This window comes from Lepidochelys olivacea (genome assembly GCF_965140295.1).
Source record: "Lepidochelys olivacea isolate rLepOli2 genome assembly, chromosome: 7".
NCBI lineage: Eukaryota > Metazoa > Chordata > Testudines > Cheloniidae > Lepidochelys > Lepidochelys olivacea.
The window spans coordinates 12,777,733-13,066,090 of record NC_140417.1 but is presented as its reverse complement, the minus strand read 5'-3'; the positions used below and the strand labels follow the sequence as shown (position 1 = coordinate 13,066,090).

The following is a 288,358-nucleotide window of genomic DNA, read 5'->3' as shown; positions in this document are numbered from 1 at the left end:
GTCTGGGATTACAGTTCACCTCTTCAGGGACATATGATAGGGGCATCACATCACATACCACATGCACTACAGGCATTGCAAGGTTTCTAAATACATTTACTCTTTACTTTCAACAGCACAAAGGGCACAGTTCCAGACAAAAATAATAAGACACCTCTGTGCATTTCCCTGCCGGTTTCTTCACCACTCTGGGGGATTCTTTTGGCCTAGGTCAGAATCTTCTGCAATATCCTGGATACCCTCCTCATGGGTTCTCCTCTAAATCGGGGAGTCTCTCTAACCCCTGCAGCCAGTACCCTTCTGCTCTCTCCCCCAAAATGGCAGATAAGAGCACCTCTGTTTTATAACCTCCCATCCCCTTTGTCAGGTGACCCTTTGGTCAGCCTTGGCAGATGATCCAAGTCCCTCCCAGGTTATCTGTTGCTTAACTATCTCCCTTCTGCCAGGCAGCTCTCTTTGTCTAAGGCTGTTTATTTGAATGGACAATTGTCGAAGTTTAATAACCCTCCATTGTTAGTCCTACATCAGATGCAAGAATGTCTCCTGTGGACTTTACCTCACTGTGGAGGTAGAAGACAGCAGAGGAGACAAAAAAGCTCCATATTTCAGAGGAGCATCCGTGTTAGTCTGTATCAGCAAAAACAACGAGGCATCCTTGTGGCACCTTAGAGACTAATACATTTATTTGGGCATAAGCTTTCATGGGCTAGAACCCACTTCAGCGGACGCATGGAGTGAAATAGTCAAAAATCTTCAAAATGGAGTTTGCAGTCTGACACAAACACACAGTGGTCCCCCTATCAACCAGAATTCAGGAGCACTGCATAGTCAGATTCCCCCACACCATGGCAGGCTCAGTTAGTGATTGCTACTTCAGCTGAGATCCAAACATCATTTTATTTTGTAGGCTTCTTACCAGCTGGTTTCAACACATGTAAGTATAGTGCTAACACTTCCTGATTTTCTTTAACTAAAACCCTTGGGAGAAAATACTTTTGGCAGGAAAACAGAGTGGAGAATCTATATTAAAAGCAAAACTCCAGATGAAAAAGGAGAGTAGATATTACTGACAAATGACCTCTCCAGCTCCCTGTGTTTTCAGTATACAAACTATTGTAAATTGTATGTAGTCTAGGTTAAATTGCAGCCTGCACCCACAGAGTATGTATATGTTTTCCTATTCAACATTATGAACTCTTGAGTTTCTTGTGGGTTTTTTTAATTAATTTGCTAGTAACCGTGTCTACATCAGTGCTGCTGAGTGCCAGTATAATGTACTGGAAAAATTGTCACTGCTTTGGCAATTAATGTAGATAGAGAGAAAAATGTGAGGATATTAACAGATTAATCTAGGATCCCTTTTGACAACATTGTAGGTAAAATGACATGCTGAGTTTATTCCATCCAATGTTAGATCAGTGCCCTCTACTGATCATTTGTTAGATTAAACTATACACAAGGTCTCTGTGCCCATTTAATACAGCAACTGCTTCACAATCCCAAATGCAGTCTGAGTGGGCACAACTTGAATGTTAGAGAAAGAAATCTTATTCATTTTTAACCCTGAATCCCCCTTTCTTTGGCAGAAATTACAGAGAAGTTTGGGGCCAATGCTATATACGAAGATTGCTAATTAAGAAGAAAGAAAACAGCTCGTTACACATTACACATATTATGGCTGAAATTTATGGCAGCAGCAAAAGCTCTTCTGCTTGCTGCCTCATTGTTGGAATTTTTTTGTTTTTCTCTCTGTGACTAATCAAAGTAAAAGATGCAATCTTAGCATTTTAGGAGTACATATGGGGAAATGAAATCAAAGCTAAAAGGTCAGCTTCTGATACTCTTGCTCACCATGAGGTGTTCCTTACTTTGCAAACAGTCCTATTTGATTACAGTCAGATTACTCATGGAATAAGGTACCACTCAAGGTGAGTATGACTGGCAGATTGAAGCCCTAAGTGAATAAATTAAAGGACAGTAATATCAGAGTCCCATATATAGGAATAAATGATCAAGAACTCAGTTAGAAGGTACTTTTATTCTTGACTGAGGCAAAATGTAAATTAATTGCAGGGCACTTTACAGCAGTGTTTCCCAAACTGTGGGTCATGAACGAACCAATGGGTCGTGGACATGTTGTAGATAGGTTATGGGAAGAGGTTGGGGACTGGTGAGCTGGTCTGCCCTGCAATCACCCCACAGCAGTGGCTTCTGTCCCATGGGACTGGGCCCAGCTCCCTGCTGCAGGTGTTTTGACCTGACTCACAGGATTGCAGCTCCACTCACTCCATTTTTGCCAAGCCACACCTCTCTTATGACAGAGGGGTGACCAGGCCAAACCTGCAGCCCTGTGCAACACCCAAAGCAGGGAGATGGGTCCTGCCCTATAGGAGAGTTGCTGTTACAGGGTGAGTTTGCTCTCTAAACTCACACACCCCCAGTTACACCCCTCTGCACCAGGTCAAGATTCTGGTTGCGCTGCTGGGGTGAGGGTTCTGCTGTGGATGGTCTGTGTCCCCTTTGGCAGGGTGATAAGGAGGAGGCAACAGTCATTAGAGGAGGATGCTGGCCTATGATTTTGTGGCCCCGGCTACAAATTTGGACCCTGAGGGGGTTGCAAAACAAGACAAAACGAAGCTGTGGGGGATTGTTTTATGAAAAGGTTTGGGAACCACTGCTTTAAAGGATTGGTTCGTCCACGTTTATAACTTTGTACCCATCAAGTATTATACAGTTGATATTGTTTGGCTTAAACATAGTGGTAACATTGGTGGAAGATTTTCTGTAGATGATATTCAGGTATCTTTACATGCTACATCATCTAATACTTTAGATGCAGACTGACAATATCTCAGCTAAAAGGTAATGTAATGCTAGGGGATGCCTGCACAAGTTGGCCCCAATCCTGCAAGTGACAACACATGCTGAGACCACCCAGAGCCCAAGTGAAGCCAGCTGTAGGAGCAAGGCTTTATTATCCAAAAATAGAAAGAGATGCAAGAAACCAGGAGAGTTAAGAGAGGAGAAATTGGAACTATAGAACGAGAAGGGCAATAGCATATGCTCAGATATTGCCTGCAAGGAAGAGGCAATTGCACCACAAAGATTTTTAAAACTAGGGGTAGCAGGTTGTTGTCGTTGTTTGAGGATCTTTTTATGTGATTTAATTTCTGTTTATCATTAGTTTAAACTTCCAGCCTGGCAGACCACATGGAACATATAAATGTGACCAGCACGTTCAAATATGACATGGATGACAGCAAAGAGAGATCATTATTATTTGTCAGGGAGAAAGTTTTTAAAATAAATACTGGAGGCTGTATTACTGAATTCAGCTCAGACTTTCAACTCTCCATATTTTCTATGGATATTAGCGATAAAACATCTTCAAAATTGTTGTGTGTGTATTTTATATATATAATTCTTCTAGTCCTAGTTAGTAATTTGGGCTCTTGATGAGTGTTTCGAAGTATGACACATCATTTCATTTTAGAGTGTTCCAAAGCCTGGTAGCATGAAGCTACATAATCCATTTTGCCATGATACCAGTAACATATTACAATGTTCAAAGCAGAGTCCTTTATACACAGTCTGTTGAATATCCCTGGCTATCCTCAAAGGTATTCAATCTTAAAATTTAGCTAGAAGATGGAGAGTGGGCTCATGTTCATATTATTCATGAATATTTCCATTCTCCAGCTAGCCACACTTGTACAGTATTTCTAGCAGGTCAGTTGGCACAATTCTACATTCTGCATTATTAACTCTAGATGCATATATCATAAATAAACATTTGCAGTGTTCATCCAATAATCAGACAAGGAATGATGGCTTGGTTGAGGGGCAGAGGCAGACAGCTGATAATTATATAGTCTGACTATAATAATTTAAAATAGCATGCAAATATACATAAAAATGTGCAAAGCATGATTATAAGGTGTTTAGGGCAGTACCTTGTCTTTCTCAGCATTCATGTGACACCTAGCACAGCCTCTGAAACTTCATGGGGCCTCTCAACATTAATGTAATATAATACAAATAGTGCCCAGAGATAATGTTTAGTGCAGAATCCTAATTGTTGATGCATGTGAGGCAGAATGGGAATCGATGCTTTCAGCAATAAGCAGAAGACATTTTTAATGCCACTCCATTAATTTTCTCCAGATCTTGTCCCTGAACTAGTTATAATTTTGAAGCTGGCACAAGAAAGTTTCTTTTTAAATTAAAATTATTGATAGCTGAAAATTGTATTGACTTTTGCCTTATTGGCTCAAAGAGACAAACTGAGCTATGCAGCAGTGTGCTGGAATGAAATGGCCAGTGTCTTTACCAGGTTAGAAGAGAGATTGTGAATCCTCAGGGAGATTCACTTACCTGTGAACATCTCATCTTCTCTTAGCCACATCCTTTTCTTATTCCGCTGTCATTGGGCTGACTGGCACTTCTAAATGACACCTCCTCACAAGTCTTCCTACTTCCCTACATGAAATGAGTAATTCAGTGGTATTGAAAGTCTCTCCTCTGGAAGTGTTGCCTTTGGGAGTTAATAGTTAAGCACAATAGTATTGCTGGCAAGGTACCTCCTGCCAGAAAGAGAGAAAGAAGTTTTCCAGCCATGGGTAGATGTAGGTAGTAGATATTCTTAGTACCGGCATCTCCCTAATGGATGGCAGCCCTCTTTTGTGCTGTGCTGCTGTTTTATAATCTGCTATGTTGGGCCCAGTCCAGGAGCACATAAATCCTCCCAATTATTAACAAAATTTGCAGACAAGCTCCTATGCTCTATTTAACAATGTGTGGGGTGTAATCTAATTTCTATTCCTATTATTAATTAGGGCTGATCAGCTGGAAAAACTTCCATTTTGTTACAAATTTTAAGATTTCAACATTTTTTTCCATTCCTTATCAGGATAAAAAAAAAATGATCTTTCGAAGTTTTTTTGTGAAAAAATAAAACCAAGAGAGTGGGAGACCTACCTCAGAACAGCTAACAGTTTGGTGTACTACTAGGGGACTCACATGGGAGACCCAGATTCAAGTCCTTTCTCTACCTGATCCCTATCTCTGCATTGTGGTTCTGGAGTGGGGCAGATATGGAGAGCCTATGTACATGTCACAGAGCCCAGGTCCTAGGAGTGTGCTCGTATAATATTGGAGGGTGAGCTCATGTACCCAAAGCTCCTGTGCCACTGGGGGTATGGGTAGTATGGTTATGGGGGTATGGGTAGTATAGTATGGGGGTATGGGTAGTATGGGTATGGGGTATGGGCATGGGGGTATGGGTAGTATGGTATGGGGGTCTGGGTAGTATGGTTATGGGGGTATGGTTATGGGGGTATGGGTAGTATGGTATGGGGGTATGGGTAGTATGGTATGGGGGTATGGGTATGGGGGTATGGGTAGTATGGTATGGGGGTATGGGGGTATGGTATGGGGGTATGGGTATGGGGGTATGGGTAGTATGGTATGGGGGTATGGGGGTATGGTATGGGGGTATGGGTATGGGGGTATGGGTAGTATGGTATGGGGGTATGGGGGTATGGGTGTGGGAGTATGGGTATGGGGGTATGGGTATGGGGGTAAGGGTAGTGGCGTGATGTGACTTCCATCACATCCTCAAAGAAAATCTCTAGTGTTTAAACAAGTTGCTTGGGTCACATGGGCTCTCTGGGAATTATATGGGCCTAAGAGCATCATTTTGGGGGAGTCTTCCGCCTCTTAGGCTATGTCTATGCTGCAGGGTAGGAGCGTATTCACACTAAGTATAAACAGCAGTATAGCTGTGGCAGCATGGGTAATAGTAGCAGAAGCACAGCAGAGGCTTGCCAAGTACAATGAAAGCTAGTGTAAATGAGTGTACAGAAGCAAGGGAAAAATCGCATCCCCACCTCATAGTGCAGACATAGCCTTAGTCAAAGCAGCTGTCCTTTATCTCTTTACCTTCCCTTTGTTGCGCACCTCTTTCCTCCATCCCCTGACCTTTCTCTATTACTCTTTCCTTCCAGCCTCCCAGTCCCACTCCCTTACTAGTGCAGGAATTTGTAAAGCGACCAGCTAGTTTACCATATGGTCCTGAGTATGGGATCCTGGAATATATGGTCTTCTAACCAAGAGCTTCTTCTTATACAGAAATTCCTCCCCAAAAATCACAATCCATACCCCAGTGCAAAATAAATATGGTGGTTACATAACCAGCAATAAGCAGATCTCATAATTCAGAATTAATCTTGCCAAAACAATCCTTTTTGGCGGAGAGAACTACACTATTAATGAGTGAAGGTATTTAGATGATGTTACATATTGGTCTATTACTAAGGTTTGTGATACAATGTCTCGGGCAATCCCACTCGCAAAATGAAGCCTCTACCTGGGCTGGAGAGGGAGTGGGCACTGGGGGAGCAGATGTGAGACCTACACAAGAAGGTGTCAGGATGGGGTCTGGAGTAGAGCTTGGTGAAATTTTTGGGTGAAGCATTTTTTTACCCCTCCCTCCCCTCCCAAAGTGCAGATCCTGGTCAACTAAAACATTCTGCAACTTCAAGATGATTTCAGCAAATTATTTTGGTCCAAAAAAATAAATCAGAAATGTGAGGCTACGTTCACAAAACTGAGGAGGAGCCCTCCTTTACACCCAATAGTTCAATGGTTAGGATAGCCAATTAAGATGTGGGAGATGCAGGTTTGAATCCCTCCACTAAAGCAGATAATTGAATGTAAGTTTCCTGTATCCCCATGTATGCTGTATTCACCAAGCTATTGAGTATTCTGGGGTTGGTGTCCTTCAATCTCTCCTCTTGAAGCTGTTCCACTTTGTATGACATATTTAAATATTCATTGCGTGAGAGAAAGAGTGAGAATGTCTCTATAGGCTGGCACTCAGGGGACTCATCTTGGAAGAGGGTTCCATACCCTGCTCCAATGACTATACACAGGAACAGTGTCACCTGAAAAGATTGAGTTTAGCCCCACTGCAGAACACCCCATAACTTGGTGGTTAGGACACTTGCCTCAGCTATGAGAAACCTGGGTTAAAGTTCCTTCCCCAGAGCAGGGATTTGAACCTGTGTCTCTGCATCCCAGGTAAGTGAACTGAACTAATGAGTATAAGGGAGGAAACAGATCCTCCTCCTCCTGGGTTTTGTGAAGCTAGCCCTTTGTTGGTTTGTTTGTTTTTAAATAAGAACAAATGAAATTTGAAAGCAGTTAAAAATGGCGGAAATCAAAACCAAATGTTTTTTTTCAGTTCAAGCAAAATATTTTGATTGCCCCCAAATGAATATTTCCAACTTTTCAATTCACCAACAATTTAAAACAATTTTTGGTCTTCGGTCATTTTGTTTTTCAATTCAGTGAACCAGTAAATCTGTTATTCAGACAGCTCTAGTGTTGAGTGAGAATTTGGGGCTAGAGTGATTCCATCCTACTACTGATGCCGAGAAAATGCCAAAGCAAGGTATTATACTATCAAGCTTCCTTTGCCATCTTGTAGGCATCACAGGGGTTATCAATGTGTGGGTGCTTCATAGGGACTTGCAGGGAACTGAACTGTAGGAGTGTTTCTGTGGTCTCTGTAAGATGGGATATTTTGAAGAAGATTCTGAGAGTCAGTACTTTAACTGCATGACAGTCTAAACACTAGGGCTTGGTCTACATTACAGAGTTAGGTCAAGGTAAGGCAGCTTACATCAACCTAAGTATGTCAGTGTACACACTACAGCCTTGCTTCTGCCAATGTAAGTGCCCTACTACACCAACATAATAACTCAGCCTCCACAAGAGGTGTGGGGCTTATGTTAGTGTATATAGGTTGATGCAGTGTCCATGTAGACACTGTGTTGCTTACATTGGCTGTTGGCTGTTATTCTTGTCAATTTCATGGCTCTGTGCTTGAGCCATGAAATTGACAGGAAAGCCGGGCTTGGGCTTTCGTCATGGGGCAGGTGGGGGCTCCAGCTAAAACCTGGCTGTCCCCTGGGCTCCCTGCTCAGACCCAGGCTGTCCCCCACATCCCAGCTCCCAGCTTTCAGCCAGGCTGCTGCTGGAAGGCTCCCCACTTTCTATGGAGTGAAATCCTCGGTGCACCAAAATCAAATAGTTTTATCATTGACTTAAATGGGGCCAGGAAGTCATCCTAAAATAGTTAGTATGTATTTCTGCTGGTTTGCAGCTAGTTTTCTGCATGCTGTCATTCACCCTAGAGACGTGGGACCCATATTTTACTCAGGTGAGAGATCTTACTGAAAAGTTAAATACGGATTTTCAAAATCATGCCACAGCTCCCCATCACAAGCTGAAAAGTAGCCACTTCACTCCAATTGAGAACTAAAAATAGTTTGGGGGAAGAAATAAATTTCACACTTTAGAACTGGCCTGATTTCCAAATGTTTATAACCTGGAAAGCAACTAGCAATTTAGAAATGCTGGAATAAATACAATATTCAGAATAAGCAGGTTGTTTCAGGGGGAGCTAGCTTATTTGGAATGTGAATTTTGCTTGCTGTAGGAACCTGTGAGGTGAGCCTGGGGCAAGTCTGGCAGTAATCAGACTCTGTATTACAGCTGCAGAAGGCATAAGCACTGAGAGAATGAGAAAAGTGGTGGGGAAGGGAAAAGGAGTTAGATTGAGAATCCAAATCTGCATAAAACAAACCAGAAAACGTAAGGACAGATTGGAATAAGTGCAGGGAGGTCAACAACAGGATCTGGCCCAAATTAGTTCACATTTCAGGTTTTCTGTTGTCCCTCCAAAATACCCTTTTTAAACACAGGAGTTTAAAATGAAGTTCATGACCTGGCAAAGTTGGAGATCAGATTATTTTATTTTATTTATTTATTTATTTTGAATATTGGATAGCAAGTTTGCTCACATGAAGGGAAGGAGGCTGGGGAGGAAAATACATGTTAGCCAAGAGAGGGGTAGGGCACTCTGTCTGTGTCCCTATGTTCACCCTTTTTACAAAACTATAATGGATTTTGTACAAAGTATGCCTCATGAGGTATCATTTGAAAACTTCTAATTTGCTGATCATTATTGTCCTAGTTAAATATGTGTGGCAACATTGTATGTTAAGTTATAAGATTCTATTGTTGACATTACTGAGGCGTGTTCCAAGTTTAGAAAAGCAGGTACAAACCAGCTCCTCAAAAACAAAAGGCAAACTGATCCCTCAGCCAGGTGCCAACAAAATCAAGTGGACTTGGTTAAGTGGTCCTTCTTCAGAAGGAAAAAGAGCATGAACGAGAAATCTACATTTTGGAAAATAAATAGCTGGAAATTCCCCTCCCCCTTCCCAGACCTTCTGTCTCCTGAACCTCAGCTGGGGGTGATTTTCAAAGAAAAAGAGAACTGTAAGAAAGGGGAACAGATGCTCCAAAATACTACTTCTTTTCTCTTTTCTCAAATCATCAACAACACCTGAAGAACAAGGAAGTAACAGTGAACTGGGGGAGGGGTTCTGGCGGAAAGGAATCCAGCCAGTGAGCATGTGGTGATATAAACCTTTGCTTTGAATTCATTTAGCTTGTTAAGTTATTATGTTTTTCCTTTTACCAATTCTGACATATAAACCTCATTACTTGTAATCACTTCAAATCTATCCTTTTGTAATTATTAAACTTATTTTATCTAAATGTGTGTTTGGGAAACTCCATTTTGGGTAACAGGCTTTGTGCATATCATTTTCTGTTAATGAAATGACTGTCTATATATGAGCTGTTATTGCCTAGGAGGGTGCTGGGCAGTACAAGACACACATTTCTAGGGAAAAGTCTGGGAATGGGAATTTGCTGGTATTACCGTGCAATGTAATTCATGAGTGGCTGGCTATAGCACTTATACAATATAGCTGGGAGTGATTTACACACTGGGGGCTGTATATAAGCAGACCAGGAGTGGTTCCTTTCTCAGTGAAAAAGTGTAGGAAGCATCCCAGACTGGAGAATTGAGGGGACACACCTGTCCAGATTGTACCCTAGGTAATGTCACAAAGGACTCCTGCAGCAAACCCCAATTCTAATATATTTTTCTCCCTCTAAAATTTAAAATAGATTGTTATAAGTGTCAGATTCTTGAGGACCTGTCAGAACATTTCTCTCAATATTTTATTTGAATTTTCAAATTCACCCATCAGTAATGAGAGTTCTAATGAAAAATGGAAGAGAACATTTTTGTCTAGATTAATAGACAGACAAACAGATGTCTCCCACTCTAATCTAAGTTCTCTACATTTTAGGGACACATCCTCAGCTGAAATCCATGTTGCTTTATTGATTTTATTGCAGCAAGGCTGATTTACACTGGCTGACGATCTAGCATTTTTGATGGGGTTTTATTCTTAACTATTAGGCTAAGGACCTGAAATGTTGTGGTCAAAGTTCTTCTGAGAAGTTTTAGTTCTGTTTTGTTTCTAGGGGATCATGTGTGGTCCATTAGAGATGGTATATGAAAATTGGAAGGCTGTTTGCAAAGGAAAGGGTGAAATCTCCCAAAGAAGTCAAAATCCATAATACTGCCTATTATAGCAATCTCCTCGACAGAATCCCCTGAAGGAAGAGACTGAATGAAATCAGGAGTTGTTTCTCTGTCTGACAGAGAAAGGATTGACATATACCATCTTTATTAAAAAGACCTAACTAAGCAGCATTAGTCACCCATCATCCATATTTCTTGCCATAAATGAGACTGCATGGAGCTACAGCGTCTCTGGAGAAAGCAATTACAATATTAATTTAATCTAAATGACAAGTGGAAAAACACTAACTAGTTTAAGGAGTTGAGCTCTCAGAGTCAGACTGTGAAGACTACTTCACATACATAGCAAACCACGGCACCCCCGCTATAATCTCAAATGAGCTCCCTAGAAGACACTGTGGAGAGCAATAGTGGTGAAGGAAGACCTTTCAGCGGTAATGAATGTCAGAGTCTTCAACTCTGCCAAGCCACAATTTTGTAAATAGGCCAGATCCCCAAGCATGGCAAGAAAAACACACATGACCATCCTCTGCTGGCTTTAATAAGCAGAGCTTCATTGAAGTCCATGGAGCCTAGGTAGTGGACACCACCTAAGGATCTGACCTGTATAATGCAAGTCAAAGGATGCTGTGCAAAGTTTTTTTAAAAAAAACCTCATTTTTGCACTGCCATAATAGTGGTACTGATCTGGGTATGGCAGCTTCCCTATGTTGAGTTAGAGCAGCCCCCAGACTTCTCTAACTCACACCAGCCTTGAATGACCTCCGGTAGCAAAAGACAACAGCATAGAGTTCACATGGTGTAGTGGTGCTCTGGCCAGGCCTCCTTATCCACATGATTGTCTTACCTTGCTGCTGCTATTAACCCACAAACTCCTATGTCAGCTTCACACTACTGCATGATCACACGTGTGCTGGGTTGATCCTCCCTGGGCTAGTTAATTTAAATTAGGGCCAAATTTTGCCAATGGAGTGGCACAAAGTGCCCAAACTACACCAAGGTTTTGTCCCAGTTTGTCCGATAACAATGACAAGAATCAAGTATTTACCAAAATATATTCTTGTGCAACACTCTTCATATCAAATAAACCTACTGCAGACAGTCTCTTCTCCCTAAGACTTGTGCAGAGCATTTGTAGATCCAATTATGCAGCTGCCAGTTTCACACTGAGAAGTGCTCTTGGGAACCTCATCTAGGTCAATGAAACACTCCACCTTACTATATCGACTGCTTTTGGTTTTTATCGGGAAATTGCTATCTGCCAAGAAGTGTGGTGGTCCTGAAACAAAAGCTTAAAAGAAACACCAACCAACCAATCAAAAAAACAAAACAACAAACACAACACCTGCATTGTCCTGAGAGACTTCCTGTTCCCAGCCATCATCTTGGATTCCCTCAGAGATGGGGGAATCACAATAGCCTCTGCAGAAGCATTAAAAACTTCCTTTTAACAAGGACAACCCTCCGTGTAGGTTTTATAAGCTCATACATCTTTGAAAGCTGTCAAGAGATCTCTGTCTCTCTCTAGAGTGAGTCTGGGAGCGGAGCTACATGAAGCGTGCATGGGATTGCGAGTCTCACAGTGCAAAAAAATGACTGGGACCCCCTACGTTTGGGAAACATTAAGAGCGACACCATTTTACTGGAGTTTTGTAGCATTTTCAATACTTCAACAGGATTGAAAAAAAAGTGGAAATGGTGCTTCTTTTTCTGCTGTCTTTTTTCCATTGCCATACAAAAGATACTACTAACAAAAGAAGACAAATAAGCATTGTACCTAGTTTCTTGAACTTCTACCTACATCTTTAAATATGACAGATCCAAGATTCTGACCCCAATTAAGAAGCCTCATCACTACTTCAGCCAAAGAAACAAATAGCTAGAATGGTCTACCATAAGTTTTGATTTTCAATTAATTAAATCCTTCATTGTGCAAAACTTTTCAAGAGAGAGACAGTACCAAAGACAGGCAAAGCTATTTTTTTTTGATTGTTTGGAAGAATCTTATTAAACACATCCTCCAAAGAGAAGCAGCATGACATTTAAATGAATTATTCATGCAAGGCTCTGCAAGATAGGCAAGTTTCCTGCAAGACTAGCGCAGCAAGGGGTGTTATAAAACTGAAATTGGTATGTGTGGAGAACGGATGGAGAAGATTTCAAAAGATGATATCTGTGGAAAAACTTCAGACCTTTAAATTTGCTTCCCCACAGCAGAGGGCTTCCTAAAATGCCTTGCTTCCCTGCCTGACCTCAATTCCTTCAGTTCTTACACATGTTTATAAAACAATATGCTCTTTTAAAATTAGGTCATTTAGTGATAAATGCAAATTGAAAGAATTGCTGCTAAAAACGTTTTGTTTATGATCCTCACGCTCAGGTTTTCCTTCATGAAACTAGTGGAAAGAAGTTTTAAATTGCTATAATTCCACTGAAGTCAATGGAGTTACTCCTGATTTACACTGATGTAAGAGATCAGAATCTGGCCCAGTGGTTTTAAAACCGTGAGCAGTATGTGCCCTCCTCAGCACATCTCGAGAAAACAAGAAACCAACTCTGTGAGCAGCACTTGCAACATTTTTATGTTGAGTCTCATTCCACCACTGCCATCTGGCAGTAACACAGTGAAAACTGACAGTTCAAGGATTAAAGCCTTTAAATTTTACCCGTATTTGCAGGACTTGATACTCTGAGGCAGCATTCTGCATCAGTAAATGAATAAGGCTTATGTCATTGATGGTTCATCCCACTAGGCAGGAATACAAAGCCTGTGGCTAAGATAAAAAGGAGCAAGACACTAAATATATACACATAAGAATAAATAAATAGAAGAAAGTACAGATATTATGTATCTGTTCATATACTGTAGCCTCCCCCCCACACAAGTTATTTGATGCCAAATAGCTCATGAAAAAGACATCGTAAATATTGTAAAAGGCACAAGGAGGGATGCAGTCATTAATGCAAAGTTACTCAACACCACAGAAAATTGCTTTGGTGACATTTGTGCTAAAATAATTATAAACATAACAGATTAACAATTTATTGTTGAGTGCATTTTAAAATTAATTCAGCAATTAATTTAAATCTATTTTAATTTCGCCTTAGAGAATCAATTTTTCAGCACTCCTTTTTCCCTCCTCAGTGAAGTGCTAGGTTCCTTTCGTTATTGAGCACTGACACTTTGGAAACATTACTGAAGCCGCAGGAAAATAATGAAAAACACAAAGAGTGCTGAGATTTCCAAGCTATCCAAAGGGCTCTTAAAAATCCTGCAGATAATCTTTAGAGAATATGCCAAACAGCTCTGTCATATAAAGTTGCATTAAAGTCTGTACTTCATGCTGTGTCTGAAAAGTCATGCCCCAAAACCCATGATCATAGAATCATAGAATATCAGGGTTGGAAGGGACCCCAGAAGGTCATCTAGTCCAACCCCCTGCTCGAAGCAGGACCAATTCCCAGTTAAATCATCCCAGGCAGGGCTTTGTCAAGCCTGACCTTACAAACCTCTAAGGAAGGAGATTCTACCACCTCCCTAGGTAACACATTCCAGTGTTTCACCACCCTCTTAGTGAAAAAGTTTTTCCTAATATCCAATCTAAACCTCCCCACTGCAACTTGAGACCATTACTACTCGTTCTGTCATCTGCTACCATTGAGAACAGTCTAGAGCCATCCTCTTTGGAACCCCCTTTCAGGTAGTTGAAAGCAGCTATCAAATCCCTCCTCATTCTTCTCTTTTGCAGGCTAAACAATCCCAGCTCCCTCAGCCTCTCCTCATAAGTCATGTGTTCTAGACCCCTAATCATTTTTGTTGCCCTTCGCTGGACTCTCTCCAATTTATCCACATCCTTCTTGTAGTGTGGGGCCCAAAACTGGACACAGTACTCCAGATGAGGCCTCACCAATGTCGAATAGAGGGGAGCGATCACATCCCTCGATCTGCTCGCTATGCCCCTACTTATACATCCCAAAATGCCATTGGCCTTCTTGGTAACAAGGGCACACTGCTGACTCATATCCAGCTTCTCGTCCACTGTCACCCCTAGGTCCTTTTCCGCAGAACTGCTGCCTAGCCATTCAGTCCCTAGTCTGTAGCGGTGCATTGGATTCTTCCATCCTAAGTGCAGGACCCTGCACTTATCCTTATTGAACCTCAGCTTGATTATATTTGCATTCACTGTCAGCTACTAGGAAAGTTCAGTAAAGACGAGCTAAATGGAAAAAAAAATCAGCAGGCGGATCATCTTTTTGTATTTCAAGCTGAAAGAGACGTAGTTATCTGTGAAAGAATTGCTCAAAGGATCAGAAATATATTTTGGAACCTATGTCCCTTTTGAGCTAAGCTAGTCTGTCCTAGCTTTTCACTTCTCAGGAGTATCACTCTTGAGACCAGCATGCATCTCCATGACCAAAATTGTTCTGCCAAGCCCAGAGACATGCTCATACCTTGGGGAAGGACGCGCCCGTTGTGACATTATCGGATAAAATATGACTATGTAGATCATTGTTGCTACCACTGTTATATAATTGCAACAAATCTTGTACACAGGTTGTCAAGTAAGGTGTCTATGGAAAGGTTATGATTTGCTGAATATAATTTTGCTATTTGTATGCAGGTATCGTTTTTGTATTTGAAATACAGCCAAGGCTCATAACTTCAAATAGGTTTTCTCCTGTGGTAACGCCCACAAGGTATTTAGCCTCCACATCTTGAAGGGACTATTCAAGTTAAGTGGCCCATCAAAAGAACACTTAACACACAGTGGAAGACGCCCATCTACACTGAATGGACTGTCCTGTGAATGTTCTGTCTGGGGTATTAAGTAATGATTTCCTGCTATTACTAAGCAAAGTCATGCATGGACATATGACTTGCTCGTGTGACTCCAAACTCCATCTTTTACCTGTAATTTTCCACTAGCTATGCTGAAGGCTTTGTTTGAAATAATGGATTTCCCTCCACGTGGCAGAAGCTATAAAAGGCGCTGGAAACATCTCCATTTTGCCTCTTTCCTGCTCAAGCCTCTGGACAATGGATTTATTCTAATGGGAGCATCCTAACCAAGGGATTAAGGACCTTTCGAGGATTTGGAAGCAACCAGAGTCTTGATTTAAGACAGTTTATTCCATCACTGCTACAAGACTGAACCAAGAACTTTGTAATGATTGTATGTATTTAATTAATTTAGCCAATTTTAACTCTCACCTTTCTTTCTTTATTTTTATAAATAAACTTTTAAATTTTAGATACTAAAGGATTGGCACCAGTATGATTACTGGGTAAGATGTCAGTGATATATTGACCTGGGTGTGTGGCTGGTCCTTTGGGATCAGAAGAACCCTTTGTTTGATTAAACTGTTTTTAAAGAAACTACTCATCTGTAAGTCAAGTGTTTTGGTGGTGATTCATGAACTAGAATACCTAAGGAAACTGCTTTTCTGACTTCTTGGTAGACAGTGTGGTGAAATTGAAGTTTACTTTTGTTGCTGGTTTGGTATATCTTATGGGGGAATAACCACCAGTGTTGGGGTGTATCTGCCCTATTTCTCAGCAGTTTGTCCTGAATTTAGTATTCTCAGTTGTGCTCCACTGAGGCATGGTTACTAAAAGAAACGAGTAGAGAGCTATTCAGATGAGATATCAAACAGATCTCTCAAGCTCATGTAGTCAATCCAGATGTCAAGGCACTTTTTTCACAAAAAGCATGGATATGAATCTTGGTGAGTTCCTCAGTTATAAATTTGGGGGTGAAATCCTGGGCCTATCGATGTCAATAGAAGTTTTGGCCTTGACTTCACTGGGGTCAAGATTTCACCTGGGAGTGATTCCATTCTTCTTAGCCTCCTCATGTTGTTTTAATGTTGTCTAAAATGTTGTATAGCAGTGATCGGCAACCTTTGGCCCATGGCCCGCCAGGGAAGCCCCCTGGTGGGCCAGGCTGGTTTGTTTACCTGCCACACTCACAGGTTCAGCCAAACGTAACTCCCACTGGCCACGGTTTACCGCTCCAGGCCAATGGGGGCTGCGGGAAGTGGCGGCCAGCACATCCCTCGGCACGCACCGCTTCCTGTAGCTCCCACTGGCCTGGAGCGGCAAACCGTGACCAGTGAGTGTTGCGATTGGCCGAACCTGCAGACACAGCAGGTAAACAAACCAGCCCAGCCTGCCAGGGGGCTTACCCGGGCAGGCCGCGTGCCAAAGGTTGCCAATCCCTGTTGTATAGGAACCAAGTCTTACTTTAAAAAAAATAGTTCCACTTTACTAGACAATTTTTTGTCTTGAGAGTAGAGAAGGTGAAAGACTAGAGAAACATTGAAAATATTCATAAGTACTAGTTCTGCACTTTCACGCATTGATGTTTAGGCCCTTTAGTACCTGTCAATATGTGAGACTTCAAAACTGGTTAGCATGATTATGACAGATAGAGATATTCAACTATATCTATACATACTCTTGATCCTGAATATGTGTATTCAATAATAGATATTAATTCAACATCAAGTATGGATGCTATACCCACAAGGAGACTTGTGGGATCAATTTTGGAGCTCAAGTACTGAATATTAAGAGTGTAGTCATTGTAAATAATCTGTAGACCACCACTGATTTGCTTGTGATACTGTGAATATAAGGAATGCTGAACGAATAGCCAAATAATGGGATGGATTTGCAAATACTTTGTGAATCCAAAAATATAACATTTGCTGAAAATTTTATTTAGCAAACTACTTAACAGATCACCCCAGCTGTCCCCAAATTATTTGAATACAATTGCATTCCAGCTTTATAGACAGATTTTCTTCATTAGGCAAATAATTTTTGTCAGCCCCTGAGGTTTCTTTTGGTAGGACAAAAGATAGATGTGCACATGCAGTATAAATGTTTCTCTTTGATTTCAAATCACTTTGTCATATATCATGAAAAGATAAATTTGAGATTTATGTATGGCAACAGGATCTATTATTGGTCTGTTTTTTGTAGTTAATTCATTATTTGAATTTGAAAAGTTATGCACATACTGACTTTCTCCAGAATGAATTGTGGTCTAATAAGCCATATGGAACACTTTTCTGGTTTTGGAAAACAAATATTAAAAGGGAGAACTTGGATGTTTGGCCCACTTCTCAGCTAGCATATGCTCTTTTAGTTGCCCATTATTTTCAGTAACTTGCTGACCTAATTAATAATGTTTGTCCACACACAAAAAAAACAAAAGGTAAATTTAGTTATATAGGCTTGGGCTCAAAATGAAATAGTTTAAAAAAAATTTGCCAAGAAGAAATTGGCACAATTGGTAAGGAAATATTATGAGCCTGATTCTCCAATGCATTACACTAAGTGACAAAGTTCCTGCTCTACCTTGGTGGGTCTTGTGCTTATTGGTGGATTTGCTCGCCTTGGAGCTTCACGGCAGCCCTCAGCTTGGCCGTTTTTCTGAACCCACAGTCCAGGTCGACTCCTCCTGTGTCTGACCAGGAGGGTTGGGAGGTTTGGGGGGAACCCGGGCCCGCCCTCTACTCCGGGTTCCAGCCCAGGGCCCTGTGGATTGCAGCTGTCTAGAATGCCTCCTGGAACAGCTGTGTGACAGCTACAACTCCCTGGGCTACTTCCCCATGGCCTCCTCCCAACACCTTCTTTATCCTCACCATAGGACCTTCCTCCTGGTGTCTGATAATGCTTGTACACCTCAGTCCTCCAACAGTCCACGTTCTCACTCTCAGCTCCTAGTGCCTCTTGCTCCCAGCTCCTCACACGCACACCACAAACTGAAGTGAGCTCCTTTTTAAAACCCAGGTGCCCTGATTAGCCTGCCTTAATTGATTCTAGCAGCTTCTTGATTGGCTGCAGGTGTTCTAATCAACCTGTTTTAATTGTCTCCAGAAGGTTCCTGATTGTTCTGGAACCTTCCCTGTTAGGTTACCCAGGAAAAGGGACCTACTTAGCCTGGGGCTAATATATCTGCCTTCTATTACTCTCCTATAGCCATCTGGCCCGACCCTGCCACAACTAGTTTTATCAGTATTATATTTATTATTTGCATTATCATAGTGTCTAGGAGTTCTAGTCATGGATCTGGACACCAGTGTGCTAAGTGATATACAAACACAGACCAAAAGATTGTCTCTGTCCCATAGAACGTATAGAATTCCACCATTAGAACACTGGTATAATGGGTAGGAAATTAGGCTCATTCAGTTTAAAGGTTCTAGTAGTATATTTGAAGTATTAAGGGTTTTTTGGTGGGTTTCTTTAAATGTCTACTTGATTGTGTCCATGTGGCAAAACCTTTAATGTGATATTTAGTGATATTGACAAAGTTGCTAATATATATCACAGAGGATGTACACAACAATAAATAAAGTACAACCTTTTGTATTTTCTTCTGGAAAGCTCAACTCTTGCCTTTTCTCATCAAAATTCATATTGCATCCCTGATATATGTTTTCCCCTCATAAGAAATGCCATAAAGTTCCCTTAAATCTGAGGCAAGCATGGCAAAAAGAAACGTGGGAACAATATAGCTGAGATGATTGACTTAATATACTGTTTGTAGTGTTGCTGTGGCTGTGTTGGTCCCAGGATATTAGAGACAAGTTCAGTGAGGTAATATATTTTATTGGACCAACTTCTGTTGACAAAGAGACAAGCTGTTGAATTTACACAGAACTCTGTCCTAAAGAACTCTGTCCTTAAGATCTCTGTGTAAGTTCAAAGCCTATATAGGTGATAAACAGGCCTTTAATCCTACAGACACCAATTTATATGTATATAATAATGCTTCAGATTTCGCAATTACAAAATTTGCAATTTTCACGTATTTTGTATAGAAGAATACTTCTAAGCTTTTGGTAGCCAAATGTGTTGTTCACAGACTAAGACCTTGCCATCATACTCTGAATAGACACAGTATTTAGCCTATTATCTTATGATAGAATAATTTGTAGATTTTGTAGATTTGTAGAATAATTTGTAGATTTTAAAGGGTATGTGCTTCCATAACCACCTCAGTGCCATGTAGGACAAACTAAATACAGAATGAGCAAGTTTTTAGTTCCTTCCAGTGACAATGCATTTTCCTATGATTAAATATCCATATAAAATCCACAGTAAATATGCATAGTGTTCTAAAAGCCATCGAATAAGACAAAATCATGTCCTGAGAAAACAATGGCCTAGGAACTCAAAGCCTGAACTTGCTCTCACTGAAGTTCATGGAAGTTTTCCATTGATTGCAATGGAATCCAGACCAGAACCCTGATTTTGCAATCTTATTCACATGAGCAATTTTTTCTCCATGCAAGTAATCAGCAGGACAACTTGTGAAGCATGAGTTTGCAGATCAAGCCCTTACAGACAAACTGAAATAGAGGACCAAAGTTCTGGAAGAGGAAGCAGTGAGGAAATCATAGGTGAGGAGATCAACATAGAAAGAATTTGTGAAAAATGGATTTGATAGCGATTAAGTGCACAAAATCCTTTCATGATGGCACACAAGAAAGCCCAGACCTACTGGTTTCTGGTGGGTAAGATGGTTTGTTCTATATTGTTATAATAGTTACTAACTAGCAGTCTGATCCTCTGAGCACATTCTGCAAGAGCTCAAACACATGCAGCTCTCCTGCACTTTGACAGAAGTTGAGGCCACTCAGCACCAGTCTAGGTTAAAGTGTGGGTTACAAGTTGCACAATAATAAATTGCAGCCGATTGAAGATTGGTGCAAAATGCCACAAATGTCACACTTTAAAAGCTCGTTTTAAGGCTAAGCTAATAATGAAGGATCACTAAAGGGAAACATGTTTCAGAGTGCAGTTTTGATGGCAAGTGATTTCACACATTTTTTTTCGCACTTTGTATTTCTCCCTATGAGCAATACTCAATTGAATAAACTGTCCCTCAGACCAGTGTAAAACATGTTATATGACAATAATACCTATGGGAAATTTGCATTGGATATCAGTCAGCTATAAGACTCAAATGTTAATCTCTTGGGTGCGCCACAGAGCTTTATTACCTGAATCTTTATATTACTGCATAAATATAAAAGCTAAAGAAGGTCATTATCTCAGATTAGCGGATATGCCTAACTTATTTGTATGTTATCTATCATTAAAACATTTAGTCAATATACAATGCTGCTGAACATGTCTACTACAAACACACCTACTTTTTTACAGTGAAAGCTAATCAATAACATTTCTAGAAGCATAATTCAATTTGCCTTTTAGAGATGAGGTAGTTTATGAACCATGTGCTACCTGACCCATCCACTGCTAAACTAAACCCCATGCTAGGATTCTTGCTGGATATCATATTGTACTTTAATATCATGCAGGAGGCAGTTATTCTGAAAATGGCATCTGTCAATAGTCTGATCCCCCCCCCCCCCCCAGTGCTGGATGATTTCAACTACTGAGAATCACAGAAGGCAATTTAGATCAGCACTACAGACAAGATAAATGACCAAAAAAACTATCTTGCTGTCACCATGCTTACTGTCACCATGGTAACAGGGCCCTAGCCTCAGTTTCCCTCTCACCAAATGAAATAGATCATGCTCTACAAGAAGAACTCCACCCTGCCCGTGGTAAGGAATGTTCGCAGTCCAGTTTAAAAAGACAAAACACGTTCCTAGTCTTCTGGGTCACAGGCTCTCCACTGAGGTCTGTGTAAATATGCATTCAACCCTCTCCTAGAAGCTCCAGCCACAAGTCCCTCAAAAAAAAAGCAGATGTCCAATCCAGGCCTCAAGCCCACTCTGCTTCTTTTCCCTAGGTGTCTTCCTTCATTTATTCCCATCACGTCTCACCTTCTCTGGGATTCCTAAACAAAAACCTTAAATAACTCTTCTCCTGGGTTTTTTCTTGAGCCTACCCAGCTCTCTTAATAGTTAATGCCTAGGATCTTGCACTGGCCTTCCCTCACTGAAGAGACCAAAGGATCCTGTCTTTTCCCAGCCTCCTACTCTGAAGTAGGGTGACCAGATGTCCCAATTTTATAGGGACAGTCCTGATATTTGGGCCTTTTTCTCATATAGGCTCCTATTACCCCCCCTCCCCTCATCCTGTTTTTTCACACTTGCTGTCTGGTCATCCTACTCTGAAGAGACCCATAACTTGTGCTTACCAAGGAACAGGAGAGACCCACAATCTTCCTTCCCAAGCACTCTCTATACAAGCAAAGGAATTTTATATACAAATGCCCTCTTTCCTATCATTTCTTGCAATTCTCTGCTGCTTCTGGTTTCTCTCAACTACAAGTTTTCAAATGCTACTGTTCTGGTCTGAACCAAAACCAGAGCTATGCTGGGGCCTGTAGTCTGTCTTAAAGGGCTAGCAGGGTTTGGCTACATTCCCGTTATTTACATACCTCTTAAAATTACTTGCTGATAGTAACATACTTTTCTACCAACACATTTCTGTTGTAATTGTTTGCTTGGGATGCAGTTCCTCATGTCTATTCCAATAAACAAAATATGAGGAAACTTTTGAGTTATGAGATCAAAATTCCACATTAGGATTCTGGTGTTTTGCTCACAACTGATTCATGTAGGCACCAGTACTCTGAAATGAAATTATAGCTCCATATAACTCATAGTCACATGCTAACTAATGTCTATTAGTGATAACACCAATAGAAGACAACATGCTGTACACTCAAAACATGTACTTTATAACAATGAAGCCTGCATTAGAGACCCTATAAAAAGTAACCTCCATATGTTCAGCCAAAATTGAATGTTATCTTCTCATTGATTTTTTTTCTCAGTTGTGAAAAGCACATTTACAAACGTTAAGACGGCAAAACAACATTTTATCTTTCTCAGAAATTGCAGAGGCAACGGACAAGATAAATGTCAGATGGTGAACGGGACTTAAAATGTCTACCTTCATAAACTCAAATTTGGCTATTACTTGGCTTACACTCTGTCTATAAATTCTTGTCTAATTGTTAAGAATGCGGTTGATCTCATTAAACAAATTCTGCACTTGCTCATGGAACAGACCTAGTAAAAGAATAGATTTTTAAGGCATAAAGGCAAACATATACACAAATACCATGAAACAGGCTACCAAACACTCCTAGAAATTATAGTGCAAATGTTAGAATCATAGAATCATAGAATAACAGAGTTGGAAGGGACCTCTGGAGGTCATCTAGTCCAACCCCCTGCCCAGAGCAGGACCAATCCCAACTAAATCATCCCAGCCAGGGCTTTCTCAAGCCTGACCTTAAAAACTTCTAAGGAAGGGGATTTCAACACCTCCCTGGCTAACGCATTCCAGTGTTTCACCACCCTCCTAGTGAAAAAGATTTTCCTAATATCCAACCTAAACCTTCCCCACTGCAACTTGAGACCATTACTCCTTGTCCTGTAATCTGCTATCACTGAGAATAGTCTAGATCCATCCTCTTTGGATCCACCCTTCAGGTAGTTAAAAGCAGTTCTCAAATCCCCCCTCATTCTTCTCTTCCGTAGACTAAAAAATCCCAGTTCCCTCAGCCTCTCCTCATAAATCATGTGTTCCAGTCCCCTAATCATTTTTGTTGCCCTTTGCTGGACTCTCTCCAATTTATCCACATCCTTCTTGTAGTGTGGGGCCCAAAACTGGACACAGTATTCCAGATGAGGCCTCACCAATGTCGAATAGAGGGGAACGATCACGTCCCTCGATCTGCTGGCAATGCCCCTACTTATACACCCCAAAATGCCATTGGTCTTCTTGGCAACAAGGGCACACTGTTGACTCATATCCAGCTCCTCATCCACTGTCACCCCTAGGTCCTTCTCTGCAGAACTGCTGCCTAGCCATTCGGTCCCTAGTCTGTAGCGGTGCATTGGATTCTTCCGTCCTAAGTGAAGGACTCTGCACTTGTCCTTGTTGAACCTCATCAGATTTCTTTTGGCCCAATACTCCAATCTGTCTCGGTCCCTCTGTATCCTATCCCTCCCCTCCAGCGTATCTACCACTCCTCCCAGTTTAGTGTCATCCGCAAACTTGCTGAGGGTGCAATCCACACCATCCTCCAGATCATTAATGAAGATATTGAACAAAACCAGCCTGAGGACCGAACCTTGGGGCACTCCTCTAGATACCGGCTGCCAACTAGACATGGAGCCACTTATCACCACCCGCTGAGCCCGACAATCTAGCCAACTTTCTACCCATCTTGTAGTGCATCCATCCAGCCCATACTTCTTTAACTTGCTGACAAGAATACTGTGGGAGACCGTGTCAAAAGCTTTGCTAAAGTCGAGGAATAACACGTCCACTGCTTTCCCTTCATCCACAGAACCAGTTATCTCATCATAGAAGGCAATTAGATTAGTCAGGCATGACTTTCCCTTTGTGAATCCATGCTGACTGTTCCTGATCACTTTCCTCTCCTCTAAGTGCTTCAGAATTGATTCCTTGAGGACATGCTCCATGATTTTTCCAGGGACTGAGGTGAGGCTGACCAGCCTGTGGTTCCCAGGATCATCCTTCTTCCCTTTTTTAAAGATGGGCACTACATTAGCCTTTTTCCAGTCATCCGGGACTTCCCCCGATCCCCATGAGTTTTCAAAGATAATGGCCAATGGCTTTGCAATCACATCTGCCAATTCCTTTCGCACTCTTGGATGCAACGCATCCGGCCCCATGGACTTGTGCACGTCCAGTTTTTCTAAATAGTCCCCAACCACTTCTTCCTTCAGAGAGGGCTGGCCACCTCCTCCCCATGCTGTGCTGCCCAGTGCCGTAGTCTGGGAGCTGACCTTGTTCGTGAAGACAGAGGCAAAAAAAGCATTGAGTACGTTAGCTTTTTCCACATCCTCTGTCACTAGGTTGCCTCCCTCATTCAGTAAGGGGCCCACACTTTCCTTGGCTTTCTTCTTATGCCAACATACCTGAAGAAACCCTTCTTGTTACTCTTAACATCTCTCGCTAGCTGCAACTCCAGGTGTGATTTAGCCTTCCTGATTCCATTCCTACATGCCCGAGCAATATTTATATACTCATCCCTGGACATTTGTCCAATCTTCCACTTCTTGTAAGCCTCTTTTTTGTGTTTAAGATCAGCAAGGATTTCACTGTTAAGCCAAGCTGGTCGCCTGCCATGTTTACTATTCTTTCTACACATCGGGATGGTTTGTCCCTGTAATCTCAATAAGGATTCTTTAAAATACAGCCAGCTCTCCTGGACTCCTTTCTCCTTCATATTATTCTCCCAGGGGATCTTGCCCATCAGTTCCCTGAGAGAGTCAAAGTCTGCTTTTCTGAAGTCCAGGGTCCGTATTCTGCTGCTTTCCTTTCTTCCTTGTGTCAGGATCCTGAACTCGACCATCTCATGGTCACTGCCTCCCAGGTTCCCATCCACCTTTGCTTCCCCTACTAATTCTTCCCAGTTTGTGAGCAGCAGGTCAAGAAGAGCTCCACCCCAGTTGGTTCCTCCAGCACTTGCACCAGGAAATTGTCCCCTACAGTTTCCAAAAACCCTGGATTGTCTGTGCACCGCTGTATTGCTCTCCCAGCAGATATCAGGATGATTGAAGTCGCCCATGAGAACCAGGGTGTGTGATCTAGTAGCTTCTGCGACTTGCCGGAAGAAAGCCTCGTCCACCTCATCCCCCTGGTCCATAGCAGACTCTCACCACGACATCACCCTTGTTGCTCAGGCTTCTAAACTTAATCCAGAGACCTTAAAAAGGTAACGTTGATGGTTAACCGATGAAAAAAATGGGCCAGATATTTTTTTTCTGAAAAACATTCACAAGTCCTCTTGATCGTAGTACTTCTTGAAATATTGTTCACACAGACAAAGGATCACTTTGTTACTGTTATAGTGCTGGCAGTGATTTTTTTCTCGCCTTACCAATTTTACCCTCTAGGGCTTGATTATGCTGTCACACCAATGTAAGCCAGGAGTGACTCCACTGAAGTCAATGACGTTTCACTGGTGTAATACCAGTATAAGTGACCTTAGAAGCAGGGCCATTGACTTTGTTTCAATGGCAACTGATTTACTAGGTGTAAAGGAGAACAAAATCAGGCCCCATATATATTTGCTGGTGTCCTTTCTCATAAAAATCTTGTTATGGATATGTACTACTTGCAGATTCTTAAAGAAGCAATTCCAATAACCTCTGTTATATCTTTAGAAACATCCCAGCTAAATAAAAAAGGTTCACGGGCTAATCAGAGAAGATCAATACAAATATATGTTGGGGGGAGGAAAAGAAAATCATAGGAAAAGCTGAAGAAATGAGAGTTTCTGGAAGCAAATATATTCTAGGGGCAGGAGTAAAAAGTAAACTCGGGCATAGCAGGGGTTAGAAAATGAGTTTTCAAAACTGTCAGAGGCTGCACATTACAAGCATAAACCTGTGTACAAGCATGACTGTCTGATATGCTTAGGGATCTTAGTGTACTAACATGCTTTTAATGGTAATACAGTTTTATAAGTCACAGGGCATCGTGTTGTAGCTTAGGGTGAAGACATCATTGGTCTACTGAAACTCAGCAGGAGACCTTGATATTGCACAACAGCATATAAAAATCCCTCATCATGAAATTCAGAGAACTTAGATTGCTCCTCTGACCCTACGTCAACTAACTTTGCTTGGTTTTTCCCATGGAATCTAGATGTCATCCCATGGGGACCGGTTTAGTTTTTGCTTCTCTCTTCTCCATGATACAGAAGTACTTTATTCATGTGGGCACTCATTATATTCTCCCCCATGCTATAAGTTTGCTTTTCAATAAGTGTCCCTTACTGTGAACTGTTCTTCAGCTTTCATTTTACACCTCACCCATCTGCTTCACCTTTGTCTAGGAAGTCTAGTGACATTGGTACTATAATCTGTGTGCCACTGTAGACTGATGTTACTGCTTGATGCTGGTATCATAGAATCATAGAATCATAGAATATCAGGGTTGGAAGGGACCCCAGAAGGTCATCTAGTCCAACCCCCTGCTCGAAGCAGGACCAATTCCCAGTTAAATCATCCCAGCCAGGGCTTTGTCAAGCCTGACCTTAAAAACCTCTAAGGAAGGAGATTCTACCACCTCCCTAGGTAACGCATTCCAGTGTTTCACCACCCTCTTAGTGAAAAAGTTTTTCCTAATATCCAATCTAAACCTCCCCCACTGCAACTTGAGACCATTACTCCTTGTTCTGTCATCTGCTACCATTGATAACAGTCTAGAGCCATCCTCTTTGGAACCCCCTTTCAGGTAGTTGAAAGCAGCTATCAAATCCCCCCTCATTCTTCTCTTCTGCAGGCTAAACAATCCCAGCTCCCTCAGCCTCTCCTCATAAGTCATGTGTTCTAGACCCCTAATCATTTTTGTTGCCCTTCGCTGGACTCTCTCCAATTTATCCACATCCTTCTTGTAGTGTGGGGCCCAAAACTGGACACAGTACTCCAGATGAGGCCTCACCAATGTCGAATAGAGGGGAACGATCACATCCCTCGATCTGCTCGCTATGCCCCTACTTATACATCCCAAAATGCCATTGGCCTTCTTGGCAACAAGGGCACACTGCTGACTCATATCCAGCTTCTCGTCCACTGTAACCCCTAGGTCCTTTTCCGCAGAACTGCTGCCTAGCCATTCGGTCCCTAGTCTGTAGCTGTGCATTGGGTTCTTCCGTCCTAAGTGCAGGACCCTGCACTTATCCTTATTGAACCTCATCAGATTTCTTTTGGCCCAATCCTCCAATTTGTCTAGGTCCTTCTGTATCCTATCCCTCCCCTCCAGCGTATCTACCACTCCTCCCAGTTTAGTATCATCCGCAAATTTGCTGAGAGTGCAATCCACACTATCCTCCAGATCATTTATGAAGATATTGAACAAAACCGGCCCCAGGACCGACCTTTGGGGCACTCCACTTGATACCGGCTGCCAACTAGACATGGAGCCATTGATCACTACCCGTTGAGCCCGACAATTTAGCCAGCTTTCTACCCACCTTATAGTGCATTCATCCAGCCCATACTTCCTTAACTTGCTGACAAGAATACTGTGGGAGACCATGTCAAAAGCTTTGCTAAAGTCAAGAAACAATACATCCACTGCTTTCCCTTCATCCAAAGAACCAGTAATCTCATCATAAAAGGCGATTAGATTAGTCAGGCATGACCTTCCCTTGGTGAATCCATGCTGGCTGTTCCTGATCACTTTCCTCTCATGCAAGTGCTTCAGGATTGATTCTTTGAGGACCTGCTCCATGATTTTTCCAGGGACTGAGGTGAGGCTGACTGGCCTTTAGTTCCCAGGATCCTCCTTCTTCCCTTTTTTAAAGATTGGCACTACATTAGCCTTTTTCCAATCATCCGGGACTTCCCCGGTTCACCACGAGTTTTCAAAGATAATGGCCAATGGCTCTGCAATCACAGCCGCCAATTCCTTCAGCACTCTCGGATGCAACTCGTCCGGACCCATGGACTTGTGCACGTCCAGCTTTTCTAAATAGTCCCTAACCACCTCTATCTCCACAGAGGGCTGGCCATCTCTTCCCCATTTTGTGATGCCCAGCGCAGCAGTCTGGGAGCTGACCTTGTTAGTGAAAACAGAGGCAAAAAAAGCATTGAGTACATTAGCTTTTTCCACATCCTCTGTCACTAGGTTGCCTCCCTCATTCAGTAAGGGGCCCACACTTTCCTTGGCTTTCTTCTTGTTGCCAACATACCTGAAGAAACCCTTCTTGTTACTCTTAACATCTCTGGCTAGCTGCAGCTCCAGGTGCGATTTGGCCCTCCTGATATCATTCCTACATGCCCGAGCAATATTTTTATACTCTTCCCTGGTCATATGTCCAACCTTCCACTTCTTGTAAGCTTCTTTTTTATGTTTAAGATCCGCTAGGATTTCACCATTAAGCCAAGCTGGTCACCTGCCATATTTACTATTCTTTCGACTCATTGGGATGGTTTGTCCCTGTAACCTCAACAGGGTTTCCTTGAAATACAGCCAGCTCTCCTGGACTCCTTTCCCCTTCAAGTTAGTCCCCCAGGGGATCCTGGCCATCCGTTCCCCGAGGGAGTCGAAGTCTGCTTTTCTGAAGTCCAGGGTCCGTATCCTGCTGCTTACCTTTCTTCCCTGCGTCAGGATCCTGAACTCAACCAACTCATGGTCACTGCCTCCCAGATTCCCATCCACTTTTGCTTCCCCCACTAATTCTACCCGGTTTGTGAGCAGCAGGTCAAGAAAAGCGCCCCCCCCCCAGTTGGCTCCTCTAGCACTTGCGCCAGGAAATTGTCCCCTACGCTTTCCAAAAACTTCCTGGATTGTCTATGCACTGCTGTATTACTCTCCCAGCAGATATCAGGAAAATTAAAGTCACCCATGAGAATCAGGGCATGCGATCTAGTAGCTTCCGTGAGCTGCCAGAAGAAAGCCTCAACTACCTCATCCCCCTGGTCCAGTACATTTGCAATGGGTGAAAAGTGAATGAGTGACATGACTAAACTCTACTTTTCTTGCAGAGAGATTTCAAAATGGCATTGACTATCAAACCTATCCTACTGTCAGCAACCACTTTCTAGCATGTTATTTTACTTCTAATACCTATCAGTCTCTTTATAGTGTGTGCACTTACATATTACAAACAGAAATGGATTTCTCAGATAAAAGAATTGATATGACTAAATAGAGAAATTATCATTTGTATCCTGCAGCATAATTAGTGGTAGCATAGCTGTAATTAGAGTTGGCTAAATAATTAGTAAAAATAATAAATAAAATCTTCATTTGTGGCTATTTCGGTATATAAAATTTCCAAGTTCAGCTTGCTCTGATTTAAGCCATCAATTTATTCACTGAGTATTTGGATGGTCAACATTTATTCAAGAAAAGGACAGAAGCCTCTGGTATTCCCACAGATGGTGGGGAGGAGAGGAGAGAACACCGAAGGAAACAGAATCACCAGAGAGGCAGGAAAAAAACCAAGAGGACGATGTCATGAAAGCTAAGGGAGATCAAGATTGCATTAATGGAGCATGATCTAAGTGTCGAAAGCACTAGAGATGTGATCAAGGATGGTCATGGTTAGAGACAGGACATTGGGCAGGAAAGGCCAGGGCTCTGAGGTGCACAGACATTCTCTCTAGCAGGTGCTTGGCTGATTGGTTCTTGCTCTTGTGCTTGGGGTCTAACTGATCACCATATGAGGGGTCAGGAAGGAATTTTCCTTCAGTCAGATTGGGAGTGACCTTGGTGGTGGGTTTTGTTTTTTCCCTTCCTTGGCAGCATGTGGGTGTAGTCACTTGCCAGGATTATCTGGGTGTATCTGACAATTTCCCTGCCATTGCAAGGTCTTGGGCACCGATGCACCTTGGTCTGTCCTATTCTCTCCCTCTGTCATGTACTGAGTATCCTGTGGGCCATTATATTTTGGTCTAATTGCAGTTTTTGGTTTTAGTGTGCAGAGGCCAGATGGTGTTGGTGGCCTGTGATATACAGAAGGTCAGACTAGACAAACAGGTGGCCTTTTCTGGCCTTAAGCTCTATGAATAATAAGCATGGAGTTGAGAGTAGGCATTCAAGGTATGTCTACCCAGCAGCTAGGAGTTGTAATTCCCAGCACAGGAAGACATACATATACTAGCTCCGCTCACGTTAGTGCCTAAAAAGAGCAGTGTGGTTGAAGCAGGATGGGTGGCAGCTAAGGCTAGCCACCTGAGTACCTACCAAAAGGGTTGGGCAGGATTGTGCTTGGACAGCTAGCCTGCACTGCTGCCCGTGCCACACTGATAGCTTGAGTGGACTAGGTTGAGTGGAGTGAGCATGTGTCTCGCCGTGCTGAGAGCCACACCTCCTGGGTTCTGTGAAGCCATACCTTGAGAGCACAGACAGAGGATTGGAATCCAGGCTGGAAAGGATCTAGGCTAGGGCTGGCAGAGAGGAAGCCAATGCGGACATTGTGGACAACTTATTCAATGCATTTAGAGGTCAAATAAGGAGGTAACTTGGGCAATAATTGGAGAGACAGGTAGGATCAAGGGGTGTTGAGTTTTGTTTTTTTTTTGAGACCAGAGTATGATTTTATACTGAGGAATAATAGATGAGAGTGTAAGAGGAAGAGAGTAAGGAGTTGAGTGGGTGCACAGGAGGTCAGTAGCCAGAGGGAACAGGATTAAGGGAGCAGTTGCAGATAAAGACCATGCAAGAATCCTCAGTGGCTGACGAGAGAGTCTTGTAGGTGAGGATGGAAGAGAGGGATGGTTTGACTGATCTCGTCAGGCTGTGCTCTGAAAGGGAGGAAGGTACGGACAGAAGACTTCAGAATTGGCAGAGTGGGAGTAAATGAAGGAGGAGAAATGTGCCGTTTTGCAAGGAACATGGCAGAGGTGAAGAAAGGTAGGATAACTTAATGAGAGAGCTTGTGTCAATATGGAAGCTTCCCCAGAGGCATATAGTAGAGCTCTGGGAACTAATTTCTTTTTTCGTAATGATCCATTATCTCTGAATGGACACTGTACCACATGAACACATTCAATACTGACTTCTTTATTCAGGGCTCTGTGGCTACCTTTCTGATGGATACTGGTAGGAAATGTAGAATATTTTTTTCTCCACCATTTTTTCCAGTAGGGAAAGTTGAAGAGTGACAAGTGGTCAGCTCTCTACCATGAGGAATAGGCATAGCAGAGGAAATAGGTGTCCCAAACCTTGTTTGTGCCTCAATTTTTACTTTCTGCATTCTTTATACTTGTGGTGTTCATGTTGCCACTAGAAGTAATGTATCTGAATGGGATTTATTTAGTTTTCTGTCTTGTAGGTTTGAAAGGTTTTTTGTGGTAACCATGAAGCCCTTTTTCTTTTCAAAAACACAAATAAACAAAACCATCAGTCTTTAAAACTTTTATATTCCAAATCCTGGAATCATTTTGATATCTCCAAGCTGCCTAGACAGAATTATTGAGGCCTCTGGTACTGCAAAAATGTATGTATATGCTTAAGTTTACTGCCCCAAGTAACTCCTGGTAGTAAAATTAAGCACATACAAAGCTGTTAGCAGGATTGGGGGCTATATTTTGTAAATGAGGTAGGGAGGACTCATTGTGCTACACAAATAATGTGTATGAAAATCACAACTTGCAAACTTAGAAACTAAACTCAAAAACTTTCAAATTTGGAGTCCCACTTGACTCTAGTCAAAAAAGCTATTCTCAGCTGCTGCAGTTCTTTATTTTATTTGTGGGACACTCCTAGAAGAAAAGCAACACATTAATTTGTAGCAAGAATCATTCTTGTTTGCACAATACAGGTTTCCATTTAGTTAGAAAAATATTATGGGTTTTGTTTTGTTAAAATTTTCCCTCAGAAAAGTTTAAGAGAAATTATATTTTGTGCAATTTGGAAGGGTTCTGCAAATTTTTAACTGTTTGGTAAATACCACAAATACCTCAGCATTCTCCAAATCCTAGTGAGGAATAATACATACAGATTTTAATGAGATTTACACAATGGCTTCACAAAATATTTTTATATTAGGGGTGGATATTTAGACAGTTATAATGAATAAAATGGCATCTGTAGGTGTCATCTGAGAGGTCAAACTCAACATCTATTGAACCTGAAAGACCAATTTATAATTTTACATATTTTTTTCTGTTATGTGCATTTTTCAACTTGCTATGTTAGCAACTGTCTTATTCTGTAGCTCTGTAGCATGCTTTAGCCACTACATACTTACAAGTAACACTGAAAAATGCCTCCTAACAGTGTGGGCTCAATCTTGCTCCCATTGAAGTCAATTGCAGAAATGCCATTTACTACAATGGGTCTCAAGTGAAACCCTAGAAGTTTGGTCAAAGAATTTCAACAACTTATTGGAATACGAGATCTGTCCCAAAAGATGAAAAAAAAGGTTTGAATTCAAGACACCCTTGCAAACTTGGAGAATTGGTCTGAAATCAACAGAATGAAATAATTAAAAAAAATACTTTGGAAAAAAATCGAATGCATAAATTCACAATGAGGAATAATCAGCTGGGCAGTAATAGTGATAAAACATCTGAGGGTTAGAGTGGATCACATATTGAATATCGGTGACAGTTGCAAAAAAGACTAATATTTTGGGGTTTGTTCATAGGAGTGTTGTGTGTAAGACATAGGAAGTAACTGTCCTGCTCTACTCAGCAGTGGTGAGGCCTCATCTAGGAGTACTGTCTCCAGTGTAGGGTACTACCCTAAGAAAGTCAAACAAACTGGAGAGAGTCCAGACAATAGTGACAAAAATGATGAAAGGTTTAGACAAGAACATGATATATGGGGAAAGACTGGGAATGTTTAGTTTTGAGAAAAGAAGACTGGGGGTGGGGATTGGAACCTGGTAGTAGTTTTCAAATATGTTGAAGGTTGTTATAAAGAGGACAGTGATCAATTGTTCTCCATGTCCAAAGAAGGTAGGACAAGTAGTAATCAGCTTAACCTGCAGTAAGAGAAATTGAAGTTAGATGCCAGGGTAAAAAACAAACAAACAGACCTTCTAACTATATAAGGAAAGATACATATTACCAAGGGGATTGTGGAATCTCCATCATTGGAGGTTTCTAAGACCAGGTTCGATAAACACTTGTCAGGGATGGTCAAAATATACTTGGTCCTGTCTCATTATGTGGGACTGCACTAGATGGTCTTGAGGTCCCTTCCATACCAACATTTCTATGATTCTATGTGGGCATTCAGTTTAAAACATGCTCATCTTGGTTGTCATTTGGTTTGTTTCCTTGTTGGATGTATCTTATAGACATGGTCAATATCCTCCCCCCCACTCATATATGTTTCATGAGAAAATTTTACTATTTTTTTATAATAAAGAACAATAGCTGGGTCTTAAAGTACTTTTTACCTGTGGATTTTAAAGTGTTTGATGAGGGAAGAAAGTATCCTTACCATGCAGAAACTGGGGCACAGAGATTGTGTGACAGGGCTAGGAGCAGAACCCAGGGCTCCTTAGTGCCTATCAAAGTACTCTCCACTGGGCCCCACTGTCTCCTAAAGCCAAGGAAGAGGAAGCTAACTAAAGATGATGCTAAAGAATATTATACATTAACTTGCTCGATGCAGGGACCATAGAGAAAGTGAATTTTCAAGAGGTATTTAAGTGAGAGGGACCTGATCTTCCAGCTCAGGAAGGGTATTTCATTTATAGAAAGCAGCACGAAAAGAGGCATAGAGGTGCCTGTAGAGAAGCAGATGAGTGGGACATCAAGGCCAACATCATGAGAGGAACATAAGGAGCATGAAGCAATGCAACACAATAAAAGGCTGAAGGAATAGTCCTGCTGCCTGAGTAGTGCTCCATCGTCCATTTTATTCTGTACCTCTAAAAGCTAAAGATAAAACATTCGCTTCATTATTGGAAACCTCTTCACTTCTGTAATAGAAATTAAAGAAATAAAGTCAAAAATTAGTATCTCTTTATTTTTGAGTTTATTGTCGATTGGTATAGTTCACATGGATTTACAGTCTTCTAGTAAAAAAGACCGTGAAGCCTACAGTGACCAGGAAATGATAGCAAAACTACTGGGGAAAAAAACCAGACACTCCTGGGCTGAGCTGCACTGTATGACAATGACATTGCAGTGCAAATGTAGTGTACTGTATGCATTTCTTTGGTGTTTGTGTCATGTCTAATTCAGCTTGAAATTGAAGTCATCACATTTTACTTTTCATGAGAAGTGTAAAGAGAGTTTGGCTCCCTATGAAAATAGGAAAAATGGGTAGCACAAAGGTAAATTATTTCTAACTCATTTGAAGAAAGTCCTAAAATAAAAGTGACATGAAACTGTCAAGTAAAATTCATCTAAACAACTCTAGAAATCTCAGAGGGAAAACTTCCTTTTCTGTAAAATACTTTTACAAGGAAGTGGGTCAGCTGTATAAATCTAAATATAAATTTTAATTTCAGCTTGTGTAAGTTCTTCAGTCATACATCACTACTTTGAACAATAGAGAAGCCTCAGTTTAAGCACCTAACTTCATTTGACTTTAAAATATAGTTTTGGGTTTTTATACTTAGTCTGTGATTTCTAAGTTACTCGTGGAAACAAACTTGTTTCCCTTTAGGGTGTTCATAACAATGAAGTGACTTACAGACAGTGGGCCAGATTCCAAGCTCATATTGTGTAAATCAGAAGCATCTCCATCTAAATTATACTGATGTTAGACCAGTGGGAAAGATCAGAACCCAGTTCCCTGTCTCTTGGGGTAGAGCTTTTCATATGAACTCTCATGCATCAACAATGCTCAGAATCTTCCGCATTCCATACACAACTCTTTCCATCTTAGATTACTGGGCTAGATTCTGGAGCATGGCTCACAAGAGCCCAGTTAAAGGAGTTTTCATGCAAAGACGGCATGCAATTTTTTTTTTCCCACTGCACTGAGCCTGCTGCAGCTCTCTGTAGAGCTGGCCCTGTGTTGGAGCTACCCTCAGGTTGCTCTAATTAATATCAGCTGCAATGGACCACAAGGAGCCAGAAATTGCCAAACAGCACAGAAGAAACTTAACCATGGCCACTTTCTTCCTACCAAACCCCTTTTCCCTGCTATGCATATAGTAAGGAGAAGGTTTGGTATAAGAGGCCCAATGCTGGCTCTGAAAATCCAGTTTACATGGGATTGATTCTACCTGGGCTGGTTACACTGGCTTTAGAGTAGAATAAGCCAATGGTAGAGCTCACAACAACCAAACAGGAGATTCTAGCCCTGTTCCTCTTACTTCCCACAGAGGGATTCAATCGGAGATTCATCAAACGCTAATATGTTTCCCACTTCTCCTCCCTACTGACTGTTAAGTTGTTGAGAAGTTATCATCTAGGAGCACTGTTTAAACAGGTGTTTTCTGTATAAAAGCTTATTTGGAAGCTCTGCTCCATGCCTTTACAATAGAGCATGTGAAGTGTGGGCTAAGCTATCTGGGGAGGAAAAACTGCAATAAGTAAGTAAGTAAGTAAATAAATAAATGGAACCAATTGCATAAATAAATCAACCAAATCCTTATATGGTCTGGAAGCAAAAATGTCAAGACAGTGAAAATAGATGTTGAGGTACAGTTAAAAACCCAACAACCAGAGACTAGAGAGTTAGAACACATTTTATTACGGATGGGAAACATTGTAATTTAATCCAGGGGGAGAAAACACAGGAAAATAATAATGCTCAGGTGATTTCTTACAATCAATATGCCCTTAAATCTTTGTAGAGGACATAGCGAAGGAGATCATACAAGTTGTTATTATATATAATGGCACAGGAACAAGCAATATACCTGACACAATCAGTAGTTATAATTATCTTGAAACATTTTCCCGAAGAGTCACACATATGACTATTTGCCCCATGTAACTAAAGTAACTCTCTTTTCCGCTGTACATGGCAAAAGAGTAGAAGGGGTTTGGAATGGCTGGAAATAAATTTGTGGGAACTGAAGATGACTATTAAGGAGTTGGAAGGTATCAAATCATAGTTTGTTTGCATTTCTCTCTCCTTTGAAGTAGAAAACCTTAAAGTTGTTAGTGCATCAGAAATTAAAGAAGCTAAAAGAGATTGCTGTTTGCATCACGAGGAAATGTTTTGTTTTGCAGAAATCTAAGTGGAAGATAGACATATGCCACATTATGCTCATTATTTACCTTCAGAAAGATTTGAGTTTAAAAATGTAACCTGACGATGCTTCAGGATTAAATTCCTGAAAAAGGCAAGACAAATGCTAGGACTTGATGACAAAGTCTGAATTAAAGAATTATTTTAAAAATATGACAGTGTCAAGGTATCTGTTCCATGCTAGGGTTTTCTTTTAATTATTTTCTCCCATGTAGAATTAATCCTATGGTAAAAGCTGAAAACAAATGTGTTCACTCTACCCATTTTGTTTCCTCCATTGTGTATGCACACACATGCAGACACATAAAATGGAGGATGAAAAAGTTGAGTCTGACAAATGCTGGGCCTGATCTTGTGAAGCAGATTGCACAATCAAGTAGTACTAAGGACCATCTCTCTCTCACACACACACACAGAGTTTGAATCAGTGACAGCTGATAGCACTTAGCAGCACTTGACTGGGCCTGATTTCTCAGGCAGAGAGCCAATGTTGACCAGACTCAAGGGTGGCAGGGGGAGGGACAGCTCAGTGGTTTGAGCATTGGCCTGCTAAACCCAGGGTTGTGAGTTCAATCCTTGAGGGGGCCATTTAGGGATCTGGGGCAAACATTGGGGACTTGTCCTGCTTTGAGCACAGGGTTGGACTAGATGACCTCCTGAGGTCTCTTCCTATTCTGTGCAATTTTATTTTTCTTCTTTCATCAGTTTACTAGTAAGTCTTTGTGACAAAAATATACTCCTTAACTAAGGTCTAAGAACACTCTGATCCTGAAAACATTTATGCACATGATGATAGGTTTCAGAGTGGTAGCCGTGTTAGTCTGTATCAGCAAAAAAAAAACAAGAAGTACTCGTGGCTAAGTACTTAGAGACTAACAAATTTATTTGTGCATAAGCTTTTGTGGGCTAAAACCCACTTCATCAGATGCATGCAGTGGAAAATACAGTAGGAAGATATATATATATATATACACACAGAGACTATGAAAAAATGGGTGTTGCCATATCAACTGTAACTGGGTCATTACACTAAGTAAAAACTATTTCCCCATGCTAATTTTCCCCCTACTGTTACTCGCACCTTCTTGTCAACTGTTTGAAATGGGCCATCCTGATTATCACTACAGAAGGTTTTTTTTCTCCTGCTGATAGTAGCCCACCTTAAGTGATTAGTTTCATTACAGTTGGTATGACAACACCCATCTTTTCATGTTCTCTGTGTACATATATCTTCCTGCTGTATTTTCCACTGAATGCATCTGATGAAGTGGGTTTTAGCCCACAAAAGCTTTTGCACAAATAAATTTGTTAGTCTCTAAGGTGCCACAAGTACTCCTCGTTTTTTATGCTTATGAGCAACTTTACCCACATCAGCGAATTCAGTGGGACTCTTCATTGTATGTACAAGGTTACTTTCATGTGTAAGTGCCTACAATACCAGAGCCAAGAGCCAGTATCTGAACAGTGACTTGGAGCTAGATATTTAAGCCACAGTTCAGCAGAGCATGTATGCACGTACTAAGTGCTTTGACAAACTGGATTCTTTGCTGTGCAAAAAGATTATATAAATACAGATATATAAATGGAAAATGTCACATCTAGGAAGTGATATCATTTAGTAAGACTGCAATTAAAGTGGGATATAATTTTTCAAAGTTCACATGATTGTGTCAGCAGTAATCCTTGCTCTAATAAGCTAACAGGCTCTTTTTCTTAAGGAAAGTTACATTAAAGGAAGAAAGATGGGTAAATAGCCTATGAAGCAGCATAAAGCTTGTCAATACTCACATCAAAAACCTCATCAAGACAAATATTAAATCAGTTAAAAATCAAACTATCAAGCAGTCTGAGAAAACGAGCATCATTTATCAGTATTCATGGTAACTTCCCTGACCACCTGGAAGACTAAAATGTCTTTAAAGGAAAAGGAATGATGCTTTAAGGCTAATTGAACCAATAATCAAAGTTTGTCTTTCTAACTCCTGGACTATGCAGTCAATTACTAAAATAAATTTGACAGCAGACAGATAATTGTATGCAATTACTCTGTAAAGACTTGATAATTTTGGCAAGAATTAATCTGCATTTTCCATTGAAGTGAAATATACCCATTTTTAGTGGTTATCATCTTGATTATAAGAAGAAAGATTCAACTATGTCTTGTCAAGCTGTCTAGAACCTGAAAATACAGTGTGGGTTGAAAATGGGCCGATGAAATGAGACAAAGTTTAAAGTTTCTTTTCCTTGGCTGGGAAGTTAAATTAGAGATGTGAGAGCCTTTTAGCATTCAGCAAGCACTGCTGTCTGAGAGCAGAGCTGTTCAAAAGCTACTTAAACATGTAGAGGGACTAGCAAAAGTGTATATATTTAATGTATTTTGCAAAATTTGAGTCATATTGTGTACCCCTCGCTAACATTGGCAATCTATTCTAGCCCAAGCATTCAGCAATCATGAGTCAGGCCCCCCTAAATCATGAGATTTTTTTAGAAAAATTAGTTTTGGGTTCTTTCATATGCCTTACAATTTGAGCCTTTAGAGTTCATACTTTCAGTGTTTTCTCTGAAGTCATGAGGGAGATATTTTTTTCTTTTTAGTATGAAATCTGAAAGTCTCATGGAATCATGAGACTCAAGAAGCTGGGGATTTAAGAAAACCAATGAATATTGCAATATTTGTGATAAAACTCTGAGTGTTGGCAACAATGCACTGGTGAACCATTACTCACATGAGTAGGGCCACTGACGTAAGCTTAAGGGAGAATAAAGGTATACATTGGTCTAAGATGCACTTTGAGGGGGCCAGAAAAAGATGTAAGCTACAGAAAATTAGAGTCCCTTTAGCAGCAATAGTGACAGTCTCAGAGCTAGGAGTTGTACCGTGATTGCAAGTAACGAGGGACAGAGGAGGGGGAAAGTTTCAATTTTTGCCAGTGTTTCTATGTTGTTACACATTATATGAATTAGTGTGTAAAATTATCTGATTTCACTGCACTTTAGGTTGATTTACTTACTTAATGGCATCTCAGTTCCATGCTGAGTTTCGCTGAATTTAACGTGTTTATTAGAAAATTAGCTAGCACTCATGCTTTTTGTAAATTACTACCAGATTGTCAGTTTAAATAGCTTAGTGATTTTTATACATTACACACAGCTTTATAAACTGCTGGTCAGAGAAAAATAAATGCACAGAATGACTACCTGAAATAACTTCCCCAAAAAGGATAAAGCAATTGTTATACAATTGTTTATTTGACACTGTATTTGCACTTATTTAACAAATCATCAAAAAAAACCTCACTCTAAAACAGAAGTAACATCTTTAGATACTATGTGCCCAACCAGAGATGCAGTGTGATGCATGTTCCAGTGAATTTAATTGTGCAACAGAGAGTGCTACGAACAATTAGAAGGGTATCCATGAGCCCTGAAATAGCACCGGGTCCCATAGAGAGACAATTCTTTGTGACGAGTGGGAATAAAGAAGGACTGCATTTAATGGAGGTTGCCACCAGAGCCACATCTTTCATCCTAGATTCTGTAGAACTTTATAGAACTTTATCCGCAAAAAGAAAAGGAGGACTTGTGACACCTTAGAGACTAACAAATTTATCTGAGCATAAGCTTTCGTGAGCTACAGCTCACTTCATCGGATGCATTCAGTGGAAAATACAGTGGGGAGATTTATATACACAGAGAACATGAAACTATGGGTGTTACCATACACACTGTAACAAGAGTGATCAGGTAAGGTGAGCTATTACCAGCAGGAGAGCAGGGGACGGGGGGGAACTTTTTGTAGTGATAATCAAGGTGGGCCATTTCCAGCAGTTGACAAGAACGTCTGAGGAACAGCAGTGGGGAGGGGCGGGAATAAACATGGGGAAATAGTTTTACTTTGTGTAATGACACATCCACTCCAAGTCTCTATTCAAGCCCAAGTTAATTGTATCCAGTTTTCAAATTAATTCCAAATTAGCAGTCTCTCGTTGGAGTCTGTTTCTGAAGATTTTTTGTTGAAGAATTGCTACTTTTGGGTCTGTAATTGAGTGACCAAAGAGATTGAAGTGTTCTCCGACTGGTTTTTGAATGTTATAATTCTTAATGTCTGATTTGTGTCCATTTATTATTTTACGTAGAGACTGTCCAGTTTGCCCAATGTACATGGCAGAGGGGCATTGCTGGCACAGGATGGCATATATCACATTGGTAGATGTGCAGGTGAATGAGCCTCTGATAGTGTGGCTGATGTGATTAGGCCCTATGATGGTGTCCCCTGAATAGATATGTGGACACAGTTGGCAACGGGCTTTGTTGCAAGGATAGGTTCCTGGGTTAGTGGTTCTGTTGTGTGGTGTGTGGTTGCTGGTGAGTATTTGCTTCAGGTTTGGGGGCTGTCTGTAAGCAAGGACTGGCCTGTCTCCCAAGATCTGTGAGAGTGATGGGTCATCCTTCAGGATCGGTTGTAGATCCTTGATGATGCATTGGAGAGGTTTTAGTTGGGGGCTGAAGGTGATGGCTAGTGGTGTTCTGTTATTTTTTTTGTTGGGCCTGTCCTGTAGTAGGTAACTTCTGGGTACTCTTCTGGCTCTGTCAGTCTATTTCTTCACTTCAGCAGGTGGGTATTGTAGTTGTAAGAACGCTTGATAGAGATCTTGTAGGTGTTAGTCTCTGTCTGTGGGGTTGGAGCAAATGCGGTTGTATTGTAGAGCTTGAGATGGTTCACAACTTAGTTGTCATGGCCCAGCCACTATTTGTTGACTAAAGAGACAGGGTGAATAGATACAACTATTCAAATAGATAAAAACTCCCTTGGGATTGCCTCTATTATTTTGGATGAAGGTTTAAATGTATGAGGTTCAGCTTCTTCAAAAATAAAAAATCACACACGCCAGCAGAAGAAAAGGTGGAGGGGTAATTAACCATGGTTATTCTTGCTCACATGCACAGGATTAAATTGATCACCAAATCAGGACTCAGGAAGGAATCTCCCCCATTGGCAGGCCATTGATGGTGGGGATTCTTCTCACCTTCCCTGGAAGAATGAGCTAGGATTAGAGTTGTGCAAAATATTAAGCCTTGAGCTGAAGAGTCTGAAGTGGCTCTTTATTTGTGGATGTTCTCTCAAAGAGAGGTCACATGAAGCATCTCCTGTGTTCCTGATAGGCTTGTCTCCCACCATGTGATCACAGAGTTTGGGTTTGATAGAGGGCATTTTGCTTAGGTAAGTTCTCCAGTTCAGATAGACATTTTATCCCAGTCTGTCTCCCTCTTCTGAAACTATTTTTAAATGTAAATGTTCATTATCCCAAAGTTGATTTAGCAAAAGATTCTATCACCTTAACTGCACAGTAGATGCACAAACTCTGGACGGACAGTCCGTTCCCTCCTGGGAGCCATGTCCTGAACACCTGCATTGAATGCAGCACAGGAATCTCTTATACCTATTGGCGAGTGGGTTAGAGTGGCCACTCCAGAACTGGTCAGGACCCAGCATATCTAGCAATAATGGGTTTAGCTAGGCAGCCTATATTGTAAATAGCAATGTAAGAGGGGCAGCAAATCCTTTTGGTGCATTTGGCACTGGCAATTTCTCCACCCCTGGTTATACCCTAAGCAGCAAAGAAAATGAAGACAAAGAAGAAAGGTACTTTCGGTGGCACTTCTGGCTCAGGCATCTCAAAAATTCAGGTAAACCACTTAATGTGTCAGTCAAGAACCACCCACATGAATTCTGCAGTCGGACAATCTAGTGGTACACAGCATACCAGGAGGCAGCAATGATACGCAGCATGCTAGGAAAAAAACTTAATATGTTTATTCAGTTAATTTTAACCCAGCAATGAATAGCTAAAGTAGGTAACAGCTCAGATAATTGTCAGCAAAGAAGGGTAAGATGGTGATTGTAAAATGTCCCTTTAAAAAACTAGCAAAGTACATATATTCCCTACAGCCGTGTCTGTTCAGTGCACCACCAAATAGTTGCGTTTGAAATGTTAATGTATAAACTGATTTTGCTTTATCATAGTCTCAGCTTGTGAGACTGGAGCAGGCGATGGGGTCTAAACCATAAAACATAAATAATTAGGATTTATTGTTCACACTGCAGTAGTGCCCACTGTGCTGAGCGCTACGCAGACGTGTGGGAAGACACACAGGAGGAGGAGGAGGAGAAAGGATATGAAGTGCAGAAAACAAAGTGGCCTGGACAGTGATAGGCACAAGTCTTGATACTTCTTATTCAATATATATGGCTTCTGTGGGGTGGTGGGTAAGGAGCACTCATATCGTTCTGACAGGGGAGAGAGGAATGATAGGAGGGAGATTCTACAGTAAGTCACATAAAAGAAGAGGGAAGACGTTGGGGAGGGAGGTAAGCACAGTATAGATGGGGAAGAACCAAAATAGACAGAGAGAATGAGGCAGGACAACTGAAGGGGGGAGATGGTGGTAAAGCGATGGGATGGAACGGGACAAGCCACCAATGACAATTCAGCAAATGAGGAAAAACTTATTGAGAACCTAAGTTTCAGAATAAAGGGGAAGGGGAGCATTATTCAGGTATTCCATAAGGGAGAGGGGGAAGGAAGGGCTGGACAGCCCTGACTCACCGGGGCTGCTGCATCTCGAAAGTAACAGACACTTCATTTAAGTTGTGAATCTGGAGATAACATGAAGAATATGGGATCTCAGTTAGCAACTATAGAAATATCTTTACTTCAGAATAGCTAATGATTTTGACTCCACAGCACCTTCTAAAACCATGAAGAATTTGTGAGCCAGTGAGCTCAGTATGTAATGAAGAGGAGGAAGTGGAGGTTACAAGCAACAGAGGGAGGGGACCCTGTTAACTCAGACAGTACCCTACTGAGTACAGTGGAACTGGAAGCTAAAGAATCAGCCAAGAGGAGGACTCCTGATGTACAGTCAATAGGAGAGAGGAGAAAACAGAAATTCATCAGCCGTGTGGAGGAGGTATTAAGGGCTATTTTGGTGATACAGAGGTGTGGGATGGAATAAGAAGTGATTGGAGGTATTGTTTCAAAGGGGAGGTGATTCAAGAGACACAGAACTTGCAATTATACTCATTGGGTTCTAGAGACAGAAAATAAGCAAATCATTATGGACTTCCTTAACTGAATAGCAGATTAGTATCCAGCAGTAGCAAAACTGATTTGGAATCTTTCATAGTAAAGGCCCATTTGCCACCATAGAAGTCCTGGGAAAATTGGCTGTTATTGTTCGATAAATGGTTCTCTGCGAAAATCTCTAAGAAAAGATGTTTTTGTTTATGCACAATTAAAAACAATGCACAATACAAACTCTACAAATCTCTGACCATCAGAAAACATTGATGGTCCTATTTCAGAGTAACAGCCGTGTTAGTCTGTATTCGCCTAAAGAAAAGGAGTACTTGTGGCACCTTAGAGACTAACCAAGTTATTTGAGCATAAGCTTTCGTGAGCAGCTGTAGCTCACGAAAGCTTATGCTCAAATAACTTGGTTAGTCTCTAAGGTGCCACAAGTACTTCTTTTCTTATTGATGGTCCTGGAATAGTCTTCTAATTGCCTTCCCTTATTAAGAACTAAATTAGATACTGAGGGATGCATAGTTTTTTCTCTTTGTATGAAGTGAATAATCTCTAACCACAGTGAATTAAGTTTAATCTCTCCATAATTTGGAATACCAGCTGCTAATGAAAAGCTGTTTCAGCCATCTCTAAATTAAACTCTGATTACCAGGGCAATCCTATGTCTTCATCTCTTCAAAATCAGCATAGTAAGAGTGAAACATGAGAGAATGTTTTTGTCTCCACTCCTACTCCGCAACTATGTGTAACTCCATTGATTTCAACAGGGCCTGTTTTCCTGGAGACACCAACAGAATCAGGGCCTTCCTTTCAATGACATGGATTTATATTTCTTGGGGAGATTGAGGGGGTAAATGGGATTAGGTACAGATTTATTTATTTGGAACCAGAGTCTGGGTTGGTTCTACTGCGAATTTTTCCCCACCCAAGGTTTGGAGAGACCTGAATATGGGTTATTACATATATGCTTGGGTGAATATTTCTGTGTTACATCATTTTAGAAAGGTGAGAGTTAGCCTTATTATTCCATATTCACATGTGGGGAAAGTGGGGCACATAGAGGCAAAGTAATTTGCAAGGCAACAGCAGAGCAGGGAATAGGACCCAGGTCTCCTACCACCTCATCTCGTGCTCTAGTCGACTGAATCCCAGGTTCCAAATGGGAGGAAGGAAGTGTGTTTGGAAGTCAGTTCTGGAATACTATTACCATTTTTTCCCCCTGTGAAGCAAATAATAAGGTAGATTTATTCCAGAACATTTAGCAATCCACTACTGATAATTAGGACCAAATCCTGCACTCCTTATTCAGACCTTACTCCACCAACCTGGGTTTTGGCCCATGCAGGATTTGGCCCCTAGAAATCAGCTGATAATTACATGACCACGGTTCCATATGCAGGGGATGATTTCACAGTGGGCTGATGCAACATGTCCTGTGGAATGACAGAAAATAGTTGCAGCTATGGTAATTTATACCATAGTGGGATGTGTGACATCACAGTGTCCTTATCCACTCTTGGCTCTTACTCCATCACTTCACTTCCTTCCAGGCTGGTAATGATGCCAGCCTCAGCCACACATTTGTCCCTTTCTCCCAGTCTTACACGTTCTCCTCTGCTCTGCCTGTCACCCATGGAATGACCACGCTCGAATAGTCATCCTTTCCTCTTTCAGATCCCTTCTCAAGACCCACTTCTGCTGTGATTCTACAAGAAACCAACTACCTAGTGAGTATTTGGTTTGTGGGGCAAGGGTGGGAGAGTCAGTGTCCGCTGATATGAATTTTAAATGATTAAGAACTATCAGGTTCTTCTTCTATTATTATTGTTACCCTTGTCCTCCGTCCCTGCCCCTCCTATTGTTAGTTAAACCAACTTGCAGGATCTTGTCTTTGGTTGTAAGTTCTTTGGGACAGAGACAGTTTATTTCTATACCAACTAGCACAACCGGGCTATGATCCTGATTGAGGACTTGGGGAGTTACCACAACAGCCATAAATTATAAAACAGCAATAATGTTTTTCGTGAAATGTTATATGGTGCAGTAGTTCAACCTAACCACAGTGGAAGCACTAGTAATTCTCCTTACCAACCCTGTATTAGCTCCTGTTATGTAAGTTACAGGAGTCATCACTGCACATATGAAGAGTCAAGGTAAAATTTTCAGAAGCCTCCAACTGACTTAGCAGTCTAAGTCCCTGTGATGGGGGGCAACCATCTCCTGAGTGCCTCATAGCAGCGGGGTGTGGTGCTGCAATCTTTCTCCTGCTCCTGGCACCCCTGTAGTTGCCAACGTCACTAGGCCGGTTTTCAGTGGCTCAACCCTCAGCCAAGTCACAGAGTCAATATGAACCACTTCCAGGATAGCAAAGAAGTCACCAAACCAGCATCCTCAGCCCCACGTCTGGGCCCTTCAAATCTAGCCCTTCACTTAAGCCTGTAAAGGAACCTTGTTTTCTACTTCGAGCTTAGGCCACATCACCAGTGGGAGACCCATTTCCCCAGGTCCGCTCAATACTCCAGGTTCCAGGAGAGAGACCCTATATACAGCAGCCACATATTACTTCCTGTAATTAGTTGCTGCTGTTTTCCCTGGGCTTCTTTCTATTTGGTCCTTTTATCTCCTCACATCAGCTTAGGATTACAGTTCTCAGGTCCTCTCTCCCAGGTCCAGTAAATGCAGTCTTTCTAGGCAGCCTGGGGGACCCACCTTCGCCACTCTGGGTAACAAAGGCCTGGTACATCCCATCACAGGCCCACTCACTTTTAATAGGACTAAGATCTCCTGGGTCACATAAGGGGTTTTGAAATTCTTACTTGTACCACTTATACCATAGGCACTATTATGAATCAAACCAGTCCCAAAACAGAAACAACACATAATAAAGCACACTTTAAACCAGCCTCAACATTTACTCCAGGGAGCATTCTGTGCCAAAAAATTAAAAATTCTGCACATATTTTAAAATTCTGCAAAATTCTGTAAATTTTGTTGAAATAACACTGCATAATCACACCAGTTTCAATTATTTTGGTAAATTATTTCAAAATACTTGTCAGCAAGTGTGTCTGTAACAATACAGACACACACAAAAATTCCCCTAGGAGTAGTGAGTTAAAGAAACCCCTATGACAACCCAGTTCCTATTTCTCTGCCCCCTTCACACACCCGTCTGAGCCCAGCCGGGAAGCCAGACACCCACAACCCCTCTCCTCCAGAGCCCAGCCATGCCCCCCACCAAGTCTAGCTATGGGGCTCCCCCTTGCTCAGACCCTCCCCTCATCCCCCAGAGTCCTGGGATCCAGAGGAAGAAACAGCCTGCTGCTCAGTCCCATGGAGTTTTCTATGCACCACCCTCTTCTTCCCTCAGGGCATGCTGGGAACTGCAGCTGCCAGAAACCCTCTAGATCCCTCTCCCTCCCCCCAGCAGTGTCTTCTATGTGCAAGCTGGGCTTTGCTGGGTCCAGTGGCCCCTAGTGGTGGCTAGCAGCCCTGCAGCTCATTTCTGTGGGGGAAAGGAAATTCTGTGTGCATGTTAATTTCTGCAAAATTCTGCATTGCACAGTGGCGCAGAACTCCCCAGGAGTTAACATTACAGATCTCCATTTAAATCAATTGGTGGAGGCAGGGTGAGTTTTAAAGCTTAGGCAAACTATCTGAACCTAGCACCCCACTAATCCACACTTTCCTCTGCCCCACACAATTTTCCTTCCCCCTTATCTGGCATTGTCTTCTTGCTGGGAAGGATAGAGTGACCTACTACACCCCTCTTGTTGTTGGCAGCTCCTCCATGGAGCCATAAGGATGGATGTGTATTTGGCACAGTTCATGGAATCCTCTGGCACTTGTACCCTCTGCAACGAGAGGGAGACCCTGGCACAGGTCTATGTAGATTACACAAGGCTGCAGCCCATTTTCTGGCTCCTCTACATCCTCTTATTGAAGTTCCATCTGCACTTCTCCCTGAACCTTTTCATTTAAACATATCTGTGGCCCCCACAAAGTCACAAAACCTCCACATCAGCCTCCTCTGGAGCTGGTTATGACAGTCATCCACCACACCAGGAGGAGGAAGCTAGACGGGGGGTGCTCTGTGACTGTGGGGCACATTAAATCATGCCCGAGCGGAGTCCCACATTAAATCATGCCCGAGCAGAGTTCCCCAGGGCGCTGTCCACTGACACCTTGGACGCCTTTGAGGAATATGGATGCTATGAGGGATTCTTTGCTCAGGGTCCCCATCTAGTTCCCTGATGTTTAAACTTTGACCTCACACCTATTTCTATTTTTTCATTTGTTACCCCAAGAATTCATTTTGGGCCTGGATTCAGTGGTTCATCCCCATCAGTTGAGAAGGCCTAGACCTACCTCTCCCAATATATGCATATCCTGCTACTATCTTTGGTGTATCTTGCTGTCATAAATATACAGGGAAGGGTAACCACCTTCCTGTATACAGTACTATAAAATCCCTCCTGGCCTGAGGCAAAATCCTCTTACCTCTAAAGAGTTAAGAAGTTCAAGTAACCTGACTGGCACCTGACCCAAAGGACCAATAAGGGGACAAGATACTTTCAAATCTGGGTGGGTGGGGGAGAAAGGCTTTGTTTGTCTGTTCCATGTGGCTTTTGCCAGAGACAGATCAAGGAAGCAAGCAATCCAACTCCTATAGAGTTACTAGGTATTTAGCAAGAAAATGCATTAGATTATCTTTTGTTTTGGCTTGAGTTTTTTTCTGTGCTGAGGGGAATGTGTATTCCTGTTTTTTTTTTCTTTTTGTAACTTTAAGGTTTTGCCTAAAGGGAAATTCTCTATGTTTTGAATCTAATTGCCCTGTGAGATTATCTCCATTCTAATTTCACAAAGGCTTATTTTGTCCTTTTTTCCTTCTAATAAAGTTCTGGGTTTTTTTAAGAATCTGATTGGGTTTTTTTAGTGTCCTGAAAAACCCAAGGCTGGTCTGTACTCATCTTGTTTATTCTCAGGCCTCACCAGGAAAGGGGGGTGTAGGGCTTGGGGGGATATTTTGGGGGAATAGGACTCCAGGTGGTCCTTTCCCTGATTCTTTGTTAAATCACTTGGTGGTGGCAACATTTACCTAATCCAAGGTACAAGGGAGAATTTGCGCCTGGGGGAAGTTTTAACCTAAGCTGGTAGAAATAAGCTTAGGGGGTCTTCCAGGTGGGTTCAGAGTGGGGAGGGAACCCTGACACTTGCCCATCTCCAGTATTTCTTGGGAGCTGCCAAGGAAAACCCCTCAAATCTGAATGGTCTTTGAGAGGCTGAAGGGAATGAACCCCATCCTGACAGAGAAGCAAGGAACAGCACTGAGTCCTGCTCCTAGATAGCAGCTCTAGATAGCACAGCTCCTATATAGCACACAACGTGCATCTGCAAAAAATGAGTCAAAATGCCTTCTGCTGACTTTCCTGATCACATGGGCTCAACCAATAAGGGAATCAGGACCAACACAACCCCATGTAATTCATGTGACCAAGAGCAACTGACCCGTCTTGAAATTCAAGAGTAGCCCCAAAGTTTGTTAAAATAAGTATTGCACGTGCACTCTTCCTAACAGCTGAAGCAGGAAGAATGTCCCAGTGGCTAGGGACCTATTCTAGCACTCAGGAGAGCCAGGTTCAACTTTCTGCTCTGCCACAGCCTTCCTGTTTGACCTTGGATGAATCACACAGGGTGAGATACACAACAGCACCTCTCAGCCTAGAAAACTACTGGAATTCACAAAGCCTGAGTTAGATGCCTAGGCTCCCTATAACAAATGGAGGGTGCATAAAATGGATTCACAAAAGCTAGCACACTCGGCAGCTCCCCACCTAGGCTAGCCAATAGGACAGGTTTTTCCTACATCTTGCCCCTCTCAGAGAGTTTGGCACCTATCTCTGCTTGGATTTTCATCTGTGAATGCTCCAGTGGATACAAGTGACTAAGGTGTTTATTGCAAGAAGCTTGAAAAGAGGATAGAGGAGGATCTCCCTAATAACATTTAGACGAGCAGTTGGTCAAGTCCCATCCTCCACCTGATGGGTAGAAGAGATCTGAATAGGGCTTGGCCACTTCTCAGGGTAGTAACTTAATCACTGAGCAATAGGATAGTCTGATGTGGGATTCCCTCGGTCTTTCCTGTTGAATCTGTTCTACTTTGGATTAAAAAATTAAAAAGAGTTATTGGGTCAGACAGAAAGCAAGAATGAGAATGACTCTTGTCTGGTGGTTACATCACTTATCCAGGTTGTGGGAGCCCCAAGATCCAGTCCTCCTGCTCTAATGAAACTTTCTTTATTAATCCAAAATGAAACAGCTTCAACTGGAGAAACTGAAGTCGCCCCACATGAGAATAGCCCAGTGCTTATGGCACTCACCTGTGAGGTGACAGATTCCTGTTCAACTCCCTTATCCCCCATAAATTACAAAATAGGTCCCTTTTGATTACAACAAATTGTTTCACATATTCTGCCCCACTCTGCTGTCACTGCCTGCCTTGTCACCATCATCTTCTGAGGTACCGGGTCAGTAGACAACATAAACAATTGTATAATGTTTGCTTTGTAACATAATGCAGTGCAAGAAATGTAAACTTTACAGACTAGTTTTTAACAAAAGTGAAAACTTCCCCACTCCTGTGGCTAGACAGTGACAGTACCTCCTGTGAGCCTGTGCCTTCATCTCAGCAATAAAAAAAAGGGGGGAAATAACAGGAGTTAAAAGCTAGAAGACAGGAAGATACTACAACCAGTTGCAGAATGGCCACTAGAGGGCTGCTTGGCTCTAAAACTTTAAAATGCCATCTCCAGAAAGGCACACTGAGGAAAAAAAAGTTTCTATATGAAGGATACTGGGGAGAGCTAATAAAGGTGAGCAAGTCCCTGTGGGAGGTACAGATTGCTTCTGTGTTCTGCATATCAGCACTATATTGCACCACCTGCATCATAGAACATCCACCCTGAATACATGATAATGGCATCAAAGGGAGAATAATAAAGCTCTTTTTGTCTGATTGCGTCACTGCAGAGCTAACAGGTTAACATTTTCAATGGTGTTGTGAGAGTGACATGTAATCCATCTCATGAGCACTGGTCCACGTCTCTGCAGTGATATGAATATGACCTCCTTCAACTTGCTTTAGATCTCACATTGCTCTCCTCAGAGAACACACTTAAGGAAAGTTTAGTGCACTATGGTGTGGACAGGCTGAACCAGCCTACATTGGAGTGGAGTTTGCTCCCTTCTCAGTGTGGGGGCAAGAAAGTGAAGCCATTACCCAACCTAATTCCATTCCACCCTGTCCTCTTTAGCATGATGTATGACCCGTAGTGGTACTTGGACTGCAGATGTGACCTGTCTTTGCACAGGTGTGCCAAGAGGACATATCTGTGTGCCCTCACCTTCCTCCACTCTGCCACACACAAGGGTCAGTCACAATCTGGCCCTTCTTCATTGCCTGAGGCCCACACTAAAAGAGAACATCAATCCACAAAAGCATCTGATATGGATGAGTGTTTATTTACTTGAGAGACAAGGTGGGTGAGGTAATATCTTTTATTGGACCAACTTCTGTTGGTGAAAGAGAGAAGCCTTTGAGCTACACAGAGCTCTTCCTCAGAGCTTACTTGGTTTTCATTGTTACTGTTTACTGAAAAGTCATTTGATTTGGTCTATCACCTCCCACCAGTCACCTATCCCCTCTTCCCACCATGACCTACAGAAAACCAATGTGATTCTACAAAATAATATAAAATAAATACAAACAGCTGCTAACTGTTCGGATTCATACCATCCATATGTAAAGAGTGATTAAGCTTTGGGAGAACACGCAGAAAAACTCCAGGCTTTTTATTTCGAGTCAGATTGTGAGCTCTTACACCTAATAGGGAGAAATTAGACACCCAAGGAATCTCACTGACTTCAATGTGCTGCTTGTATGAATAACTACTTACCAGAATAAGAGGTTCACTGGGCCCTTAACTTGAATCTTCCTACTTCCATCTCCAGCTTCTTTTCCACTCAAGTTTGTTGTTTCCATAACTTTGCTATAATTGACTTGTATGTCCCTTCACAATGATATTTCAGCACTGATGTGTGTTGCGGTTCAAATACAATACAGAACAAGGCTTTAAGCAAGCAAGCAGGCTGGTCTGCCAACGGGCTGGTCCCCTGTCAGCTGTCCACCCTCTCTTTTATTCTTTCTCTCCCCCCGCACATTACATACTCCAACAGATAAAAGGAATACACTGGCTTTGTTTAACATTCTTATTTACCAATATCTATCTACCGCATTCCTTGCTCTCAGGCCTTGAGCCCAGTCCTGGGAGGCTTCCCACGGTTCATGTCATCTGGGCGAGATTCCAAGGTCCATGCCCTTGAGAGGAGCCGTGTGTGCACTGCTCCTACACAACACTCCGGGTGTGCCCTGAATGTTGCCAAGTGCATGAACCTTGCATGAATGCTACAGATGTGCATGGTCCTTTCCTGGCTTTAAATCTACATAGTAAGTTAGGAAAATAATGAACCCTAGACAGTTTATGCTGGATCAGTGTTTATAAAAATACAACAAAGAAGAGAATGCTGGCATAGACCTCAATCCTGCAAACATGCATGTGAGAAGTTCCAGTGAAGTCAATGAGACAACTCACTTGAATACAGTTAAGAACATGTGTAAGTGCTTGCATGGTTAGCATCTTATTTAGCCTTGTGCTTTGTTTTTGTTCTTTCTAGAGTTTTTTGCATTGCTTTGCTTCTTGATAAATGCTCTATCTACAGCACAAATTCAGGAGAGTTACTTCCAGAATTTATTTCCTCAGTGGCTGATTCCTTCTCTTCCTATCTTTCTTATAACTGAGATCTGGCTCTGGCAAGCCTTTCCTGACTTTGAATAGCTGTCCACAACTGAATGCATGATGTTTTTGGCCTGGAGTTGAAATGGAATGGGTGCAACAGCAAACAACAACATTGCATGCAACTTTTATAATTCTTGTAATGGATTTCTACAGTAGACCTTGGTCTTCCCTGATGGGTATTTAACCCAGGGAGATGAAGGAGACAGTGGGTGTGTTCACAATTCTGTCTTTTATCAGATTCACAGCAAACACTGATACCATACTGTGTATACTAAATGGGCGCATTTAATAATATTTAATTATATAGCATATGATGTCTATTAATCAAATAGAACACACTTAATCATTTCAATAAGTATACATCCTTTCATGTGGATGCTCATTGAACTAGATCCTTAGTGCACAGACAGCTGCAGTGGCATAGGAGCTAGCAAACAGAGCTGTAAACAGGGGAGTTTGAGTGGGAGTTTGTAAGGGGAGTTTGTCTTGTGGTGCTTGTTTGGGGTTTGTTTTGGCTGTGGGTGGTGGTGTTTTGGTGTGGTTTGTGTTTCCCAGATTAACAGGATTTAGGTGGGAAGGCTATGACAGATACAGAGGCAGCAGTGGGAGTGACCCATGTAGCGGAAGACACAATGAGGATGACTGGATGTGGAAGCTGTGGTACGTACATGATCCTGGAGGGGATACCTAGTAAGAGTTTTGTCTCTATGAAATGTCGTCTGATAGAGCTGATGGAGGAAAAGATCTGAGGTTTGGAGATGCAGGTGGAAAGTCTGGTTGAGTTTAGGAAGGGGTTTGAGCAGATTATGGAGCAAAGACATGAGGTATCTGAAGGGAAAAGCTCAGACTTGCAGATGGAAGCAGGACTGAGGAATTCTGAGGGGAGACTGGGTGAGGAAAGTGGTCAGTGGAAGCATGTGACTAAAAGAACCAGGCAGAGGAAAAGACAAGCTAGTGAAGGAGAAATAGAGCTCAAGAATAGGTTTGCAGAGTTGGAAAATGAAGAAGGGGCTCAGCAGGTAATCACTGAAGATGGAAGGGCAAGGAAAAAGAGAAGAGCGGCTAGTCCTATAGGAAAAGGGAAAGATTTAATGGAGACTACACCAAATATGAGCTCCAGGAGGATACAGGATGGGTTGAAGATGATTACAAGGGAGAATAGGAATGGAAAGAACTTGCAGCCAGAGGGAACAGGGGATAGACTGGAGAATAGCACCGTCACCAGGAAAAGGCAGGTCTATGTGATCAGGGACTCTTTACTGAGAAGAATAGACAGGCCTATAACCAGAGCTGATCCAGAGAATAGGAGGGTGTGCTGTCTTCCAGGTGCTAAGATACGGGATGTAGACCTGAGGTTGAAAAGGATCCTAAAGAGAGCAGGAAAGAATCCCCTAATTATCCTGCATGTGGGAACAAATGATACGGCTAGATTCTTGCTGGAAAGTATTAAGGGAGACTATGCTAGGCTGGGGAAGATGCTTAAGGAAATCGAGGCTCAGGTGATCTTTAGTGGGATTCTGCCTCTTCCTAGAGAAGGGCAACAAAGGTGTGACAAGATTATGACTATTAACAGATGGCTTAGGCAGTGGTGCTATAAGGAGGGCTTTGGGATATATGGCCACTGGAAGGCATTCATGGAGAGAGGACAGTTCTCTCGGGATGGACTTCATCTGAGTAGGGAAGGAAATAGACTTCTAGGATGGAGGCTGGCACAACTGATTAAGAGAGCTTTAAACTAGGAATTTGGGGGAGATGGTTGGGAGATGTCCAGGTAATCTCCATGCCAGATTTTAGCATTGAGAGGGAAGAAAACGAAGTAAGAGAGGATACAGCCGTGGGTAGGAGAATGTATGTAAGGAGAAAGAGCAGTGTAGATACCAGTCTAATAGGTGACACTGGCTGTAGAATGACCGTGCCTAATAGGGTACAGAATGTGAGTGAGGCCAAACAGCAAAAATTAAGATGTTTGTACACCAATGCGAGGAGCCTAGGTAACAAAATGGAGGAGCTAGAGCTACTGGTGCAGGAAGTGAAACCAGATATTATAGGGATAACAGAAACATGGTGGAATAGCAGTCATGACTGGACTACAGGTATTGAGGGGTATGTGCTGTCTAGGAAAGACCAAAATAAAGGTAAAGGTGGTGGAGTAGCATTGTATATGATGAGGTAGAATGTAAAGAAATAAAAAGCAATAGAATGGATACGACAGAGTCCGTCTGGGCAAAAATTACATTGGGGAAGAAAACTATTCGAGCCTCCCCTGGGATAGTGCTTGGGGTGTGCTATAGACCGCCGGGATCTAATTTGGATACGGATAGAGCCCTTTTTAATGTTTTTAATAAAGTAAATACTAATGGAAACTGCGTGATCATGGGAGACTTTAACTTCCCAGATATAGACTGGAGGACGAGTGCTAGTAATAATAATAGGGCTCAGATTTTCCTAGATACGATAGCTGATGGATTCCTTCATCAAGTAGTTGCTGAACCGACTAGAGGGGATTCCATTTTAGATTTGGTTTTGGTGAGTAGTGAGGACCTTATAGAAGAAATGGTTGTAGGGGATAATCTTGTTTCAACTGATCATGAGCTAATTCAGTTCAAACTGAACTGAAGGATTAATAAAAATAAATCTGCGACTAGGACTTTTGATTTCAAAAGGGCTGACATTTAAAAATTAAGGAAATTAGTTAGGGAATGGATTAGGCTGAAGAATTTATGGATCTAAAGGTAGAGGAGGCCTAGGATTATTTTAAATCAAAGCTGCAGAAGCTATCGGAAGCCTGCATCCCAAGAAAGGGGGAAAAATTCATAGGCAGGAGTTGTAGACCAAGCTGAATGAGCAAGCATCTCAGAGAGGTGATTAAGAAAAAGCAGAAAGCATACAGGGAGTGGAAGAAGGGAGGGATCAGCAAGGAAAGCTACCTTATTGAGGTCACAACATGTAGGGATAAAGTGAGACAGGCTAAAAGTCAAGTAGAGTTGGACCTTGCAAAGGGAATTAAAACCAATAGTAAAAGGTTCTACAGCCATATAAATAAGAAGAAAACAAAGAAAGAAGAAGTGGGACCGCTAAACACTGACGATGGAGCGGAGGTCAAGGATAATCTGGGCATGGCCCAATATCTAAACAAATATTTTGCCTCAGTCTTTAATAAGACTAAAGAGGATCTTAGGGATAATGGTAGCATGACAAATGGGAATGAGGATATGGAGGTAGATATTACCATATCTGAGGTAGAAGCGAAACTCAAACAGCTTAATGGGACTAAATCGGGGGGCCCAGATAATCTTCATCCAAGAATATTAAAGGAATTGGCACATGAAATTGCAAGTCCATTAGCAGGAATTTTTAATGAATCTGTAAACTCAGGGGTTGTACCGTACAATTGGAGAATTGCTAACATAGTTCCTATTTTTAAGAAAGGGGGAAAAAATGATCCGAGTAACTACAGGCCTGTTAGTTTGACACCTGTAGTATGCAAGCTCTTGGAAAAAAATTTGAAGGAGAAGGTAGTTAAGGACATTGAAGTCAATGGTAAATGGGAAAAAATACAACATGGTTTTACAAAAGGTAGATCGTGCCAAACCAACCTGATCTCCTTCTTTGAGAAAGTAACAGATTTTTTAGACAAAGGAAATGCAGTAAATGTAATAAATGCAGTAAATGCAATAATTTACCTAGATTTCAGTAGGGCGTTTGATACCGTGCCACATGGGGAATTATTAGTTAAATTGGATAAGATGGGGATCAATAGGAAAATTGAAAGGTGGATAAAGAATTGGTTAAAGGGGAGACTACAACGGGTCCTACTGAAAGGTGAACTGTCAGGCTGGAGGGAGGTTACCAGTGGAGTTCCTCAAGGATCAGTTTTGGGACTAATCTTATTTAATCTTTTTATTACTGACCTCGGCACAAAAAGTGGGAGTGTGCTAATAAAGTTTGTGGATGATACAAAGCTGGGAGGTATTGCCAATTTAGAGAAGGACAGGGATATCCTACAGGAGGATTTGGATGACCTTGTAAACTGGAGTAATAGTAATAAGATGAAATTTAATAGTGAGAAGTGTAAGGTCATGCATTTAGGGATTAATAACAAGAATTTGTTATAAGCTAGGGACGCATCAATTAGAAGTAACGGAGGAGGAGAAGGACCTTGGAGTATTGGTTTGATCATAGGATGACTATGAGCCGCCAATGTGATATGGCCGTGAAAAAAGCTAATGCGGTCTTGGGATGCATCAGGGGAGGTATTTCCAGTAGGGATAAGGAGGTTTTAGTACCGTTATACAAGGCACTGGTGAGACCTCACCTGGAATACTGTGTGCAGTTCTGGTCTCCCATGTTTAAGAAAGATGAATTCAAACTGGAACAGGTACAGAGAAGGGCTACTAGGATGATCCAAGGAATGGAAAACATGTCTTATGAAAGGAGACTCAAGGAGCTTGGCTTGTTTAACCTAACTAAAAGAAGGTTGAGGGGAGATATGATTGCTCTCTATAAATATATCAGAGGGATAAATACCAGAGAGGGAGAGGAATTATTTAAGCTCAGTACCAATGTGGACACAAGAACAAATGGATATAAACTGGCCACCAGGAAGTTTAGACTTGAAATTAGACAAAGGTTTCTAGCCATCAGAGGAGTGAAGTTTTGGAATAGCCTTCCAAGGGAAGCAGTGGGGACAAAAGATCTATCTGGCTTTAAGATTAAACTCGATAAGTTTATGGAGGAGATGGTATGATGGGATAAAATGGTTTTGGTAATTAAATATTCATGGTAAATAGGCCCAATGGCCTGTGATGGGATATTAGATGGGGTGGGATCTTTTCTTACCCAGGAAAGAATTTTTCTCCAGGGCAGATTGGAAGAGGCCCTGGAGGTTTTTCGCCTTCCGCTGTAGCATGGGGCATGGGTCACTTGCTGGAGGATTCTCTGCTCCTTGAAGTCTTTAAACCACAATTTGAGGACTTCATTAGCTCAGACATAGGTGAGAGGTTTTTTTGCAGGAGTGGTGGGTGAAATTCTGTGGCCTGCGTTGTGCAGGAGGTCAGACTAGATGATCATAATGGTCCCTTCTGACCTAAATATCTATGAATCTATGAAATTCGTGTAGGTCCATTTACACCAGCTCTGGTTCTGGCTGTTGGTACAGAGCAGGACCAGCCCAGGACTAACTGAAGTTTAATTTAAAAACCTGAGGCGCTTGCATATTCAGTGAAACTGGGATCCATCACAATGGCTTGGTGATATTTTTATCTTACGCTTGACTTTTTTCAGACTGAGCTTCATTTCAAGGCTATTAGCAAATGGCAGTGGTCAGGAGAGGTGAGATTTTGTTGAAATATTGACTGTACAGAGCAACAGAAAGAATACGCTGATCAGAAATAAGATTGTTGGGATCCTTTTAGCCTGGCTATACAGGACATTGAAGGAATTGAGGTATCATGCTCTAATTTAATAGGTTGCCACTTTATCTACTCTGAACCTAAAAAAAATCTAATAAAAATAGTTTCTCCTCCTTTAATTTGTGCTAAGGACCTCCAGGTTTGGCATCAGTGCATTGAAGTGAATCAAAATCTGTAGCTTATACATTGAGGGTGGCAGTTGCATCTTTATTCTCACTCCAGTGGAGCACATGATTGTAAGGCTTTTCCTCTCCATTATGTTACTGAAAAAAAGTATAACTCTCATTATATTGGAATATGAATAATAATAACAAAACTTTGAATGTCCTTGATACCTTCCTGAAAGGTTAATACTAGTTATTATATTCCTAGCTGTATTCATATTTGCAATGAAAGCTCTCTGAGTTTATGCAGCTGGAAAATGTGTTTAAAAACTCCTGAATTTCTCCTCTTAAAGTGAAATAGCTGAAAACCCAGTGGGGAGAAAACAACAAGTGAGAATTTTGCTTTCACCAAACCAATAAATCAATAACACAGATTAATGTGTAGAATATTATCTTAAAATAGTATGATGAATATCAGACTAGAGCCAGTGACTATTTGTGGCAAGCAATTTATTAATAAAATTTGGCCATTAAATCTGTCATTGTTCATGAACAGATTTATTTTTAATTAATTGGTTTATTTATAATTGTTTAACAAATAAGTTTTACATTAATATTAGTCAATGAGTTTTTTGCCAGCTGTTAGTAATTAGTACTCTTTTGCGTATCTGCTATTTGGAAATTTCTATTTAAGGTGTGTAATTGTCTAACTCAGGTCATGTAGTACAATTTTTTGTCCTCAGATTGGATGTCCTATCCTCTTTGAGGAGGAATATCTGAAGAAACCACTTGGCACTGAATCTTTAAAAAAGGGGTAGGGATAACTTTATGGAGTGATTCAGAATAGGAGAGAATAAGGCCTGAGAAATTTTACAATACTTTTAGCCTTTTATGCCCAGATCCCCAAAGGTTTTCAGGCTCTTGTTAGGAGCCTGAATACCTTTGAGGATCTGGATCTTCCTGTCCTCTTTTGCAAAGAAAGAGCATTCATTTTAGTTGGCTTTGTATAAGGACCTCAGACTTTAGAATATCTAGGTTTCTTCCTGAGTAAAGGATACAAAGATGAAGGTAAGAATTATTGGGTGTCTGGTGGACTTTACATTCAAATTTATTTTGAAACATTTACAGAAATATTTGTGTATGTGCATGGTCCTAATGAACTTTGTTTAAGCACTGTCTAATGCTTTTCTGCCCATTTTGTCTACCTCTGTTCCAATTCTGGAAGGATAACGTATTCTTTTCTTCCTTGTGTAGGTCTGATATGTTCTGTTAAACAGATATATCATGCCATCCTAGAGATGAATGCATTTCTGTGCTGGGTAAAATGACATTTCTGAATAATTTGCTCACCACTTTGTTAAGTTTATAAGTGCTTTGGGGGACATGTAACTTTGGTTATGTGATACATGAAAACTATTAAGATATATTATTTATATGTGCTAGGTTTATGTGTGACAATTGATTTCTTGATACTTTGCCTGTGGACACCATTCCTGAAGTTGCATTATGAATTAAATGAGCCCATTGAAGTTCAGGAATGAATAGATATGCTTTTTTCTGGTTCAGGTTCATCTCCAGTTTTGAGTAGCTCACCTCTGGAATCAATGGAAGATGCAGCTATTAAACACCAAGAAATTAGGCCCAAGATGAGAAGACAGAAAAGTTGCCCTGTGTGCTGGAAGCTAGGAATTAATGGCTTTATCTCCCCACACCACATGTTCCTTCACTCTCTTGATGTTCAGTTCTTTTGAAAACATTGACCACATTTTCTTGTGCCTAATCCTAACAACTTACAGTGCATTTATAAAACTGTATAATGTATTACTATGTACAATAGAAGTAAGGCACAGTTATGACTTTGAATTTGCCTCTTGTTGCGACATGCATTATTTTCCCTGGCTTGCATGCCTATGTTCAAATGTGTAAATTCAATAGATTTTTTAGGGCCTGATCTTCAGCTAGTATATTTGCTCCTCTGAAGCCAATAAAACTGCACCACTTTACACCAGCTGAGGATCTGGCCTTAATTTAAAATCAAAACAAAATTCCTGACAAAAAAACATGAGCAAAAAAAAATAAATGAGCTGATCACAAGTTAGGCATTTGAAGAATACATCAAGTCAAACTTTTATTAGCAAAGTTGAATTCCATGTATAATGAAAATATCTTTTAAAACCATACATGTACATAGGCATGATACAAACGGCAACTACAGTACAAACACATTTTTCTAAACCTTAATAAATTTACATTAACATTCATCTAGTAAAAAAAGAATGGTGTGAACTTAGTACCACATTTGTCTTGATCTTTTTACATGAAGTAACAAAATATCTTGTGTAAAATAAAAAATACAGTATGCTTTGGCTCATACCCATATATTGGTTCCTGCATGAAAACTGAATTACTGCAGATAACAAAGCTTGATCTGATAGTCAAAACTTTTACATGAAAGATATGGTGCTGAAGTGTAAACATGTACCAATATTCAGGAGATCAAATGGCAAACATTATGTATATACTTTATACGGAAACACTAAACATTAAAAAAAGATGCTTTTGAGGGCATGATCTTTTGTCAAGTTAATGGAATTTCTGCCAGCAAGCCCTAACAATGATTTCCCTTCAATTTCTCTCTCCTTACATGGTTGTTACTTAAAATAATTGAGATACACTATAGACAGCATGTCTAAGTATCCTTTTTATTTGTGTAACTATGACTGCATGATTGAAATTACAGTGAAATGCCTCTTCAGATGTATACAAGACTTAGAATAAAAGTACCCAATTACCAAACATTGTTTTCCAAAGCTACGTGTAAAATTATTGTCAAAAGCCTGGAAAGATGCAACCTGCTCATTTTTATTTAATTCACTTGGGGGAAAAAGTCTGATCCTGCAAACTTTTATTTACACGAGAATCATTGGCTCATATGGTTTGTCCCATTAGCTCCATGGGAGTACTCATCTGAATAAGGGGTACTCATAAGAGTTTGTATGATCAGGCCAAAGCAAAGTGACAAATCATTGAACTACTGCATCATGTTGAAAGCTGACCTACAGAAGATATGATTTCTTATTAATTATATATACTAAACGACCTAACCATTGTAATTTTAATAAATTTATTAATGGAGTTATATGATGGGGTTGCTGAACTGAACTCCATGACCCAGGAGGTCCCTTCCAATCCTGCAGTCTATGTTCCAATATATATATATATATATATTGATTTATTCATAGGGGAAAATAACTTGTCTATTGTCTTAATTGGAAGCAGATACATGGCCAAGACACTTATCCTGTATTGGAATCCAGTATCAAAGCCTCCTTGGGAATCCCACTGATGTAAATGGGAGAATGCACAGAGATGGAAATACAGTTTTTAAAATGCATAAACTCCTTTGAACTTTGTGCCCGTGAGCTCACAAACACCACCAGAGACTAAACTGGAGATGGAGGCCATTCTGAAGAATACAATATTATGCAAGCTTTCTTTCTTGGGTGGATTGTGCATATTTTAAAATGTAATGCTCTGATATATGAGGGCCAGATTCTAATGCCCTTACCCTTGTTGAATAGGCCATACTCCATGAGTATGTAGTATTAGAGTAAATGGGAATACTAGTGGAGGCTAGGATTATCCAACATGAGTAAAGCGTTTGGTCCTTATTACCAGGGAGGAGTAACCCCCTGTATTTTGCTTACCTAAGACTTTTCATTATAAAAGATTTTTGCAACCTTTTCTTTGAGTAGCTCTATCACCTCCATTGTTTAAAGTGGGCCTTTGAAATTCATTAGGGAGAAATCCCTGGAACCAGAGAAGTGCCTTTTCTTTGTCAGATGAAATTCCATTCAGGTGTGGCTGAGATATAAGCTTCTGAAAATCACCTTTACCCTTCTGTGATTTGTGCTGCCAGTAAAATGTTGGCAGCATGCCAAAATAATAATAGAATTAACTCTAATCTGAGCTTGATCCCATGCCACTATCAGAGCAGCAACAGACAGAACAGGAGTGAGGGGAGAGAAAGTCAAGCTTTTCTCCTTTCTAAAACCCCTTCCCTCTACTTCCCCCAGGAGTACCACATGGGGAAGGAGCTTCCCTCACCTCCAGAAGGTTGAAAAGAGGAGAGCTGTTCCACACTCATAGTAATCTCTTCATTTTCCTTAGACCCAGCATGTGACTCCAGTAACCTAGTCACACCTTTCTATGGAATATCAGTTTTCTCTTACTGCTAACTAAAATGGTTACTGTAATTAAGTCCTCAAGCTGTGCTGGAGGTTTAGGATTCAAACTGACTGATGATGTATGATAGGGGGAGCTGTTGCATTTGCATATAATTAAAATTTGTTTTTACTTTTTCCTTTAAAAGAAACCTAAGAAATTACAGACAAAAATCTATGTTTAATAATATTAGTTACAGCTGTAAAGTCCAAATCAGAAAATTTAGGAAAGGCCAGAATTAAGGTTTCATATGCAACCTTAATTCAGCTTTCATGTGTGTATGTATTATGAGATATACTACATGATCACATGGCATTTTTTTTCATAAGACCCCTGTCTCATTCAGTGTATGCAGTTTTAATATAGGAGGAGTTTTTTGTATGTAACAAATTAAATGAAAAATCATTACAGATTTCCAAAATGTTATTTGATTAAGAGGATTTCAAGCACTTCTGAAAAATATCAGAAACATCTGTTCTCTTAATTGTGGTACCACATTTATGGTGCTAATACTTTAAATGCAACATAAGTGTCAAAATGTCCCCTTCTTTACACCAAACCCCATTGAAATGAATGGAACTGGCCTGCTTTGCATGAAAGGAAAAATTGGCTCCAAAAGTATAAACTGTTTTGCTGTTTTGTTTTTAAAATGACATCTCTTTTGGAAGCATATTTTAATCCTCTGCACATTCCAGGATATAAAATAGATATAGTGGTGCCTAAAAAAATCCCTGCTGAAAAAGAATTACTCAAGAAAGAGAATGGAGCTAGACAGACACAAGAATCTCTGGGAATTTCAGACGTTTGTTTAATATTCATTGGGCAGAATCCTAAAAAGTCAGTGCACGTTTAAAAAAATTTCATTGCACATCTTTTTGTCATAGTGTGATTTTTAGGCCCTGAGGAGTAATGAATCACGAACATTAAGATTTAAGAGACTGAATAAAAAAAAAATAGAAAAAGTACTCATACCGACACAGATGAATAGCACATCACAGGGATGTCATCAGCAACTTTAAGCTACAAATGAGCAAGTCATAGCAGAGGATGCTTATTCATTATTTGATAAGAGGCTGTCCCACTAATGCGGTGTGAAATTTGTGTCTGTTTAACATAGATGTTTCTGGGACAATGACTCCAGTTGAACCGAACATCCTGTAAGTGCAAGAAAAATGCATATCTTTGCTGACTTTTCATGGCTCATATCGTACCTAATGTGTGAGTGTGAGCAGCCATCCAAACTTGCAGATGGCAGTGGCCCACAGTCCTAAAGGTTTGCCCCTATCAGAGGTCCAAACCCTTTGAACAGAGGAGTTGTTTAGTAGCTATGGGGAGTAGAAGGAGAAGGCTTCTGTAATTGAGCTCTTACCTAATACACTCTAACACCCTAGTCTGGACCTTTCCCTCCTCTACAATCAGATTTCTCTCTGAGGATTCTGTGCCACCTACAGAAGTTGGCACAGCAGTAGGGGAGAAGAAGAGAGGCTCTGGCTACTCAATGGACCATTAAAAACAAACTAGAAAGGCCAGTAATTTGTGGATGGGAGCAGTGGTGGTTGGGGACTTATTACTCCATCTTGCTGGATAAGGCTAACTAGGGCCTCTCCGTGTCCTATTAAGAGTTTCTTTAGAGGGTAGAAAGAGAAAAGATGAAGAGACTAAACTTAATGTTTACAAAATCCAAGGCAATCAAAACATTTCAATTAAAAAAAAAAGAATATTTGGTGGAAATAACTGAGAAGGCAAGGAAACTTTCCTCTGCTAGCCAAACATTGCTCCCCTGTGCTAGTGCAGAGCCCCCTCAAAGTGAAATGGATTAAGAACAGACTAGCAACAAATTGAAAATTGTAACACAAGTCTGGTCAATTCTCAGTTTATTTCACTTTCAGGTTCTCATGCACTAGTGTCAGTGGACACTCGTCCTGTCGGTTAATTTGTCTGGAGTCCTGAAAAAAGTCACCTTGTGTGACTTGGGACAGGATGTAAGGTTTCAGTTTCCTGCCAGAACCTCTGTGTGTGAGACCCTTCTCCCCTCCCCCAAACTGACCAGTCCCTTTTCAGTGATCAAGTTGAATTAACTGTAAAAAAATATACAGTACAAATAAGTGAGACATTTGTCAAATTCTCCCAATTTTAGGGATCTGAGGTGCTAATAATACAGTATAGTGTGCTAACTATTTTAACCTATGACCATATCATTCTCTTATAAGCCACCTATAAGTAGTCCCATTGGCCTTTATTCCAAATAGATGGTAGATTTAGGGCCAGCACCCAACAGCTACCATTGTTTTCAATTGTTGTTGAGAACTTTTGAAACTCAAGCCACTTCATTTAAGTACATGAATGGGAGCTGGTCCCTTAGGTATTGTATAAAATTAAAACCAGTGTTATGATTATTTAACAACGTGCATCGTGCAGCTCATAAAGTTGTAATTCTGGGTCTGATTCTGCAAACCCTTACTCATGGGAGTAGTCTTTACTTACACTATTATTTCCACTGAAGTACTTGCAATGAAATCAACAGAGCTATTTGCCTAAGGACTACTCGTGTATAAAAGATTTTGCAGGAATTAGCTTGTATATAGTAAAATTTCTCCTTCTAACAATGACTAAATTGTAATTATGCAGATACAACCATTTTAAAAGAACACCACAGAACTACAAGGAACATTTGCACTGTACCGAAGTTAACAAAATATAAAAGAAAATAAAACCCAACAAACTTTTAAAAATAATTGGGAGACCAAATATAAAAAGGAATGAGTAGCAAATTGGGAATTTTAAACCTTATTCAGTAAACCATATAGAAAAGAAACTCTAGTGCAATCCATTTTTTAAAAAAGTAACAATGCAGGATGTGAAAATATTTTTTTAAAAAAATACCTAATTATTTAGGGTTTATTTTTTGGAGAGAGAAACAATTATTTTTAAGTATTATCCAAAAGAAAGAGGAAAAGCGAATATATGGACTGTTTCATACACAACTAGTCCCTCTATTTCTACATAGCAATACAGACTTGTGCTAGGATCATTTTCTCACTTCAAATTAAAACCAGTCTGTGTTTTCAGTTATGTAAATATTAACATAATATGTACAAGAGAGACAAGGTGGATGTCTTTTATTGGACCAACGTCTTCTTCCGAAGAACCCTGTGTAGCTCAAAAGTTGGTCTCTTTCCCCAACAGAAACTGGTACAAAACAAAGATATTACCTCACCCACCATGTCTCTCTGGCATCCTGGGACCAACATCACTACAGCAACACTGTAAATAATATGTACAATGCATTCCTGAAATGTATGCTCGCATACAGATATACAGACAGAAAGCAGACAAAACGCAGTTGCTTAGAAATGCAGCTTTCAAAGATCTTGGGTGGCAGATTCAGGTGGCCTTTTTAGTAGTCTAAAGACCTGATCCTGCTTCCTTGACACATCGAACAGATGTGGGATGAGCCTCGTTATCCTCTGCCAAAGGAAAACTAGTGTAACTGAACTTGTTTAAGGAAAGAGTGACAGCTACTGGAGAGAAGATATAGATACCAGATCGGAACCGGTTTCTTTTGAGAGCAAGTTTGAGATCAAATTACTTGTGGATAAAGCTGTGTCGCTAAGTAATTGCAATCAGCTCTAGCCACTAATTCTAGAATTACTTAAACAGACTTTCTTTTTCTTCGTGAACATTAAATAATATATGGAATGTATTTCTATAGTGTTTTCAATTATTTTTTTCTTGGTGTTATCTTTTAAAGTAATCTCCCTTCTCCCACCCCCACTATCTTCTGACCTCCACCATGCTAAGGTAATTATATATTAGGGAATACTGGATGTAAATGTCTATACAAAGTGACAAAGCATACAAGAAATAGTAAGTTATATAGAGAAACATGTAGGGTAACAAGTATCTATATACATATGTAACACTGAGAAGCTATGGTTTTGGTCAGACTGAGTGGTATATATTGTATGTGAGAGTATTATTCACCTGTTTTTATGAATGAAAACACCTGAACAATCAGGACTGAAAAGTCTCAAAAGTCATGTTTTGATAGCAGCGACTAATTCCCATATTACCTGGAGGTTGGGGTTCTGACTGATTCGTTCTGCAATCTACTTCTGATTACCTATGGTAATAGTTGATTACTAGTCAAGATAAATATGGAAATTTGAAATGAATCATTTATGATAATATTTTATGCGTGGAGAGGAAAAGTTGCTGTAGAACTTCCAGTGCTTTCAACGGATCCTTTTTCCTTAGATCCAGCGTAAGCGCCAATAAATGAACCATCTTCATTAAACATCCCTTGGTCCCCTTCTCCATAATCTACCAAACTATCAGCACTTTCCGTAGCTTTAATGTCCCCATTAAGTGACTGGAGGCTGCCTTTGAGTGGCTTCTCATCGCTGTCACTATGAAATAAAGAAAAAAAATCTTCCCAAAATCTAGCTTTGTATTACAGTTACAAAAGCAATCGTTCATTTCCTTTGTCAAAATAAACAGACATATTGAGGGAAGAGGGAATCAGATACATTTTGATTGGGATACATTTTCAAAATATTGCACACAACACATTACTCACTTGATTCCAAGTCAAGTCAATGGATGTGGTGCCGCTAATACACCCTGCTCTGTGCATTGTTTGCATTTTGCATTTTTTGTAATTTTGAATTTAATGGAATAGGTCAAAAAACAAAACAAAAACCAAAAAATGCAAACATTACTGAAAAGAATGGATTGTGGACAGTTTTTATTTTTCCTTTTTTGTCCCTTTTCCTTCTTTTGCCATTGAAAATGGAGGGAGGAGGAAGGGGAAAAGACAAAAAAGCTGAAAACCGGCTCTAATGATGCATCATTGTATCTTATTTTGTATCTTAAAGAGAGGCATAAAGAGTCTGATTTTACAAAGCAAAGAGCCATTTGTATTGCCCATTGCAGGGTCCATTTCCTTCACCTAGCCTTTGAAGTGGAGTAGGTGGATTGAGGTAAAGGCTGATGTTTGGGGGTATTGGTATTTTATTGTGTCCTGCTGCTTGGTGGAAGGGGTGAGCACTTTGGTTTTTGTAACTTTAAATGATCGGCATGGTGCTGGTGGGCACTTTTATTTATTCTGAGTAATAAATAAAAATATATTTTGCATGTCTATCTATTTCGCAACTGCACAGGCATAATCCACATTCACTCAGTGGAGCACCCTGTTCCCGTCTAGGGACAACTGGGCCACACTATCGGGGCTGATGAGCCTGCTACAGCCTTGGGTAAGAGAGCTGGATCTCTTTTGCTTTCAGATGCAGAGGTGCCAGGTTTGACTTCAGTGCTGAAGACCCATCTAGGGGCACAGAATTACATAAAGTGGGTAATTTATATGCACAAACAGGTAGGCCCCTAAACAGCTGTGTGCACCAAATACCAATCTGTACATACAATTGCAGTTACTGCACATGCCATAATATATGTGGATCTTGACTCATCTCTGAAATATCAGGCCCAAACCTCACTTCTTCATACCGTTTGTATTCAGTACAAAGAGCCCATCATTTCATATGTTCTAGAATTACTTGAGAAGAGTCTCCAAATCTGTTTTGGGCTGCTCTGGCTTTACACTTAATTCACCATTCACCATTGAGCCTTCCCCAGTCCCATGCAGGGTTTGTGGCTGGATTACACCCGTGTATGGCTAATCCTTAATTGCTGGAATGACCCTTGTGTTGGCAGGCTGTGCTCTCTTCAGCTACACCTAAGGATTAGAGTAGCAGCCGTGTTAGTCTGTATTCGCAAAAAGAAAAGGAGTACTTGTGGTCTCTAAGGTGCCACAAGTACTCCTTTTCTTTTTACCTAAGGATTAGGGAGTCACAAAGGTCCCAGACTCTGGATTTGTGCCAAATACACCCTGAGCAGCCCAGAGCTCTGGGCCATTACCTTTGAATGATATCCCAGTTTTTCCGTGACAAAGGGGAAAGTTATTTTGCAACATTTTTCACAAAGGATGTGTTCCATTTTTCAGTTAACTCTGTGGAACCTATCAGCATCACAGCTTAGTTGCACATTGGTTACAGCATTACATCTCCAGCCTCAAACTCTGAATTTACATATGTATATGAAGGAATGATTCAATGAAGTGTTAAAAGACACCTAGTGTTATTTGGCAAAGCTATTCTGAACAAATTTATGCTAATCTATATTAATTCAAATCCTTTTTTATTAGGCATAGCAAAAATAGCAAAGAAGACACAACACCTAATTACTAAGAAGGAGTCAAAAGAGGCAATTTGCAATGAGGACCTGTGTAAGGCTGCTACGAAAAAATGCGTTGGAAACAGTGAAGCCTAAAGGAAACTGTATCTTCTGACTGAGGTACTCCAGTGGAAATGGCATGAGAAATCCCAGGAGATCTTGCAATGAGAGCCTGTTATTGTATATTCTGGAAAGCCCAGCATTTCCGATCTAAAAAAAGGCTGGGAGTTTGTCACAGACGTTTCCCAACTGCCACGAGATATAAGTAATATTACTAGAAATTCTTATACTAATAAAAATGGGCAAAGAAGCAATAGCATTTTTTAGTCAAAGACACGATGTTACAAGTTTAACTGGAATCCCTAAAATATTAGGCAACTGGGCCATATTCCTGCTCTCATTTATGCCAATGTCTGCCTAGTAACGCCACTGAAATCAGTGGAGTTCCACTGGCTTTACAATGAAGACAGTGACAGCAGAGTACAGCCATGTGTATCTCTAGGATATCTATGTCTCCCAGAAAGATGCTCATGGCCAATGATGATCTGAAGTAAATCATCTTACGTACATATCCAAACAGAAAGTGGTCGAGACTGAGAGAATCCAATTAGATGGTTCTATTAAAGTGATTTCAGGAGAACCAACAAATTAATGCAACTTACCGTAGTTGCACACAAAAATTGAGTAACTTCTGCACAACTTCACCGCATGACCTCTCAAGATGTGAATGCAATGGCACTGCCTGCTGGCTACCCCCTCACACTGCAGCTCTAGGAGCCCAGGCAGCCTTAACAACCCAGCTGTCGTCTCACTCTTGCTCCGTATAAATGGTACAGAGAGACTGTCATACATTGGACTGTTACAAGACCAGATATTCAGGATAGGCGTTAGACCACACATTTGCCCCTCTCAGACCAGCACTTTGAAGTCTTAAGCATCTCCTCCAAGTTGTGATCAGCACTTTTGACTGCAATTGACTTCAGGGGGAGTTGAAATTGGTCAGCACCTCATAGGAGGTGCTCACACTGCCACAGGATCACCTGCTATTTTGTTGGCTGGTCAAAAGATACTGGCCTGTTAGTTTACATTAATCTGTCCCACTCTATTGACTTCAGTGGGACTGAAGGTCATTAGAATCAGGAGATATAAAAATATCTCAAGTATGTTTTCATCTATCATGAAAAGAAAACCAAAGAAAAATGGAAAGTAGATGTAGATGCTACAAATATCTTCCAAATTGTTGGGCCCAAGATTGGGTTTCTAAGCTAGTAACATAAAAGTTCAATTCCGCCATCCTCACTTAAACTATTACTGAAGTTACTAGTAATGTTGACTGAATAAGGATGTCAGTAACTGGCCCCCAAATTTGTTTCTTCATAATCAATATACAAAATATTTCTTGCTTATTTTACCATATACAGTATTTGTATTTCTAGAAAATACAAGCTGTATTTGGGGTGAAAATTACTAACCTCATGACATTCTTACCTTTCTAAATATTTGTCCCATTAGAAGGCATTAAAAATTAAATAAAAATGAAATTATGCATGAAAAAACCTTATCCTTGGTAAATAATCTAGTATACATACCGGATTTAGCCAGCAACGTTTGTGTTTTTAAAGCTAGTTAACCAGTATTCAAATATGGCTCATACCACGATGTATTTTCATATGTAATGTAAATATATAATGTAATTAATTAGCCTCATTAGTCTTGAATGCAGCCAAGTGTAACTATTTTACTTCTTATATAGAAACTACTGTACTGATATTTATTTTCCATTTTCTGTCTTTTTAATTTTTCTCTCTTCTTTTGCAGAATGAACAATCCCCATGTTACTAAGGGCCCAATCAAAACCCACTGGAATCAATGAGAGTCTTTCCATTGACATCAATGGATTTTGGATTAGGCCCAATATAAACATTATATAACAATATATATAAAAGGTGCTAAATAAGAAACAGATGGAAAAATAGGGCTACTCCATCAAAAATTACCTATATCATAACTTGGGTGGATTAAAGTGTTCTGGATATATCTTTACATTCATATTATCATCCACTCCCATGGGGTTTGCTTTGAAAATGAAAAAATAGTGTTACTTGCATGCTATAATAAAAACACATTCAATAAATACTTGTGAAGATACTGGGGGAAAAAAAACATTTGATGTAGTAGATCATATTTACCTATATTCCCCAAAGATCTCATCTTTAATTGATTGAGCTTCAGGATCTGGATGCAAATCCTCTTTTTCTTTCACTGTACAAATGAAAGAAAGAATAGATCTGTTCACCATGCTGTTTCATGTATCATTTTTATTTTTGGCAGATTCTATGGGAAAACTGTCAATCATTATCTACAGCTGGAGGGCAACATATTTAGTTAAGTGTTTTGCATTGCACAGAGGAGTATGTTTTCAAGAGGTGTAGAATGGGGTAGCTGCCTAATTCCCAAGGACTCTAGTCAGAGTTTTGCAGCTAAATCCTTGTACACTGCTTTGAAAATGCAGCCCCTACAATTTCGTTTACTAAGACACATTTCTTTCCTGTGTAATTCAGGCTATATCTGGAACCATAATGTGTATGTCATTATAATACTATTTAGTTGGAATATGAATTTAAAAATTGCCATGCTGGAAAAAAAGATTTACAGGTGCATCTAGTCAAGTATCCTGCCTCTATCAGTTGGTAATTCAGGATGTTTCCAAGGAAGGTATAAAATTAGGGTGACCAGATGTCCTGATTTTATAGGGACAGTCCCGATATTTGGGGCTTTTTCTTATATAGAGCCCTATTACCCCCCATCCCGATTTTTCATACTTGCTGTCTGGTCACCCTATGTAAATCCATGTAATTTGTTTACAAACCTAATTATGCAGTACCATGTGGGAAATTGCTTTCTGATTTCTGCTGACAATCAACGTGTACTACAGCCACTATTACTTTTATCCTAGCTAGTTTAATTGTGATTAGATTTAGGAGAAAAAAAAACATTGTGGGAACACAATTATTGTAACTGGGTATATAAAATAGGTAACTGCACATGCCAAAAAAAGGCAAATTAGAAGACTTTAGTCCAATAAACACATACAGCTCTAGTGAATATGGACAAGATCTTTTAAGAAATGTTGGTCCCAAACCCCCACTGAAATCAATGGGAATTAGGCACCTTAAGTACCTTTATAAAAATCTGGCCCTGTGTGTACAAGTTAGGGTCCCGGTTCTGCAACTGGATCCCCTAGCACGGCCCCCTGTGTTTGTATAGTGCTCAATGAAATAAAAAACATATTAGCACAACTACTGTGAAACAATAACATATAGGGCTGGATTGTAACCCTACCTGAGTAAGGGGCAATATGTAGCATTTTAACATTATAGCTTGTAGGTATAATGAAAATTATTGTAGTGTCTTATACAGTGGTGGGCAAACTGTGGCTCATGGGCCGCATGCAGCCCATCAGGGTAATCCGCCGCTTCCGCAGCTCCCAATGGCTGGGAACGGTGAACCGTGGCCACTGGGAACTGCGCGTGGTGGGGCCTGCGGATGGTCAACGCCAGCACAATGTCTCGCAGCCGGCAATCAGATTACCCTGATGGGCCACATGTGGCCCGCGGGCCGCAGGTTGCCCACCACCGGTCTAATACTACCAAACTCCCACAGCCTTTACTTTTCACTTCCATAGCTCTTATCGTATATCTAATATTCCCATTTTTTAATTTGGAATACAAAATCTGGAGAAAAATAGAACAGAGATTTCTAATTGCATAGCTCAAACAACCCAAGTAATGCAATGACTAGATCTAGTCAGAGGACATTTAAGAAGTTACAATTCATATCAAATCACTGACAACTGGGTGGACCTGCCAGGGCATAATTTTAAAATTTCCATGTGTGAGACCCTGAATGAAAAATGACCGTCTATCAGTATGATGATCAACTTGGTGTCCCTACTCACTTTAGTGATACAGGATCAGGGCCTAAACCTTCCCTGTTAGAAGTTGCTTCCTGAATCACATGTAAAATACCCTCACTAATGAAAACAATGAAACCCGTAGGGTCGCTCTGGGGCATAAGCAGATGTTAACCAGTGACAAGATTGCTAGTGGCACCAAGACCACTTAGAGAGAGATTAATGAGTCTGCTCTACAACCTTAGCTAAGAGCCATGTGGCTTTTATCTCATGCAGTGAAGGCTCATGCATTTAGCTCCAGAGGTTCCAGGTTTGATCCCGCCCACCAACATCCAGGGTCTGTCGGTGTTACACTGGAAGTACAGAGAGCAGCCATCAGTATGCCTCCTAATGACCCCCTCATAAGCCATGGAGCATTCTGGGAGCAGAACTAGGAGTGGGGCTGTATCACAGCCCCATGGAGATTCTGAGCAGTGCAGCAGCACACAAAGCAACAGGGGGAGGATGTTGTAACTTACACAGGCCCCCATGGCTGTCTCAATTACATCGAGGAGTCCCGGAGCAGCCCAGGATCAGGAAGGCTCAAAGGCGGCTTAAAGCCATCATAGTGCCTTCTCCTCTGGATGAGTGTTCTGTGCTGCACCTCTTACGAATGGAGCACAGAATCTCATCAGCTGAGTATAATGTTTATTTAAATTCACTCAATGTTATATTTATTAAAAGTCACAAATACAAATTTTGTATTTCAGTTGGTATAAATTCAACCTTTAGGGGACCGAAGGCAAAATACTGAGGCATTTCCACTTAAATAAGAAGTTATTGGTGTGAAGAAGGACTGCTATTATATACATATCTCAAAAAGGACGTCATTTACCTGAGTATTTTCCTCCTTTATTTCTTTTGACAAAGCACATAGTTAGCAGCAATAAGGTAAGCAAAGCTATGGCACACATCAGTCCAATAAACCAGCCTTGGGTGGAAATTCCCTCATAAATGCCAGCATAAGCTTTGTAAAAGGAGAGAAGTAAAAACATTTAACAAGAGGAAAATAGACCATCCTAACCAAAAAACCCACCATTTAATATTTTCTGAACTAAACCTGAATCACACCAAACTATCGCTATTTGCTGCTTTACTGATTTCAGTCTAACATTTTCAATGTAAAAATGAAAAAATACAGGACAGAAGTAATAGGTCTGAGGAATAATGTTCACATTTAAGTAAATAAAGTGTCCGCAACATAATATACATAAGTAATTCCAAAGGAGCATTTGATTCAGAGGATTAATGCCAAATAGGAAAGTTGGACAGAAAATTGATAGCCTCTCATGCAAGCAGTTTTGCGACAGAAATAGTGTTAAAAGTGTTTAGGGTACATGCAAACTGCTCAGCTAGTTACACTGAAGATGTAAAACGTAACAGCACCTACCCTATTAAAATGGCATAGTAGCTAAAACCTGTAAATAATATGTATTGGAAATTATTTACGTGTCATTATTTACTACTGGGAAGACAAAATACAAGGCTGAATTGAAAAATGATGGACTCATTCGTGTTCCTATTGAAGTAAATGGCAAGAAGAGGCTAAGATTTCATTATTTAACTGTTACACTTTCATTGCACAACATAATATGTAATGTCAGTATTTCTTGAAATATTAAAAATAAAATAATCTTGTTTTGTCACAATGGATTTATCACCCTAAACAGTTTCATTTCTCACCTCTCTCCCTCGTCTCAATTACATCTTCAAAAATGCTATTGTTATCAACCCAATTCTTAGTCACTAGACGAACTGTATATTCAGTACCAGGCTCAAGTGCCTCAATGGGGTGAAACTTTTGGGTGGGATTTACTGCTTCTGAAATCTTCCCGATCCCTTTACCTATGAAATGTACATAGTCAAGTCACATTGATTAATTCTATTAATTCAATAGCAGGACTCTGAAATGCACAGTTACAAATGATTTAAATAACAAGTGATAATAAAACAGCATACATGGATATGTTTAACATTTGCCTTTGGATAGTTTATCTTATTTTTTAAGGTAGACAAGAAAATAAAGTAGAAAAGCATTTTCTGTATTTGCTCTTTGATATTCTGCAGGATAAAATCAGTGTCAAACTGAAATAATCCTGAGATTTATGAAGGGCTTGTTTTAAATTTGCAGGGTGAAAGTAAATATTGAAGGAATGACATATAGGACTATAGATCTGCTTTAACTAATGAATGCTTAATTAAAAAAAAAAACTGAATATGGCCTGGGTTTTTTTACACAATCTGTGGCTTGATCCATCTTCCATTGAACTGAAGTAAATGGGACAGGACTGAGGCCCATGTTATCCTGAAATAATATTACATCTCTCATAGGAACAATTACACTGGGATTTATACTCAAATTTTCCATAGACAATAAATCTCCTTGTCCCCATTTATTTCACATTTGTACTGAAGCTATAAGCAAAGCTCTCTTTTAGGTATACCTGAAGTTTTGTTTCAAATGGATTTTCATATACAATCTTTACATGTTCCAACTGATATTTATTTATATGAAAAGTATTTGCAATCAATTTTTTTCTGTGGTTTTCAAACAAAGTCAGTCTTGCACACCTTTTGCTTTCAAGACTCTCCTTGACATGAACAGATGTTTTACCTGAATCCAGGACTGCAGGGTAAGTGATTTATTATGTACGTTTTTTTAAAAAAAGTATTTCATGCTAATTGCAAAAGGAAGCAACTGTTATTCACTGCAGTGAAGATAGCAGGATTTGCCCTCATCCTGGATACAGTGTAGTATAAATCATACGAATTAATCATAACTGTTCCTCTCTTTCAGGATTTTAAACAGTAACTTTTGCTAAAAATTACACAAGGAATATAAAACAGCACCCACATTTAGCGCCTGATCCAAAGTCCGTTAAAGTCTATAGAAAGGCTAAGAATCATTGATGTCAATGGGCTTTCAAATCAGGCCTCAGTAGAACGGTGCCCAGGTCTAGTGTTAGACACTAAAGTTTGGAGGAAAGCATTAAAACATATGCCTTTTTACTTCTGTTCAGTGTCTTCATTTGCTTAATTTATCTGGTGAACATTCTAAAGTTAACTAATGAAAGGGATCTTATGGTTACTCATACATACAGCATAGCTCAAAAACGGCTCGATCAATTTGCGCTTATAACACGGACAGTAAAGCAATGCTGATTACTATTGAAACTGGTAAGCAAGCAAACAAAAAAGCTTTGAGTGATTAGCCCTTCTTGATAGCTGAAGGAAAAGAAAAAAAGAGATTAAGAGTGGAATAGACATGGTTAAAGGAGCTGTACATAATACGTTTTCCAAGGCAAGTATACATATATTACAATAAGTAGCTAAATTAGTAGACCATTGGGAATCAGACAGAACATGTTCAATTAGAATAATGCGGATGGTGAAGCACAGTGTATTAGCATAACTTAATCCATCTAGAGGTACGTTTTACAAAATGAACTACATGAAGCTGAGGTATAATTTTTAATCAAACTGCACATTCAGCAACAAGACATTACAGGTGCATTTTAATTACATTTTGTAAAATCAGGATGTCAGAACAATGTGTTTCATAAAAAAAGCTACCCATAAAGTAACAAGAAATAAAGCTCTGCTATATGAACTTTAATCCTGTTGGTCAATAAACCCCATAAAACACTTAAAGATGTCAGCCAGAGAAAGTAGTCATATTTTCCAATCTGTATGCAGCATAGGTCTGATCTTGTAGCTCTACTCACTGAGATCATAAGCCAGCAAAGCACCTACATTTGCCCTTAACTTTAAACATGTGAGTTGTCCCTTGAAGTCAATTTTTTTAATGCCATGACTCACTTATTTAAAGTTAAGTGAGTTCAATCCTTGAGGGGGCCATTTAGGGATCTGGGGCAAAAATTGGGGATTGGTCCTGCTTTGAGCAGGACATTGGACTAGATGATCTCCTGAGGTCCCTTCCGACCCTGGTATTCTATGATTCTATGTGCTTAAGTGCTCTGCGGGATCAGGGATTGGGTGTTTTGCATGATTGGGAACAAAGTTTTACACCATAAGTTGTGCAGGACTTTTGATATTTGGCACCACAATGTTGTATAAAGGATTTTCTGTATCCTAAACTGTAAGATAGGAGTCGAGTGGAGATTGTGTGTGTGTGTGATTTCTTTCCATGTAAATCTGGTTGGCATTACAAAACTAAACACTGTACAATACCCATAGAAAAGAAATAATGGGTAATCAGGGAAGGGTTGGTAGAGGGAATAGAAAAGAATAGTTTAGAATCCAGAGGGGGGGAAACAAAGACTTACTGGTAAGGAAATGTTTACTCAATATACTGAAAGGTCAGTGCACAGCAGAAATTAGCTTCAGAAAACTGAAAGCAGTTAGGTTAGGTTTTTAATCTACAATACAGGAAATAAGCTTTAATAATATATATACCACCAGCATTTGTCATCTCCCCATTACTATTTATCAGCCATATCATGGGATTCACATGAACATTAAACACTGAACTACAATTTTACAATATTCCTATTGGGTTTAGAGATTTATGAGAACAATGGAACATACTTTTTTTTTTAATTGAAGCCTATGGAATAATGGGAAAACAAGATAAACCTCCCCTAAAGATGTACTATAGTGCTAGTTCTCCAAAAGTTAGCACATTTGTTATGAAATTCACTTATTAAAAAACAAAGATTGGCAATCTTACAGTTGAATTATAATTGTAAGTAATATTTTAAATTTATAGGAGCACCTGTCTAAATATATCTGCCTGGAATAAATGGAAAGTTAAACTACACTTTCATCAGTTTTCCTCCACTGAATGGCTATTAAAAGCTTATAAATATGCATCATAATTACACTCTACCTTCTGGGCTTTTGTATTCCACGAGGTAGTTCGTGCTGATTGGGAGGGATCTTTTTTTACTGGTAATTTACAATTACCCTCACATCCTTAGAATCCATTAGATGAAAATTAGTAGGCCATCCTGCTTAGCTTGACACCTAGACCATCCACTTTGACTTTTGGGTTGTTGGACTTTTGGACAAAGAACAGAAGAGAGGCTAGCTCATTTTGTCTTACCACCATTTCTGTTTACCCTTTGCTCCTGGCCACAGTTCTACTGGCTGTAACAGGTGGGATAGGTGTGATTGTATTTAACTACAGAAAGGATTCAGTAGGTAATACTTGTGATGCTCAGAATAGCAGTCGGTGATCACCAGTGCCCTGGTTCAAGAAAAGTTTGTATGTACACCAGGGCTTGCAGAGTTGCTCCCAGTACATGTGCAGATCAGCAGTGTGGCTTGAGAGGGCAGAAGGCTGCCTGAGAAGTTGTACAAATGATGCGGTAGTGGTGGAGGCCGGTCAATCAGTTGGTCATAGTTCAAGAAATAATTCCATTAGGATGTTATTCTATATGGCTAAGAAAACTGTGTTTTTAGTCTGTCAGAATGTTGGGTGGCAAAAGAGAATTGAGTTGGATCATACCTTATGTTATGAGAGGCTACTATCATGATCTTGAGAGATGTCATAAAGGTTAGTATTCTACGGCTGGGATATTAAATGAAGCCCAAGGGAAGTAGGTGCCCAACTGTCACTGAATTATAATGACAGGTTTCAGAGTAGCAGCCGTGTTAGTCTGTATCCACAAAAAGAAAAGGAGTACTTGTGGCACCTTAGAGACTAACAAATTTATTTGACCATAAGCTTTCGTGAGCTACAGCTCACTTCATCGGACGCATTCAGTGGAAAATACAGTGGGGAGATTTATATACACAGAGAACATGAAACAATGGGTGTTACCATACACACTGTAGTGAGAATGATTAGGTAAGGCGAGCTATTACCAGCAGGAGAGCGGAGGATTTGGGGGGTGGGAAAGCTTTTGTAGTGATAATCAAGGTGGGCCATTTCCAGCAGTTGACAAGAACTTCTGAGGAACAGCGGGTTGGAAGGAGGAGAGAATAAACATGGGGAAATAGTTTTACTTTGTGTAATGACACATCCACTCCCAGTCTTTATTCAAGCCTAAGTTAATTGTATCCAGTTTGCAAATTAATTCCAATTCAGCAGTCTCTCCTTGGAGTCTGTTTTTGAAGTTTTTTTGTTGAAGAATTGCCACTTTTAGGTCTGTAATCGAGTGACCAAAGAGATTGAAGTGTTCTGAGACTGGTTTTTGAATGTTATAATTCTTGATGTCTGATTTGTGTCCATTTATTCTTTTACGTAGAGACTATCTAGTTTGGCCAATGTACATGGCAGAGGGGCATTGATGGCATACATCACATTGGTAGATGTGCAGGTGAATGAGCCTCTGATAGCGTGGCTGATGTGATTAGGCCCTATGACGGTGTTCCCTGAATAGATATGTGGACACAGTTGGCAACGGGCTTTGTTGCAAGGATAGGTTCCTGGGTTAGTGGTTCTGTTGTGTGGTGTGTTGTTCCTGGTGAGTATTTGCTTCAGGTTGGGGGGGCTGTCTGTAAGCAAGGACTGGCCTGTCTCCCAAGATCTGTGAGAGTGATGGGTCATCCTTCAGGATAGGTTGTAGATCCTTGATGATGCGCTGGAGAGGTTTTAGTTGGGGGCTGAAGGTGATAGCTCGTGGCGTTCTGTTATTTTCTTTGTTGGGCCTGTCCTGTAGTAGGTGACTTCTGGGTACTCTTGTGGCTATGTCAATCTGTTTCTTCACTTCAGCAGATGGGTATTGTAGTTGTAAGAATGCTTGATAGAGATCTTGTAGGTGTTTGTCTCTGTCTGAGGGGTTGGAACATGTAATGAGATTGGAACATGTAACTTCCTTAGGCTCCTTTGAAAATTCTAGTGATAGTTACTGTTCCATATGCGTGGATTTTTCATTAACACTTGGATTTTTGTATGTACAGTAATCATTGTAACATACATAATTCTGTATTTTGTCAATGCTGCAACTCACTGGTAGCTCTGGATAGTATGAAATTTGGCAACAAAGATTGTTGAGTCAGATGACAATATATCAGAGGGGGATTTAGTTCTATTTTTTTTAGGAGTTTCTCTTTCCATTTAAAATATATATTAATGTTATGTTGTATATCATTTCAGGTGGCTAACTACACGTATAGCAATATTGATCATCAGGTTTTCTTATGTCAATGTTTTGGGGGCAGTTTAAGAAATGCTATTTGAATAAAAAAGGTAGAAGTAATAATCATTTTCTAAACAGAGACAGCACACATTCTTTCATGGAGTTAAGCCTGAGATAAGCTCATAATATTTAATCAGCTCTCTCTAAAGATACAAAAAAAGTCTAAAAGCTAAACAACGTTAAAGCTATAAACTCCAGGGTTCATAATTCTCACAGCAGAGGAAAAACTGCTGATCCTTAGTAACAATTTGCTAATCTCCAGTCATTCATTTTAACATCAAACTGAAAATAATTTAACTTTGAAACTTTATTTTTTTAAAATTTATTTTGCAATGTAATGCAAATGTTACAGAGCGGCAGTCATTTCCACCATTAGTAAAAATTCTCCAATCAAAATTATCCCTGTTCTACACCTAACCTCCCTCCCACCTTGTCCCCTTGGCCCCTCCTCCCCCACAAAACAAACCCCTCTAACTCTATGTTGACTGATTGAATAATAATTTCTCTAGGTGACTGAAAAAGAAACTCGAGAACCCACGGTAACCCAAAAAGGATTCATTTCAAGTGTGACTGTGAGTCATCTTTTTCTAGTAATGAAAGGCCTTAATCTGAGCTTCTGTACAAATGGAGTGTTCCCTGTGGTTCCCCATGACTCTTCCATGCAACTCAGTAGGCACAAGTTCTTCACAGTGTTTTCTCAACCACCTCTGCCTCAGCATCTCACCTGGGTTTTGACACTAAATATTCACTTCCGTTAGAATGCTGATTTAAGAAATCTTCCCCTCTAATGACTGCTTATTACATACTGGATTTAGTTATTAGTGCTATTGGTGTTAGGGTAGTGACATGCAGGGTAAGCATGGGGGATTACCTTTGGGACCTGCTCCTTATAGACCAGGGGCAAGCAAACTTCCTGGCCTGAGGGCTGCATCGGGTTTCAGAAATTGTATGGAGGGCCGGATAGGGGAGGGGGTCGTGACCTGGCCCCCACCTCCTATCCGTCCCCCCCCAGGGGTCCTACCCCATCCAACTCCCTCTGTTACCTGACAGCCCCCCGGGACTCCTGCACATCTACACCCCCCCGCTCCCCGTCCCCTGACCGCCCCCAGACCTCCGCCGACCCATCCAACCCCTCCTCTCATTCCTGACTGCCCCCCCAGGATGACTGCCCTGTCCAACCACCCCTTCTCACTGACTACCCCCAGAACCCCCACCCTTGACTACCCCCTGCCACCCCATCCAACCCCCCTCTCCTTCCTGACTGCCCCCCCGGGACCCCTACTCCCATTCACCCCCCCATCCCCGTTCCCCGCCCTCTGACCGCCCCAACCCCTGTGCACACGCTCCCCGGCCGAACTCCCCTGCCCTGTAACCACGCTCCCTGGAGCACCGGTGGCTGGTGGAGTGACAGCTGCGCCACCTGGCTGGAGCTGGGCCACGCCGCCGCCGCCGCGCAGCGCAGAGCACCGGGTCAGGCCGGGCTGTGGAGCCGCGCTGCCCCAGGAGCTCACCCTGCCGCCCACAGCATGGCGCTGGCGGCGTGGCGAGGTGAGGCTGCGCAGGAGGGGCCAGGGCCTAGCCTCCCCGGCCAGGAGCTCAAGGGCTGGGCAGGAGGGTCCCGCGGGCCGTCGTTTGCCCACCCCTGCTATAGACCATTGGTTAATAGCACTGGATTTGACCCTACACACACACATTGCAGAGGAGAACCACATTTTAAAGGAACTATGGAGAACTGGCTCCTTCTGACTCAAGCAAGACTCTGGGCTGACGGGGAATTCTCTCCACACCAGAACATGCAATGACTGCAGAAAGCTGCTCTAGCCCATTGAGTGAAAACGCGGAAGATTTTCCTGCCCCTAGCCCAGCCAGTTCATTTCCCACTTCCCCATGTGCTGTGATGCAGAAGTCCACCATGGAACTGCGGTATGAAACAGCTTTGGGACCTGCCACTCTTTACAGGACAACCTGCACAACCTACTCCCCTGAGGTTAAAATGCATAAATTCAATGATCTTCAGCTATAATGGAAAACAAATGAGTATTTACTTTAATATAGCTATTATAAAGTCAGGTCAAATATGCCAGGTGCCAAACATGACTGAATGCATATTCACAACCCACCCAGACAGCTGTACTTCTCCGGGACAGTTTATTTTACAAAGCCCACAATGTAGCCTGTGACAGCTGGATATACTAGAGTAATGGGAGCTAACAGAAGCCCTAAAATAGATAAGGGAGGTAGATCATTTTTCTTTGAAAATGGAGCACACTGAATATGGGAATCACAGAGACAAAATAAAAACCAGAGCCGATAATGTTATTTTATAGAGTCTCTTTCCACAGTAGAACCACACTTTCAATCTGCCACTTTAAATCTGGGCAACTTTAACTAATATGCCATGACTTTTGAAAACACTCAATTTTTGAGAGACTGTGTAACTTGTTTAACTGAGATAGTTACACATTTTATCACCCTTTTTGTATTTTGCGTGCCCGCCATTCCTCACCTCAGAAAAATGAGGAAGTCACAGAAATGTGTGTGATTTCCTCAGCCAAATGGCACATATTTTGCACACTTTAAATGAGCCTGGACCAAATTTAGCCTTCAGATAATTACAAAAAAATCCTTTGGGATTTCAATGTAAGCAGGAGTGCTGTATCTAAGGATGGACATTGGTACTATCAGGTGGCTCTCCTTTAGATTACTTGAAAAATTTGTGTAATAGGGCACAAAAGTAACAGCAGAATAGGACCCTTAGAATTTACAGAGATTATGCTGTTCTATTTGATGTGCAATCTGCCACTGACTTTCAGTAGAATCCCTTGCTGCCATCGCCAACAAAATCTTTTGAAAGAAAAGAAAGAAAACATGGGAAAATTAAAATGTCAAAATTCCAATTTTGCATGTTTCCTAGCCATATGTTACTGACAGCGTTACCAACAAAGATCCTTTTAAAACCTAGAGTGTTACACAGGGTTGTGCAAATTAATAACAACATCCTAAATGACCAAATGTAGGACTCCTGATCTCAGCAAAGAATACAAGAATAAATGGCTAATGAAGTAGCACTGTATTTTTCTGGGATCAAATTAAAATAAAATAAAAAAAATATTATATATATATATAAATTATGTTGTCAAAGACAAAACTCTAACCCATTTTAATCTGATTTCTTAAATTATCTTTTTCAATTTAGCCATTAATCTCATCTACCAGCAAAAAAGTCACACTTCCCTAAATAGTAGAATAAACGGGGAACGAAAAGGATGCTGGAAGTAGAGGCCATTTATTAATATAGCATCAGATTCTGCTTGGCCCTGAAACAGCTGCACAGTACAGTGGTTTTGGAGGACATATGCAGTGTATGGGTGGGCTTGACTTAGATCAGTGAAAAGGCATCAGTTCAGCCTTATGATCAATATAGTAATACAACCACAGCCAGTTACCTAAGGGGAAGAAGGTGGCAGAATAACCCAGCCTAGGGTGAGTCTGGTCACTTAAATGAAATAAGAACTGGTCTGTGATAGAAAACATTACCTATCAGGTATTGGGTCTGGGAGGGCAGCATTATCATTCAAGCCTTTTTGATGATGGGAGTCCACATGAACTACAAAGGGAGAATAATAGAATATTTTGCACCTTGGTATCTGCTGGTATCATAAGAACTGTCCTGAATCATTTCATGAACAAGGGAATATGTTTATGTGTGGAATTAGAGGTGGAATCCTGGACCCAGATTTGGACGCTGTACTCTGGTCTGGGTAGGTTGATTCATGGAAATAATTTCTCACAGACTGCAGGTATGCAGGTATTCAGGAGATTTTCTGAAGTCCAAGGAGAGCGCGCGCGAGAGAGAGTGTGTGTGTTTGTGTGTGTGTGTGCGTGCGAGAGATGTAATTAAATGAGCTGCTGATTTCATCATTGGATAGGCAATCTTTGGACATTCTGTGTGGGATGCAAAAGCGGGAAATTTGTCTTTAGATCCATGCATGGATTCGGAAGGATACTGAGAGGAATCGCATGCACAACCAGGTCTTTAGGCACAAAAATTCATTAAGGATTAAATCATGTGGAAGAAGGCAAAAGGCAATGGGGTGTCTCTGTTTCACGGACGGGACCTTAAACGCTTCTTAGTAACTGGATCCTGAAATCAGGCTTGCTACATTCACTGGATTAAGAATCATTTTTTGCCAGGAACTGTGCTTTGACTTCAGCACCTGAAGAGACTATGCAGGGTGAAAGTCAGCTAAGATATTAAATTTCATGGTTACAATGTTATCGGTGTTAAAAATGATGAAGCCAGGCCATTTCTGCTTATCACATTTTCTTTGTCCTTTCCTGTGGTATGTCAAAAGCAATTATTGTTGATTAATATCTAGGAACTTGTTCATTGGTACAGTAAACTTTCAGAGTTCCCGACCAGAGTGTATTTGATTTCAGCTGAATGAGACAGACTGGCTTGTTCTTCTAATTTTCTTGTAAATCATCGAACGTTAGAGCTTTACGAGGACAGCAAGTAGCCTACAAATGTATTTCACTGTGTTAGTTTATGGGAAAATAATGCTATGTATGGAGCAAGTGCACTACTGTTAGCCTTATGTTAATCTTGATTTGTCGGATTCCCAAATTCTGCCCTCAGATGACAACACATGGCTTCCATTAATATTTCTTGGAATCCAAAATGTCCATTTAAGGGCAGAATATAGCCATATAATATTATTGAAAACACGTTTTTGTTGTTCTCCAACTTCCTGTTAGTAGTTACTAAAAGCTAACGGCTAGTTTTGATAAAAATCAGCTGAGTTGATTGGTTGGTTGAAGCTGCTGTATAGTAATACGCAATAGCTAAACCGTTTTTGTGTGTTTGGAGAATCTGGGTTCCTACATTTAAAAGTTCACTGATTGTGCTAAGGCAAAGCAAATTTCAAAGCAAACAATTTCCTCTAATTAGAGAGGAAAATGTCAAAGCTGGAGTATTTTCAATGGACTTTCCATTATCATTAAAACTCCTCATCATTAAGTGAAACCCCCATTAACTTACTCCCTTCTGTCATTGTTAGTCCTTCTTCTGTGATTGGTTTCCCACAGCCTTTTATAGTACAGGCCCTCACATAGAATTTATACTTGGTGCTCGAGCTCAGATTTGAAATCCTCCAGCTGAAAGTCGAAGGGTTTGTAATATTGACGTCATTCAATGCTCCAATCTCATCTGTCTCATTTACTGAAAGAGAAACAATAGAGTTCAGTCAGGCATGGCAGCTGAATGTTACCAAAATGCAAATGTGTCAAGAAAGCTGATGGAGAAGATGCAGTTTATAGTAAGTAGGAAGGATGGTACTTTAAATAAATGTATATCTTACTACCCTGATACATTTGTGAGTCTTCAAATGGGATTTACCATGTCTAAATCAATCAACTACACAATTGGGTATTATGATAGTTGAAAAGGCTCTATGATTCTAGAGATCTAGTTACTGAAAAAAGAGAAAGGCCTGAGTTTTAGAGCTATGCAAAATGTGTGTCTAGAACCCTAAATGCACATTAATTGAGACTGTTCTTGGATTTTCATTTTGCTCCCAAACATCTGCCCATGTCCTTAAACTTTGGTAGGCCTGCAGTCACGATGCAAGTTTATGGGGTGCTTCCAGAAAGTATAGTAGCTGGCTGCTATTTAAGGAATGGCCATTTGAACACCCATAGCTGGCCCTCTCCAAAAATGGAGAGCATCCAACCACCACCCCTATAAAAGTACTACAAAAGTAAGAGTGCAGTTGCCTTAGTAAGGATCAGTGCTGAGCAAAAAGTTCACAACAAACAAGTTCTTTGGCGACGTGTGTTGTATGCCCACTCCATTCTCAACAGAGTACATTGAATTAGTATCCAAACTTACCCCCAGTGTCTGGCTGTACTGGTAACTCATAATCAATAATTCAACATAAACTTTCCTCCCTAAGCTTGGCTGCTCCAGAACCATATCTGTTCTATCTCCTTAGCTCCTTCTGGCCCCAAAGAAACATTTCTATTTCCTTGATCTCCTGGTTACATATCATTGGACCCACCTGATCACGACTCAGCAGTAATTACCCTGACTCTAAATGTAGGGTTTTTACGAACAGGGCGAGAGAATTTGCTGAAGAGAAATCATTAAAAAATCTGAATAAATATTCACCAGAAAAAGTTTGCATTATTTGCCCAGCTGTACCAACTATGTGTGTTTAAAGATTCTAAGCCTATGCACACGACTCATGAATTATCATCACAAATTATTTCTTCTTTGAAGAGTCAGGTGCATTTCTAAAAACAGCTATAAATATTCTATGTGCTGTTTAACTATTGGGTTAACTGTCTGTGAATTTGAAAACATGTATTACATGATTTGATTAGTCTGAGAGTCTTTGAATGTATCATGATTGCACTTTGGGCTTATCTAGACAGAAAAAGAACATGCTGAAATCCTTTTTCCCTGGAAAATGGAATTCGCCTGCCCCCAGCAGGCTAAACTAAAATCTGTAATTCTAGAACATTTTTTCTGTGATGAACAAGTTGTTACTTAAAATTTAAAAGGATTAGTTTTAAGTTACTGTCTATTTTAAATAACTTTATATTAAAATAATGTTTGATTTAAATATGATCTATTTGCTAAAAGTCTACATCAAAGTAGAACATGTACTTACTTATCTGATATTGCAAAATGTAGCCAGTAAGGAAGCCATTTGGTTTTCTGGGAAGTCCCCATGACAAAGTGACAGAATCCTTATCTTCGTTTAGTAATCTTAGAAAACGTGGCTGTTCAGGGACTGGAAAACATAGGAATTAGCTTAGTTTCACTGAATGTAGATCATATCTTAGCAGCTGAGTCTCCATACATTCCTGTTAGTATGGCATATAATTTCATCCAATATGTACAATTCTCCATTCTCAGTCAACATATGCTAGATGCTTAGGGTCTGATCCAGCAAGATGCTTGCTAAACACCTTTTGAGAGTCCTCAGCCTTGTTAACTGCCATTTACTGCATAGACTTGGACCCTTCTATTGGATAATCATATTAAACACTTTTTTTAATGCCAGCATAATAATATAGAGTCACACAGAGTTTTTAGTAGAATTAATTGGTCTGGTTTCAAGGAAGATGTTCGTTTAATTTCTTCCATCCCCATATTTTAATTTTTCTTACCTTCTTCTGGAGTTTGGAATACAGTTGGAGAGCTTTCAGGTCCAGATCCTTTTGCATTGAAAGCCAAAACAGTTAAGTGAAATTCACTAAATGGCTCTAGACCAGGAATCATGCCATAGTTTCTGTCTCCTGTAAATGTTAGGAAGTGTTTATCTGGGTGATGATGTTTTCCATCTAGCAAACTCCTTATTTTCCACCAAATGACCTGTATTGAGAAAGGCAATTCTGTAACAGATTAAGTTCTATGGGGATGAACACTGCATTGATTTCCCCCAACCTCACAGCAATTGCTTTAAACTTAGACAGGATTCACCCAACACAGCATGAAAAGACATCTGATTATATAAAGAATAAATTATGACAACCTTATATCCTTTTAAGTGTCCACGAACTCGGTCTCTTGGAATGCTGGACCAGATCGCTTTAACTAGCGTACTATTCATCACTTCCACCATTACACTTGAAGGAGCAGCATCTGGAACTGTAAATATGTAGGTGTTACATACTAAGGATACTCCCTAGGATTTATTTTCAAAGAGTAGCTCTACACTTATGCTGGCGTGTAGAGTACAGACACTGCATGCCCAGCTAGCATGGGTAGAAACAACAGCACAGATGGTGAGGCACTGCTCAGGTGAGTAGAGTGCCCTACATGCCTGAAATCTACGGTGTGTGCCCTATACATGGGTCTCTACATGCCAAAGCAGTGTCTCTGATATCTACACTGCTATATTTAGCAGTGTAGTGTCCCACAGCCTCCCTGTTGTCAGAGCCTTTCCCCACCACAGAGAAAGGCTCCAGCTGCAGGGAGTGCTGGAATCTTTCCCTGCCACAGTGAAAGTCTCTGGCAGAGGGAAAAGTCTTTGGCAGCTCCCCGGAGTCTTTCCACACTGCCTCCCCACTGTCAGTGTCTTTCATTGTCACGTGTAGCTACACACTGCAGGCAGTATGGATGTAGCCTTCCTTTCATTGTGCCATGTAGTTACACGTATCCTACACGCAACAGCAAAGGTAAGCAAGTGTAGACAAGATCATAGCATCCGTCCCACAGCTACCCAACCTGGCTCAAGTTATAGAGACTCATGCTTTTAAGTCTGGAGATTCCCCCAGTTCAGTTCCAAATGGAGGCCATCACATATCACGTATCAGTGAGGATAAAAAAAGAATTATGATTAACGCCTCATTCAAAAAAGCAATCTTAGAGTTCTTTCTGGAAGCAATTTTCTTTTAACTAAATCAACTGGTTAAAGAATAGGGTTTTAATCACCACAGAACATCAAGAAATCTACTCCAGAACCTGAAATACCTAGACCCAGAGTCAATGCCACATCAGTGGATACAGGATCAGGTCCATAGAAAGCATATTGCAAGTGAAACTGAACACATACAGAGAATTCTCCCTTTTTACTTACTTTCACTATCTACCAGATGATATGATGTTCAGTGTTAATATTGTGACTGTGAAAAGCCACATGTCCCTAACCCCGCACTCACTACCAGGGAATAGGGGATGGGTATTGTTTACTACCATAAACAATCTCATTTAGACTCCCAGTAGTAAGTGTTTACAGGGTCAGGCCTTAAATTAACAAACTATCAGAAAAATGAAATAGGACAAAAATTGCAGGCCATGTAAAAGACCTACTTTGCAAACATTAATAACTCATCTACTTAGAACAGGTCATTCAGTGGAATCTGTAAACAAAACCTAATTGAGGGTTAGTTTCTTTGTATAATGTCCATAAGAGTTTCCTCTTTGGGCCATTTTTTCATGTTAGGATGATGATAATGATAGCTTTTATAGCACCTATTAGGGCTAGGCACAAACGAAGTTCATGTCAAGAGGCAGTCAGAGTAAAGAGGCTGGAGGAACAGTGACATCTATAAGATCATTCAGTTCAGCAGTTGCTAGTGCACAGCATGATGGATTAAAGAAGGATTTTGGTTGTTTGTCCATTTGAATAAGTGATAAAGTAAACAGTTGTCTCAGTTGGCTAATCCCTTGCAGGCTTTTTTGTAGGCCATTCAAGCTGGCCATCTATTTTTCTGTTAGGAAACACCTTGAAGGTTTCAGACATGGGATGAAAACTGCCTGACTTTACATAATAAAATTAATCTTCAAAATCTGAAAGATGTACAATTTGTAGACACTTCTGACCCTTGCTTGCCAGCAGTCCTCAGCCCCTGCTGCTAATGACTAATGCATTGGGCATTTGTTACTTGTATCAGGGAATCTTGGCTCCCTATGCTAGCTGGCTACACTGGTGTTTACTCCCTCATTGATTTCAATCCCTAAATCCTAAAAAGATTTTTTTGCTTCTCTTGCTTAACTGGCTTGTCTACTGAAGGAAATCTTGGCTTTTCATCACTGCAGCTGGGGAACGTATAATCCTCCCAATGTCTTTTATACATTGATTCTCTAAGCAACAGAAGGGAGAACAATTATGATATAGTGTCAGGGGGGATCGGAGGGACTATTGTCCAATAGTCTAGATATTGTAGCAGGGATTTCTACAATCTTACAGTAGCCAGAAGCATGTTTGTATTAACTCCACCAGCTTTGACCCTGCACTAGTGTTGTCATTTTTGCATTAGTGTTCGTTGGAGGAACACGATTACTAAAGAGCACTGTGGTGCGAGGGATTGGCAGGTACAGGTAGACTGCTGGTATCACAGCTGATGCTGATATTACAAAAGAGTATGAAATATGCTTATGTGGGAAACTGGGGAAAACATCATCACAGTCCCTTAGGGGCTTCAAATCTATGAACAGATGTTTGTGACACGAATGCTGATTGCTTGTATCAAGACAGTCATTTAAGAAGAAAGACATAGTACAGACATTGGAAAGAACATTTTTATCAGTGGCGGACCTCACTTTGAGAAGTGGCCTCCAGTTATGACAGGAACAAAACTGGATCCTCAGTTATTTGAAAGATCAAAGTTGCACTTGCAAAATTAGAGACCTGTTTGGGATCCCTTTAAAAATCGGGGACTCTGTGTCTCACAATTGTAAGAGTAGTTTCTATAAAAAGCAGTAATATTGAGTGGAATATTGGTGTGGCTGCAAACTGTACGAATTAGAAGCAGTACAAATAGATCCAGTTTGAAAGGGATGATTGTGAAGGTCATTTCATGAGAAAGTACTCTGTTTCTTGCATAATACAGAAAGGATAGGTGTGTTGGTATCATGGACAAAAATGTGCTCACAATATGGAATGTAAAATATACTGAGGTGTCTACTGCACATGCAGGGCTGTGATATTACTTGGAAAACACTGCAACTCTAGTGTTGACACATTCCTCGGTGTTCAGGGGGGATCCTTAAAGATAGCGCCACCTGCTTTCCTCAGTGTCGCTGGCCCATTCTGTAAACTGTGTCAAAGAGCCATAGTCATCCTCTTTCTTGCTGCCTTTGGATACCCTGCACCCCAGGAGTGCACTGAAGGGGCATACATCATTTCTTTTTGCAATTTCCTGCATTCTTTTTGGCATACAAAAGCTGAATGGTCTCTAGGCTCTGTTTTAATCCTAAAATGCCCACAAACTGAATATGTGCATCTACCTGTAGAGCATTTTACTCCCTGTAGTTTGAGATGAATGTGTTAGGCCTCAGCCCAGCAAAGTACATAAGCACATACTTAATTTGAAGCATGTAGATAGTCCTTCTGAAGTCAATGGGGCTATTAAAGTGCTTAACTTTAAACATGTTTTGTTGGATTGGAGCCATGATTACGTGCACAACTTAGACAAGCAATCGTACACTCATTTTGGTATATGCAAGCATAACTGACCTTTCTGAAAATGAAGCCCTTGATAGCTAAAATTCATAGTAAGGAAACTGACACATAGTAATTCTGTTTCTTTTAGTATTCCAACATGCTGATCACTAGTGAGTGACATTTAAGCATTTTTAATTGCGAGCTGATCAAATAATACTTGTTATCCATTTATATTGCAATGTAAGAATCATCTACACCATATACTTTTACAAAAAATGTTTCAGTTACTTACTGTCCTCTCCTGAATATCCAGTGGTAACATTTGGTTCAGGACCAGATCCAAAATTGTTTACAGCTTGGACTTTGATATCATAAGGCACAAAGGTAGGAGTATTCCTCAATGTCAAGGAATGTTTTTTTACAGTTTCCTCGTTCCAGTCTGTCTCTACTCCCTGCTGTCGCCAGCTGACTTTATACTCCAGTCCCGGTCCATTTTGCTCCATGGGTTTCAATGGCTACAAAAGAAGTTAAAGGGATACTGAGCTGCCTTTGTTGCTATAATCATAAAATGGCAGATTAAGTGGAGAATAATTTTGAAGCAGTACACTGCAATATTTTGTAAGAAAAAAATAACCTTTCCCATCATGTTATTTTTAAGATGGCTATAAGAAAAGTGTTATGATTTTTAGAACAGCATGCGGGAATAACAGCTGGATTTAAAACAAGTTAATTATTAAAGCATATCTTTCTACATATAGAATGCTCTAATTGGTTTTGCGACACGTTTTCTTAGTTTTATGGTAATATAAATATATGTAATCTTCATTACAAGTAAAAGACAAATTATCTCAAATTTTTATGTGGCACAGCAAGTTGGGTCATTAAAATTTAGATTATCCTGTAAAATCTTAAATATGCACCAACCTCCCTGACTCCCACTCCACTTCCCCTCCCCCCCCCACTCCACACACACACTCACTCACTCCACCCAACTAGATTTAGACACTTAATGGGTAATAAATAGCTGTACTCCAATTTTATTTTTTTTTACTGCTTGGTTGAGGAAACTCTTCGTGATATAAGGCAAGAATGAATCTATGAAATGGAGTCAGCTGGGGCTGGTTGGAAAATGGTATGGCTTTTCTGTAGAAATTTTAGAAAGAACCAGTTTGTTTGTTTGTTTTTCATAAAATCTTTTCAATTTTTATAGCATTTTTTTCAGTTGACGGTTTTTTAGTTGAAAAATCAGAAAATTTAGGAAGAGATGAAAAGTTTCACAGAACGTTTTCATTTACAAAAAACAAGCCATTTTTCATCAAAAAGCTGAGGTGTTAGCCCTTATTGATAGGATAATTCAGTCACTAGGCCCTATAAGGTCTGATCTAGCAGCCTTTGAAGTCAATGGAAAGGCTGACATTTACTTCAGTTGTTGTGGGGGAGTGCACTTGAGGAGATGAATAAATGATGGGGCAGTTGTAGAGGCCTGATAATCAGATTGGTCATAGCTGTTCATTGTGAAGACGGCCAATAAAGCTACCAGTTGTGAGTCTTATGATGTGCATACCTGCAAACTGGATTTAATCACTCAGCTTACTAGACCAATGGTGGGTAACCTGTGGCCCATTAAGGTAATCAGCTGGTGGGCTGCCAGACCATTTGTTTACATTTTCACGACTTTACATGACTCCCAGTGGCTGGGGTTCACCATTTGAGGCCAATCGGAGCTGCAGGAAGTGGCGGCCAGGCTTCCTGCAGCTCTCTTTGGCCGGGAATGGCAAACCGCAGCCACTGGCAGTTGTGAGAGGCCATGCAAATGTAAACAAATGGCCTGAGGCCTGCCAGTGGATTACCCTGATGGGCTGTGTGTGGCCCACGGTCTGCAGGTTGCCCACCACTGCACAAGATTCATTTCACATAGACCATCAACTAGCCATCACATGGTAACAAACCAATATGGGTTGGATTTGAAGAGAGTTGGGAAAATCACATTGATGGTTTGTTTTGGGGTTTTTTTTTGGTTCACTGGCATTTCCAAAAAACTTTTTAAAACAACGTTTGTGGTGGAAACAATGACAATTTCTTTGCTGAAATTTTGGGCAAATCGGAAAGTCAAAACAGGTTGAATAAAAAATATTTCATTCAATTCAAATATTTCAGTTTTGACCATTTTAAAATGTTTTTGAAAGGAAAATTCATTTTGGCCTAAAAAATCAAAATGTTCCCTTTTGAAAAACTAAAAATCAAAACATTAACATTTTTTTTCAGAATTTTTTTAGGTTATCTTTTTGAACAAAACAATTTGGCAAAATTAACAGGAATTCATGAAATGTTTCAGTGTTGCCAAATTTGTATTTTTCATCAAAAAAAGTTTTGTGCAAAAAATTTTGCTCAGATCTAGACTTAAACAATGTGTTTTTATAAGTCAAACTACTTTTAAAATTTAATTGTAATGTATATAAGCAAGAAAAAAATGTTAATAATTCCATCAACATTTTTTTCCATACATAAGAAGCATTCAAAAATACACTACAGCTCCAATCCAACAAATCACATGAACTCTATATTTGAAGTATTTGCTGGACAACATCTTAAATTGACTTAATTTGAATTACTATTTAATTAACTGCATTAATAATGAAATTAATTGAATTGTCATTTATTAACAATTTTGCATAACATTTAGGAGCATATGACTGATGAAAATGATCATTGTTATTTAAACTCTGACTTCTTCATTGCATTGCCAAAGCATTACACAGGGATTTAATTTTGTAAATCCCCTTAACTAAAACCTGAATGGTACTTTGAAAATTGATAGTTTACAAATGCACTAAAAGGAAAATAAGAAAATAAAATTTAATGCTGGAAAACAAATTCCAGTTTAGGGTTAAGTTTCAGCCCCACTTGACTATTATTTTGATCTTGCTTAATGCAACAAAGCCTTGGCTGAAAATCCTGTTGCTAATGCTCATCTGATCTGTTAATCCAAACTAGGCAGATTAACATCATTTTGCAGAATCAGTGTGTGTACATATCCAGCCCTTGTCTGCTTGAAATAAAGAATTCAGTGTGTACCAGGCATAGAATATCTGCTGCAAAGCCTATAAGAAGCAAACTAAATAAAAATATTTGTTCCCAAAAATAGTCTAAATGAACCCAGAATCACTGTCTGTTATTATTTATCTAAACCTATCCAATCCCACTCCATTCTCACCTTTAAATGTTGTGTTACAACTGAATTGTAGATTGTAAGATTTTTGGGCAGAGAATACGTCTAGCTAGCAGTACAAATAATTAACAACAACCTACGCTGTCTGTGTTGGTAGCTGCCTCTCTGTAACTGCTTATAAAAATAGAATTGTTCTCACTGACTATGGAATATTTTGCAGAATGAAGTTTCACAATAAAGTAATAGCCAATAGACTTAGAGGGTCACTTTCACTTCTGGGCTACACCCTACCTAAAATGAAAATTCAGGTTGAGGAAATTTTTATGGTTCTTTTCTGCTAGAACCAGGGTGGGAAATAATCTTTCCAAATCCAATGCAAAATGTGCTTTATTCCTGTTACACAAAGTACATTCCTTCTACAATTATTAAAACTTGTTTGGAATGGAAGAGAAAATATATCCCTCTGAACAGATGGCACATAAATTACAGACAAACAGACTGGAAATCTGAAGGCTGTAATTCTGTCCTTAACACTTCTACAGATTCCTTTGACACTTGTGCTAATGACCTTCTCCAGCTCTTGCTATATATGGGATTTCTTCTCCCACTACACACTTGTGTATTTCAGGCCTTCTTACATTTTTCCATAGCATTTGTCACACAGGTGTCAAAAATGTATTTTTGAATGGGAGAGGAAGGAAAGAAATCCTTTCCCCATTGAAGTGAATGAGGCTTTGCCTTTGACTTCAGTGGTCCTCAGATTTCAGCTATGGAGTCTACTAATGGTGGCTACAAGACAGATAGCAGGAAGAAACCCATGAAACCCATATTGAAAATGTGAGTACTGTCTTAACATGATCCTGATAACTTCAGTAATGCTTCAGGATCTTCAGCTTGAAAGGAGAAACCATTTCACATACAGTTTCACTGATAGGAAGTTTTAAATTACCTCCCATTTCATAACCATTTCATTTGGTTCAGAAGCTTCGACTCGGATGTTTTCTGGGTTCTTGTCTGGAGCTATAACAGTAGAACGAATAAAATTAGTTTACGCCATCTGTCCTTTATTAATCCTGTCTTTTTTCCCCTCTCCCCCTATGCCCTACATCTTCACAAAACAACCAGATAGATGTGAAAAGCACCACACTAATTTTCTTACTTCAAATGATTTGGCTTTGTTGCAACTAACCAACATGTAAATAAAGAACCCATGATTAAACATAATAACTTGACACAACAGAGGGTTAGTGAACAAATATGTAGTTTATATGGTTTGATCTTGAGCAGCCTTCTTGGTTAGTTTTAGTCAATATCTCTAAGATGACTTTTTGGATTTCAGAGTACCAGATGTAGGGGGATTATGCTGAAGAGACATTCCCCTGTTGGGAATGGAAAAACAGAAGGTGTATCATTAGTGTGTGACACAGAGCTGAAAAGCTGTGGAAGAAGCAGAGACAATATATGTAAAAAAACCCAAAAAACAAAAAACCCTAAAGCAAAAATAAAGCTGGGGCAATGCAAATTACTATGCAATGCTGAACAGCTGGCCTCTGCAAGTACTTTCAGGAACCAGTCATTCTGTGTTACAATGAGAAATGTGTTGTGAATGGAGATTTGTGACAAGTTCAGAGCTGCTGGGAGACTCACCATAAATCTTGAGAAAGATCCTATCTAGCAACTGATTGTATGTAAAAGGGCTATATTGGGGCTTTAAGCAACAGAACCAACCGGAGCCCCTGGACCATCGTACCTAACTTAGTATGCTGTCCTCCAGAGCTTCAGAGCGTGCAGGAGAGCACTGCTGCTATGCCACCCTTGGCAAATGTGTGGCATATGCTCCCCTTTGCAGGGTATCAGCTCTTCTGGCTGGTGTGGGTCACAGCTCTGGCCTCTCTTTTCAGAGACTATTGAGTATAACTACATCTTCAGAGAGCCCCATTTGGCTTCAGTGGGACAAATCATGTCATAAGGTGTTATTCAGGTTTGCAAGAGTGTAAAAATTTGGTCCCAGATTACTTAAACTGGGCTGAAAGCAACCCTGTTGGATTTCAAACTCTCATGGAACAAATAGGATTAAATGTTATTCTAGAAAATATATAGCCAGGAAATGAGATGACAGTATGTACCAGTGGGAGGTGTTTCATAGCGTGCTGATGATGTGCTAGCCTTGCTTCTTCCAACATCATTAACGGATATAACACGGAACTGGGAATTCATATAAGGAGCCAACGATAAAACAACGGTTGTGTTGTTCCCTGGGATTCTTGTGAGTTCCTGCCACTTCCCAGGCTCCCAACGATTCACTTCAAATTCTACAATGGACTCTGGAAGGGGAAAAATAAAAATGAGAGAGATAATACCAAAAGCATAACTGTGCATTAAAGCCCATATAAATATAATGGCAAGCACAGAAGAAAACAAATTTACAACAAAGGTGTTTAAAAAATAAAAACAATTAAGTATGTCTATGAACCTTGTCTGTTTATTCTAGTGGTAATGACACACTGTAACTCTAAAAAATATGGTACTAGAATCCTTCATACCATAAATGGGACTGTTGTGACTGTCTCCTGCTTTCCAGGATAATCTAACACTTCTGTTCTGTTTTTCTGAGAGAAGTAGCTCTTTTGGTGGGTCAGGAACATCTAAGAAATAAAGAAGAAATAGCAGAAAGGTGGTGAGTGGTATGTATTTAGGGTAAGATTTCAACAGTGCTGTGCATTGGCCCTAACTGCTCCAACTGAAGGCTATGGTAAAACTTCCACTGACTTCAGTGGCGAATTAGTTAGGCCAGCAACAATCACTTTTAAAAATCCCACCCTTATTATACAAACACAAAGTGAATCCTCTGATTTTATGAATGGCTATATTCATTTTTCAGGGAAATCTCACATACTCTTATTGTAATAACTAATGCAATCGATTTATTTTTTCTTCATCAATATAAAGTCTATACAATAATTAATGACAGGTTTCAGAGTAACAGCCGTATATCTCAGTTTTGTTTTTAATAGAAAGCTGCATTTGCTTCACTTGGATTTACTGTGGTCCAAACCATAGTGATGGGGGAAGAAGAGTGAACTTCCCCAGATATTAAACCTATGCCCCTATAATGTTAGTGAGAGGAGAAAATGCATTATCCCTGGTGGATTCCCAGTTTAACCCTATACTGTGTGAGTAGAGAAGAAAGTTCATGACCCAGCTACTCAGTTCATCATCTATCTAGAGGCTAGGACAAAAGCCAATTGGATGGTCAGATGCCGTGATGGTGAGTGTGATATAACAACCTGGCTAGATCTCTCATCTCGGTGCCACGAAGGTGACTTTTAATCTCTCAGCAGGGTCATTCCAACCCCAGCTACTACTCCATCATATGCACTGTCTGTGTCAGAGCCGATTTTCAGAGCTACATATGAGGTCTGACAATACAGGACTTTAGAAGCTGACTTGTAAAGCTTTAATACGGCATATACAGAGACGGATTAACCAGCAGGAGAGCAGGAAAACAGCATGGGAGGACAGACATGTTTGCAGAATGACCCTGTGTTTCTCAACAAGTTTATAAGAGGCACTAGAGACGATCTATGGTTTGGGATAACATATGTTTGTGAAAATCCTGCAGATTCATCTGATGAAGTGAGCTGTAGCTCACGAAAGCTTATGCTCAAATAAATTTGTTAGTCTCTAAGGTGCCACAAGTCCTCCTTTCCTTTTTGCACATACAGACTAACACGGCTGCTACTCTGAAACATATTCTACAGTGAATGCCTTTAATACAGGCACATTCAGACTGACAGATGTTTATCTTCATCAGTTATTGAGACTTGTTTTGACAATTGTTCCATCCGTTTTACGAAATTGACATGGTCTGAGGAAAAAGAACAGTTTCTCATAACAATAGTATTCTGGGGCAGTATGTTTGTTGAAATAACATCTAAATAAAAAAAACACGAAAGAAATTAAAAAAATCATGTTAAAAATAAAATTATTTTCATTATGAACATACTCTTCAAACCTCAAAGTGGAAATGGTACCATCTCCTGGAGTCACTTTAATCTAAGGCAATGTGATTAAGGAGTAGGGCTTTGAGGCTTTGAGCAAGTCTTCATCCTCCTTGTGCCTCAATCAAGTCACCTGTATTATTGGCTAAAACTAGGATTGACACTGCATGTAAACTAAATTAAAGGTAAAGGCACAGGATTTTTTAAAAAGTGAGCTTGTGCCTTCTTACCTTGCTTATGATGTGTAAAAAATGCTAGAAAGATTCTTCACCTCTTCTCTCCTCCCCAGTTGTATTACACCTTTGAAATATCAGAAATACCCAGTATGGTCTCCCTAAGTTTTGCTAGTGGCCCACTTGTGGTCTCAGAGCATGTCTGTTGTGAGTTCTTAGATCTTATTTGGAGAGACAGCGATCCTCTATTTTAACAGAGATGTTCTCCAGTATGTCCATTAGTCACTGATGGGTGTTAACAAAACCAAACAGTTTTAAACAGACCAATTAAAAATTCCTTCCTGCTCAAATTGTGGTGTCTTGCTTTTAGCAAAATTAGTTCTCTAGTCACCATAGAGTTTTCAAGGACAGAAAAGGCTTGAATTTTTAGTTTGAAGAACACAGATTTTTTTAAACCCCCATCTGGTTTATACATTATAATAAAAACAAAAAAGGATCAAGACCATTTTTCCCCCCAAGCAGGTCAACTTTTAAAAGGGAATATAGCCTTTCATGGAATTTTCATAAGTAGTACAACAAATAGTCAACAAACATCTTGAATTACACAGTACTATAAATGTACAGTACTGTAAATAAAAGGCATGTCATGTTGTTAATTTACTTTTTATTGAAAACCAGCATTTATCATTAAAGCATGAAGTAAATACAAAACCCTGAAGGGTGAGTGATTTAAGTCCTGCTGCAGCCTCTGCCTAGAAAATAAATGGATTGAATTAAAACAAAAACAAAAGCTTGCCCTTAAAACAGGGGTGGGCAACGTTTTGGCCCGAGGGCCACATCGGGGTTGCAAAACTATATGGAGGGCCACGTAGGGAAGGCTGTGTCTCCCCAAACAGCCTGGCCCCCACCCCATACGGGTAGTGATCAATGGCTCCAGTCTAGTTGGCAGTCGGTGTCAAGTGGAGTGCCCCAGGGGTTGGTCCTGGGGCCGGTTTTGTTCAATATCTTCATAAATGATCTGGAGGATGGTGTGGATTGCACTCTCAGCAAATTTGCGGATGATACTAAACTGGGAGGAGTGGTAGATACGCTGGAGGGGAGGGATAGGATACAGAGAGACCTAGACAAATTGGAGGATTGGGCCAAAAGAAATCTGATGAGGTTCAATAAGGATAAGTGCAGGGTCCTGCACTTAGGACGGAAGAACCCAATGCACAGCTACAGACTAGGGACCGAATGGCTAGGCAGCAGTTCTGCGGAAAAGGACCTAGGGGTTACAGTGGACGAGAAGCTGGATATGAGTCAGCAGCGTGCCCTTGTTGCCAAGAAGGCCAATGGCATTTTGGGATGTATAAGTAGGGGCATAGCGAGCAGATCGAGGGACGTGATCGTCCCCCTCTATTCGACATTGGTGAGGCCTCATCTGGAGTACTGTGTCCAGTTTTGGGCCCCACACTACAAGAAGGATGTGGGTAAATTGGAAAGAGTCCAGCAAAGGGCAACAAAAATTATTAGGGGTCTGGAACACATGACTTATGAGGAGAGGCTGAGGGAACTGGGATTGTTTAGTCTGCAGAAGAGAAGAATGAGGGGGGATTTGATAGCTGCTTTCAACTACCTGAGAGGTGGTTCCAGAGAGGATGGTTCTAGACTATTCTCAGTGGTAGAAGAGGACAGGACAAGGAGTAATGGTCTCAAGTTGCAGTGGGGGAGGTTTAGGTTGGATATTAGGAAAAACTTTTTCACTAGGAGGGTGGTGAAACACTGGAATGCGTTACCTAGGGAGGTGGTAGAATCTCCTTCCTTAGAAGTTTTTAAGGTCAGGCTTGACAAAGCCCTGGCTGGGATGATTTAATTGGGGATTGGTCCTGCTTTGAGCAGGGGGTTGGACTAGATGACCTCCTGAGGTCCCTTCCAACCCTGATATTCTATGATTGTATGATCCAACCCCCCCGCTCCTTGTCCCCTGACCGCCCCCAGGGACTCCCTGCTTCCTGCCCCCTTACCATGCTGGACCAGCCGTGCTGCCTGGCAGGAGTGGTGGGCCAGAGCTCTGGCAGCGCAGAGCGCTGAGGCTGTGAGGGAGGGGGAACAACAGGGGCAGGGCCATGGGCTAGCCTCCCCGGCCGGGAGCTCACAGGCCGGGCAGGACGGTCCCGTGGGCCAGATGTGGCCCGCGAGCTGTAGTTTGCCCACCTCTGCTTTAAAATAACATTCCTGTTAATATCCAATTCCCTTGGATAGGTACTTAGGCTCCGATTCTGCAATGGATTGCACATAGGTGCATCAGTTCACCCACCCTTGACTTCAATAGAGGCTTCACGTGGGCAGAGCTGCAGGCAGTCCATAGCAGTGTCAGGAGAAAAGGAGGCTTCTCCAGTGGTTATGGTGCCAGCTTGGGACTTGGGAGAGCTGGGTTTCAAGTCTCAGTTCTGCCACTAGCTTCCTGTGTGACGTTAGGTAAATCGCTTAGTCTCCCGGTGCCTTAGGTCCAGTCTACACTAAAATGTTAGGTCAACCTAGCTATGTCACTAAGGGATGTGAAAAACTCACATAATTGACCTAGCTACCACCTCTCAGGGAGGTGGACTACCTACACTGATGTGGGAGAACCACTCCCATTGGCATAAGTCGTGCTGCAGTAGCATTTCAAGTGTAGACAAGCCCTAATTAGTTCCCTTTCTGTAAAATGGGGGTGTAACTGCACCTGTTCTGTGTGGTGCTCTGTCCCCGTCTCGTGATGGCAGTGTCACATATAGAGATTGATGAGCCGAAGCTGTCAGATGCAAGGATTGAACCTGGGACCTCAGGATTTTAAAGCATGAGCCTCAAATGCTTGAACTAAAAGATTCTGTTAGCCGTAGCAAATACGACAGTAGCCCTTAGTAATTGACTAGTACATAGATAGTAGTACATCCCTACCTCACAGGGGATTTTGTGAGGACAACTACATTAAAGATTGTAAGGCACTCAGTTACTATGGTTATGGGGGACATATAAGTACTTTAGCTTCAGGACTTTAGATAACAAAATAAAACTGCCTCACTATTTTTGCAGGAAAGATATTCCCAATCATAATTGAAGGGGTGCATAGGGTGTATTCAAATAGCAAGGTAGACTTATGTATATAGCTAAGTCAAAACTGATAAGTTCTCATGGGCGGCCCCTGTAATACCATATTCTGAAACCAAGATAGTCCAAGCAGCTAGGCTGCATGCCAGAGATCTCTGTGGAAGCTGGGATGGAGGAATCCTCCCCCGTGAGGTTGCAAAGTGACAGCATAACTTTTCCACCAATGCAACTAGAGCTTCCAGCCTTCAACAGCTCCTACAGCTGGTGTGATTGCCTCTTGCACAAAAGAAAATGATGAATGGCGCTCAACAAGGACATTATTACATGTGTTGTTGTATCAGAATATTGTGCTCTGGGGCCCAGTTTTCACAGATGTTGGAAAGCATAATCCTAACTGAAATTAATAGATGATGCAGGTGCTCTGCATCTCTGAAAACCAGGCCACTGATGTTGTATAAATTGAACTGAGTGTGTAGAAAAACTGGTCTGAATTACAACATTGTTTAACTTTTTGGATGTAGCGTGCAAACCAGGGGGAAAAAAATTACTTACCAAGGACAATTAATTGGGATTCGGCTGTGACACTGTCCAGAGATGTACTAGCCACACAGGTGTAAACGCCTTGATCCTCTAATGTCACACTTGATATAAACAACGTATCCATTTCAGTAATTATCCTTCAGGACAAAAAAGAAATTACATAAGCATGAGAGAGAGAGAATTGGAAGAGAAGCATATTACTGATACACATTTTTTTCCTGACGTTCATGCACGCCTTTGATAACAGACACATTTGGAATAATACAGTGGTGGTGTATGTCTGTTATTTAAAATTGTGTCTTAGCTGCAGATATATTACACATTGTACTTTAGAATATTACTTTTGTAGCAATTTAGAGCTCAGAGTTAGATCCTCAGCTGGTGTAAATGGCATGGCTTCATTGTCTTGAATGGAACTATGCTGATTTACCTCTCAATGAGGATCTGGCCCTCAGTCTTTATGCATGTGCTCAGTCATATTATGTGGTGGAGCGTGGGGGGCTGTACCTCTTCCGTGACTAAAAAATAAAGGAATTGTCCATTCTGGACAATTCATAAGATTAGGGGCCCAATCCTAGTCATATCAAATTCAACAGCAAAACTATATGGAGAGCAAAATTCAGCCCTCATTTCATTTATTCCTGTGCTTAGGACACAACCACTCAGAAACACACTGCTTTTAACGTATACTATTTAAACTCATGTTTCTAGCTCTCGCTAAGTATCTAGCACCCCAGTGTTGAACAACTGGGGTGAAATGCTGGCTCCGCTGACCTCAATGATAAAACTCCCAGTGGCTGCAGGGGAGCCAGTATTTCACACTTGGATAAAGGGTAGGCAGCCAAGTTTGAAACTTCATTGTGTAGGGTGCCTGCCAAATGAGACATACTGCACCACTGGATAGCAAGTATATATGAACCTACCTGCAAAGCTTGGTTCAAAAAATCAAATCAAATCAAAGCTTTAAAATATTTGAAAGAACACGAGTGCATTCACGAAAAGATATGCACTGCATGAACAGCTATGATATGCACAGACTTGGCTTAAAGCTATAAAAAATATCCTATCCATAGGGAACAAAATTAACCATGCTACACATAACACAGTATTGTTTCAGAGTCAAAACAAGGAGAGGTTTTTTTTCAAGATTACCTGCCATCTTCTGTGCTGTTGATTTGCAACTCATCTCCATCTTTCCTCCAGGATAATTTAAAACTTTGTTTCAAGTGTGAGTCATATTCAGACTGACATTTCAATAAAACTGAATGTGATTTCAACACTTGTGGGTTTTCAGGAGTAACAACAAGTTTTGTAGCATCTGGTTGATCACAGAAAGATATTCTGATTAGCAATATACAGGTGATTGTCCTACATTTTCACCAAGAAATTCAAATGCAGAAAATAATCATAAGAGCAATATACCGTAGTTTTTCTACACACTAGTCAAATTAAGGAGGAATATTTTGATTTGAGGTTGGGCTAACATTTAGTGTACTATAAAAGCATTTTCCTTTGAGTTCAATTCATATCAAAGAGGATCATACAGCCAATCAGGAGTTTATAGGAAAATATCACAGGTGAACATCCTAGCTAATGGTCTGTTACAGTATATGACAAAATAAATGAGATAGAAAAACTTGACTACGATTTTTATGCCCAATCCTATTTCAAATAGACGTTGGCAATGACCCAGAGAAAATTACAAACGAATTAAAGTCAAGTAGGGAAAAAATATCACAATCAAGTTAGTTATTTTAAAATCAATCTGAATGAAGAAACAGAAGACTAAGTAATGGAAAGCAATTGGCTACATTGCCATACAGTGAAAAGTAGCTTTGTGAACATTTCATTGCGTGTTCCCATATGTATAGTCTCTCATTAATTTCTAAACAATTGTGTCCAGCTGACAAGTAAAAAGAAAGGGAAGAAAACAAAACAAAACAAAACAAAACCTAACTACAAAACCTGCAAAATCATCTTTCGCTCAGTCAAACTGCAGTCTTTCCTACTCATGCATCATTAATAGTTCTTCAGGCTACACTAAACCCTCTGTAACATGTGCAGCCCATTGACTTTAGATTATGTTCTCAACTGTACCTGTCCAACACTATCCTCCATTTCAAGACACACACACAACCCCCCCCCTGCCCTCCCAAACCTGTGTTAAAATGGAGTTAAAGCTCAGAGTACATATCAGTAATTTAAAGGTAACACACATTACAGGAATGCTATTATCATCCCAAAAGCCAAACATTACAAATCCAGCATATCCACTGAGTCTCAGGGCTGATGAGAGGAAGCAAACCCTCCCCTCGACAGTGCTCAGGCCAATATAGGAATATGGAAAAAAACTCCTTCCCAGTCTCAAAAAGGCTACTAGTATAATGCCCACAGCAAGTGCCCCAAACCCAGATCCTGCTGTAACCTGAGAGAGTGGAGGGGGTTATCATTCATGTTGTTGAAACTTGGCAGGTGCCCAGTGAAGGTACTCATGCACTAGGGGATCCAATCCCCTGACAAATTGGAATTGGTGGTAGAGTTTGGAGAAGACAACCCCTAAAGAAGTGGGAAATGGGGTGGGAGGTTCCTAATGTCTGGTACAACAAGGGCCCAATACCCATGCCCTCAACAATCAAAAGAGGGGAATGGCAGTGGGGTTGCAGCAATGCTGCTGGGACCAGGTTAATGGTGTGGAAGGGGATGGGATGACGGCCATGCTCCACACGGTGGTATGGATTACAGAAGGAAGTTTGATCTGCACTGGACAAGTTATTGCCAGATAGTTCCCAGATGTGTTAGTTAATAAAGCTATGACCTAGTTAAGCCGCATTCCTTGTGCCTTGTCATTCTTTTTGCAGAGCCCAGGACAATGCGAAGGTCATCCATTCATGGGGGAAGTACCATGCACAAAATATGCAAGAGTGCATACCTTGTCTTGATTCTTGGACATTCCTTTCATTAAACCTTGCATAGTTGTCCCTTGCATCATCCATACATGATGCTGCTTCTTTTGCTGGACTGGGTCCTTCTGAATCAAGTATTGCTTATAAACCATGTGATAATTTTTGATGCAATTGCAAGAAGCAGAATATCCCTCTGTTTTGGAATACATTTTCTCGAAAGCTTTAACATGTTTCAAAGATGTGTCTATTCATAAAATGAGAAGTTACCTCTGATACCCAGATTGGCAGTGATTGCACTTTTTCCAACCAAATTTGTCACCCAACAAGTGTACGACCCAGAATCTTCTTTCTTTGTCTCTCTGATCTCCAAAGTGCCATTTTCATATACAGTGTACCGCAGACCTTCAAGTGGCATTGTGCTGTCATCCCTCATCCTAACAGTATAATAATGGTTACCAATTATTTTCAAGTCTTGGAACCAGGCTTTCACACCAGGAGAAATTTAGGTTTAGCGATTATTGCAAAGGAATAAGATGAAGATTTCTGGATTCTGTTCCCAGCTACGCCACGGAGTGGCTGAATATCTCTGAGCAAGTCACTTTAGCCACACCATGTCTCAGTTTACCAGCCTATTGGATATTATAATACCTTCCTCAAACAGATGTTGTGGGGTTTTCTAATTTTGTACAGCATCATGCCTTGAGATCCTTGGATAAAAAGCTTGTTTAAGTCCACCATACTGATATTATCTTATTCATTATTAAATTTAACTCAAACATGATGAGTGAAAAGTTTCAATGCATTTGTACAGCTAAATAACATGTTCAATATAAAACCTGCGATTTAAAACAAGCAGCAGGCAAACAGTTATCAATGGCTTACCAAGTAATGACAGCAGAAGGTGAAGCAAAAACTTGACAGTGCAAGAAAGCATTGAAACCAACAACTGTGGCATAGTCTTCACTGTCTGAGGTTAGCACTAATGGAGCAATATCTGCAAAACAGAATGTAAATCAGTTATGTTATGCTTCGGAGTTAGAATCAAACATGTTATTTCTCAGATCCTCTTTCCAGCGCCCTCCTTGCCACTAGCCCCACCACAAGTACAAGTAACTGGGCTGGTGAAAGAGGGAACTGCACAATGAGGAATCCGCCCAACTCTGGACCTTCCAGCTGTCCTACCACTGCTCAGTGCAACTGCAGCTCAGATGCTTTGACAGCTACTGCCACCAGCTCATAAGGGTCGATGGCTGGTGTATCTACTTAATGAGCAATTCATTGTCATACTCTCTCTCTTTGTACCGTGCTCCTTCTCTGTAGCTAGTCCCTGGCTTCCCTCTCAAGCACCACTCTGCAAACACAACAGGAGGATGGTTCTATGACATGCTGGGGCTGTAGGGCCTAGGACATGCTCCAGAAATCTTGGTCTGGATGCAGAAACTACATTGGTTCTGCTGCCAATGTGGATCGCTCCCACTAAGTCAATTCCCAGCATCATGATTGTTTCTTAAATGAACAAACTGATAATAAAAATTGAAGTTCCAGATTAATGATCTGTGTAATAATATAATTGTACAGTTAAGGGCACAATCCCGGTTCCACACCATAGGTCTCAACTCAACTATCAGTTATTGTTTTATTTAATAGAAGTCTTTGAGCGAGGCACAGTTCTTAAACTAGAGTGTACACGAGTCATTCTGTGCTTCCACTAAATGTATAATATCGTGCATGTGACACAAGGCTCTTTGAATCAGATTACACAATACATTGCATCTCTTCATATTTTGGACCAATGCAAAGTTACAATGAACTTGTTAGAATCCTGAGGTTAACAATGAAAGCCATAGAACAACAGCCAGCTTTGCTAAAACATTAACAACTGTGGGCCTGATCGTACAAACTTTTACTCCCACGATTTATCCTCATGCAGTGATTGGTGAACAGGATTGGGTCCCTTGGCAACAGCATCCTTTCCATAAAGAATCTAATGTTGTGGGGTACTTACTTAAAACATTCACATTGGCAGTGGCAAGGATGGCACCATGCTTGTTAGTTGCCTCACACTGATACACTGCACTGTCCTGCAGTTGTAGGTTGGTAATGCTGATCTCCCCAGCAGAGACTCTGCCCCTATAGGTCCGTTCTTGAAAAGAATCAAACCATGTCAGTAGGATGAGGAATGATCAGCACTTTGAGTTCACAGAGCATCTCTCAACTGCTTCCATTTCAGATGCATGCCAAAGGGGCAAGCTGCATTTTCAGGATTAGGCTAACAGTTCCCCAACCACCAGAAAGCTGCTCTAAAGCATTGCACATGTCATCATTCCCATGGGGAAAAAGAAGTGGATAACTTGGCTTGCAGTAACATGTTTATCTCCAGAAACATTTTATCAATGACAGAAATAGCACAGTTTATATTTTGTATGTGTGTGTGCAGATTTCCAGAAGCACCTAAGGCATCCGACTACCCAGTTCTCATTAAGAAGAATGTCCAAATCACCTAAAAAAACTTTGAATTTCAGTCATACTGTATGTTCTTTACACCTATATACACAGTATGATGGGATACTCCAGAGATCGGCAACCTCTGGCACGTGGTCCGTCAGGGAAATCCGCTGGCAGCCAGGATGGTTTGTTTACCTGCAGCATCTGCAGATTCAGCCAATCGCGGCTCTCACTGGCTGCGGTTCATCATTCCAGGCCAATGGGGGCTGCGGAAAGCGGCATGGGCCTCCACTTCCCCAAGCCCCTGTTGGCCTGGAACAGCAAACTGTGGCCAGTGGAAGCTGAGATCGGCCAAACCTGCAGACGCTGCAGGTAAACAATCCATCCCGGCGGATTTCCCTGACAGGCTGCGTGCCAAAGGTTGCCGATCCCTGGGGTAGACGGTGTCCTGGATAACTTGGAGTGAGAATGGATGGGCCATGCTGCAGATTGCCTCACTCTGGGAGGAATTCTGATTTTCTCAGCTAGAATTCATTAGAGGGGTTCAGCATGCAGCTTGCTATGCTGGCTAGTTCAGGTGAATCTGTGACAGAGAGAGAGAGAGAGAGAGACATGGCCTAACCCTTCCCCACTCTTATTCAAGCAGATAGTGCCAGTGAAGGAACAAGGAGGGAGCAGGGTCTCTACTCTTCAGACACTTTGTGGCTTATCTCTGTGCTAGTCTATAAGGCTTAGTGGGGCCCTAGTATTGTAAGAGACTGATCCATGTTCCTAAAGATGAGAAACATACCCTGACTGGACATAGGCTTTAAATTACAGTTGTAGCTTCCATATTATTGTTGCTTTAATTCTACTACCTTCATTATCACCATGAAGTATTCACTTTGGCTAAACCAGACAAATCAACTGTCATATGATGCATTTCGATTTATGCACCAACTTTTGTGCTGGGAGTATAGTATATGCTAATCTTGTCCAGCTGTCTGAGTGTAACCCACACACCTTCTGGGTGTGGTGTTCTGTTCCATCTAGTGGCACCGAGACCACTTAGAAAAAGAGATAAATGAGTCTGCTCTACAGCCTTAGCTAACAACCAGTTGGCTTTTAGCTCATGCAGTAGAGGCTCATGCTCTAAGCTCCAGAGGCCCCCGGTTTGATCCCACCCGCCAAAAACCGGTGTCTTTCGGCGTTGCATGAGCACACTATTTTGTATCCTTACTTACTATCAATAGGTATCCCATTACGTTTCCACTTTATAGTTGGCTCAGGTTTGCCAGTAGCTTCACACAATAGCAAAGCAGTTGACTTTATACTGTAAACATCACTTGTGGGTTTCTTTATCCACTGAGGAGGTTCTGTTAAGAAAGAAAATAACATTTCAGCAGACGTTACAACGAGTAGGAATAAAAGTTCATGAAGATGTTGCTATCACTAATGTCTTCCAGCAGATGGCACACACTATCTACTATTGCAGAGCAAAAAGAAAAGGAGTACTTGTGGCACCTTAGAGACTAACCAATTTATTTGAGCATGAGCTTTCTTGGTTAGTCTCTAAGGTGCCACAAGTACTCCTTTTCTTTTTGCGAATTCAGACTAACACGGCTGTTACTCTGAAACCTGTCACTATTGCAGAGCAGGTTCTCTCTTAAAGGATAAATATATTGTCTTATTTTATTTTGATTTATAAAACAATTCTACCAGAGAAATTAAAATAAAATATACACCATTCTCCTCTGTTTAGATGGTGTTTGTTGAAATTAAATGCCAAGTAGAGGTTGTCAGAAGTGGACAGTGTTTTGAGTGAAAATGCTGAGCTGTAAGTGCAAAGCTAAATGTTAGTGCACCAGGAAGGCTGGTGAAAATGGCAAGGTTGCTTGGTTTGATATTTTCCAGAAACACCCTCAATATGGAACTCTTAACAACAGACATGCAATGTAACCAATGTAACGAAAATGCAAATATCTATTCAAACCAAATCCTCCCCTTGGATGTAATCATGTGGCTTCCACTGACGTCAATGGGACCTGGATATAGGTCTCTGACGGAAGAACCTGCAGTCTTAAGAATATTTTGGTGACTCAGGGAATGCAGGGGCTGAATCCAAGCTTATCTCTTTGCATGGACCAGAGAGGTTTCCTGGGATTTCTGACACCTTTGCATCATCCTCACAATAGCCAGAAACTGGGATCCTAGGGGCCTGATCCAAAGATCACTGAAGTAAATGGGAGTCTTTCTATTGACCTTCAATTGGCTTTGAAACAGGCCCTAAATGTTCAAGATAGAGCAGTTACCACTCAAAAGTCAACAGTGCTAAAAGTTGTCCACATGGTGGTGCCAGAGATGCAGTGCTGTACTGACATCTTTCCTTGTTCTTAGAACAGGAAGTAAACACTATGTTTATGTTAATGAGGAGAATAGAGTGTGTAGTGTGGTGTTTGTTTTGGTAGGGTTTTCCTTTTCTTTCTTAAATATGTAAACACTGCTATGTGTTCACATTAGAGAAGGTCAAAGCAGCAGGTCTTGCACCTGGAGCAGAAGGTGGGGAGATCCTTGGTTCTTAGAAGAGTTTGTTCCACAGTATGGAATCAGTCAAAACTCTGTCTCTTGCATAGACCAGCTGTACTGAGAAGTGGTGTTGTTAATCACAGTCCTCATCCTAGAGCTTTAGGCAATCTTTTAGATATTCAGAGCCCAGGTCATTGAAGGTCTTGAGGATAAGGACCAAGACAGAAATGAGATGGTGACAATACGCTAATACAAAGGTTCCCAAAATGTACCCCAAGATCACTGGTTCTTGATGGAGAACTACTGATAGTCCAAAAGAGGCTGCCTGCCACATGGTGCTAGCTCCTCATCTCCTGCTGCTCCGTTGAATTAAAGAAGAGCTAAAAATACACAGCTTAAGTACTTTCCTAATGTTTTTCAAGTAAGAAACTGCTAGAGTTGCCTCATCGATGTTATGCAATTCTGAGTCTATTAGACAATTTCAGTATTAAAATGTAGTCCACACCATGAAGACACTAAAGAAGCCCTTCTCGATTAGGAAGAGGCGCTGTGCTGCCTATTAATATATTAAACGCAATGGCCTCAAATATGAACATGCACCACTTGAATCTGCAAAATCCCACATTTATGCCAGCAAGTTGCTGATTTGTGCGAGCAAGATGAGAAAAGGCAGCCACCTCCATGGGCAATTCACCCCTCTTAAAACAGCTGCGAATCTGGGGGCTGTGATTACAATTGGCGTGTGTGATTTTTTTTAAATGATGCCCCTAGTTATATTATTAATTACTATTATTCTGACAATAAAGACGAGACACCCCAACCAAGATCAGGGTTATGATGCCAGACATTGTGCTAGTTAAAAGCTTCAGAGGTTATAAGCATTTTAAATTTTGGCGGATTATATTCAATAAATAAAAGTGTTTGAAACCATGACAATTTGTTTTTTTTTTTTTTTAAAGAACCTCTCTCTCAGCAACAACAGGGCTTTTTCTGTCACCATTCTAATGTTCCAGGCTCTATCTCTTTTCAAAAAGAGAGATTAAAAGGTTCAAGCAGTCAAACAATTTGCTGGCTGAACATTTCCATATGCTTTGTCATAATTGCCTGAATCTTGGCCCTCAAACTATTGTAGGATTAGTAAATAGGCTGCCTGCAAATGCCATTGCTTGAGAATGCTGTTATGAAGTCTGAGGTTTTGTTTGGACATGCTTAAGTATCAGCAAGAGGACACAACGTGGAAATGAGAGCTAGATTCTGATTTATACTCTAGCAATAGGAGAGAGAATGGGCAGAAGAGCAGTGCTATTCTGTTGATATATCACTAGATAGTGGCATGGAGAGTAATTTTTCTTACTTGTTTAATTTTCTCTCCCTATGCACATTCATAGAGGAAAAACTGTCACATCCACAGATGCTATAAAGTGGTGTAACTCCACCAAAGTCAATAGAACTACACTCATTTACACCAGTTGAGGAGCTGACCCCATCATGTGCGCAGAGAGAGAATGAGACTGAATATGTGGCACTGTGATGGATGTTAGTGACATTTATTGGTTTGAAACTCTAGAAAAGGAGACTCTTTGGGCTCACTTGTGCCTAACGTGTTGCATGGGAGGAGACTCCTAATAGATCTAAATCCTATTAGTGGTATCAACCGACATTGGTTCTATGCAGGGGAGAGGGGTTTAATAGCGCTCATAAAAAGCATTCTTTACATGGAAATAGCGGTTCTAGGTTTTTGGGGACTTGCTGGTTAATGAACAGAAACAATAATTCATCACATAGCTTTTATTCCTGTAGAGATCTGTGGTCAACATACTGAACAACTTAATTAATGTTATTTCCCTTGCATTTTACTTTTTGAAGCTCCTACAATTGCTTTGATGGCTTCAGTTTTTGCAGTTGAGAAAACCATGACCAGATTGTTAAAATATTCAGCTACTGTAGAGACGTTCCATACCATCTGGAATGATTTCTAAGAGTCAGCAACTTCCACGACAGGAGCATTTGAAACTTCTCCAGGCCGTGGTGTCCCATTCCTCCCCACTTTCAGGAAGAGAAATAAATATTATACAAAACAGGGTTGTGTCAAATGACAGGGAGTGATCAGTCATATCATATGACAAAATGCTGTGTAGATACTTGAAAGGCTGTTCTTCCTCTCTGGTTGCCTGCCTATGGAGAAGTGAGGAGAGATGGGGAAGTGAAGATTAAAATCGAGCAGCTGGTAGATGTGGATTGCTTAATAGCATAGGAGCACATTTCTCTCAGCAAAGTGGAGTCTCTTTTTTAGTCGTGGCAAGTGAAAAATGTTTTTGCTGAGTCTTTCAATTATGTTTCAGTATCTTCCTTCCAGAGCTATTTTGGGTGTCTTACCCAAAATAGCAGCTACATTAGCATGGCTGATAGTAACATTACAAAATGATAATATCACTAAATGTTGTACTCTGCTCTGTGGGGAGAACTGTGAGCCCTGCTGTGTGCCTGGACACAGCAATACGGGGGAGTAAGGAGTCACCACATGGTCCTGCATGGGCTACCCACATCCCTGGAGCTTTCTTAGTGATGGAGGGAGGAAGAGCAACTGCCAGCAGGCTGATAGTCCCCCTGTGAGCAGGTGGTGGGTGAGTGGGTCCCCCAATGCACACATGGAGCAATAACCTGATACAGAAAGGGGGATGGTCCACATCCCTGTGCCCTGGAAGCAGAAATCACATTGTGACTTTCACGTTCTGTCGCTACTCTATTCCTGAAGGAGCAATGTTACACGTTGCCCTGTCCTGCAGCTGGATCGCCCTATTAACTCTGAAGAAGAGGCATTTATCTGCAAACTCATTCTGTTACTCATCCTTTGTGTAACTATGGGGCGATGCTTTTCTAGACTTTATTTTGACCCTAGATCGTTTCTCTCTTGATTTACAATGGAAGTGTTTTGCATTGTTACCTAACCCACCCAGTTTGCATGATGCCTATTGTAAGATACTACACTGGCTGGTTTTATCACTCAGTTTCACCTTCGCCAGTAAATAAATAAATAAATAGATAATAATAACGGATAGGAAAATGCACACATCTGTGCAAGCTCCACTGATTTCAGAAGAGTTACACTGGAGTTATTATGTGCTTTGTTATGCTGTTATGTGATATGATATGTCACTATTTTAAGACTGAATCTCTTCCATGATGCCTATGAAGAAGTGCTAGCTGCCAATGGCTAGGTATGCAGTGAGCTGAGACTTCTTTTTATTGTGTCATAGTTTGCTCCATTAACTTGTCCACCCGCCACCATTTGTTTGTCTCATCCAAATGGTACGTCTTGTCATAGCATACACTGCAAGCTAAACTGGGTGTCAGGGAACTTCAAAGGAGCCACAAGCCTCTAGTTCTTGGTTTGTACTGGACAAGTAAGTTCCTGAGCTTCCTGACTTTTTCCTGGGCATGCACCATGCCTTATACAGTGGTGCCCTAATTCTTGAGCTGTGTACCTAGGTGCTATCATCATATTATTATTTGCCTTGCAAAAGCAAAGAAAGGCATTGTGCTTTATTATTAATCATGGTTTGTTAAGAGTTGACAGTGTCCTTGGCCTATGGACTTTATCACCTAAGTAAATCCAGAAAATACACTGGGAAACTTCAAATGTGATGCTCATGTAAAATGATTCACGTGGGCAGGAAGGGGGGTGTTGCTGTCCCTGGGGATAGAACCTGGACATGTTGGTCTAAAAGCATGAGCCTCAATGGCCTGCATGGAAAGAACCAGGTATCTTAACCAAATGATGCAGCAGACTCATAAAAACCTTTATGTGGTTCAGCCACTACAGGTCAACAAAGCTATCCAGAGTCAGCAAGGGCGACGCTAATAGAGCAATTGTTCAACAATGCATTATTTTAGTGAAGGGCTGGAGACAGTAATTTGTGTTGGCATCTTACTGGTAGGAGCTGGCCTCTCTAGCCTTTGTGGAAGCAGAGATACAGTTTGCAGATCTAAAGTTAGACAGGCCCCCAGGCTAACGTACACAGATAGTACAGGAGTAACGATAACATTAATGAGTGAGGATATAAAAAACTGCTGGGAGACAGATTAGTAGGGGTTATAAAACAGAGCAAGTAGGGAAAAGTAAGAAGATAGTGAGTTCCTTAGCTCCTGGGGAAGACTGTTTGCTTTTGCAGTCAAGAGTTACAGTCACTTAAATTGTCCTGTTATGTTAACTTTGAGAGTATTTTATTAATATTACAAGTTGTAAAGGTTTGTCATGTGAGACACTGGCTCGTGTCATGTCACCTTCGGCTACTTCTACCAGCTAATGAAATTACTCCTTCACGCCTCTGCTTTTGACGCTGAAGATCATGGACACTCCATCCCTTTTGATGACCCAAGGTAAGTTCATTTACGGATGAGAGTGTCACAGGGAAGTGCTCTAGTGAAGATCAGCATTGGCAGGAAAAAAGTAGGCATGGGTGAGGGATTAGAAGAAGAATGAAATCACCAGGTGCACTGGAGAGGAAGGAGTGGTTCCAGACGTGCTGGGTAGTGTGACAGTAGAATTTGGGTTCTGAAGAAGATGAGGCCAAGGGATCACAAAGATGAGCAAAATTAGCAGAGTAAAAAATGAGCATTGGAGTGTACCACAGTGGCAGAAATATAGGAAGCAGCAGAGTCCCGCAAGTGAGACTGAGACGTTTCAATACAATGTGGTAGGAAATGAAGCAGATTGTTCAACTGTGATATTTTGAGAAACCTGGAGGGGAGCGAGGAAAGAAAACTGCAGTAATCTAGCTGAGACATCACTGACACCTTTCAAATGGTGGCAAATATAATTAAAATCACTCTTTGTGACTACGTTATGTTCCCATTATTGAGGCCAGGATTGTTTCCCCTAATTTTTCTTTTCTATGCAAGATGCTTTGGATTTATCAGACAGACTTTACTCTCTACAGATTAGGAGTTATATTTGAATAAAGCGTGCAAGATCCAGTCAAAGTTACTATATTAAAAAAAAAAAGTAAATTATACCTCTGATAGTTTCATAGATTTTAAGGCCAAAAGTGAACATTAGGGTGCCTAGCCTGACTTCTGCATAACACATGTCACAGAATTTAATCCAACAACCTGTGCTTGACTAAAGCATATCTTTATATTTTAGATTACTGTTTTTGCATATATTACCATTTTTACTTCCCATTCTACAAAATCTTCATGGTTTGTAAAAAAAATCATTTTACATGAAATTTAATGCTACACTGTGCAAATATAAAATCATAGGGCCAGATCCTCAGCTGGTATAATTCAATGAGGCTCCACAGACTTCAATGAATTGTGCTGATTTACAGTGGCAGAGATTCTGACACCCTTGTTTGTTTATTATTCAAAATCTAAAACCCATTAAAATATAAATGGCACCTTCCACGTGAACTTGAAACTCATGTTTCACTCTCCCCATAGAATTGCTTGCGGTGCACTCATAAGTTCCTTCATCTGCTGCAGATACTTGTTCTATCTTTAAAACCTTTCCAAAACTTTCTGTCACTGCTCTGTCCTTGGGCAAATCTCTACCAGCCTTGATCCAGTTAAGATGCGGAGTTGGGCTAGCAGAAAAAGAAAGATGTTGAGTTTAATTTAAAAAAAAAAAAAAGAAATAAGTTGTAACATTTCACATCAGTATAACTACCGAATGTTGAAATTTATACATTTCCCTTTGCTAGATCATGATGTCAGAATTCTCCAAATGGCCCTCCTTTGTGTGCAGAGCTACCCATTTTACTCATTGAAACATCCTGGCTGGAGGTTTGATATGGTCCATAGCTGCTGCCTGTTGTTTAAAAGGGACCTGTGTACAACGAATCCTTTGCAGCTGACAGTGGGTCACAAAACAGGTTTGCATCCCTTGTAAACATAGTGGCATGAACTATAGTAGAGGCACTGAAGCTTGTTTGGGACTTCTTGCAGACAGACAAGGGGGTAAAGACTTCATTAAAATAACTCCGCTCTGTACTCGGCCTGATTAGATAGGGCTAACCGCATGTCACAGATGGCTGAAAAAGCTACTTTATATTTTTAGAAAGTTAGGAGCGTGCTCAGAACCAGAGACACTGAAGTACAAGACAGATTGCTGTCTGAACATTCCCAGCTGGGTTTCCTGACCCCAGCACCATACATGATGCATATACACAGTGTCATATCTGCTTACTCTTGTGTCCATCTGTTAAGATGGCAAAATGCCCAGGCACAAGCTACTCAAAGCCCCAGGTACCGAGAAATTATGTTCCTTTATGAGCAGCAGGGATAATAGTTCAAGTGTCATATTTTCTGCAAGAGAGTTCATCCCTGACACAGTACTGAAACACCGACACTATGAAACCCCTTAAATTTCATCAACACCAGTTTAGATCTTTGTACCTTCTAGAGGAGGTTGCCTGCCATTTTCAAGATCAGGGTAAAATCCTCCGAGATCACAAAGTGGCAATATATTTATTGCCATTAATTATTTTTCGATTGACTGGTCCTCATTTTCGGAGTTTGAAACTTGTCTCAATCTAGCCAATCTAGTTCCTCATTGACATTTGCTCACCACACAGAACAGGGATGAACTGCAGGGATGAACTGCAAGGGGAGGCAGGTTGGGGGAATATACTTAGAGTCCGTTGAAAATTTGTCATTTTTTTCCCAAAGAAAAATTTCCCAATTTTTTTTCCTTTTCGACTACAAGATTTTTTTTTCCATTTTGGCCTAATTTGTTCATGCTTTGATGTAAATTTGTTTTGTATTTCATCCCCACCCCAACTTTTTTTGTATACTTGAAAGAGGAAGTACTTTTTCTCCCATGTCATGGGAAATTTTGAATGAAATGTAAATGTAAAGTGTTCATTCCTTTTTAAAATGTTCATGAAGTACACTTTCCCTTTCTCCTACCAGCTTTAATTATTACACGGGGAAAGTTTTATGAGGAAATTTGCAGAACAAGTCCACATACTGTCCTTGTTTCAACCAAAGTGATCGGTTCCTTACATTCCTGAGCATAAAATTTATAACATATTTTTTTTTAAGAATTCATCAACTGGATAAAAAGGAAGTTCACAGGCAGGGAACTAGACATGGATGTATTGCAAAAAGGAACAAGAACCCATTACAGTTACTTGGAATGAATCCAACAGAGATGAGTTGCTCACATGCTCTCAGAAAATGGCAACCAATTGCAAAGTCATAATCTTGTCTAGTCAAAGGGTGAGTGATGCCCTTTCAAACAAGCATGGACAAACAAGATGCCCTGAACATGTTTGCTCAGGCAGATAAACACCCTGATTTTGCAGTTTATAATGGGAGAGAATTGCACATGCTTTAATATGGATCATTTATCTGCTAACCACAGTGAGCACACAAGGATGTGGAGTTCAACAATACAGGTTGTAAACATGATGATTTAAACACCCATTCAACAGAGAGCTCTATCACACATCAACCAGGAGCAAATGTGTTTTCCCTGTTAAGTTTAATGGTTGCAGGGCTTTTAAGCTTTACCTAGTTTTCCTCCCACAACCCTTTTTGGGTAGAAAGTTGCACACATAAGTACAAGGTAAAAAGTGGTGATCAGGATGGAGGGCATAGGTAAACCTGATCCCATGTTGATGAAAGTACTGCTGTACGGCTGCCAAGTTACCCCTGCCCACTTGGAGGAATCAGGGCTTAGAGGAGTATTCACAGTTAAACGCCACATCATCATCATCATGAGGATTGCACTTCAATCATATCTGCTTAGACTTTCCCATTCCCCACTCATTTTCCATCCTGCACAATAAAAAAGATGGCATACCCCTACCTGTATCTATTTGTTGCATCTTGTCTTAGATTATAGATTCTTTGTGGCAGGCATGGTCTTTTTGTACAGTGACAATCACAATGGGGTACTGGGCCAGGACTAGGGCTCCTTGGCACTATGGTATTACCAATACTAATAATAATGGGGTTTGAGATTTCCATTCAATGCAGAGGGCTACGCCTAGGGATTAGTTATGCCTGCATCCATGCATTGAAATTGGCCCAAATTAAACTTGAACACTCCCAAATATGAATCTATATCTAATTTTGCAGATGTCCCTTATCTTTATCATGGGCCAAACAGAAAGCCCTGAATCAAAATGCCCCTAGTCTTTTACTCTGTTGTTGGGTTTGTTTCTGAATGGGCATCATGGAAGGCAAGAATCCTTGTACGATAGTGCTCAGGAAATTGAAATCTCATTGAAGGTGGAAAAGCTCAGGAATTTATTGATACTTAATCAATACTCTGAACTGGCCATGCTAGAAAAGAAAAAAGGGTGGGTTTTTTTGGAGTCCACACTGTGGAAGTTGAATCAATTCCTAATACACTCAAAAGAATAATAATTTTCAGTGGTCACCATACTGGAACATCTGCAAAACCAGTGATCACAGGATGGATAAACGACTGTGATATGCCAGTTACTATGGCAAATGCCGATTCTTTAGTTATACTTGTCCATAACCTGTACATGACTCACTCGCCAACAGGAAACTTTCTCCATTGTAACTCTATGCCAGTTTTCAAAAACTGAAAACAGAAATTTAAACAGAAATTTGGTATACAGAAAATTATATACTCTGTTGGAGAATGTATAAAGGTGCTTCCTTTTACTCTAACTTTATTTCAGAAGGTTGTTAAGTGGGTCCAGTACTCACAGCCCTTCAGCAATGCATTCAAGTAGTAGAACTCCCCCTTTGATGACAGTAACTGATGAGCTGCTACCAGAAGATTCAGGTGGTATCAGTATTTTGGGTTTTCTTTCCTTGATGAAATTAGCTAAAAAAGAGAAAAGAAAAGGGTCAGACTTTGTGAAGTAAGGTGATTACATATGTCCCTGAATCATTCTGTACCCTCTAACCAGTGCTAAAAATATTGCTTTGGTCAGAAGATTTCTGGAATATTCATTCATTCATTTTATTTATATTTGTGGTATTTTTCTAAAAGACCTACCTAGGGCTCTGTTTTTTACTTACATTCAAAACACAACTATAGTAACAGGAATAAAATTAGAACCTTCTCTTCCTCAAAACCAGAGCCCTGAACCTGCAAACCCTTAAACAAATACACAACTTTACACTCATGAAGTTCCTTTCCATCCAGCTTTCAGGGCTGGGCAGTGGCTAGGCTAGAATCATACAACAGTGGGGGATTCTTTCTCTGGCTGCTACTGTTGGTGTCTTAAAGAGGCAGATCAACCCAGAAGATGTTCAGGGGGAGGCTAGTCCTGAATTATGCTGGTACAAGAGCTCCTGGTTGCTGACAATGTTGGTTGGGAGATGTCACTCTTAAAAGGGCCAGAGTTGCAGCTGCACTAGTATGACTCCCAAATGGTATAGGGTGAAGGGGTGTGTCACAAGGGAGCTGGTCCCTCTGAGCAGAACTGGGCCCAACTTCCCTGGGTCAGAGCAGGTGAGCCAATTAAAGGGACCTAAGCTATCCCTGTGCCTATTAAGGGTTACCAGAAGGGAGGAAATGGGAGACGGAAGGGAATGACTGGGACAGGCCATGCCTAAGAAAAGGAAGGAAAACCATGGTGGAGTGCAGCTAACTCCTGTGATGGGTCCCTGGAGCAAGGGTCTCAGGGCAGCAGCCGTGGGGCTCTTGCTCCAGGAAGGGAGCAGAGCTGACTAGGACTGGGATGCTGCCAGGAACAGGCACCAGAGACTCCAACGAGAGGTGGCTTGGAAGCCTGAGAGAAAAGGAGAGTTAAAAGGCTGTTCTCTGTTGTTTTACTTGCCTATGGTAAGAGGCTAAACCATCCTAAAGGAGACTGGGTGTGGCAGCGAGTTTTTGGAAGCTGGGAAGAAGCTGGGTGACAGGGTGGCTGGGCCAGATGCTCTGTTCCAACTCTGCTGAAATCTCTTCTAATCCCTCCAAACGAAGATCCAAGTCCCATCTCTCCAGCTGACAGCCTAAGAAGAATTCGGCTTCCCACCTCACATGCCCTAAGAAGTGTGCTTCATCCTCAGACAACCTCCCTGGTTCCCAGCCAATTTTAAGAACCAGTTCAGAATTTCCTGCCATGCCTTGAAAAAACTCTATCATGGATTTGCTCCAGCCTCTCTCATGGACCTTTCTTCTATTATCATGCCTGCTCAGCTAGTATTTGCCTCCTCTCTGCTTCCTTATTTCTCCCCTCACGCACACACTCTGACCAATGGTGGTGAATGAGCGTTTCCCTTGTCTGTTCTTGCCATCTGGAACAGTCTTCATGTCTTTCCCCTTCACTAACTTTATATCGTCTTCTAAATCTCAGCTGAAATCATATCTTTTGTCCTTTGCCAGCAACTTAGAATTCGCCTTCCCTCTACAGTTGCAGAATTTACAACAACTCACGAATGCATTTGGGAATACAGCTTGAAAACAAACCACTGTTCATAACAAAACTCCTTTTTACTGTCCTGGGTTTCAGATAACCATTTATTCTAGACTGTCAACAAAAACTCAGTTGTTTCTTTGACAATACATTTTAACCATTTATATTGTTAAATGGCTATTCAGTAATAATCAATAGCCAATATGTCATTCAAATGTTTACTGATTCTTCAAGAAAAGCGATTTACTGATAATTTGGTAATAAATCATTTCTATCTTACAAGCCAGTTTTCTTCTCCCCTTCTTTAATTTCTTTGGGTCTCTTTGTACAGTATGTACTACAAAGACCAGTGAGTACATGTGCTGTACACAAATGTTCGCCCACATATGCCTAGATTTTCAGACATGAATAGCATTCTTGGGTGTCCAGCATGAGACACCTGAAAAGGGCCTGATTTTCAGAAACTGTTCAGCATTAGTCCTCTGAAAAATCAAGTCCCTCTCAGGTGTTCTTAGTTGGGCACTCCAGAAACTGAGGCACTCAAAATCACTGGTTAGTTTTGGAAATGATGGACTTAATTTTAAAATATATTCTCTCTTGATAACCATGTTTGGGGGAAAATAAGGTATTTGGTAGAACGGGGTGGAAAATAGACTTTCCATCTCATGAAAAGTTTTTGTTTTGTACCCGAATTGGAACAAAAAGCCATAGTTTTGATTTTTTTCATAAAATGAAATACCTCCCAAAAATATCATTTTGAGTCACTTGAACCATTTTGTTTCACTAAACTGACCCCCCCCCTTTTTTTTTTTATATTGACGCTTTATGGTTCAATTTGAAAAAAAATAAAGTAAATTTAGAAAAAAAAAAGGTTATAATACATAAAAAAACCAAAACTTTGAGATCGAAAACTATGAAAACAGGGCATTTAAACATTTTAATAGCTTTTTCCTTTAAAAAACAAACAACATTTCCTCAAAATCAATCGATTTTGTGAAAATGTTCAGTTTTGTCAAAACAGCATTTTCCAGTAGAAAACTTTCATTTAAAATCTTCCAACAAGCCCTAGTATTTGGGTTGAGAATCCAGATATATTCTCAAAAAGAAAAGGAGTACTAGTGGCACCTTAGAGACTAACCAATTTATTTGAGCACAAGCTTTCGTGAGCTACAGCCCACTTCATCGGATGCATCTGATGAAGTGAGCTGTAGCTCACGATAGCTTATGCTCAAAATAATTGGTTAGTCTCTAAGGTGCCACAAGTCCTCCTTTTCTTTTTGCAAATACAGACTAACATGGCTACTACTCTGAAACCAGATATATTCTGTTAGCTACACACCCTTATCAGTTCTATCCATATTTTCTGCTATTGTTACATGAAACATCACAGCATATTCTAACACTATCTGGTCATCATAGTTCCTTCGTGATTTTTTTATTCATCTAGCTTGAAGCTCCTCCCCTTGAAATCACTTTCTTGATCAGCAAAACTGCCAATTCTGAAAAATACTTTCTATTTGTCAGGACCACTTCTCTGAACGCTTTATTTCACATGGAAGAGAGATGCAGTAATGTTAAAAATCCTTCAGACCTCAGTCAAGATAGTAAAGACTGAGTCAATACTGATGCATGTATTCCTTATACCCAGCAAACATGTTAAAAGTATTTCCTAAGCAGTAACAGTATTTCATCTAAATTGATACAATATTTCATTTTCTAAAATTTCAGATTACCCAACACATTAAGTAGCTCTTAAGTATTCTCATTGTGAATTCAAAGGCAAAGAAACAAAACAGGTACACTCACCCTTAGTAACAGCAGCATTAGGTGAGCTTGAGTCATTAGTATGTTTAACTGAAATAAACAAAAATGAAAACCAAATGCAAATGGAATAGTTGATATAGATTAAAAGGTCAAAAACAAATAAAACATCAACCAAACAAAAAAAAAAACTACACAAAATATTTTCTTAAAGGAAATGTAAATATATTTTATATAAAACCACCAAAACACTATAATGCAAATCAACACAGACAATGAATTTCTGTATGTATAAAGAAAACAATAAAAAGATGTAAAACTCAGGAACTCTAGATTCACTAGAAAGCGATTTTATCAGTTATGTCGAATAAGATTGATAGGTTCCTAACATTCATTAAAAGATTCTATCCTTAATCCTTTCTCCTTTGTTATTTATCTGCTTCTTCCTGCTCTCAGACACAATGCCTCAGTAGGGGCACTTACGCATTTGCTTCACTTTAAGTACATACATAGTCCCATTGACTTCAACAGTAATGTGCATGTACTTAAGTGGTTTGCTGCCCTGAGGCCAGAGTGTTCCAAAGCCTGCAGGATGAAGTCCTCTAGTGTCTCTGTGACTGGAGACATTTAAACATTTATAGAATGTGATATCTACTTCTGATATTTTACTTACAATTAATATCCTAAAACATAGCACCATAGTTCATAGAAAAGTAGGTTTGGAAGGGACCTTGTAAGGCCATTTAGTGCAGTCCCCATTGCGGAGGCAGGATCAAGTATACCTAGATCAGTGGTTCTCAAGCTTTCTAGACTACTGTATCCCTTTCAGGAGTCTGATTTGTCTTGCATACCCCCTCAAGTTTCATCTCATTTAAAAACTGCTTGCTTCTAAAATCAGACATAAAAATACAAAAGCGTCACAGCACACTATTACTGAAAAATTGCTTCCTTTCACATTTTTACCATATTATTATAAAATAAATCAATTGGAATATAACTATTATACTTACATTTCAGTGTATAGTATATAGAATAGTATAAACAAGTCATTGTATGAAATTTTAGTTTCTACTGACTTCGTTAGTGCTTTTTATGTAGCCTGTTTTAAAACTAGGCAAATCTCTAGATGGGTCTCTGCATACCCCGACTGACCTACACCACCCCTTACAGGTTTTTGTCTCATTCATTATTCAAAATCTCCAATGACAGGGACTCTACAACCTTCATTGAAAGCCTATTTCAGTACTTAACTATCATTACAGTTAGAGAGTTTTTCCTAATATCTAATCTAAGTCTCCTGTGCTTCAGATTAAGCTGATTACCATTGTCCTACGTTTAGTGGATATGAGAAAAAAATATCACCATCTTCTCTATAAGAGCCCTTAGCATATTTGAACACTGTTATCAAGTCCCCACTCAGTCTTCTTTTCTCGGGACTTAACATGCCTAGGTTTTTTGTTTTTTTTAATTTTGCTCATCATTCAGGTTTTCTAAACCTTTTATCATTTTTGTTGCTCTCCTCTGCACTCTCTCTAATTTGTCCACATCATTTTTCAAGTGTGGCACCCAGAACTGGACACAATACTCCATCTGAGGCCTCCAGATGGATTAACCAAGTATTAAGGTATATGAACTTAGTATTATTAATTATTTATCTGTTTACCCCAACAAGAAAATATACCACTTGTAAATTAAATATTGAGGCTTTCATTTAGGAAGAAAATATCCCTGATTTTTTAGGAAACATAAATCCCCCAAAGTCAGATATTATTGAAACCAGAAGGGTGACTTAAAGGGCACAGCCAGCTTAAAATAATATATATTCTCAATTGATTTTTAACATAATTATTCTTGCAAGTGACACTTAAAATTACTGCAACTGAATGAGTCAAGCAAAATGGGAAAGATCTTCAGCTGGTGGAAACTGTCATAGCGCCACTGAGTTCAGTGAAGCTTTGATTACCGCAGCCTGCGAATGTGGCCTACCATATTTTCTCTGATTTTCTTTTTGTTTGTTTGACTTCCTTCAAAAGCACAATCTCACTGTTTCCTGTACATTCTGTATATAGAGTCACTTTGTTTCCTTTGTTGTTTGGTTTGAACTTTGATACACAAAAAAGAGTAAGCAAAATAAATATATAGGAATATGTAAATGTAAAACCATGACATCGGCAGTGGGACTTAGGTGCAGGTACAGTATCTGAAACGACCTTTTTCTCACTTTTGGGAACTGAACAGATCTGAAGTATCTGGTGTTCTTTTAATCTGCAAAAAACTGGGTAGCTACAATGCCCACGAGTCAGAAAATGAACAGCTCCATGTCTCCTACCCACCCTTTCAATCAGGAAATGCATGGCATATTATGCTCAATTCCTTTGTGCTTTTTACTTCTTACTAGAGGCAGCCATGCAAACAAGTTTTCCTCTTGCTCTAGAGTAGGAGTACATTTCCTATGATTGGGAAAGCATTGACACCCAGTTCTCCTCTCCCAAGGTCATGAAAGTTGATGCTTTTGTACCTTATAAAATAATGGGGTTTATGGGGCTTTTTTCTAAACAACAGGTGATTTTGTGCATTTAGAGACGGAGGGACCATTCATGACTTCTGTTGATTCTACCTTCTCTTGAGCTCCTATCAGAAGTGGGCAGGGATAATCTTCTACTGTTTGTTCAGTTCCTCTCACAGTGGGGCACCATCCTTGGCTGGTGCTTGGGCACTATGGTAATATACTGATTACTATTAATAGAATTGAAGACAAATGGTACCATTGGCTCTCCATGGCTGAGCTCAGGAACAGACTTGTCAGATACAAACCAAGAACTCTAGGCTATGGCCATTTTGAAGTTCTCTAATACCCAGTCAGCCAAGCAAGAACCTTGTTGCATAACAGGACACCTGGAGTACTCCCTGATCATGTTAACTGCAGCTCCCTAACGTCATTCTCTAGAGCCCAATTGCCATATCCAGGCAAACCCATGCCTGGGGGAAGAGGCAGTATGGAATGCCTAATCATCCACTCAGTGGCTGAGAAGGGAGTTAGTTTCCCTGATGCATCATGATTAGATTTCATAGCTGTGGAGAACAGAAGGAAGACAATAGTGCTTTTGCAGCCCAGCAACTGCAGAAGCTTTTTATCAGTTGGATCTAGCTCTCAGAGTAAGACTTATAATATAGGAATAAGCGTATTAACATGTATTTTGTTCAGAGAGAATCATGTTAGACACATGCCACATATTTTCATTCAGTGACAAGGGGGAGTTAAAACAATTTTTAAAAGACTTACTACGTGTAACCATCAGTGTCATTGGCATTTTCTGTACAATTGTCCGCAGCCTGGGAAATGCTGCAAAGCAACAATAATCGCTTCGACTGTCATTTTCCTCCACATTTGCGAAGTATAGATCTCCCTTAAGGCTCATGGAGACCCTTTCATCTTGTGGAATGTGTTGTAAATCTAGCAAGAAAAAAATATTATAATACGGTTATGATATCCTGCCATCCCCCAATATGACTATTTACACCTCCTGTCATGTGTTTGCTTTCAGGTGCAGAATAGAACTTTGATGTAAAAGAGGAAGGAGGTGCAACATAACCATAATCTCTGTGTCCTTTTACAGCCATGGGAATGGGAGTTTATGAAACAAGAACCTAGGTAAACTTTCTACAGAAACAGCATGAATTCTCTGGAAAGTCAGTTTTGTTCATTTACTTTAATTCTGTAATTACTAGGGGATGATGCAGTGAAAATCCCACCAAGTTTCAGTGCTACAAAGGCTTACAACACTGCCACCGATGCCTTGATTTCTAGGTTTCCACTGTGCAGAACCCCAAATTATCTTCCCTGTAACTACACCTTATAGTATGTAACTACTAGACCATGCAAAGGTTGTGTTGTCTCATTGTCAAACCAGCCAAATGTAGAATGAGAGCAGCTGTCTATCTATCTAGTCTGGAATCCTGTCTCTGATAGTGATAACTCCTCGGGGTGAAATCTGAGTCCCACCAAAGTCAATGGGAGTTACGTGGCCAAGATTTCACCCTAGACATTTAAAGAAGAATGTGACAGAATCCCCTAAAATAGCCAATTATGCAATAACCAGACAACAGAAGAAGGTTATTCCTAATCTTGTCAGTTAAGTTGGCTTGCCTTCTGAAGCAGGATGGTTTATATTACTGGTATATTTTATCCACTTTACTGTAACTGAATGTTCTGATTATCTGTGTGTGTCTAGCCCTTTCTAAAACCCTGTTGAGCTCTTGCACTCAGTGTTATCTTGTGGCAATGAGTTTCACAGGTTAATTGTTATGTTAAAAAGCATTTTATTTCATCAACGTCAATGTTTTGCCTTTCAGTTTCATTGTATGTACATTATGAAAGGTGCAGAAGATGACCTGATTCACCTTTTTGTACCATTATTACCAGTACCTTTCCATGTGTCTAACCATTCTTATTACCGATGTCTTAAATCCCTCTGCTATATCCTTTTTTCAGATGAATGACCAGAACCAAACAAAATATTCATATTGAGGGTAAACCTTTGATTTATGTAATGGAATTATAACATTTTAAATATTGATTTATATCCCATTCTTTAAAAAATTCTGGCAAAAGTCCCATGTGACTTCATGGGGTCTGAATTTCAATCCTGATAATACTGCTTGTTCTTTTGATTGCTGTTGCACATTAAATAGAGGCTTTCACTGAGTTGCCTACAATGCCATCCATATATTTTTCCTTAGAGCTTACACTTTTAATTTTCATCAGTTATGAATCTGTAATGAAACTGATCTTGATAGACATTTTAAGAAAGGCCTGTTATGTGTTGTGTCATCAAATGTTACTTACCAATATTCATCCAATAGATATGCAAAGGTGGAATTCCTCTGGGAGGATTACAGTGCAAAACCACAGCATCACCATACTCTACCTCAATTGGCTCAATCTTTTCTTTTGGGAATTTTGGTACACCTATGACAAAAAGAAACAGTTTCCTTCATTTTCTTATCCTTAGCCCCCTTTTATGCAAACAGCACATCTACCCCATATCCTTCCTTTTGTTCTCTGTATTAAGTAATATTATTATGCGCATAAAAGCAAAAATTGGCTTGGCATTTTTTGAAAAAAGAGCAAGACGACAAGATCCCAGCAAAAGAGTCTGTAATACACAAAGAACAAAGGAATTAGTGTAACAGAAAGCAAAGTAATGGTGATGTTAAGGGGAAGTCTGGCATAAAATCTGCATGTATGACTCTACATCAATCCATCCTGGTACACATTTTTCCTCTATCCTCCACTACTCGGGGGCATGCTGGAGGCTAGCAAGGGCAGGACTGTGGTTTGATGATCCTCACTGGCATAATGGCTCCCAGGCAGTGCAACTTAAGGCAGTGCAACTTAGAGCAGACTTTAGGCAGCTGCTATAACTTGTGCAAGGGGCTGGCTTGGTGCTCAGTCAGCCCCAGAATTAGAAGAGGCAGAAAGGTAGCTTAGGGTGATCTTTGCTTCCCCCTCTCTCAGGTGTGCAAGCTTTGCTGTGGCACAGCTGCAGACTGCCCCTACATAATCTTTAGGGTCTGATCTTGCTATCCTTGTACATGTAAGCAGTCCTTTTGACTCACATGCACAAGGGCTAATGGATCTAGCTCTTAAATATAGACCAGTTGATCCAATAGTTTAGGACCTGATTCAATGGCCAAAATTCACTGAAGTCAATGGAAACCCACAAGGACTGCGTATAAAGGACGGGAACAGCAACCAGCCCAGCTGCAAACAGCCAGCTGCAAACAGAAACAAAGGACTGTATCTTGTTTGTCAATCTCATGCGAGCATCCCCACTGAAGGCACTGGTGCTACATCCACAAGTAAGGTGAGTAAGATTTGATCCTGGAATGAGCCTAGAGAAGCCACAACTCAACAAACAAATTCATGTGTTAAATATAACCACTCTTTAAGCAAACCAAGGTGAGACTGCTTCAAGGCAGACACTGAATCCTGCTTACATTTGAGGCAAGTTAAAACTGGTGGAAGGTGCAATTCTGTCAGTTCAATACATAATTAAGCAATAGTAAAAGAATGAAATAATCATGGCTATCAAGAGCCAAAGGGATATATTAAAAAGTGCCAGCTTTGCACACCAGTTATTAATGTGAACTCCAGTGCAATGCAACTGTATATTATATCACGTTTAAATGTCAAAGCTCGTCTGTGCCAGATCCTCAGCTGATGTAAATCAGTACAACTCCACCAAATTCAATGGGTTGTGCTGATTTACACCATCTGAGGATCTGGCCCCTGGTCTAGGAGTAGGTTACAATTAAGGAACTGAATGCTTATTGGGGATTTTACATACAAATATTACGAGATAGATTGAGACTGGTATGTGTAGTTCCATAACGAAGCAGGATGCAGGACCTACCTGCATCTTAAGTTTGGGTGCAGAGGAGAAAACAGAAGCTGTGTGCCTGATACTTCCTGCCCCACTCTGAGTAAGTAGCTGGGAGGAATTAGGGGAGAGAAGCATATGGGGCCACCTCCCTGCAACATGTATGCCAGCAGATCTGGCATGCTGTGGCTCCAAGAAGTGTTTCTGAGTTACAGTTTCTTCTTAAATTCCTTCTGTGGTAACACTAGCTAGTCTGAACTGGAACAATTACAACATGATGTTGATTGCTTGAGTAAGAATTGTGTATAGATATTACTGGCCGAAAGGAAGGCATTACTCTGCCATAAGATAAAATGGAAGGAATGTTCTCACACTTACCATGGATCATGAGAGATTATATCTACCAGTCTTCTATTGGCAGAGAGATTAACAATTTTAAAAATCTCCAGTTTATAAACTGAGTAAGGGTCCCTAACAAGCAGTAAAATGGAGATCCCATGAATCTCACCCACTTCATGAAGGACAACAGCGAGAATACTACAGCTAGCTTCCTTCCCATAGCTTCTTCAATCCTTAAGCCCTGCAAGGTACACCCAGTGACAATTCCCGTTCCTGCCAGGTACACATATTAGGCTGAAATTTAGGTCAGCTTCCAACCGATTCTCTTGCTGAGGCCCACTCTGTCTAATCAGCTGGAAGGCAAAATTTTCCTACATTCTGTGTTCGGGGAGTTATTAAAAACCCAAAAAGCTGATTATATTGTTACCCCTTTGTGACCCAACCAGCTACTCAAATGTGGTACCCTGTGGGTTGTTTTATTAAGAGAAACTGTTGACAGTCCGTTATTTCTTTGATGCAATCCTGATACAAGAAGAAAACAACAGGAGATAGACTTGGAACGGTGAGCCAAGAAACTCTTTCAGCCAGCACTTAAGCCAGAAGCTCTCTTTTATCTTTTTCTCAGGGACACACTATCAGAGCTTTTCTGTCTGGTGCATGCACACATGCACAACCCTACCCCAGTCATTGTCCTGCCCCGGTGTTTGTTATCAGCTTTAGTCAGCCTGGCCAGACCACTGCCTAGGCTTGTCATGCTGGTGCAGACCCTGGACATTGCTTTCCATTATTTCATTTATCAGTATAGCCCGGGTATTGAATGGTTCCCACATTTAGCCTGAATAGACGTTGCTTAGTGCACCCATCAACCCAACCATCAACTCCGTGATCTATGCAGTCACCAGCACCTCTGCGCATAACATTATCTTAAGAACTGGCTGTACTATATCACTCCTAAGTGCATACAGGTGTGCAACTTTTTTGCAGTATTCATCATTTTAATTCTTGGATATTATGTAATCAATTGCTACTAATTTGTGGCTGATCACAGAATCTATAATAATTGAGCTAAGCCGGTAAGTGGTTCTGAGCTCTATGCAAGACGTACTGCTTCATGATAGATTTTGAAATTGCACGGAGTTATCCATACAGCACATGGATAATGTGAAATTGGAAATCAATCAATCAGTTTGCCATGACATCTACAAAAAAAGGTCATGTCGATATTACAGGCAACTGCCTACACACGGACATAAAGAGCAGGGCCAGACAATCTTTCATAGCTCAAGGTGCTCCATCTCACATTTTCATTACCCAGGGGGAGAACAAACTTGTATAATGGGCCTCCGAATGACCTGTTGAAATGCCAGCAGGTGGATCCTATCAAGGCTCAGACAATCCATTGGCAGGAAAAAAAAAAGAGCCACATGATGAAAAATTATCCACCTGCATTCTGCCTCTTATGGAAACATTTCCCAAAGCACACTGTGATATACAACACACTCAGAACTGTTTTGGGAATGGTTTTTCATGCCACATTTTAATTCCTGCCCAAGTAATATCTTGAGTTCTCTAATACCAAAGTGTCATTAAACTGTGAGACATATAAGGATCAAAATTATATTGGTCTGTGCCCAAGTTCTCTGCTTGTGACTGATGGTGACCCAAGCAGTGACAAATTGTTGTTTTCAGTGCCCTCTCACTGTTGTGAACCTGGGTATATCCAATCTCTAGAGTGACTTGCGATTTAATGACCATACACTACTGGAAAACTCAAGATTAGAGTTGAATGTTTTGAAATACCACTGATAAATGGGACAAGGGAGAGGAAAAATTCAGCAACTGTCTTGTGGATCCCTGCTCCTATTTTCCCATGTTCAGAAAATTCAAAATCTCAGTGAAAAATTAGGAGGAAGGGGGAACTATGTAATCTTATGCTAAAACTAATGAGTGTTTTTAGTATAGATACTGGGCCTGAATCTGTTCCGTTTCCCTGGTATCAACCTGAAGTTACATAGGTCATTTCACTACACTCCAAACTTTAGTGGGATTAGTCCAGATTTACTCATGCTTAGCCTGCACTTAATGATATGTCAGCATAGTTTCATTAGTCAGGGGTGTGAAAAAAAACAAATACCTAGTGACAGCCATGCTGAAAAAATCCACAGCGTTGGAGCAGCCGTGTTGACAGAAGAGTGTTTCTGTCAACTTGGCTAATGTTATTCAGGGTGGTGGCATTCCAACACACAAACACACTTCTGTTGGTGCAGAACGCTTTCTAAACTAGGCACTATATTGACACAGATATACTGACATAGGCTTCATGGTGTAGACAAATTCTCAGTGTAACTGACAGTAGAATTTGTCCCACTGTTTAGAGAAGGATGCAATTAAGGTACCTGATTCTACTCTCTTACACTGGTTTTACGTGGTTATCACTCCACTGACTTTGTGGATTTACACCTGTGTAAGCGAGAAGAGAATCAGAAAGGCCCACTGCTTGTTTTTTGCATTTGAAGCCAGTGTGGAGTCAGGGAGGCTAGCACTGGGAAGCTGTGCTGGAGAAGCATGCACTGAGGAGATTCTCAGATGCAATTCAGCCAGTGAATGAGTCTTTCTATGCAGGTATATGGTTATATATGTTCCCCTCATAGAAGGACTCATTCATTGGCTGCCTCCACCAGGTTTATACCCACTTTGCACCAGCAGACTAGCGAGAGACAGAGAGAGCGAGCGTGCACGTGTGCACACACACACATACACTGTTGTTGCCCAGTCTTGAGTAAGAGCTGCTAAGGGGACAATGGCCAGGAGATCTCTATTCTCTGGCAATCCCCAATACCCAGAGCATTCCTTGGCCATTGATAATCAGCAGTAATTAGAGCAGCCCTAAGGTTGATCTTCTTTATGCCAGGGATCAACCCAGTGGCCAACAAACCAGAGGGACATAAATATGACTTATAACTTCCTTCCACCTGCACTGTGCTGAGCACAGCTTGGACACAGCCTGAGATCTGTCTCAGTGTATCAATTTCAGTTCTGGCTTGTGCCGTTTGGAGTTAAATTAGCAATTCTCATTACAGTCTTTGAACTGTTTACAAAGGATGATTCTGCTAATTTATGGAATGATTTCTAATTTCCACACTAAACTGACTAATGTAATGGCTGGCTGTCAATCTAGGAAGGTATCTTACTATGGGATAGATGCTAGTCCTTGCCTACATGGAAGGTTTTCGCTATTACCCTTTCCCAAGAAGAAGGGTGTTTATCCCCATAAATGACTTGGCGACTGTTAGAATAATCACAGTGAATTAGTTGGTAAATTGGGTGACCAACAGGACTGGGTTCTATTCCTGGCTCGTGCACAAACTGCTGTGTGACTTTGCTCCATTACTTGGCCACTCTGTTTTCTCATCCGTAAAATGAGGATAATATTGATCATTCACCTTTGTAAAGTGCTTTAATGCCAATGGGTTATAGAAAATGAAAATGAGTTATTTTAGAAAATGAATTATTTTACCTCAACTCAAGAATCCTTTTGGTCTCTTCACTACAGAATTCAGTATGCCTTTTCAAATTTTAGATAGAGGCTTTGACTTCTAGGTGGACTGTGCAATCGATAACGTGAGATACTGTCCGTGAATTTATTTCTTGGTTGATTTATTTTCATGCTATGCTTTCATTCTGTAGTTTTAAGTGTTTTAAGGAAAGTAACTATAAATATACTTTAAATGGATCTTGTGTACATTTCACCAAGGAGGCGGTGTACCTTGTGATCAATTAAATACAAGGTTTAAATTTCTAGTCCTAATTCAATTTCTCCTTCTGACATTGGGCACATTCAATAATTAAAGTAACAGAATTATAAGTTCAGTAGTACAGTGGTTGTTGTCTGCATCCTTGTCTTATGGCATTTAATATGTGTCGCACTATATAATCTGCACTGCCTGTTGTTTCACTTAATTGTATATGGACACTAATCATACACATATGCTTAAATAAACATGCATTGAGATTCTACTATAGTTCTTGGTCAATTCAGTTAAATACAATAAAGGGAATGGAAATCTACTTCTAATATAAGCACCCTTATTGCAGTGAAGAAAGTCTTGTCCAGCACATATCAAGCTATCCACATGTCCTGTCTCAACTACAGGTTCCAAAATTCAAGAAACAGGCATCAATTAAGAAAAGTGTTCTGTTTTTATATATTTAAGTAGCTCTTCTTTTGGAATCAAAGTCAATGGATCACCAGAATATCAGAGGACTTTGTACTGCTGGAGGTGACATACTTTAGAAGGGACATAAAACTGACGTCCTCACCATTTGGGAAATTAAAGGGCCCCCGGCAGTCTTCTTATGAGTAGTAGTATCACCCCAGTGCCCTGGCCAGATTCCAAAGTGAATAATTGTGTTCTGCCTAGAGCTTTGAATGGCAATGTTGCTCTTTTCACTCTGCCCAAAATTATTGGGTGACATTAAACAACTACTGTGTCCCCTCCAGTAATGACTAGGTCATTTTAACTCACACCATGACATTCAGTTCAGTTCAACTGAAAATACAATTTGAAGTCAAACTGTTGTGCAGTGCTGATGAGTTACACCCCTAGAGGCTGCTGAAATTTTGTGATGAGTGAAGTAATTCCTATATATATGCACCTGACCTTTGTGGCCAGTGTGTCATGAGGCTTAATTGGCTAGCTAGTGTATAGAGCACACCTCTCAAGAAAAAAGGTATCCATAAAAGCTGGTCAGTAAAAAGGAAACCCTGGGAGACTCCTCTCATGGATTTCATTTCAGAGTACACAGTCAGGAAAGAATCTCCCTGAAAAGGAAGAAGTTCCATAGACTCCATGAAGTCCACCAAGGACTTCACTGTTGTTTCTGATTTTATGCAGAAGGTGCTCAGGTACTATGAGTAAAAGCAGCAGTATAAAACCAGAGACAGATGGAGATTGAGACAGGGAGAGAGAAACATTTTGTCCCCACAGAAAGATCAAGAGGTTCTGCTCCCTGTGTATCTTGGGGGATCTGCCCCAACACAGAACAGTTTATGTGGACTCTCTGGCCTGGCTTTGGCTCTCCTTCCCAGACTTTCTAAGCTTCTGTGACAGCACAGTTCCCATGAAGCCACATTGCTAGGCTTTCCCCTATTTATAGCTGCCTTTAGATCACTTCTCAGGAGATGTTCCATGGCACAGAAGGAGGATGCCAGAAAAAATAATAGCCTTAGGCTGCATAAACTTTTCTACAGGGCTGGTAGACGGATGATGCATGTTCCCTATTGTCTTCTACCTCTGCACTCAAATGGCCAGAGATACTGCCAAGGAGATAGGTGACCACTCCCTTCCATGGCAATGCTGAAATCAGGATCTGGAGGGCCTCCATCACATGCAGATCTCAGCAGGACCCATTGGCCCTATGTCTGTCAAGTGCTTTGGGATCTTTTGATAGAGGAAGCTGTAGAAATGCAAAGTACTAAGACTGGTGGCATTGAATGAGCAAAACTGCTGTTTTAGACACAGTACAAAGAACTACTATGACTTTTGTGAAAAATAAAAAGAGAAGGCATTCAAAAGGTGTTTATTTTCATAGCCTCAGTAGAGAAATAATAATCAAGTCAAAGCAAATCATTTTCTGCCACCAAACACTCAATTCTCCTGAGGATGCCATTAAAAAAGCCTGTACTAACAGCCCTGCTGGCTTATTCTCTAGAGATAAAGCATGGTGAATTCTATTCAGCAAATATCAGTGAATAATAAATGCTCTCCAAATTAATATAGCTATGAAAATATGTACACAATTTACCCAGTTCCTTGTAAATTAAAGTATTTGGGGAATGTTTTTTAGTATTTGTACTAGAAAACTTAGAAGGTACTGATGGTTCAGTGGTAATATCTTGAACTTCCATGATATTTACTCAGATTTGGTAATTAATTCCTAGCAAACAGGAGTTGGGAATGCTGTGGAACAAACTTAGTGAGTTAGTGGGGAGAACAGAAGTGCCTCATACCACTCAATAGCAAGTGGCTGGAGCGATTACGAAGTAGTTAGGGATATGCGGGACTACCACATCAGGATTCCCAGATTACAGGTGGTTTTTTGAGGTGACCCGCTATTAAAAAAGTCTGAAATCAGTTCTGAGGCCTGTACAAAGTCATCACATTGGGACATTATATCTCAAGAGGGATGATGGTTTGCCACCATGTCATTATGTTGCACCATGCTGATGCTTGGGCACAACATGATGACAGAACTTTAAAATGTCAGAATGCTGCATTGCAAGGGCCTGTCAAACTGACTCACAACTGTAGCTAACTTAGCTCCACAGGAAGTCTTGGTTAGGAAGTCTTGTGGTTAAACAGAGAAAAACCTTGAAGGTTTCTTAGGGCTCCCTAAGAGATATGGAGGACAGTAGGGGAAATATGAGACATTCTGAAAATTAATAACTATAGCTTTCAGTTTCACTTTTTAGGCTGCTATGACCATGGCACACTAGAATAAATAAATATCATAGCACGCCATATATGACAACCACCTTCATTGTTATACTGAGATAGCATCTAATATTCTCTCCCTTCATTAAAATTTTGACTAATATTGCTGGCAATCAATCAATCAATCAAAATGCATTAAGCACCAATAATATTAACCACGAATATTGTAACAGTGATATAGCCTAAACCAGCCTGTACCATAATCCTATTCACTTATGCTAAGTATCCCATAACACCTTGTATTTGCTGAAGTAAGCATTTGGCACAAGCAGCTAGGAAACTTGTCAAAATCAAGATACATCTGTTCTGTGTCTTAGTATAAGCTAGGGATATACCTTCACAGATTATTACCTGGAATGCTAGTATCCAAAACAAAGATAACGAAGGAACAGAAGAAAAGGTTAGGGAACTGGAACAAACTGATGAGTTAGATTTTAGTGCTGTAATTTATAAAATCATTTAAATAATATCAGCTGAAATGTGTAACTTGGGGAATACACCTTCTGCATAAGGTATTCACATGCAACATCACTGCACGGGACTGTTCTTTGGAGACTGGTATCATATCAAACCTTTCTCCTGTACCATATTAATAAAACTGACTAACATTGGTTATTTGGTCTTGATTATATTTCATGAAGAAATAATGAACCAAAGTGTGGTCAAGCAACTGACTATGCAATTTATCAATAAAAAGAAACACAGCATTTCATTTGAGAAACTTACTTGGAACTATTATTTCGATTTCTTCTGACATGGCAGTTCCCAGTTCATTTGAAGCATAACAACGGTATTTCCCTTGAAAATCAGCTATGATCCCCTGATTTTGGATCACAAAGGTTCCTGAATTTCTGGATGCAACTATTCTGGGGTCAGATAGTAGACTGAATGGTTTCTCATCTTTAGTCCAATTAAAACTGAAAGGTAATATAAACATTAAACATAAGGCCTTGGAAAATAATGTGCTCTAGTATAAGCATAAATGGTAATCAAGGACCCAATCCTGACTCATTACAGTGAATGGCAAAATTCCCTTTGACTTTTACGGTGCTGGATCAGGCCCCAAGGGAAATGTAGCTAACGTTAGCTATGGGGCACATCTCTCCTATTGAGCACGCTACTTTGAGATACACTGACTGTGACACAAAATATTAATTGAGGGCTGAAGGCAAGGACAATAAATGAAAGTCACAATCTCAAAATACTGGCCACAATGAAAGAAACTACAGAATTTGGATTAGAACCAAAGCTATAGAAAACTTGGTGCTGTTCGTTGGGAGGGGTCCATACAAACAAACAATTTCACTGGTTCTGTCTTATGTAGATTTGAAAAATTTAGTTGAATCCACTGAATTTCCCTTGGTTTGCCACATAAACATGGAGGTGCTTCAAGTGGCCTTTGGTTTTGACACAAACCTCAATTTGGGTGTGATTTTGACACAAACCCATAACTTTACCTACCTTATTTACCCATACTCAATCCAAGCTGGTTTGAAACTGGGGCAGGTGCATTCAGAAGTTGAGTTGGTCGAAAAATTTCCAGTTGAACAGTTTTTCATTGGAAAAAGCAGTTTCATTGAAATCTAAACATTTTGCAGGAACACGTTTATTTTGAAGAAATTGTTGTCTCTCAACTTTCTCATTTTGTTTCAATAGTGTTAAGAACTAATTGAAATTATAAAGTAGAAAACTAAACACATCAAAATGAAATGTTTCATTTAGACTTTTAGATAATACTATGTGTAGAGATATATCTATCTCTCTCTATAAATTTTATACTATATTTTGATATTATTGAAACAAAAAGTTTTGATGGTCCCAAATCAAATTTTTTGGGGAAATTTTGACTTTTTACTCCAATGCAGAATGAGAAATAAAAAGTCAGAATGTCTCAGTGAATGGACATTCGGTTTTCTGACTTGCCCTATTCAGAATGTGAGGAAACCTTGGCAACAATTGACCTAGGCTGACCTTTCAGTTCGTAACCAAACATGAAACAGGGCAAGTTAGTTGTTAACATGCTGCAGAGCTTCAGTCAGAGCCATCTTGAAAATGACTGTGTCTTATTTAATATTAAAATGTCTCTTAAAAAAAAACAAAACACCAAGTTTTAAACTTTGTTCACTTTGTGGAGTAATGAATATCAAAACTGTACAATCACAATCACACATGCACAGAGCTCCAGCTAGTTAATAAATAATTTAATCCATGTTGAACAAACAACCTGACTGGTAAAATTTCACAGAATATTTTATTACAAACCCCATAAATTCATATTAAAAATATTTGATGAAAACTATTATCTTGTGCTTATTTTGAGATAACTATTGTGATATTAGGCACATACAAAATATCAAATTAAATGTAAATGTGAATACTTGGCACTTGGTTTAATGAGTTTGGTATTTTCATGGGGGAGGGAAGGCTAAGCGGTGTGAAAAGTAAGTGGACAGCTGGTACCCTTTGATTGACATTACACAACTCATATCTCTTTTAATACTGCGGAGTCAGCCTTGTGTGAACCTGGGGATAAATTTAGCACATACTTGAGAAATGAAACATTTCCAAACAGGAAAAGGCATGTTAATCCCTATTCATGGAGCGAGTGGAAGAGATCAAGCAACAAAAGTTGGGTGGCCTAATGGGGAACACAAAGCTTAACCTATCCCCCAGATTCTAAGCTGATTAGTGTGCATCAATTCTCCTTTTCCCTGCCAAGTAAGAACAATGTTTAGGCAGCAGTTAACTGGTAGAAAAGGAAAACAAACTTTTGATTACTCCTCTAGTTTAAAGAAACACTTACGTGGGTTGTGGATTTCCTTTAGCTTCACATTTAATTGTAAAGTCTTCATCAAAAGGGTATGCAACTTGGGTCATGGATTGGTCTGTAATTGTTGGAACCTGTGCAACTGAACAGAGGACAATTTGATTAGATCAAGTACTATTCAAACCAAACTAAACACAGTTCAGATTATTTAAAGGGATCAAGGTTGCCAGACCCCATTACATTATCCCAGCAAACATTTCAGATTTATACATTTATACATATTCTCCTGATGATGAAAACACTCTCAGTATTCTGAAGTCAATGCTCCAAGTGTCTCAGCACCAAACGGGAGGTTGGACAGTGCTTGGCTGCAGCACTCCATGACATGGAGGGAGTATAATGGGATGGAGTAATTATATGGCTCTTGTCCTTCCCTCCTCAGACATTGATCTTCACCTGGAGCCTGATCCAAAGTCCACTCAAGTCAGTTAGTGTTTTTCCATTGATCTCAATGGGCTTTGGATCAGATTCCTGTAGAACAGTGATGGGGGCTGCATGAGCAGAAAAAATTCTGCTCTGCCATTCCTATGTTCTCTCCTCTAAGGCATCATAACTTGTTCTCCTATCTGAAAGCATAACGCATCAAGAGGTTGCAACATAGCTGGTGTTCCTGCTTCCACGTCCCTGCATGGCTCCAGCTCATAGAGCCATAATAGAGACCACTGTCTCTTCCAACATAAGCTAAAGACAGCAAATGTGGAGGCTAACTTTCTAATGTTCATGACTGTACTGAGCTCTGATTTGTCTTCTGAGAGTTTGTAAGTGATTTTTTTAAAGCCAGGTGACTAAAAAAAAATACTTTCCCCCTGCTCACTCCTAATGAATCAAGCAGGTGGCGAATCTGCAGATAAATCAAATATGTGCAAAATACATGCAGGTTTCAATCAACTGGAATATGGATGATTATACACTTCCCAGAGAATGCCATCTATTTCAGTAATGACATTTCTGAACATAGCCATTAATATCACATACATTTTATTGCCATTAGAAATGATGAGCTCTGACTCAGAATAGAAATATTCCCACAGAAGTCAGTCAATACCTACACCTTGCTTTTGAGAGCATTAATGTTTCATGTTTTCCCAAATTTACCAAGTTTAAGGAGGAGAGTAAATGAATAGACTGGCGTGTTTTAAACTACACATAGATACACTACATGGTACATCATTGGATCCATTATGGATACATAGAGTTTTCATTCATCTGTGGCATGAGTGCGCATTGTTACTATGCAAACAGCAAATCAATGATGTTTCACTGACTTTTCTTCTATGGGAATTAAAGTGTTGAGTAAGAGACACACAACAGAGAATGTGCTCTGCACTGTAAGCTGGGATAACAGATCATCACATTGTTATACACAACACGAAAATTAGCATGTTCTCTGGTTTCATTTTTAAGTCGAACAGGCCATGAAGCTCAAAGCTCAAACAAAATGTAGTATCTTGCTGCATCATATCATGCTGAATCTCTTGCATCTCTGCTGTGTCCACCCTTTCCCACTAGCTTATAAATATTCAGACAGAATTCCTTTTTATTAAAATATAAAATGCTCTATTCAAATAAATTAAGACACAGATGGTTCCCAGAGTTGGTGCTTACATTTTGGTGAATGCACAAGGAACCTGTCCCATCCTTGGCTTCAAATGCAATCTTGTACACAGCTGAGTGCAAGGACTCCTCTTGGCTATCCACTGGGGCTATCCACTTCCGAAGGAAGGAGAGGTACTGCCTCCCTGCACTGGTATGTAGAGCTACCCAGCCATGGAAGGGAGTGTATGTTGAAACTCCTAGTAAGTGTACTCTTCCATAGCAGCTGGGATTGCTGGGAGGCACGGGGTCATTCAGAGTTCTTTCTGGGGCCTGGCGGGGGGTGCCCTAAAGTGGGCCAGTGCCTTAAAGTTATAGCTGAGACCTAACATGTTTTGAAACTACTTACAGGACCCTTCTGGCTTCAGTGTCTGAGGCACAGATCCCCAAAAGGAGTTTAGGGGCCTAACTCCCATTGAGGTCATGTGAGTTAGGCCCCTAACTATGTTTGAGGATCGGGCCCTGTATGCCTAGACAAAAAAGGCCAGGTTTGTTATTTTTTTATGAATAATTGGTGAGACAATTCATCTAACAAAAATATTAATGGGATGAGATTTTTTCCAAAAGAAAACTGTAGTGTGTAATCACCCTTATTTATTTGCCTACGATGAAATGTAGTTTGGGGCTAAATCTTCCACCCTTGCTCCTTTAGTCAGCTCCATGGGATTGGCTTTTTATGAGGTTCATTACATATTGTACACATGCACAGAAGAAGAACCAGCTATGTAAAATATGCCGTTTGATGTGTACCATGGCCAGACATGGTAAAGTAGGTGCTCCTGCAAGTGTCATTCAAATGATGGGAAATATTCTCCTGGGATAAAATTATTCGGACAGATCCACATATGTTCCCTTTTGAAAATGAAACAGCAGGCTGCATATAAATAAATAAATGGATATGTATATCAGACCAATTGCAGAAAGAATAACAGCCAAAAGGAGAGATTTATGCAAAGGACGGAACTGAAACTTCTGAGCAGAACAGAGGGTAGGATCTCAAAGGTCAGTGATGTGCTATCTAGATAAGTTCACAGCAGCATCTAAATGGGACTGAAGAAAGTAAATTACAATTGTATCATGTATAAACTCCCAAAACGCCATGTTAAGGCAAAATAAAATTCATAACGGAACACCTGAAACAGGGGAGAAAGCAAAGTGGTTTTCAGGGGAGAAGAAAGCAGAGTAAATAGTAATAAATAGCTACAGTAAATAGCTACAACTCACCTGATAATGGTATTTCAATACCTTCTGCCAAATTTAATACAAAGAAAAGCAGACATATATTGATCCTTTTTGTGCTTAATAGTATCTCCATCTCTCTTCTGTAAACAGGGAGTCCAAACAGAATGAAAGAATGTTTTTCTCCCACCTTCAGTTCAACTGAGATGTAAGGATGTGAACTTGCAAATCTAGTAAAGAGGAGAAAGCCATATTAGCTCACAATATTAACTTGGCTTTAATGAGGTTAGTAAATTAAAGCAATGCTCAAGGGTTCAGAGCTAAAGCAAAAATGTAAACATATTAAAGGTGTATTAAATTGTACAGTTCCCCTCTTTGCTTCTGAAAGGTACTATAATAAAACTATAGCAACAGAAAAAATATAAGCACATTAATTATACCACAGAAATTTGATTACCTTTTCCTTTGATTTTGAGAGCAGGGATGGGTATATTTGTAATCATTCCAGTTCATAAATTTTTCTAATTAAGAATAGTGCTAGTTGGAAAGCAGAGTAACACATCTAATGAGAGAGATTCAGTACTCCAATGATCCTATTCATAAATCTCATATGTTCTTTATCTTTCATTTATGCTTAAAACAGGACATTTAAACAAATTTGATTCACTACTAAGGACCATCCTATGAAACCTTTGCTTTTCTTCCATAATCCCAATATGATTATATTACAGCTTTACACACACCCCACCATTATCCATCCTAGGGTTATATGTTAAAAGGCAAAAATGTCAGGAGTCTGCCAAAAGGAGAACATTTTCATCTCTAATTAGCATTTAACTGCTATTCACAGAGGAGTAAAAAGAGACAGTTCTGAAAATGCAGGTGTATAGAAAATTCTGATGGTCAGTAGTGCTTGTGGTACCTCAGCTAAATATTAACCAACACCAGGCTGATATGTTTTTTTTTTTAGCTATCTATGTATCTCTATCTGTGGCATTTATAGGGTACCAATCACCACTATATGCCAGATATCAAATATCAACATTACTTAGACAGGACAATTTTCAGGCAAGAAATGACCAAGAACGAGGTAAAAGCCAGCTCAGGAACCAGCGGCAGCTGACTGCCAAACGGCAGGAAAGACAGATAGCCTATTTCCCCTGCAGAGGTTTCCCCTATGTGGAAGAAGCTGACAATCTGTTTCCTCTCTTACTCAAAGAGAGACGATAGTGAAGAAAGCCAACCAGCCAGTCTTAAAGCGCCCAAGAGGGAAAAGGGACATAGCTGACTGACCTGCAACACCTGTGGGCAGGTGTCATAAGCCATTGGTTTATAACAGGTTAGGAATTGTGGCGAATTCAGCAGCTTTGTAAGGTTCTGACTAAAAGCTAGGTGGAAAGTAGAGATTTTGACTGAGGGAGGGAAATAATTTGGAAGTGAAAGTCAGGGAGTTTGAATGCTGGTAAAATGAAAGTGGAAACAAAATTTACAAGATTCCTGAAAATCAGAATTGCTGTTTCACATTTCAAATAATCTTTGAGAATTCCCCAGTTTATCAGCAGCATGAGAGAGACAAAGGAAGAGGCTGACTGATAAGCCTCATGCCAAAATCCTCCAGTCTCACTCTTCCGCAGAAGAGATCCACTTTTCAGAGGATGTGCTGAATTCAAGAAGTGTCAAAACCCGAGTACCAGAATAGTTGCAAGATGCCCAAAAAAGGTCCAGAACAAGGTCCCAGAGAATTCCGGCAGGACTTGAACACTGCCACTTTTAAATATTTATATGACAAGGGTTTATATTACATCCACTAACTGGTCTTTCCAGGGACTTATTTTAACAATCCAAACCATTGAGAAGCTTCAACAAGCCACCATATTTTAAATCAACATGCCACAAAAATCTTTTATTTCTTCTCTCAAATGTGAAAATTTACTTCAGATTACAGGGGCTTACAGATTACAGCATGAGCAATATTAAGTCTTGTGTTAACAGCCGTAAAATCTGATCACTTATTGTCCATTGCAGCTAGGAATGGAATCTTTAAATCAGTGGAAAGAGGAGATTCCCATCTTTCCATTAGGACCTACAGCACCAGTCTTTAGGCCTGGAAGGCTCAAACATATTGAATGTTGAAGTTTGACACTTTTATGCACAAAGTTATTTTAGCTATATTTTAGAGGAGTATTGAATGTGCTATTTCTGGTTTTCATCTCACTTACACTGGTTTTACACCAGTGTAATTTCTTTGACTTCAAATGAGTTACTCTTCACCCACACTTGAGTAAGTGTGAAGAAAGTCAGGGTCATTATTTTCAATCTCTCTTCCTACTACAGTTGGACTTGCTGAAGTAAGGGTGCCTGTCTTTACAGGTGAAGAAAAGTGATGTATTTAAAGGGAAAAAAACCCTAGAATTTTCTATACAGATTCTCCTCTTAGACCTTGCATGATGCCAATAAAACAAGTGCTGGTGTGAAGCATGAAAGCTTTATCAACACTTGTCTGAGGTAACCTGCACAGTTAATTCTAGGTTTACCATCTGTAAGTAACACAGTCATCTGACAATCAGTGCGATCAACCCTTTTATATGTCACCACATCATCATATATTCTATATATACAAGGTACATAGTCCTTTCTTAGGTTGCGACAGTCTCTCAATGGCTGCCCAACACTTACCTATGCAGTGTCAGGTTCTCTTATGTTCTCTGCCCTGCTCATCATTGTCTGACTTGTGCTTACAGGCGATAAAATCAAGACCTTTATAAGTGCTATTTATAACTAATGTATGCTCTGCATACAACTTCGGTGGTCAGAGGAACTGCAGTTTACACTGTGACAAGGCACCTCCTTTGCCTCATGGGACTCAGTGATAGGGGAGAGGGGGCTGGAGTAAATCATTCCCACTCTCGAGAGCTTTTATTCCTCACTCAAGTTTATTTTTCAATATTTACACAGTTGGCCTGGGGTAGGCCCACGGAGTACTCTTCAGCCAAACAAAAAGAAACACATTCATAACACAAAAAGGAACCCCCTCCTTGCCCCCTCTTTGGGGTGTTGCCTTCTTATGCTGGCCCCTGGATTCCAGTCCTCCCCAAACTGTCCATTAGCTCAGTTGATTCCCCACATAGGGAGGAAAGCAGCCTTCCACCCAAGAGAAGCCTTTTCTCCCAGCTGCCACTAGCCCTTCTGCAGCTTCTCTCTTCTTTCTTTGCCCTCTCTCTCACACCAGAAAAGGGGGAGGGTGTTTAAAGGTCACAGACAGCCCTTAATTGAGGTAACTTCTTTTCAGCTCAGGAGGAAGAGGGCCTTTACCATTCTAGGGCTGATATATCTGCCTTCCACCACTCTGTGGTAGCTCTCCGGTATGACTTGGTCACAATGCTCACAAACATCTAACCAGAGAGTTGCTTGCCAGTTGTATGTTACTGGTAACAAACCCTAACTTTTGCATATAGTGCTCTCAAGGTCCAGTATCCATAATGACAAACTCATTGACATCTGGGAGAATGTCCAAAGTAGAGGAGCCAGAGTTGCAAAAGCATACTGAGGTAGCATGTTGGGAGGGAGACATGGAAAGGAGGTGTCCCTTTATCTGAACTGTATCAAATCTAATCGAGTTTCAGGTTAAATACAAGGAAGATGCTAAGGTTTAGGTGGTTTCCGTTAGCCCATTAGCTCACCATACTACTCTTTATAGAGAGACAGACAGCAAGGTTTAGAGTGCAGACATGATCTTTTATCATGACTTGTCTCTCTCCAGACCACTATAATTAGTTGCAGAGTAACAGCCGTGTTAGTCTGTCTTCGCAAAAAGAAAAGGAGTACTTGTGGCACCTTAGAGACTAACCAATTTATTTGAGCATGAGCTTTTGTGCTCACGAAAGCTCATGCTCAAATAAATTGGTTAGTCTCTGAGGTGCCACAAGTACTCCTTTTCTTTTTATAATTAGTTGGTTCATCCAGCTCTCTCTTTCTCTCTCTTCTCCTGTTTTGAATACTAATGCAGAATGCTGCCTGCACCAGCACTGGGAACTAGTGAACACACTGAGATGGATGGTGCTACATTTTCTTGAGGCAATACCCAATTGCAGCTGTGTTGAGCCCATTGTCATTTTTGTTTTTTGTTTTGTTGTATGAGGTAAAACCCAGCTGAGCTGTGAATTAAGCAACAGCGTCTTTCAGGCGTATTTACCAAGTGATAAGTATCTGGCAAGATACTCAATAAGTGTAACCCATCAACAGGCAGAGTAACAGCGACATTATTTTAGTTGTGCTGTGTGTGGTTTCTATCAAACTATTATGACCAAACTGCTTCCCATCCTTGTAAACTCAATTCTGATTTCAGTCTGGGAGTGTGTCTGATTCTCAAGGCTTATCAGACCTTCACATATAGGAAGAAGTACACTAGGCTAGACTGTCACTATCTTTATACACTCACACAAGGAAGTAAAGGAGCATAGAGTGTCCCCTGCCACTTTTTCAGGGGAGCTACCCACACCAAAGGGTGCAGGGAAGGAGACGTAACGATGCCACTTCCTCACATCCCTGCACTGGTTGGGTGGGGAGGGATCAGAGGAGCTTAGGAATGGGCACAGCCTTGGCTCCATCACCTCTCCAGTGTGCTGGCTCACGTACCTGAGCCGACATGCTGGGTGCAGGCCTAGAGCAGGTTCCTTCTTCCCCAGAGCAGGCGGGGGAAGATGGGGAGGCAGGTTCTGACTCTCCAAATAACAGTAGGCTTCCTGGGTTGCTCCTGGGGCAATGTAATTGCCTTGCCCCTCGCTTAAGGCAGATTTCAAAGTGATGACCTAGTCCTAGGTGAGGTTCTCCTTAGGGGTGAAGGATTTGACTCTGTTCTGCTGCCTATTTGCAGCCACTCTTGCACGGTAGCAGGTGTCAAGTCTAAGAAAAGATCAAGAGCTAAGTATCTCAGTGTGACAGGGCTAGCTCTTAAAAGCATGTCTTCTCAGACATGCCCTTCTCCATCTTTGCCAGGCCCAATTCTGCACTGAGCTCTGAACAGTAAGATAGTGGTCAAGCAGGGAGGTTAGGACATATGTCTGCTCAGGGAGGGGGCAAATGATTCACCTTACTAAAGCTGCCAAGTAGACCAGGCTGCCAAGTATTAGGCAATTTGCATGGATGTCATGCAGTAAGCAGCCCTGTCATGTTTCAGGCCCACTGCTAAGCTAAATATCATCAGCCCCTCCCCACCTACCTTCTAGTACCCACCAACCTGAACACTCCAGTATCCATCCACCTAACCTAGCAATCCCTGAAAACTTCCAGGTCACGGAACACCATAGAAGCCCTCCAGCTTACCCACAAGTATTGTGCAACACAGTGTCTGACCCCCACCATAATCTGTCATATGCAAATTATTTGTAAATGTGAAGATTAGCTCATTAAATAATTTGCATAATATATCACACATATAGCTGCACAAAACTGGCAGCTATGTGCATGGTTTTGGTCATTCTTGTGCCAAAGTACAACAATCTCATGCTGTTTGCAATGTGCCAAGCAAGGATTTGCAAAATCTAGGACATGGTAAAATTAATAGCTCAATTCACCGAGCTGGTAGCTAGAGCAGCCCCAAAGTGCTTGCCTTGGAAATGTGTTTTTGTCAAAGTGGTGTCATGCTACCCTTTTTCCTTGTGATGAGTTGTAGGCAGGATTCTGCACTGAAGAGGCTGAGGAATCCATTGGGGGAAGAGGAATCCATTTTGTTACAACAGAAAAAAGGGCTAAATCCACTAGAGCAGATGTTGCCAACCTGTGGCTCCGGAGCCACATGCGGCTCTTCAGAAGTTAATATGCAGCACCTTGTCTAGGCCCCGACTCCAGGGCTGGAGCTACAGTCACCAACTTTCCAATGTGCCGGGGGGTGCTCACTGCTCAACCCCGAGCTCTGCCACAGGCCTGCCTCCACTCCACCCCTTCCCGCCCCCTCCCCTGAGCGTGCTGTGCCCTCACTCCTCTTCCCCCCTCCCCCGCAAGCCTCCTGCATGCCACAAAACAGCTGATTGGGAGGTGCGGGGAGTGACGGGGAGGTGCTGATCGTCAGGGCTGCTGGTGGGGAGGAGATGCTGGGAGAGAGAGCTGATAGGAGGCTGCTGACGTATTACTGTGGCTCTTTGGCAATGTACGTTGGTAAATTCTGGCTCCGTCTCAGGCTCAGGTTGGCCACCCCTGCACTAGAGCTACTTTTCTTCACAACAAAATACAATATGAATGCTCTGTATAGAAATTATATATATTCTATAACTTATCCTCTTTTCTGTCTCTCTCTATTTTCTCTTTTCTCGGCCTGAGGCTTCAAGCAGGTAATTTGAATTCATTTCCGATAATTATCCATAGTTCTTTACCTGCAATTCATTATTTATTATGCTGTTCAGTTAATAGTAAATACTGATTGATTTAAGGACAGCTCATTTGTTTGTTTAATGAGATGTCCTTTACTTAGAGTGAACAAATCTTTCAACATAACCAGTTTTATTCAGGAACCATGCAGTGTCAGATTCCTGTATTGTATCTGACCCTTTCCAAAAGTATGTAGTAAAAATATTGGGCAATCAAATAGGAGAGAAAATATTACATTTCCATTTGTCTCCTAAACCTAGGGAACAATTTTCACGACATGGAATTACTGTATCAAAATAGTTCATAAATACGAAGAGTGACCACCAAAAAAACTCAGATTACTGCTCTATAGCTACCAAATGAAGTTATATTGTGCAGCTAAATACATCATCAGCCCAGCAATTTTGTGTCCTCTTAAAATGCTTGAGTTTCCATTTCTGAGTAAGTTCTGTACAGTACAGCCAATATTAATGAAACTACTGGATTCCCAAAGCCTAGTAACGGTTAATTTCAGAGATGACCTTTTTGTTAGCCAGGTTCAGATTTAATTTACCAGTAATTTATATATTAAAAGGTTTATACATAAAAGTCATTGGTAATTAGAAAGTACAGCCTTTGGGCATGGCCCCAGATACAAGATGGGAGAGTAACTCTCTCACTCTCACACACTCACACACAAAGCAGCTTTTGGGTTTTAGAAAGGAAGGAAGTTGATTATTTAGTTATACAATATGTGGAAAGATACAGGGACTATATACCACAGGAGCTTAATGAGCTACTGTTGCTCTTTCTTAGGCATGACAACAGACAGACGAGATGAAAAATGCTGCTTCAGCCAACATTTGTCCACGCCACAAACCAGTAGCATTCTCTGCTCGAAGGAAAACTGGTGCTGAATTTCAGCTATGGCAAATACAGTGGCACAGCTGTGCTGGGAAATCACACACAGACTCTGCCTACACCGTGGCTAGTTTTAGAAGACATTTTTCATATATAGTCTCCTCCTCATATCTTTTGGGTATCTCTTTGTGACCCCACCAATGTTGGGATCCCCTCTATGGGGCCCCGACTACCATTTACCTCAAATCTCATGTGCTTAAGGAGAATAGTCACAGAGCACACTAGATTTGAACAACCTCTTAGAATGAATTAAGGACAAATGTTCCCTCTCCATGGCTTGCATCCTCAAACAGTCACCTGCTACCCCCAGCCTTCTAGCTCTTGTTCTATTCCTCACTTTAACAAAAGAACTCCTCTACCTCCATTCCCTCCACAATTCCCCTCATGAAGTGCCTGAAGTATCCTTCTGCTCCACTCCACGCATCAAAATGGTCCAATTGTCCCACATTCCCTGCACTTTGCACGGCCACTTGTTCTGCCTCTCAACTGACCTCTGCCACACTATACAATGTTGGTCCTGCCCCAATCACTTTTTCCCCTTCTCTGCATGATTTCTGGCCCGAGGTTAACTGAGAACTAACAACAGGGGGAGCGGGTCATGTTTGGTGAACAGGCTGGGGGAGGAGGGGAAAAAGGCCTCATGGATGAACCCTGTTGTGTGAAAGGTGGTGGCAGGAGGGATAAATCTGGTCTTGAAGACAATCCAAGTGGTTTGGATCATTTCAGTAAGTCAAGAAGTTTGGATATTTACACTGGGCAAGACTTTCCCCTCACTGGTTCACAAACTAGCTGCTCAGAACAAGTATATTTAAAGCCTATAATTCAGGGGGACACAGAGCTTAATTCTACTGATAATGACCCCTATTCAAAAATAGTCTCCACAGCAGTTGCTCCATAGGCCTACTTCTCTCCCCCACTTCCAACCCTTCTAGTGAGTCTGAGTAACTAAAAATAAAATGTTAGACTTTCTGCCCGACCACTACTCTCCATGACGGGGATTGGGCCTTTTGGAAAAGAGAATTCCATTGAGTATGTGTAGGTCATTAGACTGGCATTTTTTCCATGCAGTGAGCAGGTGAGATTTCATGTGTTCACCTGTGAGCTCCCATTAGCTTAGAGAGAGAGAGAGAGAGAGAGAGAGAGAGAGAGATTTATGCTAACGAAGCACTGGCTGAATTGTAATGCAACAGCTGAAAGGATTTTACTGTGTTCTGTAGCTACAATATTTAAAAAAAACAAACATTTGGCAAAGGTGGAAGGTGAGCTCCATGCGGACTCTTTTTCTTCAGCTGTCAATATCATAGGGACCATTTCCCGTGAAAGCTTTCAGACATCCCAATGTCAATGTTAGGGAAAAATAACCTTCCCTTGACACTATATCCAATGCCTATTTTGGATACTGCCAGTCTTCTGAAAACAATTCACTGTGCAAATGCTCGTGGAGGTTAAAATATTGCCCTAAAGCAGAAATATAGTCCAATGTGTGAGGCAGAGAACATATTTCCATAAGCACCAAGGATCCTCTCTGTCATTCCTGGAATTAAGTATTTAAGTGACATTTTTTTTCTTTTGGCCACTGATTTCTCGCTAGATTTGGAGCCAATCTAGAGTCAATGCATGACTTAACCCTTAGAAAACCGTTTTGCCGGGTGGCCCTATAAACTCCATTTGTCTCCGCCTACATCATAGCAGTTTTCAGAACAATTACCCAAACAACATTTTTTTAAGATTTAACAAAATCGGCACAATATATTTAGAATATATAAAGATATTATGTTTTCTATATTTAAACAAAAAATTACCACCCTTTCTTATTATAGATTCATAAATTCCAAGGCCAGAAGGGACCATTCTGGTCATCTAGTCCAGAGGTGGGCAAACTACTGCCCGCGGGACCGTCCTGCCGGCCCTTGAGCTCCCGGCTGGGGTGGCTAGCCCCCGTCCCATCCCCTGCTGTCCCTCCTCCCCCATGAGGGTAGCACGGCTTGCACCCGCCCACCTCCCAGGCTTTCCAATAAGCCAGTCCTGCCGCTCTGAGCGGCATGGTAAGGGGACGGGGAGCAGAGGGAGGGAAGGGGTTTAGATAAGGGGCAGAAGGTTCCAGGGCGGCAGTCAGGGGATGGGGAGCAGGGGGCAGTTGGATGGGTCAGTGGTTCTGGAGGGGGTGGTCAGGGGATGTGGAACGGGGGAAGTGTTGGATAGGGGGTGGGAGTCCCAGGGGGCATGTCAGGCAGCGGGGGTGTGGATAGATGTTGGGGCAGTCAGGGGGAAGGGGGGTCGGATAAGGAGTGGAGTCCTGGGGGGAGGTTAGGGGTGGGGAGGGTCCTGGAAGGGGGCGGTCAGGGGACAAGGAGCAGGGGGGTTGGATGGGTCTGGGATTCTGAGGGGGTCAGTTGGGGGGGAGGAAGTGAGAGGGGGCAGATAGGGCAGGAGCCAGGCTGTTTGGGGAGGCATAACCTTCCCTACCCAGCCCTCCATACAGTTTCGCAACCCTGATGTGGCGGGCCAAAAAGTTTGCTCACACCTAATCTAGTCTGACTTTCCATAATTCAAGCAGTAGAACTTAAACATAGAACATAATAGTAGAACATAATTCAAGCAGGAGACAGATTAATTCATTTATATCTTTAGGAAAAACATCCAGTCTTGATTTAAAACTTTTCAGTGATGGAGAATCCAACCTGACCCTTGGAAAGTTGTTTCAATGGTTAACTGCTCTATTAAAAAAATGTACACCTTATTTCTAGTCTGAATTTGTTTAACTTCAACTTCCAGCCATTGGATCATGTTATACCTTTTTCTTCTGCACTGAAGAACACGCCTTTAAATATTTGTTCTTCATGTAGGTATGCATGGACTATAATCAAGTCATCCCTTAACCTTCTCTTTGTTATGATAACTAGATTTAGCTCCTTAAGCCTATCACCATAAGGCATGCTTTCTAATCCTTTAATCATTCTCATAGCTCTCCTTTGAACTCTCTCCAATTTATGAACATCCTTTTTGAATTGTGGACACCAGAACAGGACACGGTATTCTAGCAATGGTTGCACCAGTGCCAAATACATAAGCAAAGTAACCGCTCTACTCCTACTCAAGATTACCCTATTTATGCATACAAGGGTCACACTAGCCGTTTTGGCCATTGCGTCACACTGGGAGTTTATGTTCAGCTGACTAACCCCCCCCAACCTCCAAATCTTTTCAGAGTCACTGCTTCTTAAGGCAGAGTACCCCATCTAAGTATGGCCGACTTTCTTGGTTCCTAGATTTATACATTTAGAGCTAGCCATAATAGAACATATTGTTTGCTTGCACCCAGCTTACCAAGCAAACCGGACTGCTCTGTGTCAGTGACCACTCCTCCTATTTTTGTGTTGTTTGCAGACTATCAGTGATGATTTCCCCAACCCCCCAGGTAATTTATACAAATGTTAAATTAGCATAGGGCCAAGAGCCAATCCCTGCAAAACCCCATTAGAAACACACCAGTTGCCGATGATTTCCTGTTTACAATTACATTTTGAAACCTATTGTTTAGCCATCTTTTAATCCATGTAATGTATGCCATGTTAATTTTATATCTTTCTGTTTCTTTAATCAAAATATGATGTGGCATTAAATCAAATATCTTACAGAAGTCTAGATATATTAAATCAACACTATTACCGTTATAAACCAAACTTCTAATATCATACAAAAAGTTATTTTCCATAAACCCATGTTGATTGGTAAAAAGTTATTTTCCATAAACCCATGTTGATTGGTATTAATTATATTACCCTACTTTAATTCTTTACTAATCAAGTCCCATATCACCTGTTCTAGTAATTTCTTGGGATTAATGTCAGACTGGCATGCCTGTAATTACCCAGGCCATCCCATTTACTATCTTTAAGTGCTGGCACATGAGCTTTTCTCCAGTCATCTGGCACTTCCCCAGTGTTACAAGTCTTATTGGAAATGAAGATTAACAGTCTAGCAAACTCCTTATCCAGCTCTTTCATAACTTATGCATTTAAAGTACAACTGAGGAGCTAGACAAATACTGGGAAAGATGTGCAAAAGATGGATAAATATAACTGAAGATGTGTATAGAGGAGCAGAACATTTGCTTTTATTTAAAGGAGGAGGTAATTTAATTTCCTTATGTAGGCCAAGGTTTTCAAAAATGACTAGTGATTCTCAGTGGCCAGTTTGAGATGTCATAAAGGGGACTGGTTTTTACAGAGTGGATGCTCAGAACTTAATGGAAAATTTAAGTTGTCTCTGATTCAGCATTAAAAAGTTGAGGCACCACTATTGTCTTTTGAAAATCTTGGCCTTAAATTGCCATTCACCAGACCTGTATGACTTAAAACATTCACCCTCACCACAAATTCCCATTTGAGACAAATCCCGCAATCAGAGGCCTTTTCCCTCCCTCCACCTATGCCCCCTCAGACAGACAGGCTTTGCAACATACCCAGACAATCAATGACTTTGGGATCTTTCGGACCAAGGAGAGACAGCATTCCAAAAGGAAGGGACTCGCTTGCAGAGCATTATCTAAGAAACCTTCTCTCTTTTATGCCAGAGGCATCCCAGCCCAAGTCACCTTGTTGATCTTAGCTCAAGTAGAGTGCCATAGAGAGAGAGAGAGAAGGTCTCTGACGTATGAAGGTCCTAAGCTATTTGGGGCTTTATAAGTCAAAATTAACATTTTATCCTCTACCAGCAGCCAAAAGGCATAGCCCGTGCAGATCCCAGAACACCACTGCCACATGTTTACAACAAAAAACACTGCTTACAAAGATGTCTGCCACATTCCTCACAAGCTTCAGCTTCCAGATGGATGTAGGTGTAGCCCCAGCTAAGTCTGATCCAAAGCTCTTTTAAGTCAATGAGAGAGTTTCCCATATAAGAGTGGCCAATCCCCAAAGAGCTTACAATGTACATAGACAAAGAGTGAGAGAAAGGAGGTATTACTATCTCCATTTGACATATGGCAAACAGAGGCACAGACAGATCAAGAGACATGTCCAGAATCACACAGGAAGTCTGCAGTAGAGCTGGGAACTGAACAAAGATCTCCTAAATCCCTATCGGGTATCTTCTCCCCAAAGCTATCCTACCTTTCTGTAAATTCTTGATGACTCATTGTGGCAAGTGTGACTTGTTAACTCCAACAGGATACTTGAGCTATACATAATGGCCTCTTAGCAGAGAGAGGGAGATCATGCAGGAAATCTTAGGAACAGTCAGGTTGGAGAAAAAGCTTAAGCTATTCTATTCAATTTTATTCCATCTAGGCTCTTGAACCATGCTTGTCACATAGTAGCCAAGAACTTTCCAATAGTATATTGAGGGGACTAATGTCTGTCATGAGTTGTTTGTTCTCTCATTCTCTCTCAAAGAAGTATGTTCACTGGAGTAGGGTTTTTTTTGTTTATTTTTAAAATAAATATATATAATGTTGCTATATGTTTGTGAAAAAAGGCAAACACAAAATGCGCCTTGCATTTGGAATGGAAGGTGGTGAGTTTTGAGATGGCTATTTATTAATTATTACATGGGTTACCAGTAAAGTCAAACCACATGTAAAGGGTAAAGTTTGACCTTGCACAGCACATGCAGACTTTAATTGTGCCATTTTACTATGGTCACTTTTCAAAGCAGAATTCAATGAGCCTGATTTTCAAACATTGCTTTTTTTTTTTTTTTTTTTTAAACTCTTGCACTTTAGAGGCATGGTTTAAGCCATTTACATGTAAGTAATAGCTTTACATTGACTTCACTGGGGGCTACGAAGGCCCCAACACTTTTGAAACTCAGGCCATCTACTGAGGTGCCTAAATATGGACTTAGGAGCCTAGCATTAGCCACTAGGGTTGCCAGGCATCCGGTTTTCGACTGGAATGCCCAGTTAAAAAGGGACCCTAGCAGCTCCGGTCGGCACCACTGACATGGCCATTAAAAGTCCGGTCGATGGTGCAAAGGGGGCCTGGGGTTAAGGCAGGCTCCCTGCCTGCCCTAGCTCCGCGCAGCTCCTGGAAGTGGCCATCAGGTCCCTGCAGCCCCTAGGCACATGGGCAGCCAGGGAGGCTCCGCACACTGCCCCTGCCCCAAGGGCCAACTCCACAGCTTCCATTGGCTGGGAACCACAACCCATGGAAGCTGCAGGGGCAGCACCAGCAGGGGCAGCGCACAGAGCCTTCCTTGCCACCCATGCATCTAGGGGCTACAGGGACCTGGCGGCCACTTCCCAGGAGCCAAGATAAGCGACACCGGGACCCCATGACCCAAACCCTCTCCCACTCCCCAACCCCTTGGCCCAGCCTGAGTCCCCTCCTGCACCCAAACTCCCTCCCAGAGCCCACTACCCCCCAACATCCAAATCCACTTCCCCAGCCCCCTCCTGCACCCCAAGATCCTCATCCCTGGCCCCACCCCAGAGCCTGCACCCCCAGCTGGAGTCCTCACCCCCCTCTCCTGCACCTCAACCCCGTGCCCCAGCCCGGTGAAAGTGAGTGAGGGTGGGGGAAAGCAAGCGACAGAGGGAGGGGGGATGGAGCAAGTAGGGGTGGGATCTCGGAGAAGGGGCAGGGCATGGGTGTTTGACTTTGTGCTATTAGAAAGTTGGCAACCCTATTAACCACCCATTTTTGCACATCTTGGCCTTAGATATCTGGGCCAATCAACTTTGCGCTAATCAAACCACAAGCACAAAAACAGAGGCCAGGTTAGACTGGGTTGAAAATTTGGGCCTATGTCCATAAAATACATTTTACCATGGCAAATTCAATGCCTTTTAGTGTGTTCATTAGTTACTTCAGATAATGTCATATAGCACTCCTGAAGTTTTTTCCCTTTGAGACTGCCTACTCATCTGAAGTCTCTAGGAAAAAAATTATAAATATCTTGTTGATAGTCATCGACTATGTAATGGAGATGTTTGGCATGGAGTAGTTTGGCGCTCCATGCCAAATATGGTTGTGACTTGTTGCTGTGCATTTTAATCTCTTCATTGCACATAATCCTAAAATGAAGTCTTATTAAAGGCTCACACTATATTGTAACCTATGGTTCCAATCTGCTGAAAAGCGGTCTACAGTAGTTGATATTTTCCTGTGGTCACTGTTCTGCCCTTATGATTGGCTCTGACAGCCTCTGTGATTAAATTTGTTTGGGACATCTATGAGCTGAATCACTGCACTGCTAAATTACAACCTACAAAGGCCCTATTTTTTAGGGCCTTTCATACCTTTTACTCATCCGTAGTGATTGAAAACTAAAGAAATGACTTAGAAACCATGAATTCTAATGGTCACTAATGGACTGGTTTTTCATATTTACAATAAATTGGCAATCCATAGTCTCCTCATTAGCGACTAGGAGTGCATGTGCCAAAAGAGCACGCAACCTTTGGTTTTGCCAAAATAACTGTTTTCTCTTTACAGGCCTGATCCAAATCCCACTGCAGTTCTTTATATCGACTTCAATTGGGTTCGGACCAGGTCTTAAAATGACAAAGGCTTGGAATATTTTCCCAGTAACTTAAGTTACCCCTTCAGTGGGAAATCATCCCCTCATTTTCAGCTTGCTCAGTTTCAGTGACGACATGCTCGGTCCTCTTAAGTCAGTGGGGTTTTGTGTCCCTAAGAACTGCAGCAGTAGGCAACATTCCTGGCAACAGTTCACACATAATCACTGCTGAGATGATAATTTTATAAAGAAAACCAGTCAGTATTGATTTGGGCCTCTCAGTCTTCTTGACCAAACAATGCTATGTGTATTATGATTGGATCTGGGTCAATACCGCTAAGAATAATTAATAGTCATTCAATTTGATTTTAAATAAATTCCCCCACTTCTATGTTTACTTCCCATGAATATTCTTGTCAGCAAGGTTGGGCACCAGAATGTTTGACAAAGCAGTACATTTTAACCATGTAGTACACACTCACCGAAAGCAAATGTCAAATTTTCAATCATGGACATTCACACTGGAAACCTAATTCTAAGAGTAACACTCGCGCTATCATGGATCAGAAGAACAACATTTGACTTACTGTGTCCAGTCACAACAGCTTGAATATGAAGCATCACCTAGTAAAAGCTATACACAAGGCAAACAATGCACATCCAATCCATTCACTTAAACGTGTCAACATAGAACATTCCCTGAATAATTTCAAACAATGAGCAAACACATGGAAACCAGGATCTGTATTAGGACTATTCACAGAACGGAAAAATGGTAAAAATTGAGAAATACATTGTTCATTGTGAATATTTCATGTAACACTAGTTATGATACAGTAGGCCAGGTGGTAAATGGCATAAATAAGAGTACATCCACTGAGGTAGATATCCAAGTTATTAAGATTATACTGAAACACAGTAATACTTTGCAGCCAAATTCTCCCTGTTGCTGCTATTAGAAACACTTATTCAGAAAGGTACTTAAGCATGGACATAAACTTAAGTGACTAAGCAGTCCCATTTAAATCAGTTGAACAACTGAGTAAATGGGACCCATGCATCTGTTTCAGCTTCTGATAGATATGTTTGTAGCTGATTTGTATTCAGCTGATTAACACTTGTGTTAGGATACCTGAAGCCAGTTCAAATAAAGACACAGTGTACAGTAACTGGGAGATATTTTAAATTATAGTATGGAAGCACAATATGCATTTTTACCTGTACTTACACAACTTATTATAAAAAACTACTCCATGCCAAATATATGCAATTACAAATATAATTCTCATCTGTAAATTAATTATACTCTACACAGCATATCTGTTGTATCACATTGTTTTAAACATATTGTGATAAGTTCATTTTTGGTGTAACTGTCAAAAGCAGTGAAACTCACTGGAGAAGAATATGGCCCATTAGATTTAAATGTACAAGCATGGAGTTTTTAATTCTGTTTGAAAAATAGAGCAGGTGATTGGAGAATATTTTTAAAAAAGGAATATTATCAACCTGGTGTGACATTCTATACCTTAGAGGAGCACCCTGTAACCCCCATATTCCTCATTTACATATAATTGTGACACTGAATATAAAACATGACAAGTAAAGTATCATGGGAAAGGTTATGATCTTCTGAAACCCACTGTTCCATCTAAATATGTACATCATCAATGAATATGAAGTTATGAGAATGTGTTTTATGGTTGTCACTAAAATATGCTGTGGGTTTCGGAAGTGCCAAGACTCTAACTCTCCAGAGACAATACCAAGGAAAGTAACTAACGCCTGGGCGCATATCAAACAACCATCAACAGACATTGTCCAGCAAGGGAGATACAATTCAATGACTCACCTGCACAAGGCCACATCAGAGGAATTGCTCAACCTTGCCTGGGGACTCAGCAATACCCACCAGACATGTCTGGACTTGTGATCTCCAAGCACACGTACTAAGGGTATAAAACAGAACACAGCAGCCACATGCTTAGCCTTTCTCCTGTCCCCACCTACGCTGCAAAGAACAAGGACACTCTGAAGACTCCAACAGAAGGGACTAGCCCAGGTTTCAAGAGTGAAACCTGTGTACTATGAACTGCAGTATCGAGTGGGGTGAGAAAAACTGCTTAATCTAGATGTGGTCCAGCCTAATAAGGTTGAGAGTTTAGACTGCGTGCTTATCTTTTATTTTGTTTTGGTAACCGCTCGGAGTTTTTGCCTATCACTTATAATCACTTAAAATCTATCTTTTGTAGTCAATAAACTTATTTTACTGTTTATCTTTACCCGTGAGTTTACCTGAAGAGTTTGGTAAAACTGCTCAGGTTTGCAAAGGCTAGTATACATCCACTTTCCATTCATGCAGTGGTGAACTAATGAATAAATTTGCACTGCTCATCCTGAGCAGTTCAAGAAGGTATATTCCTGAGGTACAAGGCTGGAAACTGGGGGGATTTGGCTAGTGCCTTTCTCTGTGTGATTCATGCGTGGCTCGGGGAGCATTCATGCAATCCAGCCGGGTGTGGGGCTCCACATGCTGTTGTGCTCAGTGATAACAGCACCTGGAGGGGTTTGCTGCTTGTCACTAGCAAAGCACTGTTCGAGACAGGGGCTGGAGAGTTAAGGGGGCACAGCGGTCCCACAGTCGCAGGCTGCACCCCGGAGATCCTGTTAGGAACCTCGTCATAATTGGCTTTTTCACAAGCCTACAAATAATGGATGGTCAGATTGTGCCTGCAATGATACCACCTCAGCCTTAATTGTACCTTTGTGTGTATAACTGAGAGCACATTACACCTTTAAAAATATACATGTGTTCTATTACTCCCTTGCTATTACTTTTTGACTTATTATATAATATCGAGGAAGTGAGCTGACAACATTTCTGGCTGAAACTAGTTTTATGTTAATTGAAATTTTCAACAGCTATTAGCAGTTTATCTCATAGGTCAACCGTGAAGTATAATACAAAGCAAAGTATCAACAGGGCAGGATGACTAGAAATGATGGAATGTCAACAGCACACAGACAATAAAAGCAGTTTGCAGTTTGTTTTCCAACGGACATGGTTAACAACAGATTTTCCCAAATGAAATTGATGCAAATCATCATGATCGGAAAATAAATTTATGTCAAGGGTGTTGGGATATAGATATTCAGGCCTGTCTGTAAAGGCCTATACTTTAAGAATTTAGGTCTTTGTTTATCATTTAGCTAATTATAGAAGGATAAAGGAAAGAATCTGTGTAAGGACCTTCTCTCACTGTGACAGTCGGAGGCCCTGTTCTTAGGCTGATGCCTTTGGCCAAGCAGCAGAGGCAGCCATAAGCTGGGAAGCGAACAGTCACATCCTCACATTCCAAAACAGTCATATTGAAATAAGGCAATCTGGGGCTTAGAAAGGTGATCCGATCTATCACCTCCAGAGAAAGGGAAGAGCCTAGAAGATGTAAAACAAAATTTAGTTTGATAGTTTTCTGTTTGCTAAGAACTCACTTATCAATAGACACAGCTGGGAAACCCCTTATGTCTTTATATCTGTAGTTGTGAAATCCTCACTTCTGTATTGTTTTATCATTATAGTTCCCTCTTTACTATTGTTTATTTGCGTGGTCTCTGTCTGGTTCTGTGATAGTTTACACCCAGCAAAATTAATTATACAGCAGACAGAAACAAACTAAGATGGTGGGATATAATTGGTTAGCTAATCATGTTACAATATGTTAGGATTGGTTAGGTAAATTTCAGTAGAATGACTGGTTAAGGTATAGACTATATAAATTAGGGGCAAACAGGAAGGAAATTGGGATTCGAAAATAAGGAAAAAGGAACTTGGATTTAAGCTTGCTGGAAGTTCACCCCAATAAACATCAAATTGTCTGCACCTTCGGACTTCGGGTATTGTTGTTCTCTGTTCATGCGAGAAGGACCAGGGAAGTGGGAAAGTGAAGGAATAAGCTCTCTAACAAAGGGCATTTTCTCTTATTGTCCCTTCCTACTCCTCAGTCTCTCTGCTTTTTAAAACACAGTACATTTAATTGCACTGAATTATGACAATGCAACCTTTCTATGTTTAAAAATAAATATATTACATTGAAGTAACATGCTGCTTTACTTGGAGTTGTGCATGAGTCAGAGGAGCAGGGTTTAAGCTACCACAGTTTGTTTTAGCCATTAAGACCCATACCCCACAAGATGTTCACTAGGCAGACAGACAGACAGACATGAAGTGCTCCAGTGTCTTCACAATGTAGCAAAAAGCATAAGTGCTGACTCTGTGGGTGCTCCGGGGCTGGAGCACCCACAGGAAAAAATGGTGAGTGCTCAGCACTCACTGGCTGACCCCTGATCAGCCTGCCAGCGGGCCCCACCAATCAACACCTCCCCCTTCTTCTCAGCACCTCCTGCCTACTGCAGATCAGCTGTTTAGCGGAATGCAGGAGGCACTGTGGGGGGAGTGGGTGGGAGAGGAACAAGGGCAGGGTGCACTCAGGGGAGGCGGAAGAACAGGGCAGGAAGAGGCAGGGCAGGGGCAGGAAGAGGATGAGGAGTAAAAGGGGAGGGGGCAGGGTTGGGGTGAGGCCTGGGGCAGAGCAGGAATCAAGCACCCCCCAGGAAAGGACCAAATTGGTGCCCGTGGTGAAAAGGGTCTACCTGTGCATAACTCCTTGCAGGCTTGGAGTCAGATTTAATTGTTCATTCAGTGTAAAGTTTGGTTTAAAATAGCATACTTTCTCCTCTCATATGCATATATGTTATCCATTGTAAGTTCATCACAAGACAAACATTGTACTTTATCGGGTAGTAAATGAGAACAATAAAATAGCAAAGTGCAATACATATGCTCTCCATTTAAAATACATAGCAGCTCACAGTATGGAAACAATTCCGATGCCATGAAAATCATTTGACTTCAGTGGTGGTAACCGCTGTACAGCAATGAGGTTTCCATTCTGTGCAGTGATTTTCACAGCATGGGGCTTGTGTTCACGCCAGAGTTCCCTGCACTTGCAACTAGATGACATTGACTATAGGAGAAAAAGGTATTTAATTACAAATGAATTACCTCTATAAACCATAGAAAATAGCTATTATTCCCATGTGATCCATTAGATATTAGTTGTTTCTGATGTAACTCAGGAAGGCAGACTCATCCGCAAGGTGCATTGCTCTGGTGGCGGCAGGTTTTGTTTGTTGCCTTTTATATCAGAGTCTTGAGTCTGAATGTATTGTCTTGGAATATGAAAGTAGCTTTCACAACATTTCTCTCCCCCTCCCACTAACAAAATATATTTATAAGCAAGCTCAGCACATTCCCCGAGGATTTTGAGAGGAAAATGCTGGCTGTTTCTAGTTCTGAAATCTTAAAACAAAGCAGACCTAAACATCAGAAGTCGGCACAAATATCTGCTTATACAGATACTACTCTTATATCCAAAGATAGTGCTATTACTGGAAAGTGAAATCCACCAAGACACCATGTGGATCTAATTGAAACTGCATTCACTCACTCATAACAATGGAAGGTTTCATGACAACAGACTCTTATGTCTTTACTTCTTTTCTCTGATTTTTCCCCTTCCCTATGTAATGAAAGATTAGCTTTTCCAGCTTCATAAAGGTTTTTAAAGTGCTTGCATTTCCTGATCAGTCAAACCCATCAAGCTTCCATCATTTCTTACACTACAAGAGATATGAGGGAGTAACTCAACAAAATAAGGTGGAAATTAAATATTTAACCATATAAATCATATGAAAAATATTTTGAGGGTGTAGGTTAAATTTCAGATTCATCACATTAAGCCAAATACTGTAGTCCTTATTCATTCCTTATTTAGGCTAATCCCAGTGAATTTTGTCTGAATGAGGAGCAACGCCAAGCCAGCATCCCATTCCCCATCAACACTTCCGCCAGCCTCAAATAGTATGTCAGAGCCCAACTAAGAGATTCTTGTTCTCTTTTATGAGTGGATCTCCCATTCGTCTCAATGGTGCTGCAATATACAGAAATATAAGGAATTTTATCTTGGGTAAAAAATGCAGAATTTGGGCAAGTTTGCCCAGGTGGTTTCAACTTCTTAGGTAAGAAATCTTTAATACCTACATGTAATATTGTACTGAATGAAGGATGGATTCTCAGCTTTAGCATTTCCTTGCTTGTGATTGTCAGTTAGATGCTTAAGTTATTTTTCTAAACCACGGAGCAGCTTTAAAACTTAAAAATAAAGGATGAGGAAGAAAAATAACCATACATAATGGGAGTGCATGACACTATTATATCACATTTATCTTCTTTTAGAGCCATTATGATGTCAGAGGAGGTATATGAGCAAGTGTTATGGTACAACAAACATCTCAGCAGAGCACAGTGTATACAATCTTAATGGAAGAGTCTGAGATATTAGATTAAGTAGCATAATATTACAATTTATCAGGTCATCATCTTGTTTCAATAGCTGGTGTTAATGGAAATCTTTTGTTTCGAGGCTTTCAGGGGAATTGAATAGTTGATAAGATGAAAATTAATTCTGAACATCAGCAGTAGTAACTATTTGTTTAGGCTTATTTTATTTTATTTGTTTAACACTTTAATGATGAAAGTGTCTTCCAAAACTTACTCTGATTTACCCACTACCACCAACATTGCTCTGCATTAATGCCTTTGCCCTCAGAGTACTGTGTCAGATATCAAACAGATAAGCTGAAGAAATCTGGTGGACTTCCATGAAATATGAACAGAGTATCTTTAAGAGAAAGGAAAAGGACTTGCTCATAGTTCTGCTTCTCTAAATAAATAATTTGACTGGATCACTATTCATTCGCCCCCTTCCACTAAGAGTTGGAAGTGAAATGTTTTCAGTGACTGATTTGTTTTCAGGTGCTGTTATCCTGTATATGTGTGTGTATGTATGAATATTCACAAACAAGGTATTTTATGCTATTTATTAAATTTACTAGTAGATTCTGACTCAGACTACTTGCCCTCGCAAAGGATTAAGAGGAAGTCAAATGCACTATACAGACTACCCAGTTATTGAGTCCAGAAACTTTCTGAAACACATAGGGCGGCACACATGCTTACCCGCTGCATGGTTCAGATGGGTAGGGAAGGGAAGACAATGGGAGGGGACTTGACTGAGCCTTAACTCTACTCCCCTGCTGGTTGGCATGGGGGATTGGTGCTGCTAGGGGCCAGGAGTAAACCCTTGGCTCCCAGGAGAAAGCAGGAATGGAATTCAAAGTCAGACTACTCCTAAAACTTAAGTTGACCTAGCTATGTCACTCAGGGGTGTGAAAAGGTAAGCTATCCTAAGCCCCGGCAGAGACACCGCTAGGTCAATGGAAAACTTCTTCCATCAACCTAGCTATTGCCTCTAAAGGGGATGCATTTATTACAGCAATGGGAAAACGCCCTCCTTCACTGTTGTAGTACGTGTCTACACTACTGCACTACAGTGATGAAGTGCAGAACTGCAGCTATGCCACTATACCGCTTGTAGTGTAGACATACCCCTAGGAAGGGACTCAGGGACTACTCCACAGTTGGTGTAGCTTTCACATCCCCGTCCTCAGGACTTTTCCAAAAGTCTGACTCTAGTCCTTAGATCGTATCCTATTCTAATGTTACATGGATGTTACCAGGAGCTTATATTTGCATGATGGTGTTCTTAATATGCAGCGTGCACTGAAATGGAAGGTGGAAAAACTCTGGAGTATTGTCATTGTCAGGACAGCTGGCCTGCATTAGGCAGCCTGATTGGTGGGAAGAGTCAGCAGACCAGCAAACCAGATCAGCATTTGCCCCTCGATGCAATAGCTCTTGTGCCTGCTTATTTCTAGCCCTGCTCCTGCCTTGATTCACTCCCAGGAATCCAGCTCCTAACCGTAATGCCGTCAGACCCCCAGTCATCGGTGGGTGGGATCAAACCTGGGACCTCTGAAGCTAAATGCATGAGCCTCTACTGCATGAGCTAAAAGCCATGTGGCTCTTAGCCAAGGCTGTAAAGCAGACTCATTAATCTCTCTCTAAGTGGAGTCAGTGCCACTAGATGAGACAGAACACTACACCCAGGAGGTGTGTGGGTTACATAACCTTGGCTCCAATTCCTGACTTCCGACTCTTTTAAATATGGCCTCCGACTCTGGTTTGGAACTTTGGCTCAGATTCCTCACCTCTGACTCCAGTTCTGATCCTAGACACCGATTCCTGTCTATCTGACTCCACTTGTAACCCCTAGGCATCACAAACGCCAACTTTTTTCTGCATCCATGGGTGCTCGCACCTCCCCCTGCCCCGCCCCAAAGTTCCCGCCCTAACTCCACCCCTCCCTGCCCCTATTTGACCCCTCCCCAAATCCCTGCCCTGGCCCCGCCTCCTCCCCCAAGCATGCTGCATTCCTCCTCCTCCCTCCTCCCTTCCAGGCTTGCCACGCGAAACAGCTGTTTCACGGCGCAAGCACTGGCAGGGAAGGGGGAGAAGCGGGAAGCGCGGCACGCTCAGGGAAGAAGGCAGAGCAGAGGCGGAGGTGAGCTGGGGCAGAAGGGTGGGGCAGGGAGCTGCTGGTGGGTGCAGAGCACCCACCAATTTTTCCCCATGGGTGCTGCAGCCCCAGAGCACCCACGGAGTCGGCGCCTATGGTAGGCATGACTTGTGTGCCATGACTGCCCAAGTCTGAATGTCTGATTGTCAGACATTCAGAGAACCTCCCTAAAAAAACATGAGAAAAAAAAAACCATGAGACAAATAGACCTTTAATTTATCTCTGATCTTGAGAGATGTTGAATGCCAACAACTTCATTGTCTTCAAAGGTGCTGCCTGGGCTCAGTTCCTCAAAGTATCAGGCTGCAAGGTTGCACATTTACATCCTAACACATACCCTACAAGGTGATTAGCACCTTCTGTAAGATACCAACCACACACTCTTCTATTTGGATTCAAAGGAAGTTAATGGGAAGGGATACGCTTCCAGGAGGTGTTGAACAGTTTGGAGGGGCTGGTCCAGAAACACTCTGAGCATCCGGTAAAGTGACCAGTGTTGCCAACCCCAAATGTTCAAAAATCATGAGTCAGGCTCACAAAAAATCATGACATTGGCTTTAAAACAATGAGATTATATACAAAAAGATAATAGATTTGGTGTTCTTTTTATTTGCTTTCTGCTTTTTGAGCCGTTAAAGTGGACAGGGGTCACATTCTGAAGCTATCTCCACAGCCACAAGAGCTAAAAACTTACTTTTTCTTTAAGAAGGAAGGCTGAAATCATCACATAATCTACATGACTCCAGGAGTTGGGGCTTCAAGGAAAGCAATAACAATCATGTATCAGGGGGTAGCCGTGGTAGTCTGTATCCACAAAAGCAACAAGGAGTCCGGTGGCACCTTAAAGGCTCACAGATTTATTTGAGCACCAGCTTTCGTGGGCTAGAACCCACTTCATTGGATGCATAATGATCAGGAGACTCATGGCAACACTGGTGAGTTATAAGTAGCCATGGAAGTATGTTGTCCACAGGCGCTTGTACTTAACAAATGGATTCTTTTTATGTAAAGATTACACAATGGAGACCACCGCCTGCCGTGCACCGCAGCAGGCAGCTCACTCTCTCCCCGCAGCCCAGGGCCCCACCTTCCAATACAGAATGAAAGCAGTTGGGGAAAAAAGGAGCCATTGACTGCTAGAGCTATTGCCACATGGGCATGAAGGCCAGGCTCCTCCATTACAGCACACATCCTTTGAGCTTTTCTATCTATACTCCTCTTTTTTCCTTCGTTTATTTAACTGAAGTTATTTAAAGGACAAATCTCTGTTTAAGCAGCTGCTGCCATGACTCGTCAGCCTAGGCAGCAATTTTAATTAAATATTTGCTGCTGAGCGAGGTGCTCTCTCTCTCTCTCATCCGAGCCTCTCCCCCCACATCCCTCTCTTCCTTGCAAACAACACTTGTTCTTGTGAAGATAACAAGTCTGTCAAGTAGCCTCTAGCTTTGCCTTAAAGGCCTCTCTCTTACGATATGCAGTACGTCAACTGCTACCAGAGAAATCTATAAACATGAAGGACAAGAAACAAAACTCGTCTGAATTTAATAATGATAAATGCCTCTTACATAATTAAACTTTGCTAATTATTATTACAAATCATTTCTACAGTGCTGTACCTTTTCACAACCCTTTGCGGAGTAAAATGTGTTCCTTCTCCCCCAGTAACTTACCATATAAACTAGACTAGACAAACAATTCAAGAAAATACATGGAGACACGACAGTTTAGGGAGCAGGATGGTGTGGAGAGAAGCATAGAGATGTGACAGGAACAAGAGAGGAAGCATTTCTATGAGAAGTGGATTTCAAACATGGTTCTACTCCTGAAAAGTGGCTAAGCAAAAATAGCTCACTCTTACTCAGCAGATTGGTGCCCCTGTGTGTATTTAAAATCACATCTGTTTAAATTACAGACAAACAGGTTTGCACTTTCTTGGCTCCTGTTAGGCCTGCAGAGATAACCCAGCTACAAATGACTGAACTGACTACCACATGCATCAGCGAATTCGTTACTATTTTCCAGTCAGCATTACCTCTGAAGGCAACTGAATTGACTAGGTATTGTTCGGGTCCTAATTTGGCCTGCAGAGTCTTCATTGCTGCTGATGGCATGGGAGAAAGAAGGAAGGACCCTGTCTTGTCTCTTAGAGAGACTGTCTGCAAGATGGACAGTTTGGATGTTTTCTTGTGTTTTGTTCTTTTGTCTTTTTACTGGTAAAATGACTGGTTATGGACCCTGAGAGACAACTAACAACCCATGATGTCATTTATCAGAGGAATCAGAAAGTAGGAAATAGGATGTGTGGCACACTGAAGTATGGAAGGTATTCCCAAACTGTCATAAATATAAAGGGAAAGGTAAACACCTTTAAATCCCTCCTGGCCAGAGGAAAAACCCTTTCACCATGTCAAGGTTCCTTCCCCACTCTGAACTCTAGGGTACAGATGTGGGGACCTGCATGAAAACCCCCTCAGCTTATTTTTAATAAAGCAATATTAATGAGCGTATGATTCAGAATGGGAAAAGGAGGTGAAGGTAAAGAAGAAGCCAGATGGCATGTAGGAGGAAATAAGAGCAGAGACCACAGAGGTGGCTTCTACTCTTTAGGGCTTTGAAGCAGCCTTAATTAGATGTTGAAAGACAGGGAACTGGTGAGCAGGTCCCAGAAGCTGGCTGAAGTGGTCAAAATGGCAGGAGAGGCAGATTCATTTAGAAGCATGGGGCTGTACAGACTGAGTGGGGAAAGAGGAAAAGCAGTAAGGTCAGAACAGCAGGTAAGTCACTTGGAGGGAAAGGGGCAATGAGAGTCATTTGGAGTTGAACTAAAAGGAAATTAAGAAGCAGAGAGAAGTGAGGGCTCAAAGTAACAATGTCCCCAACACAGCTGCAGAAGTCTTCCAGGAGCCAAAGAGAAGGAGCGTTCATTGAAGCAGAGCACAGCAGCAGATTGCTTAATACAGCTGAGCATTCTGCACAGGGTTAAAGCTCTCCAAATTGACAGATATATAATTATTTTTGCAAGAAAGGCTGAGTTGTAGCAAGCTGGATGCATGTGTATATATAAGCAGGCTACGTGAAAAATACAAATGTATACAAAATCCACACACAGACAGAACAGATTCTGCTCTCAACTACTCTAAGTTTATATCAGCCTATCTCCTTTGATTTCAGAGTAGATACTCCTGATTGACACCATTGTGAGAAGAGAGTCTGATCCAGTGCTTCCATGGGATACCTATATTATTGTACCAAACAGCTACCATCTCCACCCAGTAAGTGTCATTATGTGTCAAACTATGTTTCAGAATGACAACAGCATAAGCAAGTAATGAAAATATATTGTTCCATTTATTTAAATTGTTTCATACTGAAACTAGGCTTTATGCATTTAACACTAATTTAGACAAATATTTACACTTTTTAGACTTACTGGACTTGCCATAGAAATAACAATAAAATTGTAGATCGCTTTTCATTGTAAAGGAGGTTAGCGCATGTTAAAAACTTGCATTTAAACTATGCACAGGGAATTGCATCATCAAGGAATAAAATATAAACATGACAACTGGTTAGCAGCACACAGAAATGCTTCACAAAATAGGAGAAAGAGAGAAGAACAATGTAGCCAACCGATACTGACCTGTGCTGGAATTTGGCCAGAACTCTCACTAACCACCACACTTACAAAGAATGTCATGTGTTCCTTAATTACAACTAGTCAGGACCTTGATTTTAAGTTTCCTCAGAAAGATAGTCTTGTCTTTGCCCCCAAACGTCTCACTGGAGCACTGGTTCAGAACTGACTCACAGGGAAGAATGCTACCTAGTGAATCACAAAACCACTTTGTGAAACACCTAGGTTTGGCCTTCTAGATCTGCCATCCAGGTATCAAGCCCAAGGTCACTTAGCTCTTAAAGCTGAGACGATCACAGCATGAAGTGGTATGGCTGCAAGCCTGCATACTATTCATTTGAACAGATTTTCCAGTTAATGTTTTACTAATCCTAAGGCACAAAAAAGGCTTAAAATATGTGTCAATCATGCCATCCTCCTCCCAGCATACTCAACCGTGTCAGGAGAATTGCTATTCAAACTGCTGACGCACTGACTGTAACACTGTCAGTGTTTGGAGAAAGGGAATTAAATTGCATGTGTGAAACAACTACTACAAAACAAAGAATCAGCAGGAGATAGAATAAATGCTTATAAACAAAACATAAGAAAATGTCAGGAAAAACCCCATTAGCATAGCTTTCCATTTGTTATGGATTAAAAATGCTTATTTTTGCAGGGAGAACATTAATGTTTTGATGCTTTGCAGTTTTCTTCTGTAACCACTACACCATTACCTTATTTTAGCAGGCTCAACTATCTATGCAATATCATACTAGATGGGGGGCACTAATACTATGTGGTAAAGTCAAGTAAAAGTTTGTAGTAGTTACATGCCCAGGAGATTTCATAATATTCTAGAATTATCAAGTAGCTCACAAAATTATATATCACTTAATCTGCAATTACTACATCTCAGGAAAACAATCCATTTTAAATTACAACAGTGACCACATAGCGCATTACTGTATATTGCAAACTAATTGTTCTGCCTTGAAATTAGTTACCGTGTAATCTACTAATTGTTCTTTGTGAAAGATGCAAGGAGCAGGAAAGCATTTTCATGAGTTTTTATTTTAAAGGTGCAGTTTTCAAAATTCTGACTTCAGTATCTGCTAATGTAAGGTAATTCGTTAATGAATGCAAGAAAAGACAGTTCAAATTAGTAAAAAAGAGGCAGTTTACTCTCGTCAAGCAATTTGCACGAGAAATCACTTCCAATTTTTCTTCAGTACAGAACAGTTTTTTTTAATGGACTGGCTTGATTCAAGGGTGATTAAGTCCTAGCTTGCAATAGGTAGCTTGAAACATTTAAAGGTTAAATTTATAAGCTAAGCAAGGAGATACTGCTTTCCTGCTGAGAAGTACTATATGGCCAGCCAGCATGAGTAAGATTTTTTTTTTTCTGGAGACGTGTTACTAAAGCTATTGGTCTGGCATAAAGCTCATTAAGCTCCCTGACAATCATTTTGACAAAGCATAAGCCAAAAGCTACTGCATGTTCTTCATCTGCTGTCAAAATATTAAGCAAACAGAATAGCTTTAGAAGGTTTTATATGCAGCAAATTTGATTTTAGAAGTATTACTCTAAAGAATAGCTTCATGAATCCAGTGTAATCAGGAGGCTCTCTTATTAATGATCTATTTGATTAGATCTATAGGCACTGCAAAGTGCTGTTAAAGCAGCTACTGCATTTCACCTCAGAGGTGGCTGCACTTCAGTATTGGGTAAAGTGATTGTGACAGGTTGGGTCACAGAAACCCCCTTGGAACTGCCACCTGATTTGCTGAGACTACCTCTATGTCCATTTTTCCTGGCAGCTTGGGACTTGAGTACCCTGCCTGGCTGTGCCAGACACACTAGCCTGCTACAAACACAGATCCAGGTCTGAACCACGTCCCCCAAAAGCTTCAGGCTTAACTGAAAATAGCTTAAGAAGTTCTCTTGTCTCCAACACCCAGATACCCAGTTCCCAATGGGATCCAAACCCCAAATAAATCCATTTTACTCTGTTTAATGCTTGTACAGGGTAAGCTCAAATTGTTCACCCTCTATAACACTGATAGAGATATGCGCACAGCTGTTTGCTCCCCCAGGAAATTAATTACTTGTGCTGGGTTAATTAATAAGTAATAACAGACAGAGCGAAGTAAGTTACCAAACAAAATAAAACAAAACACGCAAGTCTAAGCCTAATACAGTAGGAAACTAAATGCAGGTAAATCTCACCCTCAGAGATGTTCCAATAAGCTTCTTTGACAGACTAGACTCCTTCCTAGTCTGGGTCCAACAACCACTCACACCCCCGTAGTTACGGTCATTTGCTCCAGTTTCTTTCAGGTATTTCTTTGGGGTGGAGAGGCTCTCTCTTGAGCCAGCTGAAGACAAAATTGAGGGGTTTCCCAGGGCCTTATATAGTCTTTCTTTTGTGGGTGGAAACCTGTGTTCTCCTGTGCAGAATCACAGCTACAAGATGAAATTTTAGAGTCACATAGGCAAGTCACATGTCCATGCATGACTCAGTTCTTTACAGGCCGACACCATTGTTTATGTGTCAGTTTGAACATCCCCAGGAAAGCTCAGATGTGGACTGGCGTCTCTCAAGGTCCATTGTTAGCGAAGTACTCCCAATTACTTGAATAACCCCTTCACACTATGTTGACCAAAACTTCCTTATGTGCTTCCTACAGCAATCACTTTAAATACAAGCACAAAGCCAGCGTTCATGACTTCATATATAAAAATGATACATGCATATGAATAGGATGAATACATTCAGTAGAACATCACCTTTGCAAAGATATGTTACATGGCATATTTAGCAGAAAATATATTCTAGTTGTGTCATATTTACACTCCTAAGCATACTTCTATAAAGCATTATGGGGTGCAATGGCACAGTGATTTCCTACAAACCATATGTAATTTGTCAAGTCAGTTGATAAAGCATTTTGGGGTCTCTGACACTAGCCATGCAGTAAAGGACAATTAAAATGAGACAGAAAGAAATGTATTCCAGATTTAAGATAGAGATTTTGGGGCAGATTGTCTCCTGCACTAGAATGCTAGTGGGCACAGAGGGATGGCCCAAGCATCAGGGAGCAGTTTCTCAGAGCCAGGTTGTTCATGATGTGACCCAGAGCAGCTGCTGGACTGCTCTAAGTTGCACTAGTTCTTTAATGTCCATTAAGGAGCTCTGCCACATCCCTATCCCCACCCCACCTCAAACAGAAGAAAGGGGCAAGGCAGCGATATAAACCTGGAGATGGGCACAGATACACCAGGAGGGAGGTTCCTTTCTGGCAAGGGAATTTTTTGCTGGCAATTTTCAGCGACAATCAAGCGCTTTTATGCCAGCTGAGTGATGCACAGGAACTGGATCTCAGAAGAGAGTCTTCAGTTATCTGTGGTTTCTTTTTACCTAAATTAATTTAATTTCCTGGTTTTATACAGAGCTAGAATACTAATTGAGTGTACAATAATTTCCAGCGACGTAAGTCTACGATACAGTATACAAACAATGTGTTGTAACTTAGTGCATTACCAGTCTCGCTACAGCTGACTTGGACAACCAGCAAGTAGGGAAATTACACCTATCATAATTGAAAACCTTCACCTAAGCATATGATACTAACCAGATCACTCTGAGATCCTGATTTAAACCTTTACAGGTTTCAAGGTACACTTTTGGGGCTCAGACTTGATCTGGTCTTTTAAGAGATTAGTTCCATAGCAAAGAAAAATGAAATAGTGAAAATAAAATGAGCATCCTCCAAGGTAAAAATTCTGCAGGAAATAGCACAAACATTCCTCGCCCCATTACAAAACCCCCCACTGTATTGATCAAAAGACCAACAGGACGTGTGACATATAACTGTACAAAAAAGGCACCGATGCCCTAGTGTATAACAGTCTGGAATGGTTTATGCCGGATCAAGTATATTAAAACATACAGATAGTGAAATATTCAGATGGAATATGTAAGGAGACCTTTGGAGAGCGGCAAAGCACCTGATGTTATTAGTGTCAAGTGACAGAAAGGTGGAACAGATGTCAAGACTCAAATCTATTTGGCTAATACAGTGCTTCCTTTTGCAGGGTTCAAAGTCCTGGGCACTTGGTTGGGTTCTAGGACCCCAACTCAACAAGATTTATAATACATGTTTAAGTATCTTGTTGAATCAGACCCTAGAGGGTTCTTCTTCCATTAAAATTGTCATAAATATAAAGGGAAGGGTAAACCCCTTTGAAATCCCTCCTGGCCAGGGGAAAGCTCCTCTCACCTGTAAAGGGTTAAGAAGCTAAAGGTAACCTCGCTGGCACCTGACCAAAATGACCAATGAGGAGACAAGATACTTTCAAAAGCTGGGAGGAGGGAGAGAAACAAAGGGTCTGTGTCTGTCTGTATGCTGGTTTCTGCCAGGGATAGACCAGGAATGGAGCCTTAGAACTTTTAGTAAGTAATCTAGCTAGGTATGTGTTAGATTATGATTTCTTTAAATGGCTGAGAAAAGAATTGTGCTGAATAGAATAACTATTTCTGTCTGTGTATCTTTTTTGTAACTTAAGGTTTTGCCTAGAGGGGTTCTCTATGTTTTTGAATCTAATTACCCTGTAAGATATCTACCATCCTGATTTTACAGGGGGGATTTCTTTATTTCTATTTACTTCTATTTTTTATTAAAAGTCTTCTTGTAAAAAACTGAATGCTTTTTCATTGTTCTCAGATCCAAGGGTTTGGGTCTGTGGTCACCTATGCAAATTGGTGAGGCTTTTTATCCAACATTTCCCAGGAAAGGGGGGGTGCAAGTGTTGGGAGGATTGTTCATTGTTCTTAAGATCCAAGGGTCTGGGTCTGTAGTCACCTAGGCAAATTGGTGAGGCTTTTTACCAAACCTTGTCCAGGAAGTGGGGTGCAAGGTTTTGGGAAGTATTTTGGGGGGAAGGATGCGTCCAAACAACTCTTCCCCAGTAACCAGTATTAGTTTGGTGGTGGTAGCGGCCAGTCCAAGGACAACGGGTGTAATATTTTGTACCTTGGGGAAGTTTTGACCTAAGCTGGTAAAGATAAGCTTAGGAGGTTTTTCATGCAGGTCCCCACATCTGTACCCTAGAGTTCAGAGTGGGGGAGGAACCTTGACAAAAATCAACATCAAAACTCCTGTTGACTTCAATGGGAGCAGTAGCAGGCTCTAAAGGACTTTAAGGGTGGCCAAGTCCCCCAGATGTGTGATGAGGGAGCTTACCAATTTTTAAATGGAAAAATATTAGGCCTGATATTGATGGGATTTGGACGCCCAGTTCTCATTAAAATAAATGGGAGTTTGGGCACGTGAATTGCATAGATGCTTTTGAAAATCTCAGCTTATTTGTTTTGTCCTCTGTATTTTGTCTGTGGTGTGTGGAAGCAGAACCATGAAATAAGGCACTTTCCAAACTTTCTCCATGCTCCCAACAACAGTTTCCTGCTCAGCTCTTTATTGTATAAAGATCTGAGAGATTGATGGAAACGCCCCCTCCCAAATGCAAAACTACATTAAAAAACAGTGTTCAGTAACAAACTTTTAAGACAGGTTTCAGAGTAACAGCCGTGTTAGTCTGTATTCGCAAAAAGAAAAGGAGTACTTATGGCACCTTAGAGACTAACCAGTTTATTTGAGTATAAGGTTTCGTGAGCTACAGTTCACTTCATTGGATGCAAGTGAGCTGTAGCTCACGAAAGCTTATGCTCAAATAAATTGGTTAGTCTCTAAGGTGCCACAAGTACTCCTTTTCTTTTTGCAAACAGTTAAGAGCCATCCTATTTCTTCTAAAATGAGAACATGCTATGTAACTTTAACTATCTCACATACTCACACTGAGCCTGTCAGAGTCTTTAATATATTTATCCTTATAAACAACCATGTGAGATAGGGAATTGCTAGTATCCCCAGTGTACATATAATACAGAGACTAAGGGCCTGTTATACAGAGCAGCAATGGGCAAAACTACTGTAAGAAAGAGGCAACTAAATGCAATGCCTTAAACGGCCCAATGCTGGCACAAGTTTGCCAGGTTTTGGAGTGGCTGATAAGACCATGTGCAGTGTCTATGTTTTTCCAGCAGTAAATGCAAGTGAAAGTCAACACTAAAAACTGTAGCTGCATTTCCTCTTTGCTGCTCTTTTCTTCCTCCTTCCGAGTGTATTTGTCCTGTTTTTTCCCCTAGAAAAAGGAATTGTTCTGTAACAATAGCAGCAACAATGACTGTGCCCGCCCACCTCAACTAACTTCTTCTCTTTTTCACAGAAGGACAAATATTACCATCTTTTATATACCATTTTAACAGATTATATACAATTTTAACAGATTAAAAAAAAAACCTCTCCAGCTGAAGGGAAAGGGAACAAAAGATGTTGTCAAAATGAAAGCCTTACCTGATACTTTACATTTTAAATGTTTTAACTGTTTTTCCTTGTTCTGTATCTTTAATAAAAGGTTAAAAAGATGTTTGAATGGTGTTTTTGCCATAGTACCACAGAGGCTGAGATCTCTATATCAAACCTAGAACCTCATTTAACACTTTTTAAAGCTGGACAGTGACAGGCTCACATTAACACCTCTGACACTTGGGGCCCATATATTCCCTCTGAATTAATACCCACCTCAACCGCTAGATCATCCTTTCCCCCTTTTCAATTAAGCTCATTTTATTAACATCTCTGTTATTCTTTGGATTCTCTACCAGCATCCATCACCATAGTACCCAAGTGCTTGCTCTGATAACTAGAAAAAGCTCCATATTGGAGACTTGTCCCAGAAATGGATAGCACAGGAGCCCGTCTTCCCTGTGAGCATAATGTTTGATCAATGTGTCCAGTAAGCTGGTTTAAGTGAATCTTTACACATTAAAGTTAATTTTGTTTCACACAGCGATTAGCAATCAGACTACATAGGGTGGATATTTTAGTGACTTGGGGCCCAATTCCTGCAAGTGCACACCGATGTTGACCTCTCATTGGAGTAAAACAGGGGGTAGGGAGAGATTCTGCTGGCAGAGAGTGTTCAAAATGGGTTCCCCCCACATTTGCTGACTAGCAAGGTGACGTTAGCCACAAAACTACATTATTGATAAAGAAAAGTTAATTCCCCTTCAGAAACAATGATCCTGAGAATGTTTGGCTGCTGTAAAGGGGAGCTAATATCTAACAGAATTACATAACCAAAGGTCAAATTCTGCCCTGCTTTAAGATCTTGCAACTACACTGAAGTCATACATTGAAGTCATATGGGGATTGGAGGGAAGGGGATGCAGCGCACAACACAGCCTAAGATGTTTCTGATTCAAGCAAGTGTTAAAATATGCACTCTTCAATTTGCAACTACCCTAACTTTTGCAATGGGGTATGAATACTTACTGTTCTTTAGTGCTCACATACACCTATTTTTCTCCAAGCTCTTTTTGGCTTGTGCACTGGCTGGCTTCATAAAGAAGATACTACTCTTTTTATTAGAAAGGCCTGTATTATTCCAAAGTCAAACTCTCTAGAAAATACATTCTTCAGGAATAAATCTCTGTGTTTTAGCCCTGCCCAATTACGAAGACTGTCTTAGTCCCTATTGATACAAAACTCTAACTAGCTTTAGTGGGAGAGTGACCAAGAAAAGTCTTGGCATTTTACAATCAGTGATACAATATAAATCCATCTTTGGAAAAAAAATATTGGCTACAGTATATGCTTAGCCAGTTAATGCACCATTACAAGGCATATTTAATTCAGAATGTGCATCAAATCTAACTAATGCCAAGTTATAGAAAGCACACAATTTTATTTTTATTTCTTAATTTGGTGAGTAAATGTACTGCTTACTAAAGCGAGAGGACTAATAGTACTGCCTTTAGGCACACACACAAAGTCATTGTACAGGCTTACTAGCACAGCTCTAGGCTACTAGAACTGCCGATCAAGGCAAATTTGTGTGTATGTGTGATTGAAATAACCGGTTTCATTTTCATTTGTGAACAAAATTAAGGATTGATCTCAACTTCCATAAGATAGACGGGGTAGGGCACTAATGCGTTTTGCCACCTAGCCCTGGCCCTCATGTAATAAGCAACTGCTATGATGGAGATAAACTAAACTACATCTGAAAAGATCAAATCAATATATGAAAGTTCAAAGAAATTGAGGAATCTATAAGTAGGCACATCTCAGCACGCATGTCATGGCCTGTTCAAGGGAGAAGACTGTTCATAAAAATGGAAGCATTTTTTTTCCTCCCACCAAAGAACAAAAATATAAGGTGAAATAAAGGACTATTTTCTACGAATTTGCCTATCAACAGCTTACTGCTCTGTTTCTGATTAGCAGCTCCTGCTGTAACACCACCATATTATGGGACTCCTTAAACTGTTCTATCCTGATAAGACCTTATTTCACTGATCTCCTCCTATCTAAATGTCAAATATGAAAGTCCATTTTGCAATTTGGGTACATTCAGGAAACACTCTGACATGTCAGGGAAAAACACAGCCCGCTTTTTTTATAAAACAAAACCCAAACCCAAACCCAAAAAGAGATACACACTTCAATGTGTAACTGTCCTCAGAACAACCTTGTATGTTTTTCAAAATGTCAAAACTTTCTTTGATGCAATTCCAAGTTCCTGATATTCCAGACCAAAAAGAAGGCAATTTTGACAAGGAAAACAACAACAACAACACCACCACATAAGGATATCTTCACCAAAGACTCAACAGCAAATTCATTGAGAGTTTGCAGGACTGGATGAAGATTTCCCTTGACTAATAAAGGACTTACTATTATATTACTAACTTATGTTTGAAATAGGTGATTCTTGGATGGTTTATTCATTTACTACGATTTGTCTCATCATTGAGTAAGCTGCCTATCCAGCCCTCTTCCACCTATGCCATATATTAAATATACAGAAATAAACAGCTGCATTCATCTAAAGAAGGAGAAAATAACTCCTCAACTAATCCCTGCTGTCAGCTCACCCCTGCAGAGCTACTGAAATCTTGTCTCTTTGCAGTGCTGTTTAAATGATTAATTGCTTTTCTGTGCACCAGTGAGATACTGCAAGTGCTCCATTTGCTCTAAGGGGATTGGGAAATTTTCTCCACACTTCGGTTTCCTCCTTAGAAGGAAACTTGATTAGGACTAGTTATGTTTTTACATGGCGAGGGGGGGAGGCAAACATTCCACTGTTTCATGTCATTGGCTACTTGTGACTCTCTCTGCCTCTCTAACTAGATCTAGTGAGCAGTGGCATAAAAATTGGGAATTATTTGGTTTCAATATTCCAATTATAAAGAGACTTTTGCATTCTAATGCTGTGGCGTGCACAGACAGACACAAAACAACATCAAAATCCACAACTTTTGGGGCTCTGCCATTAGTCTCTAGTCCAGTCCCTTAAAAGCAGAAGAGATAAGAATGTTTTTTGTTTTTTTTATTTTTGACTGTAATAAATCCATCTCTTGTTTTCACCACCATCTCAACATGACCTGTAATGAGGGCTGTTGCCTGGTTTTGAGATTCTTCAAAATGCAAAGCATAAACTTTAATAAATGACAGAAGTGACCATGAGATTTTATTAATCTAATTGCCATTTAAACCTAATCTTCATATTATACATCTAATTCTTCATATCTTATTGTACACTATTCCATTAATGTTTCCAGCATGTAAGCCCATTACAAATCAAAGATATAAGAAATTGCTTATCTTTATCTACTGTTTATGTATGCATAGGCATGTAATTTCAGAATAAATTAGCTTGTCTGATAGCCAGTTATGTTAATACTGCATTGCATCCAAGTACTCTACCTCTCCACTGCGAGCTGGGGTGTGATTCCTTTGCTCATATACACACAAATATGCTAGTTCTCACTGAGCTAGTGAAAGCACTGCACTGCCATAACAGAGGTGCCAAGTACAAGCTCGCTTGAAACCAGTGGGCATGTACTTGGCATGGCTCAGCCATGTGTCCACTGCTGCTACCAGCTAGCACGAGAATGTGTACACAAGCGGGGGAATCACACCCCTATCATAGTGTATACATGCCTTACTGTGCTTTATCAGGCTACATGCTTCTACTTCCCCCATCATTCATAGTTTCAAAAAAGTCCTTTCCTTATAGGACTCTTATGAAAAAAAAAACCCTGACAAAAAAGTCACTTTCCTCTAACACTGAACAAGGAACATTATTATAATAAGGAAAACAGTATTATCCCCCAAAGCCATCTCTGTGTTTCACTTCATTTTCTCCCTCAAACCATCTCCACTTCCCAATGTCCTGATATCCTGCTACAGTAAAAGAAATAGTATTTACAACTTCAGATCAAAAAGGTCTTAATTCTAGATGATGGAATGTTAGATGTGAGCATTTAGAGTTACAGTGATTCAGTGTGTATTTTGCAAATGATATATGATAACTCATTGCAACACGAGCCACAACAAATGACATACCAGTCACGTACCCCCATGACCAAGCTACAGTAGAAAATGCAGATAATATAAGGCATGAAACATTTGATGCCAAAATCAGTGGCATTTGAGTACAAGCAAAACACTGCAGTCTCTTTGGATCTTCTCACAAGTCCAAATTTTCTTCCTGGCCTGTTTTCAGGAATGTTAGCGGAATTGCTGAATAAAAGACTCAGTTTTATGTCTAAAATGTTGCAATTCTTCTTTAGAGCTGAAATAAAGTAGTAGTGGACATGAGGACTGGAGGGGGAAAAAGTCTTTCTAAAGGCTTGGGGCATAAAAGTCATGTTTTCAAAACTGAAGTATTTTCACTGATAGGAAGATGGATTTAAAGGGAAAGAGGAGAAATATCTGATAAACTGATACATGTGCAGCAGTCTGGCTCATATATAAAAGGGGTTCCCTGTGCATTTATTACCTTATTATTACATTGCCATGCAAACAGGATAACTAGGGCAGTACGAACATCTATCATGGTGACTTATCCCCAGAGATGTGTTAATCGTATAGGAAATTTACCAAAAGAGATAAGTTGTTATTTCTACTTAGTCAGCCAAATATTACTTCAGGATATTGCCCATATAGGAGTCCAGGAATGCCCAAGCTGCATAATTTGGGGAATCTCAAATAGGAGTACAGAAGTTTTTTTTACTATATATTCGACACCAGTGCAACTGGTTCTGGAATACTGAGTCCAGTTCCAGTGACTACAATTCAAGAAGGATGTGGATAAATTGGAGAGGGTTTAGAGTAGAGACATGGGAATGATTAGAGTATTAGAAAACACATGAAACCTCCATGCAGTCAATCTATTTAGCTTAACAAAGAGAAGGTTAAGGGGTGACTTGATTATAGTTTGTAAGTACCTACATGGGGAACAAATATTTAATAATGAGCTCTTCAATCTAGCAGAGAAAGCTAGAACACGATCCAAAAGCTGGAAGTTAAAGCTAGACAAGTTCAGACTGGAAATAAGGTGTACATTTTTCACAGTGAAAGTAAATAAGCATTGGAACAACTTCCAAGGGTCATGGTGGACTCCCCATCACTGAAAATTTTTAAATCAAGATTGGAAGTTTTTCTAAAAGACATGTTCTAGGAATGATGTTGGGGAAGTTCTATTGCTTTTGTTATACAGGAGGTCAGACTGGATGATATAAGTGAGATGAGTTAAAAAATTCCAAACAAAAATGCTAGACTCAGACTTAACTGTGGAGCTGCTATCATGCCTCCATAGTATATATGCTTCAGAGTAACAGCCGTGTTAGTCTGTATTCGCAAAAAGAAAAGGAGTACTTGTGGCACCTTAGAGACTAACCAATTTATTTGAGCATGAGCTTTCGTAAGCTGTAGCTCACGAAAGCTCATGCTCAAATAAATTGGTTAGTCTCTAAGGTGCCACAAGTACTCCTTTTCTTTTATAGTATATATGTAATCACGATTAATTTTATTAAAATTAAATTTTACTTATTTAATATTAATTCTCCATCTCTGAGAACCCTTAATAGTTGATTGATTATTGTATTTTTCATCAAATGATATAACTTATTTCAAGAAGTACTGTTATTATGGCTTACTACCAGCCATAATGCTTACTACCATGAATAGTTCCACTGAAGCCAACTTAATTTGTCAATAGCACTACTTGTGGTAGTAAACGCCATGCTGGATAGTACATATTTGCTGCTTCTGGTCTATATTAAAAATGTAGACTTCTGTGGATGGTCAATTTACTTGGAAAGAATGTATCCTCCACTCTACAGAAAAGTCTAAGGATATATCAATAGTGACAAGTTAATTAATTTTATCACTTGATATACTAGTATACAGAGAAGCAAATTAGACCATTGGAATAAAGGAATCAACTGCCTAGTTAAGTGTCTGCAGTTAAATCGTTGTACAAAACCTAATTGTTAGTTTGCTCTACAGTAGTGAAATATTTCGCTGCAGAAAGCAATATGTGCAGTATCCCTACATGGAGATCAAAAAATGAATAAGAAATTCTTTTTTACTTTGACATGAGGAAAGTGAAGCTCAGATATGCTTAGAAACAGGGAGGCATGAAAAAAAATGTTGTAAGACTAATGCTTATAATGTTATAGTTCCAGGCCAGCAAGTTGCATTCAGATTGATCATTTGAAAGTTAATGTGACCTTTGTTTATTCAGGGCCAGATCCTCAGATCCAGTGAACCCAGCAGTGCAAAATGGATGGAAAGCTGACCTAAAGAGACGACATTGTTCTCCGCTAGCAAAAGGGAATTACACAGATGGTGTAAAGCTAGAATAGGGGGCTCACCCCAGTCCCTCCATAAAAGTGTGTTTGGAGGCCAGAGCTAGGAGGGGAGGAGACATGTTGGGGCGGCAGAGCTAGAGTGCATGATGCTCTGCCAATCCTTGGCCAGCCTCAGGTTTGGGGGGATGGAGAGGTGACATGGTGCTAACTTTACTTATTCCTCTCTTCAGCTTGCTACAGCTGAAGTTCCAAGTCCCAAAATGTATATCTTGTATGATCAGCAGTCTTGAATACAAACAGAATCCTTATGTTGTATCAAAATTTAAATGAAAATATAGCATATAAATCAAGTCTTCAGGCATTAATGTTTAATTATTTGTTGCATAGTATCAATGGACAATATTTTTCCCTAACCGTGATTTGGATCAAATCATGAAGTCTTTACTCAATTTTTATACAGCCCTTTCTCTAGCAAAATTCCTAATGCTGGAGAAAGGGTTTAAAAAAAAACTGAAAGAGAATTTCAAGATTTCACCCTTTTTTTTGACTATATATGAAAAATAGTCCTGTGTTTATGCACCTGATTGTCCTCTCATGAACACAGGGTTTACTTCAATGTAATGTCACTGATTTCAATGGAGTTGCTGCTAATTTACACCAGTATAACTAAAAACATATATAAACACAGGATGTGACAGCTCAGGAAATGAACAATCATGCTATTCTACTCTCAAATAGCCAAGAACTAGTTATGAATGCATTCTGAGTAAGGCTATTACAGAACTGACTAAGACTGTGATACATGTGATTATATGGCTGTTGCTTACATCTTGTGGAAACATGCCTCAAAACTGTAGGTGGCATTTGACTATACTTTGTAGTCCAAGTCACTTTGTACAGATGTTTACTGTATCATATCTGACACAATAGGACAGTCTGTTCCCCTGCACTCACATATAGACAAACATGAATACCTCATATCATACAACATTCACAATCTGATGGGAAGGATTTAAGATGAAAAGTTAAATGAAATATGGCCGTGAAGAAATGCAGGGACTGAGATAACTGTCCATAGATAATTAAAGGGTGTGAACACCAGGACTGGAGAGTCATTATGGCACTGCACTGTCCTCCCCATCCAATGCCACTATCACTCCTATCCCATCTATCTATCTATCTATATTTTAACCCACTGGTTAATACGCAGCATGGCCCTCTCATGTAAGACAAACTGATGAATTTATTACATACGCACATAGAAACTATGTTATGTTCCGCTATGCCAAGTTGTCCATTCACATTCCGATGTCACCAGACTTGCTGCTAGAAGCCCCATCACATAAGCCATTTACATTTATACTGGGCATAGTTCTCAAAGATATATTGTAGGGAAAAGCCCTGCAGTTGGAGGAGGTTTGACCTAGGCGACCACATGACAAAATCCTCTCCATCTAGAACTCTAATTGTATGCACAAAATATGTAGTCACACACAAGCCTATACATGTCTGTGTATGACTTCAATGAGAAAGTAGGGGACTGAATGGACCAGAATTGACACTCATCATACTTTTAACTTGTAAATCAAAGTCAGAGAAATGTGGAGTAGAAAGAGGATTTTTCAAGATACTGCATATTAATAGCTTACTGATATTAATAGGATTTTTAATATAACATAGGAAGTTGAATATTCATGATTTCCAATCCATTTAATGTTTTATTGCACAGGCTATAATGAAACAGGAAATTGGTCCAATAATTCCTAATCACATAAGTGTGTGCAAGCAGAAAGGCTGTACATTGGACCAAAACAAATGCTCTTCTTGGACTGGGTAACTGTATGTATAAGCATCCAGCTGTGGTCATTCGCAAGTGCAATTATCCACTATGCACGGGTGAAATTTGCTTGTATGTGCAAGACTACTGCAGGGAAGGATGATCTTGGGTAAAATTTTCAAAAATGCCCAAATGATTTAGGAGTCTAAGGCCCATTTAGATTCTTAAGTCACTTGGGTGCTTTTGAAGATTTTACCTCTTGTCTAAGGCATAGTCTGTGATTAGGAAGGCTGAATTCAATTACCTGCTCTTACCCAGACTTCCTATGTGATTTTGGAAGTCTTTTAATCTCCTAGTGCCTCAGTTTCCCATCTTCTGCTTGCGTGTTATAGACCTTTCTCCCACCCTTTGCTTGTCTTATCTATTCAGATTGGTCGCTCTGCAGGACATGGCCTGTCTCTTACTATGGGTACATCTACACTGAAGCGAGGAGGTATAATTCCTAGCTTGGGTAAATGTACACATTCTAGCTATGATCAAGGTAGCACTTTAAAATATCAGTGTGGCCCACTGATGCTAGATACATACTTGAGAAGCTAGCCTGAACTGCTGTGATCATGCCACTGATTGAACTAACATATATGCGTCTAATCAAGCTGTGAATTACACCTTTCAGCTGCAGGGTAGACATACCCTATGTGTATGTAGAGTGCCCAGTACAATGAGGTCATAATTTCAATGAAACACTCAGGGGCCATTGTAAATAATAATAATACATAATAGTGACACAAGTCCCACTTCATCCTTATTTGATTAATTAAATGGGACTTAAGTGGTGTATAGACCTCATGAATTTCATCCTGAGCCTACCATTTCTGAAAATCTGGCTCTTTAATGTTCAAATAAAAGGATGACATTTTATACATTTGTTAAAATATTGGCATATGTACATCATGACATCATCCTTGCCACAGGCTGTTAACACAACACGGAGATTTAAAGAAAGGCTGATTGATGTCTGTGTTTCTTTTGTGACCTGTAAACAGATGTATCTGTAGAAGAGAGTACTGAGTTGGAAGCAAGGAGAAGAAGAATTAAGAATATTCAGTAATGTGAATTTCCCTGAAAAAAAAGAGCAATACAGCTTACCATTTATTTCCAGCATGTGAAGTGGTACCTCAGTCTCATTCCCACTTCCCCAGAGACCAGCGTGCATCCATATGAGGGCAGATTGTATACTACTGGCAAAGAAGCAACTGTGGAATGACTATAATGCAGCATTATGTGGGTACTAAACAAGGAGTAGCTTCTGAAACTTCATCACTTTCATGGGCCAGAAGCCTTTAATTTGTACTGGCCCTCTCTTACAGCAAGTGTGACTGGAAGTGCTTATCCAAAATCATTTTAAAAAACTAGATATACTTGACCATCCACTCAGGCTCCTAATACTTATTGCTGCTAAAGGATGACTATGAATACACATGTAGCAGGACACTGCTTAGCTGAAAGTCTAGGGGGTTCTGATTTCTGAAGGCGCCACTGCTGCTGAGGAGACAGGAGGGAAATACAGAAAATCAGGGGGGATGGCAGGAGCTTCTCTCTTCCCTATCTCACATGTTCTTCCTCAGAGCCACATGGTGGTACTCACGTTGGCCTGCACCTTACTCACTGTTAAATCCCATTCATCTCAATAGGCCTATTAATGGAATAAGGCACTACCAGAGATGAGTAAGGGTATCATCCTCTGGCCCTCAGTGAATAGCTTTCTGGGAACCTGGATAACGTAGCAACTCCTCACTGTCTCTTTCACCCTCTGCTCTGACAATCAAGCAGAGTGAAGATTTTTGCTGTTCCTCAGTTCTTGAGCCTTTTCTCTGCCCTCCCCTTCCTGCCCAGGCCCCCAGCAACAAAAATTACATGGAACCTGATCCAAAGAGCCATTCAAAAAGCAGAGGCTGTGCTGATAAGCAAGCCTTGTGGGATGTAAATGAATTTCAGATTAGCAAGAATTTCAGTAACTTTGGTTCAGGTAATCAAGGTTTTATGGTACTGTACTTCTGTTCAGTTATAGTTCTTGATCATTTATTATGTGGCACAACCTGGGAGTGCAGATCTATCTTGCATATACCATTAAATGCAAGAGCATTTAGTAATAAGACCCTCTAGAGAGAATATTACCAGAGATTATGGACTAATTTGGCCAAAAATGTCCCTTGAGAATCTCATTGCTTCAACAGAGGAGACAGGCTTGATGAGTATAAGACATAATAATAATAGAATTCAAGAAAGCTTTCTACATTTGGATTCTGTATTTACTAAACTGGTTTCTAATCCCTAACAATTTATTTTATTTGTATTAACAGACTATTGAATCAATGTTTGTTTTTTTGGCTGTTGCATATCATTTCCTTAATGTTTGTTTTAAATTTGGTTACATTGTATTTCTTAATGCTTAAATCTCTATTTTTCTCTGAGAAATACTTCTTAATACACTAATAGCCTAAGTAACATTTTTATGCTAATTAAACCCAGTCCTGCAGTCCTTATACCAATAAAACTACGAGAGGTCACATAGGTTTGAGTCCTTAATCTCTCTTTTAAATATAGATAGATAGGTCATATTTCATTTAATCGTATGGATATTTATGTTTCAGTGCTTTGAAAATTTACTATCAAACTGAAAAGCAGCACACTTTAGAGAAAATTCTGCACTGTCTCTGAAAAGTAGGTCTGTAATTATACCTTATAAAAAAAGCCAGAGGAAGTAAACTTCTAGTTTACAAAGCCAAAAAAAAAAAGAATTTATTAATGTATAATAAAGCCTTTGGTAGAGCAATGTTACAAATCCAGTTGACACACACCCATTTAATACAGAAGAAATAATAAATAATATATTACATATTTTGTTTTAAATGGATGTGTGTCTAGCTAGATTTGTAACATAACTCTACCAAGGTCTTTATTATACGTTAATATTTTTTTTCTATTTTCCTCAGGGAGGAATATTTCTGGAAATGGAGGCTCAAGCCAAATCCTCACAAAACAACAGTCACTGCATTCCATCTTGAGAACAGGAATCATAGAATATCAGGGTTGGAAGGGACCTCAGGAGGTCATCAACCCCCTGCTCAAAGCAGGACCTATCCCCAACTAAATCATTCCAGCCAAATCACTAAGCGCATCCTAAAAGTGACCTTCTGTGGCAACAATGTGCAACATGACTCCACTCCTACCTATCTCGGTGTGAAGCTGCATTTGCATGCTAACCTTCCATTACCATCTGAAGAAGGTAGCTGCCAAGATGAAGACAAGGGTCAACCTGGTCCAGAAACTGGCAAGCACAATCTGAGGAGCATCAGTATCAGTGTTATGGACATCAGCGGTGACCCTTGTGTATTGTAGCCGAATATTGTGCACCAATATGGATGAGAAATAGCCATACTCAACATACTGCAATGTGGTGCATCACTGGAACCCGCAAGTCAACCCCAACATCTTTGTTGCCAGTGCTGTCGCACATTACTCCCCCATCTGTTTGCCAGGATACTGCAACCCTTTGGGAATTCCAGAGGACTGTGGAAAATGAATGTCTTCCCATCCACCAGGACCTTAACAATGTCCCTCACCACCGCCTGAAGTCACATAAGCCCTTTTGGACCCATGCATTTAACCTGATGAAGTTTGGAAAGCCAAATGGAGTTCACAAGAAGTCACAAACACCTCGTAAAAGACCTGATGCAGAAGTTCCCTGGCTTCAATCTCCCACAAAGCTCATAGGCACCCCTAAACCATAGCCACACAATTTTATATTACACAACAGTCAAAGAGAAAAAAATTGCAGTCAAGCAATGTTAAATTTATAACAAAAGATGCAAATGCCCAAAGGGGAATTTTTGCTTTTAAAAAAAAAAATCTAGATTTGGACTGCATTAGCTATGTCCAGATCTGTCCTAATCCAGGAATTAACTCAGAAAACCAACCTGAATATATACATATATTTTTACATTATTGTTCTGTACATCATTAAGTTACTGTGCTTGCTTAGCGTGTAAAAAAGTGTGAGGATTCTACGTTATTGTAACTTCTCTGTATGACTATATGTTTAAATAACTTTGTGCATAGGTTTGTGCATAGGGGAGCTGAGAACCCTGTTGTGTCAAGCATTGTCCCCATGCCATATAAAATATACCCAGTGTGAATACCCACACATGCGAGCTTAAATTTGCTTTCTACAAGCAGTCATGTGAAGAAAATCATCCCAATGTTCATGGAAAGTGAAGCAAAGTTATTTAAGAAAATCAATTGAATAGTCATGGCATTTTTTGTGGTATTTCCTTAGCCATACGACCTCATCCTACTTCCATGGAAGTAAATCAAAAGACTCCTATTAATCCAATGGTACAGGATCAGGCCATTAGCGTGCACACATATATGTGCCTAGGCATAAGATTTTAAAGAAACTTCTCACCATTTGCATCTTCTTGTCTCAGTGGAGAATTGTCAGCATAATATTAAACTTATAGGAATAACAGAAAACTGACAACTATTTTTCCACTGAGAAATATGCACAATTCAGTGTTTTTTAGAAGTGCTATTACAATAAAAAGCAATTATGGAATATAGGTTTAGACATGTCGTCCAATTTCATAAGAATTCAAGTCAGATTTTTCAGGTAAAGAAAGGAAAAAAGTAAAAAATACATATATTTAGTGTCAAAGTGGTCTCTGTATTATTCATCATCATATGTGCACTAACAGATCCAAAATAATTAGTATTACTCACTTTAATTAAGTTACGCAATTCCCCTGCCTAAAAGAGAAACACAAAGAAATGCAAAGTAATTATTCATTGATAACATGCTCTTCTGTCGATCTGTATCTGTAACCTCAATTTTTTCTCTCTGTGAATGTTGCATAAGAAAAATCAATGTCATCCAGGTCCCTAGTTGTGCTAGAATGCTGTATTATGCCTTACCTCTAGTAAGTTTGACTTCACAGAGAGATACTGCATATCAAAATGTTAATGCAGAGAAAGAGGTGATTATTTTCCTAGATAGGATGTGAGGCTGCCCGCTGAAAATGTCACAGAAATGTGCAATCCATAGCTCACAGGAACAAGGACTCCCCCGAACAGAGCTAGAGACATACTACATGAACTAAGCAAGAAGATCAAAGGTCATTTATCGTGGATAGAGATTAAAAATGGCACTGACAAATTAAAAGAAAGAGATGAAATTTTTGGTTGATTATGTACAGCTTAGCCAAACCTCAGAACCTGCAGAAACCACTTAAGATAAGAACATAAGGATGGCCCTACTGGGTCAGATCAAAGGTCCATCTAGCCCAGGATCCTGCCTTCCGACAGTGGCCAGTGCCAGGTGCCCCAGAGGGAATGAACAGAACAGGTAATCGTCAAGTGATCCATCCCCTGTCGCTCATTCCCAGCTTCTGGCAAACAGAGGCTACGGACACCATTCCTGCACATCCTGACTAACAGCCATTGATGGACTTATCCTCCATGAATTTATCTAGTTCTTTTTTGAACTTCATTTCTTCCTCCCCCAACCCCCCCCCAAACACACACAGAGTCCCCTCAAACCCTGCACCCTTTGGGAACTCAAATGTGATCCCAGTGGACACAGAGCCCACCTCACACTCAAAAAACATTACTACGAGCATGCCTCGTCCTTCTAATGCCAAACTCTGTGCCAACTCACATTTAACCACTTCACCACTTAGTGTGTGCCCACGAGGGGTATGAATACCAGTCACAAAACTCTGAAATCCCAGCTACCTGATAGCTGTTTGCACAGCAACATTCATGGTAATCCCCACAGTACCCAAGATTTCCCACCTGGGCTCAGGGGTTGGCAGTTGTGTCTTACAGTAAGTGGTGTATTCTGGCCAACAGTGAGGCTTCCAGACTTGCTGTAACACCCTTGTTCCCAATCTTATGAGGCAGAAAGAATGAGACTTAAGGAGAGGGTCTGAGATGGTGCTGAACTTTAGATTTGGGAGAAAGATACATGTGGGGGGGGAAATCAGGAAATAAATAGTGAGTGGGGGGCAGTTCATAGGGATTGGGTAGGGAGGTCCAGCAAGTACTGGAGAAGATGTGATCCAAAGATTTGGCTTCTGTTTATACGATTGGAGGTTTCATCAGACACTACTTTTGCCCAAACTAGCAAAATAATGCAGAATATTTTGTGCTCAGATGTTCTGAGGTTGTCCTCTCTCTCTTCAGTTTCCTATAAAGTGAAATTATTCTTGCTGATTTTGCTTTCAGTTCTGCTAAGACGTGAAAATCTACTGACATCCAACCTTTAGAAAATATTTTTTTTAATCTTGAGATTAAGGCCCTGAAGCATCATTTATTGGGTTTTCCATGAAGAAGAATGTATCTGAAGCAATTTGCTCTGCTTGTACTTTGCAGGGGGAAAATACTTTATTAGTACTATGGTAAACATACATCTTCAGAATGTAAAGCTATCTTCTGTATAAATATCTTAATTCCAGACTGTGAAATAGGGAAGCGAAATATATGTTACCAGAGACAGATGTGATTTAATATCTGAAAATATAAAGAATTCTACAATTGCTATGGAGATTCCTCCTTTCCCTCCCTAAGTCAGAGCCAAATAAAATGAGTCTTGTACAAAATACTCCATTATATTTTTTCTATTCAAGCATTTGTTAATATATTAAAAATATACTGTCTATTTCATGTCCTGTATTATACACTGCCTAAAAAGTCGGATATCTTGACTATAAAGCCATATCCACTTAAACCTGGGTCTTAAAATTAGTTTTCATAACTTAAGAATGGTGGGTGCTGATCAATATTTGGTTGCGTTACCTACAAGCAAAACCAAACATACTGATAGAAGTGTGGCTATTGATTCAGTAGGTGTCGCTCCTCCAGCTGAATCAGCACCGAACCTATTGTGACAGACTGACAATAACTTGCAATATCCCGAATGAACTTTATCTAATTAAGTTTAACATCTTTGGAGCCCATAGTATTAAGAATGCAACTGTGTAGTGCATTATATCTGGACGGTATTAGGAACTCCAAAGGACTTTTTGGAACAATACCTGTGAAGTGGATTTCTTAGGAAGTACCTGGGGATTACAAATGACCCACTTCAAACCCTCCTTTTTCAAGCTACCACCAGGGGAGGGGAAACCCATTGTCTATTAATTCCAGGAGCCAGTGAATTTCAGCTCAAAGACCCCTGCACTACATAAAGGGTGGAGTAAACATGAACCTGTGTTTATCTTTTCAGAGTTTGCTTCAGACTATCGGGTAGGGGCTGGAGTGATGTCTATGCCATCCCAGACCAATCTTTGTTTCTTGATATCCCATATACAGTATGTTAAGGGCACCTTTAATGTGTGTCAAACAACTGAATTCAGGGCATTAATGGGGTCCTCATATAACCTAAATTCTTTACTCCTTGTGTCACTACTAGCATGAAGTGAAAATATCTATCACCCTTTGTCACGGTTCCTCCCCCACTCTGAACTCTAGGGTACAGATGTGGGGACCTGCATGAAAAACCTCCTAAGCTTATCTTTACAAGCTTAGGTCAAAACTTCCCCAAGGTACAAAATATTACATCCGTTATCCTTGGACTGGCCGCTACCACCACCAAACTAATACTGGTTACTGGGGAAGAGCTGTTTGGACGCGTCCTTCCCCCCAAAATACTTCCCAAAACCTTGCACCCCACTTCCTGGACAAGGTTTGGTAAAAAGCCTCACCAATTTGCCTAGGTGACTACAGACCCAGACCCTTGGATCTTAAGAACAATGAACAATCCTCCCAACACTTGCACCCCCCCTTTCCTGGGAAATGTTGGATAAAAAGCCTCACCAATTTGCATAGGTGACCACAGACCCAAACCCTTGGATCTGAGAACAATGAAAAAGCATTCAGTGTTTTACAAGAAGACTTTTAATAAAAAATAGAAGTAAATAGAAATAAAGAAATCCCCCCTGTAAAATCAGGATGGTAGATATCTTACAGGGTAATTAGATTCAAAAACATAGAGAACCCCTCTAGGCAAAACCTTAAGTTACAAAAAAGATACACAGACAGAAATAGTTATTCTATTCAGCACAATTCTTTTCTCAGCCATTTAAAGAAATCATAATCTAACACATACCTAGCTAGATTACTTACTAAAAGTTCTAAGACTCCATTCCTGTTCTGTCCCCGGCCAAGACGACTACAGACAGACACAGACCCTTTGTTTCTCTCCCTCCTCCCAGCTTTTGAAAGTATCTTGTCTCCTCATTGGTCATTTTGGTCAGGTGCCAGCGAGGTTACCTTTAGCTTCTTAACCCTTTACAGGTGAGAGGAGCTTTCCCCTGGCCAGGAGGGATTTCAAAGGGGTTTACCCTTCCCTTTATATTTATGACAAATGTTAATATGATACACCTTAGGCTTTCGGTTGGAGGTGGAGAATGCTATGAGATAATTTACAGCTCCCAGGCGCTCCTGGACCACGAATGGCCCTTCCCACGATGCTTCCATTTTATGGGCCTGGAGCGCCTTTAAGACCATGACCTGGTCTCCTATTTGAAGGAACGCTCTCTGGCATGTTTATCATACCAGGCTTTTTGCTCTTTTTGAGCATCCTGTAAGTTTTCTCTAGCAAGGGCTAAAGAGGTTCGGAGGGTGTTTTGTAGGTTGGTTACAAAGTCCAGAATGTTAGTTCCTGGAGAAGGTGTAAATCCCTCCCATTGCTGCTTCACCAACTGCAATGGCCCCTTAACCTCACGGTCATATACAAGTTCAAATGGGGAAAACCCTAAACTGGGATGTGGTACAGCTCTGTAGGCAAAGAGCAACTGCTGCAACACTAGGTCCCAATCATTGGAGTGCTCATTTACGAATTTACGTATCATGGCCCCCAAAGTTCCATTAAACTTCTCCACCATGCCATTTGTTTGATGGTGGTAAGGAGTGGCAACCAAGTGATTTACCCCATGAGCTTCCCAAAGGTTTTTCATAGTTCCTGCCAGGAAATTAGTCCCTGCATCTGTGAGGATGTCGGAGGGCCAACCTACCCTGGCAAAAATGTCCGCTAGTTCCTGACACACACTTTTAGCCCTGGTGTTGCTTAGAGCTACTGCTTCCGGCCATCGGGTGGCAAAATCCATGAAAGTCAGTATGTACTGCTTTCCTCTGGGTGTCTTTTTCGGAAAAGGACCCAGAATATCCACAGCTACTCGCTGAAATGGAACTTCAATGATGGGGAGTGGTTGTAGAGGGGCTTTGACCTGGTCTTGGGGTTTTCCCACTCTTTGGCACACCTCACAAGACTGGACATAGGTAGAAACATCCTTGCCCATTCCCTCCCAGTGGAATGACCCCCCCCAAACGGTCTTTGGTCCTGTTCACCCCAGCATAGCCACTAGGGTGACGATGGGCTAAGCTCAAGAGCTTGGCCCGGTATTTAGTTGGAACTACCAACTGTCTCTGAGGATGCCAGTCTTCCTGGTGTCCCCCAGAAAGAGTTTCCTTGTATAAAAGTCCTCTTTCTACAACAAATCTGGATCGATTAGAAGAGCTGAGAGGCGGTGGGTTGCTCCGTGCCGCCGTCCAAGCTCTCTGGAGGCTTTCATCTGCTTCCTGTTCGGTCTGGAACTGTTCCCTTGATGCTGGAGACATCAGTTCCTCATTGGATTGGGGACATAGGCTTGGTCCCTCTGGAAGCGATATAAGGGATGGAGCTGTTTCTGTTGACTGTGAACCGCTCTCCGCTGGTGCACTACGTTGGGATTCAGGCTCCGGCTGAGCCTCTTGTGTAGGGTTATCGGCTGCTGCCAGTTCAGGTTCGGTGGGGCCCTCTGGTGTTGAGGTTGCAAGTACTGGATTCAGTGCTGGCATGGGGTCTGGTGTTGGTTGTTTGGCTGGTTCCGGTTCTGGGACTGGTTCCGTCTGGGTCTCTGGGACTGGATCCACTACTGCTGTTGCAGACATTGGCCTGGGGTCCGGGTCCATCACCTCTGACCGGGCCCTGATAGAAGTTTCCGGAACAGAGCTAGGCCCCACGGCTTGTTTAGCCTGGCTGCGGGTGACCGTTCCCACCCTCTTGGCCTGCTTCACGTGATTGGCCAAGTCTTCCCCCAACAGCATGGGGATGGGATAATCATCATAGACTGCAAAAGTCCACATTCCTGACCAGCCCTTGTACTGGACAGGCAACTTGGCTGTAGGCAAATTGAAAGAGTTGGACTTGAAGGGTTGAATCGTCACTTGGATCTCTGGGTTGATTAAATTGGGGTCCACTAAGGAAGCATGGATAGCTGACACTTGTGCTCTGGTGTCCCTCCACGCGGTGACCTTCTTCCCGCCCACACTCACAGTTTCCCTCCGCTCCAAGGGTATCTGGGAGGTATCTGGGCCTGTGGACCTCTGGTGTGATTCCGGTGCAATGAACTGTAATCTGTTGGGGTTCTTGGGGCAGTTGGCCTTTACATGCCCCAGCTCGTTACATTTAAAACATCGTCCAGCTGACGGGTCACCGGGGCGAGGTGGGTTGCTGGAGAACGGGGTGGTGGGACGATAAGGGGTCTGGAGGGTTCTTTGGGAGGTAGGTGGGGCTTTGGGCGGCCCCCGGTAATAGGGTGTGGTCTGGGGTGGTCCCTTCTGGTCTCCGCTCCAACTGCGACCAGTTTTCTTCTTCTCTGCCACCTCCACCCATCTGGCTCCAATCTCTCCTGCCTCGATTACAGTTTTGGGTTTCCCATCTAGGATGTATCTTTCTATTTCCTCAGGAACACCCTCTAAGAATTGTTCCATTTGCATTAGGAAGGGCAAATTTACTGGAGATTCAACACTTGCTCCTGATATCCAGGCATCCCAATGTTTCACAATGTGGTAGGCATGTCGGGTAAATGACATGTCTGGTTTCCACCTTAGGGCTCGGAACCTCCGACGAGACTGCTCGGGTGTTATCCCCATTCTGACTCTCGCCTTGGATTTAAACAGTTCATACTTGTTCATATGTTCTTTAGGCATTTCAGCTGCCACCTCAGCTAAGGGTCCACTGAGCTGCGGCCTCAGCTCTACCATGTATTGGTCAGTAGAGATGTTGTACCCAAGGCAGGCCCTTTCGAAGTTTTCTAAGAAGGCCTCAGTATCATCACCTGCCTTGTAGGTGGGGAACTTTCTGGGATGGGAAGTGGTACCTGGAGAAGGATTGCTAGGGTTTGTTGGTATATTCTGCTGGGCCTTTATCCTCTCCATCTCCTCCACATGCTTCCTTGCCTCCATTTCCCTCTTGTGGGCAGCCTCCTGTACCTCCTTCTCCAGCCGCATGAGTTCTATCTGTCTTTCATGTTCCCTTTGTTTTTCCTCAGCCTGAAATTTGGCTAATTCCAGCTGTAGTCGAGCCGAGGATTTGGCCATTCTAACCTCTCTGTTTTTAACTAACTTTACACCCGAGGTTTAGAAATAAACAAACAAAACTTGGCTGTAAAATTTTGCTGTGCTGGAATAGAATACCTATTCTCTGATAGTGATTGTCAGCCTACAGAAAAAGACAATTCCCTTGTCTCTGCTCTGGGCCCAAATTAAAGCAAAAAACCTCCAACTACTTGGAAACCTGCTTACCCAGCCCAAAGAAAAAAAAAATTTCTTTTCAAACCTGTGCTCCTTGTAAAACAAAAAAAAATCAAAATCCTAAAAAAAACCCTGCCACTTTTGTCTCCAGGCAAATGGGTAGAGCACACACCCCCTATTTACTTTTAGGAAGAAAAGAAAAAAAAAACCTCTGGGTTGGAAGACTGTGAATTTCCCTGCAGGAGTTAAGTACCCTGCCTCCAGGCAAAGAAAACCTGCAATTCACAAGATAATCCCCTTTTGTCTCTGCTTGGCCACAAAGCAGAGAGAAACCAAGCTGCTTTCAGTTTCAAAGCTGCTTTCTGGACTTCCTAAAAATTCCTTTTTAAAATCTGTATTTCTAGTTCAAAAAATCTCAACTGGATCTCAAAATGATTTCAGGTTAATCCCACCACTGTGCCACCATGTCACGGTTCCTCCCCCACTCTGAACTCTAGGGTACAGATGTGGGGACCTGCATGAAAAACCTCCTAAGCTTATCTTTACAAGCTTAGGTCAAAACTTCCCCAAGGTACAAAATATTACATCCGTTATCCTTGGACTGGCCGCTACCACCACCAAACTAATACTGGTTACTGGGGAAGAACTGTTTGGACGCGTCCTTCCCCCCAAAATACTTCCCAAAACCTTGCACCCCACTTCCTGGACAAGGTTTGGTAAAAAGCCTCACCAATTTGCCTAGGTGACTACAGACCCAGACCCTTGGATCTTAAGAACAATGAACAATCCTCCCAACACTTGCACCCCCCCTTTCCTGGGAAATGTTGGATAAAAAGCCTCACCAATTTGCATAGGTGACCACAGACCCAAACCCTTGGATCTGAGAACAATGAAAAAGCATTCAGTGTTTTACAAGAAGACTTTTAATAAAAAATAGAAGTAAATAGAAATAAAGAAATCCCCCCTGTAAAATCAGGATGGTAGATATCTTACAGGGTAATTAGATTCAAAAACATAGAGAACCCCTCTAGGCAAAACCTTAAGTTACAAAAAAGATACACAGACAGAAATAGTTATTCTATTCAGCACAATTCTTTTCTCAGCCATTTAAAGAAATCATAATCTAACACATACCTAGCTAGATTACTTACTAAAAGTTCTAAGACTCCATTCCTGTTCTGTCCCCGGCCAAGACGACTACAGACAGACACAGACCCTTTGTTTCTCTCCCTCCTCCCAGCTTTTGAAAGTATCTTGTCTCCTCATTGGTCATTTTGGTCAGGTGCCAGCGAGGTTACCTTTAGCTTCTTAACCCTTTACAGGTGAGAGGAGCTTTCCCCTGGCCAGGAGGGATTTCAAAGGGGTTTACCCTTCCCTTTATATTTATGACACCCTTCCACAAAAACAAACAAAAACCTATATACATTCAATTTCTTTAACCTTCCCTCTTCAACCATATTCTCCAGTTCTTATTACTTTGGCTGAGCAGTGATTCTTTTTGATATATTTTATAGAGTGAGAGCACAATATGTATGTGCTTCCTCAGGACACCCTCTTGCTCCCAATGAAGGCAATTGGACTTTGATCACTGACTTCAATGGGAGTGAACGCAGGCTCATTCATTCAAACTCCCTATACCAAAAAGACAGTTTAGTTGTTTTCAAAGCATGAGATCACAAAATGGACCAGAGTGAAGAGGAAAATTAAGCTCAAGTTAAGTCTAATGCTGAACAATCCCCTCCTAACCTCCCCGCCCTCCTCCCTACGCTTTAATACTTTTTGCACAAAACAAAAAAATTAAGTTTTGGGTCTACGAATTGTCAGTAAACTACAAGGAGTCCACTGGCTACAGTTCTACATGGGAACGACAAAAAAATGTCAAATGCATTAGCATTATAGAAGGAGATGAGTGGCTATGCTTGTCTTCAAGCCCATTTGCTGAAGAAAGCATTTAATAATGACTGGCATCTAGAGCTGGTTTCACTTGTTAATAGTGGCATACTTTGTAAAAATGAGAAAAGTTTTGGAAGCACTTTCTTAACGTTGCCATTTTTGTGCCTCTAAATGTTTCCTCTGTAGTAATAAGAACTGTACTACATGTTTTATTAAAGTGCACTTTCTAAAAGATTATTTTAATGAGTAACAAAGAGTCCAATCCCACTCCTGTTGTCATCAATGGCAAAACTCCCATTGTATCAATAAAAGCAGGACTGGGGCTCAAAAACTTTACTGCCGAGCCCCTTTAAACCAATACCTAATTGAAAAAAGCTTCCAGTTTTTTTAATAGGCAACCTTCCCATTGTACTTTCAATTCATTGCTTCTGTGGTCTACCAAAAGGCAGCAAGCTCCTAATAAATAAAACCACAGAAGGACAGTTTAAGACATTAAACTCTATGCTTTATTAACAACCAAAGGCCAGATTATGTTTCCATTTCCCCAGTGAATATCCAGAGTAACTCCTCTGAAGCCAGTTGATTAACATTAGTGAAACTGATTTGATTTAGCTTTCTTTCATATTAGAAGAAAAGTTTTATATTTTAGTAAATTAAACTCAAATCGACTCTCTTTCTTGACTGAGAGTATGTCTACACTGCTTGCAGCTCATGGACACACTCCTAAGCTATCTTTAATTTAGTTAGCTCAGGTAGTGGAGCAGTGAAGCTACAGCAATGCATGCTTCATCATGGACCAGCCTCCGTAATTCATTACCCAGAATTGCAAGCAGGTTTGAACAACCTGTGCTGAAACACATGCTGCTGCAACTTCACTGCTCTGGCACCCAAGCCAGCTAGATCAAAGTTAGCTCAGCTATGTCTACATAAACCGCAATGACACCCTGTGATTGCATTGTAGACATACCCTGTGGAGCAGCAGTTTCATTCAGCTTGGAAAATGAACCTAGTGCTAATAAATTGGTTAGTCTCTAAGGTGCCACAAGTCCTCCTTTTCTTTTTGCAAATACAGACTAACACGGCTGCTACTCTGAAACTAGTGCAGAAGGTGGCAGTTTGCCTGTTAAGTGGTGTGTCATGCCATGAGCACATGACTCCAAAATCTTCACTGGCTGTCTGTTAGTTTCCAGGTGGAGTGAAAAGGGTTGGTTGTGACTCATTAAACCCTATGGGTCTTCCAACTCCCACTGAAATATACTTCAGTGGGCGTTAGATCAGGCCCCAAGGGTAAGTCTACATGCAGCTGGGAGGGAGCCTCCCAGCCCAGGTAGACAGACTCACACTAATGGGGCTAAGGTTTGTACACTAAATGTAACTGTGTAGATGGTTGTGGCCCATGGGGCAGCTCAGGCTTGCAAGCCCACCCAGCTCTCTCTGGGTCTGAGCTTAGGTGGCTAGCTAAAGTCTCTCCTGGAGCCACAATATTTACACAGGTTTCAGAGTAGCAGTCGTGTTAGTCTGTATCTGCAAAAAGAAAAGGAGGACTTGTGGCACCTTAGAGACGAACAAATTTATTAGAGCATAAGCTTTCGTGAGCTACAGATGCGTCCGATGAAGTGAGCTGTAGCTCACGAAAGCTTATGCTCTAATAAAATTGTTAGTCTCTAAGGTGCCACAAGTCCTCCTTTTCTTTTTGCAAATATTTACACAGCTATTATTAGCTCACTAGCTCCAGCCCGACCAGTGTGTCCCCATCTACCTGGTCTGAGGGGCGCTCTCCCAGCTGCAGTGTAGGGATAGCCAGGTCCTATGTCATTTAGGGTAACTGAAAGTGGCTGCTCCTTTGTTATCTTAGCATGCTTTACAAGAGCCCTCCTACTTTGGAATTCACTCACTGCGTTTGCTCAGACTGAGCTCAAATTCATTGACTTTAGAGTAAGCTCAAAATCTTATCTATTGGGGCGGGTAGTTGGGGAAGGCTGGTGACTTCTCTTGGGAATGTGGATCTTTATCTCAGGGGATTTCTTTTTGGGGAGTTCTGAGATAGGCAAAAAAAAATTTCACTTAAAAGGGCCTCTGTGGTATGGAGAAAATTGGGCTATTTTTGTTAATTGGACTGTATTATTAATTATGCTGAGGCTCCTACAGCCTGCTATTGCTTTACTCTATGTCTAAATCAAAACAAAGCAATATTAATATCTTTTACATAAGTATGAATTACAGAAATGTAAAGAAATATCAATATACTGTAAAGAACAATACTACAGTGGCAGGGCTATTGACTAGATGATCATGTAGGTCTTTTCCATCTCTAACTTGCATGATTTTATGATACCACCTTTAAAAAATTAAGAGGAAATGAAAGACTGAGCACTTTTTATACTATCTTCATAAAGCATTCTTGAAAGCATACATCTCCCCAACTAGTTCACCCATAGCCAGTGTCCAGCAACAAAGACTGACTCAAATTGGAGACTTAATCATTAACCAGAAATCACTTAGTGGGAAACAAATGCTTGCCTAATATGAGAGGTTTCATGGGCACCATGCTCATAGGCCCCTATTTGTTCATTAAAATTCAAACAATAGATTCTGAGCAGAAACAGTATGCCTTTGTTTTCCAGTATGGCACATTCAGGATACAATGCTGAGTGCTTTATTATTGGGTGTGTTTCTCACCACGAGCAGAGAGCCAAGATGTCTCTTATGATGACCTGGTGAGTAGCTAAGTGGTGATTTCCAGACACCAGAGATTGTCAGATGACTGGTTACCAGAAACTATTCATTTCATAGCAGCCTCTTCCGAGTTCTCAGCACATGCACACATCTCCTTTGTACTATCTTTCTGTTTTCACATCTCAGGGCTTTCCAATAGTCCCTCTTTTAAATTTAGCAAGGCAACAATTCTGATCACATACAAAAATACCCGGATCATCGGTCAAGTACTTCTAAATGTTATGCAGCAGATTACAAAAACCCAACCCTTTCGAGAAAGTCCACCTATTATAGCTGGAGGAATCATAATAGTATCCAAATTGTTCAACTTAATGAGGTACCATCACTTTGGGCCAACTCTTAATACATGTCTTTAAGGAACTAATTCCCTTCTAATGTATTCATATGGAAATTTTTCAAGCTTCAGGTCAGACTTGAAAAAGAGTTCTGTATAGCTCTAAAGCTGGTCTCTCTCACCAACATAAGTTGGCCCAATAAAAGATATTACCTCACCCACCCTATCTCTCTCATATCCTGGGAACAACAATACTGCAAACAACAATGGAAAATATCCTAGGTGCCTAAGTCCCATTTTCAAAAGATACTTAGATTTTAAGGAGCTAGAGCCACAAAGGGGACTCAAAGGTAGTGTCACAACACTTAACTTTTAGGTCCCTTTCCATCTAGGAGAATCCACAGTCCTGAATTAGACTCTTAGGCTCCAGTACAACGCATGGGAAGAATTCGGAACCTAAGAATGGGATTCACAGAAGCCAGCATGCTGAGCCTGGAGCTGCCTATACTACAGTAGAAAATGCTGAGGGGAAAGGTAGGACTTAAGCCATACCCCAAAAGGGAATAAGGTATCTAACAGAAGGTGTTGTTAGGATATAGATATTCAGGCCTGTCTGTAAAGGCCTATACTCTAAGAATTTAGGTGTATTCTTATCACTTGGCTAGTGATAGAGGTATAAAAGAAAGAATCAAAATCACTGTCTGCTGGTGTAAGGGCCTTCTCTTACTGTGACAGTCTGAGGCCCTGTTCTTAGGCTAAGGCCTTTGGCTAAGCAGCAGAGGCAGCCATAAGCTAGGAAGCGAACAGTCATCCTCACATTCCAAACTCCTCACACTGAAATCAGGTGCTATTGGGCTGTTAGGAATACAATCCTGTCCTGGTAGTGCCTATCTCCTCCAGAGAAAGGGAAGTGCCTAGAAGATGTAGAAGGAAACTTAGTTTGATAGCATCTGTCTGGCAAGAACTCACTTATCAATACTGGGATGTGAAATCCTCACTTCTGTATTGTTTTGCCATTATAGTTCCCACTTTGCTGTTGTTTGTCTGTATAATCTCTGTCTGGTTCTGTGATTGTTCCTGTCTGCTGTATAATTAATTGTGCTGGGTGTAAACTAATTAAGGTGGTGGGATATAATTGGTTACATAATCATGTTACAATATGTTAGGATTGGTTAGTTAAATTTCAGGAAAATGATTGGTTAAGGTATAGCTAAGCAGAACTCAAGTTTTACTATATAGCCTGCAGTCAATCAGGAAGTGAGTGGGTGGGTGTGGGGAAAATGGGAACAGGGAATGTGGGTAAGGAAATTGGAATCATGTTTTGCTAAAGGGGGAAATGGGAACAGGGAATGGGGGTAAGGAAATTGGAATCATGTTTGGCTAAGGGCAGGAATGGGAACAAGGACACAGGTGTAAGGCTCTGTGGTGTCAGAGCTGGGAATGAGGACACTAAGGAAGGAAACTGGAATCATGCTTGCTGGAAGTTCCCCCAATAAACATCAAATTGTTTGCACCTTTGGACTTTGGGTATTGTTGCTCTCTGTTCATGCAAAAAGGACCAGGGAAGGAAGCAGGTGAAGGAATAAACCCCCTAACAGGTGTCTCCTGCCACTTGGGATTCATAGCAATGAATGCTTTCCAAGGGTTAGGCTCCAAAGCCAGGCCAGTCCTTTCTCACAAAAAATGAAGGAGAAAGAGCAGCTGCTGGTGGTGCCCACCCCTTATACCCAAAATCTCAGTGTACCTGGAAGGCAGAAGACCCAGGTTCAATTCCCTCCAAGTTCCTGAGGTGGAGCATAGACTTGAACCACCTTTCCCACCTCCTAAGAATGCCCTAACCTCTGAGCTATATGGTAGGTGGCTCAGGATGTGAGGTTGCATCCCACTCTTTCCAATTCCAGTCCCTTCTCCAATCATTATTTACGTATTTCATACGCAATGGAACAGCTTCAACAGGTGAGCTTGAGAAAGACTCCTCCTGAACTTTCAGTGTGACTTAGGAGCGAAAATGCCTGAGGGTTAGATTTACAAAGGTATTTAGGCACCTAACGAGACAAATGTGTGCCTAATGTAATTGACAAGAGTGCCTAAGCAGGTTAGGTACCCAACTCCTATTAAGTTATTGGCCTTCACACACTTGTGCAGTGGGGAGTGGGGAGCAGAGGGGTGGAAGAGTATAAGGAGACTGCCCCATCCCCAATCTGTGTGTTCACCTAATGGCCAGGCACAACTGCAGTTCCTATTCTCAGGAGAATACAGGGATCCTATGTCCTTCCTCACCTAGGCACACTTGGTGTCCCATAAAGGGCAAGGAGGGTCATGTGTAGGTCAGGTCATAGCTCTACTCCCTTATGCATGTGAGGTGGTGAAATAAACTACAACCCAGGAAAGAATGTGGCAATGAAAGAGCAGTCTCCATGCGCCTGGGAGCCCCTTCACTCCAAGCATTCTGGATCTCTGAGGTGCTTCCCCTGGGTCAGGGCTATCATTAGCCCACAGGGACAAGCAAAATTCTTATAAAGGATAGAGGATAAAGGGACAGGAAAACAACTGCCTTTTCCACGTTTCTACTGCTGTCTCTTGCACCTACATCTTTCGCTCTTCTTCTCCAGGTGGGGAAGCAGAAAGGTAAATCCTAATTGCCTAATCCTGCATTCTTTGTGCACCCAGAAATACCTGTGTAACCAATGGGAGCTTTGAGTGTGCAAGGAATACTAGGCCAGATTCTAAGGGATAAATCCTCCCTGCATAGAACTCCTATAGTCTTCAGTGGGAGAGCTCTGCACACACAGGAAGCTTTGGATGACTGGCTCCTAGCTGCTGACTGTAGGGCCATTTCTAGACAAATTATAATATTTGACTGTACTGATGGACATGCTATGTTTGCTTTCCAAAGAGAATGAATCTCACAGCACACATTGCATGTGAATAGACATTTTCTTTAAGGGCATTTTATTCAAATTACTAAGACTTACTGGACCCTTTTTGACACACAAGTTTGCACCACTTTAACGAACAATGTGTTTTTAGTGAAACTAGTGCAAGTTTGTAAGTCAATTATTTTAATTTCGCTTCATCCAATAAAAAGCTGAACTGACACATGAGTAAAAAGAAAAGGAGGACTTGTAGCACCTTAGAGACTAACCCATTTATTGGTTATTATTATTATTAATTGGTTAGTTTCTAAGGTGCCACAAGTCCTCCTTTTCTTTTTGCGAATACAGACTAACGCAGCTGCTACTCTGAAACCTGACACATGAGTGTATACACAGAGGTTTGCATCGGTTTAAAAACAAAGTTAAACTGGTGGAACATCAGTACATGTACAAGACCTTAGATTGTTAATCACTGCAGATGTGACCTTTTGTATTGAGGCCTTTTTTATTAATGTACAGTAGTCACAATTACCACAAGACAGCAAAATCTTTGTCTGCTTCTATCTACAGATGATTTATTATTACTATTCCTATGTAAAAGCCTACACTTTGGGAGAAGGAGGAAATCCATATGGAAACAATGAACAGTGAAATGAAAAAAAAAAAGGAGGAAAAAAGTGTCCACTTATACAGATATTAAGCCATGTAACTTTTGGATAAAATCCTGATTTAATTTTCTATACATGGAGTCAGGACTCAGGAGCACTTTTGCAAAGCACAAGCGATTGGAAAGGAAAAACTGAGGACTGATACTAACAAGAGCTGGCATACTGCCGCGGTCCAGGTTGACCACAGTGCACAGGGGCTGGAATTATGAACACTGCCTGTAACGGCACAATCAGATTGATCCAGCGTGTTTTGTTTGTTCATTTCTGGAAAATGTCAGTTCAGCTAATTCAATCAGAAATGCATCAGGCAGTCAGAATGGGTTTTCAAACGGTCAGAAAACAAAATAATTTCCCATAATTTAAAGATTGAAAAGCTCCTGACGCCTCATGGAAAAAAATATTGAAAATAATAATTTAGTTTACAAAGCATTTCTGTTCATATAATCAAATTTCTTATGTAAGTCTCTTCCCTATTTATTACTATCATCATTCATAGAAAATTATAGTATCCCATTTTTCAGACTGTAGTTTGCTCATTTCTCAAACTGTTTAACAACTCACCATTTCAACCATAATTTGGGGGAAAAAACTCCAGCAAACCTGGAGATAAATGAGAGGAGCGGTTCTCAGCAAGGAACCCCTGAGGGCAGGAAGCTGAAGCCCAAGCCCTGCTGCCTGGAGCTGAAACTGAAGCCAAAGCAACTTAACTTTGTGGGGCCCCCTGTGGCACGGGGCCCTGGGCAATTGCTCTGCTTGCTACCCCCTAACCCGGGCCTTCAATCTACTGGATATGCAGAAAAACAACTGTTGTGGCACAGGTGGGCTGTGGAGTTTTTTATAGCAGGTTAGGGGGGTGGGGGGGCTCAGAAGGAAAATGGTGGAGAACACGTGAATTACAGCATACCTTTAAATAACCTTCTGAGGAGGATGTCAGTCAGTCTTCAGGTTGAGAAAAAGTTGCATGAATTGGCCTCAGGATTTATCTAAAATAATTGTCAAAGGTAAATTTATTAGTTAACTCCTTTAATGCCATAGGATGCAAATCATCCAGATGAGCCAATTGTATATGTAAATGTTCAGCTTTTCCAAGCATTCCCTTTCTTGCTTTTTAGCACTAGTTATTTTTAATGGCTCTTCATTACTTCCTAACTGTACAAACCTTATTTCCTTTATTTTTCCACTTAAGGACAGATTTACAAATGCCAAACAAATATTTACAATCCAATGCAATGATTAAGCAATGGCTAAGAGGTTTCCTGGGCCATGCCAATGTTTATTTTATTATTTATATGTACACGTGTGTGCAATGGGCAGTGTCAGACAAACTTAATCATAGATAATGCTATCAGCCCAGGCTATTTTAGGTGTGTGTGCACACACACACCCACCCACACGGCTTCCCAATATAAAACCCTGTTTTCAGTTTCTTAAACCTTTGCAAAAGTACCAGTTTGGATTGAAATTTTCCATGCTGCTTGTCTCCCTCAGATTTATTATTATTATTAGAAAACTTCAGCCAAAACAGTCAGTCATTTCCAAGAACAAGGCTAGGGGAAAATATGTTGTTTTGCCCATGTTGCAAATGTTCTTTGAAATGCTCTAGCACCCACATATTTTGGAGAAGATTTGAAAATTGGTCCGGGGCATGGCCTGTGTGTCAGGGATGTGCTGTCCCCATGAAAATCCACCCAAATTCAGACAAGTTTTACACCACTGAAAAATAGCCATTCACACTCTCTCAACAGAGACTTACTAGAACTTCACAGAAAAAGTGTTGACGATACCATCCTATGGGTACAAAGGTCTAGCTACTCAAAGGTCCTAATGCTGACCACGCTGCGTGCAGCATTCCCACAGAGCAACTGGGCATCTCCATCCCCTTACATCTCCTACTGCTGACCAGACTGTACATGGCCCATCCCCACAGAGATACTGAGCATGCTCCAGCCCAGGGCAACAGGGACCCAGAGAACTTTTCCTAGTAATTTAACAAGTTGGGCTAAGGCCAGACCCTAGAACCAAGAGAATAAAGCCTGTATCTCCGGTGCTCTCAATAACCACCTTGTTGGTGGCCAGGCAGCAGTGAGAGGAGATTTATTCCCTCGATTCAGATGAGATTATATCAGAATGATTGGGGGAGATGAGAGGAGCAGATTGGGACAAGGAGTCTGGTGATATTGGGAGGGGAAAGAGAGAAACTGTGAATGGGAAGTGAAGGAGGGACACAGACTGGCTGGCAAGTGGACTGGGCCTAGTTTGGCAAGGAAGCTAGGACTGGGAGCTGGTGCAGCGAGCAAAGACTGGACAAGGAGACTGGAACTAGGAGTGCAGGGGGAGGGTAAGCTGGAACTTAGAATGAGAGAATGAAATGAGGAGCACTTGGCTGGTGGGGAGACACAGAGATCAAAGCTAGGGGGAAGGTGGGGAACTGGGACTGGGCAGACAAGGAGACTAGGATTTGGAACCAGTGTGGGGGAGAATGTGGGTTGCAGGGGAGGAGAGGCAGATCTTAAAAGTAGCTGGGGTGCTGGGGAAGAACTGCAACTTGGCAGGCAAAAGACTAGGACAAGGAATCAAGTGGAGCATGTGCGCTAGACAGATTGGATGAGGAGCACAGGGAGGAAGACTAGGGCTGAGAGACAATGAAAGGGAAACGGAGAGAAATATATCAAACAAGGGACCAGGAAGGAGAACTGGGGCTGGCTGGGCAAGGAGACTGGGGGCAAGGAGCTGGTGTGGGAATGACACGGGGACTGGTTTGTCAAGAAGACTTGGCCTGGGTGTTGGGAAAATGAGACGAAAAGTCAGTGTGGAGAATGGAACTTGAACAGTGAGCCAGGGGAGGGAGACTAGGACTGGCTGGACAAGGAGACTGGGATGAGAAGCCTGAGGCATGGAAATTGGGACAAGGAGCATGGGCGGGGAAGAGACAAGACTGGGCCAGAGACAGGTTGGAGAGAATAGGATAGAAGGGGTTGAGCTTGGGAGGAACAGCCAGAAGAATTTGTGCCCCCTCTGGAGCCTGGAATGAGAGCTAATATTACATGATCACATACTGGCTTCTTCCCATGCCCCCCACAACAAGACCCCTACTTCATTCAAAGCCTAGGGGGGCCTGCTCTGGGGGTGAATTAGGGTTGTGTACTGAAGGAGCCTGTTTCTGGGGGAGCTTCCCTACTCAGTGGTTGCTGTGAAGTGACTACATGGCCCTTGAATGCTGCCTTTCCCCTTTGTCACCAAAGGAGATTAAGACGACACACACAGCCACTCCAACTCTCTGGAGCTGGGGGGAAAGTCACTGCAACTGACTGTCAGTCAAATGTCCCTAGACACTTATGAGTTAAATAGGAATAGTGGCCAACAGGTACAGAATGGAGCTGTCAGCTCGAGTGAGGAATTTCCCCAGGCCCCAGGAAAATGAAGGGCTGTGGTCACAGCAATGCCCCCTGCTCACCTTCCAGCTTCCCACATGCACAATCACTGTATACCACCTTGTTCCCTACCCCTACTTTCTTTCTTCACACTCCATCTAAGTGACCTCAGAGAGATTTTCTCCAGTCCCACATGACTTCCACAAGGAAGAAGGCAGGGAAGGACCTGTAGAGAGCTGGCAATTGGCACAGGAAGCATGTTTGTATTAGTTATCACCCCCATAAATCAGCTCCCTGGATTGTGACCGCAAAACTAGTGTTGAGATGCTCGGTGGCTCTGTCTGCTGGCGCTAGTCTATTAATCTTCAGGACAGACCAGGTCAATGCAGAGTCTACGAAGAGTTACGGTGCTAATAGAGCCCCTTATAAAACAAGAGCAGGATCTGCTCTTTTAACCATGAAGGACCAAATTCTGCACTTATTGAACCCCATTTGTGCTCTAGTCCAGTTGTACGTCAGCACAGAGCCGAGCACAAATTATAATTTGTGACTGAATATACAGAACAGAGACTGACTGTCATCGGAGGAGAAAGTTAGGTTCATTTATCATGAATAGCAGGGGATCTTATAGAGTTTCTTGTGGGGGGAGAGGGGAAGGGAGCAATATAAATGATATTAGCAGTATTTTGCTTTCTAAGCAAAGAGGGAATACCATACCTACCGGTAATTGCAAAAAAGGAATCTAAGAGCTTCCACTTGAATTTTCTTTTATGGGACAGTCTGCATATATTTTTTTGGAAGTGAATACATCCCTTCATAAACTCATTTCTTTATAGAGCCAAGGCCTCATAATGAGCTATTTTGATCCAGTTAATTAGCAGCTTCCATCCTCACCACTTTGATTAAAACAAGTGTGATTCTAAGGTTGACAAGAGGCAGTAAGCTAATTCATTTGACTAGCTTTGAGCTCATTAAAAGTTGGGCTGAAATATGCCTGAAGTCAGAAAGAAAAAAATTTCATATGAAGCAAAACTGGCCGTCTCTGCTCAACATAGTGCTAGGTTTGTAACATGGTAGGTGTTTTGCAGCTCAGATCAGAGATGTATTATTAGAGCTTTGTGCTTGAGTTTGCTCAGCACCTGTGTGCAAAATGTCTTTCTTAAATCAACATTGCCAGTCTTATTTTACTGATACTCACATTCAAATAAAGGAAGAAAAGAACAAGTTTCATCTCCAATTTCACTGCCTTGTATGTAATACACATAAGCAAGAGCAATATGTGATGTGTTTCTCAAAGGCTGCTTTGATGTATATATATATTTCATTTATACTCTCTTTTGTTTGGTGCAAAGGTACTTAACTCTGATGTTTACTTCTACCAGTTGCTCATTTGAGGGAGGATGTATTAGACTTTGATCAGGGGCTTTGATTTATTATAGTCACTGTTTGATCAGTTACTTGCCCCATGAGTATTTGATCTACTTGGTAGCCTTTCCTATTTCATTTATATTCTTTGTTCTATACACACACCCCATTTTGTTTGTTTTGTTGTTAGCATTTTGAGGGCTTAAAGACTCATTCAGCTCAACAACAAGCTTTTTTTCTAAAAATTGATTTTTTTAAAATAATTTGGCAGAGTTATAAACTGCTGTTCTTTGGAATTTTCCATTAGCATGGCCTGCTCTGGATTTCCTTAGGGCAAAAAGTCATTCCAGTGAGAGGGTATGTAATTTGCTTTCTTCATTGACTTTTCCTCTGGTGATTTGTATTGCTGTGTTGCATATTCTTACGGATTTTTCTTGGTTAACCCCAAAATATTCAACATTTCCATATGGTTCTTTAAAGACATGCTTATTTCAGTATCTAAATAGGATTCCAGGTTTCAATTTTTTGAAAACAACATACAAGCTTTCAGGGGATTTGTTTCATATATTTTGGCAGTTGTATTTTTCTGTTATTTCATGAACATCTATGTATTTGATTTATAGTATATTAGCAATCTACTTTCTGTCTCTCTTTATGCATCTATCTGGTGCAGATCTCTATGGAAAAAAACACACAAAAAAGCTATTCTTTCATAGGTTCCAAGGCCAGAAGGGAGCATTGTGATAATCTAGTCTAACCTCCTGTATAAAAGAGGAGAACTTCCTCAAAAATAATCCCTAGAGCAAAGCTTTTAGACAAAATATCCAATCTTAATTTTAAAAAGATATCCATGATGGAGAATACACCAAGACCCATGGTAAGTAGTTCCAATCATTAATTACTCTCACTGTTAAAAATTTACACCCATTATGTACCCTAATAATGAAATATATCAAACTCATTAATACTTAATAAAAATAATAATCATAAATGCTATTTTAAAATTGATTTTATACGGCACATTAAAAACTTGATGGCTCAGGAGATTGATAATAAGAGAGTGTCTTTCTTCTCAAGGTCATCAATTCAAACTCAGTTCAGGCTGGTAGTGATTGAAAGTTGCTTGGTGGTGGATGTTAGCGATCCTAGTCCAGTTTCTAATGGATAGCTGCTTGCCACAGCACAATTTGTGCTAGCTGGCACCTTTGTTGGAATTCTCAGCATAGAGGCTGAAAACTGAATGGGGTTTTGGACTACCCTCATTAGTCCCTTCAGGCCTGGCTTGCTGGGGCAGTGTGGGGAAGCTTGGACTGACATTGTCTGATCCAGAGTAACAGCTGTGTTAGTCTGTATTCGCAAAAAGAAAAGGAGTACTTGTGGCACTTTAGAGACTAACCAATTTATTTGAGCATAAGCTTTCGTGAGCTACAGCTCACTTCTCACGAAAGCTTATGCTCAAATAAATTGGTTAGTCTCTAAGGTGCCACAAGTACTCCTTTTCTTATTGTCTGATCCATAACTGTTTGGAATCTCAACAGAGCACTTCACTCACTCATTTGACAATGTACTTTTGCAGCTGTTGTGTGTCAAATAAAAGCATTCAGGCTCTATATTGAGTAAGCGGATAGATACCTCCTTTCATAACTTGGAACAACTATTTGCTTGCACTCTATCATGTTTACCAGCAAATAAACCAGGTCACATATTGTGTTACTTTACCAGCCAAATAAAGCCTTGTCCTAGGATAAAGCCTCGAGAATGCTGATCAGCATAATGCCCCTTGTCCCAGTACAATGTCCTTGAAATGTTATAAATATATATATATATAACATATATAAATTTTCAAACTTACACAATGTGTCATTGGCTGTAGTCCTTGCCTGATGGAAATCATTGGTAGGCAAATCTTTTATGTTTTCCTTTAGTTTGATTTTTAATGCCAAATGAGGCCTTTTGTTTAAAAAAAAAGTAGCTCACTGGGCTAAATTTTCAAGTTCTTCCAAAACGCACCCTCAGCATTTCTTTTGCTCTCATATTTTGCACATGCAAAACTCAACACTTGCACGTGCAGGTTGAGTAGCTGTGCATACATCTACTGTGAAAGCACAAACCACTTGTTTGCAAGTGCATACATGAAAGGTCGACAGGTGTAAGTGGGAATGAGTACATAAAACATGTGACTTCTAGTGTTATATAGTGGAAAGACATTTCCTCAGTATTCTGCATATGAAACCCGAATGTTCTTGCATATTTAATCTAAAAACAACTTCCCTAATGATTTGTAACTTAGACAAACATCTCCTTTCACACAACTCCTAATAACAGGTATGTTCAGAAGCATCTAAGTGACTTAGGAACCTAAGGTAAAATTTTCAGAGGTGCCTAAAGTCCCAGAGACATAGGATCTCTAAAGCCTAAATCACTTTTGAAAATGCAACTTACGTGCTTTTGAAAATGTTGACACAACATCTTATATAGCTAAGAGTGAAATTTTCCCTGTACAAATGATCTACACAAGGCTTTATGCACCACTACAGCCCCACATTTCAGGCCAGTCTGTGCAATTAGGGCACAACTGTGGACCGGTGTGATTCATACTTCTGCTACTCCAGGGGTAATTTGGGAGGGGTTTGGTCTCCCTGGGGAGTGCATTCACCACACCATCTTTTAGGACTGTAAATTGTATGATCTCCATTGTTCAGCTGTTGGAGGGAGTATATGGCCATGATCTTGTGCAGGTATAAATTTCACCCAAAGGCTTCCATCTTCGACATCCTTGTGTTCAAATCCAAGTTTGTGGAGAGATGTGTGTATGATGGGGCAGATAAATTTTATCAAATTCCTTCAGACCACATATGCATCCTCATTGTTCTGATGTAGCTGAGGATAGACAATGGCATGGGATAGAAAATCTACTTTTCCCCAGCATGTAGTCAGGTGTTCAACCAACAGATAGCTCAGTACCTAGGATTATAAGGAAGACTGGTTGGTTTGATTAGAGAACCTCTTTTTGGGTTGCAAACACTAAACAGCCCTAGTCATTTCACTACTGTCTTAAGGCGTTCACATTAAATACTGATCTGGATTTAAGCGTATTTTCAAGTGTGGAAGAATCCTGAATGCATCAGTTAAGGTCTTTAGCCCACACGATATCTCAATGAGATCAATTTCAAAGATAACTGTGTGAAGAACCGTCTGAAGGATTTTTCCCTTAATGCCTTAATTCATTCGCTATTATAGTTATGATAACCTTATGCAGGGTACTTAAGCTCAATTTGCCCTATATCAGTTGGGGTTGAGGGGGGTGTTAATGAATGAGCCATTTTTCCCAAGACCAAAGCTACTCACTTTCTTAGGCAGGTTGTTTGCTTTCTTAAGCATGCAGAAAAGGACATATCAATATTTCACATCATAAATATGGTTACATGAATCATGCCCTGATTCAGGGATTCTCAAGCTTTTTCTTTCTGAGGCCCCCTCAACATGCTATAAAAATTCCATCACCCACCTGTGCCGCAATAACTGGTTTTCTGTATACAAAAGCCAGGACTGGCATTAGTGGGTAGCAAGCAGGGCAATTGTCCAGGGCCCCATGCCACAGAGGGCCTTGCAAAGCTAAGTTGCTCTGGCTTCAGCTTCAGCCCCAGATGGCTAGACTTGGGCCCCGGACTTCAGCCCCATGCAGTGGGGCTTCAGCTTTCTGCCCTTGGCCCCAGTGAGTCTGATGCTGGCCCTGCTTAGAGGCCACCCTGAAACCTGCTTATGGCCCCCCACAGGGAGCCCTGGTTGAGAACCACTGCCCTGATTTAGAAAGAACATTAACTTTTAAGCTGTCAACTACAAATGTTTATTAACAACTGCCTTGTGAAAGAGATTAGCATCGTGAACTCTGAATAAAAGGAAAACTGTTACAATCATGCTTTCTTTCATTTATAATGAATCAAAAGCCCTGTTATAATTCTACTAAACTACTATGAACAGAAATAGAAAAAAAAAACTAAAGAGTTTGTCTGAACATATATATCCCTATGTGGCATGGTTTTATAGTATATATTAACACGGGTTCATGCTGTGGTCATGCAGTGCAGAGGGGTCACTTATCAGATTGTGCATTGAAAACAGTGTAAACACAATTTGGGGAATCGGCACATAAAAGAGAGAGAGGAGCAATGAAAAATGTAAAAGGAGAGAAAAAAGAAAAGTGGAGCATTCCCTGAACACATGTTTCTGACATCCTAAATCAAGTTCATGGTTGGACCCAGGTGTATGACTGGGTACATAGACAATAAAGTTAGGTAACATTTGCAATTACCTAACATTCAAAGAGCTAGAATATAAAAAAATATAGTTAAGGTTACACTTAGAATTCTTTCCCAATGTCACCTGCTCCAACTTTGTAAATATTTCTCTTGTTCAGATGAAGCATTCTAGACTGGGCTTCGGTTTCATGGTCAAGGGTTCAGAAAAATCCATTCATACATTTTTGAGTTATATCAGGAGGAATAGAATATATTTTCCAATCATAAAGACGAAAAAAAAATTTCATGCTCTTTATTCTTGCTTAACCAAATTATGGCCAGCCTTTACATATTGACTTTTCCAGGTGGCTAGTCCTGAATGAGGACTAATTTGCAGCCTAATTTACAAACAAAGAAAGGAAATGAACTTCACTGCTCACACCTCTTATTTGTTTTTTTTAAATAATTATCTGAATCAAGACACAGAATTGGAACATACCTAACCTTCGCTGAAATCCAGATTCAGATAGCATTTGAAATGAGCTCTGCAGCTTGGTCCTATATCTACTATGGTTATTTTGGACTTATAACATAAAGGGGTAGCTTTTATTTAGCATATGACTTGACATTTACTGGCTGGAAAGATCAAAGGTTTGTCAATGGGTTGACTCATATGATGAACGCTGGTTTCTTTTTAAAAAGACAAAGTGCATGTTACCAGCAAATGAAGTATTTTGCAGTTCACTAAAGTAGGGAGAGTGAGTTTCAAAACAGACAAATAAGAAGCGAGTTCTCAGCCTTCATTCTCTCTGTGTCATTGTTTGCATTAGCGAAGGCTGGGGAGTTGAATAAAGAAAATCCCATAAATCGCATTTCAAAAGAAAGTTAAGGGGTAAATCATCAGCATGATATGTGATATATATGATATGATACATGGATTTTGCCACATGGCTTCTATTAAGGTGAATAGGAGTTGCACAGTTAAGTCTCTTCATACTGAAAACTTAATCCCAATTTCTTTTTTATTTTATTTAATTAGTCACAATATAAATGTCAACAAAAATATAAATTTAAATTCAAAGTTAAGAAAGAAAAATATCTTTTGGCAGCATGAATGTTTTGCTCAGTAGCATATCTAGCTATATTAAGGGTTCCGAAATCTTATGAAAATGGGAGTAATCCTAGAGCAGCCAAGGACAGAAATAATTCTGTGCCTTCAGTACCTTCTTTCATTAAACTACAGTTGTTGACAATGCCATCACTAAGGACATGCTTTAGACTCTTTCCCCTTTCAGCACGTCCCAGGAGTCCTTTGTAAAATCCTAGAGCCGCCACTTCAGATCCAGTCTTCTCAGGTGTTTGGAATACTGTATGTGTCATTCATTTGTCTACATGGCAACCATTAGCAGAGTTAAAAGGAGAGAACTGTAGACTTTCATTCAAGAATTACACCAAATCACTGCAGGGCTCAGCCAATCAGACAGCAAAATTTGGTTTTCAGGGAAAACCCCCATCCCTTGACAAATTAGAAGCCATAATAGGATGGAAGTCCTGACTTGGTCATTTCGCCTCACAAAGGTAGCTGTGACTTGCTTGGTCAACAAACTTGTGAACTAGATTTTGGCAGCATGAAACTTTTTATTCTGAAGTGATAAATCTTTCAGACTCTGAATGTCAGTGATTTCCAATCATTTTAAAATGATATGCTATTTATGCAAGAAGTTTAATACATGGAGAGCACAAGAGAGAGAGAGCACACTACTATATACAAGTATAGAATATGTAAATTGTTTCAATGAACTTAGAGCCATGTATTTAGTATGCTCCAGAAATAAATATTAGCTAAATATATGCAAGACACAAATCTTTATTTAAAAGAAGTTTGCTAACCCGTGAATTCAGCTCCTTCTTCATCAACTCCTGCCACAATCTGGAGTTTTAAATCTGGATCATTCTTCCCACTTTACTGCATCTGGAGACAAACACAAAGTTGCAATTTGAATAATAAAAAAGGACTTCAAAAATAAGCAATCCCACAAATCAGTCTTTGTATCTATGTAGACACAGCATTTATAGTGATAGAACTTCTCTTTGTTCTTATCCCGTTTCATCAGATCACTGAGTTTGTCTCTGATCTCATCCTCTTTTCTCCTACATTTAACTAGGAAAGAAGGCTGATTTTCCATGTTACAATAAGAGCGATAACATGATCCAGTAGATAGGGAACTGGAAGGGAAGTCAGGAGACCTGGATACCAATCTTGGCTCTAACACTGACCTGCTCTGTGACCTTTGGGCAAGTCACTTTTTTGTGCATCAGTTTCCCTTATTCACTCAATCTGCACTGTTCACTTAAGATTGTAAGCTCTTTGGAGCAAAGTTGGCCTCAGTTTTCATTGCAATCTATAGATGCTTTTGCAATATAAACATATCATCATACTAAAATGCAATAATACATTCTGAAGCTGTGGATCAAAATGTTACTTTTGTTTTAATTCCAACCTATCATAACAGGTAGCCTGAACAATATTATGGAACACGAAGTATGATTCCAAGAAGCTTAGCTGGTAGAGTTCGAAAAGACTTGTTGAATCATCCTGTCCACTGTTGTTTCACTTAGTAGCCACAAGAGGTGATCGAACCCCATAATGAAATCATAAGCATTTTGGCAAAAAATAGTTTCTACTATTCATTTAAGACTGCTTTGGAAAAAAAATTTTTTCCATCCTCTCTAGTCATCACATTCAGTACTACTAGAAATTCAAACTGTGAGGCATCTGTCTATACTCAATTTGTTGCAGTTATTCCAAATAGAAAACCTCTCTCAATCTTTCTGATATTGCTAGAAAGGTGTATTTTTAGGGGAGATTCATGTCAATCACCCCAGTGTAGAATTTCCTTTTTTCATGCTTCTATCTTTCAATCTACATAATAACTTTAAGATATCTAGACTTCAAAAGGGTCAAAAAGAATGGTTTGGAAGACCTGGGATCTTCTGACTATGACAAGGTGTCAAAAATATATTGTTCCTGTCTCTCCTACTTCAGTTCAGCAATCTGGAGCGTGCTTGAAAGGTGTTACATTTAAAATAATAGATAAAAGGTGATATAGAAGAAGGATACGATCAAGAAAAATATAAGGGAATATTCTTAGCTATTTTCTTCAGTCGTGTTCTCTCCATTTCAAGCACATCTTCAGTGATTAACCTGTTTGTATCTCATATACACACACTACACATGTGTGATATTTCTTTGCTATTGTGCCTATCCCTTAGCATTTATACTACTGAGTTCTTTCTGAAGGGATATTTCACACATTGGGCCACGTTAACAGGTACAACCACCGCTTTGCACTCTCAGGCTTCTCTAATATGTGCTGGACCCTGGAAACGGGGAAGAGTAAGGTGACTTAAAACCACCTCTCCCACGTCCCATATTTTAATCAGGGAGAACATCCATAATATACATTTCAGGCTTTATTTCCATATACCATTAAGGAGAAAAAGAAGGATTGCAGGTCACCTTTACAAGTGATTTACTATCAAGAATCTTTGCATGAGTGACAAGATATTCAATGAAATATTTTTAGGGAAAAAAGTGATAAAGGGAAATTCAGCTAAGCTTTTTTCTTCCTTGACACTACTCGATAATCTCTTCATCTGGCCTTATTCCAATAGAGTTAGACGCAGACTGTTATTTCCCCACAAACAAATCCCAGCCTCTGACACACACACACACACACACGTACGTTAGTACTTCAAACTGATGGCTACATTTTTAAATACGGGTTAGCGCCGTTGAGATGCATGGCCAATTCTGTATACACACACACACTTCAGTGAGGCATGTCTATCTAGCTGGCCTCATTTGGTGCATTGTAGGTCCATGCAAGAGACCAATAAGTTCAAAGCCCTGATGGTGAGTCTGTTGCCTTTTTATTTAAGAGCTTGATCCAGCTCCCCTTATAGTCAATAGAAGGTTTTTAAAATAATCAATCAATCAATCATACACAGAACATATACATCAATCTCTGCTTCAAAATGAACAATGTAATCCTGCTCTGACACAATGGACTGACTGGTAGACAAGCCCTTAAATATACATAGATACTTAGTATGTGGCAAGCTCGGGTGTAAATCTGCAGGACACTAGACTAAGTTGCTATATGGACCCTGCTACCACACTCTAAAAGTTTGATAGTTTGCTGTAAGGTACCACTGTTTGGAAGCCGAGTACATCAAAGCATACTATGGAACTTTTAGTGCATAGTAGGAGGTCCATATGGCAATTCAATGCATAGCAGGCTAGCGTGACAGATTCACACCCCAGGTTGTTGGTTTCAGCCTATTGCTTGAGTCTATTAAGGGTTGTTTTTCTTTTTTTACCTTACTTGTAATTCACACAGAAAAGTAACTGAAATGCTTGACAGGAGACCATAATTTAAAAAAAATAGAAAAGTCATCTTCACAAATCCTCTGCTTCCTTTATAATTAAGTGAGGTCCACCTGGACCTATCAATCAACCTTTAACTCAGAGTCATCCATGACAAGAGTATAGAGAGGCAGACAGGAAAGGACCAGAGAATGATATAAAGGAATTCTGTAGGAGTATTCACATTTGCTGAAGGAAGGCCTTAACCTTTTCTCCAGCAAATTCAGTTAACAGGTAATAGAAATGAAGGAAAGGATGGTGTTAAAGAGATAATGAGGGCTGCCAAGGAAAGTTTAGGAAAATGACTACCCACTTCATGACAAACTTATACCAACAGAGGATTCCACCAGAGGTACAAGTGAGAGGCCGTCATTTCCCTTTAGAAACTCACTCTTAACACCCTGCTTTCCACTTCGAACCATCTGCTCTGGCTTATTGAAAACCATAAGCTATATCATTTCATACCAGCTGAGGATGTGGTCCCCTGTATACAGAATTACATGACATGACAATTAAAATGTAAAAAACCAAGTGGCAACAAACCACGTGCCAGACATAGCCAATCCAAGCACTATGCTTTTAAAATAGGTTCTTCCCTCCTTAGCAATTCTCTGCAGATTATGAGTGGCCTTATCTCCATTGTAGTCACCACTGAAGGGCCTGGATCCATGCTGCTTTGTACTCCGTGTAGTCCAACGTAATTCAGTAGCATTTTACCACTCTCCATAGGTTTAAATGGCCACCCAAGGGGCAGGGCAATCTAGTGTTAGGCCCCTACTCTTTTGTGTTGTGTAAGCACCAGGTGTGGAAAAGCCTGATTCAGATACAGAGTTCTGTTGTAGCCATGTTGCCCACTGACTTCCCCATTATGCCTACAATGCCTCCTATTGGTGATATGGATGGAAGAGACAATGGGTAAATTAATGCACACAGGGTCGGCATTAACCTTTCTGCTACATCCAGTAGAATCTGAGCGGAAGGAATGTTGAAGACAGCAGATGGGCCCCTAGTCTGCCTATGCCTACACAACAAAGCCCTGTGTGGAGGAGCTTCCATGGAGTGGGGGAAAGGTGGACAACGAAGCTGCAGAGGTGGATATTCTCCTTTTTCAGCATCACCTCAGTCCACTCTAGGGCTCTGCTAGGTTTTTGTTTCCTCTGATCCCTGAAATGAGGAGAGCATGTCCTACGACTCATGAAAAAAAAAAAGTGAAGTTGTCAGTTGCGAGCTTCCTTTCATATCAGCACAAGGGAGTAAGGGGGTGTAGTGAGCCTCCTTACTTCTTTGCTTGGGCTATCTGCATTGCTAATCTGCTCGCAGTGCGGAGAGCAAGAGCCAATATTTACCATCCCATTAAGTGAGTGGGGCCTTAGCTCTGTGCCCCCAATATGCTATCTAGTCCAGCAGAGTCATCCCAGAGAAGGTCATAAGATATAACTAGCTTAGGGTTGGTGAAGCCATTCACACCTGTGCAAAGTGGATGTAAAATTATGAGACTGGCACCAATATGCACCCGCTTTGCTTAGGCATAAGTGACTATTCAAGATGAAAGGCAGTGGAGTATAGGAGTCTAAAGTAACTCTGGATAATAGTATAGTTATTATGCTTTATTACCATCAATGATGCTCTTAAAAGGGGATAATCATTATCATTAATACAAAATTAGGTTCAAATGCATGATAGTATATGAGGAAACTATATCCATTATTTTATTATATTAGATCTGCAAGTATTATGCTAAACGGCTTTTGCTTAATGTTCTGATTCTTTTTAATTTGTGTCAGGTACCCATATGCAGAGGCCAGAGGCACCACTAGAAATCAGTCAGTGCTTCTCTATTGTTACAGTACACTGAGTTTACTTTCATAACCTAGGGAAATGAATGTGACTTTGGACCTGATCCTACATTCCTTGTGCCTCCAGAAATCTCACACGTATAGCAATGGGATATTTAAAGGGACAAGGAATGTGAGATTAGGAATTGATTCTGTAATGGAAATTTATTATTTACCCTGTCACTTACAGTCATGCCTATGGGCCAAATTGAGATTGGATCCCCATTGTGCTGGCCTTTGTGTTCATACACAGACACAGAATGAGATAGGCTCTAAATATGTTTAACGTTAAGAAGGGACACGATTGTTCATTAATGTAAACCAACATAGCTCCACTGATTTCAAAAGAGCTGCTCCACTTTACACCAGCTAAGAATTTGGCCCTAAGATTTTTACAAGGGTGTCCATTTTAAGACATCCTCAGGTTTCAGCAGCCTTCAAGCATTCCTACTTCACACACTCCGCCTCTCGCCCACCTCAACCTCTCTGTGAATCAAGTAGCACTTGATGGAATATGGGACTGTGTCTTACACGGTTTCATTGGGAAGATGAGTTGAATTCCTGGAAATGTAAGGAATGTACTGGTCTACAAGAATGCACCTGTCCGCAGCAGAGACTGAATTACGCTTTCCTGTGTCTCTTTTGTCACCCAAATGTTGAAAAGTTATTCTGTGATCTATTTCTGAGACTCTTCAGTGTGGAATGATGCTTTCCATAGAAAAGCATGATTGTTATTCCTGGAGGCGTGGGTTACCTAGCAGGCATAGACAGGCTGCTGTTTTCCCTTGCTCAGGGAAATGCATAAATATCTTTAAAAAGCTGCTTGCGTTTAAAAGTCAAGTGCCTATTTTAGAGGGCTAAAGGAGATGATTTGTGAGAGACGTGGTGCTGTGGGCACATGGTTTCTTAAATGGGGAGAGGACAGTTATTATTATAAGTGTTCATTGTGCATATCAATAGCCATATGGCCGATTCAGAGCTGCAATGAGTTTGCAGCTGCAAAGTCCAAGTGATTGCATTTAGTGTGCTACTAGAAACGGCGGTATTACTGGAACAATATATTCCTTGATAGAAATGAATGTGTGCTGTACTGTGCTAAAAACTTGTCTTGGTCTTTGAACCCCAGTTGCTAAAGAGGAGGGGGGAAATGGTTTAAGTTTTAACCATATCTATTGTTCAAGGTTTGCTGTGGCTAGAATATATTTTTAAGTGATGAAATGCACCTCTTTCTTAGATCTACAGGGATTAAATAAAAACAGGAAATAGTGTGTGTGTGCGCGCGTGTGTTACTAACTAGATTCACACTGCTACTTCTGCTCCCTGCTTTGCAATTGCATCTTTTCATTAATTATTACTACTGTTACTAGAATTGCTTCACGTCTTCCAATTTTTCAAAGGGTTAAAGGGGTTAGATTTGTTTCCAACCAGGGGACTGAGCATTTGAGGGTTTTACTCACTTCAGCTGCTTGCTCACTGAGTGTGATTCTCTGTTCCAGCTGAGTTATGCTTGGTGCAGAAATTGAAAAAGGAGCAGAGACAAAGGTGGCTTGAATCCATCTTTGTGTTTCCCCTATTCCTGGGCGAGCTAGGAGTTTGACCGACCTCTGGTGTAAGTTAGAGCAGCTCAATTGCTGCAACTTAAAATCTAGCCACCTGTGGTCTCAAGGGGCAATTCCAGCAGCCAGGAATAACAGGAGTGCAGCTCTGCTGTGGCCACACCCCCTTTCCCTATGCCACATCACAGATGGCAACAGAGCTGTGTTACTGGATCTCTGCCACCTTGAGACACTTCAAATGGTGTTTTATTGTACCACAGATAATAAACTCATGTAAGATACATTATGCTAACTGGAATCTGAACTTTTAAATGTTGCTTGTATTTGGTCTGCTGTGGAACTTTGAGTCGTTGCATTCCCATAGTCTTACTCATGGCTGTGAGATCCTCCATAAAAAGCTAACATTCCAGGGCAAGGCATCATTGTGCTGAGTTATATTGTTCTTGACAGCCCCAACACTGCTCTCGGGGTGGGGAAGAATGGCATTGTCCCTGAAGGAGCACCAGAAGCAGATAATCTCCTTAAATGCCTGACCCCACACATGGGGCATCATGCCCCTGCATGCCCTTCCTATTCTGCCAGCTATTGAGCAAACAGGACGGGGACATAGCCCTACTCTCTTCCTGACCCTCTGGGTCAATGGATGCTCCCAGGAGCTCGTGGAGGGAGTAGTCCCACCGTCCCTCTCAGCTTTGTGTACCCAGGTGACCAGGCACAAAGTTGCTTTGTATTATTGAAGAAAATGACGACTAGGCTTTGGCACTGAAGGGTTAACAAAGAGTAAAGATATGAATGGGGGTGTGGTAGCCAAAGGCAAGATCAGCCTCTTGCTTAGGCTGCAGTAAACAACTCCTATAACCAACTCACTCATGCAGCCATGTATATCTGGCTCCTCACACCGAACACTCCGAGACCAGAGGACGTCCTACAGGGTGGACCATAGAAACTTTTGCCACTGCTCTGTGTGTAACAGGGGAGTGAAGAATCAAATCCTGCAGTCCTTACTTGGCCTTGACTTTAGTAAGAGTTATAGAGTAATAGTAAGGAATGAGCCTGACACCTGCATATTAATAAAGAAGTTTTTGGGGGATGAGGGTGTAGTCACAGAAGGAAACTATTTACGAACCAACTTGGTAAACAGTGCAGCATCACATGAATAAACCACGGTCCTTTCAAAAAGTCACTGTCTTTGAAATGACAAAGCATTTTAGTGGTGTTTTGGATTCCACGTAAGAGAGAAATGAACTAGAGAGAAATTTGTGATTAAGTCTCCAGTTTAATTCAAAGGCCATAAAGTTCATATATGGAGAGAAAAAAAAAAGAAAAGAGGCTTTAACTTTTAAAATAAAAACATGAAACCAAAGTTTTAGAAATAATCTTCCACTTATATAATGAATGCAAGACATGTCATAACTGCAATGATGACATAGATGGCAATCCAAAAGTAAAAGTTTTCGCATTATTTAATCTTTAAAAAGTGGGGTAGAACTAACTTTGTAACAATGGAAAATGAGCACATCCATTTTAGTTGACATGCAATGTAAAAATAAAGATGGATTATTCTTCACAATTGCAAGTCCACTGGCAAAAAAGCATTTTTGAGGTTTACCCTTTATACATTTGTCATGCTACTTTTATACAAAGTCATGAATATTGAAAAAAATATACTTCAGAATAAAAAAAAAGTTATTTTGAAGGGTCTCTCTTTCAATGTAGGGTTTGGCCATTCATGTCAATATGAGCAGAATGTGGTAAAAAAGAAATATATCAGTAGATTTTCTTTCAGTTGAACTCTTAATTTTGGACTTTCATTTTCCATTACAAACTGTAAACAGAACAAATCAGACAAGAAGTTCTCTCAAAGTCACAGATTTAACTTAGAAATAAGTCTTATAAAATGTACACATTGAACACAAATTGCTGTATGCAAGTGTGTGATGTTTCTGTAAAATATTTTGAGCAAAAGATTTAAAATAGTGACATGAAACAGTTGCTTGGTAATCTATTAGCATTGACGGAAGTCAGAAAATGAAGTCTGTGGATCAAAATCATATAACAAGTGCACATGAATCCAGGGCATATTAAGGGGTAGGGTTGACTCTTTCATTTGTTGTTGAAGACTCCTTGGTAAATAAGAGACCCTTTGGTAGGATTCTATCCAAGACTTATTTATTTTTAATTTACTGCTGGAGTGAAATATTCTCCTCTACATTACTCCAGAAGAGCTAGTTGGGAACAATCTATTGCAATGGTTTTTCAACAGAAATTGTAGATTCTGCAAAATTGAAATATTCTATGGGAAAATGTCTATTCTGCTGAAATGTTTCAATTGTCATCTAAAAAAAATATGGTATTTTGGATCAGTCCAGCATCAATCTGTCTTCCTGAGCAGCCACAGTACCTCATACACCCAATCTCCTCTACAGACCAGACTCTCAGGCTGGACTACCTATACTGTGATACATCTGTCTCCCCTCTGTTTCAACCAGTGTGGTGAATCCCAGAACTCCTATGAGTGCCTCATGGGAGATGAAGTCTGACCAGGAAGCTCTGACCACAGAGGACAATGGTGGCACTGGACACCCGAACAACATCTCTCATAATGGAGATGGATGCAGTTCAATGTTAAACAAAGCCTAAATAAAACATTTCAACTTGTTTCTACAAGCTGAAGTGAAATGTTTCAATTCAGGAATGTTGGACCCTTTCATTTTTATCAAAAATGTTGAAGTGAAGCATTTCAACGTTTTCCAGTTTATGTTTTTTGGAAATTTTTGAAATTTCTTTTTTGTTCCAATTCAGGATGAAAACAAATTATGAAATATTGGAACTTCCCATGGGACAGAAATTCCTATTTTCAACAAACTTTACCCTCTAAAGCGTACAAGTTACCAATTTACTCTTACCTAAACTGAACTAAAAGTTGATAAATACGGAAAACTCTGATATGTAGCAAATAATGAGAATAATCAAAAATACAGTAACTTCTAATGACTATGGCAAAAAACCAAACCAGCTAAAAGAAAAGGAGTACTAGGTGGCACCTCAGAGACTAACCAATTTATTTGAGCATAAGCTTTCGTGAGCTACAGCTCACTTCATCGGATGTGAAGTCCGATTTCGTAGCTCACAAAAGCTTATGCTCAAATAAATTGGTTAGTCTCTAAGGTGCCACTAGTACTCCTTTTTTTTTTTTTGCGAATACAGACTAACACGGCTGCTACTCTCAAAGCAGCTAAGTATCTAAAATCTTCCACTTATTTCTGTCCAAGAGCACTATTAAAAGTGAAGAGAATCTTGACGTGCTCAACTTAGTTGTATAATCGGTAATAGCAATACACAGAAATTGGTAAATTAAACTGTGTCTCTAGGATTTATAGTACCAATAAAATAAGGCAGGACAGAAAGATATTTTGTCAATCCAATGCACTGGACCAGATTCTGGCTGATAAAATAATAAGACCAATAAGGCTGTATTGACACATACCAGAAGTAAATCATGTACAATATTTATTTAAGCATATGGTCACTTAGGCTTCTTACTTGCTAGGTACATGTGTTGTTTTTTTTCCCCACGTAAATTAGGTTTGGGCAAATAAATTCATGCCCGATATGTAACAATATTTAATGATCATGGTAAGTGCTCTGCAATTAAACCCAATTCTATGATACATGTACAAATATTGACTTTAAATTTCAGTGAACACCAAGATTTATGGTCTCTTGAGGAAAATTCCAACTGGTAGGAATCACCGCTGTCAATATTTACCTCCTGGGTCAATAAATCCTGATAGTCAATAAAAGTCAGTAAACCCAATTGACAGCACTAGAGTTGTCTGTGTACACCTTAGGGTAGGATTTGGCATACTTAGTATATGCTTATTAGTTAGAATGATTTTGCATTTAGAGTCCCTGTGGTATAGGGCACACTTCCATGTGCTTTTTACAACATATCAACCATAAGTCATTTCTACTGTTATTGCTTTGCTACTACCTTTCCTTGAACTCCTTTGGAAAATAAAGTATATGCAAATTGAATGATATGCATTTTCTTTTATATATATCAAAAAGAGGATTCCCTCTGGGCTGGTAATATAAAGTCACATAATGCTGTATGCTACAACTTTATATTAGATGCTGGAGAACAATTTTCTCACAGTGTATATGTATTTATATTCAAAGTTTTGGGATTTAAGGGGAAAAAAATTCATATAATTCACTCTTGTATTTTGAAGATTACAACAATTTCTAAATATATAGTTGTGAGTAGATGTTCTGGGCCAGATCCTTAGCTGGCATAAATCAGCATAACTCCCTTGAACTTCAGTGGAGCTACACCAATTTACACCAGCTGAGGCACTGGGTCTCTAATTTTTTCCGTTTCTTTAAAAACAACAACTAAACAGAACTGTATGAGTTTGAGCTGCCCTTTTCCACATCCCCGACATAAACGTAATTCATATGACAACTATTTCATACCTATTATATAGTTGCATTGAAGCACCGTCCTGTCTTCCTTTTACAGTATTTATCAAACTGTAATCTTACAAGAATATCTAAAAAGGTTATTCAGATATTACTCAACAAATATCAACAAATAATGTATTTATACAGATAACTTGCTTTCACTGTGTCAGCACCCCTTTCATGTTCACGCCGAGTGGTGTTTCTAGTGAAGGAACAGTTTGTGCTAGTTCAAGGACTCAAGCAAAAATGAATTGTAAGACTGAATTTTGAATATTTACTAAAAGTGAATTCCAAATGGTATCACCGACCACTGCAAATTTTCAATGCTGAACTGAAAATTCACACTGGAATATACAATTGTAACAGTTGTTGTTGGTCAGTTACACAAATGACCGCCCTTTAAGCGTGTGTGTTTGTGCGCGCGCACGCGTGCGTGCTTGGCTGGATGGCTGAATGAAGGGAACAGTGCTTTACGGCTGGTGGGGGAGGAGGCGGGGGGAGAAGAGGAAAACTGCTGCAAAAAGGGACAGCGTGGTTGCTGACTTATCCCTTGGGAATGCAGGGTTTAAAAGAGGCAGCTGTGCACCCAAAGCCTTCCTTTTTACACGGACCAAGGCTGAACCAGGACCCACCCTCCCTCCCTTTTAGGTGGTAAAATACCAGGTTTGGTCAACACCTGCTGTGGGCATTACACTAGCAGGCCCGTGGGAGGGGGCTGGGAAGGAATTTTTCCCTGACCACCAGATTGGCTTTGGTGCAGTTGGGGTTTTTTCACCTTCCCCACACCAGGTTTCAGGAAGGGCTCTGTTCAGGCATGGCATGATGGGTGGTAGGCCGTATATCGCAACTCATTATTTAAGTGTAGGGCGGATGTCCAGTGCAGGTACTCCATAGGAAAGGCACACAGTGACCATATAAATGACTTGTAAAAGGACTTAAAAAGAGGTGTTCATTAAAGGAATGAATGGGGCGTGGTTGGGGACTCCTATGATTGGTACAGCAGGGAGCCAACCCCCCATTCTTAACCCTCCTATGGGCGGGGGTGGATGGTACAGTCCTGGCAATGGATTTGTTGGAGGGAAAAAGAGGGGGAGCTGGTAAAAGCCCCCCAGGTAATTACAGAATAAACATGGGGTTACCTTCACTGTACACGGTTATCTGCTGGGTAGTCCCAGACATCTAATAATAAAGTTGCAGCTGGATTAAACCCATGTCAAATGTCTCCTGTCCTTTTGGCATAGCCAGACAATAATTGATCAGGCCAAAGAAACTGTAACATGTAAGTTAGGTGGTGAGTGTGAATTTTAGAACATTTCCAAAACACTGCTGGCAAGGGATTTATAGATTAAAAATTATCCTATGAGGACAATTCAAATAATTCAGAAGAATAAGGACATTTGAGATTTGTTCATGGACAAATTAAAAACAATCTGCAAAGAGAAAAACAGTGAAATGCGTTGAATAAATTGTTCGTTATGAATCATTTGCCCAGCTCCAAACGTGATGTGATACTCAGATCCCTTCTTATTTATAACAAGATATGCTCATGGAGAGTTTTACTACTGCAAAATGTGATACTTGGTAAAGATGGACCCTTCAGCTTTGTAATTTTTGAAAAGCTGGAGAACAGAATAATATGATAATCATTTGAAAATCCTTAAAAAAGCAGACCAGTGAGTAGCATTATATTTCCCTTTATCACTTCAAGCATAATATTTACTCTTTATATTTCAGCACAGGGGTAAATACATATTTTATATATATATAGGCCCCAATGAAGCAAAGCGTTTAAGCACATGCTTAACTTTAAATATGGGATTATTCATATGCTTAAAATTCAATACATTGTTAAATATTATCTTGGATTGGGGCTTTATAGACTTAAACAACCTATACGTTTCTACTGGTATAATCATTCCATAGGATTACAAGCAGGTGAAATGTCTGCCCAGAACAAATAGTTTGGTCAAAAATCTCTCACCCCAGTGGAGGAAAGACTAATGATTCAAATTGCTTTCCAATCACCTGTCCTGATCAGAGGGCATTCAGTTGTAAGGATGAATTTGGAAGTAATTATTTTGAGTCTGTATAATGTCTTCAAAGGCAATTAAAATCCCCATACATTTTTGAGGGGCACACAACTGCAGGTATAGAATACCACAGCCTGTGGGAATGCCAGTTAGAACCAATTAAAACCTGATCAACCTTCCATGACACTGACATGCCTATTTGAACTTTGCCTCTCTTTGCAAGATGGAGATCACGCCACGTGATCATAATACAGATTTAACGATCAAAATGGAAGATGCCCAAATTGATTCTCGTAACTGGATTCTACTGTATCAAAGAGTCATTGCGGCAAGAAAAAGACTTCAACTCTTTAGTCACAGATAGCCATCTTCACTTCAGTATAAAAGCAGAAAGTGAGAGAGAAAGAATGGCGCACATGCATATTTAACATAGACTTCAAAAGCAAGGGGTTCATTAGGAGAACATCATAAAAAGCAAGCTTTTTCTTGAACGAATAGCTACAGTTTAATAAAACATGACTTCAATTTTTTTTTTTTAAATTACATTGCAGACACATTTGGGCTGACATAGGGAATATAGCAAATTATGATAAAAATCAATTACTCAACAGATATGTATAGATACTGAATAATGCATTCATTATTATTCATTCTCATTACAATTCCCTCACATCACAAAGAAACTATGGAGGATGAGTGACAGCTTTAAGAACATATTTACCAAAATAGATGAATCTGGAGTCCTAAGCTATTTTAAAAAAACTGGTGCACTGTCAATACTGTGTTATAGGGAATTTAAAAGATCTTAATGGTTTTGTTGTTATTTTTAACTAAATAAACACATCCACTAAATTATTAATCTGAATCTTCTCCCTCCCTGACCCCCGCCCCCCTGCCGAAACAATCCAAAATTTCAGAATGTGCAGGTTTCATTTCAGCTCAGTTTTACTGAGCTATAAAAATGCCTTCAAATCAAGAAAGGTACAACCAACAAATATATTCTTAGACCATGAAATAGACTACCCTTTTTTAATGATTCAAATAGAAACATTGACAGAATGGGAGAATTGGTAATAAATATAAATAGAAGGGCTGAGGAAAACATCCACTTGAATAGTTTGCTAACTGCTACCTATAGCATTTTGGCCATTTATAAGGCCACATTTCAGACAAGTTAGGTGTGCACAATATGCATGCTTAATTTTTGTGTGCAATTCATCGGATTACACACATTACAAATCTGCACACCTAGTCACAGCAATTGTGCATGGGTTTTGCCCACACATACATTTAAGAACCTAAAATGTGTGAAAAAATCAGATCCAAATCCTCAGCTAGTATAAATCAGTATAGCTCCATTCCAGTCAAGGAAGATCTGCCAATTTACTCCAGCTGAGGATCTGACTCTAAATCTTTACTCTGTCCAATTTTGCTGCTAATATAGTCCATTTCCAACATCCATAAAATAAGAAAACCCTTTCTGTCTTCGTTGAGCAGTAACTAATATTATCACCCACTCTAAGATGTCAGAGAAAGAGACTGGAGTTTTCACTGTCTGTATGACTCAGTTACAGTGTTTTTTTGACGGCTTTCCCTACACTTATGCTTTTGCTACTGTCTTCTGTGTAGGCAGTGCTAGAAGACTCTGGTATCAGTAGCAGATCTGGTAGGGAGTCGTCTTTTTCAATTCAGACATCCAGCAGAATCAATAACTCTTTGAGGAAATCTCTCAGGATCTGACCTTTGGGATGGCCTCTTTAGGCCCCAAACTATAGTAACAGCAGCAGTTCTCCCAGGCAACCTCCTAGGGAAAGATTCAAAAGAAGATTGTTGCCTATTGGAGGCACCAGAATCTTCCAAGCAGGCGATCTAAGAATGGAATTAATCAGCCTGCGAAGCTTTTAAACTCAACTTATCATTCACCCAGAGCTCTACACATATTCTTTGTGACCCTGTGTTCCTCCATCTCCTTTGATCATATTATCTTGAAGTACTCTCTTGTTGCATAAGTAACACCACTTCATGGTAACATCGAAACAAAAGAGAACATAAAGAACATAAAAGAATATAGAGTCCATCGCTTGGCCTATCACGACGCCTACAAAGACTTAGTAAAAAGCCATGGTATTACAGAGTTGTATTCATGTTATTACAGAGCAGAACTAACAAAGCTAAATATGGCTTTAGGACCAAACATGATCTGAAACTCTTAACTAGAACTACTGTTGATTGTTTCTCTGTTTTCTATGTGAATTATTGCACAGTTGGGGCAGATCTTTGACCACAGAGGCAATTACTTATTCAAGTGTACCGAACCTTGTCCCTCACTCCAGCTAGTCTAATACACCAGGATGAGGATCCGGCCCTCAATGTGTTGATTTCAACTGGTCAGCTCTAAGCAGAGCGCCCTGTTTGAAAGAAGTGATTCATGGGTTGTAGCGCATGGAAGCTGCAGAAGGTCATGCTACATGACACCTCACCCTTTTGACTTTCACATTGTCTTTCTGGCAAAATCAAAACCATTTTGTAACCAGTTCCAAAGGTCCATTTGACAAGCCAGAAAGGGATGCAATGTTCATTTTAATACCACTAGACTCCTCTGCAGAACACTAATCTCAGTTCAACAAAAAAGAAACTTGTCTTATGTGGTTTTGTTTTCATTAGGTTTCCCAAAGTTAATCCAGTTTAATCTTTAATTTATAACTACATGGTAGGTGTTAGAGGCCATATGGACTCTGATTTTGATATGTGTTGTCCACAATTCCTCTTAAACTTGGTTTTCATACTTTGGTTCTTGGCTGCCTAAACTCATGTTAATCCATTAAGACCATTTTGCCCACTCACAAGGTGACATATCACTTGTGCTCAGTTCTATTATGCATCAAACTACCAGGAGAGGAGTTTAATATCTCACTGTTGTTTATTATTTACCATTTTATTTCAGACACAATTACATTTTAATCAGTGATTTACTTTTGGTATGAAACCATGGGGTGAAATCCTCACCCCATTGCAGTCAATGGCAAAACTGCTGTTGATTTAAATGGTGCCAGGATTTCATCCCTAGAGTTTAGAGATAGAAGCAACCTTATTAGATTATTATGTATATTGTGGTAGCACCTAAAGAACCTAACTGAGATGGCTGCTCCATGGTGCTAGGCAATATACACTTATTATTACTGTATTACCATAGCATCTAGGAGCTCTAGACTTCATTATGCTATATTAACAGATGACTCTGCAGGGCAGGGACCGACAGACTAAATATCTCAGACAAAGTATAAGGGGGGGGGGGGGATAGAAATGCAGAAGTGAAGATACTTGCTTGAAGTCAGATTACACAGAGGAAATAACCACTAGACCACACTGACACCTGGATTAAAATGTGCCAAGTTCTTTCCACAGAAAAAGGCATAATCCTTGCCCTGGAAAAATGTTTAATCTAAAAAGTAGAAAAAAGACAGATGAAAGACAGGAGAAGAACTTGCAACATATAAGCAAGATGACGGGGCGGTGATAACACATCTTGTTAATTGGATTTCATTAATTATTATTATTTTAATATAAACTATGCCTAACTGCCTACTCACTTGGCCATTATTAGCACCTGACTCGGCCATCACCTAAGAACTCCAGCGGCTTCAGCTATCTATTTTCAAATCCACTAGAATCCTAGTTATATTACCACCTTACCCATGACTCCTATCCTCCTTGAACAAAGCAAGCTCTGCCTCTCATGCTACTCCTCCTTTATGAGAATCTAACTTCCTCTTCTGCACAAGCCCTCATAGTACTCACCCGCCCCCTTGCCCGCTACATCCTATAGAGACAGGAGACATTTTAAAAATAGTCACTGCGGACATCAGAGGAGATGCTATGACTGTGAACACCTTCTTCCACCCCCCCATCACACTGAGCTAACAGGTGCTTGGGAAACCAAGCACCTTTCCGCAAACCCACACCCCAGTTATGCTCTATCTCTGCCTATTATTTAGTCCCCTCTTCAGAGCATCCAGCCCATATCCAGTCCAGCCCTCCCACAACGCAAGCAATCTTTTACACTACAATGAAGTCTCCCTTTAAGAAAAAAATCGACTTTCAAGGCACTGTGTTTTGCTCTCTTAGGCTACATCTACCACTGGTAGCACCAAGTAGGGTATGTGTAGCTTCAGAACATAGTGAAAAGCTGGCAGCCTCCACCACGCAGTGTTTGGCTAAACGCATCAGTCAAAGTCCCTAGTGGGTGAATGAGGAGGGGAAAGGCTCCAGCAACAGGCCCACTGCCTCCACCCCTACCTAGGCAGGCCACTCAGCCAGTTTTGAACTGGACAGTCCTTTTTTGTAACTTCTGTCCCCCAGCCAGTACTGATGCACACCATGATGGAGAGTGCATCGCCCCAACCCCACTTATGAGACCTCACATACACCATGCATGTGAGGTCACCCCAACGGGGGTGTGACAGCATTGCACAGTGTGACCTCACATATACCATGCATACAAAATCATACCAGCAGGGGTGAGTCATGTCAGCGGGAGCATGGTCATGCCATTCCTGGAAGTCCCAGGATGTCCAATATTCCAGGAATATGGCAAGGGCAGGATACCCACTGTCTGAGCCTTTACCCACTGCCAGAGTCTTTCCCTGAGGATTCAGGTGTATCTTTACTGGCCTAAGCGTAACCCACACACCTCCTGGCTGTGGTGTTCTGTCCCATCTAGTAGCACTGAGACCACTTAGAGAGAGAGTTAAATGAGTCTGCTCTACAGTCTTAGTTAAGAGCCAGTTGGCTTTTAGCTCATGCACTAAGATCCAGACGTCCCCTATTCGATCCTGCCCGCCAACAACCATGGTCTGTCAGCATTACGTAAGCAGCAGCTCACCATCTACACTGCAATTTATACCTGTGCTAAGGAGGTGTACAATGTGTGTACTCTATATGCCACCATAAGGAGTGTGCAGTGTAGGCATACCCTTAGACACCGTACATCACTCTTAATTCAGCCTGGACAGCAACTCCCACTGCTAACTCCAATGCCATTACACCAGTTTACAGCAGCTGAGGATGCGGTCTGTAATGTCTACAAACAAGGCTGTGTTTTCAGAGATGAATCACTATACCCAGCAGTTTGTACATTATGATGGTCCATACATAGTGGGACCCTTTCTGGGTATAGCTAGATGCCAGTTGTGAAGTGGAATGATAGTCTGTAATTAACATGCAGAATTGGACTTCCATGACTCTACATAATGAGTCCACATTTGCAATTCTTGTGCACTCAAAAATTCCACCATATCTATTAAGATATTGTTCTAGGTGGATTCCTCTGTTCTTCTATCCAGTGACTGTTTGCAACATAGGGTTCTGTTGCTCTTTTGGGGGATTTCTGTTTCTCCTGAGATTCCGGTTTTCTACACTACAGAAGACAGGAATCTGAACTCTCAGAACAAGTGAAATCAATTGTGTTGATTCCTGAATCAACATTAGGCTACATAGTAACTAAGCCACATAAGCCCATGAAAGTTTGAATTTGTTTTTCTGCAAAAGGTCCTTTGGCAAATGATGTTTTTCAGGCACTTATGCAAGAATCCTCTAAATTAGCCAATTTCCTCTGAAATATTAGGGAAAAAAGAATAAATAATATAAATAAATCATACCTTATGTGCAATACATGTGCTGACAAAGTGATATTAATGAGAATTGAGAGCTAAAACTACCTTAAAATAGGAAGCAGAATTCACAAAAGCAATATATAAGGCTAATACAAAAATCAATGTTCGCTGCACTGGTTGTTGGCAAAATTAGACAATTAATTCTGTGTAAACTAACCTATCAGGAAACCACACTGTGGGGATTCTAATAGCTGTTATTGCAGTACACTATATTAAGGAGAGAGCACTTTAATGAGATCCCTGGAGAGTCTATACAGACTTGGATCTTCTTCTCAGAAAGAACATTTTACCCCATTTAACTGCCACTATGTTATATCTCACACACACATGAACAAAACAAGCTATTAAAACAATTATCAGTACCAATCAGTATGGTGCTTTTCAGGATCAAAAAGACATTATGCCATTTTCAACATATATGATCCATCCGAAATACCATGTGCATATTAAAAAGAACAGTCAGCAGCATTTGACAGCGCAGCAGCACTAAGAAGAGTATAATGCACCAGGACAAAAGAAAAAAAAAAATCAGAAGTTGCCTACATCATAACCTTTAATTTATATTTTTAAAAGGTTCTAATTTCTTGCAGACATTGATACATGAATTGGTACAGTATGTCATGTGCAATAAAGGCCCTAGCTTGAAATTTAATTTTGCAAACAGGTGTTAAAATGAATCTTTTACAGTCTTGACTTCAAAATGGCTGTATTTCAAGTTGACTATATGCTGTAAAATAGTGGAGCAGAATATCTTGATTGTGCTGTAGTGGTAATACCTGAAATAGAAGCACTAAATCCCACATTTTCACCTGCTTCTATTTGCAACTTCTCCACAAAATATGCAAGCATCAAATTTACCTCTGAAATTAAAGCAAGGAGTACTCTGAGGTTTTGAAAGGCTAGTCAGTTTAAGCTTATGACCTTTATTTTCATATTACCTTTCTAATAAAATGTTCAGTGATGCCTTGGAGTTTTTTGGGGAAGTCACAAGTGAAATAAAATGATTCTCCCCCTTTAAAATAGTAATGAAATGGTATAAAAATATTTTTAAAAAGGACTATTACACCTGTAAGGGATATCTGTTTAGATAGCTAAATACTCTATTTTCCCCCCTAGTCATACATACTGGAGGAAAGTTTGCTATGCACACTTCTTTTTACTAATTAAATTGGATCAGATCCTGATAGCCTTAGTGATGTTAAATAGTATGAGCAGTCTCATTAGAGTTAATAGAACATCTCATAAATTGACTATTCTATGTAAGTAACAATATTAGAATCTGGCCCATCATAGAATATCAGAGTCAGGAAGTCACCTAGCCCAATCCCCTGCTCAAAGCAGGACCAACCCCAACAATATCATCCCAGACAGGACTTTGTCAAGCCAGGCTTTAAAAACCTCTGAGGATGGAGATTCAACCACCTCCCTAGATAACCCATTCCAGTGTTTCATCACCCTCCTAGTAAAATAGTTTTTCTTAATATCCTACCTAGACATTCCGCACTGCAACTTGAGACCACGGAGACAGCAGATCGAGGGACGTGATCATTTCCCTCTATTCAACATTGATGAGGCCTCATCTGGAGTAGTGTGTCCAGTTTTGGGCCCCACACTACAAGAAGGATGTGGAAAAATTGGAGAGAGTCCAGCGAAGGGCAACAAAAATGATTAGGGGACTGGAACACATATGAGTTATGAGGAGAGGCTGAGGGAGCTGGGATTGTTTAGCCTGCAGAAGAGAAGAATGAGGGGGGATTTGATAGCTGCTTTCAACTACCTGAAAGGGGATTCCAAAGACGATGGCTCTAGACTGTTCTCAATGGTAGCAGATGACAGAACGAGGAGTAATGGTCTCAAGTTGCAGTGGGGGAGGTTTAGGTTGGATATTAGGAAAATCTTTTTCACTAGGAGGGTGGTGAAACACTGGAATGCGTTATCTAGGGAGGTGGTGGAATCTCCTTCCTTAGAGTTTTTAAGGTCAGGCTTGACAAAGCCCTGGCTGGGATGATTTAGTTGGGGATTGATCCTGCTTTGAGCAGAGGGTTGGACTAGATGACCTCCTGAGGTCCCTTCCAACCCTGATATTCTGTGATTCTATGATTGTTTCTTGTTCTGTCATCTGCCACAACTGAGAACAGCCTAGCTCCATCCAATATGCCATTTGCCTTCTTGGCAATAAGGCTCACTGTTAACTCATATCCAGCTTTTCATCCCTGTAATCCCCAGGTCTTTTTCTGCAGAACTGCCACTTAGCCAGCCAGTCCCCAGCCTGTAGCAGTGCATGCGATTCTTCTGTCCTAAGTGCAGGACTTCGCACTTGTCCTTGTTGAACCTCATCAGATTTCTTTTGGCCCAATCCTCCAATTTGTCTAGGTCACTGTAGATCCTACTCCTACCCTCTAGCTTATCTACTTCTTCCTCCAGTTTAGTGTCATCTGCGAACTTGCTGAGGGTGCAATCCATCCCATCATCCATATCATTATTGAAAATGTTGAACAAAACCAGGCCCAGGACTGACCCCTGGGGCACTTCGCTTGATACCGTCTGCCAACTAGACATCGAGACATTGATCACTACCCATTGAGCCCAACGATCTAGCCAGCTTTCTATCCACCTTATAGTCCATTCATCCAATCCACACTTATTTAACTTGCTGGCAAGAATACTGTGCAAAACTGTATCAAGAGCTTTGCTAAAGTCAAGGTATATCATGTCCACCACTTTCCCCATAGCCACAGAGCCAGTTATCTCATCATAGAAGGCAATCAGGTTGGTCAGGAATGACTTGCCCTTGGTGAATCCATGTTGATTGTTCCTGACCACCTTCCTCTTCTCCAAGTGCTTCAAAATGCATTCCTTAAGGACCTGCTCCATGATTTTTTCCAGGGACTGAGGTGAAGTTGACTAGTCTGTAATTCCCTGGATTCTCCTTCTTCCCTTTTCCAAAGATGGGCACTATATTTGCCTTCTTCCAATCATCTGGGACGTCCCCCGATCACCTCACATTTTCAAAGATAATGGCCAATGGCTCTGCAATCACATCAGCCAACTCAGCCAGCACCCTTGGATGCATTGCATATGGCCCCATGGACTTGTGCATGTCCAGCTTTTTTAAATAGCCCTTAACCTGTTCTTTCACCACTGAGGGCTGCTCACCTCCTCCCCATACTGTGCTGTCCAGTGCAGCAGTCTGGGATCTGACCTTGTCTGTGAAAACCGAGGCAAAAAAAGCATTGAGTACTTCAGCTTTTTCCACATCATCTGTCACTAGGTTGCCTCCCCCACACTTTCCCTGACCACCTTCTTGTTGCTAACATGCCTGTAGAAACCCTTCTAGTTACCCTTCACATCCCTTGCTAGTCGCAATGCCAATTGTGCTTTGGCCTTCCTGTTTACACCCCTGCATGCTCAAGCAATATTTTTATGCTCCTCCCTAGTCATCTGTCCAAGTTTCCACTTCTTGTAAGCTTCCCTTTTGTGCTTAAGCTCACCGAAGATGTTTTTGTTAAGCCACGCTGGTCACCTTCCATATTCGCTATTCTTTCTGCACATCAGGATGGTTTGTTCCTGAGCCCTCAATATGGCTTCTTTAAAATACAGTCAACTCTCCAGGACTTCTGTCCCCCCCTCATATTAGCCTCTCAAGAGATCCTACCCTTTAGTTCCCTGAGGGAGTCAAAGTCTACTTTTCTGAAGTCCAGGGTCCGTATTCTGCTGCTTTCCTTTCTTCCTTTTGTCAGGATCCTGAACTCTACCATCTCATGGTTATTACCATCACGCTAACTAACTGGACAAACCTATAAGAGATATCTTACTAACGGAGGAAAAGTGCTTCCAAAGGGGCTGGTGTTCGATAGCAGGGCAACCAGAAGTGACAACAGGTGAATTTTTGACACTAGGTTAAATTCAGACCGGTTGTAAGCAAACCGCTCTGCATGTTAGACTGTAGTACATACATACCTAGGACGTGTGTTTCTGTGGAAGTCAGTTCTCAATATAGCAACACATCTAAATGTGTATTGTGATACAGCATGGCCAGAAGGCAGCAGGAGAGTACTAGAAGGGAGTCCTTATTCCCTGTAGAGGGAAGAAAGTTTGCTATAGACTAATTAAAGCACCTGAAGCCAATTAGAACACCTGAAGCCGGTCACATGATAAAAAACCCCTACTTCAAATCAGACCAGGAGGAGTTGGAGCAGAGAGCGGTTTGAAGGAGTTGGAGCAGAGGAGAGTTTGGAGAAATGCCGTGGCTGGCTAGAAGATCAAGACCCTAGGTAAAGAGACACCCATCTTGTGCGGGGGGGGGGGCAGGAAGCCCCACAAGCTGAAGAGCAGGAGAGGGAAGTATCCCAGGGGAAGGAAGCACTAGTTCAAGTGGTTTATCACTATCCCTTGGGCCCCTGGGCTGGGACTCAGAGTAGAGGGCGGGCCTGGGTCCCTCCCTCTCCACTACGCTTCTCTGAGTTAGTGGTGGGACAGTAGATACCCTAGTTCAGGGGCAGGAAACTGCACCCTGAACCCCCTCCCCAGAAGAGGAAGTGCAGGACCCATCATAATTGTACCTGCAATTTGCCACAGCATTAAGTGACCCTAATTGATTTCATGATCCTTGGAAATAGAGAATTCAAGTATAATCTCCAAATCTTAATTGTTACACAGACAAACATTTATCTGTTAACCACATTGTCTAATGAGAAAAGGACTTGAGATAACCTGTTCTTAAGAGGTTCTCTACATTTCTGGCTAGAGGACTCTGTACCCTGTCCTATAAATATTCTTAACATTCTCACCCAACAGACCAAGTATTATTTCAGCAGACTAATTGGTTCACAACCCCTGCTAAGTATCAGCCATATCATTCCTAACTGCCATAGGCTAGTATCATCATTAGCTGAGTGACAATCTCCTAGAGCATTTTGATTCTTTAATCTCCATACTCCCCCAGGACAGCAGGCCTATTAAGGGTTAAAGCTCCCTCTTTAATTCCTTTCTTATCCTCTACCTCTGTGTAGAGAAGTAGGGGAAAGGTAGTGACACAAAGGAAATAGAAGACCATGTCTCCCTAAAGGGGAATAGCAAGAATCAGATTATAGGAAATTGTAAATAATGGAGAAAAAACAGAGGTCCTGATCTTCATCTCAGCTGACTTCAAAGAGTCAGTATGTGATCTCACATTAGTGTAAGTCAATATTACACCACTGAAGTCAATAAAGTATTGCAGTGTCAATGAGATCAGAATTTGGCCAAGATTCTTCTTCTTAATATTTATTATTTGCATTATAACTGTAGCACTAAAAGACCCTAGTCAAGATTAGATACCTATGGCAATGGGTAGTGTACAAATGCATGGCAAGACATGGTACCTGCTTTGAAGAGCTGAATATAAAATGCCCTGATTCAGCAAAGTACCTAAGCACATGCCTAACTTTAAGCCAGGAATTGTCCCATTTAATCTGACAACACTCTCCCTATTCCATCTGGAAGTCAATAGGACTACTTAAATACCTTGCTAAATAAGGCCCTAAAAGAGGACACAGAAAAATAGTGGGAGAAAGGGAAACCCTGTAGAAGCAAAAAGATCATAGTGGTGGCTGTCAATCAAGTTGGTTTCACAGTTATGTATTTTTTGTATGTTGGGGGATGTGTCCTAAGTGAGTTGATGTGAGTTGAGGGGAGGAAGGGGACGAGTTAAAAGAAGAAAGGGATTGGAAATGAAATGAACAGAGTGAGGGATACTGAAAGGGGAGATGGGAGAAGAAACACAAGGAAAAAGGATGGAAGGAATGCTGGTAAGAAGCATGGTGAGGGAGGGTCATAATAGGAGTGTGGACCTATATGACAGAGGGTGGGAGGAGGGCAGAGTGAATCAAAAATACATCCTGGAGTATAAACTCAAAAATCCAGAGTGCAATGCCCTTACCAGAGTGCAAAGGAATAGTAAGGAGCTAGTGCTAAGCCTACTAGCCTGTCTGGCTTTAAGGGCTTGCTCGGTCCCTCGGTTCTTGCATTTCCTTTCTCTGAGCTTACAAGAGCCTCCCTGTCGCTTCAAATACAGAGTACTGACTTAGGGACTGCTGAGGCTTCAGTATAGCCAACCACCATCCATTTGCCCTTTTTGTGCCCAAGTGTCTTAACTGGCATGTATGACTTCTTTACTGCCAAACCCAAATACTTTAAAAAAAATCAAGTCTGGCATCAAAAAATTTGAAATTGCATAATAAAGTTGAGTTCTTTTTACTTGGCTTCTTTCCATTTAGGGTTCATGTTTTCAGGCTGTTCATTTCACTGTAAGGGCTAGACTCTGATTTTTTTTTTAAAATGAAAGATTTTTTTTATCACAATCACCCATTTCCTAGGGCTTTACGAAAAACATGAAATATAAACAAGACTTATGATAAAGTTGCAAGAGTTGGAAAAAAGTGATACTTTGACTAGCGGGAGACAGCTTCTCATGAAAACATATCCAACTTTACTGTTGCTTTGTCTCCCTCCCCATTTCTCTGTTTTGTTGCCTCTTAAAATTCTAGACTCTGAGCTCCCAGTAGCAAAGGCCATTCATGTTTTACTTCTTTGTTTAGTGCCTGCTACAATGGGGTCCTGATCTCAGATTGTGGATTCCAGGTACTCCAGCAACAGAACTAATAAACAATGTCTATAGTATGTATAACAGAGGTTTTAGAGCTATGCTATGTAAAAACAAAAATATCCAAGATATATGCACAAAAGTCAATTCTTCAAATGTGTGTTCTCATTGAAAATGTCCTTTTATCAAAAAATAGTTCTTGAAAAACTGGAGTTTTTAAGCATTTTCTGTTTTTTCTAAGATTTTTCACATAATTCTGTTTTTCACTGAAAAGAGTTTTTGAAATTTTCCGGACACCGAAAGCCATTTTTACCAAACATAACACATCAATAACCATTTAGATAATGGTATTAATAAAAATGTTGATCAAAAAGTTTCACAAAAACAAATAAAATGTCTATTTTGAATCCTGTGAAAGAACTCCACATTGTGAAAATGTGTGGGTTTTTTTTTTTTTTTGAGACCAGCTCTAATTTCAAAAGTTGGACTCGTGACAGATGAAACCTGGTAGCTAACAAAGCTAGCACTAGTGTTCAGACAGAGAGGATTACCCTTTTTAAAGTTTTCCTGAGATAAGGGAAACCTAACTAGACAAGAATTCTTATGCACATTGAATCTCTCAAACCCAAAAGGTAAAAAAAATTGTCTTGATACCGACAATACCCTCATTATGCCACTTGGAAAGTTTTCCAGACAGAACCTCTCATGGAACTTACATTGTTAGGCTGGATTCTTTGCCCTATTTAAAAAATAAAAATAAAAATCCTGCATTTTAAATGGTGTTATAAATCTCTACCATGAACAAAGATGTATGGAAAGTGCAATTTCCTATCACTGGTCACAATCTCAACCTCACTGAAATCTGTAAATTGACAAGCTACTAGGAATCCAGTTTTTGACACACTTTGTTCTTTTATTTTGATACTGACACCTTCTTTTCTAGGTCAGTAAGTCACCTGTTTCTGGTGATTCTTTGTCAACTTTCAGTCTCTTCTTTCAGCTGTTTCTAGACAGGAGGAGAATTCTCCTCTTTTGGAAAGATTCCACTTCCAATGAAATACCTGAACTGTAGAGTCAAGAAATCCAACACTGGCTACAGATCTCAGATAGCAAAAATAATAAGCACAGAGCAGAGGGAGCAGTCTCTTCTGTGTACCTGGATCTCTGAACAGGTAGCCTTTGACCATGCTCCAAATAGAGTCTACACACTATCTGAAAAGTCATTCTTACCTTCTTCCTGTGTTTGGCTTTACTGTTAACTAACAATATTAACAGAACATAAACCTCAGCCTGATCTTCCTTCCCAAACCTAATGGTTTCAATAGTTTCTTTCAGGACCTCCCTGTCTCACACTATTTCCCTCTGACCAAACGGCCACACCAGCCTCTCATATTAACAACCTGCCACAATGAGTCAGCAGAATTTACCAAGTAGCTTTCGACTGGGTTCTCACTCTAGCTAACACGGTGGGTCAACAGAAGCACTGTGCAGCACTCTGAGACACTGGCATCATCTTACTGGGCTTCTCACTCGCTATTTTATTTCTTTGCCCCATATAAATTTGAAGCTCTCCTGTTTCTTACGTACTGTATTTCCTGAAGCTTCTTGCTTTGTGCACTGTATTTGTTGCCCAAATTCTTCCAAGGATCTTATTTGAGTTGGTTAAAAATTTCCCACTGTATTTGTTGTTTTAACAAGTAATATTAATGAAAGCGGCCAAAGCAGTGAGCGGCTTAAATAAAATTATCACCAGAGAGAGAGAGAGAGGGGTCTGTGCACTGATAAACACTGCCTCTCTTATGGTTGAAATTTTGGCTTTCAAATCAGAGGGGAAATAGTGTTCAAAAGTCAGCAGCAGAGCAATAAACTACTTGTTCTAATGCCCACAATCACACAGCCCCAGCAATACCCTACCACTATAGAAAATGATCAGCAAGCTCAAGACTTTTTTTTTCCTTGAGTCATGCTGAGAAATCTCTGCAATTTGTGGCTATGGTTTCTAGCCCTTCACATTTACTTTCTAATTTGAAATCATATCCTCCTTGTCAGAACATGCCTGGGGGCAAGCCGCTTATGGAAAAAAAAAAAAAAGACAGCTTGAATCTCAGTGTGTCTAGTCTGAGTCATAACATCTGCCACAATGAGCTTCTGCTGCCAAACGCAGGAGTGCTCTTTTGTACAGTCCCTCTCATGGAGATGAAAAATCCAAAAGGAAGCAATTTAAGAGACCGAGCATAACTGAACCACTTCATTACACTGATGGTCAGAAGGCACTTATCAGCCAGCAATGCCAAAATTGAGGTTATAATCTTCCACCGCTTCTTGGTGTTTCTGTACAAGATACAAGGACTAGCTTTTTTTTTTTTTGTTTCCTCAAAAGGGTCATACAAATGTATACACCTGGATTAGATCTAAAAAATTCATATGCTTCCAAATCAGGTTTCTTCATTTTTGTTTGTTTTCCTTTCAGTCACGTAGAAAGCTGCCAGTAGTCAGATTACTTTCCAGGAAGCTAAGCTAATATCATATGCAGGACCCTGAGGCAAAAGCCAAGCCACTGCACACTGCGCAAAACAATCTGGAAAATATATATCAACTAAATTGGGCTAAATTCACATTAGGATTTAGGCACCTTAATCCCAGAATCAGGCCCCAGTGAGAGTCACAAAACCCCAGCTCAGCTGCAACCAAATGGGTTGGTGCCTAAACTCACTCAGTGCCTAAATTTGTGCTGAAAAGATTCCCTGGGTGCCTACATTTCTTCCTCTGAGCAGATCTCCAGAAGCCTAAGCCTCAGAGTTAGGGTTGCCAGGCATCCGATTTTTGACCAGAACGCTCGGTGCCCTCTCCCGCATCCCAAACCCCCTCATCCCTGGTCCCACCCTAGAGCCCTCACCCCCCTCTCGCTCCCCAACCCAGTGCGAGTGAGGGAGAGCAAGTGAGGGAGGGAGGGGGGATGGAGCAAAAGAGGGTGGGGCCTCAGAAGGGGCGGGGCAGAGGTGTTTGGTTTTGTGTGATTAGAAAGTTGGCAACCCTACTCAGAGCACAAACAAACAAAGGGACAAGCCTCTGCCTAACTTGCCCAGGAGGCCTAATCTAGTAAGCATGCTCAGATCTCACCTACCAGATCAAGCCCATGTAGGTGAGCTTATATAGCAGGAAGAGAAGGCAGCTTTCCCTCATAACTTTTAGGGCAGTAGTTAAGCTATTCACCTGGGATGTGGGAGCCTCCCAGTGTTCAAGTCCCTCTTCCACCTGAGTGGAAGAAGGGATTTCAACAGGGTTCTGCCACCTCTCAGGTGAGTGCCCTAGCCACTGATCTGTAGGATATTTTGGTGTGGGTGTTGGCTTCCTCCATCCCTTCTGTGAAGATGTTGCACTGTGACTAAATGTGAAAGTATCATGGGGGAGATAGGGAGGGAGACAGACTCTGTAGCCTGGTACTTAGAGCACTCAGCTCGGAGACCCAGAATCCAGTCCCCCATACTCCATTTTTAAAAAATTATTTAGCCACAATGGAATAGCTAGAATAGCGAGAGAGAGGATACTCCACAATCAAATATCTTATAGTGCAGGAGTTAGGACACCCACCGGAGAGGTAGCAGATCCCTGTTCAAATCCCTTCTCTTGCTCAGATGGAAGGGGGATTTGAACCAGGTGTTTCCCTCCTCCCAGGCGAGTACCCTAAACGCTGCTCACGAGGGAGGTCCCTAACTGCTCACCTCTCACTAGTTTTTTGCAAAAACTGCAGCTGCCTAATGCAAAGAGAAGGTTTTTCAGCCCAAGCAGTTGGGATCCCTGCAGTCTGGACTCAGCGGTGTGGCTTCGCACACCCCCCTCAGCTTACATCTCCCATTTGTTACCTTAGTCAGGGAGCCTCATAGTGTGCTGGCTTTTGTGAATCCCATTTGGATGCATCGCCTCACCCGATTCATTCAACAAGGAGCCTAGGCACCTAACTCAGGCTTTGTGATGCTGAATGTCACCACGCCAAAGCCTCTTTAGTAATCAAGCCCTATGTGTTGCTTCTTTTTTTCCCCAACTACTTTTCTTTTGGTTGGAACTACACTATTTCCCAGAAGAGCCACACACATGTAATTGTTAAGCTACTTAAAAATATTAATCTAATATAGAAATTGCTGTACTTTAATAGGTCCGTGGTCCAGCTAATCCAGTATCCTGTCTGTAATGGTGGTCATTACTAGCTGCTTCAGAGGAAAGTGGAGGCAGTTATTGCATAATCTGCCAGAAGGAAATTTGTTCCCAAACCCCACTAGTTAGAGGTTGATTTATGAGCTAAAGAATGAGAATTTTAAAGGACTGTATTAGATTCCCTTAACTATTTTCAATTGTATATAGGGTCAGAAGAACCTACAAGACTCAATGGCTCAAAGCCACTGTTTCTATCACTGAAATTTCTTAAACTTCACCTTCAGAAATATCTGTCAAACTTTTAGTACACTTTGAACATATTCTTGGCAATTGTATGAACCATTGCATTTTATTTCTAAAAGATTGAATTTGGGTCCCTGGAAAGCTATCAGTGCAGCAGAAGTGCTGATTGTCCAGAAAGCAAACAAGCTAATAGGCTGCTTGAAGAAAGGGTTAGAGAAGAATAAAAATTATTATGGTATTATATGTACTAATGATAGGCCCTCACTTGGAATACTGAATTCAGCTGTGTTCACCTAACCACCATAATGATAAAGGAGAAATAGAGAAGGATGGCAAAACATGACAGTATGCAAAGATTTCTGTAAGAGGCGAACAATAGGATTAGGACCAGTAGTTTAGAAAGAAAAGCCTTGAAGTCCCATGATTGATCAATATAAAATAATGAATGGTATAGGCAAGGTCACATGGGAACTCTGTTTACGCAGTGAAATTAGAAGATAGCAAATTTTAAGTGGGGAAATAAATTCACACTAATTAACCCACTGCACTCACTGCCACAAAACATTACTGAGACAAAGACACAAACAATTCAAAAAGAATTAGAGCTTTATATAGATAATCAAAATACCCTCACTCGCTAGGATAAAAATGTAAGAGTTATAACCCGCGTGTTTCATAAACCAAACACTAAGGACATATGCCAGCAGCTAAGTGGTTGGAGTTAAGGCAAACTTCCTCCATAGGCATGTTATTGCATGACTGTCCATTATGGGGGCTTTACACTGTCTTTGAGTCATGTGGTATTGGTTACTATCAGAAACAGGACACTGGGTTAGATGGTCCACTATTCAGATCCGTTATGGTAATTCCTCTACATTCCCAAAGCACTTCACAGTATAATGCGTTTAAAAATGGGTAGTGCAGCTTTGTGCTAAGCAACCTCTTTCACACAGGTTTAGATGCTGTAACCCATCAGAGAAAGGATATTGGCCAAATCATTCTATATACTTCAAAAAGTACTATAGGATTAAAACTCTACTTGGGCCTAATTTTAAAGCCCGACCCACACCCAAACCCAACCCAAGCACCCTGACCTCAGCCTGAGAGGAGCAAGACATTTTCAGACTCACCCCAAACCAGAGTCAACATTGCCACCGTCATGTCATCCATAGGGCTTAGCCTGATGGAGGCTTCATACTCCCCATGTCCCTTGACCATGATCAGCCTCCAGTCTTCTCCAGCCAGTGGGGTCACTGCAGGAACCTCTGCATGCCCCACGCCCACCAGCCACTGCCTTGTCGTGCTGTGAGAGTGAGAGGGGCTGTGACTCGTTGTCACTCTGCAGCACACTGTCTTTGTGGCACAAGCCAGCAGAAGGAGGGCAGCCACTGCTGCACAGACCTCAAAGGCAGGAGGAGGAGGAGCTCAGAGAGAACCCATCCCCGAGAGAGTTGGGTTGTTTTCAGACCCAACCCCGACCCTTACAGTCAGTTCCCATAAGGTTCCAGTTGGGTTACAAGGTTCCACATGGGATATTTACCAGCCAGCTGATCAGATACCAGACATGGCCAGGAATGTCTGTCAATGTTTCTTCCACAAAGCAACCTAACAACATACCACTCCTGTAATAATGCAAAGAGTGCATCATCATGAGCCTAAGTTCTAGCATGGTACTGAAAGCTACCTCCTTCTGGCCAAGAGCTACCAACCAATACATTTATATTCATGCCAACATCACTCATATTATTTGCCTCTTCTATGTATACCAAGTATAGTCAATGTCCTACTTAGTCACAAATGTTCTAATACATTATATGCCATGTTTGGTAGCCAATTCACACAAAACATGTAACTTATTTCCACAGTAAAGATCCTGCAGTAACTCCATCTTTAAAACCAAAAAGCTTTCATGTAAGAAATATCACAAGTCAGCCAAACATTATAGTATTTACTATGTTTTAGGTTTATGAAAGATTCTAGTTATTTTTCTCTGTCTAGCTGCTATAAGACTAAATAGGCAATGATGCTCGCCTTCACTGAAGAAAAAACGTACAGGTGAAAAAATTTCTAGAGTATCCACCATTTGAGGAGGAGAACTTTTACAGTACAAGCCCTGATAAAGTGATACAGCTTTCTTAAAGGACTTAATGGGCAACTGCCTGTGTGGAAAAAGTACAAGGACTGAACCAGTAACTAGCTCTGTATCTTGCATCTTCACCTAAGCGTTTTCTTTTCTTACAATCTGGTTTCCAAACACAGAAGCAGCTCTGTAGCAATTTTAAAATAACGATCACCCATCTGAGGCTATCATGACCTGAAGCACAGTTGTGCTTCTGCCAAAAACAAATCAAGGTTTCACTGTTCATGTGAATTTCGTAATAGGAGCTGGACAAACATATGCCAAAGAGCAAACAGACAGAGCAGTTTCCTTTCTGGGTTCTGCAACAATTCATTCTTCGTGACTTCAAGAAGTCACATTCTGAAGAAAAAAAAATCAGGAAGAAGTTGCAATATGTCATGGTATGTAGCATTTCTGTCGATGAAATGAAGGGCACATCAGAATCAGCAATGGCAGGCCACAGCAGGAAAAGCTACATGTGACAGATTCCAGGCAATGTGTGTCATGCCCTTCAGTTCTGGTTCATGAAGGGATATGTCACATCCCAAGATATGATGCAACCCTCCCCTTACATTATGTGCAAGCAATTTTGATTCAGCTGCCTTCTCTCATGCATGGAAGAATCCAGAAGTTAAACAATGTGAAAATATGGTTTTGCATAGGATTCGTTCCAGACGTTTGTCAAACTGGGATACGGTCCATCATCATTAACAAAGGGTAGGGTCTAAAATTGCCCTCGTGCTTTTCCTTAGCATGAAATAGGCAATTCAGGCTCCCCCCAACACTCTTGCCTTTACCCAGAACTAGTTTTTCTAAAGCGACTATTTTCCATATAAAAGTGACAGAAGGCGCTGTTCCAGCAGCCAGTTTCTACCTCCCTTTTTTCCCCTCTTCTGGACTTCTTTCCTTTTTCCTGTCCTCTCCCTTTCCATTGTTCTAACCCCATTGGTCATCTCTAACTTCTCCCACTACTACTTACATCCTCTTACCCCAGCTGTTCTGTCACCCTCCTAGGGGTTCTTCTAGCAGTAAATACTAACTGCAGAAGCTCTCAAACCTCACAGCTAGAAGCACTAGCAAATGGAAGGAGGACAATCACCAGATATTTGGTCACACCATGAGGCTTTATATGAAAGCTGATGCTAGTAGAGTATCCTACTTTCATAAGCACTCACCGTTGGCCTAAGGACTCCTATTACTATCAATCATGAAACTCCAAAGGACTTGAATGGGAGTTGAGTTCGGCCAACGGTCAGCACTTTTAAAAATATCAGCCTCAAACTGTTCTTAGCATGAAACAGTAATAGCACTTGTGAATTTTAACAGAAGTAGCAACACTCAGTGATCCTGAAAGGACAGTACATCATCCTCTCCAAAGGGATAAAACATTAGGAGATAAAGGATACAAATTGTAGAACCAGGGTGCAGTCCCACCCTGAAATGAACTTGGCTTACACCACTTATTTGTACTGGACTAATAGTTCATTTATTGACACTGTACCTGACCCAGACAGAAAAAGGAACATTTTATGTACACAAACTAAAATTCAATGCATTAAACTCATCTGTTCATGTGCAAGTGTTTTGTTTCAAGAACCATCCCCTTTCTCAGGTAAATTTTGAGTTTGGCATTTTGGGTTGAAAGATGCATAAAACTCTAAATGGCCAAACACCTTACTATGGACTAAACATTAAAGGAGTTCACATGTGCACTGTTTATTCCAGTATGTGCATGGTATAAATAACGGAAGAGAAAAAAATAGTCCTTTCCATGGTAGTATTTGTATGAGGCTAAAATATTTGGTCATACCATACCCCGTTACAAGCACGCTTAGTGTACATTTTGGAGGAAGGCAGGATTCTAGTAGAGTTTTTTAAAATTTAGGCTGTCACTTGTCTTGTGAATATACAGATATTTCAATATATTCTGATACAGAAGGTCAGTCCTCAGAGGACAGCTGAACACTTGATGTTTGTTCTCTTCCCCACCCCCTAGCTCCATCAAATACATCCACACATATTTATAATGCACAGAGAATTAAATTTTCATCTTGATGTGCAGTTGGAATTACATGAGGTTTCTCTGCATAGTAATCATGAAGCAGACTGATGATGAAAACTGGCTGTGCCAATAAGATAATTAGATACAAGGCTCACATGCTTTCACTGACGTAAATCAGAGAGATCCCTTGGACTAAAGTGGGTGCAGGACTGGACTTTGCTTTTTTTTTTTCCTTTGGTGAGTGCCAGTATATTCTGTAGTTACGCTTCTTTATTAAAACTATGTGCTGTATTAGAACTCAAATTGATTTTGATTTCCAGCAGTTCATTAGGATGTAACAGGAAATGAAGCTCAACATTCCAATTACAGTGCCTCCCAGCAGGTGCGCTCGGTTTGGAGTAGGTATTACCATAAAAGCACCTTCCAGTAGGGCATGTAGCATATTATCCAGATACAAACAATAGTATAATCAGGGATAATCCAATCCCAGATTTAAGTAAAAGTCTGAGTGAAAACTGGATGAGCTGTAGCTCATGAAAGCTTATGCTCAAATAAATTTGTTAGTCTCACAAGTCCTTTTCTTTTTGCGAATACAGACTAACATGGCTGCTACTCTGAAACCTGAGTGAAAACTGACTCAATCAGTGGATGGAAAAGTGTGTTTGCCACAAATGTAGTAAAGCCTCCGTTTGTTGAGCTCCTGTTGATTTCAGTGGGAGTCCTGTGAATACTGGGATGGGTCCTGGCTTTGTAATATATATGGGAGAGCGATTTAATCGCAACCATTTTTATGGGTCAAACAACAGCAGTGTAGTTACTCATCTGACTCAGTAAAAAACTGCACATTAAAAAAACAAAAAGTGAATATTTTATTTTCAGTCAGAACAGGATGCAAGTTTAAACCAAAATAGAACAGACACAACAAGTATTTTTTTTAAAGTCAGTCTACAATAAGAATTCAAATGCAGAATGAACAAAATGCTTTCAGATGTGATGAGACCAACGTAGTATCCATGATACAAGTGGGCAGATCTCTAAATGGTGTAGATCAGTGCAACTCAATCAACTTAAATGGTGCTATGTGATTTATACCAGCTGAGAGTCTGGACCACTATGTTTATTTTTCAAACTGCTCAAATTGTAAGTTATATTTTGTCACTGGTCTTGGGTTGAAGTCCTAGAGTAAGTGATAATGGGAGTTTGGCTATTGACTCAATAAAACCAAGCTTTCACCCTTAAGGTACATGTACACTGGAAAAAAGGACCCCGGGCTCAGCCCTGGCTGGGCCTGTTCAGCCGACTCAGGCTCACAGAGCTTGGGCTGCAGGGTTAAAAATTGCCATGTAGATGTTTCGGCTCAGGCTGGAGCCCAAGCTCTGGGACCCTGCCCCATTGTGGTTTCCCAAGTCCAAATATTTGTTCAGCAATTTTGCAGCCTCTCAGCCCAAGCCTGAGCCAGCTGTGGGGCTTTAATTGCAGTATAGTTGTACCTTCAGTTTCCATGTGTAATACAAGGATTGAAAGAAGTCATATAAGTAATCACTGTTACATTATGCCGACCATGCTTACTACTTCCACAACTCCGTCTCCTCATGGTGCTGGAACTAGGGGCATTGCCGTCACCCCTGGCTTGAAGTAGTAACAACAAACACATGGTTTCCATCATCAGAATCCTCACCATAAAAATTATTCCAGAACCCCTGCCATCTCCCGTAAGTGTCTGATAAAATAAATGTATTCTACATTCATATGGAACTGGGAACAAGCATCCAGTTACTTCTCCTTCCCCCGTCCATAAATATAATTATAGTTGCAATTTAAGTGAATGACATAAGTATTATTCCCCACCACCAAATTCAGTAAACACCACAGCAGTGATGCTCCTGACAGACACTTCAGGAGATTGACTCAGGATAAGTCACCTGGGTACAGTAGAGTATTTTCAGTAGCAGAACTTCATCTTACCAGAGAAGATCAGAGGAAGCATAGTTTGGACCATGTTCAGGTCAAAATGCAAGACTCATAAGATCATCCCCCAGTAATGGCATTTTGGAAGGACCAAATCACTACTGGAGAGAGATGAAGAAATGAAGCAGAAAGCTAAGAGAAAAGAACTAGACCCCAACTGAGCAAGATACTTAAATACATGAGTAGTCCTGATAAAAATCAAAACAATTAACTCTTGTGCTCACTTACCTTGCTTCAGCAAGGTCCTAGAGAGGAGAGCAAATAAAGACCTACCGAAACATGCGCTGGGAACAAGCAGGGTTGGGAGCACATTGAGCACTCCGTAATTGTCATGTACCATTTAGACAGGACAGTGCACCAGAGTTATCAATAATAAATTCTTGATGAATTTTACAGGTGCTAATTCTTATTAGCAGCAACCTACATGAAACATTCCAAATGTAAAAGTATCTGTTTTGTTAGCATTTGTAAATTAGCCATTGATTTATTCTGGACTCTCAAGGCAAACTCTCCTTACTCAGGTGAGCAGGCCAATTCTTCATTAAAGCTAACACCTTTGGGTAACTAGATATGGCAATTGCAATAACAACCCAAGGTGAAATGTTTTAAAGATGCATCAGACTTGTAACAATGCAACATGCTGGAGACAAGCTGCATGATGCATTTTAAAAAGTGCTCTTTCAAGCTGTAGGAATACGTCCCAAGAGGCCAGCCCTTCCTTTTCCCTCCTTTTAAAGTGCCTTGGAAGCACAACAAGCAGCATTGGAGATTACTTCTTATGTGTTAACTGGCTGAAAGTCTGACAGTGAAATGCTGTCAAACTGCAGAAGTAAGAGGTGTGGGAGAGATATAGCTGGGTGGGAGAAAGAAGCAGAGTGAAAGGGAGGTTGGCCCAATGCTGCAACTCACTCAAGTAGTCTTACAAGAGTAACCTCACTGACTTTTACTGGAATTCTAGCCTGAGTAGATTGTAGGATTTGACCTGTGGAATGTGCATGCTGAGACAACTAGCTTTTAATGATCATTGCTACTTATAGGCATTTGGGGTGCAATTTTCATAAACTCCTAAATTACTTAGCAGCACCAGTCCCATAGAAAGCTATTGAAAGTCAAAGAGACTGGAGTCCCTAAGTCACCTAGGTGCTCTCGAAAAATCTCATCCCTGTCTTGCATTTTACTAAGACCAAATTCTTGAAGATTTGGGCTTGAACTTCCATGCTATGTGTACATCTACTTCCTACCCAAGAGAACACCAGTGAAATGCATACCCTTAAAATGGAATCACCGTGTCCCCCATGAGAAAAAAATGTTGCCACCTCTAAGCAAGATCAATGGTTACAAATGAACTTATTCCATAAATATGCGACCCTTATGTAGCCTCCTGCTCCCGGAGGATGGAGGAAGCACCAGCAGCTACAGAAGGGACCATCCTTGAGCAGTCAATAAAAGGCAGCTCAACAAGGAAGCCACAGCTGCAGAGATGTGAACACCCATATAGCAGAGGAATGTCTTCCTCCTTACTATTCAGAATTCCCAGGCAGAGACACATTAGAGGAGAGGAGAAGCAAGAGGCAGGTTCCCTGAAGAGGCCATAACAAGGCTGCAGGTCACCTTTTTCTTTCTCACAAAACTTAGGTAGAAAGAGCTATGGGGGAACTCTTCAACATTGGCCTGACTTCTGCAATTAGGGCATTTATTTGGAGGGTACCTGCCAGAAACCCCAGGGCCACAAACTCTAATTTTTCCTCACTTCTGAGCTGTTTTTACATCAAGCAAGTATCATGTCTTTCCTCCCTGGAAGGAATAAACTACCTGAAAAGAACAGTTGCCGGTTTCTCATCAGGTGGAAGGAAGAGCCCAGGGACTGAGTACCAGGAAACATTCTGAAAGTTTGAGAATCCTAAGGGGATGGTATCCGGGGCTGTTTTCAGCCACTGGCACCCCTTCACGGTTGAGTAGGTTGCTGCCCCTTTGTTCAGCCAATTGCTATTTAATCCCATGTCTGGTTGTTCCTTATAACATCAGCCCTCCAGCCAGATCATTAATAATCTCTCACCGCTTGGGGTGGTAAAAATTCTGGTAGGTCAGGAGGCTGGTAACCCTAGCAAAGGACCAACAGTATCTACCTTAAGATTAGCTTTGCCTGGCGTTCAGCTGCCTTTGTCCTTCAGACTTTACTAACCCCTCTGCTAGGTTGGTAGGGGAACCCAGGCCCACCCCAAACTCCGGGTCCCAGCCCAAGGACCCTGTGGGAAGCTGTTGGAACTGGTTTTTTGCAATCTCTTACTGCTTTCCACCATGCCTCTCTTGTAGGCTTTCCCAGACTCACACTCCATGATCCTCTTTTTTCTAGAGGTCCAGTTACCTAAGCAGATTCCTTCCAGTCCATTGCTGAATGAGCCTGCTTTCTGTGGTTCTCAACTTCTCTGTCAGTCACCCCTCCCTTCCAACCTGCAGCCTTTTTATCTCCTCAGCTGTTGTAGGGCCACCAATTAGTCCCAGCTGAGGGGGCAACTCATCCCCCATTAACCCTTTAGCAGGTGGTACAGCATGGGGTCTGTACACCTCATGACAGAAAGCAACATTCCCTTGGCTCTCAAATGAGCACTAGCCTCTCCAAGGGTGACCCATATTTGCACTGAGCAAATAATGAAAGCTAAGACTGATCAAATACTGTATTCAAAAACTTTCATGTTGTCAAGGTGCCACCAGACTCCTTGTTGGTTTTGTATTCAAAAAGTGTCACAAAATTGTTCAAATACATGATTCACCTACTACAGTCACGAATTATTCAGCTAATTCAATAGGCTGGGAAATATGAAAGCGTCATCATTTAGCCTAAAAGTATCATGAACACAAGGAAATTCACATGAACAATAGTGTTGTCACCGTACTACTCGCAGACCTAAAAACACCTAAACTTAAGCCTTGGTGATTCTGTCTTCATCTATGCAAAATCCTAGTGACTTCCATGAAGCTTTATGAGGGCCCTGGTGGATGGAACAGCTTGCAAGATCGGGGCCTGAGTTACGCTGATTAATATTAGCACAACTAACACTGTATAATGATATAAACAGTAATGCTGATCTGGTAGAGACCATTTATAATGTATGGCTTCCCCCCGTCCCTCCCCAGTTTCAAACTCAATCTCCCATACTTGGGGATAGGGTGGAGAAAGAGAAACAAATATTTGGAAGCCACATCTACAGTGCAGGGCACAAAACAATCCTCAACAAATATTAAAATATCATAAAAGTCCATTGTATTTCCAACTATGTTGAATGTTTGGTACAGTTACCCAGAGGAAGCAAAGGAAATCAATTGGAGACATTGGGTCAGCACCATTTTTTACCATGCACATTCACCTAACAGACACAGGCAATTACTGCCACAGCATACATAAATAAGGCATTTGTACATACAAATGGTCTACGTAAGTGCATGCACAAATCAGATGCAAAAAAGAGCAAACAAAAATTATTTTTGTCTTTGGGCCACAGCTTCATGGGAGAAAAATAAAAAAACAAATCAAACCTTAAATGATGCTCAGATGTCAGACAGCACTAGCATTAAGTCAGAAATGTTTGTAATGGGCTTTTCCTAGAATGTATGTAATACTTTTTCTAAATAAGTGTCAGGAATCAAGGCCTGCAGCAGAGCCAGACTCAGAGCACCCTAAGGAGTGCAGCAGGCTGCCGGATTGGATGCACTGCCAGATTGGTTGGAAGACTCAGCAGACCAGCTCTCAAGCTGCAGTTCAGCAACTACTCAAAGCATTTGCCTATGGCTATGATAACTCTGCCTGTTTGTTCCCAGCCCACTCCAGTTTTGCCTCCCTCCAGGTAACCTGGTTCTGACCACGGGCTCAGATTCTTGTCTCTGGCTGGGACCCTTGGCTCTGACACTGGCCTCTGATTCCTGCCTACCAATGCCTGCTCCAACCAGCAGGAACAACCATCCATGTCCCAGTAATTGACAATAAGGCTAAATCCCTTAAGTGGTATTGTACCTTCCTTTACTACTTTAGGTTACTGGGGCTATTCTTAATTCCTCAGGGGAATGCACAAAAAAGCCCTGCTCTTTGGTTGTCACAAAATGATACATTAGGCATTATTTGCCACCTCCGTTAGTAGGCCAGATTCCATTACTGCACCCAGCCCATTTGGCTGCATCAGGTTCTTGACAAGGACATCAAATGTATAACTTTGTGCTTGGTCAGGAAGTCACATGAGGGATAGGAATTGTTCCAGGGATGGGGAGAAAACAGATACAAAGGAACAGACAGCAGTTCTGTACATAAACAAGGAATGCTCTGCAGATGGGACTGCCATGTTTTGAGGGGATTTTTTCCCCCTTAACAATAAAGATGAGGAGCTTTAATGAGCTAAAAATCATAGAATCATAGAATATCAGGGTTGGAAGGGACCCCAGAAGGTCATCTAGTCCAACCCCCTGCTCGAAGCAGGACCAATTCCCAGTTAAATCATCCCAGCCAGGACTTTGTCAAGCCTGACCTTAAATACCTCTAAGGAAGGAGATTCTACCACCTCCCTAGGTAACGCATTCCAGTGTTTCACCAACCTCTTAGTGAAAAAGTTTTTCCTAATATCCAATCTAAACCTCCCCACTGCAACTTGAGACCATTACTCCTCGTTCTGTCATCTGCTACCATTGAGAACAGTCTAGAGCCATCCTCTTTGGAACCCCCTTTCAGGTAGTTGAAAGCAGCTATCAAATCCCCCCTCATTCTTCTCTTCTGCAGGCTAAACAATCCCAGCTCCCTCAGCCTCTCCTCATAACTCATGTGTTCCAGTCCCCTAATAATTTTTGTTGCCCTTCGCTGGACTCTCTCCAATTTATCCACATCCTTCTTGAAGTGTGGGGCCCAAAACTGGACACAGTACTCCAGATGAGGCCTCACCAATGTCGAATAGAGGGGAACGATCACGTCCCTCGATCTGCTCGCTATGCCCCTACTTATACATCCCAAAATGCCATTGGCCTTCTTGGCAACAAGGGCACACTGCTGACTCATATCCAGCTTCTCGTCCACTGTCACCCCTAGGTCCTTTTCCGCAGAACTGCTGCCTAGCCATTCGGTCCCTAGTCTGTAGCTGTGCATTGGGTTCTTCCGTCCTAAGTGCAGGACCCTGCACTTATCCTTATTGAACCTCATCAGATTTCTTTTGGCCCAATCCTCTAATTTGTCTAGGTCCTTCTGTATCCTATCCCTCCCCTCCAGCGTATCTACCACTCCTCCCAGTTTAGTATCATCCGCAAATTTGCTGAGAGTGCAATCCACACCATCCTCCAGATCATTTATGAAGATATTGAACAAAATATCCATATCCATCCACATAAGATTAGTATGATCTGGAGTCTTGTGATTTTTCACTGGTTTGGGGGCTTTAAGTTGTTACAGCAGTGTGTGTTTTTTTTTGTGATTATTTTTTAACAGCCGTATTATTTTGCAGAGTTCAGATCTGTCAGCCTACCTTTGAAATTCCCACTGACCTTGAGGGGAGAGCTAACAGCAGAATGATGCCAGGATCCAGTCCAAAGTTTCTTGCTATGCATACACCTAGGTTGTTTGGAAACAGGACCATACGCACATAGTTTGTAATACACTCTTGCAAGAATGGTTTTATTAACTCTTATTTACACATTCTGGGGTCAGATTCTGGTTCACCATGGAAGTGGACCCAAAACAAGCAGACATTAATGTTATTATTATGTATCCTGTGAAAGCATCCATGACTGTGGATCATGGACAAGGACCCCATTGTGCTAGGTGCTGTAAAAACAGAACAAAAGACAACCCCTGTCCCTAAAAGCTTTCACTCTAAGCAAAAGCAACATTATTGTAGCCACCATCATCCCTGACTCTCACCTCAATACCCCCCTACATGGATTATTTTACTAGGAGCAAGAACGATCAGCAGGGGTGCTCAGAACCCACAGTGATAACGGCGACATAAGTACACAGATAGATAGTGGGGATGTGCAATTCATGTTGAGATCAATGGACACATACTCACACAGATATGACCACTACCATCCTAAATCGCTATGCTCCACCCTGGAAAATCTCTCCACGATTCCAGCCAGGGGCCACACGTGGAGAAATCTCTCTACAGCTTTTGATTTTCGCCTGAATCTGAACAGCAAGTGTCTACACGGCATTCTACCCTGTACGACGTGGTTTTGGCACTGTTGATAAATTGAATAGTCAATTGCTTGACCACACTTTAGTTCATTATGAAATATATTCAAGAGACCAAATTATATCGGTCAGGTTAATTGCTACAAGATTATAATAATATAGTACAGGGAAAAGGTTCAATACAATACCAGTCTCCAGGATGCTGTCTCACAAGCAGCAGTCTTACATTTGCCTTACACAGAAGGTGTGCCCTCGAACTTACACCCCTAAAGTCGTCTTTTTACATCCAACCTATTCACAAGGAAAAGATGTGCGACATCTGAAACTAAACTCAACCAATCAGCTTTCCACCTTGTTTCTGTGGTACCACAGTGTGCCCCTTATCTCTTTGTTATGAACAAATACAATCCTAGTACCAAGGGGCATGAGGACACCTCTTAGGTTTGTACCAGGGTAGACTATTCATATATCTTGGCCTTTTCCTTTGGGACATTCAAATACTGTCCTAGGAGAATAACTCTCTCTCTCTTCCTGTGGGGAAAACACTTTATGTCCTGATCCAGACCCATTTTTCCATTTACTTATGCCAAAAGCTTACGGCAACTAATGCAAAAAGTGTTATGGGATACCTGACGTGGGTGAACCTAATTGTGGGGAGACTATAATACATTCAGTTAACTTCCAAACACTTTTATTAATAAGATGCCTTACATCTAGGTATTGGCTGACGGGGTGTGCAAAAGCACACAGACAGCCAGAATCAGGCCATATACAGAAGAACCTCAGAGTTACGAATGCCTCGGGAATGGAGGTTGTTCATAAATGAACAAAACGTTATGGTTTTTCTGTCAAAAGCTTACAACTGAGCATTGACTTAATACAGCTTTGAAACTTTATTATGCAGAAGAAAAATGCTGCTTTTAACCATCTTAATTTAAATGAAACTGTTTCCTTACCTTGTCAATTTTTTTTAAAAAACTTCACCTTTTTTATTTTTAGTAGTTTACATTTAACACTGTACTGTACTGTATTTGGGGGTTGGAGCAGGGGTGAAAGTAACTTAAAGTCTTACTGGTACAGGGCCTAGCTCCGGGCCCCTGGAAGGGGTGGGGCCTTGGGCAGAAGGGGCGGGACTGGGGTCAGCCACCCCCAGCCAGCCCTTCAGCGCTGCCCGGCCCGCACCACCCAGGGCTCCGGTGGCGATTTAAAGGGCATGGGGCTCCGGCTGCTGCAGCTGAGCAAGCTTCCCCTTCCCCCCTCCCCCCCCAGCCCCTTCCCCCTTCCCCCCCCCCGGCAGCCTAGGGAGGGCAAGAGGGGCAGTGACGTTAAAACGCTGCCACAACAGGACCCTACAGGCAGGGCCAGGGGAGGGAGAGGAAGGGGGACGTCAAAGTTTAACGTCGGCTGTATACGGGCCTGTACCGGCAGCCACCTCTTACCCACCCCCTTTCACCTCAGGGAGTGTGGGTGTGTGTATGTGTTTCTCTTCTGCTGCCTGATTGCATACTTCTGGTTCCAGGTGAGGTAGGCTGTTGACAAGTCAGTTTATAACTGTGGTGTTCATAATTCTGAGTTTCTACTGTATCAATACACATAAAGGGGCAGAAATATTTTTGTGGTGAACCCTTCACCCTGAATTTCCCCGACTTCTCTTCAATCAAAATCTGAACTGTAGTTTTACATTGAATCCTTTTTGTTCTGAATTCATAAAAGTCATTTCTGATCTATTTAAAAATGATACACAAAGCAGTTTTCTACGTTCCATATGAAGCAATATGGATCTGGAGTATAAGGCTGCATCTTGCTATTATTCCAGATGCAGGAACTCCAAATGGAATTATGGGAGTCTTGGATACCAAAAATCAAGCAAACATGGGATATTGTCTTACAGACACTCTTCAGAAATACTGGCCCAGATTCTGAGTGTTACTGAGAGGAACTATATCATAGTGTTATTGTTAGATGTTGACAGGAAAGCAATTCTTTAGTTAACTGTACAATTTTAAAAATCGGTTATATCTTGGTCACCTGCTGTAATTTAGGCTGCCTGTGTTTATCTTTCTTTCACTTTGCTGAGTCCTAAATCTGTTATTTCCTTTGGATGAAGAATACACAAAATGTATCTTATAAAACAAAATCTCTGCTACTGGGAACTGCCCAGCGAAGTTCTCCAGTCATATGAACTACAGGATTTGCCAAACTGCCCTGATATAATTCAGATAATCATCAAACTGCATGTTCCATGTTATGTTCCATTTACTCATAATGAAGTATGATGTAACTCAACATGACCTATCAGGACCTCACATTTCAAGACAGCATGACAAAAAGCACTGAGTGGATGAATTTCTTTGTTGGGATTATGCTTCCCACTGATGGTTTCCTTTCAACAGATGTCTGACTGAGAAAGGACAAATATTTAATTGCAACTTATTATAAAACACTGAGCATATCAAATTCTGAGTTTCCAAGTAGCAATGGTAGTAATGACAGGTTTCAGAGTAGCAGCCGTGTTAGTCTGTATTCGCAAAAAGAAAAGGAGTACTTGTGGCACCTTAGAGACTAACCCATTTATTTGTAGTTAATGGTAGTAATGTGTTTTTTTGTCCCTTCCCCCCTTTTTCATACACATTCTGCTACCCAGCTTCAATACTAGAGTAAGGCACATCATTTTTAGTAACATATAATCTGAATTAGTTATGGTGAGGCTTTTGTACTGGCAAAAAATGTTCTTTAACTAAAACAGAATTTTCTAGTTAGTGGACAAGTACCAGAAGAAAATTGTGGAATCATGTGGGGTTGCTAAGCAACCAATAGTTCCAGTGTCACTTGTTTGTGATCAATTCAAGTCATTCATCAGGCTCTGAAGCACCATGCTAAGGAATTCCAACAAATTTGTTCCTTGGGAATGCCACAGAGACTTCCTGCAACACAGTAACACTTTCATTCTTAGAAGATAAACTTAGATGTTCTTTTGATGAAATGTGATATGTTAATTCATTATTCTTAACATACTACTAATGGGCAAAGCTTTAATTAACTAACTACATCATTGTAACACATGAGAGATAAAATGGAGTAATTAGTACTGCTTAAAAGGAGTCACTATCCTCTCCCACTGGGAAAATGAAGAAGGAAGCTTCCTTATCATGCAAACAATTGTCCACAAACATCACTATATGTAATTTGCAGCTAGCTTTTGTTATTTTTTCCAGTGATACGTGATAAATTACATTTTTAATGGCAAACAAAATGGCTGCAGTCCAAAGCACACTAGGTAGACCTAAAAGGCTGTGAATAATATAATCTTTCATTTAAAAGGAATGCTTATCTCTGGGCTTTCTGGAAAAAAGGGATGTACTATTATGCCTTCACTCATTAAGTTTAATTACAAATGTGGCACATTGTAATTATTATTGGCATTTACTTTCTCTATAGACAGTCAGTGAGTTAAGGATAAAACTGTAATCAAAATGCACATAACTGAAAACATAGTATCCTTACTGTTTTGTTTCAGTCTCTGTTTCAGAATTCAATGCCTCATATTCTGATTGTTTAAAATGTTGTACTGTATTACAAATTTCAAACAGTGAATGTAAAAGCTGCGCTTATATTTATGGTAAAACTTCTACAAGACCAATTTGCTTATAATTTTTTGGTCATGGACATTTCCCAGAATTTTCATACAAATCCTGGTTATTTTCTCCCTTGCATAAATTATTTTGTCCCATGCCTTGCTCTTGTTATCATAGGACCTGGTTTTGTAATCAACTTACTCAGGCAAAACTCCCACTGACAACAAAAGGACCCTTGCTTGAGTAAGTAATACAGAAGCTTGGTTCACAAGCCTTTTCAATTTCATTAAAAACAAATTGCCTTTCTAAGAGCAAATCATTCAGTACTTTGAAGATACCACAAAAGGTCATATTAGGACATTAATGATATATCACATTAAAAAAATCCTCCCTAAAATGAATATTCTATATTTTTATTTTACAAGATGGTGACCAAATTTGGAAACAATATGTTGTTAAGTAAATAAGATCTGCATGCAAAGGATCATGGGTTATAATGTGCCAATGATCATATGAACTGCTCCAATGTTTCCAAATTTGGTCACCATCTTCTAAAATGAATATTCTATATTTTCCCTTAAGGGAGATTTTTTAAATGTATAAGTCACAATCTGTCTCTTTGAGGAGCACTAGGGGTCAGTTCATACTATTTATTCAGTAGTGCTCAGTGGTGCTTATGAAGTTCTTCCAAATATCATTCCATTAACACTTATTTTCAACAACATAATTTAACTTTGTCAGATAAAATAGCACTGCACAGTCAAACAAATTGAGAAATTTCCCAACAATATGTATCAGATTACACTACTTCTAATGACTAGTAATAAATATATATGGCTATATATATGGCTTTTTATCGATTAATGATGTATGAAAACATACTGCATTTTCAGACATGATTTTTACAACTTCTCTGTCCACCTGTCTAAAACATGTCATGTCAAAAACTGGACCCAAATAATGTTAGTGATGAGCTGTGTGTGAAAAGGCAACTTCTGTTTCCTGGTGCAAAGTCTTCTGTGGGCTGTTTGTTAATTTATTCTACTACATTGCATAAAAGCCTACTGAAATTATGCAATCAGAAAATGTAAGTGGAACCACTTATTAAATAAAACTTTGTGGTTATCAAAATTATAAACAGATGCATCTTTTGATTAATAACTTGGATTGTACAATGAGAATACCATTAAACTACCATACATCACTAAGACCAATTGGTTCTTGCATTTCTCCCTACTTTTGGTGAGTTCATCTACATTTTACTGCAAAAATGAATTACCACAACTTTAATAAAAGATGTTAAATATTTGTAAGAAAAAGAGATGACTACTGAAAAACGACACTCGCCCCCCTACCCCACCACCACCACAAGAATCTGAAAATATATAACCCCAACGGAAACTGAAATTGAGGCTTGCAAACTTGAACTTTCACAAAACAATGTGAATTCAGAAGAAACAATCCTAAAACTAACAGTCACCTCAAGCTATTTGTGTTTGTGATCTTAGTTACACAGATACCAAACAGATCTTCTCTTCTTCGCCTGCTATTTCTGCTGAAAGTTTCCCCTTATTTCCCTGCAGTGCAAACTTTCGCTGGACAACAGTTTTGCACGGTGTGTCACAGCATGCGTTTAAGAAAAATGCATCAAAACTGCCTGTACAATAAGGACAGACCATCTCAAAATGCCTCGGACTCAGAAAATGCGTGAAGGACTAATTGGGATCTTGCTCCCCAAAACACGTGCGAGGGGGACGATCTCTGTCCTAGAGGCACTGTGAAGCGAAGCCAAAGAGCAAAAAGATTCCAGAGCTCAATTAAGACCTGCCAACCCAGCTCCCTCGCACAATAGTACTGATCTGAGTTCCCTGGGTACTTTCCAAGGCTCCGCCGAGCGTTAAAGCGTTTGCAGTTTGCATCCAGCGACTAGGCACATCCATAAAGCTACGCCGCTGTTGGGGGTTTAACTCCAGCCCAGCCGCTCTGCTCCAGGGAGAGCCTGCTTGACACACACACGTAGGCATGAGGGTTCAGTGCAATCAGCTGCTTTCCGAGCCCTTTAAACCCCCTGCCTCAGCATGTCTGCCTCAGCTTCCCACTATCGCCTTGCCTGCCCCCACCCCAACATCGGATCTGATGTTTCCCCTGGGCAGAGCGGCTTTTTTGCCAGCAAGAAACCCACTGGCCTCAACCCCCTATCAAAGAAAAATACCCCCTCCCACCCCACTTCCCACCTTCTACCCTCATCCAACCACACGTCTACCCAACCAGTACCTGGGCTTGCTGGTTCCAGCTCAGGGCGGGCGGGGAGGGGGCTTGCTTTTTGGTGGTTAAGGTCCCTCGTTGGGTAGAGCCCGGAGTTCGCAGGGGAAAGGGAGAAGCGCCCGGCTGGAGCTGCGGTTCTTGGGCAGCGGCTCCCCTGTCCCAGCGCTCCGAATTAATCGCTTCGCCTTCCCCACCAAAAAGGGGGAACGCGCTGAAAGGAAGAAGGCTCCCTCCGTGACTGGCATCAATATCTCCTTCGGCGGAGCTTCCCGGGAGCCATGGCAACGAGCCCCTAAACCTCCCAAATCTCCCCCCCTGCTTCACACACACACACACAGAGAGAGAGCGGCGGCTGCTCTGGGGCTGGCCAAGCAGCTCGCGCTCCCCAGCACCCGCACAACCCAGCCAGGCTGGGGAAGGTGCGGGGAGGGGCGGCAGCCTGCAGTTCCCCGGCACACGCCCCTCTACCGCAGCTGGAAGCTGTTGCCTTCCTCCCGGGGGATCGGGGGCAGCAGCAGAGCAAAAGCCAGCCCTGCAAAAAGGGGTGCGTGCGTGCAAATTCCTCCCCTCCACCTGATTCAGCTGCAAGGCGGGGAGCAGTTGGCAAGGCAGCCGGACCCACCCCCCTCCCCAACTCTAAGGCAGGTGGGGAGCTCCCACCTGATGCAGCCGCTCCCTCGGGTCGCGTCAATCCGGATCAGCGGAAGGGCTGAGCCGCGGCAGGGCAGCCCCTTGAGGTGGGGAATGAGCCGCACAGCTCCCAACCCAGGGGCGCGTGGGAAGATCGGGATCTTCTCCAACGCAGGAGCAGAGCGAGGCGGGGTTCCCCGGGCTCCAGCGCTGGGTGGCTCTCCCCCCAGCTGAGGCTCACCCCTCTCTCCCAGCGGGCTGCAGCTAAGTGCCCGTCTCCTTCCCCAGCTGCCAGAGGGCGAGGAGCGCAGGGTGCCGTCCCAGCATGTTCACACTTTCCACTCCCCCCTCCTCCGCCACGCTGGAGGCTTGGGAGCGCGTGGAGAGCTGGGAACAGCGACTCCAAACTCCCTGGGTGCTGGAACAGTTTCTATAGTGGGGGTGCTGCTGCTGGAGACCATCTATTTGGTGACTGTTATTACTATTCCAGCCAGGGATGCGGCAGAACCCTCAGCACCCCATCCCAGGGAGCGTGGCTGAGGAGGGGCACGGGGCTGGAGATGCCCCAGGACCCCTCTGATAATCAGGGGCCAAGAGTTGAAAGCCACAGCCAGGGACCTTTGGGGCCTGTGTTAAGGAGCCACCTTCGGAAGCCCCTGAGATGCGGTGCCTGGGAGACCACCAACAGAGCACTTTGGAAAGACACAGGACAAAATAGCATATTCTTGACTGCACGTAGTCCATCCCTCTTCAGTAACTGTACCATGGATGGCACAACAGAAAACTGCAAAGAAAAAGGGCAAAAATCAAGAAAAGGAAAATAATGGTTGAATAGTGGGGTGGGGGAGCACTTTACTGGCAAGACCCTTGGAATAAGGAACTGAAGGGCCAAGGGCGGTCATAGAGAGCCCACTATCTAAGTTAATTAAATCAAAGGGACTAAATAAAACACCAGACTCTTTTCTTGCATCTAAATCAGACCTCTCCGTTTTCCACCAGAGACAAAACTTTATACCCTCCCTATATAAGGCAGGTGCGGTAAGCAATTATTACCATCGCAGATTCCTTACATTAGAGTGTTCTGAAAGTTAATTAATGCCACATCATTTGAGACTCCTTTCAGCATTGTTTTTCTCCACCTCCCTCTACTTTTCTTTTCCCCACCTAGCCAAATTAACTTCTTTTGAATTAGTGAGCATTTGGAATCTCTGGAACATATTGAACCGAATGGAAAGGTTGGCTTTTATGTCTGTGTATTTTCCTTGAATAACCCGTTTATTCCATAGAGTAACATTGAATTTTCCCCTGTGTTTGGCAGGAAGGTGAAGACAAACTATGACCAATCTGTCACCCATGTTCTTAAAAGACTTTACCCAGAAAAGAGGGGAGGGGATTTTGTGAGTACTTGGATTTCTCATGCAGTTTCCTACTTCACTGCTACCTGGGAAATGTGACCTTTCCATGTTTTTCCCCTCTGAGCTTTGTCTGATGTGATGAACAAAAATGATTATAAACACACATTAAACACCAGACTGAGTGAAGGGGTAGGACTCATGGGGATTATTACCACTGGGGTTACAGATTTTTAAAATAGTAACAATTAGAAAGTGTTGATGCACCAGGGAACCATTGTTGTCCACCTCCAGCAAAATTGTTTAGGTGAGATTATTTTTGGACAGGAAGTGAATAAAATGGCACATTAGGCTTGGGAAAAGATGTTATAAAGCAAATGAGGTAATAGGAGAGACATTCTGCAAGCTAATAAGAAAGATGGTAGTATAATTTATTTGTTTTGGATAAGGAAACTGAATGCAAAAATCTATACTGAGTCAGTGCTATGGTTTACATTTCAATCATGTAAAATCAACCAATATACAGTCAGAATTTTCTCAGTAACTGTAACTCAGCCAATTTGTGACTATAAGGTTGCTGAAATTTACAACCAGATGCAGAGGGGGAAAACCTACCTCTGTGCAAGGGAGCTAAGTTTGGGTTGCTTGTAAAAGTCACAGATAAATCTAGGAATTCAATATTTTAATTAGGGCCTTGCCCAAAGCCCAGCAAAGGAAACAGGATTATTTCCATTGACTAAAGTGGACAGTTGATCCGGCCTTCACAACAGCTAAACCCTAAGTTTATTTGCTGGTTGTGAGTATATTCAGTTCAAACACAATGAAAAAAAAATGTTACATTGACATGGCACTGCTCTCCAAAGCAGCTGAGAACTCAGCAGTGGGTCTCCACACCTTTATGCACAAGAAACCTCTGCAAACTAATGTGAATGGATCAATGGTGATACTAGTAAAGCAATTTTCTATCACTGTTAGGGCCCTGAATGATGGATGCACTGTGAAGCCGCACGGCCCAGTATCAGCATTGGAGTTAAATAGCAGACTGTACCCATTACCAGCCATTTCCTCATATACACAGCAGAAGCCAGGAGTGGGCTGATTCTCTGACTTCTCAGCCCTTCACTTGCATGGCTGGTTAATCTAGCCCCAGCTTTGCGGTGTTAACTCACAGTTTCACTGAGAGGACTGACTCCTTTGCTCATTTTTCTGGGTTTCAGCCTATGTTTCCCTTGCCTGTGGAAAAAAAACAGATAGATGGATGTAAAACAATCAAGAATACTTCAGCTAAATAAATAATTGGCTTACAATTAGAATGCAAAATATGTTGATACTAATACTAAGATAAGACACTAGTGAAAAACTCTTTTATCTAGAGGCCACAGTTTCTCTTAGATGTGGTGTAAATAGACGTATTCCATCATCCTTCGGACTTCAGTGGATAATGAAAATGAACAAATGTTACATGCACTCAATTCATTCTTAATATGGGAGGAAAACAAAGACACATGAAGAACACAAAGACAGTTCAGTAACATGGGTACTTCTAACCAGCTGGTTCCTCTCTCCCTGAATTGCTTGCCTGAAAATAAAAGATGTGCTTCAAAATATCATCCATTTGGCTAGAGAGACACAGATAGGGACATTGGCCAAATCTGTCAAACCCAGGTGTCTAAATATAGGCTCTGACGTTCATACTAAACACCTACATAAAAGTGGCTTGATTTTCACAGGTGCTGATTTTTTGCCCATTGATTGCATTTTAAAAATACAGTACACATTAAATATATATCATCTTCCCAAATCAAATACCAGAGTAAAAGGTTGAGTAATTTAGCTCAGGGTTTCGCCAAACGAACCCGGAGCTCTAGAGGGTCGAGTTATATCTGACTTTATTTTTAAAAATAGATAGTACTTTCATGTAATAAGTTATCATTTCAAAAAGGCCATTTTCAAAGTCATATAGAAGGGTCAGAGGTTAGAACTTGGATCTTCAAGCTCCCAGGGTGAGTGCTCGGTATTTGAGTCAAAAGAACAGCTGGATAATATCTTCTTTGGCGGAAGAATCATTCTGCCCATAATTGTCAATATATACACAACTGTCATGTATAGTTGTTAAGAAAGATTATGTATTTCTGAGTGCAAACAATCTCAGAAACATTTAGGTGTATGAGTAGGTAGGAACACCAACAGCTGAATGCATTTTGTTACTGATAACATAGCCACAATTCGATGTAATTCCTAGAAGTATTACTCCCAAAAGCAACATTTCTGAGAAACACATAGTGATGGTGGAGAAGTTTATCGGCTGGCTTAAGTAACATCATGCCTACAAACGTTTTATGAGAATGACTTTTTTTTCTGGAAATTGTATTTCAGCCCAGCATTTCAGAGTGTCGCATGAATTGCAGAATTTTGAGAGTAACCAATGAAGTGCAGTTCAATTGTAGCCATTATACCAATTCAAATGATTATTATTGCTCTTATTAAAAATATTACAGAAGCACTCAAAATCTTCTAGGAAGTCTGTAAACACATACAAAGACACGTCCCCTGTCCCTAAAAGCTTTTAATCTTAAAAGGAAAAGCACAGATGAAGGAACAGGGAAAGAGGTACAACATAGAGCAAAGAAAACAAGGTGATGACTGGTGCACATCTCATGAGTTCCTTTTAAAAATAAATATGTGTGCTAATATAAAGCATTCACCTTTATCTTTGAAAGGCAGAAAGTTATAAGGGTCTTGATTGGCATAGTGAAAGTTACAGGAGGACATAATGAAAACTGCTTACTTCCTGCTTCAGAATAAGAACAAGGGGAAAGTCAATGAGATTAAAGGGCAGCAAATTTAAAACAAATAGAAGGACATACCATTTTACACATTTACAATCAACCCTTGGAATTCAGTCTTCAGAGGTCATTAAGTCAAATGCTGTGGCTTTTTAAAACTAGGGCATTTTTTTAAACACCAGATAATTTTATGATTGCTAATAACATTTGTAGCCATGCAAGCTAAAACAATAATGAGGGTAATCAAATCTCATGCTTCAGGGCATAAATTGATTACTTGAGGGGGTCATGAAGGGTATTTTTTTAACCACTGAGTACAAGATTGCACAATTGACTAGGTGCATAACAAGAGGGTTTTGCTACTGTAGATAGACCAATGGTCTGATCTGTCTGACAAATCTGGTGCTCCTTCAGGGAAGCTAAGAAACTTAAGTTCTAGTCCTGCTATTGACTTTGATTCAAAAATTTGATTTTTACTGATAGGGACACCATCAACTTGAATCTAGTCAATTTTAAAATGAATTAAAAGTATTTTTAGGTGATACTACACCTACTTGAGTCCAGTTGCCAATTTTTTGTGATTTTACAGTCACATTTTCCTACTTTTAAAAAATGTTTAATCTCTTATGAAACCCCCCCCCCACACACACACACAAAAAACAGAGGCAAAAGTTAATTAACTGATTATATGGGGAAACAGTGAAATTGGCTAAATGAAATTGCATAAGGCATTGCACAATGCATAAAGTTATTTATGAAAAAGAAGCAATTATTTGTTTTTGTCATCTCTTCCACTTACAGTGATTCTAGGTATCACTTGTAACAATAGAAGGCAGAAAGAAGTGTGACTTTTAAGATGATGGTATCCCCTTAATTAGAAGACTTTCAAGTAAAATTCATTTCCTCAGGGCACTTGGTGAAGGCACTAGAATTGTCTGTAAGGCTCTTCTCTGCATTAATGCAAAAGTCTTTGGTTGTAATTTACAGTATGTTACATTACTGGCTTTTGAGGGGGGGTAAGTGAGACCTTTAACATTCTGGGGGGCAGAGGGGGAGGTTTGTACTGAGTAATAGTGACATTCCCAACAAAACACTTCAATACGAAATTGTACGGTACAGTAACTCCACAGTATGAGTTCCAAGTACATGCATGTGTTGAAAGGGTAGGCTTGCTGCCTCAGTGTAGTTAGTCCCTCCACCCTAGATTCCTCTTTTTGGTGCATTGCCCAGTTATCTAGTTGGTGTTTGCCAGCTTTTAGCATGGAACTACAGAACCAAGGGTCTGAAATGGAAATACAGATTCCTGGCAACCGTGTGCCAGAACAGAGTGTGCCTATTCATATGTCTCTGAATGGGCCAAGTTCACTTTATAAAGAAAAGCCATTATGGAATAACACAAGTTGAAAACACACACACAATCTGAAAAAGTCTCTGTCGCCATTTTATAACTTCAGAGGAATCAGGCAGATTTTTTTCTGAAATTTAAAACAACAAAATTACCCCAATGCTGTATCCTTATGTGATTCCATTCTGACGCCAATTTGGACAGCTAAACTACAGACTCCCTCTTTCCCCAAAAAAGCGTTCATACCCTTAAAAAAACAGCAGTGTGAATACTACCAATAGAATACAAAACCTGTAATGTGATGGCCAAGTAATACCGTCATATTGAAATCAGAACACTAAACTGATATTTTGCTAATGTGATTCATTTGCATAAATATAGTGTTAGATACAGCATTTTAGCATAACATTGGCATTTTATATTGTTTGATAGTAAGATTCTAGTTCAGAAGGCCAATTAAGTACAGTACTTTTTCATAGTGATCAGGCCAGTTAGATCAGTCTGAGAACCCTCCTTTCAGATCCAAATTTTACTATTATTACATGGCTGAGAACAGATAATTAAAATTATAGTTCACTCACTCCTTGCTGGCTAGAATGCAAAATATCCAAAATTAGCATCTGAAAGCAAAGCATAATAAATAAAGCTACAGGGCTTAAAATATAACACTCAAAATGTAATTTAAAATGTAAAATAATGTTAATAATACTAATATGTTGAAACAGCCAAGAGGAATTAATCTACTATCCTATTCTGAAACCTCAAAAGAACATTGAGGCTAATATTTCAGGGTTTCATAATATGGCAGCATGGAGAAGAATAAATATCAATTGGTAAATGCTATTGAATAATATTTTGGACCTGTAAGATTCCTGCTGAGAAATGCTGCTTATTTCAAAAGCATATATCTGACTGTTATATCTTAAACACTTTATCAGATGATGCAAGATTTGATAAAGCCCTAAGCTTAACATTGATTATGAATATTATATGGCATTTTCAGGAGGCCTGATCCAACTTACGATGAAGTAAATGGAAAAACTCCATTGACAGTAATAGGAACGGGATCTGGCCCTAGAGGAATTCCACTCTTTTTTAAAAAAGCACAACCTGAATGTAGGGAAAATGTACTTGAAAGTTAAAATACGATTCCTGTACGATAAAGATAAGAGGCAGAATTCTGAACAGAGATGTTCCGTTATGAAACTTACAGAATGATTTTACATTAAAATAGTATCTTTCATCATAATAGATTCCTAAGAGCTTTATAAACTGTACACACTGGAGCAAAAATGTAACACTGCTTCTTCAACCACCATAGAAAACAGTAACAGTACCACGTGACTCTGGTGTAAGGAGTTCCTCACTTTCTCTCTTTTTTCTTTTATCTAATCAACACTACCAGGGAATTTTACATAATCAGAAGATAGCCAGATTCCCAGATGTGGATTAAGGCACAAGAGCTCTTAGTCTTGTGAAAAAGTGCCCATGGATATGTCATAACCACATGAAGTCAGAACCTTGTTTAAAAGTCTTATGCAAGGCAGCATCATACTGGGGCATTAGGGCAACTATTATACTCTCTACATTGCTTCCCTTGTAAGGGTCTTCCTTACAAGTAACGATCCAATCAAATGATGCCTTGTGGGTGAAAACAGACAACTTCAAGTGTCGTGGCTATAGTCTATAATTAGTGCTCCCATTTGCAAAAAGAGAACAGAAATACTCAAACACTGATTATTACCTGGCCTTCCCAGTGATTAATAGTTTTCAAACCACCATAGTTAAAACATCCATCAATTTCTTACCATTTTTAACCATTTAATTAATAGCACTTACAAACAGAGTTATATGGAGGTTTGAACCTCATGAATAAACTTGAGGTCAACATGCTGTCTCAGGAAGATCAGATGCATCTGCTGGACAGGTTTAAACCATTCCAGGAGCCTGAGAACACTGTACAGAAGCACAGTGCAGGAAAAGTTCCAGGTGAAAGTGCCTTTGGAGCTGTCTTTGCTAAAACATTCCAAGCACAGCTGGTACTAATCCTAAAAAAAGCAATCAAGGACATTTATCGAAAAGGAATCCTGTCTCATGACATGAGTATGGCATTGATCTTACTTATAAGAAAGATAAAAAGGGGAGAACTGTGGAGATTTACAACACATCTTCCTTCTGAACATGGAAGGTTAGACACCAGACAAAATATAAGGGACAAAACTTATTGAGGTTACTCCTATACTTATATGTGGTGTCCAGGTGTGGGTTGTAAAACAAAGGCTACCAGAGGGTAACACATGAAAAATATTTAATGGACCAGGTACAACTGTTAGAAATTCTGGCTGAGATATTCGCAGGGGCCCAAGGGGATTAGGCTTTCAACTCCGATTGAGCTTCAAGGATTTGGGTGCCTTTTTCCTTTAGGCCCTTTGAAAATCCCAGCCTCCAGCTATAGCTTTGTTTCTTGATGCTGATGAGGCCTTTGACAGGATCAAACAATATTATTCAATTTAAATGCTAAGAAAATTTGGATTCAGTCCAGTCTTTTTAACATGCGTAGAAAACTTTCCCCATTTGCATCAATCTTAATTATTGGTATTATGATATCACCCTTTTGAATAAGACAGCAGCCAAAAATTAAAGGCATCCCCGTCAATAAACATAATTTAATATCAGTCTCTGAAAAGATATTTTCTGTCTACCGAATAATCCAGGCTCTTTAATTCCACTTTTATTAGATTCATTTTCCTCTATATTTGAGATTCCTTCTAAATTGGAATAATTCATACTTAACAGATACATCCAAAAGGCCAGACTTACACCGTACAATGTTCATGGCTACCCTCCTATATACACAAAGAAATTATATACTTGGGAGAAAAGGTGTGGGCACAATATCCCACAACATGCAGGCATTGCAGGCGACTGATCAAGGTTATTATTCTTTTGTTTTTCTATAGGAAATGAAACAACTTCACTGATCTCATAAGATGTGAAGAAAATAAAATAAATAAAAACAAAAAATAAAACATAGCTGTCTGGACAGATGTGATCACCTGTACCATTGAGCTTTCTGCACCTACCCTCTCACGAAGTGGCTTGATTCTTTTAAAAAACTAGCTCTATCCCAGTTTGGATAAGAATAGATAGGATGTTGACTGAACCATTTGGAGCTCTTGCATTCACATGTCTACTTTCCCTGACCTCCATATCTAGGATGTCAAGCACATAGCTAAATTCAATCCAGACAACTTGCTGTTAGCTACTACCTGGAACAATCCACACTTTCCAATTAAATTTCAGAACTCTTACAAAGACTACTGGGAGATAACGATATAGAAAAAAAAAAGACCTATGATCTTCAGGAAACTGGCAGCCTTCAAAATCTACATAATAAGTATGAAATGTCTTTGTCATGCAGTCCAATGTATCAACAGTCATGCAAGGTTATTAACACAAGCAGGAAATCAATAGTGCACAGTAACTTGCTTTCAACTAAAGTTTTACTTTAAAAAAATATATTGGCAATTCTCATGTAGCAAAGAACACATATAAATGGCTTAGTTCTTTTCTGAGCCCTTGAACCTTAGACTCCAGAGAAATAGGAAGAAGAACTATGAATATATCTGACAATAACTGGGAAAACATTTAGCAAAAAGTCAAGTATATTTCCAATTCTTTACCCAGGAGATTTTCTCAAAATGCAACTCTAAATTGATATTATTGGAGCCCAGAGAAACCCCTTCAAGCTAAATTAACAAAACATAGCAAATACTGGAGAGGCTGAAAGCAACATGCCAGACGTTGTGCCTATGCCTGAAATTACATCTGTTAGTCCCAATACAGGTTCTGAATCTGCCACTCAGCAATTTTTAGTGGGGTCCCACAAACATTGGTTCATGGCCCTACGTTATTTCACATTTCTATCAATAATCTGGTGAAAACATAAAATCATTACAGCGGAAGACACAAAGGTTGGAGATGTGGTACAAAGATTGGAGAAGACAGGTCACTAATCCAGAGCAATCCCGATTGCTTGGTAAACTGTGTGCAAACAAGCAATATACATGCCAATACAGCCAAATGTAAAACCATACGCCTCAGAATAAAGAATGTTGTCTGTACTTGCAGAATGGGGATTCTATCCCAGGAAGCAAAAACTCTGAAGAAGACTTGGGGTCATTATGGGTAATCAGCTGAACATGGGCTCTCAGTGCGAAATTGCAGAGAAAGGGGCTTGTGCAGTCAGTCCTTGGTTTTATAAACAGGGGAATATTGAGTAGGAGTAGAAAGGTATATTACCTCTGTATTTGGCATGGATGCAACTGTTGCTGGAATACTGTGTCTGGTTCTGGTGTCCACAGTTCAAGACGGATGTTTAAAAAATGGAAAAGGGTTCAGAGAAAGCACATAAAAATGAGGAACACAAAAGATCGGAACACGTGCCTTATACTGAAAGACTCAAGTTCAATCGACTTAGCATAACAAAGATATATAAACAGATTTTTAAAAAAATCTTGTAACTATGCAACAGCAATATTGATTTTGTATTAGAATCATAGACGATTAGGACTGGAAGAGACCTCAGGAGGTCATCTAGTTCAACCCCCTGCTCAAAGCAGGACCGACCCCAACTAAATCATCCAAGCCAGGGCTTTGTCAAGCTGGGCCTTAAAAACTTCTTAAGGGTGGAGATTCCACCACCTCCCTAGGTAACCCATTCCAGTGTTTCACCACCCTCCTAGTGAAATAGTTTTTCCTAATATCCAACCTAGATATTCCCCACTGCAACTTGAGACCATTGCTCCTTGTTCTGTCATCTGCCACCACTGAGAACAGCCTAGCTCCATTCTGTTTGGAACCCCCCTTCAGTAGTTGAAGGTTGCTATCAAATCCCCCCTCACTCTTCTCTTCTGCAGACTAAATAAACCCAGTTCCTTCAGCCTCTCCTCATAAGTCATGTACCCCAGCTCTCTAATCATTTTTGTTGCCCTCTGCTGGACTCCCTCCAATTTGTCCACATCCTTTCTGTAATGTGGGGCCCAAAACTGGATGCAGTACTCCAGATGTGGCCTTACCAATGCCGAATAGATAATAATAAGAATAATCACTTCCCTCTATCTGCTGGCAATGCTCCTACTAATGCAGCCCAATATGCTATTAGACTTCTTGGCAATCAGGGCACACTGTTGACTCATATCCAGCTTCTTGTCCACTCTAATCCCCAGGTCCCTTTCTGCAGAACTGCTGCTTAGTCAGTCGGTCTCCAGCCTGTGTTTGTGCATGGGATTCTTCCATCCTAAGTGCAGGACTCTGCACTTGTCCTTGTTGAACCTCATCAGATTTCTTTTGGCCCAATCCTCCAATTTGACTAGGTCACTCTGGATCCTATCCCTACCCTCCAGTGTATCTACCTCTCCACCCAACTTAGTGTCATCCACGAATTTGCTGAGGATGCAATCCATCCCATCATCCAGATCATTAATGAAGATGTTGAACAAAGTCATCCCCAAGAGAGACCCCTGGGGCACTCCGCTTAATACCGGCTAGCAACTAGATATCGAGCCATTGATCACTGCCCCTTGAGCCCGACGATCTAGCTAGTTTTCTATCTACCTTATAGTCCATTCATCCAATCCATATTTTAACTTGCTGGCAAGAATACTGTGGGAGACCATATCAAAAGCTTTGCTACTCTAAGCTCCCTACTCTCCTTCTCAACCCACCCCAAACCCAGCCCCCAAACACTTTATTTGGCTTCCCCTAGACCCCTTGCTTTCGCTCTCACAGCCCGGCCCCCTCCTGTAGCCACAGCCTTCTCTCCCCACCCCCAGGCCATAATCACTACCAGGCTGCTCACTAACTTTGCTCACTAGTTCCATCTGCTTCCTCTGTACTGCTGCTGCCCAGATCCCACTTGCCATGCCACTGCCTGCTGCACCAGACCAGAAGAAGTGACAGTGCAGGGGCAATGCTTCTGGAGCATGTACGGGACAAAGAGTGACATGGGGAGAACCACCTAGACACTTCTTGTGGCCCACTGGTGGTTCAGAACCCACCATTTGATAAACACTGGGGGTAAAGGGTTATTTGATCACAATCTGTAAATTCCTATATGGAGAATAGAATTTTGATAATAAAAGGGTTCTTCAGTCTAGCAAAGCTATCACAAGGTCCACTGGTTCAAATTTGAAGCTAGATATATTTAGCCTAGAAATAAGGTGCACATTTTTAACAGTGAGGGTAATTAACCACTGGAACAATTTACCAAGGTGGATTTTCCATCACTGGCCATTTTTAAATTAAGATTGGCAATGTTTCTAGCTCAGACAGGAATCAATTCAAAAAAGTCCTATGGCCTGTGTTATGCAGGAAGTCAGACTAGATGATCACAAAGATCCCTTCTGCCCTTGTAACCTATGAATCTGCAAACAAAGCAGATTCCTGTGGCACTGATTGTGGATATAGTGCAAGGACCAGTATAAGAAGATATAGGTCTGAAGTATTTCTACCTAGGGAGGTGGTGGAATCTCCTTCCTTAGATATTTTTAAGATCAGGCTTGACAAAACCCTGGCTGGGATGATTTAGTTGGGGATTGGTCCTGCTTTGAGCAGGGGGTTGGACTAGATGACCTCCTGAGGTCCCTTCCAACCCTGATATTCTATGATTCTATGATTGTGTATGCAGACTAGCTGGATGAGATGTTTTACTTTGGTGCTGGGTTTGACAATACTCTCTGGGCTGCATGGCTGAGCTACATTCCATAGTGCTTTAAAGCTATGGGGCAGATACCTAGCCTGTCTAAATGATCATAGCTCCAATTAGTTCTCCTCAAAGTCAATGTAGCTATAATAATTTACACCAACTGAGGATTTGCCCTATAGACTTTTCCAACAGCTTTTCTAATTTCATTGCACTTGCTCTCTCAATTCTTCTGTGATCCGCTTTCTTGCTGTGCTCATCTGTATTCCCTGACAGTGCTTTTGTAAAATATATTACTGTACTGAATGGTACAATGGACTGTATACTTTTAAAATGTCTTGCTTCATTTATGAGCTAAATGTATTTTATAAGAACAATGAATAGAGATGTAATGGCAAAAAAAAAGAAATAGTACATCTACTTTCGGCTGCAAGTTCCTCTGCGAGATATTCATTGTGATTGCTGACAAAACCAACCTCTTAAAAGGTCTGTGAACACAGCCTAGCATATGTTCCACACTTGATGAATTGCACACATCCATTGTATGACCAATAAAGAAAGGAATCCCCATGCCAACATTCAAACTCTGGACAGGAATGCAAGAAAGCCATAACTCTGCTCTGATGACAGTGAGCACCAACAGAAAATAGGGACCTTTCCTAAAAGGAATTGTCTATAGATGGGATATACTCTCTCTCTCATGTAAAAAGCTGTGTGGTTACCCTTACCATTTTTTATTCCTTTTACCTTTCTTGGAATAAACATCCTTTGCTAGTATTATGTGATTCCCTTGCCACAATGTGCTTAAATATGTCAAAGAACTTTGGTTTTAATATGTGCCAGTTAGAATATTTTCAGAGCACAGATAAAATACAGAATCATTAAGTATTTTTTTTTCTGCCCACATGATCACAACCCTTTCCAGAATAAATAAACCCCCTGCAGGGTTTGGTGGTTACATTGTCCTCCCATTTTGCAGAAAGCATCACAGTTTCTCTCCTTGCTGCAGTCAGTAGATGTAATCTTGTATATTTGTTGAAGATGGATGACTTTGTTTTCAACCCTGATTCCCAAGAGATTGGAGTCAGATGAAAATTCAGAGGCAGGGATGTTAAATGCAGCAATTGCGGTAAGACCGAAGCCCTACAGAAACAGGTACAAACCATTAAAAAAGAATCCTCCACCAGATAACCTGTTTATCCATGGAGGGAGGGGGGAGGGATGGAGAGACAGAGAGAGATTACAGTATATAAAATTGCAGCTGATTTGAGTTTGTGTCCTTGTTAAAGTTTGGGTATCTACAGGTGAAGTAGTACTTCCATTTTTAAGCTAAACCAGACACAGGTATCAACTTGAACAGTCTCTGAAGATAGGGAGTCAGAATACAAGAGCTATCAACTGCAAATTAATCTGCCAGTATGCGTCAGAGCAATGGGGCTCTGCACAGATGCAAGGATGCGCCATGACCCTGCAACTGCTGCATCCTGATGGACCCTTCGGAATCCACAAAACTGCACTGAAATCAGTGCAAGATCAGTGCCTTGGCTAACATCTGGCCCTATATTTCAGTCTTTTAATGCTATTCGATCTGCTAATGCCACTAATGTACTCAATAAGGGATTAGATTTACAACTATTGCAGTGCCATGATCATCAACTTGATCTAAACCAGGAACTGTCCACAAACATCTCTGGCGTCCATTCTGTCATTAATTATTATTATTTTATGTATTACTAATTGACAGTTTATTTGGCACTGTTTAAGACACAGAAGAAGACATGGCCCTACCCTGGAGAGCTTTCAGTCTAAAGAGAATGAGAATAGATTGCAGCTCATAGAAAATTTTAGGCAAGCACTGTGACAATATTATGTTTTTTATTTGTGTACATGATTCCCAGCTTGCACAGATCTACTAGTGCCAGCTGTCATCTGATAGCATGGTAAAAATAATAGTGCAGCCATGAAAGGATGGACAGCGGTGGCAGGGGCATACCCACCCCAGGTGCATACCCACAGGGTTCAGCCAGGGGTGTATGCAGGGCAGCTAGCTGCCTGTGTTCTGTAGCTACACAACTAGTTTTAGAATGCTGGCTCCAATGAAAGCTTGCATGAATATGTCTAAGTCAGCTGGAAATCAGGCCCCTTGCTCATAGTGTAGACATTCCCTTAGAGAGACAGTCCCTTCCCTAATAGCCTACAGTCTAAATAAGCAAGATGGATGTGGGGTGAAGTGATTTGCCCAAAAGCATACAGTAGGTTAGTGGCAGAGCAGGGAATAGAAGCCAGAAGTCCTAAGTCCCAATTCATTGGCCCATTACATAATATATCCCGTGCTATCAGACATAATACAAGTAAGAGATCAATTAAAAATAATCAAATTTAATATAGCTACACTTTCTCTCCTCATATCATGGAGGTAGTTTGGCTCACAGATTGAATCAAATGATAGCCTCTTTTTGCTGCACACAGACCGTAGTTGCTGACCACGGGAATGTTTCTGCTTACTTCAGTGGGCTCTCTGAGAGCAACTGAGAACAGATAGACGAAGCAACCCAAAGCATCCAGTGGGTTTTTTTATATTTCATTTTACTTTAGTTATGGTGAAATAGATCCTTGTAAATATGTATCTAATAATCCAGTCAGAGTGTATGTTTGTGTTTGAATGGATGTGTTGGTTGCATGTTTTATTTCACGTACATACAAATCAAGATGATACATAACCGAACACTTATATTCAAATTCGATTTACAGATTAGTATTATTGTTGATTATTAAAATCATTTTGTTTTAAACCTTATGAATTAGATAAAAGTTTTGTACCATACTTGTATTCTAGATAGAATGTATATATATAAATAGCAGTGAAACCAGTGTACCATACACATTTGAGTAGTTGATAATGAGTATAAAAGATGTCTCAATGCTTCTGATTTCAAATGGGAAATGGCTGAGAAAATTGTGTTTCCCACATCCTGAAGTTCAAAAAGTTTTTACTGGAAACCTCTAAGCAAGAAATGCAGTTATGAACATTCTCTTTGGTTCATACAAGTTTGTATGGAATACCCTAGGGATGAAAAGTGGACTAATAACCACATGGGAAAATGCCATCTGACTGGACCTACAGGTTTTCTCACCAGTGAACATCCTTTGAACTTAAAATTCACCGGTAAACTGGAGCCTCAAAATGTTTGTGGATATTGAGATAGAGCAATGAGTTTGCAAAAAGCATCAACAGACACTTTCTGGACACACAGAAATTCTAATGATGAACCACCATTGGTTTATGAGTGGTCAAAACAAGGCTGATTTTGAATATTTTTGTATTTCAAGTTGAACATGTCAGAAGGCTCTTCTGAGCATCTGTAATGCTGAATAAAGTACTATCCATTTACACAGTCTAATAAGAGAAATAGGATGACCAAATTATAAATAGCAGGTGCTGTCTCCTCAAAATATCTTTGCCGTGTACATTATTTCAGAACAAGCACCATGAATATTACAATACTGATACAGACTAAATAATAGTATATATTCCCTGCTATATTGGTTTACAGAAAGTATTTGGATCTGGGGATGTGCTGTTAATCTGTATCCCAACTGTAGGTCAACCTTCCATCCCCAAGAGAATGTGATCCTTAATGTCCCCAGGAAAGTATTACCTCTACTCTGCAGAAGATGACAAAGTTACCCAGAAGAAATATGAAAGGCCATACATTTTCAGTAACTGTCTGGATTGACAAACCTGCTCCTCAATTGAGATGTATGCAAGCCATTGTGATAAGTTCTGGAATGCAACAGAGAAATTCACAAAGTGTATTCAGAGTGCATGCTACTGAAAGGCAAGTGAAGCAAAATATGGCTTGAATTGTGATGAAGTGGATAAGGAATGATTATGGGTGTTTATTCTGATGAGTTTAGTAACTTGGACTGTGACCTCGGTAGTGAATAAGATTAATTGTTATACTTGCACCTTCTTTATCTCATGTAGGAGTGATGATGAATAATGGTTCTTAATTAGCAAAGCCCTTTTCACCTGAACTGCATAAAATGCTCTCTTCCTCCTGGAACTGCAGATCCCTAAAAGGGCAAAGTCAAGCTGGAAAAAAAAGGGGAACTGTTCCTGCTTCTCTGTCATTGGTGTAAATCAGGAATAACTCCACTGAAGTTACATCTCTGTAAAACTGCGACAAGTGTGATCAGAATCAGGCTTATGTTTGCAGCATAAATGAACACATACCTTTTGTTTCAAGAGGGAAACAAACAGCCCTTTAAATTTGCCCAAGAACAGACCCAATTTTTCAAGTGCCAATTTATATGATTTCATTTGACACACAAAATTATTAGTTACTTACTATTATCATCAGTTATATTGCAGTAATGACCATAGGCCTCAGTGACCATTAGGGCTCTGTTATTCTAGGCAAGTGGTGCCCAAACTTTTCCTCTTATGCCCCCCATTACCAGTAATGGAATGGGACCATGCCCCTGCTCTGCCCCAGCCAGGAGCAGTGTCATGACAGGCCAGGAATGGAGCTGCGGATGGAGTCAGGGCCATGGCTGGGAGTGGGGCTGTGGCCAGGGGGCCGGGAGTGGAATCATGGTCTGAGACAGGGTCAGGTGGCCATGGCTGGAGACAGGGGCCATGGAAGGGGGCTGAGCGCCAAGACATGGCCAGGGGCCAAGTCACGGCTGCAGCCTGAGGCCTGGGAGCGGGGCCGTGGCTGGAGAAGGGGGCCAGGGGCTGGAGACTGGGGCCAGGAGGGGACCTGGAGCAGAGCTGGGAATACAAAGGGGCTGGGTGGTGCTCCTTCCCTGCCCACCCCCGGGGGGCTGGCCTGGGCCCTGCCATGCGCCCCACCGGAGGCATTTCTTTATGCTTCCCTGGTGGTGGAGCATGCCCCACAGTTTGGGGTCCACTGTACTAGGCACTGTAAAGGAGTTTAGGAAAACACAGCCCTTACCCCCAAAGAGTTTATAACCTAGAGCTTGTCTCTCTCACCAACAGAAGTTGGTCCAATAAAAGATGTTACCTCACCCACCTTGTCTCTAATATCCTGGAACCACCACAGCTACAACTATTCTATATATACTTTGAGAAGACAAATATCATACAAAGAGTGGGGGAAAGAGAGACAACATACAAAGGGATCAAGGTGGTGAAGGCACATCACAGAGTAGCTCCAGGTCTTTTTAAAATATATTTGTTTTTCACATATTGTTTGTGTTACCAAAATATGTCCCTTTAGTGGGAGGTTCTTGGCTGTCTTCTGAAATGGGGATGCACTCAGGCTTTAAGAAATGAAGGGCTCACTACAGTAAGATAGAGGAGTGGTTAATGGGGGAAGGAGACTGGGGAAAGAGGTAGAGCAGAAAGGAAGAAAAGAGAGGGAGATGAGAATCAGAAGCACAATCGGTGATGGGTCGGGGGTGAGGCTGGGCATTGGGAGGGTGACTGGTATAGCCACCCTCCAGTGACCACAGCCTAATAAGTCTGTTTTGGGGGCACTGGAGTCCATTATCATGCCATAGCAGAGCAGAGGCAGGATGAGCTGTCCAGCACCATCCTGCTAATGAGCCACATACTATGTTAGGTTTTCGAGTAGCCGCCGTGTTAGTCTGTATTCGCAGAAAGAAAAGGAGGACTTGTGGCACCTTAGAGACGAACCCATTTATTCGAGCATGAGCTTTCGTGAGCTGCATCCGATGAAGTGAGCTGTAGCCCACGAAAGCTCATACTATGTTAGTAAAATGAGAGCACCTGTAGTTCATCCTGCAGAACAATTAAATCCTCAGCCTCTCTGCAGAAAATGCTAATCAGTGTGACAATTAGTATCAGCTCTGGGGGTGGTTTTGTTATGTGAAGGCTTCTCCATGACAAATTGGTCTGAGAGGATGACTTCAACTCACTCCAGGCCCCGGAGAGCTATGGTTGATAAAAAATCTTTCAGGGCTGGATCCTGAGGTGCGTCTGAACTCTGGGGACAACACACACACCAGCGCAGTGGTTAGGGCACCCACCTGGGAGGTAGGAGACCCAGGATCTAATTCCTGCTTCTCCAGTAACACTTTAAGTATTTAAACAAAGCTTCAACAGGAAAGAGAGTGAGGAAGCCCTACCTCTGACTATCCCATAGCTCCACACTTAGAGCACTCTACTGAGAGGTAGGAAATCCCTGTTCAAAACCTTTCTCCCGCTCTGTCTGAGAGTGGGCTTGAGCTTGGGTCTTCCACATCTCAGCTGAGTGTGCTAACCACTGAACTATATGGTGGGTGGTGACAGCATCACCTGCTCCTGCCAGACTTAGAATGGGACCTGATCCAGTAGGGCCCCTCTGAGCATGCCTAGTGGATTGGGCCCTTCGGGGGATAGGCAGGCAAATGCCTATCTTGGGGCTTAGGCAGCAGGTAGGAATCTGGTCATCGAGAGTGAGGCAGCCAGTGCACGTGCCCAGAGGCAGAAACTTAGGCACTAAGGGACATTTTACCCTGAAAACCTAGTATATGCCTACGCTGCCATAAAAGACCTGCAGCATCAGGTCTCAGAGCCCACGTCAACTGACATGGGCTCATAACACGGGGCTAAAAATAGCAGTGTAGACGTTCAGGCGCAGGCTGGACCGAAACCCCATAAGGGGGGTGGTTCTCGGCATCTGGGTTCCATCCCAATCCCAAGTGTTCACTGCAGCGTAGACGTACCTTTAGGTGGTGCATGAATTTCGGTGCCTTGGAGGGTTTGGGAGGTTAGGGGAGATTGTGGATCACAGTGGAGCCTAGGTGCAGATTTAGGTGTCTAGGTACCTTTGTGAATTGGGGTCTGATCTGTAGTGATGGGCAGCAATATAAAACCCTAAGACAAAGAGATGGTATTCTATTGCCTTACAGCGATAACAGGGCTTGAATTTCAGTGCAGGATCAGTGGAATCTAATATTCTCAAGTCTGCCTCTGTCTTTTTGCCTCTAATCTGAGAAGGAAAACCTGACTATAATTTCCAGCAGTGTAAACTTGTGTTTGCTCCTGAAAAGTAGCACTGTCCTAACTTAATCTGAATGGAACTAGAGGATCAGTTTCCTTCAAAGCCAATTTCACAGGGCAGCCTGCACCTTGGAGAAAAGATTACCATGCAAGAGCAAGATTGTACTAATTGCAGAAATCAGTTTTCAACAGCTGGTGTCTTGGAGTAAGGAGATGAATAAAAATAGACTGAGCTGAGGCAAATGATTACTGATGAAAAGAGCAAAAGCCAGGAAGAGAGAACAGAGTTGCATGAGGGTGAGGACAGCAGAGGGAAGGCTATGTTTTGTTGTTGTTTTCTAACATGTAAACTGTGATTTTTGTACTTGCCTTTGTTTAAGGAATTGTATGAACTGTGAGGTACTTGGACATTTATATGCTTAGCTGGAACCAATGGGGAGAATAGATGTTTCTTCGGCTGTCCATCAAGGAAATGGCATCCAATCTGAAAGAGTTTTGGTTCCACCTCCTCCCTCAGTTTCCCCAGTCAACACCTCCACTGGGAACCTTTTTTTCCTATTTTTTTTAAATTTCAGCCTCAGTTTTCCTTAAGGCTCAGCAAGACAAGAGATTCAGTCTGGTGTAGCAGCAGCCTAAGGAGCTAAGACGACATTAGCTGCCCAAACTTTTTCTCTATTAAGGGTTCCCCATGTTTACAATGCATACCTCCCAACCTTCCAACTGGCTACAGCAGGACTCACCACCAGTCAGTTTGGCCTGTCCACCTCTGTGTCTCCATTTACAGAGGGGAACAATGGGCCAAACTGTTTGCACCCAGTAGCTCTAAATGCAGAAGAAGTTCCCCTTCAATCAGGGCAGAGAGTTGTGGGTGTCAAAGCAGGACAGCCCTGAGAAACTCCATACTTTTGTGAGGTCTGGGAATGTGACGCTCAAGTTCTCTGCAGCTGCTCACTGGGGACAAGCCTCAGCCAGGGGGAGCCATCAGGGGAACTCATTACTAGAGCAACCCTTCAAGCCAGGATTCTTCCACTGTAGTACTTTTTGCTTTTGTCAGTTAATCTGGTTCTGCAGCAGCCTGCATTTTCCATGGCCCAGCCCTCCATTCAGTTCATCCTTCCAGTTCAGTCCCCTTCCACCATAAGGAAAGTCCCACTGGAAATCCAAACATCTAGTCTTGGGCTACCCTGAAGTTCCCTGCTCTTTGTCCCTACTCCCAGGCTCTGCAGAGTCAGCCGTTGCCTCTCAAGCTACCTTCCAAGCTTTCTCCCTGGAGGCTCTTTTCTTCCGAACAGGTTTCCTACTGCCTCCACTCAGCAGGGACTCTAGCAGCTTCTCCAGGGAGCTCACACTTCTTACAAACCTTCCCTCTGGCTCTCCCACAGAACCTTATAGGTCCTCTCCTTGCAGCAGCCTCTGCTCTCTACAGTTTCCTATTCCTAATTGTGTTCTCTCAAGCCTGTTTATGAGGCTCAGGTGTTCACCATATTATCACTGGATGCCATTAGTCCCACCTTCTCGGGCTAAGAAGCAGCTAATCATGACACAGATAGGGTTAACTGCAAAGTCCTTGATGTCTCAAGGCCTCCTGGCCCACAAAGGGACAGGTTCCCTGTTACAGGCACAAAATGGTTAAACATATAACTGCTCCTGCGTGAGCCAACAACAGGATTTGAACCCTAGCCAGCCACTACTAGTAATATGAGCTGCTAATACTTGATCTAAAGGACCAATTGCTAGAATTAGGAGCAGTTGTCAGTACATGTGGAACAGCCAATAGAGGCAGACAAAGACACACTCTCTCCTAGTATGAGTTACAAGTGCACCGTGATGAGTTTCTTCTAAGCAGCAGGGGAGAAGGGCAAGGTGATAGCAAGAACCCAAGCAGGCTCCCTTTTCCAGCAAAAGGATTGCTTGCCCCAGAAGCCAGGGCCTGGACTTAAGAGTTAAGCAGCAGTCTCAGTTTACTTAAAGATTTTATATCTGTTTTGTGTGTATGCCTGTTATTGATCAGTATTAAACTAAAATAGGCAAAGAAACCAGTGTTAAGTTTAAATGAACGTCTCATGTTCACAGTAGGCGTCTGTGTGTGTGTGCGCCACAGAATATTGACAAAATAAGCATTACCACAGAGAACTGCCCAACATTTCTTGGATTACTTTCTATATCCTGGTTCTAACCTGTTCATCATGTTAACTTTCACACCTCTGGTGCTGCTGAGAACAATAAAGGTAACTAACATTTAACTGAGAAACAACTGTATTGAAATATTCATAACTGCCCTTGATTCCATCAGAGAGTTACATCTGAGAGATTTAGGTGGGGTAAAACTGGAAGTTGGTGCTAATAAACTGGAGGGTATTACATGAAAATATTGGGAGGATAACACATTATTGGGGGAGCAGAGATGTTCTTTCTTATAATCACTCATTTAAATAGAGGCATAGTCTTTGAATAAGGATTATTATAATGCCTGAATGCCTAATTGAAACAAGGTACTGTAGTTAACATAGTAACGGCTTAATTTTGAACCTTTTTATCATCCCCAAACATGAATCCAAATTTAAATATGGGGGGGGGAGAAGCCCCACATAGAATGTATGTAGAAAATAACAATGACATTGTCTCACATAAGAAGCTTATGCAAAACTCCATTTACTGTAAAGCTTTCAAATACCCACATAAATGATGGAAAAAGCTTTCTTTTAATCTGTGTTTGCATTGTGGGATTTCACCTCACCAATACTGAAGAGACAGCATTATTCAGTGAAATAAGAGCTTTGTTTAGCAACTTTCCGAAGCACCAAGTCTGCAAACCGGTATCTATTTTTTTAAAAAAAGATTTTCATTATTCATCCACTACCTATAACCCTAAAACAAAGTCTTTAAAGACAATATAGACATGGGACATTTTTAGATTAAAGTAGGGGGGAAAGTCCATGTGCTATTGGTGTAGAGAGATGGCGTGGTCCAATTAATAGAGCACAACACTGGGGGGCCAGCCTACCTGTGCTCTATTCCTAGCTTTGCCTCTGGCCTGCTCTGTGACTTCAGGCAAGTTATTTCTCTCTGTGCTTCTATTTCTGCTCTCATCCTTTGCCTGTCTTTTCAACTTAGAGTGTAAGTTCTTTGGGCAGGGACCGTTTCATACTATGTGTCTAAACAGTGGCTAGCATGATGGTACCCTGATCTCAGTTGTTATGCTAGTACAAATAATAATTATGTGTGGACAGGTTTCATATGGATGGATGACTGAATGGCAAAAAAACTGAACATTTCTTCGTTCAGGATAATCATCTTAATTCTACTGTGGATGAGATCTCTCTCAATTATAGGGGAATCCATGTGTGCAGCCAAGACAGCAGAAATCAATCCTAATTCTTCCATGCCTACAAGCAGCGTCTGTTGTGCACTATTTCAGGGGCTATGGGAAGGGATGGGATGGGTTATAAAGCTACATTGGTCAAATGGATGGTGATTGGGGCGTTACTTCTTGTAGCACTTTTGTAAATAAAGGGGCTGGCACAGACCAAGCAAAGAACACAAAGATTTTGTTAGAAATATGACAAATAGGTTGCCTCCAGCAATAAAACACTGGCAGAACTTCTGACAAACCAGACCATAGAACCAGGTTGTTCTTTGTTGGCATATGAAAACAAGTTTTAAGGGATGAATTTAATAACTTCAATAATAATAAGGGGAAAATATAGAATTATAGATTATAAAGTCAGAAGGGACCATTAGCATCATCTAGTTGGACCTCACAATAACACAAAGGGCCACATTCTCCGCCCCTTCTAAGCCTCCTTTACACTGTTACAGATGAATAAAGTGGTCATAAGGCAGAGACTCTGGATTCACCTACCACACTCCATAGCTAGAATGCTCTGTACTCTGATGAGAGGCTAGAAGCTGAGGCATCTCAGTGGTTGCAGGAGACAGAGACAGGGATCAAAGTTATTGTGTGATCCCAGCCAGATAAGTGATTTTTTTGAGACACTAACTGCTTGTGCAATCTATAACAACCTTGAGGCTGTTCTAAGGTGCGCTTGAGGGGTGGGTTTCACCTCTGTAGCCCCCAGGAACAAGGAAATGGGAAAATAATATCAAGCCACCTATGCTCTCACATACACACACAATTTCCCAGGTGCTCTAAGTACTTTGTTGGCACCCCTAGAGATCAAGCTCATTGTGTCTATGTGCATTAGCTGAATTCATAAGAAGCCAATGGGTTTCAATATTTTATCTGATCAGCTTTATTTTTATATCATCTTATCACTGAATGTGCCCCTCTATCTATCCTAAATAAGTCAGTTTTAGTTACAAATCTCTTTTATTAGCATGTACCCAAAACACAGATATGAATTCTAGTCAACACAGATGACCAACGTTTATCACTCCCTCATTTAATTGACAAGGTGCACCTTGGCTCATAAGCCATATTTTATTTTTATTCAGTGAAACCTGGTTTCAGGTTTTTTTAAGTGTCTGGTATAAAACCACAATGACTTCGGTAAAGTCACACAGGAATTAATGTGGACCATTGGGAGCTGTGTGCCTGTTTCTGGGAAGGCAATTTTTGTCCACAGTGTTTACAAAAGTCAGACATTAATTTAAAGATTCCACACAGCTGAGAAGGCAGAGAAAGATACTGCAACTGACTAAAACTCAGAAATGTTAAAAATAAATTTAAAAAAACCTGATAGAAGGACAAAATGCTTCAAATACAGAAGCTAGTGCCCTAGTTCATAGTATGTACACACACACACACACAGTATATTATATATAAGCTAGAAGAGATGCTCTGTGAGATTTTATTTTAAACCTGCTGTCTGAAGATCAAAAGTCAATTTCAAGTTTCCAGCTCTTCCTGTACTAATGACAGACTGAATTATGCTGCTCTTCTCCAGGGCTATACTTGGAACTAGATATGTTCCTTGTTATAATTTACCACTGTAATCATCTCAAATGGTGGCGTTTTATACTTTTTGCCAGAGTGCTATTCTATACCAGTTACCATGACATCCCTCAATAGCTCCTATTGCCAACTGCTGAAAGATGGTAGAGAGGGAGAGGCAGAAGAAAGTTAGTGGGAGAGGGGAGGAAGAAAAATAATGAAAATAATAATGGAAAGTGAAAATCAAACCTCACACAAAAACACAGTAAAGGAAACAAACAGGTTAAAAGAGAGCAGACAGAAGGAGGGAGAAAGAGATGCTGGAACAGGCAGGCAAGGATCTCTCTTAAATGGGCGCTCTACCAACCATTGAAACCTTGTGAGCCCCATAATTAGACCAATAGGCTAGTTATAAAGGATTCATGAGCAAGAGGTTGGGATGGCTTATGCAGTAAAATGCCAAGTGAACTAGGCAGGCCATCACAATTGAGTGCGAGGAGTCCAGCTGTACAGGCCTTAGTGGGAGAGAAATATGACAACTTTGGACATTTTCTTTCCAAGAAAATGAGTTAAGATAATATTCTCAGTTTGTAGGAGAAACTAAGGACTGATACCTCAGGCACTACAAATAAGTCTTATGTGTCCCATTGGGAAGCTGGGAATGTCCCTTTTTACAACAATACAGAGGTCTCATTATTTGAGCCCTGATGATGTCTGACTTTTAACCCATCACTGATCTGTCATTAAAGGTTACTCATACTGGGTTTTGGGCCAGTGTAATTTTGGGAGGAAAATATCACAGATTGGGGGAAAGAAGGAAAACATGCAGGCTGTTGGCTAAAAAGCAAAGCAAAACTACAGTAGCTGCAGAAGCTGGTCAGAGCTTTGGAAATTTAGAAGTCACAGGTAGATTATGGGTAGAACATGTATAAGATGGTCAAAGGTGCATGATAAATACAGTTTAACACACAGTTCTTCAGTTGATTCCACTTTTAATCACATGGCTCTGCAGTTAATCACAGCTGGGATTTCCAGAGGGGCCTAAAGAAGTTATTAATTATTAATTATTATTATTATTAATTATCTGTATTATTGTGGTGCCGAGAGGCCCCAGTCAAGGGGCAGGGCCCCATTATGCTAGGTTCCCAACCCTCATTGACTGTCAGTGGGAGTTGGGCAGCTAACTCCATTAGGCTCCTTTGAAAATCTCATCCTACATGGATATCACTACAATATGCTCCTCTAAGCAGAATTTCAGTGGGGACCACGGCTTCAAACAAAGAAGTTTTCTTTTAGGGATGCAACATGTTTTTATCTACATATCAGTACAGTCTGCTGCAAACAAATCACTGCACTGGCCCCTAATTTTTTTTAAAAAATCCATCTATAAGTCTAAGAAGAGAAACCTTTTATTTTTAATAACCCTGTGCCTTTTAATCCAAGCACCAGTTATGTAAGGAAACAAGTCCCAGTCTTAAAACCATTTTTTGCACAAAAACTCCCATTGACTTTTGTGGGCATTTTGGATACACAACAAACGCACAGTCAGACTAAGAATGTACGATATTTTAATGGACAGAGATCCCTAAGTATTTCATTTGTCATAATAATTTATGCATTCACAATCTTGACAATTAACATTGAGCTGGACTTTTAAAATGCTATTACTCATACATTTGTTCGCTCTTATCGGGGTGGAATACCATAATACCTGAATGAAAAGGAGTACTTGTGGCACCTTAGAGACTAACCAATTTATTTGAGCATGAGCTTTCGTGAGCTACAGCTCACTTCATCGGATGCATACCGTGGAAACTGCAGCAGACTTTATATACACACAGAGAATATGAAACAATACCTCCTCCCACCCCACTGTCCTGCTGGTAATAGCTTATCTAAAGTGATCATCAAGTTGGGCCATTTCCAGCACAAATCCAGGTTTTCTCACCCTCCACCCCCCCACACAAATTCACTCTCCTGCTGGTGATAGCCCATCCAAAGTGACAACTCTCTACACAATGTGCATGATAATCAAGTTGGGCCATTTTCTGCACAAATCCAGGTTCTCTCACCCCCTCACCCCCCTCCCAAAAACCACACACACAAACTCACTATCCTGCTGGTAATAGCTCATCCAAAGTGACCACTCTCCCTACAGTGTGCATGATAATCAAGGTGGGCCATTTCCAGCACAAATCCAGGTTTTCTCACCCCCCCCACCTCCATACACACACAAACTAACTCTCCTGCAGGTAATAGGTCATCCAAACTGACCACTCTCCAACTTGGATTTAAACTTGGAGAGTGGTCAGTTTGGATGAGCTATTACCAGCAGGAGAGTGAGTTTGTGTGTGTATGGGGGTGGGGGGGTGAGAAAACCTGGATTTGTGCTGGAAATGGCCCACCTTGATTATCATGCACACTGTAGGGAGAGTGGTCACTTTGGATGAACTATTACCAGCAGGATAGTGAGTTTGTGTGTGTGGTTTTTGGGAGGGGGGTGAGGGGGTGAGAGAACCTGGATTTGTGCAGAAAATGGCCCAACTTGATTATCATGCACATTGTGTAGAGAGTTGTCACTTTGGATGGGCTATCACCAGCAGGAGAGTGAATTTGTGTGGGGGGGTGGAGGGTGAGAAAACCTGGATTTGTGCTGGAAATGGCCCAACTTGATGATCACTTTAGATAAGCTATTACCAGCAGGACAGTGGGGTGGGAGGAGGTATTGTTTCATATTCTCTGTGTGTATATAAAGTCTGCTGCAGTTTCCACGGTATGCATCCGATGAAGTGAGCTGTAGCTCATGAAAGCTCATGCTCAAATAAATTGGTTAGTCTCTAAGGTGCCACAAGTACTCCTTTTCTTTTTGCGAATACAGACTAACACGGCTGTTACTCGGAAACCTGTCATAATACCTGAATGTAACTCTCCTCTCACTTACACCTTTCATTCACCTCAGTGGAGTTATTCCTACTTCACTGCAGCATGAATGAGCGGGGTCTCGGGCCCATTTTCTTCAGTTATGCTTTTTCCATCCATTCAGTTGTTCTGGCCAAGGTTTCAGAAGTGAATAGTAATTTGGGGTGCTGGTAATTTGAAGCTCAACTGGAAGCCTAATTTTCAGTGAGTGATTGTTCAAAACCAGGCAACTTCAAAGTATCTCAAACTTGACAACCACAAATTAAGGTACCCCAAAATCACCAGTCACTTTTTAAAATCTTGGCCTCCATTGCCTTTGGATACAAAACCATAGTCATCATTTCCTTTCACCAGGTGTGTTTTTAAGCCACTTGCCTATAAGACCATTTTGTGATTTTATATATAAACTGCTAAGCTACTTTTGGAATATTTCCAGCTTTTTCATTTTCATTCGTTCTGATGCACATATTTAAACAGTTTCCACTACTTCAGCTTTCTTGGCCAAGCAGAAATATTCATCATACTTCTTAAAGTTTATATTACCCCATAGCAAAGCAATTTATCATTACTATACATGAATGACTTTCCTGATTATTAAAATACTGTTACAGTGAAAACTGTTCAGAGTATACCACACTCCGTCTAATTTATTCTTGTTCTTATTTGACCTGAAGCACAGTAAAACTACAGAATAATACATATGATTCAGAAATTGAGGTAGTCAGGATGGTGCAGCTGGCATCTGGGGAGAATTTGCTGGCGTTACCTCTTGCTGAGAAATTTGAGTGTTATCTGTTCTCCTTTGCATGTATTGACCAGGGTCATTTTTTGCTACTGATGTCAAATGGGCATGAAAGGTAGATTTTAATTGAGAATTAATCCATTTTAAACTTGGATTAGTGGTGCCATATCCCTTTAACTAGAGTCAGGCAAGCCGAGGATGGCAGCTGCTGTGACATTCCCAGTGGGGAATCTATCCTCAGCAAATACACTTGATGAACACAGATTTTTCCCTTTGCTGCTCACACTCATACCCATCTGTTAGGATGGCATTGTGCTTGCTGACAAGTTGGTTGTATCCTGGCCTTAGGGTACAACTGCCAAACTATGATGGTCTTAAAGAAGCAATATGCATAATATCACAAATTGCTAACTCTACTACAGGATGTCCCTCCTCTGTTCCTTACTGAAGTTGCCATGTGAATCCTTGTGGATGATCATATCTGATGTCACCTATATCTCATTCCCATTCTGGTGTTTGCATATGGTCTAACTAGGTTGTACAACCATGGAGGGCTGGAACCTTGCATTCATACTTTGTAGAATACCTGCTATATTGTTGGTGTTATGCAAATAAATAATAAATTAAGCAAAGGAGACAAGGAAAGCACAGAATTCATGGCACTTAGAACAGCCAACTCGATAAGTGGTAGCATCTGAAACACTCTGGAAGAACACAAGGGATGTGGAAATAGATGCTTAAGAAAAGTATCATCTACAAAACTAGGGCTGCTAGGGCCTATGATAATACAACAGTAATAAAACACTGTATACATTGATTTTATTTATAGAAGACAGAGGCAACCATGAGGACAGTGAACTAACAAAGGAATGAGTCTCCTCTGGAGTCAGTGGAGC

At 40.9% G+C, this 288,358-nt stretch overlaps 1 protein-coding gene across 6 annotated transcripts; it reads right to left on the bottom strand.

Annotated features, from left to right (window-relative positions):
* Positions 1-64,661: 64,661 nt before the first annotated feature.
* On the bottom strand, positions 64,662-259,828 carry CHL1 (cell adhesion molecule L1 like). 6 transcript variants are annotated; one of them, XM_084635328.1, is made up of 29 exons: positions 259,128-259,546; positions 211,950-212,031; positions 201,990-202,068; positions 139,728-139,912; positions 136,887-136,992; positions 134,810-135,000; positions 125,714-125,836; positions 124,151-124,321; positions 120,913-120,960; positions 117,446-117,566; positions 114,158-114,342; positions 107,473-107,604; positions 105,810-105,947; positions 104,687-104,798; positions 104,072-104,238; positions 102,054-102,219; positions 100,914-101,038; positions 95,659-95,760; positions 95,242-95,439; positions 94,065-94,135; positions 90,239-90,461; positions 86,590-86,705; positions 86,225-86,429; positions 85,723-85,845; positions 84,090-84,269; positions 73,626-73,787; positions 72,778-72,909; positions 70,180-70,252; positions 64,662-66,168 (listed from the first exon to the last, which is right to left on the bottom strand). In XM_084635328.1, exons 4-29 carry the CDS (start codon positions 139,816-139,818, stop codon positions 65,952-65,954), a joined length of 3,678 nt encoding a protein of 1,225 aa, XP_084491454.1. In that variant the 5' UTR covers positions 139,819-139,912; positions 201,990-202,068; positions 211,950-212,031; positions 259,128-259,546; the 3' UTR covers positions 64,662-65,951. The 6 variants fall into 6 exon arrangements, with proteins under 6 accessions (XP_084491454.1, XP_084491456.1, XP_084491459.1 ...); XM_084635330.1 differs by lacking the exons at positions 201,990-202,068; positions 259,128-259,546 and adding an exon at positions 259,779-259,828; XM_084635333.1 differs by lacking the exon at positions 73,626-73,787 and having other exon boundaries at positions 259,128-259,547.
* Positions 259,829-288,358: the final 28,530 nt, after the last annotated feature.

What these genes read in the sequence shown, in the direction of transcription:
- CHL1 (XM_084635330.1), bottom strand. Translation starts at nt 139,818, where the DNA reads ATGGAGATACTATTAAGCACAAAAAGGATCAATATATGTCTGCTTTTC. An exon ending in AAAGGAAATCCACAACCCAC is followed by an intron (nt 135,001 to 136,886) that starts GTAAGTGTTTCT and finishes ATTACCTTTCAG; the next exon opens with TTTTAATTGGACTAAAGATG. An exon ending in TGGATATTCAGGAGAGGACA is followed by an intron (nt 86,706 to 90,238) that starts GTAAGTAACTGA and finishes ACATATTTACAG; the next exon opens with TTCCAGATGCTGCTCCTTCA.